Source organism: Pleurodeles waltl, chromosome 3_1 (assembly GCF_031143425.1).
Source record: "Pleurodeles waltl isolate 20211129_DDA chromosome 3_1, aPleWal1.hap1.20221129, whole genome shotgun sequence".
NCBI classification, from domain to species: Eukaryota; Metazoa; Chordata; class Amphibia; order Caudata; family Salamandridae; genus Pleurodeles; species Pleurodeles waltl.
In genome coordinates, this window is record NC_090440.1 from 1,966,103,091 (window position 1) to 1,966,332,019 (window position 228,929).

Here is a 228,929-nt window from a genome sequence, read left to right on the forward strand (position 1 = left end):
ACCATGGTGTTAATATCGGAAAGTGGAATTTGCCCAACCCCCAAAAAGCTCAGTAATGCCCCGCTGTCAACTAGCATTTCATAGGGACGTCCATCAATAGTGATGGTAACCAGGGGGTCCAACACATAACAGAGCATCATAGTGCTGGGCACTTGACGGGACGACCGTCAGGAGCTAAAGGGGTACATGGAATTGGAATTTCCAGAGTGGTTCCGCTAGGGCTGGTACCGCTGGGGTACATCAGATCTATTGTCCCCATTTCTTTCCTTGGGGCAGGACCGCACACAGTGTTCATTCCCATGGCAATATCTACATTCAACGTCTGCACGGGGTCCCCACTGTCCCGGGCCACTTGGTCTTCCTCTACCTGCTGGGTACCACTGCCTGCGCTCCATCCATGGTCCATGTACTGTGGCTTGAAGGTTTTTAAGCTGAAGAGCAAGGGTCATACCCTTCTTATCTTCCTCCTTCAACATATCTCTCTGCTTTCCCTTCCAAAGGTGAGCTGCTATGGCAATGAGCTGTGTGAGCCCCATACCCTGCCACCCCAGGCTATGTTCCCTTAATGTACCCTCTAATGTAAGGATGAGAATTTCTGACATAGACACCAAACATTAAGGGGGCAGAGTCCACGGAGTCTGGATTTGCTCCCTAGTGTGCTCTAAGAGTATCCAGTACTCTAGAAGCAAAATCAGCTGGGTGTTCATTTACCCCCTGCATGCATGATTCAACTCTAGTCCAATTTACTTGTGGCTTCCCTACCTCTTCCATTGTCCATATGAGGGCCCTCCTAGCATTCTTTAAGATGCCTAACTGATCACTGTATGTCGCTTGTATGTCCCTTAGGGGTTCCTGTGCGGGCCAGACCTGTGCAGTATTATCAGTGTTGTGAGTCTTAACTGTTTGGGCTACCACTGCTCGCTTCTCAGCTGGAGTAAGAAAAGTGTATCATCATTTCAACATCTGCCCGATTTGGATTGTGTGTATTGCAAATTGTCTGAAATCGCCTGATGAAATCATGGGAGTCCTCCCGAAACTTAAGAAAAGTCTGCTGCCAGTGGATGAGGTCAGAGGTGGTCCATGGAACGTGAACTAATGTGGTGCACCCCTCCCCCCCCACTCACCAGCCAGTGGATATGCCCTAAAAGGTGCAAGTTTCACTGGCTTGACCCCACTTTCCAATTAACCTTTCCCTTTTACTGGCTATGAGTTTGTGAGTATCAACCTTAATTTTAAAAAAAACACAAACTCCAACAAAACACATTAATCAGAAGAAAGTATGCACATCTAACAATTCATAGGCACCATATAGTTGGACACCACCAAGCCACAACAGTACTCGGCTAGTCATAAAATATACATCCTCAAGATAACACACCAAACTAATAGCTCATACATAAGACACACTATAGCTTCACTTATCTTCTACTCCAAGCTGGACACTGCAAATCTCCATCACTCAGATGATGCATACCCGAATCTGTAAAGATATCTGGCTAAATACATCACCCACGTTAACCATCACAACCCACTTACTTACAACTAAACATATACAAGTTAAATTAACTGCATCCAGAATTCTGAAGATCCGATGCAAACTAGAAAATTGTCTATCTACAGAATCCTACAGACCAATATGTGATGGTACAGGAAGCTGACACCACTGCAAAACCATACCAATAGTAATACAGAACTATTCAAATGACTTAACAGATCATACCAGGACGAGAGTGAGCCATCATTATGCAACAGACCCTGCTAAAACAAGGATAGCCACCACACTGTTTTGGATAATCTCAATTTTGTCAATGATGCCCACAACCATCACAGTATTGGATGACCACCTTCTCACAGGTCATCTATAAGCGAGAGATAACTACCATTATGCATGGAATGATCACCATTATGCACGGAATGACCACAACAGGTCACAATCTAGTTTACTATTTACAGCAGATAATGCTTATTCCAGGGATAATCACAGCTTTTCCTGGGATGCCCTTCACTACACAAGAAATAGCCCTCATAAGACCAAGGGTGTATATAATACATGAGGAACGTCCACCACCAGGGCCAGGCTGGCCATCACTATGGCATTTATAATTTCATGAGTGCTCCGTGTGGAGAGACTACCATTATGTTACCTAAATGCCTGGGATCCAACGCCCCACAGACATGCATGAAACACACTTCCATTCAAACCGCAAATACAGGCAGACACATATATTCATACATGTGTGTGCACAGAGCTCCACTCATTCGTACTTGCTCCAGTCCTGGGAGAGAGAGATGACTAACAACGTTAGTAGGATGCAAACTACCCTACCTGGAGTCTTAGAGTTGTATTACCACAAAGATATGTAGCAATATGTCTCACCTGGGATCAGAGAACAGTGAGAGTCGACAACCAGGTGAGGGCATTCCATTTTACACATCTGCACTCCACAACACTTCAGTGAAAATAAAGCTTTCAGAAAAGGTTTAACGAAAAATGTAAATAAAAAAAGCAAACAGAGGACCAAAAACAAATCAACCAAAATTGGATAAGTTACAAGAATTGCTTGCAGTCAAAATTAAAATAAAGGGCACAGTTAGCCACGTGTTATTTGAGAAAAAATACAAGCGGTTATCAACCTAGCATTTTAATCAGTAGCTGTACCAGTGAGAGGCACTCAAGAGGGTCTAAAGGGGTTTGCGTCTTTAGAGATAAACAATGCGAAAGGCTGACGCAAACAGTCCTGTGAAATCCGTTGCAGAAGTAATCTAGCTGCTGCTTTAATGTCAAGTCACGCTACTGCCAGGTGCTAGCCACTGAAGTCCATTCACTTGGACTATGATGATTTAAGTTCAATGATTTAAGCCGTAGCTTTGCACTGAGTCAGTTCAGCCGATCAACAAATTAACCTTCTTGCTATCAGCAGCAAAGAAGAGTCAAACTCCAGTATAGCAGCCCACCTTAAAAGCTTTAGAAGTGTTCTGAAATTCGTGTAGATTTTAAGGTTCATCCCATGAAGAGCTGACTACTTGGTAGGTGTTTATGTGGGATCTACCATAATAGCCTAGTACGTTCTCTTGTCATCACAGAACAACAAGAAAGAAGTCACAAAAGAGTGGACTTCACTTGCATTAGTTCATTCCACTCCACACAAAAAACACGTTTCTTTCAGGCATTAAGCATCTCGATCAGGTGATAATTACCTGCAAGCTGTAGACTCCTTTGTTCAAGGACGTGAAAATCATGTGGCTGTCTAGTATGATCCTGAGAGTCAGTTACAGAAACAGAGCTTCATCCTTTCTCTTTCAAGTTACAAGGTTGTTCTGAGGAATGGTGGCACAGGCAGGGGACTTAGAAAGACACAAACCCATAACATTAATAGTTCTCAAATATCCAATCACCAAAAATTGTATCAACAAACCATACCTTCCTGTACTACACAAGGATGGGAAAAAGCTTATGGCCGGAACCTTTCACAGAAACATTACAACACGGCAGGGAAAGTATTCCCCAGAGCAGCGATCTTTTCAGGTCCAACGTTCTTTCCATATTGCTTATGCAAGCCTTCACAGGAACAAAAATAACTTTCTGGTATGCAGCTGCTGGATCTAATAATGGAATTCAAGTGGATGCCTGTAAACTTGTTTGGGTCTTCAGTATAAAGAAAGCAGGAAATGCAGCAGCTAGAGTGTACAATAAACAATCATAGGCAAAGAAGCCAAGTCTCACCTTTGAGACCTATTGGCTTTACCAATTGCTTTTGGTAACACTGCACGGCATAAAAAAACAAGCATTTGCAATGCAATCAGTCTTGCATTTGCTAGAGATATTGGCTTTGCTAATGACAATGTTTTTTACCCATGTGTTTTGTTTTAGAATGGAGTGAGTGGATGTATGTGGTAGTGTGGAATTATGTGGGTGATGTAGTGTTATGTTAGGTTGTGTTACGTAACTCTACATAACCTAACACATCACAGCATAGCATACATAACCCATGTGTTTTGGTACGGAATGGAGTGCATGTATGTTGTGTTATGAAGTTCTACACAACATGGCATAACCTAACATAGCATTCTATGTTGTGTTATGGTAAGCTATGTTGTGTTATGCTATGCTGCCTTTTTTTGTGTTATGCTATGATAGGCTATGTTGTCTTATGTTGTGTCCTGCTGGGCTATGTTAAGCTATGTTGTGTTATGCTATTTTGTGTTATATTATGCTGTTATCCTATGTCGTGGTATGTTATGCTGACTTATGTTAGGCTACGTTATGTGGTCTTAAGCTATGTTTTCGTATGTTAGGCTATGTTATGTTGTGTTATCTTATTAAAAAACAAAAGTACACTGTTCCATAAAAAGAAACTAGGGAGACCTGCAACATCAGGAGCGAGTGCCCTCAAGCATCACAATGGATGACTGGCATCATCATCGGGTAATGCTCCTCGCCAGGCCGGCAGTGCAACGCCTGACGGGCTCCCCACACGGGGGGGCACTAAGCCGTATTGTTCTGATAGTGACTGGTGAGTTCTAACTATCTAAACAGGCATGCCTACATTTAGGCACCAGCACCCAAAGGAGAGAATGAAGGAAATTAAGGATAAAATTGGTTAGTCATCACTACATATATCATCATTTTAATCAATAGTCAGGGATGAAACCAAGATTAAAAACAAGAGAAAGTAATAGATTGAGTGTCAATGCTCAATTACTTTCAGAGAGCAATAAACTCGGAGGAATAACCCTCTAGAAATCCTCCTAAACCAGGGTCAACATGTTTCGCGTCGTGTGGTCCTCACGGATCAAATGACGCTTCATCAGGACCAAAATGTTAAAGACGTGAGTAAGCTCTTCTCCAAATAAACAAAAATTAATAATGTAAAGATCAAAAATTATATGAGCTGGTCACTTACATTGAAGTATACTGGCTAAGTCACAGTCAGGTCGCCCACCCCCAAGTCGGGAACAGGCTCCTGGGTAAGCATGTCCCAAGGACTCGGCTAATAGAGAGGAGTCGCCGGTCCGTATTTTGGACCTACCCTCCGGAACGTGAAACCGCAACCTGTGTTATCTTGTTATGTCATGCTGTGTTGTCTTATGCTATGATAGGCTGTTGTGTTATGCGATGTGTTATGTAATGCTATGGTATGTTATGCTGTGTTATGTTATCCTATGCAGTGTTGCATTATGCTATGTTATACTATGTTGTGTTATGCTATACAATATTGCGTTATGTTATTCTATGCTTTATGTCAGCTTATGGGACAGGAAAAACAATCCCCAAGCTAGGATGGAATAAACACCAGGAAGCCAGGCCGCAACCTCTTTATTTATTTATTTTTACCTCTATAATGAACTTGACCCCCCCCCCCCCCCCAACGGTGGTATATTATTTTCATGAGGGTGGAAGGAAAGTTAAACGTGCATTGTATCTGTACAAAATATTCTGAATAAACAGGTAGGATTTATGCAACGAGTTCACGCTGTTGTGCCTGTTCACGCTGTGAGCACCATGAATGCCATGCAGCACGAATCTGCAAGACAAAAAAAAAAAAAAAGTTTGTCTACGCTGAAGAGTATCGGCAATCGTGCAATATCCATGTAACAGGAGTAGTCTGCAGGGCTGACAATAACTGCCACAAGGAAGCACGTAAAGCATTTACCAATGACATCAACTGAGCTCTGAAAAGTAAGCCCACGAACGAGTGAAAGTGATGAGCATGGTTGAAAGCCACAATACTAACAACAGGTCAAAGCGCTTGCACGTTCGATCTAAAAATGAGGTCGATATACTGGGAAACACTAACGAATTAAAACATTACATTAAATTAATTTTGTATGAAGTGTACCTTTCAGTGCACTCACAAAAGGTCAAGCAAAAATAAATTATACTAGCCATGGCAGGGACCCTAAAAACTAGGCTGCCCTGTGATTGCAGACTTGTCTCCCAATATTCCTGCAATGCTCTGTCAAGCTAGCTAGCCATGTCCCAGCTGGACCCTGCACACTATCTTCAAGTGACTCCCTTCCCAACCTCTAACCCAGAATGGTCCGTAAAACCAAGCCAAGCAAATCACTTTTTTGCCACAATTATCACAGAAACGAACCTCTAAGTTGCAGCGAAGCAGACGGGGAAAGCCAAAAAACGAAAAGCCCAAGGACCTGACATCTGCTCCCACGTGATGCATCTGGCCTGGGCGTTCCAGTGACACAGGATGCGGCTGTGACGCGGTTTCTCCAAGGCTCACCCACCCCGAGTACCATTCAGCGGGCTCACTTACTGGCATAGGTTTCGTTTCCTCCAACAACCCAGTGTGAGTCTCTCCTTACAGTTACTTGAAGAATATTACAAAACGCCAGATGTCTGCGCCACGCACAGACATCTCCTCTGAATTAAAGTGATGCGAGGCCCCCCTGCGCAGCCCAGCTGGCTAAGGGTTGAGGTTTCACAGTACAATGGATTTGGCCAACAGGCGAGGAGTTATGGATGAGAAAAGGTAGACAGAGGGCATGGAATAGTTAACACTGTGCAGGAGAGGGTCCGTCTTACCTCAACCGATGGGTAGGCGCCAGAGCCAGTTATTGCTGGGATGGGTAGTTTGTGCCTAGTATTATATTAATTAAGACAAAGCTGCTGAAAGTTAGAATGGTTTTGCCACACCCGTGTTCTTCTTGGCAATATTCCATGTGCTAGTATTGAGCTCTAACAAGTAGCAAACCAGGAGTGGGGGCTATATGTGTTACGTTTTGTGCATTCATTGTCATGGCCATTGGAATTATGAAGCACAGGAGGTCCAAAAATGTGGCGGTGTGGACTAAATAATGCTGCACATAAACACAAATTATGTGCCACAATGCAGCAACATTCATTGGCAGCATTGTTTAGCTATTTTTTCATTTGAACATGAATCAATATTGTCTGAACAAAGGTTTCACCCCATTAGTATCAGTTTAAAACCTGTTTACTAGCAATAGGCAACTGACAGGTGACTAGATACCCTCTGCAAAGGGTCTGCCACTGCATGGCTCCACATAAACTCTTTTAAGTAACATTTGAACCATATGAGCTAAAAACAATTATTTTGCTGTAATCTGCAAATGATGCACTTAATGGTGGATAAAGAAGCATGCAAGTGCAGTGAATCTATAATCAGGAGGAAAATATCACGGGTGTAGACATCCATAGTTCTGTGGCCAGGTTCATTGCTCTAACACTAAGAAATCAGCACTGAATCAGAAATGCCCATCAATGGTACGTTGGGAAATCTACAAGTAACACTAAAAGTTTTGTAATAACAGGCCGCAGGAAGAATTTAAGTATGCAACATCTGTGTACAATTAAGATTTTTAAGTGACTCAGTTAGCATTTTTGCATTCAATGTATGTGAATTATTTCTAATAAAACACTAGTGTCCCAACAAGCCACACACATGTAAGTCACAGAGCTACCGACTTAACCACAATACGCAAGTGCTGTTTATACTGAAGTTAAATGCCAACATACATTCAAAGTACTCTGAAATAACATAGAACGTCTGGGTTCGCTAGATCTTTCTGGGTGTGACAACTGCAAATTAAGGGTGCTGGAATTTAATAAGAAACTAAGGGGAACAGCAATCCCCTACAATGTCAACCCATATCTGAAAATGTGCCTCTATAAAACGAACGTTGTTAATGGACATGATGGCTCCAGCCAGGACTTCAGGACAGTGATCTTACAAGAACAGTTTAAAGCTACTGCGATACACCTAAGAGATAAACTAACATTGTATTGGGTCATTGTACATAAAGAGTCAACTTGCAGGAAGTGGGCATTTACTCATTACTCCAAAGAACTTGTTGCCTTGTCCATGAACAGAATACCCCTTCCTTCTTTCAAGCGTGTCGACATTCTTTGTACCTGGTACTGCAAAGTGCCAGTAAGGCATTCCAAGTGGATACCGAATAGATCAATCAAGATCCATATCAAATTATGTTTCCCAAACCCTCTGTAAAGGAGAACAGAAGCACCAAGTCAATTGACTGTACACTGCATAAGGCATGATACGGTAAGTCAAGGCTGGGTAAACCAAAACATTTGCAACAAGCAAACACACTCCAGTCACGGCTTTACTCAGTAATGTGAACCCCCTGCACCTACATAGAGAAAAGAGTGAGAAGAGCAGATCAGAGCACTGAAGCCCAGGATGAGACAGGAACCCCGCTTCATGGATTAGTAATACCCATTTACTGTTAGCTCACATTCTTTTCTTGCTTTTTTATTTCTTCACTGAAGATGATTATTTATGTCCTGTAAGGACATTTAGACAGTTGAAAGACATCACTAGGTTTTGTAAATCAGTTTTAAGAGCACTTCAAGAGACACGAGTAAGTCAACTACTCATCTGTAACAGGTTTCCCTTAGAAATGGTGTGCTTTGTGGATATCTACTGTCTTCAGTGACAGGGCTAGAGAACAATTTTAAAGAGGTCATATAAAAACCGTAACAGTGGCTTGAATGCCCATGCTATCACTATCAATTAAGACAAGCCCATACTTGGTACGTTTACCAGTGCAGCCCATTCATGGGGCAGGCAGTCCAATGGCGATCTGTAACATATAAGCGAAACCACGGGCGGTGGAGAGGGGGGGGGGGGGGGGGGGGGGGGAGGGAGGCCATCTACACTTTTAAAAATAATCTTTTTTTTTAAAATAACTTTTCATTAGCACCAGCTCAAAGTGAGATATGACAAACAAATGGCGAAATGATAGCTATGCAAGTTACTGGCTGTCACCCATCTTATAAGCTACGCAAGCTCACATATATTGTGCTGCTTTTATCAGAACTGTGAACCTTGCAAGATATGGGAATTGCAATTATAAAAATGTTTAATATTTTAGAGAGATTTTTAGATACAAATGAAAACAATGGAAGAGCTAGAAACCCTTGTGCTATCAACACAAGTGATCTTTCTAAAATCAAGTGTTTTAGTCTACTGCCAGAAATCCAGCAGAGGCAGAGTTGATGTTTCAAATCATTAATAGAAAGCTCCCCAGCAGTCCATTCATCAGTTCAACCGCTTTCGAGTAACAGTCTCTAGTTCATATCAGAGTCCCCATACCTTCAGAAGGCTGTGATGTAAGCACTAAGTTGGGATTTCCGTCACATAGAAGCGCCGGCGGCAGAAGAAGCACTGTGGAAAAGGTTTTCAACAACTCAGCTTTAACAAGCAGGGTTTCAGAATACATTTGACACACTTAAATATTCACTAAAGTGTACAGAAATGGCCATGTGCGAGATCTTCAGCTGCGAACGGAAGGCAATTTTTTTTTTTTCCCAAAATCACAAGCAGTTCTTACACACCAAAAACACAAGGCAAAACCAAACAAATGCAGTTGAACCAACTGCTACACGCAGTTTCATGGCCTCTACAGTATAAAAGTCCAGAGGGAGGAAAGCAGCTGAAAAAACTGCCTACATTCACCAGAATATACACTTTTCAAAAACGTGCATTAGCCTTACCTATTTCAAGAATTGCAAGCAAGGCGCTGAATATTGGAACTACCCAGTAGCTTCAGCAGAAATTGATAGATAATCTAACACTTTCAGCGTGGCAAAGTAACTTGCACATGACTCGCATCGTTTACCAGAATACACCCTGGGAATGGAGGCAGCCTTGATCACCACAGCCAGGAGATAGCTAGGAGAGACATTAGGAAGTCTGTCAACAAACACAATACTGAAAGTATTACTGCACGACATTAAAAGTGTATGAAACGTGAATCCAATGCGAGCCATCCAACCCCAGATTACTCTGGATCAGTCTTAAATTTGCAAAAGAAATATGCATCCAAAGAGTTACTGGACATCTCTCTAGATCTGGTTTCTTTCATTCTAAAATCATAAGTGAGCCACACTTTCTGAGGGAAAGCAAACACTGATGTAGAAAGACAAAAATCAGCAGTCAGCAATCAACTTCCATTGGCTTCAAAAGACCTACTAAAGGTACAAATAGAACAAGTATGCACAGCCCCTTCATGGGGCAACAGTGCACTAGTGCTCAGTACCCGGTGAGGGAAACCATATAAAGGAAGATTTTTTTCCACTCCAGCAAAGTTTAGTGTTGTTAAGTTTTCCTTTGTGCTTGCTTAAGGTGAAAAGCAACAAACAAATCACCGGATTAGCAAGAATGATTAAATCACAGACCCCCCCCCCCCCTCCCCCCAATCCTGTGACATGTCTTTTGCAAGGGCTGCTGTGTGCACGTGGTATGGTATCTGCAGTTATTGGTGAATCTCTTTCTCATTTTAGAGTTTTTAAGCTATGAATACAGAAACACTGCAGCTGCTTGGGATCCCTGCGGGATCAGCACACGTAGCTCCTCTGCCCTTGCACGTTTCCATTCGGCATCCATACTCCTGAACCCCAGGAATGCGATGATATTCTTCCATTTGAAGTTCGCTATCTATCTCGCACCAAAATGGGCAATCACGCCACAAAGGGCAAAGTCAGCGAAATTAATAATTTCCGCCACCCAGCAGAGGGACGGGAATGTGTAAAAACACGTTTTACAGCATCAGTAAATTTAGCGTCACCCAGCAACAAAAACTAATAAAAACATTGTCAAGAGAAATGTCCGTCATGTACTTAAACATTTCCCCATCACAGATTGCGGATAACAAGCCTTCTGTTTTGGGGGCACTGGAAGTTGAAATGAAAAATTAAATTTGGCACTGTTCAGGTCGGGAGCAGGGGACGGGCACTAATTAGGTTTAATTAGTGCTCGATCCCTGCTCCACACAGAGTAACGGAAATGATGCCAGACATGCCTTGTCGAAGTACAAAGCTGCAAAGAAGAGTGCCAGGCAAACCAACAAATGGTAAATGACAGGCAGGCTCCAAGTCCTTTACTGAGCACAACAGTGTCACGCATGCACGCGCAGGCTCAGACGTGACCCTAAATAAATTGGAGGGAGTGAAGGCAGGAAGGGAAAATGCAGCATATGCAGGGCGGGGTGGGAGAGAAGCATAAGAGGGAGATAACACTTCAGAAGCACCTGGATGAGACAGCAACACATAGTGCATGATGGTGGGCAAGAGACAGGGATGGGAGAGGAGCATATGGACAAAAGAGCAATACTGATCAGGAGGTCAGAAAAACGCACACAAGACAGCTGGAAAATACGTCCTCTCATATAGAGTGCTTAAGCAAATAGAAAATCGTTTTTTTAAACATAAGCAGTGGAATGACACATAAAGCGGACGTGCTACAGGGAAGGGACAAAAGATTGACAAGCAAGTCACTGAATAAGCAGCAAGCAAATGAGTGACAGTAAAACCAACCAGTGTAAGCAAAGGGTGGGCTCTAAGCTCAATATATGTTGTACGTTGTTGGACAATAGGTCTTTTGCAATCAGACAGCTTGGCTGTTAGGTAGGCGCGACCGTCAGGGCTCAGTTTGTCTTCCTCTGACAGATCATTAGCCCTAATCAGTCTCTCTAGGAAAAGCCACATTGTCTTAAGGGATCATTTGCATCCTTCAAATAAGTTCCATATCCCACACAGAAATGTGACCTAGATTCATCCTTTGGAACAAAAAGAGAGAGAATTTATTTCTCTCATGCAAGGAAAGAAATATCAGTTATCCATTTCTTGAAGTGGGCTCCCACTGCAGTATTACAGCTCGCAAGAAAGATGCTTCTTGCCAGCTGCCAATAATAACTCAATAAAGTAAAATAAGCATGGGAGTAAATTTCCATACCACAAATAAAACATTAGCAACCACATCACCTTTGCTTCAGTGATTAAGTTAAATTGTGGCAATCATGAACATGTATTTTTTAATGCCACACTGTCTGGCCTGTCAAAACAATGACATTTCATGTTGGAAGAGCTTCAACTGAAAGGCAGAGGGAGCATTATTTGAAACCAGCACAGACGTAGTGGAGGCCTACTTAAGCATATATAATTTACTGAGGCGTTCAAGGTGAAAAACACAGACACCAAAAAAATGAGATCCATTCAGAAGGCCTTCAAAGCGATCTTGGTCAGGTGCACAACACAGAAAGACTATCGTGTACTTACACACATTTATTGCATGAAGATGAAAGATTGTTCCACCAAATGAGGTGCAGAAGAGAAGAAGACTCGGGAGAAAAATATTCCCTAAACTTCAGCAAAAATGGATGAGAAAGTAGCCAACTATTTAGGTATCCCAAACAAGGTGGACAAGGAATACCACCTATGGATTACATCCCCAAAACGCAGTCAAGATTTCAAGGAAAATCACGAGGAACTGGTCCCGGTTTTCATATGCGAAGTACCTGGCCTGTGATGCAAATCTAATGGGAATTGGAACTTGATTGGCTGAAGGATTTTACCAACACCTCCTCATTGGTATAAATATCTATTCTGTTTAGGCCAACTATTACAGGTACGAACGTGAAGACCTTGCTACAAAAAATAAATGAGTTACTTGCAGTAAAAAAAAAAAAAAAAAAAAAAAAAAGGTAACGTGTGTACATGACTACAGGGAAGAACTGCTGCATAAAGGCTACTTAATGATTAGCAACAAACAAGCTAACAGCAATGATGAATGACATGGATGCAGTTTGAGTGCATAGTAATTTTCCTACATCCAAACACACTTTAAAACAGCAAGAAATGACTTCAAGATCTACACATCTGACTATGCTAATTGTTCTGTAGACTACTGTGCAACCCATGACGGGGACAAATGAGCACTCTTCAGAACAGAATGGAGTCAGATATTCAAGTCCCCTCAAGACCCTTAAACAAGATTTTTCAATGAGAAATTAACCATGTGACATGCTACTAAAACACAATATATCCCGGCCAGTACGATGCTGGGGATTAATGTCCCATTAAAACATTAGCTGGTGGCAAGCCTGTCACAGCCCCTTCCCCTATTCCTCAGCTCTGATCAGAGAATGACCTGCAGGGAAGAAGTCAATCCTGTGATGTCTGTCTCATGAGTTAGCGTGAATGGGTCTGAACAAGTATGGGCACGGATGTTAATTAATAAACAAGTTAAGTCCAAAGTATCTCATGATTCTAAGGCCCATAGTCATACTCGGTTGGTGCTGAATTAGCGGCATTATTTTTTTTACGTTAAATTAAGTGCAAACCTAACTCCATATTTATACTTTGGCGCTAGACACGTCTAGCGCCAAAGTTATGGAGTTAACGTCGTTTTCTGGACTTGAAAACCTACCTTGAGTCAAGGAGATGCGAGGAAGGTGTTCCCGTTCAGAAAAGGATAATATGGTCTAAGCGCCATATGTATCCCTCCGTGCTAAAATCCAGCATTTTGGTGGGGGGTGCGCAATCAGGGCCGTAAATAATGACGCTAAGCTTGCTTAGCACCATTATTTAATGCCTAGCTACGGCCAGGGGTTAGGGGACCTGTAGGCATATTTCCATGGTCAGAGACCATGGAAAGAGCCCACATGTGCCCTTCCCAGGCCCCCGGGACACCACCAGCCACACCAGAGGGACACCACAGGATGGGGTACCGATCCCAGGTAAGTCCCTGTAAGTATTTTTTTCCCCCCCCCCACCCTTTGGGGCTCTGACTTGGGGCCCCCTGCATGGCTTTGGCCCCAGTGGTCATGGCTTGGCCATTGGCGCCTGGCCAGCGTCTTGGAATAGCGCTAGCCAGCACTATGCTTTTTCATACAAAACTGCGCTAATACAGTTTTGCGTGAAAAAGTATAAATATGGACCTAAGATCTGTAGGGAAGGGTTTGGAGCTCTGCAGTGTTTTAGTGATCTAACATTATAGTTTACAATAAACACGCAAAAGGCAAATGGTAAATACATACTCGCTAATTGCAGTAGATGCATCAGTGGGTCTATGTAGGTCGGGTCCTTGCAGAGTTGATAAAACGTATTCTAGAGGAGCTTTTGTTGACATGAATCTAACAGAATAGATAACTTACTTAGCCCGGTTGTATAACCACTGAAAAATCGGTTTAAAAAACACAGAAACCCAGTTCTTGACTGTGCCAATATTACACAGCTCATATTTCTAACTTTGTCTTAAAAAGAGCAACCACAAGAAGACAACAATCATGTATAACATGTTTCTAAGACATACTTGTACTGAAGCGTTCTTTACTAAAAAGAAAGCACAAATAAACAAAGAAGCCCAGTCCACATCTGAACCCACTTCCTTTTACCTGTGCGTCTATCAAACAGTACACAATGACAACTTCAGAATGTACCCAAAGAACAGAAATCCTATTTTCCCTTCCACTGTAATTCAGTTAAGTCTCCCATTAGTTATTTTAGAACATTCTGTCGTGCACACTGTGACATTATGGGAACTTACCGTCAAAGCCCACAGATCGTTATGAATGCGTACTAAGCAGTGTGGTCCCCATTCGCGACTCACACCAGCATAATGAAAGTAGGCCGCTTCATCATTAGTTTTGCATTATCATAAATTAGGATTTTCCAAGAGCAAAAGCAAACTGATGAGCGAGGACAGGAGCCTGCCAAGGTTTAATAATTCCTAGTAACAGTTTCACAACATGCCAGTCACTCTATGCCTTTAGCAATTGGAAAAGGAGAGCAAGAATAGCCTAAAATTGTCATGCCGACCGTCGTGTATCAACATTCGCTCCTTGTTAAAATTATTTTGATAATTTTCGAGCTTGCAGTCTTAAGGGACATTAGACATTTAACTATTACTGCTCATTCTATCTAAAGGAAAATAATTACACAACTTTAACTAAAGCCTCCTCTTACCATACACAGAAAAGCAAGATTTAACGCTTTACTGGCATACATCACTGGACAGTCATGAACATGAAAGCAATTGTTATAATTAAATTCCAATGAGAGACTATACAGAAACTGTGCTACAATAGTTTGTCAAATTATTTTGGATTCCTTCCCACTAATGAAAAATAGTTGACATTTCATGCACGCAACTTACAACAAAGGTGAAAGAGCACAATTACATTTTATATATTTACACTATACACATTTAAGTCATCAATTTGAGATGCCACAGTTAAAATGTAATTCCAACAAGCGATCAAGGAGACAAAACGTGACAGAATAGTTTAGAAAATTAGGTTAAGAAACACATTTCCGTGCATGACAACTTATAACGAAGGTGAAAAAACTCAAAGGATTATCACAACTAGTTCAATATTTGATTTAATTAGAGGAACAGAACTGCATGGCATTAAGTTACTTTTACACAAGAACACAAACAATTAGAAATTAATAAGGAGTCTTGGTCTATCGATTAAATTAATCGAGTAATAGTCCTCAAATTTCATTAAAAACATCTCAGAGAACTGATCACTTTAATAGACATGCACCATGCCATACAAGAAAGTCCAGAAAAGGACATAAGTGAAAAGGCCTCCAACGAGCCCTCCAGTGAAGAGGGGTCTTCGGGATTTGAAATATTTATTCCACCGCCGGCCAGATTTTAGCACCAAGAGTAGAGACAGGAGAAACGAGGCCAGGAAATAAAAGACAAAGCCGTACAGGCCAGTCAGGCCTAGAATTCCTGCCGTAGCTCCCGACAAAGCAGATACAGATGTCCTGCAATAGTCCAAAACTGCAGCATTGCCTCGCACTGCAGCTTCGCTGATGAACTGAGGGCCTTCACGCTTCATTGCCAAAGCTGCCATTGCTGTAGATGGTTTCAACTGCACACAAAAGAAGAAAAAAAAAAGTAGTGAATGAAAACAGCTTGCTGTAACGTGCATTGCAATACATTTAAACGTAGCTATGCTGCAAGAAAGTAGGTGCCAGAGGAAATACAGAAATTTCACAAATCTCCATCTAGCTGGCAAGCAGCTGTAATAGTACTAAAATTGAATTTAGGTCGTAACTATCAAATTCAGTAATGAATGTATGTCTAGGATGGTGCAATGAAAAGATTTCTAAACCCAACCCTACTAAAACAATATCTAACAATAAACGATTATTACAGAAAAATGCTTCCTATCTCCACCCCCCATGTATCTCTGTGGGAATTAAGGTTGGTTACATCACTTATCCACTCATTTTACATAGTCCATTCCTAGCAGTAACTGCTCCGCCACGAGGACTGTCATGCAACTCAAGAAATACTTCAATTAATTAGTTTTCTAACCGGGGAAAGAAATGTTGAAGCACCAGCTGTGAATTCTGCAGCACCCACTTAACCTTCCTTACATCATTTCAGCACGTAAACAAATCAAAACAAGCATAGGCAAAGTGAATAGGTCTCAGTCATAAATCATTTGTATGCAATCATTTTGTTTTACCCAAGATGGCCACAATAAACGTGCACGTATGTAAGACGGCCATCTTTGGATGGATTACTTAACAAGAATTGACAAATCCAATAGATCTCGCCTCTGCAAGAGCTATTGGTATTGTCTAATTGAGCTGTGTTGGAAAGCATGGTGATTGTACAGTATGTTTAAAATGTGATTGAAAACTGCTTTGAAACAGCCACGATTGTTTCGTTATTTATTAAGGCATGAGAAACGGTGCAAACAAAGCATAATGTGATTGGAAGAAAGCAGAAGCATTAACAATGGCGGTCTTAAAAAAGCATTATGATTTGGGCAACGCTGGCTGCTTTTGTGTGGCTGGGCGTGCTTAATACAAAGAATGTGATGGGTCTTGGTAGGGAATAAGTAATATGGATAATGGGGAGGGTCGTAGTAAATCACATGTTTAATGAAAAGTACTGTTTATTTATAATTTATGAAATCGTGTTTACATTTATTGAAATTATTTTTTAATTGATGGGTTAAAGCAGCAGCAATGGAGGAGGTAAGAATGAAATTTGACAGTGGGAAGGCAAAAGCATCATGGAGCAAAGTTGTTTTAAAATTGTATTGAGATATAGTCACCATTGGCTGTGGTTTTATTTTTTTGTATGTTGGGTGTTGAAAAGGCCAAATGGTGTGTTAAGTGGGAAAACAACAAAAAAACTTCCTTATCAATGTTTTAGTATGGAAATAGGAAGACCGTCGTTGGCATTTTTTATGTATATTGTAATTCGGAGGGCACAGTGGTGGTCTTTGAAGCTGGAGAATGAGGTTCAAGTCCCAGCATCGCCACAACATCCTGTGAGCAGTTGAAAGTGGTTTAATTTTTTTTTTTTTTTTTAAAGTACACATCATTGGTAAATAATGGGGGGGTGAAGCACATTTTTTGACATGTACAACTTGGGTTAATGTTGGACACCTATGTTTGAAACCAAGTGACAGTATTAACTTGAATATGGTTTTAAAAATAAAATAATTGTGAAATAAAGACTATAATACTAAAGTAAGCATAAAGCAGGCATTAGTGTATAAAAGGAATACAACCTCAGTAACAGATTGAATGTTTAATGATCAATAAAGCGCCCACTTTAAAAATAAGGAGACATGCACCTACTGTAATCAGAAAAAATATGAAAGTATAAGCCTGTTATTTGATTCACGAAAAATAGTTAGAATATCCGGATAAAAGCGAGTACGAATTAAAATAAAAAATGTTACCTCCCAAAAACAGACAGAAAAATAAATGGCCACTATACAACAAATAATACAACGCAGAACAGAGGTAACAGCAGTGTCAAAGAAACATTCAAACTAATGAAGATATAGTAAACATTCACTTAGGAGTAAATGTTTACCGATAAATTAAGTCTCCTCTGTGCAAATAATGTAGAAAGTACCTATCCTAAACTATAAACATAAAAGCATATGCTGGCTTTGTTTAAACCAAAAACATAAAGGTTAACATACAGGAAGTGGGTGAGGTGCACTGTCAGACTGTTTCAATGAAAAAATAAAATTAAATTGCAGGAACTGTAAGAAAAAAACTAAGCTATTAAAATGCAGGAAAGATGTGGCCATAATGCACTCGCAAACACTGGTGAAAGTTCAATTTAAAAAAAATGCAGGATCTGCAGCAAGTACACTAAACTTAAAGAAATGTAGGAAATATGTGACTGGGGTGCAAACACTTGTAAAAGATGAATAAAAAAGCAGCTCCCACAACAAGAGCAATGGAAGGACAAGCGAGCACCTGGGCCATGACCCATAGGAGAGTACAGCAGTCAAGCCCGCACGCCATGATCACATACAAGCAAACATTTAAAAGAAACAATAAAGCAGACCAATGATAAGCAACAGGCAGGCTGTACGCCCACTGATAGGAAACAAAATGTCTCGAAAATACATTGCATGTGCTGTCCAGGCAGACCTAAAAACAGAGAAAGCCTTTCAAAAGATATCAACTTCACCCATTTGCAGGAACTAATCTTGAAACAATCTAAAAACATTTAAATGCGACCACCTGCTGACAGTCCAGCAAAAATGTTTGCCAATTGGCCTACTGGAGGTCAACATTTAACTTCTTAAAAGGCACCTTTCCCCTATATTTATTAAAAACACAACTTCACCACTGAATTTGAGTTTTAATCAACAGTAAACACAGAGTCTGAATTATTCCAGTAGTTAGTCCCAAACCGTAGATAGCAGGTTTATCATTTTATTCTGAACTTCAGTTTCTCTCATTTGACAGATATAGCTCTTTAAAATAACTTTTAAGGGCTAGTCACTAGATGCATGCCTGAATTAAAATCTTGCATGTGCCACTACTGGATGCTGGCAACCCTACATTGTGAGCTACAAGGCAGATGGAGTTGCGATGTATTTAATATTTAGAAGTAGAGATCTTTCTGATCACAAACATTTTACTTTGACAGGTTTGCGTGAAGGTTTAAAGGCTGTAGGGGTCATGCTACATAGATGGGCCTGAAACCATGTTTTGTCACTCCCGTAGATAGTACAGTAAGTTCTGCAGTCCACAGGAGAGATGTAACTTAATTTCATGGTGCATTGCCTTGTACTATATAATATAGCCTTGTTGCAAAGATAAATACAAAAATGGGGCATTAGCCAATGTCTCCATATTGTAGTGGTCAGGTCACATACACTGGGACCTGGACAGTAATGCCCCAGTGTGCAGAGTTTAAAAAAAAAAAAAAAAAAAACACCACACACACACACCAATATTACCCATCAAAAAATTAAACTGAACACACATGAAGAAGCACTTTCTCACAAGGAAGGTGGGACTTACAATTTTTTGGGAGGGCATGAAATCCACACAAGTACTTTTGAAACCTTTGAAGATGATCCACCAGAAACCAAGTGTTATCCTTTAGGTCTTTTGAGTTTTATGCCAAATTTATATCCAATTTTGCCCCTACTGCTGAACCTCTCACAATTACTCAAGGAGACAAAGGGCCTCATAACGACTCTGGCGGTCTAATGACCACCAGGGTCGCGGTCGGACAGCTGTGTTACGACTGTGGCGGTAGCACCGCGGTCGGACCACCAGCACCGCCAGTTTTTATCTCCAGGGTAGGCATAATCCGCCAGGGCAGCTCTGCAAGCAGCGCCACCCTGGGGATTACGACCCCCTTCTCCGCCAGAAGTTTCATAGCAGTGCAGGGCCCCCCCCGTCGCATTGTTCACTGTCTGCTTAGCAGACAGTGAACAATGCGACGGGTGCTGGTGCACCCTACGCACTACAGTATTGCCCCTGGCTCTATTATGAGCCGGAGACAATGCTGTAGGCTGTTTCCCGCTGGGCCAGCGGGTGGAAACTGAGTTACCACCCGCAGACCCAGCTGTAAACTTGTAATTGCCCTGGCGAGGAGGCAGCCACAATGGCTGCAGCCTCCCTGTCGGAACGTCAGCAAACAGGCTTTTCCGGCCACTGAAGTCATAAATGAGGGCCAATATGTGTTTGCAAGAATGCTCAAGCTAATGCATTCACAAAGATTAAGAGTTGTGCAGTGCCCATTTTGCAACCATTTGTACCAGAGATGCCAGTTTACAATTGCAATAGATACCGATATTCATGACGTGGGGGTGGTTTTTACCCAAAATGGCAAAGAGGAGACATGGCAGCATCTGCGACAGTGAGGTTCCCAATTTACACTCAAATGGATCATAAAACCCTGGCATATCTAGTAGGGTTTGCCAATGTACATTCTACTAAAACTACAGTACAGCTGGCATGATCGTGCACAATGTTCATGAAATACAGCCCTGCCATAGAATACGCCCAAGGATATCAAAAAAAAAAAAAAACATTATCTATACTGCCCGTTGAGAGTGTGAAGTATTTAATGGTGAAGACACTGAACGTATAATAGCCAGAGTGATGGGAAACCTGTTTCACAAAGGACTGATAGGAAGGTCCAAAAGAGAATGGAGTCTTACACAAGATTGTAGAGTATGTTAAGATGATAACAAGTAGTGGCCCAGAGAAAGGTTTCTAGTAAGTGAATTGTGAACACACAGAAAGGTACTAAATGAATTACTCAACGCAGCTGGAATTTTGATGTGAAGGAGAGATTATTCCACATTCTGTAGAATGAGAGATGTGGCATTTGGGTATGAAACAGTAAAAAGAAACCCAGGGAACCGTGCTGATTCCCTTTCACTGAGAGGGAAACAGAGGACAAGATTTTGAGGCGTGTTTAAAACGCAGTACTGCACACTAAGGATTAGTAAGCAGAAAAGAATCCATGGTTTCTCTGGCGATAAAAGGAGCAACAAAGAAAAAGCTAAGTATAGTATTCCTTGTGTCACTTGTACTGTTGTCGTAGGAGCAACGCGTTTCATTTGAACTCATAAAATTAAGTTAAATTTGTAAGGAGCTCAGGTTTTACATCTATATGTAGGAGTAGTCAAGCTTTTAATATCAGTCCATGGAGTACAATTTGTGTCAGAAGACATAAGATAGTTATGACACAGCACTAAAATAAGAAATAGAACATTTAGCCTGTACCACCCACAAGGGACTGCACATTTAGAACACGCCACAGATTAGCAGGCAAGTGTGTTCATCTGGGAGTGGCAGCGTATGAGTGGGTAATCCCAGGAGAGAGACAGTGCAGGTGCAACACAATGCTACACGTTTCACAAAGTATGTCTGTTTGAGTCTCTACTAAGGAGGCATAGAATCAAATACCTATATCCTGCATAGTTACTAAGTAGAGGGTGAATATGGTGTAATAGTTGTAGAGAAGAAAAGGCTGACAGAAAATGTGGAGAGGAATCAGAGGAAGAGGTTCGGTAGATTGCAGTGAGCCAGGAGCATGGAGCTCAAAATAGGGAATGTGACATGAGTGAAAGTGGGCAGGGACAAACTCAAGGATGAATTGAGGTTTGGCCACATGGAATTTATAAATATATTTTCCATATCTGCCACGGTGGCCCACAAATTCAGATTTTAGAAAGGTGAGTATTCGAGAGAAGAAACAACTGCAAGAATCGTGTTATGTAGCCTTCAGGTGGTTGGTATTACAGGTTCTCATTACCTGCCAGAAAATGTTGGAATATTTTTACTTCAGCTCTAGCTAAGTATTAGCAGTTGTGATCGAAACATTGTTGCCACTGGATGTCTCCTGCTGCGAGTTGGAATAAACGCTACACTGCTCTGGTGGCCAGCAAAATGAGTTCATGGCTCTTACACCACCCAAAAACACACGTAAATTTGTAAAGCGCGTGTTTATCTCAAGGGCATGTTGTCGCTGCATAACAGGTGATTTTCGTTATCCTACTGTACGCACTTTATTTACCCCAGAAGTGTGAAAGGGATATTAATTGGCAACCATGAGGTCATGTACAGGTTTCTGGAGAGGACTCATTAGTCCACTGAGCCACCAGAAAATGCTTGGAGTGTGGTTCCCCTCATCCACACAGTAGAACATCAACACAAGCAGGTGGCGAATTGGAGGGTGCGACTAGCACCTTAAAAGGCGAACACTCCCCCATTACAATTTCACCACCACTTACATTACACATAGTATATATAAACTAACCAGTACATAATGGGCAGTACTACATCAATAATGCTAATCTCCCCTTAACAATAGCAGTAGGGTACTTCATGAATACACAAGAGGACAGTTTAGAATATAATGAAGTTACCAAGTAGATAATTGCTTATTGAGAGCTAACACGGCGGACTACAATATGGATCAGCAAATACTTTGAAAAGCTCGTCTCCCCACAGAAAGGCAGACCAAGCGCCATAGACAAGCCAAAAGAGTCTCAAGTCTGGCTTTATCCAAACGCCTTGCTCATCTTGGGGCCTCATTTAACGGAGAAAATAAGGGACAATGGTAATGCATTTTAGATTGTTACTAGAAATTCGCAGATAGTACATGCCGTGGAAATAAATGCCAGTGATAAAAAATGGGTTGCTATCTGAAAGACACTGATTTTTGACACTGCGCAGTCCATACGTTTTTGTTGGCACTGTGCAGTCCATAACGCACTGCCATGCAGAATACTAACAAAAGGTGCTTGATGGGACTCTACAAGGCTGACTCAAACATACGCATCGTGACTAATGGGGTATGCAGCATAAAGGACAGCGCTTCAAAGTAGGCACATAAAATGCCTGTTCGATCGCAAGGCTTTCAATAGCAGAATGTTGGCAGACGGACCGGGACAGCAACTTACATGGAAACCATTATTACTAATAAGATAATAAATGTCAACAAGCACTGACAGGGGTAAAAGCCTGCCTTTTAAAATGCCAACACCAGTCTTCACAGATGCTTCCGAGTATGTTGCATGCAGAAATGCTGCTTCTGAGTTAGAGCCAGATATATTGGCGAAGCAAATGCCAGGAAATGAGGAGTAACAAAACAGGGTTGATAAAGAAATGAATGTGACAAAGGATGTGGTTATTAGGTATGCTTCTCAGCTGCAAGAGTCGCCATGCATTCCAATGGTAGCACTTCATATAGGGTAGAACGATACACCGAACACTAAACCGTAAAAGATGAAGCAGATATAGATTTCTCCGGAGGAACCAACGTCCACTCTGTTATTTTCAAAGAATTGATAACAACATATAATGATTTGCAATATCAAGCAGGATCTAAAACAGACATGCCTTGGGAGTCTAGGGAACTTATTTCAGAAGTCAGTAGTTTTGAGTATCCGAGAAAGGGGCTTAATTCTTTGAAGGTATCCCACTGAAATCATGGAGAATATCGGTCTCAAAATAAACGTATTATTGGGGCAGCGTAGTTTATGTCAAAAGGCAACTACAGTGTCACTGCTTGTGGATAGCGGCCAGACTGTTAATGTACTAGGTGCCCCCTCAAGTTATTCAAACGATGTTTCAAAACAGCCACACGGTACTTGAGCTGGTGCAAACGGCGGTAACATCCCCACTTTCGCAGGCCCACTGGACGGCCGGGCTCACTAACCTCCCAGCTGGGCTCTTCTAGCTGCCCCATTCCAAGTATAGGAGGCCTATCGCATAGAAGAATCGACCATGATGGGCAAAGGATGTCGGGAATTTGCCATCTTACTTTAAGACAAGCTGGGCATGCGCGCCCTGCAGTTGCCGACAGTAAGCAGAAAAAGCTGACAAAGCAGCTACCATGGTATAATAACCTATTTTTGTATTCCTTTGCAGTGAAACGACGCCAAGACACCGACGTTTCGCAATAGTATACGTAAACGTTGCACGCTTTTGTCTCAGGAGCTGAAACTTAATTGAGAAGATACTCACACAGCAAAGACCCCGTTCAAGGGGTCACCGGGAACTTCCAGCTGCCTCAGACCAAGACGCCGGCTCACTAAGCACAGCAGGGCAAGTCTAATCACTGAAAAATCAGGAAGTCGTCCATTTGACAAAACATGAGAACACACACCAGACGCATGCTACAGCAGGAGCACCACGCTGAGTAGTGTGACATTTAAAAAATCACACATAGATGTCCCCTGGAAAAACGCGTGCTATCTTGAGAATTGCTTCTTCCTTCTGCACGTTAACCTGCGTTCTACGCAGACTCGTTACGAGAGCTCCGCCCATCATTCAGGGTTACTCTAATCCAGCGTCGAAGTCGGTCGGATTTAAGACTAAAGCAACAGAACACCGAGCAGACATGGTGATGACCCAGCTGACAGTAGCCGATCGCCGTGGTCCATTTCACGCGCCGTTGGCCGGTTCCTGACTTTTTGTTTACCTCAAAACCACGTTGAATACTTGTATTTTAGATTCAAGCAATTCAGTGTTTTAAGCAGTACTACAAGTAAAACAATACTGCATCTTGTCTTTCGTTAACAAAAGAATTCCTGACCAGGGACCTTTTTCTCTTCATTTCAAATCTACATTCTTAGTGTTAGGTGCTCATTCGGATTGGTCTGTAAAACGTAGTCCGAGGTGACTGGCGCTAATAACTGAAGCAGGGAATCTTCTTAAACATGGCTGCTATTGGACGGACATGGGAGTCCGTTTCAAACTTGCCCTTTGGAGAGAGGGTGTGGCGCAATTCTGACAGGCCATCCTGTAGTGATTGTTTAAATATGGCCGCCGCGAAAGTAGTCCTTTCTCTGTTTAATTTGTTTTGGGCAGTCCTTCTTTCGCTCTAGCCGGGTAGAGTTAGTGGTGGTTCGACTAGAGCGCAAGGTAGAGAGTATTGTGTGAGCTGGAGAGAAAATGTCTTACATCCCAGGACAGCCCGTGGCTGCAGTAGTGGTGAGTGAGACCGGGTGTGGATGCGTGAAAATGGACTGACAATCTTGGGAGTTTGTTGTGGATTATAACACATCACTCTTTTCTCTCTTTACAACACCTGTCTCTAGCGTTTACATTTTTTGCCGCTCTTGCCTGTTGTTCACTGCTTCTGTTTTTACTGCACCAATCCCCTATAGCATTCCATGTCGCCCCCCTTTCTATATCACCGCCATCGCATGTCTGTGCAGTATTAAAAATGTTCTTCGATTTATAGTGCCCCACCCCTTTTGTTGCGCATGAGTCATCCCACTATTCAATACGTTTCGTACTCTTTACTTTCATATTTCAGTGATACGCCTTTTGTAAAGCAATCAGACGCCTGCGTTGTTCCTTGTATTTTAGCCATGGGTGTGTTGGTTGCTGAGTGTCTTTTCTTTTTTGTTGTTTTGTGTAATTCAGTAAACCTCTTTAAATGCATTTGTATGCTGGACCGTCCCTCTTACACGACCGGGGTGCGGGCAGTAGTCGGATTTTATTAAAACAACTATTGGCAAAGCCAATAGGTTTCGCCTAGGCAAAATCTATTAGCTTTGTCATTGTTTTTTTACATGTTGCACATCAGTTCACCAGCTGAGCAACATGGCTTAAAGTAAAAACAAAAAAAAAAGACAAAGCACTATGACATGGTCAGCTTTGACCGTCATAGTGTTTGCAGTTTTTCTTTGTTTTGTTTTTTACTCTCGTATTCCCATAACCTTTCTCTGTGGCAAACACAAGTATGTGCAATCGCCCACACCTTGCGAAATACGTAAACAGCATGTCTTTATATGTTCAAAACTGCTCTGATCTGTTAATATGGGATACTTTTTTAGCTGTCCGATTCATTAAAGGGGGCAATTTTACTTTGTCCCAGTCCGCCCCTTGACCCATAATGACAGCAACAACATAACATACAGAATTATTTACCAATTAGGCTGATCGGTCCCACTTGGAAAGTTTCATACACTGTTGCTAAACACCTTTTGTATCCCACAAACAAATTAATGCAATCACCCAAATGTCAGATTTCAGGAGCAATAGCTGTAGTGCTTCTCTTAAAAATACATTTCATTTCAATATTTTAATAATCTGCCTCTATGTTCAGAATTGAGGGCCAATTTAGTTTTCTTTCCCGGAGCAGTTGAAAATGGCTCATATCAATTCCGAGTTTTTAATTTGTTAAAAAAAATGCAAAGTTTTATTTAAGGAAGCTGAGGCCCACTACCACTGCTGGCGTGGGTGTTGACTGCTGCATTGGTGGTAGTCCTGTACCTGCTTGCAAATGGTCGGGCTGGGGAGGTGCGAGGGTACGAAGAATGTTTGAAGTTGTGCTTCTTGCTTTATTTTATTGCACAATGTCTGGAATAGTAGGCTGCTTGTTCTACAGAATGTAAAGGTCATTCAAACAAGCCTCACAACAGAGAAAGTAAATAAATGAACAATATCCGATTGTAGCACTCTTTCACTCTCAGAACGAGATATTTTATAGATTATGCTTTGGTTACTACATCCAAAGCGGAAATTGTAGGAATGGTACAAAGATAGTCAAAGATAAGTATGGTAAATTAGAATGGACATTGTTCACATCGTCGACAACAACACACCAGATACATTGACGGCAGGGTTAATTTTCTCTACCTGCAGACAGCAGTGTAAGCCACCTGTGTCTGACGATTCAGTTCCTCTCTGTCTTCCACATACCTGTACGGTTAATGTCAAACAAGTTATGCTCATCTTCATTCCTTCCTCAGCTCAGGCATTGGTTCGGATTAAGGGGCATATTTATACTCTGTTTGCGCCGGAATTGCGTCGTTTTTTTTTTACGCAATTCCGATGCAAAACTAACTCCATATTTATACTTTGGCGTTAGACGCATCTAGCGCCAAAGTCCATGGAGTTTGCGTCATTTTTTAGCGTGGACACCTACTTTGCGTTAATGATATGCAAGGTAGGCGTTCCCGTCTAAAAAAGTGACTCCGAGGCATGTGTGCCGTATTTACACTCCCGGGCAAAAATCACGCCCGGGAGTGGGCGGGTCAAAAAAAATGACGTCCAGCTGCTTTTGTGTCGTTTTTTAGCGCCTGGTCAGGGCAGGCGTTAAGGGACCTGTGGGCTCAGAAGGAGCCCAGAGGTGCCCTCCCATGTCCCCAGGCACCCCCCCTGTCACCCTTGCCCACCCCAGGAGGACGCCTAAGGATGGAGGGACCCATCCCAGGGAACATAAGGTAAGTTCAGGTAAGTATTTTTTTTTTTTTTTTTGTGGCATAGGGGGCCCTGATTTGTGCCCCCCTACATGCCACTATGCCCAATGACCATGCCCAGGGGACAGAAGTCCCCTGGGCATGGCCATTGGGCAAGGGGGCATGACTCCTGTCTTTGCTAAGACAGGAGTCATTTCAATGGGGGTTGGGAGTCGAAAGAAATGGCGCAAATCGGGTTGAGGTGATATTTTTGCCTCAGCCTGACTTGCCCCATTTTTTGGCGCCCAAGCTCCATATTCCCCTACGCCGGCGCTGCCTGGTGTACGTCATTTTTTTTTACACACACCAGGCAGCGCCGCCGGCTAACGTCATTGAATAAATACGGCGCCCGCATGGCGCTTCAGAATGGCGTTAGCCCGCGTTAGATTTTTTGACGCACAACTGCGTTGGCGCAGTTGTGCGTCGAAAGTATAAATATGGCCCTAAATGCTCCCTTAACTGACATACATTAATACAGACATGCACAATTTGTACCGGTAAAGAATGTGTTCGCAAGCTGTAACCATAATAGCTCCTGCTAGATTTTGCAACAATACCGCCCACTTCCATCTCAGTGCTTAATTTGTAACAAAATAAATACCAGGGCCCTCGTCGGTAGACCACTGCAGCTTACACCACTTATTTCTCCTACTAGGCTGCTAATGACACTACAAACACAACTACTAACTATCCTACTCTAACAAGTGTAACAAAACTATTCCAATCCCCAAAAGCTGTACATATTACTTGGGCAGCATCTATTAGTCATTTTAATGTTAACTGAATTAATTAACAACTGCTGTTGTGTTCATCTCTGAATTAGACAAACAGCACCAGCATGTGGCAGACTGTTGTGCCGGTGTTGACAATTAAGTGCAAGTGCTGAGCACCGGAATCCTCTGCTTCAAATTAAGCACTGTTCCATCTGCTCTTTGGTGACTATTTCCCTAAGCGATGGGTATGTACCCAAGATGCTAATAGAGGGTCAGGTGGGTCCGATAATAAAATAATAATAAAAAAAAAATGAAAGGAGACACTGCAATACTGACTAATTTCCATCCTATAGGTAGACAATCTGTTCTGGTTAAGATCAGAGAAAGTGATTATTTTTCTTCTACATTTATTTCGGGACAGAAATTCTTGTCTATCTCGCTTCCAACCAATCCGGTTCAGCCCCAGTGGCCGCCTGGGCTGACTCCCTAAGAAGAGTAGATGCTGACCTTGACATTGTTCAGCACAGTTGGTTTCACAGCAATCGAGGTTCACAATCGCAGCAGCTCACAGCTACTGTAAATTTCTATACCCAGATTGGAGACTGCCCCACACCTTGCTCTTGGATCTTCAGTGACATTCTGGTGAAAACAATGATACCTCTGTGGGGGGATTAGTAATATAAAATTAATATACTTTTTTTAATGCTGAAACTCTTCCAGGAAAAAACAAATACCTGACTGCTGGCTTCTATGAAGAACCCACTCTCTTATCGAGTGTGCCACTCTTATGCCTCTTTGTTAGCAGTGTACAATCCATTGCTTTATTAAATGAAAATCCAGGATGAGAAGCATGGTATGTAGCATAAGTGCAACTATTTTGCAACACTAGTTGCACTCTAGAGGTTTCATATTTTTACTGTATTGTCTAATTTCCACACTACAATTTCACTCGGTGGATAAGACCCTTGAAAATGTCTCTTACTTTCGTTTTTCTTCTTTGAAAAGTGTTTCTAATTGGTATTTCATAGCAAGCTTGCTACATAAAATACAACCCTTTCCCCTATGTTTTAGACTCGTAAACTTTAAAACTTTGTTGATATCTTGACAATTCAATGGATACTTGAAGAGTTGCATGCAATAAACGCGTAATGTTGGCCAGTTACCACTAGACGTGATGACTCGCATAAATCTGCAATAATAGTGCACTCGGATGCACACGGTGTGACTGCATATGTATGCCTTTGATAGTTTCTGCCACAGCAAGAAACCTTCCTACAAGTGACACCAATGGAAATAGTCGATGCAACATTAGTAAGGCACTTCCATTTCATTGCGGAAGCAAGCCTGGTGCAGTCTTGTTTTACGTATGAATCACAAAGCCAGCAACACATTATGCCGCTCCACAGAACAAAATGATTTGTTATCAATGAAGACCTCTAAGGGCATCCATGATCCCAACTCTAGCAATGAAATGTGAATTGTTTGAAATGATTTTACTTTAGCTCCGCAAAATGGGTCAAATCAAGCACATTTTATCTTAATCTCCATGTCCTAGTATTTTCTGGGCATTTTTCAACATTACACTTTAGCAGGAGAAACCTGTTCAAATTTAAACTCCTACAACTGTATATTTGGATGCTTGCTGTGGGGGGCCACAGTTCAGTGGACTACTCGTAATGAGTACATTTGCATTATGTTAGATGCCTTAGAACACTATAGATTGCCACTTGGTTTTGAAAACTTTACATCCTGTGAAATAGGTTTCTTTTAAAAGCCTTGAGTAAAGATGTTACAGTGATTTAAGCATTGCATCACTGAACCTCTGGCGAGTAGCAATCAATTTTCATTTTGAATGAGTGAGAGGAGTTATAAGAAAAGGAAAAATGCAGATTGACATTGCTGGATTCTGTGAATGTGGTGACTTGAGAAGGGAGTGACAGCCCAGCCCTCTTACTGGCTGCTAACGTTCAAAGACCTGGATAGAGGTATACTTGAGTTTGCAGACAGTTGCAGTGAAATGAACTGAACTATACCCCTCCCAACATCAGGGTCTCAGCCCTAGCTGCAAAATCTGCAGAGGAGACTATTTCATACAGTGAAATATTGGGTGGAAGTGTGTTGCGGTGTTCACCTAGGGCAAAGGGCTGTTTTGCAGAAACAATAGGAATTATATGCTCTCAGAGTTGCCAATATGAAAGCCCAACAGGGACTGCTTTAAAGGCTACCCCATGTGGACATATGTAGATTTTGAAACCCACGAAATCTTCCAAGTAGACAGCACCAGATACCCAATTCACACTTCTAGGCTGTGCTTGAGAAGTGATTGGATCTACTCCATGGCAGATTTGGACATTTGGCTGTGCCAGTAGAATGTCATGGTCCAATGTACGGTAGGCTGAGGGCAAGAAGTACTAAGGCTGTTTTCTTCCCATATATGTTTGTTTTTTCTAAGTCAAAATAGAAACAAACAATATCAGTGGGGATATGAGCTTTTTGAGGTAAGATTAGTAACAAAGCACTATAAAGAAAACAGGTAACTCATAAGAGAGCAGGACTGTACATTGTTTGCAGTCTGTGGGGAGGAGATTGTTGTGCTTATCTTCTCCTTTCAACACGATTACAGTAATTCGTAGTGACATTAACAAGAGGGGCGAATGACGTGTTGTTGACACGCTTTCCCTTTCAGGTGAAAATTTGGAGTTGCTTTAGGTGTGTGCAAATTCAGGGTTGTTGGGAAACTGTAGGAAAGTACCATCTTCCTTGGCATGTTACCCCCCATTTTTCACATGTATGTCAGTATGTTTTTGCCTGTCTCACTGGGAGCCTGCTGGTCAGGACCCAGTGCTCATAATTTATGGCCTAATGTGTATGCCTGTGTAGTGCCTGTGTCACTGAGGCTCTGCTAACCAGAACCTCAGTGCTTATGCTCTCTCTGCTTTTAAATTTGTCACTGTAGGCCAGTGACTTCACTTACCAATTTCAATTGGCATACAGGACCCCCCTTACAGGTCCCTAGTATGATACCTAGGTACCCAGGGCATTGGGGTTCCAGGCGATCCATATGGGCTGCAACATTTCTTTTGTCACCCATTGGGAGCTCAGACAAACCCTTACACAGGACTGCCACTGCAGCCTGCGTGAAATAGTGCACACACTATTTCACTGCCATTTTCACTGCACTTAAGTAACTTATAAGTCACCTACATGTCTAACCTTCACTTGCTGAAGGTTAGTTGCAAAGTTACTAAGTGTGAGGGCACCCTTGCACGAGCAATAGTGCCCCCACATAGTTCAAGGCCATTTCACCGGACATTGTGAGTGTGGGGATGCCATTACATGCATGCACTACATATAGGTTAATACCTATATGTAGCTTCACAATGGTAACTCCGAATATGGCCATGTAATGTGTCTAAGATCATGGAATTGTCCCCCCATTCCAAATCTGGTATTGGGGAGTCAATTCTGGGGGCTCCGCCATGGACCCCCAGTACTGCCAAACCAGCTCTCTGAGGCTTGCACTGCAGCTACTGCTGCTGCAACCTCAAAGACGAGGTTCTGCCCTCCTGGGGTCTGGGCAGCCCAGTACCAGGAAGGCAGAACAAAGCATTTCCTCTGAGAGCAGGGTGTTACACCCTCTCCCTTTGGAAATAGGTGTTACAGGCTGGGGAGGGGTAGCCTCCCCCAGCCTATGGAAATACTTTGAAGGGCACAGATGGTGCCCTTCTTGCATAAACCAGTCTACACCAGTTCAGGGACCCCTTCTCCCCTGCTCTGGTGTGAAACTGGACAAAGGAAAGGAGAGTGACCACTTCCCTGTCCATCACCACCCCAGGGGTGGTGCCCAGAGCTCCTCCAGTGTGTCCCAGACTTCAGCCATCTTGCTTTGAAAGGTGTGGGGGCACTCTGGAGGGCTCTGAGGGGCCAGTGCCAGCAGGTGACGTCAGATACCCCTCCTGATAGGTCCTTAGCTGATAAGGTAGCCAACCCACCTCCCAGGGCTATTTAGGGTCTTTCCTGTGGGTTCTCTTCAGATTCTGCTTGCCAGTATCCTTCAGGAATCCTCGGTAACAACTTCAGACTCTTCTGACCTCGGATCAACTGCAGCCTGCTCAAAGAAACGCTCTAACTGCAACAAAGTGTCAACAAGAGACACTTTTCTTCAGCAACCTCAGCTCCAAGACAGCAACAGTTTCCACGGTTTGCACGCTCTGGGGACTCCCTGTCTTCATCCTGCACCAGAAGGATCGAAGAAATCTCCTGTGGAGTGACGGAATCACTCCCCTGTTCCAAGCAGGCATCTCCCAAGACAACGACCGGTACCCTGGGACTCCTCTCACAGCAACGAACGAGCGTGCTCCTTTGGACACAGAGGGTGGAATCATCGACATAGACTGTCCTGAGGACCTGCTGACGCAATTTGGAGGAGGTAAGACCTTGCCTTCCCCGAGAGCGACTGTACCCATGTGTACTGCGTCTTCTTCGCCTCCTGAGGCCTCTGTGCACTCTTTCCAAAATTTCCTTCGTGCACAGCCTGGCCCAGGACCCCAGCACTCCATCCTGTGACGCTCAACTCGCTGAGTTGTTCTCCGGCGGCGTGGGACCTTCTTTTGTTGTGCTGCATCAACTGCGTTTTGCACCTCCTTTGAACCTGGATCCTGCGACTCTTGGGGGTGCTGGCTGGCATCCTGCGGGCTCTCTAAAGTGCTGAGTCCCCTCTTCCTCTTCACACAGAGTTGAGGCCCCCAGGTCCATCCTGGGTCCATCCTGTGCCATTTTGACGCAATACACACTTTTGTCGTATCCAAGGCTTGTTGGCAACTTCCAACACAAAATCTTATCTGTAACGATCTTCACGCTGTGGGCCATCTTTTGCATCACGCAGGAACCCGCTGGCATCTTCCTAAGGTGCATTTCTTCAGTCTTCGACTAACCGTGGAATCTTCTTTTGCACCCTCTACTGCGTTGGCAGGGGCTCCTGTCCTTCCAGGAACCTCTTTCGACTTCTGTACTTGGTCCCCTTTCTTTGCAAGTCTTCAGGTCCAATAATCCAGCAGTTGTTCTTTGCAGACTTGGTTGGCTGCTGCAAAATCACACAAACAAGGTGTAGTGTGTCCTAAGGAAACTTGCAGTACTTTACTCCTGCTTTTCTGGGCTCTGGGGTGGGGTAATTTACTTACCTTTACTGCATTCTTACTCTCCCAGCGATTCTGCTCACACTACACTTGTCTAGGGGGGAATTTGTGGTTCGCATTCCACTTTCTTAGTATATGGTTTGTGTTACTCCTAGACCTATTTTCTCCCATTCCATTCTATAGGATTTCCTACTGTTTGGATTGTTCTATGACTATTTACTTGTCTAATTTTGGTGTCTAGTGTATATATTGTGTATAATACTTACCTCCAGAAGGAGTATTGTTCCTAAGATATTTTTGATACTGTGTCACCCAAATAAATACCTTTATTTTTGTTTACTTGTGAATAAGTACTGTGTAGCTATAAGTGGTATTGCACATGTTTTGCATGTCTCCTAGTTCAGCCTAAGCTGCTCTGGTATAGCTACCTCTACCAGCCTAAGCTGCTAGAACACTACTACTTCACTAATCAGGGATAACTGGACCTGGTATAAGGTGTAAGTACCCAAAGTACCCACTACAAACCAGGCCAGCCTCCCACAGAAACATCACAACTTTCTTAACCAGTCATGGATTCTCTGGCAGGACCATAGGCTTCGGATTATGCTTTCTCTTTTCTTTGCTGTCAACACAGCAGCCAATAAAATGACACAAAACTTTAAACTACATATCCCATGAAGTATAGTCCTATTGAATCATAATCTTTCCCCAAGGCTTTATACGTTCCCTGCCTGAAAGTCTGCCCTTTTTCTTTACTGCTGCAGCAGCCAGTTAAGTGCTCATCATTCTTGTTATAATATTGCTCGTATAATATTAATATTTTAATAGCATGGTTTGTTGATTTCATCACACGAGCTTCACACTTGCAGCGCGTGTACTGGGATCACGGGGCCTGAAGTGGAGTGGGAGCGAGGCTGGCAGAACTCTCTCTGCGTGTTCTGTTGAGGACGAGTCCTCTTTCTATTGCTCTTGCCGCGCATGCAAGTCGAGTCAGATCGGAATACTTGTATTTTCCTATCGACTTGTCGCACTCGCGTTTCACCGGCAAGCGAGTTGGTCTTGAATAACGCCCATCGGGGCTGCAATAAATGAAATGCTAGAGGTCCGAGCCCAAGGGAAATTTAATTAAAAGTTGTTTCTGCCAGTAGGTGGCTCCATCCACAAACATTATTTCTCGCCAGGCAGTTGTATTACTGCCTTTCTACATCTGAATTGTTGTTTTCTCACCTCCTGCAGGGTTCCCCGCACCTCCTAGAACCTCCTCTTTACTTTCTACCTGAGCAACTATGGGGTACTATGCTGATGAGGACCAATTTCAGGGTATTTCAGATGTGCCTCTGGCACATAAATTGGCGGCGAGATTGGTTGAGGCACTTGGTGGGCCCTGATAAAGCCCTTAAAGCCATTTACTCAGTCCTTCACTAATTTTGGCAAGAGAATTGCTGGGCGAAGTCAGTCAGTCAGCGCATTCACAGCAATACACTCCCATGGAGGACGATACCAACCTCCAATTGCAACGTTCATCATCTGCTGAGATTTTGGCACAGATTTTATACTCTGTGCTGCATGACCATGAATATGGGGTAATAAATCCTCGTGAGGTGGTGGACCCCTTCGCCATGCAACCACAGCCTCAAGATGAATTGCATGCACGTATTACTTCAACCTCTGAGTCAGAGGACTAGCAAAAAGACACTCCACCTCTAAAGAATAAGCTCAAATCTTGGATCTCTCTCAGGGCCTTTAACAAAAGTCTTAGATTTGGCAGTCCAAGCTAAAGAAGCTAATACACCCCTGGACCCTGAGGTCATATTGGATTGGGTGCAAAGGGCTATAAGCCTTTTAAGCAATGCGAACTGGGCCATGTCTACTGAGCGTAGTCGCTCTTTCCTCGTGTACCTGGACACGAAGCAGGTGGATATGGCCAACAGCTTACTATTCTGAGACAAGTTTGTCAAAGATCTAGGCAAGTACGTAGCCACGTTTACGGTGTTCGGATAAGGTGTAAACTTCCATCAAAAAGGTCTTCAGCTATGATCTTTTTACCCGGGCCGGGCGCTTTAGAAGCCGAGCGCCTGGCTGTGGTTACCAGCCTTCACAAATTTCCACTCAAAGATGCAGAGGTGGTAGCTATCCTTCGTCTACGTTCTACCCAAACCCGCTACAGAGGTGGTCGTGGACGCATTTCCAGAAACTATTGCGGAAGTGGTATCACTCCTGACTCCAATGTCGCAGGTAAAGATTATTATTCCTTCTTCAGACGTGGTGTTGGGGGGCAGAGTTCAATATTTTCTCAATGCATGCCTGACTATCACACAAGATCCTTGGATGTTGCAGATAGTTCATGGGTTTTTGACTGGAGTTGTATGCTTCTCCAACCCAAAGCTCCCCCTGCCATCCTTCTTTTTTATATCGAAGATCGCTCCTTCATTGAGGAGGAAATCTTTGCGCTTCTGCTGAAAGGAGCTGTAGGGGAGATCCTTGGGGGTTTCCTAGTTTAAAAGAAGGAGCAGGTTTGTGTCTCGTCTTAAACCTCAAACACTTCAATTCATGGTTCATGTATCGCCATTTTAAAATGGAAGGCATACACTTGCTCAGGGATCTCTTAAGAGAGAGGGATTGGTTGGTTCCATTCGGCCTCAAAGATGCCTACCTTTCAGTGCCCATTTTCGCACCCCACAGGCGGTTTCTACAATTGCAGTGGGGTCATCTGTGGTTCGAGTTCACCGACCTGCCCTTCAATCTGTCCTTGGCACCATGGTGCTTCACCAAGCTTTTGTGTCTGATGGATCAGCATCTGAGAGAAAGAGGTGTGAGGCTTATCGTTTTCGTAGATGATATTCTGATCATGGCACAGGAGACAATCCTCTGTCATCTCAATTGGCTAGTTCAATTGCTGCAAGACCTCAGATTTATCATCAACGCTGATAAATCTGGTATACCACCTTCTCACAATATTGAGTTCTTAGGTTTTCAGATGGAGTCGATGAAAGTCCTAATTGGTACTCCCTCTGGTCAAGGGTACTTCGAGCAAGAAAGAGTTGAAGAGAGCCCTTGCCTTTCCGACAATATCATTGAGGACATTGGCCAGGCTAGTGGGCCTGTTTACATCCTCGATCCAAGCTATGTTGCTGTGACCTCTGCATTACAGACCCTTTCAGCGTTTGAACATTTTACACCTTCAGAAGGGCCTTCAATACTCGGAACAGGTATTGCTGTCAGAGGAATCCAAGACCGAGATCTCCTGGTGGCCCTCCCACATGGACACATGGAACGGCAGAGCAATATCCACCTCTGTTCTGAAAGTGGTAATAGATGCCAGCCAGTGGGGCTGGGGAGCTCATTTAGGCTCTTTGGAGATGGAGGGGAGGGGGCTGCAGGATGGGGTGGGGGGATAAGAGGTGGGCAGGGGTATTGGAGGGGGGGTCTTGGTCCCAGGGCAAATAAAATTACCACATCATTTGCCTGGCAGGAGTGCTTGCGGTCGGATCTCTATCCCTTCGCAAAGTTCAATGTTATATTCTTCTCCAAATGGACAATATGTCCGCAGTCAGGTGTATAAATAGCCTGGAGGGGTACCAGCTCTCGACTGTTAGTGGAGATTGCGAAGGACTTTTGGCTTTATTGCCTGCAGCAACACATTTCGGTGATTGCAGAATATATTCTGGGCCACTCCAATGTGACAGCAGATTGGAATTCACGCTTCCTTTGGGATTACAGCGATTGAAAACTCAAACCACAAGTTTTCCAAGTGTTACAGCAGCGGTGGGAACGATGTCTTACTGACTTATTTGCCTCCTGGCTGAACAGCCAACTTCCGACCTACTTCCGTTGGAGTTAGGACCCTCATGCAGGGGGGACGGATGCTTTTCTGCACTCCTGGTTGGAGGGTCTTCTGTATGCCTTTCCTCCGTTCACCATGATTCTGCGGGTCCTTACCCTGTTACATCGACAAGTAGTGAAAGTAATCTTGCTGACACCGTATTGGAAGGCACAGCCTTGGTTTCCGTCAGCGATGGCTCTCTCGCATGAGTCTCCAGTGATGTTGCCATCATGCCAGTATCTTTTAATGGATGCGTTGGGACTTCTGCATCCTCTGATCGTTCAAGGCCAGCTGTCACTGATGGCATAAAGGCTTTCAGGAGACGCTGGCAAGTGACAGGAGTTTTAGAATCGGCCCTGTTTTTCCTATCATAATCCTGGGCCCCCCTCTAGTCATAAAAGATATGACAAGCCTGGCGAAAGTTGGTATATTGGTGAGGTGAACGGAGTTTGGATCCCTTAAGATCAGAAATTCACAACATAGAAAATTCACTTTCTGATTTAGCCTCTCAAGGCTTAGCCTATAGAACAATTCATAATTTTAGGATGGCTATTTCTTGCGGGTCATCCCCATATTCGGGGACAACCACTGGGGGAACATCAATTAATTTGTAAGCTCCTTAGAGGCATTGGTATGGTTAAGCCTCCTCAACTAAAGTAGTCCACCTTTATGGGATGTCAGTGTGGTCCTCCGATTTCTCAAGAGTTGGCCTTGTAATGAAGATCTTTCATGTAAACAACTTTCAGCAAAGGTGACGTGACGATGTTGTTATGCCTACTCTCCTGTAGACATGTTTCGTATGTTCAAGCCTTGGATATAGGAGGTAGAGTATTTACTTCCTCGGTAGTGTCATTTTCTATTTCAAGACGCACTAAAAGTGCTGCACGTTTTATTGCATACCGGTCTTTTCCTCATGATAAAAAGTTGTGTGTGTGGTTCAATGTATTAAAGTTTATGAAGATTGTACTTGTGAATTCAGGCAAAATGCTTCTGGTCGATTTGCTCATTTCTTTACAGAAACCTTTCTTCTCCTCCGTGGACTTTGGTTATTGGCTGAGGCAGGTATAGATGTCTCTCTATTTGGGGCTCATTCTGTTAGAGGAGCTGTGGCTTCTAAAGCTTTTTCCACTGGTGCAAGACTGGAAGATATCATGGCCGCGGTGGACCGGTCTTCTGATTCTACTTTAAAAGTGTTCTATCATAAGCGAACTGGGGATGTGGTGTCTGCAGTGGTAAATCAACTTTAAACTAGCATAATCCGAAGCCTCCGGTCCTGCCATAGAATAAAGGTTTTTCTTGCTAATGCATCAAGAATTTTAGATTCTAATAAGGACACAAAGGCGAGGATTATCCCACCCAACAAAATTGTGTGTTCTACATGTGATTAATGCTTATTACCAGATGCGTTCATTGATTGCGAAATTGCCCATCCCTACATGAGTTTGAATATTAGCTCTTATTTTTGTTATCTCTACCAGGGGTGTCCAATTCCTCTACTTGAACTTGGGGTTCGATGAGTGAAGGAGTACTTTGGTTCAGGAGCTCTGACCCTAGGCAGATGCCATTGCTGGTAATCGACTTAGTCAGTTGCTGACATCTTCAAGGATCGAAAGGCTGTTGGCGTAACTGTTTTTAAGTTGTATTTAAGTTGATATCTTCTTGCTATGAGTATATTGCAAAGAAGGAGGACAGACTTTTGTGTAGGAAACTTATATATCCCTGGGGAAAGGTTATGATTGGATGTAACTATACTTCATGGGAAATGTAGTTTAAACTTTGGTGTCATTTTATTGACTGTTGTGTTGACAGTAAAGAAAAGAGAAAGCATAATCCTCGCCTCCATGTCCCTAATAGAATCTAAAATTCTTGACTCATTAGCTAGAATTTTTTTTACTCTGCTACAGCCATAGTATCCCTTCAAAGCGTTGTCATCAGCAGGAGGAAGGGAAGGATCTGAAGTAGTCAAGCAGGTGGCAGAATAAACCATTCACACAATGGTGGGTAAATCTATGACAGGAGATGAGACAGCACAGCAGGGAATAAAAGGCCATGTTTGACAGGGTAAATGCGTAATTCCTCCTATCGATTTTTGTAAAAATTGCCCCGATGGTGTCTAATTGGATTGCCATTGAAGCGTTACTTTTTAACACTTAAAATAGCAACTGTGATGCAAAGAGAGCTCTTATACCGGCTTGTATTTAACTGCCCCTTGTCAAAAATAACCAAAAACTGCCTAAAAATGTCATAAAGAGCCTCACAATCTGATATAAATATCTATACGGTGGCATTTAAGGCAATTATGTACTGACTTTTTGAGGACAAAATAGATAACATAAAAAAAGGCTTATAATCACACTAACTGCACAAGCACCCTTTCCCAACATAGCGGGCATTTCACGCCGAATAAATGTGAGATCGTTACACACTAGTACTACTCGATTCTGAGTTGCACAACAAAACCACAGGGGTCTTGCAGCATCTGAATGCAATTAAAACAAGCATTTGCAATGCAATGGATCTTGCAGTTGCTTGAGTTAGAGCTAGTGGTGTTGTAAATTCATAACTGGACTTTTCTTGCTACATAAATTGGTCAACCCGGTCTCATAATTTGGTCTGTTCCTGTCACATTATTCTAGTGGCCCTGCAAATAACTGAAGCACGTCCATTTACCTCCTTCCCCTAGCTGCAGCCAAAAATGAAAATGTTGCCATTTAGCATCCTAATTTAAATCTGCTATGCTAATTCAAATAGAATACCACTTTCACCACCGCACCATCAGAGTTGCTGGCTGGCTAATACAATTAACAAAAAGACACAAGACAGCCATGGAAGAGTAACGAGAGAAGTAAACTAGAAGGTCACCTAAAAATATTAAGAGTTTTCAAACAGTCATAGTGTAATAAGGATGTTAAGTTGGCCTGAATCATGGTCACAATTGCAATAAGGAGAGAGTAATAAAAAGTATACAATTATCATATACACTCAATAAAAACCTTTATCAGAAATAAACTTTTGGCATTAGATTGTAATGCTCAGGACAGCCCCTACAGGACACTACAATAAAAATAGCATTTGTAAGAAACATGGTGATGTAACCATATAGTTAGACCCTAGAGGGCATAACGACATAAAAAGAAAATGGCAGAAAGTAATGGAGTGTAACCATATATTTAGTCCTTAGAAGGCATAACCACATAAAAAGAAAATGGCTGAAAGTAATGCAGTGTAACCATATATCTATCCCCTAGAGTAGTGTTGTCCAACCTTTTTATCGCCGCGGACCGGTAAATGTTGGATAATTTTTCCGTGGCCCGCTTGGGAGGGCGCAATGCTCTGCGCCTCGGCCGCCCGCCACAGTGAAATGAAGTTGAAGTTCCTCGGGCGGCCCGGTGCCGATTGATCCACGGACCGGCACCGGTCCGCGGCCCGGGGGTTGGGGAACACTGCCCTAGAGGGCATAACACGTTACACACTTTTAGGGCTAGCAGCCTACTGCAATGATATTACAGTAAAACACAAACTGCTCTCAGCTGTAAAATAAAGGTTCCAGCCGTAAGAGAGCCTAAAAAGAAACAATGGTGGGAGGGTTATTTTGGGGAATTATATATTCTAAAGTGTGAGGCCGTGCACAGCCATGTATATGTCTATCACATTAAATACAACATATTTGAATAAGAGTTTCAAAGAATAGGAGATCCTGAACATTCATTTGTCATAAAATATATAAATACCACAATTACTACAAAAACATGTTAACACACACCATTGTACTAGGGTGAACAGATCTTGAGAACCAAAAACGGGAACATTTTCCAAAAATAGGACTACAACTTTACATCAAGGAAGCAGCACAGACTGACAGCTCTCAGAAATATAGGAGCACAGAAGAGGTACTGAGAAAATAAATAAATGTTACAATTTAAAACCAGCACCATACATGTTAATTAAATCGCGTAATTTTAACAGAGTATAACTTGCACAGCTTTAGAACACCTATAAAGTGCCTCTCACTGCTTACAGTCGAACCCTGCTTCAAACTGGGACATGAGCCAAATCTGCCGGTAGAGCTGGTGAAAACCAAGACAGTCCCAGTAAATCCAGGATGACTGGTCACCATACATTGTACTGTATTTAACCTCGTCACTAGCCACCAAGACTGTAAGCATGCACTCTGCATCGTTCTGAAGTGCCCTCGTGGAATTCAGCGCTGAAAAAAGAACCCCTGAAATTCAGAGTTCAGACTGGCCCGCATGTGAATCTGTATAAAAACTTGAATAAGTGCACAATATATTCACGAGCAGGAATCGCGATGTTTCATTTATTTAACTTCTTGGATAAAGAAGTAGCTGAAGGACTCTGACGTGCCACTGTTGAAATAATTGTGGTATTACACGTATACTATCTAGGTTACGAACCCATATGCACAATCCATTAAAACACGCACACACATTTCCATTTTTAAGTCGGTTTAATTGTTCAAGCAAGTCATCAGAGACGCACAAACAGCTAGAAGGAGGACATGCTGATGGACTTGGTTTAGAAACTTATTAAGTGCAGGTGCACCACAGGGGAACCTTGAGAACCCAGTCCCTACCCTCAACTTCCAGGCATATAAAGAAACAGCCCCAGCACACTGGTGTGCACAGTTCATTCCTGGACAGAATTTAGCCAAAAGACTGCTGTGCATGATTTACTGTAAAGAAAAACTGCATTTAGACATGTATATGGAACACTGTGGTCTTGTTCACTTCAACAATGACCTTTTTTCTGTCAAAATAAATATATGCGAATTGCTGTACAGTGCCCCTGAATGGGCTGGTGCATGCTGTGGAAAACCATAAAATTACTTAAAGTAAAACGTAATCACTGGTGTTCTTTGTAACCTAAGTAGCCCTGTGGCCGGCCGGCGAGGGTGATGCCTGCGAGGTGACACCGAGGGAATGCTGGTGGATGTCTCCCAAATGCTATCTCTTCTCCCCTTCCCCCATAGGCCAATAGTTCACCAGAATGTCAACAGGCTGGCGCTAAGCCATCACTCAGTAAGGATCAGGCACAACAAGCCCACATCATAGGCAGAGAGCAGGGAGGCAGAACCTGCCTGTAGCCTGATGCACCTCGCCATTGAAAGGGACGTTTTGAAGCAATAAATAGAAATTGGCCCCAGGGCGCAGGGGGGGTCACGTTACACCGACACAGCAAGGCACTGAGTCGAGCTACACTGTTCAAAATCAGTAGATTAAAAAAAAAAATGATTTAAGACATTGGGTAAGGGAACCGTGAATACAGCTATTATAAGGACAGCATATCCTGAAAGGACATACATTGTTTCAGGAAAGGGGCTGGTGTGTGTTAAGAAGAACGACGCGCACAGGTGTCCGAAAAGGAAATTACTCTGATTTAGATAATTGTGAACAACGTGACCAGCGCTTCAATACTGCGGATCGCGTGCACGCTGTTGTGCCTGTTCGCGCTATGATCACCATGGCTGCCATGCAGCAGAAAGGGGAGAGACCAAAGGGAAAAAAATAAGTTCGCCCATGTTGAAGTATGTCGGCTATCGTGCAATAATCCATGTAGTAGGGGCAATCTGCAAGGCGTGACAAAAAACAGCCTCAAGGAGGGACAAACGTAAAGCACCTACCAATGACATCAAGTGATTTTTTTTTTTAAAGGTAAGCCAACAAACAATTGAAAGTGATGGGCGTGGTTAAAATCCTACAACACTTACAACAGGTCAAAGCACTTTCGCGTGGAATCTAACAATCGTTGCCCATCATATGGCTTTTTGTAGTAATGTCGGTGAGGTGTGGCGGCGAGATGGATGGCAACAATGGAGCGAAAGGGGGTGGGAGGGACCTTTCAAACAAGGACGGGAAAGGTGAGAGGGATTTCGAGGGGTAAATGGAGTCTGCAAACACTGGCACTCTTAAGGAGTGTCTGATTAAAAAGCTAAATAAGGCACTTGTACAAGCTGAAACTGAAAACTGTACTTTGTTCGAGCTCCATGTTCAACCGGGCATCAGGCAAGCACTGAAGGGAAAGTGGAAGCAGCAGGAGGCTCTGGCCATTCGGAAGCTGGGAGATGAGAGCAGTGTGGGAGTCAACCAATGGTTAGGCGAAACCTAACCATGGGAACTGTGATGGGGTGGGGTCAGGGAGCTAGGGGTCAGAGTCAAAGTGTGGCTCAATACATAATATTCTGGACGTTTTTTGATCTTTCACCATCAGGTAGCAACATAAAATAATGCACAGCTTAAATGTAAAAACAAGAAATAAAAAAATAAAAATAAAAAAAAGTTGTTATTTAGTGGGAAATGCACTACAGTAAAGTATGAAACCTCTATGAGTTAATGTACTGCAGAGGTCTGTATGTAACCAGGGAGCCACAGAATGGCACCTTGGTTGGTGCAGTGGGGAATAGTGACGTGTACATTTACTGCTACGAGGTCACAGCCTGTGAAAAGAAAGCATTGTGAATATGTAAGTCATTTTGTTAAACTTGCTATACACACAATATAAGATAGATTGCTACAAACTGCACAAAAAGGTTTAAGATAAAATGGTGCTTCCCAAATACAGATTTTAGCAATACCCAGACTGTACGTAATGCATTTTTTTATTTTTATACAACTGACCCCTTCAACACCTCGTCAGGGGTAGTATATAAGTAAAATTACAAACTGCTCAGTTAACTCTTTGCGCTACCACTAAAAAATAATAATTATGTCATCACAAAGCTTCGAGTGATGTGATCAATTAAAGTCAGTACCAGCTCCTAAGCATCCTTTACAGTTTTAGATTACCCTTTACATTTCCAAATTAACTCCTTGTGCACATTTGCATTTCTTTCCGGCTCCCTGGTAGGAACACTTGTTTAGCTGTCTGCTCGGCTTCGTATTCACAGCACAGGGGACTGAATGACACTTCAGCTGAAGCATTTAAATTATGGGAATTAACCGTCCTGGGACAGTTTTTTTTTTTTTTTTTTTTTTTTTTTTTTTAACAAAAAGTAGGGGTACGTTTTTTCAAAATTTGAAAACGTACGGGCACGTCGTGCCCCTTTGATCCTGCCCAATTTGACTTCTGAGTGCGGGTAAAAAGCAGATGGCTCGGCTTAACTATTACTGTTGTTTCAAACAGAAACTAACATCCATGCAGAACGTCTCTTGAGACCTACCACGGTTCAAACTTGGCTTAAGCTATGCTATTTTACTAATGTGTGTTACAACCCACTCCCTCCGCCTGCCTGTCACTCAAGGTCATCTCACCCCTTTTCTACCATACAATTCATTAATATGAATTTGTGCTACCCCTTACTTTTATCCTCGTCAAGGAGCCTAAATTCTTAACAACTCACACATTGTTGTATGAGTGTCTTAATTGAATCCAGATTTGTTACCCGAAATATGCACCTCGTTACAGAACATGACTCTCACTAGTTTAATCAAGTCAATGAATAAGAACAAATTTACTCAACAATAGGTGCCACTGCCCTCAGTGTACCTGGATCACACACATCGAGCTTCGTTCATTTAGGAAGCAATGTAAAAGAAGCATCAAAATGAGTAATAGCTTAGTACTTGGCATAAAAGGCAAGTTTTTGTTTCCTAAAGCATGACTGTAAATAAAACCTACAGTTGTAAGTACTGTGCTTCTAACTAACAAGCAGATTTGTCTGGCACCCATCAGGATTGGAGTTGATTACCCGCTGCACTTTTAAATCAATCAATGATGGTCCCAGGTGCTTTTCAGGGAACATTAATAGGTTCACTTTGGGTGAAGCTGTATAACAACATATTTCTTCTTTGTTCAGAGTTAGTCTTCTTTAAATCCACATTTTAGAGGAATACGGTAATTAGCATTATAACAGTGTAACTAGTTGTATACATTTTGGTAATAAAGCACAGTTCAGCACCGGCCCTACCACTTGTGGGGATCCTGAGTCCAGGCAGGGGCTCACTTTCATCCCGATTGCTTGGAGCCTGGACTGCGGTGTATATTAATACTGTGGGGGACTGCTACAACAAAGGCAGACTACGCTCCTTGGACAAATTGGTGGTGGGTACAGGGCAGCTGCCCCCTCCACAGTTCCTTACGTATGCTAAGGGGGCAGGAGCGTTCTCCATATCATCTTAACATTTTGGAGCAGGCCATAAAGTAATCACTTGGTTCTAGAATTCGGCTCTGCTTCATCCCTGACCGGAAGCGATTCCGTGGCAGATTGGGGCCAGAGTTAGGTCCAAACATGCGGGATGGGAAATGGATTCAGGTACTGGAAATGGTTCATATAGTATTCACGAAAACACTCTTTCTTTACACACAGTTACATTTTCTGCACATGATGTATCTGACAAAACACCGCCTTCATAAAATAAAGAGTACAGACAATCAGTGGTGCCCCCGGTGCTAGACACCCGACGCTGATTTCATACACATGACCTGGTCATGCAGGAGCGATGAGACTTTGGCGAGGTGTGATGGCTGACATGGGGCACATCCTGGGCTGCACTGTCTTGGTGGTCACTGATGCTGGCCAAACAAGCCTGGCCATGTCCTGGAAGTCCCCTGATGGGCCGCCTCACTGTAGATGGCAGACTGAGGTGGAGTGCTGGGCGACGGCAGAAGAGATGGCGCTGAGGGCAGAAGAGAATAAGGGTATTCGCCAGTACCCGATTGCTGACAACTGGGCATCCCTTCTTACAGCCTTCAAGGAGAGGGTGTAGGAGGACTGGAGCCTAGTGCAGAAGAGAGGGTAGGGTGACCACCTGGCAAGAAGGCAAATTCTGGACAGTAACAGTAAAAATCCAGGACAAAAGGTAATTTTTACAGGCACATTTGAGGACGTTGCAGGATTATAAAATAGACAGCTGACAGAAGTCCAAGCCAAGATACCTTTATGTTTTTTTAGTTTGTATTGCACATTGGAGTGTTGAGCAAACATTCACAAATAGCTGGACAGAGTTAAAGATGAAAAAACTTGTAAACATATACACTCCAAGCATAATTTGACAGCCGACATAAGAGGCAGTTTTCACAATTCTACCCCAGTACCATGCATGATCATGCCAAAAGCAGCACTCTGTTGCTGAACATAGACTTAGAGTTAACAGAAGGTAGCACTGGTAGAGAGTGTGAAAAAAGAGGGAAATTATGGTGAGAAAGGAAAGTGGGCAATATACTGAGGAGAGACAGAAGGTTGGAACAGTGAGAAAATTGGAAAGCAGATGCAGAGATGCTGAGGGTGACAGAGAGAAGGTTGAAAAGAGAAAAAAAAGGTAGAGGGGGCTACAAAAGGCAAGGTAGAGGGAACCAAGTCAAATGGCTAAGTAGAGGAGAGAAGGGAAGAGATGGTGAAAAGGGAACAGAGAGAAGAGGTTGAATAGGGAGTGAAGTGATGTAAGGGTTCACTTTGTAACTTTTATGTCAGACCTTTCAGTTCCAATTCCAGTGCACCATATCTTTGAAAGTCTGGTGCTGCTGTCCTCTTTCCCTTTCACGCAGCACAGCGCAACAACTTCACTTACTGTGTTGTGTTGCATGAAATGTTAATAAATATGCCCCCTCAATTATTTGGCTCAGGTGTTCAGACTTAAATTTTGTCTTGTAACTTGTTCAGTGCTCTGCTGCCTTTTGGATAGCGTTGCGTTGGTGAAACGACACATACGTACATACATACATACAGGCAGAAAATTAGTGCTTGTTTAACAAAAGGCAATTTTTCAAAGAATGAGGGAGAAATCTAGCCAAGGTTCCAGCCCAAAGCATTTGTCCAGCAGGTTACATTGTGGCACTAGAAGATTATGGGATTAGAATACTTTGGTCATGTTATATAGGCATTTCTACTTGGGCTCTTACCTGTCACCATCCTACCCATCTTGCTGTTGTTGCTGTCGTTACTGCCCCTGTACAGTTCCCATGAGACAACAACTGATCCATAGCTTTATTTGTAAATTCTCTCATCCTTCGTTTGCATTCCTGCATGCAGCACACTACGAACAATTTGTGGGATCTTTCAATCTAAGATAAAAAATTGTTGTACTCCTTCTCTTTCTTCTTGGTTACCTAAATCAACGCTTAATTTGTATTTTAAAACTTTTTACTTGCCAGTAGTACACTAACATTCAAAACACTTCTGAAAGATACCAAGCACAGCAAATTTGGCAAAGTCCTATTCAGCTGATGCAGTGATAGCACTCTATTCCCTGGCTACTCCTTAAATAATATTATCTTATTAACCTCCCACATAAAACAGTGCCTTGCCTTTTGTGGTTTATGTAACGTAATCCTTTCTTAACAAAACATCTTATTGAATGGTTTCACTTTCTGCTAATCCAACTCTCAATGACACTGCAGATCTGTAGCAATTAATAGCCCTATAACTCAAGCTCTGAAAGTACAGTCCTGACAGAAAATTCACAAAAATTACTGCAGAAGCCTTAAAGTCCAAATCCCTTTCCATGCATCAAGCCCTGCCATTGCCCTCAATTCCTCTCAATGGTTCTTCATGCCCAAGAGTCCCTGTGTAGGCCAGAGTAAGTCATTCAGGTATTCGAGAAATCCTGATTTTTTCCAAATAAGAAGGTTCGGGATCCTACTTTGTAACAGAGGATGCTCCTTCATCTAGACCTACCAACATACCTTTGATGCAAGAATCAAAAAGGGCTCTCCCATCGCCATTTCTTTCAGCAGTAAAGTCAAGGGCTGGAACACCTAAAAAAAATAAAAACCATCACCAGTGCTGCTGAAAAACATCCACCACAAACGCACCTGTATCCGGCTTTGAACTAAAAGACTTCTGTAATGCAATCCAGTGAGTCTCTCTCATCCAAAAGACCTTTTGAATCAACAGTCATTGTTGTCCCTTAATGTCTTGTAACTCCGTTTGGCTCAATGAGCGTCCTGATCCAGAAGATATTGCAGTTTGAGACCAACCCTGTGCCCTAAAAAATAGTGCCACAACTCCTGTGTCAATTCAGACAAACTCCTCATCCTTGTTTTCCCTCCAGTTTATGTAACAGACAGCCAACACATTGTCCATCCTACATCTCTAAAGAATTTATGTTCAAAACCCTCTCTGAAAGGCCCATCTGTTCCCTGCCTCTTTGACCCACACAAGCACCCCACCATATTCACATCTTTCTAGTACAAAATCCAGGCTTGATTAAAAAATTAAAGTCCTCTAGATTCTTCATCTATCAAATAATTTATTCCCTTGTTTACTCTGCCAAAGTCACCTTGTCCCCATATTAAAAACCCTTTCTAAGGCTGTCCGCCTTCAAATGCTGAAGACCTCTGTCACATAACAGTACCTTAACATTGCCTCAATTAAAGATGAAAGAAGGCCAATAAAGCACTAACATTCATTAAAAGAACTTATCACTGTTCAACAGCATCCTTAAATCTAACTTTTACCTTCCTTCCTGGATTTTCAGTACAGTCTTCACAGTTTCTATTTGGAATCATAAAACCTCCAACCCCCTTAATGGTTCCATAGTACATTTCTCCTTGTTTATCACAAAGCTCAGACTCTAAGAAATATCTCACAAAATCGAAATAAATGTGCAACATTTTGGCATTTTGAGATATAACTGAAATGTTGTTCTCTTAAATGCCCTGCTTATCTGAAAACCTTTTGTGAGGCACCAACAAGCAGACAATGGACAGAATGCCACACTCAGAAACTGATAAAGATGACCTGCCCATCTGTATCAAAGCAATCTGTTCCTGAACACCTAGCCTGCCACTTGCCTGTGGCTTCCAGTTCCTGCTTGTTCCAGACTGATCCAGTAACACTGCAGCTGCCTGGGTTTTCCCAACCGTTTTTTCCCCACTCACGTTCTTCCTGTCAACAGGAGCCCCACTCACCCCAGGATCTACTTAACGGAGGCCTCAGTGTGACCACATCAGTAGGAACCTGGACACCTAGCCTGCCACTTGCCCGTGGCTTCCAGTTCCTACTTGTTCCAGACTGATCCAGTGGTGCCGCAGCTGCCTGGGGTTTCCTAAACATCTCAACTTCAAGCTCCACATAGATGACTAAAAAACCATCAGAGGCACCCTCACATACCAACAACTCCAGGCCCATGCTCCAGCTTCTGCAACACCATTGCAGACTTCATTGCACCCCTAGCCTTAGACTCCAAGTACTAAATCTTCCTCTGCAACCTAAATTTCCACATTGACGACAACAACACACTGCACACTTCGACAGTATGAGCTGCATCAGGTTGACCCAGGTCATCCACGACCCTGCACAAATCGCAGGACACACTCTGGGCCCCAGTTTTACCTCCAGCAACTGCGTCAGGTATAGCTTTGTCACAAAACTCACAAGGACTGATTACTCTATTGTCCACTTTAGGATCTTCAGCCCCCACATCGCCACCCCCAAGATGACCAGCGGCCCCCACCAGATGTGGAACAATCTCAAAGACCAGCTACGCGGACACCCTCAATACCTCCAACCCCGCTACTGCCACCAGCCTTGAGCAAGGAGTGAAAAACTTCAATGCCTGGATCACCAGTTAACCCAACAGCATTGTTCCCATCAAGAGCAACATCCAGAGCAAACCCTCCAAAAAGGCCAACCCGTACACTGAAACGAGACCACAAACAGCTGGAGTGGAGATGGCCTGCCAGCAAGGACACCTTCGACAGAGCAGTCTTCAAGACCCCCCTCAACCTCTATCACCACCTGCTGAGGACAACAAAGAAGACATCCCTTGCCGCACGCATCAAAACCAGCACCAACAAGACCAAGGAACCTTTCAAACATCATTAAAGAATTCTCCAACCCAGCTGCCAGCGAAAACAGCCCACCCTCACAGGAGCGGTGCGACAACCTCACCCACTTCATCCATAATAAGATCACAACTATATACAGAAACTTTGAACCCCAACGCACTTCCTTGACAGATACGCCACCACTGTAACCAACATAAACCACACACTGACAACCTGGAACATCCTGTCCCCCCGGGACATCACCTCCACCATGAAACCCATCCACTCGGGAGCGACCACAGACCCATGCCTGCACCACATCCTCCACCTTGGAAACCAAAGGATCGTCCAGGAAGTCACCACCCTGCTCAACACCTCTATCACCACCACAACATTTCCCCATGTCTGTAAATATGCTGAGGCCAGGCCACTACTCAAAAAACCCTCCACCAACTTCAGCAAACAAAAAATACTGGCTAATCTTCCTGCTCCCATGCCCGGCAAAGGTACTGGAAAATTTAGTCAGCAAGTAACTCGCAACATATCTAGAGCAGAACCAGCTACTCAAGTCCTCCCAATCTGGCTTCCGCAGCATTCACAGCACCGAAGCTGCCTAGATCACAGCCACTGATGACATCCAAACCTTCCTCGACCAAGTAGAAACGGCAGCTTTCATCCTTCTTGACCTCTCAGCAGCCTTCAACACTGTTTCACACTGTATGCTGATAAAAAGACTCCACCACATCAGCATCCAAAGGGACATGCTCAGATGGATCACCTCCTTCCTCACCGGAAGAACCCAGAGGATCCACCTCCCACCTTTCTCCTCCGAACTCAAGGAGATCTCTTGCGCTGTCCCCCAGGGATCAGCCCTCAGCCCCATGCCCTTCAGCGCATATGACCCTGCTGGCCAACATCATCAGATCCCACGGCCTCAACATAATTTCCTGCACACATGACACCCAACTCATCCTCTTATTCACCATCGACACTTCCCCCCTCCCCCAATCACCAAACAAACTTCCACAGATGAATGACCAACATCGCAGACTGGATGAAGAGCAACTGTCTGCAGTTGAACACCAACAAGATGGAAGTACTGATGTTTGGCAACAGCAGCAACACGTGGACCGGCTCCTGGTGGTTTTCAGACCTAAGACCCCCACCCTCTCCCTCCGACCATGCCAGAAAACTCAGAATCATCATTGATAACAAGCTCACCATGAAATCACAGATCAATGCCATCTCCTCCGCATTCTTCCTCACTTTGCGCATGCTACATAAGATCATCAAGCGGCTACCCCTACACATGAGGCGCACCTTGACACAGGCCGTCATCACCAGTCGACTGGACTACGGTAACACTGCCACTTAGGAATCACTGCACACATCCTACAGAGACTTCCGACTATACAGAATGCCGCAGTCAGACTCATCCTCGGCCTTCCCCAACAAACATACATCACACTCCACCTCGGGCTACTCCACTGGCTCCCCATACAGAAGAAATGCCAATTCAAGCTGCTGACCCCATGCCCACAAGGCTGTACACAACCAAGAACCTGCATACATTAACCACAGCCTGAACTTCCACCAGCCATCGAGAAGAGTATGCTCTGCCTCCCTTTCACTTGCATATACTCCCCGCATCTACTGACGCACAAGCAGAGCACACTCCTCTGACATCACAGCAAAAACCTGGAACAGCCTCCCCACGTACCTCTGGACCATTACCTCACTTCCAGGATTCCAAATACCCCTCAAAACCTGGCTGTAAGACTAAGCCTCCGGAACCTGCAAGCACCAGGTTACACTAACAGGTGATTAGCCACGCTTTATAAATCCTGATTGAATGATCTTGGCTCTCTACCTCCAACCACTCCATATGACAGCCACATCGTCATCTTTGGAATGTGCCTCCTCCACAATAGCTAAAATGCGTGCCATGGTCCAAAGTAGTTTTAGCAATTTATCGTGGCATGGCTTCATAAATCTTTTGAATATTTCCACCGATCTAGGTGCATTCTTAAAGAAAAATTATTATTATTATTATTTTTTTTTTTTTTCTTGTCCGATGAGATGGCCCTAATCTGGGAGTCATACATACTTTATCAAAAATTAAGAGGATTCAACTCTCATTACGCCTCTGGTCTCCCTTTCCAGATGTTTACTGATCTACTTCTTTATAAATTCACTCATATAATCAAATGACCATCACTTAATAATCTTTTGAATGTTTCGGTTTGCATCATGGACAAACATCTTCACCCAGAGGATCATTTTACCACAGTTTTATTTAAATTGTTTAATTCCTTCTCGTCATAATCCGTATCCCATTTTTTTAATTATGACAAATACAAAATATATTCCTCTTAAGCCACATCTGATTTCCTTCCAGTGAGCCTCCTCTTAAATGCTGTCAGGATGCAGCTTAATATCTTTTGTGTCGCTCTAGATATATAACTTTGTGCCACGAAAGAAAGCTTTCTTTTCCACGACACTGAGACTACCTTCCTCCTGTACACTACAATATTTATGCTTTATCAATTCAGATGCTTCACTTTCCTCCTTATCTTTCTCATCTAGAAACTAGAAGTCCTCCTCAGATGCCAGGTCCATTTTTCTCCGTTTCCCAAAACGGGTCTTATTACCTATTTAAAAGATGCATTAATCTGACTGCTTCCTTTAAACACGTCTTTCTGCACGATCTCATTGGGACTAAAAATACCAGCTTCCCCTGCCACTTTTTTCTTTTTCATTCAATGCAGTTTTCCATAAACAATCCTGTCGCTGTAGAGAGCTACATTAACTCCCTTGATGAGACAGTAACTTCTCTTGCATAAAAAACACAACTCAACAAAATTCACCTGCCTTAAATTGAGCTCACCCATAATCATTATTTTATATTGTTAGTTTCCCGTATGGAAATGGTAGCCTAGTCTTGCAAGGCTTAAGTCGTATTTAAAAGTTACTTGATGATTAGAACCACATGATCACCGTCTTGTGTTCTGATGCGGTTAACAGAAAAGCCGCTTGGTTCAGTATCCAGCTGTTTTGCATGACATCTGCAGTCCAGATCAGTGCTCTGCACTAGGACGGGTTTGAGCTAGAGCATGACCCACAAAATATCTACCTCTCTGTGGGCTGCACACCTCCCGTTATTGAAATGTAACCCCAGTAAAGGCACAAGCGTGCACCAAACCCCAAAGTAACACTGTTAAATGGTCTTTTTTTAAACAGAAAGTTAGTATTCTAAACAGTACTGCCATCACAGAAAAACAGAAAGATTTTCGAACTCTGCTCTTTAATTGTACAGTAACTCCCTTCTTAAAGTTGTTTCCAGGAATATGGGAACATCCATTCCCACACAGAGACATGCCAACCCTTACAATAAAAACCTGAATGAGATTTCCAAGCCCACAGACTCGCAAGCCTCATGATAATAGTGCTTAATGACAAAAAAGCAAGACTCACAATGCTGTTAAAGAATCCATGAGAAAATGCATTTGACATTAAGGGAAAACCATCAACCCAGAAAAAGGAATAATAAAAAAAGAGTTGTGGTCAGCTATGGTCCCTCTAAAGTAGAAACGTATTAAGATGAGCTGGTCAGTTGGCAAAAAGTGACACGAGTTGATGAAAAAAAAATAATATATTGAGACTTGACACGGTTAATGTGAAAAAAAAGAGCTGATGTAGCGTAATTTGTGCAGTTGCTTTTTAAATCACATTTTCAATTAAGAAGGTGAAACATTTACTCATTTTTTAAAAAAAAACTCTTGGGTGCCAGGGCCAAATTGTCTTAATGGACATAATAAAAAATATAATTTTGGGCACAGTTTTGAGCTCCCTTACGTACAGCAGTAATATATTTACATTTAGTGCATGATTCATGGGCATAATCCATTGAACAAACCAAATACAAGAAAGGTGATGGTGGCAAATGAAACCTATTACCTTACAGCCCTTCTTGAAAAGTGACCCCAGAGTATTTGCATTACTGAAAGTACTGCAGGAACGGGTTGAGAACAGCATTGTACTAACTCTAACATAATTTCCAAAAGCAAGACCTTTTAGATGAGTTGCATGTTGCCACATAGCTTATGCGGCTGATTTTGGTACATTTAATCTGAATACATTCTGGGAAAAGCTGAACAAAGGGATGAAACAAAACTGCCTTTTTTCTCAGCAGTCTTTAAATTGACTGCGGTCTCAACGGTCCTTCAACCTCCTCTTTTTCATGACTGGCCATACTCCATGGTTTGTAATCTTGAAATCTTTACTGTCCCTGAATCTACTCTCACCTATAAAAGGAATTTTCCTCACTGCAACAGCTTGATAGTTGCTTCATAAAGTAGTCTTTTGCTAAACTACAAAGAGTCAATAGTTGCTGCTCAACACGCACTCTTACTGAAATGTAATAACCGCATTACACATGCTCTTTTTTCGCTTCATTGCTTCCTGGTCCAAGACATGCCAATTTAAAGCACAGTTTAGTCCAGAAATTGATTGATGCTCTGGACTGAGCTTTGACGTATCCGCTTCACAGGAGATTGATATTGGCCTTCATGAATATTCCCTGTATAAATGTACAAGATTTGGTGGAGGAACATTCTGTGTCTAAGGCTCTGTTGCTCGAATGTGAATTTACCTTGAAAAAACAAGAGGAGGCATTTGACATACAGGAATGGTGTTTAATTAAACATTACAGCCGGGAGAGCAGTTACAAAAACGGGGTCTGACTGTCTCTGAATGTACAATTGGTCTCAGTGGTTTTTATACATTTCTTTGAGTGTCATAAAACAATTACAGCATTCCCTTTGAGGTGAAGAATGTGAACAGTTGTCTTGGAGTCATAAATAAGGTTCTGATAACCTATGCAGATGGGCCTCGACATGGCGTGGACACAATGAGGGTCAGTAGGTAACGTGTCCAGATGTCCAGCCTGAGGGGCGCATGATCGCTGTGTCTGTTGTGTTCTAATTGGCTAAGTGTTCCTAACTATGTGTGACATCTGACTTTATGGTGTTTGGGAATGCAGTCATCCCTCCGACCATGCACATTTTATCGGGGCCAATCTCCTAGGACCATTTTGGTATTGCTGCGCCTATCTGTTGGACTGATTTTGAGTTACCTGTTCATGCGTTTGTTTACTGGCTATGTGCTGCCCCACCTGTGACCTGTCAGTCAGTAACTTCAGGCCTATGTTTCAGAGCCTGCCTGACCACGTATCTTGGAGTCGGGGTTGATGAAGAATTGATGTCTGATGGATTATCTAATAGTGATGTGATTTCGTTCCTAAATGTGATCATGTAATGGTGCACATTGACCTTACCAATATTAGCAGCTCAACTGTCTCAATTATGTTTTTTAATCTTCCCTCGATCTTTAGGACTCAAAGAACTTCTAAGATTCAGAAAAATATTAAAAAGCCTATCTATAGACATTGTAATCTGAACTAGACACCAAGCTGCAATTAAGTTTCAAGAATGCTTCCACATTCTGCTTTTGTTGTTCAGATGCTTACCATACCACACGGACTGGTCTCCTGCTAGACTGATTCGAAGGCGTAGAAAGCTGGCTCTGTATATACTATATCAAAATGAGATATAGTGTACACAGAGTCCAGGGGTTCGCCAGAGGCTAAAGTAGAAAATACTAATGCTGTCTTTTGTGGTAGTGTGGTCGAGCAGTTGGGCTTATCAGAGGTTAGTGCAAAGCATTTGTTGTACACACACAGGCAATAAATGAGACACACACTCAGACTTAACTCCAGACCAATTGTTTTTATATAGAAAAATATATTTTGTTTATTTTTAGAACCACGATATTCCATTAGAAAGTAAGTACTGTTGCAGGTAACTATTCAACATAGATATCAATGTAACTTTGTTTCACTTTAGCAAACTAAACGGTTCTTAAGAAAAGAGAGAATATCTATTTCAAAAGTGGACACTGCAATTTTCTGAAGCAGTTCCAGTGGGAAGAAAAGAAAGTACAGTTTTAGAGGTAAGTACCAGACTTACAGTACCAGTCTCCAGAGGTTAGGTTGTGCTTCGGTCAGGGTTCAAGTTAAGTTTACAATGGGCTCCTATGGAGACTGGGGGCTCTCGGAATCAGGCTTGTTTGCAGGTAAGTACCCACGTCTTCGGAGGGCAGACCTGGGGGGTTTAGAGGAGCACTGGGGGGGCCACAGGTTAGCACCAAACACACACCCTCAGCGGTGCAGTGGCGGCCGGATGCAGGGTGCAAACGCAGCATCGGGCTCCCAATGCTTTCCTATGAGGAAACCCTGGGGGTCACGTAGATGTTGCAGGCGGGGCCAGGGGGTTGGTTTCAGAAAAATCACAGGCTGGACAAGTAGGAGGGCCGCCTGCTGAACGTGGCTGCACCAGAGGTTAGGCTCCCCAAGGCCAGGGGGCTGCGGGTGCAGTGTAAATTTTGGCGTTGAGTATCTTCGTCTGATTAGGGGGGGTCCTCTGGATTCACACTGTAGGCATCATCGTGGAGGACAGCAGAGGTCAACCAAGGGTGGGCACTTGCTCTGAATCGCCTGGGGATCCTCTCTAGTCGGTTGGGCCACCTGGACACTGGCCGTGGCAGTCGGGTGCAGAGTGGTCAGGACTCGCAGATCCGAGGAGGCTCTGGAGTCCTTAGGTGTTTCCTTTTGGACAGGGCGCTGTCCACAGGAGTTCTTGGTCCTCTGTGGTGCAGTCAGTCCTCTGGAAGCTTGGCAGAGGTAGATGGACCTGCAGGATGCAACGCCTTCTTTTGTATGGCTTTTGAAGATGGATACAGGCCGGTATGGCTGGGGCCAAATCAGTTTGCACCTTCAGTCTTCTGTGCGAGGGTTCAGTTAAGCAGTCGTCCTTTTTTTCAGTCTTCTTGTGAGGTTGCCAGGAATCTGGTGAGCTGGGTTCAGGGAAGCCCTTAAATACAAGTTTTAGGGATGTAACGGGGTCAGAGGGCAGTAGCCTTTGGCTATTGTCCCTGAGAGTGGCTACACCCTTCTTGTGTCCACTCCCTTTGGGGAGGGGGCACATTCCTCACCCTATTGGTCCCTGTCCTCCAAACCAAGATGGAGGATTCTGCAGGGAGGGGGGTCACTTCAGCTCTGGAAACCTTAGGGGTGGTCCCAGATGAAGTAGTCATTCGTTCTTGTTTTTCCTCAATTTCCCGCTGAACTTGCTGCCAAAAGTGGGTCTTTGTCCGGGGGGTGGTTATCTCCACTAGCTGGAGTGCCCTGGGGCACTGTACAAAGAGGACTGAGCATTTGAGGCTCACCGCCAGGTGTTACAGTTCCTGCTGGGGGTGGGGGTAGTGTGAAGCGCCTCCACCCAGAGCTGGCTTTGTTTCTGGCCTCAGAGAGCACAAAGGCCCTCACCCCAAGGTGTCAGAAATGTGTCTGTTAGTGACAGGCTGGCACAGACCAGTCAGTCCTACACTAGAGGATTGGGTAAAGTACAAGAGGTATCTCTAAGTTGCCCTCTGTGTGCTTTTTAGAATAAATCTAACACTGGCATCAGTGTGGGTTTATTGTGCTGAGAAGTTTGGTACCAAACTTCCCAGTATTCAGCTAAGCCATTATGGAGCTGTGGAGTTCATAATGACAAACTCCCAGACTATGGGGGTTATTACAACTTTGGAGGTGGTGTTAATCCGTCCCAAAAGTGACGGTAAAGTGACGGATATACCACCAGCCGTATTACGAGTCCATTATATCCTATGGAACTCGTAATACGGCTGGTGGTATATCCGTCACATTTGGGACGGATTAACACCACCTCCAAAGTTGTAATAACCCCCTATATACTTAATATGGCCACACTGCACTTACAATGTCTAAGTATGGACTTAGACACTATAGGGGCATTTTGCTCAGGTAGCTATGCCCTCAGCTGTGGTATAGGGTACCCTGCATTAGGGCTGTAAGACCTTCAAGAGGGGTTACTTAACTATGCCACAGGCAGCGTTTTGTGGACATGACACCCTGAGTGGGGTGCCATGTTGACTGTGTGCCAGAGGTGTGCCAATTGTGGAAACAAAGGTACAGTTTTAGGGAGAGAACAGTGGCGCTGGGGCATGGTTAGCAGGATCCCAGCACGCTCTGTCATGTCAGTATCAATATCAGGCAAGATGTGGAGGTGGGGGGCTGCAAACAAGGGGCCAGTTTCCTACAGAACGGTTTTCCATTTCCATTGCAAGAATGTTCCCTATCTCAAGAGACTCCATTGAAGGATTGTGTAATGCAGGGCTGTGTATCTTTAGAGTCGAGCGCGCAAGTGCTGTGGCCTGTTGTAATCTCTCTGGGCTTTTAGCCACGCCCACTCTTGCTATTTGTTGTTTGTTGTGCTTGTTTTAAATGTTTCATTTTTATTGGTGCATTTTGTGAAATGTCCCTCCTTTGTGTGCTGAGTTCCCTCCCAAAAACGATCTCACTAAGTGAACATTTTTGTTGCCCATCACACTACGTCATGCTTCCTCCTGTTACAGCGGGTCATAGCCCCTCCTCCGGTTTCGGTTTGCCTTTCATCCCAGCTACGTTCCTTTCTAGACATTCATGCAGGGAGCCAATAACTCTCACGGCGGTGGTGGCGCTTTTAATCAGCTTGCTTCTTTTACTTTTCATTTTCAATTTATGTGGCCAGAAACGTCCAGTGAGGAATTTACAACGATAATAGCTCTAACTTGAGCGAACGCGAGACCCATTGCATTGCAAATGCTTGTTTTGTCAATGTTTTTGCAAAGCTTTGTTCAGGAAGCTGCTGGACTATCGTCAATCTACATTTTGGCTAAAAGCAAAAATGTTGTTTTGGTCTCAAAAAGCATGCATGGCCGCAGTACTCCCTGTCACTGAAGAAAGATACATACACATAATTTCAGTAAAATCATAATGTCCTGGCTAACACAGGCTTAAAAAAGTCCATTGGTCTGGCAGTGACTGCCTCCCTCTTGCTTTTGGTAAAGAAGGCAAGAATGAAAGAATGACTGAAAGAGGAAGGCAAGAAAAAGGAAGGTAAGACATAAGAAATAGGAAGGCAAGAAAGAAAAAGGCAAGAGTAAAGAAGGAAGAGGGAAAGAATGAAGACAAAAAGGAAAAGAGAAGACAAGGAAGGGAAGAAGGAAATGAAGAAAAAAAAGGAAAGAAGAAAATAGGAAATAATGAAAGCGAGAAGAAAAGAAAGCAGGAAATAAAGATAAAGTTAGGAAAGAAGGACAAAGAAGAAATGGCAGGGTTGCAAAGATAGAACCCTTCATGAAATTCTATTCAGAATTCATGTGAGCTGCTGGTATGGTGTGAAAAAGCAGTAGTCTGATAAAAAAGACCACTTCAAAAGGAATTTACAACAGCATTGGCAGGAAACCAGAACTGATAAAGCTGGAATATGCCCTGTGCTCTCATCTGGTAGAAAATGTCCTGCTATCACATCAGGCTCTACAAACAAAGGCAACACTAACGCAATAATAAAGTAAAAACAAAAAGGCTGGAGCCTTGAGTGTGGATGTGCTACTTGTGAAAGGGCTCAATGCACTCTTCTCAAAGTGATGTTAACCAGTGGCTGAAGTAAGCTGACCCACTGGTGAATGCTGTAGTGGGCAGAAGCCAAATGTGAATAACACAAGAACAGACCAGGGGATGTGAAAAAATAATGTCTTGATTATGAAGTTGCTTGGTGCTTAGCAGTTGTACAGATTGTGGAAAAATGAATGGTGTGCTTGTCCTTAGTGCAGTGTCCTGTGCATGTTTCTGTTTAACATTGTCCCTCTTTATAGCCTTGGTTTCTCTCACTTACTATCTTTCTCTCATTCTGAAAACAGTCCATGAGACAAAGGAGAGTCTGTGGCATGGCAGAAGGCAAATTAAAGGACACTAAAGCTCTCTGTTTGTTTCCTATGTCTGTCTCTTTATAATGGAAAGCTAGTGTAAGCGCAAAGACTGCCTTTGAGACAATATGGTGTCTGTTGCAGTAAGAAGGAAAATGAGCACAGAAAAACCTATTTAGAGAGGACCGGGTTCATAGAGTTAAACCCACCCTTCTGTAAATCCATCATACCAATCAATAACCGTGATATTATAGCAGATTTACCACAAAATGTGAAATAATGAAGAAATACTAATTCCACATGCTTTTCTGCATGTAAACGTGCATAGTTGTCTTATTGTTTTTGCTGGTGCCAATGGGTATGACTTTTCCCTAAAGTGAAGATACTTATATATATTAGGTTCTCGTTTGTGGGCTTATGTGCTGTTACCTGTAAGACATTTTGTTTACTTATAAGAATCTTGGAGCCTGTCCATTGCTTATCATTGCTTGGCTTAGTTGGCACTCTTTTCCTTGCTTTCTTTGGTCAGCGTTTGCTGGCTTGACTGCTTCTTCCCAAGTATGTGTGTGCTTTCAGACCTACTTATTTCTTGTTATGTAAGTACTCCATAAGAGGCTACGTGTTCTTGTCTTCTCGCACCCCAAAGTGGCCCGGCCATCCCTTGAGGGTTTCTTGATCCTCTGCTCTGACTGTTGCTTAACATCCATTACCTAAGTCATTGGAGAAAGGTGCAGCTCTGGATTATTGAGGGGTCTGTGCTAGTGTGTTTTCCAGGGGCCTGGGTTTGCCATTTTCTTTACTAACTCATGAAGAATAAGGTGTTGAAGCTGGAGCTAAGGAAAAGGGAGTCTCTGGTTCCTTCGGCTGTGACCTGTCAGAATACTTCGAGACGTCCAGTCAGGATGGCAATTTAGATTCTTTAGTCCCTGGATTAAAGCCTAGTAGTTGGCTGTCTGAAGTTAGGACATGCATATAGCTCACTGTACAACCTGATAGTTGTCCTGAGCTCTAATCTCTCGGATCCTCCCGTTGACCATATTGTGTGAGCTTCAGGAAAATATCTTCAATAGTGGAAACTGATGTTGACCAGTTTCAAATGGTTTCCACTAGGTTCTGTTGCTGATATGTTTTTTGATGTCTACTAAAGTAATGCAAAGAGACCCTGGACAGATTGTTCTTATATTAGCACTTATGCCACTGATAGGTTTATCATGTTAGTTTCTTGTAATTCCTTATATAGATCACTGTTTCTTTTTTTGTTACTTATCTTATCCTGATGAGGTACATATTTGTGGTTGGTTATCTGGTCTTTTACTCCTTATTAATACGTCCTTGTCTGCTCAGTTGGATGTTTTGCCTCTCTTTCTGTTGTCTTACAGAGGGATCCGAACATTTTCTTAATATCCTTTTATTTTCAGGCATAATGATTACCAATTTTGTGTATTTATTCACTCTTCTTGCCCCACTTGAGCTGCACGATCACACGTTTTTTTTTTTTTTTTTTTGGTTTGTTCTCCATTAGGCTACTGTCTTTTTGTTATTTTTTTTTTATTATTTTTTTATTTTAATACCTGGGAGTCGTGCTGCGTTTTCCTTTGGATTTCATGCTGTTCCACTTTCCGGTTGGGATGGTGGGAGGGGTGGGTTGGGATGGTGGGGGGGGGGGGGGGTTGTTTTGGAGCCGGTGGGCTCTATGTCTGTTATTTTTTATTTATTTCTCTTTATTCCCCTTTCCTGCCCCCTCTTTTCTAGTTGCCTTCTCCTTTCAAATTATACCATTGTCATATTTGGTAAGAACGGCTATCAGTGCTTACTTGTATTTGTTTCTTTGCTACAATGGACATCCACGTACGTGCTCTCAAAACTCCATCCCACTGGGGGCTTAACTAAGCACAATAAGGTCAATTCAATTCCGCTTTATTTCAGTAAAAAAAATACCATAAAAGCAACAATACAAACATTAAAAGAAAATAAAACACAAAAAAGGAGTAAATTCTAAGTACAACATTAAAAACACAATATAAGTTAAAACCTGTAAAAAGCAACACAGTCCATTCTCGATTACTTCTACATGGATGATGTCAAACTCCCTAAAATTGATCTCCTTTGACACTAAGGGGCTGAATCATCCTGCTAACCAACGGAAGATTCTTGACTACTTTTACAAATTTAAATGTGATATAGTCTTTTTGGAAGATTCCAAAAGGAAATGGCACCTATAGTTCACCTGCACAAAAGAATTAAAGTGGAGCTATTAAGATTATTACTAAAAAGTCAAATATCACAGTCCTTGGCACACTGGTAGGCCAGGGAAGTTGCTGTGGTTTCTCAACAAACTATTCCAAGTCAGGCATCGATTTTTACACACCTAATACTAATGATTTGGAGACTATACCTTTTACTCCTCCCCACCTCCAATTAATTGTGGTCCAGGATTGACTATTTCTTAGTATCTGACAATCTAGCAAGAATGAGCTCCGACTCTTGCATTGATCCTCAACTGATTTCAGACCACTCGGTCTCAAACACGTTGGACTGAGCCACATCTGGCCCCTCTGACAAATCCTGGAGACTTAATTCGGAAATTGTACAAAACCCTGCACACTGTGCAACAACTCAGTCAGCCACTGTTAACTTCTTTAAAGAAAATAGATCGGGAGTCCCCCCCCCTCCCCCCATCCCCTCCCCCACCCCCTCTTCTCCAAAAAACATTCGCTGGGAAGCCTTTGAGGCCACTATTAGAGAAATAATAATAGAAATCAGTGCCCATGTCAATGAATCTGTAAACTCCTGGATGAAGGCTCTTGAAGTCAAAATTAACCAATTGGAATTTCAACGTTAATCAGAGAAAGGTACCTTCCTCTTAGACAACCTTAATCGTGAAATGTATGTATATAACAAGATTTTAAGTACTAAGGCAGGCCATTGGGTAACCAAATTCAACTCTATAAAAATGTGTAGGACATTTTAGCCCGTTACCTCAAATATAAACAAAGTCGTCGTCCCCCTCCCGGCCCCCCCTCCCCCCCAAAATGATCTGAGTTAGAGATAGATGGCTTCTTTCACTAAGATCCATTGAAAATATCTCATATTTTCCTGGACTGCTACAAACACCTATATAACGAAAATAAGACTGTCAATGCCTCTACTGATACCCTGGACTGCTTAAGTAAACTCAACATTCCCACACCTGATCCCAAAGGTCAGCTCCTCTTAAATTAGGTTATCGCTGACGCCAAAGTGTAATTGCCATTAAATCCCTTGAACTGGGTAAAACACCTGGTCCAGACTGACTCATTGCTCACTTCTATAAACAGTTCTCAGATTTACTAGGTTCTCCTATTCTTGATCTTTTCCATAACTATGCTGAGTCTGGATCTATCCTGGGTACCATAGCGGAAGGTATACCATACTTATTCTAAAAACTATAGGCCAATATCTGTTATTAATTTGGACTGTAAATGATATGCCAAAATCATAGCTGAAAGAACCAAAGCGATATTACTTCTCCAATTGGCACCTATCAATCCGGCTTCCTCAATGGTAGGCTTTCCAGTGACAATGTCAGATTGTTGGGTCATTTATTACATATTTTGCCATGTCTAAACCCTTTCCTGTGTTGGCAATAGCTCTGGATGCTGGATTGCCATTTCTAAGAGCGGTCATGTTGTGCTTCAATTTAGTTGACCCTTTCAGAACGATGACAATGGCCCTTTACCGTAACCCCTATGCTAAAATAAGAACCAACTGTGTCTTTTCTGATCTATTCCCAATGAAACAGGGCACCAGACAGGGTTGCCTTTTATCCCCTTCTTTATTCCTTCTTGCGATCAAACATCTTTTACTGTCTCTCAATGAGAGATCCAACCTTCTTGGAATAACTGAATGACAGCTATTTAAAAGCAGCTGCTTATGTTTATATCTTGATTGTGATAGATCACGCTGACTTAGCAATCCTCAAAATTGTCTAAAATTGACTAATACTCCTTGTTATTGGGTTACACACTCAATAGGGATACATCAGAAGTCCGTCTGGTACACAACAGGTTGAGCAAAGAAACCCTTGGTACCTCTGGTTTGGCCTGGCAGCCCAATTTTCTCAAATACCTGGGTCTTGAGTTTAGCAATTATCTAATTGAATCAATAAGACATAATGAATCATTGGTTAAACAAAATGTTGAAAAATTCCTAGATGGGTGGTCGCAAAATTTTCACCTGGTGGGTTAAACTAGAATTTATTAAAATAGTCATCACCCCGATTGTCAACTATCTCTTATCAAATTGCCTTTCTAGTATCTCTGAGCTCGAAATGGCTAGATAATAATTTGGATTTAATCCCTCTGTCCTCACCCTGGAGAGGCTGCTTATTGAAAATATCTCCCTAGCATCTCTATTAACAATTTCCAAAACGCACCCAATTCTTACAAATCCTATTTTGAAGCACTCTGGATATCTTTTGTTACAGAAATCTCTAGGCAATGCCTCGAGCAATGTCTGGTGGGAATGGATCCGTTACACCAGGAGAGCACAGACAATTATTTCTATCCAGTATCCCTGGTTCTCTGCCAACAAGTCCCTGTGGCACAACCTAGACCATTAACGGTTTGCCAATGTTGACGTGTAACACTGATTACTTGAGATATTACCAAATAGTACTGCAACTTCATGATGATATATAATGATTGACTATATACCTGTTCATGATTTCTTATCTCACTCTGATGGACATATGATTTTGACAATCTCTCTCGTCCCTCCTTCCCTCCTTTCCCAATACTTCTTTGTTTTAATCCCCACCTTGCGGTCGGCCCACTAGCATCCTCCATGTCCTGTTCTGTACTTTTCCGTCTTCTCGTTTAACAGCCTTTATCTGCTATTATGGCTTTATCAATAGTTAAGTATTTTACACCGTTATTGTGCTTACCGCTTTTTCTATGGTAAAAACCTAAAAAAAAGTTTGAAATAGAAAAATAAAACATTTAATGAGTACGTAAATCTGAGAAGTGTAATGTGCAAAATCTGCAAAAACTCCAATTACATTGTCTCGTGGGGTTTTGATGTACAACAATGTAACTACAATGAGGAGTACTATCTGCTGTTTTTTTGTTTTTTAATCATAATAGATATGCAGGCCGGATGAAAAGGTAAGATTAAGTAAGTGGTAAAAAATATGACGGGCTTCCACATCACTCAAGCAATGGGCTCCACTAACGTTAGCTGTATCGTGTACATTTTAATTCTTAAAAACAATTGTCAAGTTTTTATTTTAGGGAGTTTAATTAATCGGGAAAAGTGAGCACCAGTACCCAAAAATGGCATGATATCCTAGCAACGTGAAGCAACACGCGTACTCTATCTGCTAAACCATATTGTTTAGATTAAGCAATATCTGGAATTCTGAGTCATAGACATTGGTGAAATCTGGCTTACTGGGCAAAAAAAGAAAAGAAAATGGAAGCGAAACGAAGTGAACCAGAGCCCTAGGGTGATCCGTGGAAAAGAGCATTTAACTGTCCACTACTTCATTACCAGGGCTAGTCAAAAATAGTAAAAGTCAGAAAAGCATTTCAATAGTTAAACTGTTCTATGCAGGCTTCGGCTCTTCTTTAGGAACGACTGCAAATTATAATAGCTTCAAGCCTTGATACAGTCTGTAGCGTTGCCCCATTTAGGGTTACCTGGCCTCCTAGGACATGCCCCCACATGTAGGTATGTGCCACTTTTCCTCTTAGCTACAAGCTCTTATTCGTCCCTCGCATCGCTCTTCATATTTTGATTGTGAAATGTCTCTAGTCCTCAGCCGGGGAGGGGGACGACTGATGTCCTAATGGGGAACACTGTAAACTTTAACTTCAAGGTATAGTGCTGGTGTTTGGTGCATCACTGCACATGTTCCCACCTTGTTCTTTTCTGTCGGGGTAGCGCAACTCAGCTTCTCTGACCTTATGCACAGCACGCACACTCCATGCCTAGTGCCGCTTTCCAAGGCCTTTTCCAGTTTATAGTGTTTTAAATACAGTGACTGCTCGAAAAAGCCCAACAAACATTCAGGAAAATTATGCATTTTTTAATTTAACAATTTGATTAAGCCCACCAGTCCCACAGAAACTATTCGGGTGCTTTATATAGAGTTCATTTGATGATTTACCACAAAAAACTGGAATAAACAGACCTTAGGACATGAATCAGTATATTTAAGGTAAGAGGATTACTAGAAGTTATACCGCAAACAGTGAGCTAATTGTTTCTTCAAAACGAGTAGCTTTAGTTGTAAATTGATATCCACAGGCAAGGAGTACCAGATGTGCTTTCCAGCACTGCTGAGGTGATTTTTTGGAAAAGGTGATTCTGAACTTGGTGGTGTTGGTTGGACAATAGAGTACAAAACTGAATCCATCCCTCAATGATTGCAGGGCATGTTTTAAATGTAAGATTTAACCTTGTTCAAAGTGTGACGCCCAAATAAAATGTTGCAAACCAAAACATTTCGTGTATTTGTAGGGATGGAGAGAGAAGTTCTTAAACTGTGATATTTTACGTGTGTGTAACTGAAAGACTAGCATAAGCATGCAGCAACCTGCTATTACTAGCACAAAAAGAAATAAGAAGTAAAATATTCTGTGTTAGGCATGAACTGAGTGCTTTATCTTGGTAAATGCACCAATGCCTTCATGGCTTGAAGTTTGATATTTTGGGGGTAGGGGTCGTAAGTTTTTTTTTGTTGTTGTTTGTTTTTTGTTTGTTTTACTCCTTTCATTGAAAATATGTAGACAGAGCAGAATTTCACAAAAAAGCAAAGTATATGCTCTTCAACTTCAAAGTATATCTACTAACAGATCATGGAGCGAGTGGAGCTTATAGAGCTTGCTGTATTTACAGCAAGTTCATGTTTAGGAGGTTAAAATTCTTTAAGAAGACAGTAATATGCCTGTTGTGGCAAGAATGAAAAAAGAACCATTAATTAAACAAGCAGTGATAAGGTCAGTCAGTGTGGCCTTTTGGCGTGGCTTTGCCAGTTCAGACCTATTGGCTTTAAGGTGATTTTTGCTAATGCTATTTACCAACTGCAAGAAGATGAAACAAGCATTTGCAATACAATGGGTCCAGCATTTGCTTGAGTTAAAACTGTTGGTGTTGTAAATTCATAACTGGACTTTTCTTGCCACATAAATTGGTCAACACTGCCTCATAATGTGGTCTTTTAATACCACATAATTCCAGTGGTCCCTTCATACAACTAAAAGGACTTCCATTTACCTTCTTCCTCTATCTGCAGCCGCATATAAACCTGTTTCCATTTAGCATCCTAATTTTAATCTGCTATGCTAATTCCAGAGTTGCTGTCTGGCTAACAGAATTCCCAATACAAGACAGCCATGGAGGAGTAACCAGAGAAATAAACTAGAAGGGTCAGCCAGACATATCAAGAGTGTTCAAACAGTCATAGTGTAAAAAGGATGTTAAGTTGGCCTGGTGCAGTGAGGGCCATGGCTGCCTTGGAGCACGAAGGGGGGAGACAAAAGAAAAAATAGTTCGCCCACGCTGAAGTATATCAGCAATCGTACAATAATCCATCTAACCGGGTCAGTCTGCAAGGTGGTAAACCCCCCCCCCCCCCCCCCCCCCACTACCACCAAGGCGGGAGAAACGTAAAGCAATTACCAATGACATCAAGGGAATTTTGAAAGGGAAGCCCACAAACGAATGAAAGTGATGGTCATGAGGTGAGCGTTGTTAAAAGCCCACAATTCTTAAAATAGGTCAAAACACTTGTGCGCTCGGCCTAAAAATGTTTACTGCTGATGTTGAACAGCATCAACAAAAAAGTGTGAAACTTTTGTACACTCTCATGCATGTTGACTCGTGCAGAAATGCATGACGGGCACTGTGGTGGCCACTGCGTGATGGGTAATACAGGCATCAAAACGAGTCATGCAGACACATAAATTGTGACGTAGTTGCCTTTTTATAATTTACCATTTCAAGACGTTAAATGCTCTTGGAGTGGTAAATTAAAAAAATATATATATACATTTTGGAAAAAACCAAAGATGCACGAGAGCCTATTTTTAGTAAGGAGCAGCTCAGGAGCAAATTGTAGATGCCACCCCTCTTTAAAGGTATTGGTAAAAATACTAAATAATTAAAAGGGGCAGGCAAGAGGCGGTGAGGTGGTGGGGAGGAGAAACAGTAATGCTGAGTCATTCTGAAGGCAAACGTGCATTATGACATGCACATGCATGCCCTATAATAAAAGTGCACAGCTTCAAAAAAATGTAGGCACCTTTTTTTCTTTTTCTATAATTCACCGATCAAAGATGGTGATGCCACTAAGACTGATCTATTTTAAAAGATAAATAAATTATAAGTGCACCAAAGAAGCAGCTACTGGGCTCTCTAAAAAAAGCTCAAAGGAGAGAGCAACTCTCAGTGTAGAGAAGAAGCACACGAGGGAGGGACCTGGATAACACATGCACTCTTGGAGTGCATACCAAAAGGGAAACAAAAGTTCCAGCAAAAATAAATTGTGGAATGAGTCAAGCTGGCCATCAAAAGGATGGCAAAGAGGCTATCTTTCAGGAGAGGGAGAAACACAAGAAAAGAAAGGCAAGTCAATAAATAAGAGCAAACGAGTAACCTTAAAGCCACCTAATACTCAGCAATTCACAGGCTCCAATTCCGCTGCAAGGTTTTGGGAAGCCCACAAAATATTTTCAGCAACCGTGCTGTCTTTTAGGTGAGACTTCCAAATTAGAGGGACACACTGAGAATAGGGAAAGAGAGCAATCGAGAAGTAAGCTGGGAAATCAGATGAACAAGAAAGTCATTCAGTTAAGAGCAAGAACAGGCCAAAATGTATTGAAGGTATAGCTCTACAACAGAAAACACCTAACGTGGTCTAGTACTTGAGACCTAAAGGGGCATGAATGTATACAATGGAAAACGATTTACTGCATCGCACATTACCGAGGCAAGAGACTGCACTTCAGGGCATATTTCCATGTACAATTAAACAGTGGACACACTACATCATCCACCTGACAAATTGCTAGCAGAATTGCAATTGCCAGTGATAATGAACTACATTCCATCCACTTTACAATTATAACAGTCCCACACCATCCTGTGATCAATAAAGGATGGTCTAGAGCACGCTGCCATCTAGATGAGACAGCTGATAAGTCTTGGTATAGCACTTTGATTCCATTATGACATGCGAGTCCAAATTCTTTCTGGGCCGGTGTGAACCAGAGACATCCATTTGCACCTGTTGAAAGTTTTCTGAGTGTCCAGCAGGATCTCCCACAGCCCCAGTCCCCATTACTCTACCAGTATCAATTATGGCTCTTGCTATACTGTAGTGGAATGTTGGATCACTGACAAAAAAGCCTTGCACTGGCGAGATCAGTCGAAGAAAATAAGCTGTCTGGTTAGCCAAAACCTTATAATAAATGTTTGAATCCCCCCATTAATGATATTGGGTGATCAGTACTACACTTCTTCGCATCCCTATTTTTCTAAGGGAAGACTTCAATATTCATTTCTTCCCGTGGTGGGGGAATATCAGTCTTGTCACCAAATCTTTTAATAATTTCAAAAAATGTTGGTGCTATTAGCATGGAAATGTACCAAAGCTTTTAATAATTTCTAAAAATGCTGGTGCTATTAGCATGGTAATGTCTGGTAGAATTCCACAGTTTCGTGTCTCTTCCGTCATTTATTTGAAGAGTGCAGTACTATCACCCCTGGGGGTATCTGGGTGCTGGGGTGTGAGGTGTTTGTCGAAAAGCCAGGTCTTGAGTTTCTTCCTGAAGTCTGCAAGGGAGGGTGGTGTTCAGAGGTGGAGGGGCAGGTCATTCCATGCCTTGGATGCATTGGAGGAGAAGGAACAGCCACCGCTGCATCTGCAGTGGTTTTGTGGGGTGTGCAAGGGCCAGTGAAGAGGAGCACAGGTGTCTGGCAGGTTGGGTAAAGTCCAGTCAGTGGTTGATGTAGGCCGGCCCTTGATTATGTAAGGCATGTGTCAGGATTTTGAACAGGCATCCCTTCTGGATGGGGAACCATTGGAGGTTTCTAAGGTGGGGTGTGATGGGATGTGGGCACGTTTTGGGAGGTCCAGGATGAGTCGAGTCGCTACATTCTCTATGGTCTTGAGTCTGTTGACGACTTGGGTGGAGATGCCAAAGTAGAGTGCGTTGCTGTAATCGAGGTGGCTAGTGATGAGGGCCTGGGTGATGATTATCCTGGTGTTGGTTGGGATCCATCTGAAGATCCTGCGGAGCATGCAGAGGGTGAGGAAGCGACTCGTTGATTTGTCGCTTCACGGTCAGCTTGCTGTCGAGGTTGATGCAGAGATTGCGTGTGTGGTCAGTATGTGTGCGCGTGGTTCAGAGTTCGGCTGGCCACCAATTGTGCTCTCATATAAATTTGTTTCTTCCAAAGATGAGAACTTCTGTTTTGTTGGCGTTGAGTTTGTGGCAGTTTGATTTCATGAAGTTGGCTAAGTTGGTCATGGCTTTGCGGAAGTTAGTCCTGGTGATGGCCGGGTCTTCAGTGAGCGAGAAGATGAGCTGTGTCCTCCATGTAGGATATGATGTTGAGACCATGGGACCTGATGATGTCCACAAGGGGGGATCATGTAGATGTTGAACAGTGTGGGGCTGACGGACGATCTCTGGGGTATACCACATACGATGTTCTTGGATTGGGAGGTGAAGGGAGGCAGCCAACTGCTCTTGGTTCGTCCTGTCAGGAAGGCGATCAGTTTGAGGGTGTTTGCATGTATTCCAATGCTGTGGAGTCTGTTGATGAGGTGTGGTGGAATACGCTGTTGAATGCTGCTGAGAAATCGTGGAGGATCAGGGACATGGTCTGCCCATGATCGAGGAGTGTTCTGATGTCATCTGTGGCTGCAATGAGTGCGGTCTCAGTGCTGTAGTTGGCTCAGAATCCTGATTGGGAGATATCAAGGAGGTTGTTGTGTTCCAAGCATTTGGTGACTTGTTGATTGGTGGCCTTCATGACTACTTTGGTGGGGTAGGGCAGCAGTGAGATTAGTCGAGAATTCTTGAGTTTGCTGGGGTCAGTGGATGGTTTCTTTAGGAGGGTTTTGATCTCTGTGTTTCCATTTGTCCGGAAAGACTGTAGTGGTGGTGGAGGCGTTGAGGATGCTGATGTGATTGGTTCCAAGGTTGAAGAAGTGGTAGGGGCATGGGTCGGAGTGTGCTCCAGAGTGGATGGATGGCATGGTGGCCAAGGTGGATTGAGTGGTGAGCGGCATCCAGGTGGAGATCGTTTGGCTGGTGTGTGCTCGTTGGTCAAAGCTGCTGAGGTTAAGGACTCTGGGTTGGGGGTTGAAGTTGTTGTATATAGTGGCAATCTTGCTGTGAAAGTAGTCCGAAAGGATGTCGCAAAGGGGTGGATAGTATTTTCTGTGGCTGTGGGGCTGGAGTATTGTTTGACTATTTTGAACAGTTCTTTTGTTTAGTTGGCTGCTGTGTAAACTTGGGCTGTGATGGCTGCTCTCATTGCTTCCTTGATTTGCTAGCAGTAGTTGCTAAGGGCTGCTTTGTGGGCGGCTCTGTCAGAAGGGTTTCTGGTGGGTCACCATTGTTTCACGAGACAGTAGCAGCTATGCTTGGTGGTTTTGAGCCTTGGGTTGTACCAGATGGCTGGTCTTGAGGTGTTGTTGGTTCTGGCTGGCTTCAGCTGGGCGACTCTGTCAGCGCATTCAGTGATCCAGGTGGAGAAGTTCTGCATGATCTGTTGTAGGTCTAGGCTTTAGGTTGAGCGGTGATGAGAATCTGAGTCCAGTGTGTTTCTGTTACTCTGCCCCAGACACAGTCGGAGGGTTTGTGGTGCCCATTGATGGTGTACTTCGCATCAGAGATGGTTAAGTGAACTATGGTGTGGTCGGATCAAGTGAGTTCTGTGATGTAGCTGAATTTGACTCTGTCGCTGGAGGTGAAGATTGGGTCGAGAGTATGCCCGGTTTTGTGCGTGAGTTTGGTGACCAGTTGGGCAAGGCCAATGTTGCTCAAGTTTTCCAGGAGCTTTGTGGAGATGGAGTCATTGATATGGAAACTGAGGTCGCTGAGTAGGATGTAGTGGTTGGAGTTGATGGCTAGAGGGGTGATGAGGTTGGGGATGGCGTCGCAGAAGGCCGGTCGAGGTCCCAGGTCGAGGTCATTGGTGGCGATGCAATGGATGATTTCCTTGGAGATGATAGCGATGCTGCCGCCGTGTTTGTTGGTGCGTTCTCGGTGTATCATCTTGTAGTCTTAGGGACTAGCGATAGCTACGTCGGGGTTCATGGAGGGGCTGAGCCAGGTTTTGGTGACAAAGGCTACATCAGGGAAGAGGAAGGTGATTGTGTCCCAGATTTCTGTTGCGCATTTACAGAGGGATTGGGCATTGAGCATGATTCACTGGAGTGACTCCGGATAGGTTGGGCCTTCTGGGTGCGTGTGCTGCGGAATCCTGTGCAGACTGGCGGTCATTTTTTGGCAGGTGAAGCAGCAGACATGGCAGGTGAAGGGCCCTTTGGTAGCTCAATGGGAGGAGGTGCAGCAGTTACTGTTGCAGCGCCCTGGTCCAAGGCCACAAACTCCTTGGCGGTATAGTGTTGGGTGGCGGGAGGGCCAAGCTTCCTGGTGCTGGTGTGTTCCAGACAGGCTTGCCTTTGATGCGCCCGCGCTGCGGCCTCGATTATGTAAGTCTTGGGAGAAGAGAGGAGGGTGGCAGGAGGAAGGAAAAGGTGGGAAGAGGACTGGAAGCAGGCGGGAAGCAAGGCAGCGAACAGAAAATAAAGCAGAAGGTGTCAAAAGCTTAAAGAATCTAGTGTAGAGGGGTAAGAACAGAAAGATTAGAAAGAGGCAAAAGCATGAGAAGCAGGGGCAGCAGTGGTAGAGTGGCAGACTGCAGGAAGCTGAACTGGAGACTTGTAGTGCAGGGAGCTGGCATGAGGACCTGCTGTCTTTGGCATTACTCTAAATGAGACTGATTACTTACTCCATTGTGGTAGGACACACTAATATAACTCTATAATCGGTGTGTGAGAGGTCTGCTCGATTGGATTCCAATTCTGATAACTGTAAGTTGTTGAACATGCATAGCTGGGCCATGTGGATTTGCGCAATACACTCAACATACTGTAAATAATGCCTTTCCTTTAGCACAAGCTTAACAACAGTTCAGTGTCCCTTATCTACGTTTCTGTGCAGACATTTCCATGTGACCCTCTTGCAAAGGATGGAATTGTATGTCCTGAAGACAATCAGTGTGGTAGCAGCCAGTTCCCGAAAAGCCTAATAATTTCGGAACTGACTAATTTCGTACTGCGATAAGGGTCTCATGTAGCCAAGGCAATGTCCGGTTTTAATTGAGCAAGCTCTTTCCCCATGTCTTACTATTTAGGGCCAGAGACATCTGTATGCACCTTTAGCCATATCCACTCCCACAGAGACATTACCATGATGCCTCTCTTTCCCATGTTAGCCTTGGTGGATATCGGCTGCATCCAGACTGTCAGATCAGCATCCTTTGGAGAAGGGTCACCATACCCTACCACAGGAAACAGCCATGCAGTGCCTTTACCACATATATGCCTTTACCATGCGTATGTTTTTACCATGCAAGGTAAGTAAATGAATTTAAGGTATGTGTATTTATAATAATAAAAAAAATATATATATATATATATATATTTTTCTTTTTTTTTTGTTTTTGTTTGTTTTTTACTGAAATGTTCAGTAACGTTTTCAGCTCTTAAAACCATAGAAATTCACCAGTTATCTCAAGTAACTATAACTCATACCCTTAAGTAACTATAACTCCCGCCCTGCCATGCAGTTTTCTTATCAGTAATTTAATTGCAAATGTTGCAGTGAGATAATCAATGGTGTCATAGAAGATGTCTTGAATGGTGTAGTATGTGAGGTAGTTGGCAGTGCACGGTAAGGACACGGGTTATAGTTACTTGAGATAAATATGTGGTGATTTTCTATGGTTCTTAGAGTTTAAAACATTGTGTTACAGGACATTTCACCTAACTAGAATGTTTTAAACTTTGGGGATTTTAGTGAACTTGTAGGTTTTAAAAAAAAATGTGAAGTAATTTATTTTATATGTAAAGCCCTCCTCCTTCCGGTGTGTTCAGCGATAGGTTGGCTGTAGAGCCTGGCTTGTGGTCTACCTCGGAGTCAGCCAACCTCACAATGTGCATGGCCGCATTGGGTTGGGGGGCTGGTGTGGGGGAGGGGGGGAATTAGGATGGCCCCAGTCTCTGCGACGAACCTCCAGCACCATATAGCTAAAGCAGATCTATCATCTTTCTCCAAAAAATAGCAATACTCTTAATTAAATGTAGATTTCAATACAGTTTTCATTATAAAACAGTCTATTGATTACTTAAAGTTTTATTAAAGTACAAGTCTGACTCTTTTTACATAGTTTTTATTACATTTTTAGGGTGAAAAGTGTGATAACAAGTAGTTAGAGATAAATTGGTCCTATTTTTTTCTTAAAGAAAAAAGAATACATCTCTAAGTCTACCTTTTAACATATTGTATCCCCAAAAAATACAATCATAAAAATAGCCACATAAAGGCCCTGTATGTTATGTAGTGCACTGTATCGCATAAAATTCAACCATACAACCACCCCCTAGGTGACAATGCAATACCTGCTGTAGAGCAAAAGCTCCACCCTTGGGAGTGCTTTTGAAATGTATGGTAAATTCTCCTGGGTTTATTATTTCAATAGCCCAGGAGAGTTATAGGTTTTTTTCCCTAATGTGGCTGCAGAATTTCCTGACCCCCACCACCAACATTAAAATATTGATGTCTCTGCCCCTTCTTTGGGACATCACCAAATGGGACGCTCCTTGAAGGGGCGAGAAATGCATACAAATGAGTGGCTGTGTCCTTCATTTATTATTCACTTTTTCATTTATTTAATTTTTTTATCTATCTATATGGGCTGTGGGGGGAGCCCCAGGTGCCCCAGTGGCTCACTACAAGTAGTATGCTTGTTTTTTTGTTTTTTTTAATTGAAGGGGTGCCCCCAGGGCACAATTCTCCTGCTTGCACCCATGAGTGGTGCAGCGGGAGCCAGCATTGCTCCAACCCCACAGCAGCAGTTTTCTTTTACTCCCGCGGGGTGGGAGCAATTCAAAGTATTCCCCTGCCCAAGAGCAAGGGTAAGGAAATATTTTGCTCTCCCACTGGGCGGGAGCAGCTTTGTGCTCCTGCCCGATGGGACAACAATAGCACTTTTTCTGTCTGTGCCCACAGGCAGGGAAATAGATGGTGCCCTGGGGGTTAGAGACACCATCACTGAGCCTGCTAGGGTGATGGAGTCCCCGAGGCCATTGTATGGTTCAGGGAGGGTGGGTTGCCATACATCCCTATCCCCTTTATTCAAATTACTGGCCTCGGAGGATGGGGTTCCTGGAGCCTTTCCTGGCTGAGGGGTGGGGTGGTGGGGCTGCGCCCTCTCCCCCCCCCCCCTTTATTTTTAAAGGATGGCCCCAGGGGGATAGGGTCCTGGCTGTGGGAGGGAAAAGATGACACATACCCTCCACCTCCTAAAACATACCTCATGCCTGCCAGGGTCCTGTGTGTTTTTTTTTTTTTTAAAGACATTTTCCTGGATCTGCTGTGAATTTGTGGCAAAATTATAAAAAAAAATAAAAAAAATTAAAAAAAGATTTGAGGACCATGGGGTCAGAGTCTCTGTATTTTGCTTTTCTTTATTAAAACCGTGGTACTTTAGGGTTTAGAAGTGGGCAGGAGTATAGGTTGGTAAGGATACTTTTTGGGTTTCAGGGTGGGTAGAGACAGAGGGCGGTAAGGGTATTTTTGTTGATTAAGAGGTGGGTAAGGGTCTAGGATGGTAGGGTATTTAAAAAAACAAAAAAACATTAAAGGTGAGTTTGGGTGTCCCCTCAAAACACAGTTTTTCTTGTGTGCCTCCTTTTTCCAATTTCTAAGTAACTGATGGCTTTAACTTCAGAGAACAGTATTCCGTCCTGCCCTCATGAATGGTCTCCTGTAATAAAAGCACTGTGCCAGAGGCCTGCAGCAGTATTATCATTTTCTTCAATGGCCACCGTCTCTAGGCAGTAGCATGACAGAAATTGCCCCATGAATGAATTGTGATTGTCCGTGTGTGGTGAGTGGTTTACATGTCCAAGCATTTTCATTTGTCTCAGACAATTGCCCACATAGATCGGTGTAGCTCAGGGTTTGACTCAAGCTTGCCAAAAAGGGGCCCAATGTGTGCCTTGATTTTAGGAATCTAACTCCCAGTGTGACAGCTACGTCAAAACTTTCTGAAAGGCTGACTATTCCTTATGATCAGCACATTCTACACCACCTTGCCAAGCACCTGAGACTGCTATACTGGGACCAGTTTCTAACTCTTCATGCTTCTAGAGGATGTCACCAGATTTAGCATCTATCTTGGAGAGGTGTTTGCTGAGTTTAATGGAATCATCCTCATTTGTGGAGGCAAATTGTTCAGTTTCAGAGATGCGAGAAGCAGTGTTACGAACCACAGCTTATATTTTAAGGTTAGCCACTTTCACTGTCAGATCATCTTTATGATTGTCTTCTTGATGGGCAATCTGCCATCCAGTTTTTCCACCCTGGTATATCTATATATACTTTTTTCTCATTCTTATAACCCTGTAATCTGATTGCCAGTCTTGCAGAACTGTTGTCATCTTAAGCACAGGCTTATGCTTTGTCCTTGGCACAACCAAGGGCCCCTTATATATGTCTAGGAATATTCAATACGCCAAACAGCTGCCAATGAGCTGCACTCAATTACTGAGTAGTTCTTTCACCTTTGAGTAATAGGAAGGAAGCTAAAGAAGCAGTCTTTTATTTTCCTCCCTGGGATTGTAAAATAACAGCCCAAGTTCCTACTTCACTTGAATCCGCTGTAACAAATGGTTTTCTCTGTGGGTGACAATATACTCAGCTGTGCCATGCAGTCTTTAATCGCCTCCAAAGCCTTTTGTTGTGCATCTCCTTCCTCAAAAGATTTTCCTTTCTTTAGCAAATCTTGCAAATCCTCTATTTAGTTGGCAAGATCGTTAATATATTTTGTATAATATTCAATTAGTCCCATTAAGCACCCCAAGTAGTCTTGGTATAGTTGTTCCCTTCTTAAAACACTCAAGATTAAATTTTATATCCCAGGTATTCTAATTCTTTCTCTAAAAATGTATGTTTCCTATCGCAGTGTCACTCATTCCATTCCCAAATTACCCAGTACACCATTTTATGCTTTTCAAAGGCCTTTCTAAGTACTAAAATTGTAACTTGGAAGAAAATGAACTTTTCTTACACTCTAATTTTCCCTCATCACAAGTTGACAATATGCTAGCTACTGATGTTGGCTCAAAAGGTAAATGAGAAAAATGAAACATTCCTTAAGTAAAAATGAGCACAGTTAGAGCGGTAGACCGGTGATGTAATCTGACTTGATGGAAAGTAAGTTGTCCTCAAGTCAAAGTTTGAGAAGTACTTGCCATACTTCAGCAGTAACACCACCTTATTGATGTTAGACTGTTTTCCAATACCAAATACAATGTTTTGATTTAGGCAGTGAAGGTTCACACACAATCTCAATTTCACATCCGCCTTCTTGGTGATAACCATAGGGGACAACAATTGGGAAGCCTCTACTGGCTCTGTTATCTCCCTCCTCCACCATCTCCTACAACATGACCTTAATTTCTACCCTTATTAACACTGGTGCTCACTTTCACTAAGTGTACCTCCTTGTAGTAGAAGTAGAACCTCAGAGGAGAGCTGAATTGAGCGTAAAGATTTTATACTGGTTCTCAAGCAGTTGGGTATATTCATTCTTACGTTGGGGTTTGCTGCAGATTGTATGTATTGTTTGGTGGTCACAATGTGGCTGTGTTATCATCTTCATATATAGTAATCACCCCTTTTTTTTATTCTGGGAACATTAATTTCCTATTCTATGTTGTTGATCTAAGTGCGTCTGCAGGAGAGGTGTGGCTGGAGACAGAGATAGGACTTCCATGGCTCAATACTGGTAGCTTGGGTATAGGGCATGAAACAGAGGCGAGGCACAAGAGCTCTAGGGCCTGAGAGGTGAGACACATTTGGGATGAAGGGGTTGTGTGGGGCTGTATCAGTAATTAGAAACAGATTTGCAGGAGTGAGCTGTGCATTGGAATTGCTAATGTCAGCTGTTGGCCAAAAAGATGTGTTGCATCACTTATTCAATATTGGTTTTAGCTTGTGCTGGCCCCCAAAATTAAATAGACACTCTTAGGTGTTTTTTCTTACCACTTTTAAGACATTGTTCTCTATTTTGCCAGTATTGATGCTAGTATACTTGCTCATCTTCTGTACTGTGACACAAGTTCACTGTCTGTGGATTCATTTTCTCACCATCTGAGTTCTCCTGCTGAGCTGCTGGCCTCCAAATTGTTGTGGAGTTACTCAGGAGCCACTGCAAAGAAGTTTACAACCATGTGGTGATTCATCGCAGGCCAGTCAGCTTCTACTGACACCTCAGAACCCATAGAGGGGGGAAAAATGTATGTAACCTCACAGGATTCTACCATTCGTTAAAGATACAACAGTACCACCTCAGAGTTTGTGTCTTCATCTTACCATGATCTCATTTGGTCCCATCACCAGACATATCAGTGAGATAAAAAAACATTATCTGAATGTCAGTTGGATAGTTGTATGCCACCCTGGGCCTTAGCTGGGTATTCCTTAATTTATAAGGGCCATGTTGCCCAGATACCCCAGACTATCCTGCAGGCAGCTAACTTGGGGATGTTCCTGGTACAGGAGCACTATTATTTCTTTAACTGTGTTAGCAAGAGTGATTTTCTCATCTCCCAATGGGTACTCCATTGGCCGGAAACAAAGGTAAGATTGAGGGACCGGAAACCGTAGTTCTTGTCCCCAAGGTGAACTCTGGGCATGGCTTGGAGGAAGGCTCAAACCTATTAGTGCCTGCTGAACCCTCATTTTCAGTTTTCATAGTGGACTTTCGAGGGGGTGGGGGAGCAGGTTGTGGTGAGGGTCCATAGCATTTGCAATTCTCAGTAGCAAGGTTACTTAGCATTAAGGTTGGGAGAGACCACGTACTCCGGGTTAGAGAACAGTTTTGACTCCATTTCTGTGCAGGTACCTGTTCAATGCTCGTCTGGGATCCAATAGCATGAAATGCCTTATCTCTCACCACTACACCAGTCTCTGGCTCTGTTGTAGTGATCAGCTACCACTCTACTTAAGTAGGTAGCCGTGTCCCCAGTTTCTTCCTATGCGGCCTCCTCAGTCTCTGTGGTCAGTGTCTGTCAGCAGCAGCCCTCTCAGTGGCAGAGACAATATCTGAGCCCCCTCATGAGTTGCACCCTTTCGAGTGAGGTGGAGGATTAGAAAGCAACTGTCTTTTTGCCAGTTTTATCATCCTTACCTATGACAGCTATAGGATCGACTTGCTCTCTGAAGAAAGAATAAATGCTGCATCTTGATGATTTAGCCTTGTCCTCACTGGAGCTTCAGCTGATTCAGCTCATCTGTCAAATTCCAGCAGCCACTGTGACCCTTGCCTGTAGTCAAGACCACCTCACTTGGTGCTATTGAGACACTTCTCATCAGCTTTCCTGGGTATTTGACAGCACCACATCCTTTCTGTCACATGACCATGGGAGTGCTGCTCCTTCCTGGTGGTCATCTGAACAGTCTGCAGCACCATACAGCTGAAAAGAGCAGCAGTGACAGAGGAACTCACTTGCCTTGACTGCTGCACAAAAGTGAATCCAGAGCTCTGGCCACGCTTGTGGGTGTGCAGCCAATTCCTGCCAGCACCAGATACAGACCACCAAGAAGACTGGGTACCAGGGGTCAACCGTACCTCAAGAAGGATAACAGGGCAGTAAAACTGTGAGTTTAACGAGAGCGATGACCCTCCGACTGCAGGTGCTCCAGAGTGACAAGCGGTCTGAGATGTTTTAAGGCATGGACAAAGAGGGCTCTGGCCCAGGGATCCCACTTTTCATGGACCCCCCTTGTTAGGCTTTTATAATAGTCCCAGACTGTCTAGAAGTTGCACGTATTCAGTTTGTTCACTTACTTTATTTTGCCAGTGCAGGCTGATTCTGGTTTGCTTCAGCAAGCACTTTAAGCTTTTAGAGTTCATAATCCCAGTCCAGCTGCACAGGGCTTTGCTTTTATGTAGTATATGCAACTTACTTTGCAATGGAAATTGTCATTTTGTGCTCCCTTTGTGCAAGCATTGCCCTTGTAGAACTGCTGCAAGATCGGTGCCACCACAGCCTATTGCTACCTGACTTTAAATCCCAGACCCATGCAGCTAAGGCAGTGCAGCAAAAAAAAAGTACCAGTCAACACTATATACCTGAACGGTACGATCACAGTCTAGTGCCACCTGATGCAGAGTCCCAATTCCTCATAGAGCTGAGACAGGAATGCAGTCATCATAAATAAAAACACACCCTCTGTAGGCACAGGCCCAAAAGTGAGATCCCAGTCCACATGCAGCTAACTTGTTCACATATCAAGGGCCAGATATACTAAGCCCTTGCATTTCCCTCATCCATGGCACTGCAAGGACTTCAATGAGATTTATTAAGCCACCCACAGCCACCTTGCATGGCTGCGTGTGGCTTAGTAAATCCAGAGCAAAGATCACTGCCTTTCGTTACTCTGCATTGGGTTGGTGTTCCATGGGTGGAGCATGGCCACTCCAATGCATCCACCCATGGATTCTGACGCAATCCCAGACTTATTAAGGGTTGTAAACTTGTGGTTGCATGAAAATAGTACACCTTCTAAACAGAGGTGTTAAAAGAAGAAATATCTTTATTTCTCCTCATTATTTCCTCTTTCTACATGTGCTGCATTCTGCAGCACACGTAGACCGAGGGAAATGGGTTGTTCTTGTTCGGGGAGGAGTTCCTTCTATCACAAAAAGAATCCTGCCTGTAATGCAGGTACCCCTGCACCATGGCGTAGGAGTGCTTGCATTGGTGCTAGGCAGCACTCTGTGCACCAGTGCAGGGAGAGAGCAGGAATGCACCATATTTTAGTAGATTTGCTACCTTCCTGCTCTCTTTGTCATGCAGGTCAGCAAGTTGTCTTGGTGGATTGCGTTGCATGACATTTTGATAAATATGGCGCCTAGTCTTTTGGCTTCCCTGCAGTTGGCGAGACAGAGACACTGTTTATTCTAAGGTTGGGCCCAGATGGCAGCCGTCCAAGGAAGAGGATTGGCAGTGATCCGACCATAGTTGCAAAAGGCAAGAATGAGCTGAAAGTGGATAAATTCAGAGTTGTTATGCGCAAATTATATTTGGCCCATGGCCACGAAAAACTTAAGATGTCTCTGCAAGCAGCCACCATCTTTCCCCATCCTCCGGTGCAGGTAAATACTTTCCCACTTACAGAATACTGTTGTCAAGAAAGAATCACTTATTGGAGTCAAGCCTACGAGTTGACGCTTGTGAGACTGTGTACAGTAAAGGGCTTTGAACCCTCCTGTAGGTTACCATTGGTGAGCTTGCATGGCTTCTTTCCAGCCTTCTAATTCGTCATTGCAGGCCTAGCATCATTTCCGTTCCTCTGTGTGGCGCAGGGACCAAGTACTGATTGAATAAATTTAGTCAGTGCCCGTCCACTGCTCCCGACGTGATTGAGGTACTGTTTTGTTCTTTTAAACTTCTAGTGCCCTGCAAAAAAAAAGGCTTATGACTGTCAAATCATGCCCAGCAGGACAAACAAAATTGCAAAGTTATTTATTTTTTATAGCTAACTTTCTTTCATTTTGCAAGTCCTATTTTCTCAATCTGCACTCATATTTAATTTTGTTTTTGCTTATGGTCGATGTTCTCAAAAGATTACGATTATCTAGTTCTAAATATTGCAAAGCGACATTGTTTCTTTATTATGTGTAATTACTGAAATGATGCTTTAACACCTACTACTGCAGTACACTCTAATCCACCCCACTCCAACCTACCCCAATTTATTATGCCCCACTCCAATCCAAAACGATCTGCCCCACTCCAATCTGACCAACTCCGATCCAAAACAATATGTCCCACTCCAATACAAAACAATATGCCCCACTCCATCTACCCACCTCCAATATGCTGTACTCCAATCCAAAACATTCTGCCCCACTGCAATATGCTGCACGCCAATCCAAAATCTGCCCGCACCAGTCTGACCCACTGCAACCCAAAACAATCTGCCCCACTCCAATTCAAAACAATCTGTCCCACTCCAGTCCAGCTCACTCCAATCTGCCCCACTTTAATCCAAAACAATCTAGCCCTCTCCAATCTACCCAACTTCAGTCCTTTCCAATCCAAATTAATATGCCCCACTCCAATCCAATCCACCTCACCCCAATTCAATCCACCCCACTCTGTCCCATTTCATCCCACTCCAATCCACCCCACTCCAATCTACCCTAATACAGTCTGCACCACTCCAAACTGCCCCACTCCAATCCAGAGCAATCTGCCCCACTCCAAACCCCCCCACTCCAATCCATTTCAGTCTGCCCCACACCAGTCTGCCCCACACCAGTCTGCCCCACACCAGTCTGCCCCACACCAGTCTGCCCCACACCAGTCTGCCCCACACCAATCTGCCCCACACCAATCTGCCCCACACCAATCTGCCCCACTCCAATCTATCCCACTTTAATCTAAAACAAGCTGCCCCACTCCACCCTGCCCCACTCCAATCCCAAGTAACCCACTTCAATCCAAAACAATCTTCCCTACTCCAATTTGCCCCAATCCACCCCACTCCAATCCAGTCCACTCCAGTCCCCTCCACACCAGTCAAATCCAGCCCCGTCCAATACACTTCACGCAAGTCCAATCCACTCGCGTCCAACCCACCCAACTCCAATACAACCCAACCCACCCAATCCAATCCAGCAAATTCACCCACTCAATACACCCCACTCTAATCGAGTCAATCTACCCCACTCCAATCCACCTATCTCCAGTCCAGTCCACCCACTTCAATCCAGTCCGACCCACCTCAGCCCTATCACTACAATCCATATCACCTACCCCAGTCCAATCCAATCAAATCCACGCCAATCCACCCCGCTCCACTCCAATACACCCCACTCTACCCCAGTCCAAACCATCCCACTGCCACAATCCATTCCACCCTACTCTACTTTGACACACTCTGCCACTGAACCACTGAACTTTACTCCCCTCTACTCAACTCTACAACATTCTACTTCTCCCTATTCCACCCTATGACACTTCAACAAATTTACTCTGACACTCTACTTCTCCACTCAGACACTCTACTGCTCCACTCAGACACTCCACGCCACTAACATTTAACCACGCTGGACAGCAGCCATGCTGGTTTCCAACATGGCTAAACACATTGCCAGAACTAGTAGTTCTTTAAATAGACTTGAACCATTGGCTTTGCCAATGCTTGTTTTTACACTTTCTCGGAGATCAATATGCCCCAACTTGCAAAACGACTAAGTAAAATGCTCTGCCTGGAAGACTTATCAAGAGCCCTGATTACAAGAACAGGGAGGTTGAACTTCTAATAAATTGATCATCTTGTAATTCTAAAAGCAGTGGTACTTGCTCTGCCGACTGGTATGTTGTGTGAGCAGTGGATTTCCAATGCTGTTTTATTACGTGGCAGCCTTAACAAACACATATATATTATTTGTTTTTTATGTATATAGCTTTACCCGTACTCTGCAGTCAAGTGCACGTCTGGCCATTCAGTATGGAAGTACAGCTTTGCACAGCAGATGACATCCAGTCACTTTTTAATTATTAATAATAAAGTGGTTTGCATCTAGACCTTCCCTGTTTGGGTGTGCAAAACTGAAGAAACCAGTTATTAAGGGATTTAAATCACACATTTCTGAAGAAAGATCCCTTTATCTGAAAATCTAAACATTAGAGGGAAGGAGTGGTGTGTGTGGTACAAATTCGAATTCTTAAATTAAACCACCCAATAGAAAATGCAGCAGATATAACTAGGCAGATGCTCCTACAAAGAGATGTCACATGGGGAGTTCTGTATGTTAAGGATTGACTTGCAGAATATGTACAGGATACCTTGAACTGCTTGTACAAATATGGGAGACCATAGTGGCAGGACGGTTAATAGGAGTAATTAACCAATGCACAAGATGGAATTAGTTTTCTTACTGTCTGAGAGGCCAATTATAAAAGGAAGAACAGTGACTCGCGCTCTAATTTTGTCAAATGTAGCAGCAAGCTGCCACTCAACCCAAGGCGATAGTGGCCTGTGCTGGTCTCGTTTATACTGTTGCTAGATAATTGGAAAATCACTAAGAAACAATGAATATCTTGTTCTCTCCTACGTAAGCATTGTGCCATCACTCATAATATTATTTCGTAAAGGCTTTGACACTTGCATAAAACAATTTAAAAAAAAATGGTTATTTTGTCTCTCTGCTCAGTGGAACTGAAGACTTCTGCATCAAATACAGATGTACTACCCTTTAATGCCCCACCCCCACCTTATTCATGCGCCAGCCCAAGCTTTTGTTCTTTCAGAAAATAAGCGGAACAGATGTTGGCATTAAATAACTGCTTCAGAGGGCCTCAGAAACAGGCTGAATTGAAAACATTCTTCACATCTGACATGCAGTCTGTAGACTTTTCGAAATGTAGTTGTCCCTTTTTAGGGTTCTGCTATAGAAAGCTTTATCTGTCTATATGTAGTCTATAGGTAGATTGATATTTGCTGTAAATAGGTTTACTTAGTGTATTTTTGGTTAGCATCTTGCCCATGATTGGATGACTTTCTTGTCCATTTCAGTTGTTTAGGGCATTTTGGACTAGCTGTGTTCTGACTGGATGATCACTCTTTCCACTGCATACTTGAGGGCACTCCATTTTGGTCTGCCATTTAATGTTGCTTGAGCCACTCACGTCAAACATATTGCAATGTATAGACAAATAATGCTTACTTACAGAAAGGGACTTCAAGCAATATTTTTACACCTCCTCCCATGCCCCTTTTAGCCATTGCTTTGTTACATTGTCAGTTACACTGTGGTTCAGCCCTCTAGCATACTTAAAGTGGGCAAAGGATCAGCCCTCCTTCCGCCACTATTATTGCTGCTATCTTTCACATTCTGGAACAGTCCACAAGACTCACATTTGACTTGCGTGCCAGGCAGCATAAGTAATGTATTTTGCACTTTGCCAGCATTGGGATCGCTGAGTATCAAAAATGGAAAATAGCCCCGTTAAGGAGAACCTTTTTCATGCCAAGCTGCTCGTCCATTGTCATTAGTTGGGTGGCCTGCACAATTAATGGGTCTACATTTGTCCTCCACTGAAAACCAAACACCCCGTTGAAGCACTTTACTCTAACAGGGTAGCAAAGCAGAGTAGTCCAAGGCCTACTCAATGGTGGTAGGCTAGCAAGGTGTGGGCTAGCAATCCCCATTCAAAGGTAAGCAATAATAACACTCAAATGATTTCCCAGTCTGTGCTTTTGCTTTTGAAAAAGCAAAAAATACATTTATCACACACAGACAGTACTAAATACTATGCAACAGTTAACAAATATACACAAGCTGTTGTAAATACTTCTGCATGACATTGGGTAATCATTGTTGTCCCTGCCGAGGGGAGATTGAGACCAACAAATCGCACGTCAAAAATATTCATTTGTTTTCAAATGCAATATTTGAGTATAACTTAGGTTAGAGCTCTTAATACTGGCAATAAAGCACATACACTTTGATCATGAGTGACTGTCAGTCTCATTATTTAAATAAAGCATTTGCAAGAATATGTTATAGGCATATTTGACTGATTGGTGAATTCAGCATAAATAACGCAATTCAAATATAGCCCCTGATGGGGATCACCTTTATGATTCAAATATATAGCCCCTGGTGGGCATCACCTTTATAATGACAACAATATGCTGTTGCAGACTTCCACCCCTAGGGAATGTTTGCAGCATATACTTTGAATCACTGTCAACATACAATACTGTCCTTTTAACATAGTCCTTAAAGGACATCACTTTTGTAAATACACAAATGTGCAGTTGCCTCCTTTCACCCCTAGAGGGTATCAGTCAGCATGAAAACGTCCATTCTACCCCACAAGCAGTGTAGCTATGCTCTTTCCCCTAGAGGGAGCAGCACTTCCAGCTGTAGAACAGAAGCTCCAGTCTGGAGAGTGCTTGGAAATACAGCAAAACACTTGACAGGGGTTATCATTTGAGTCCCACACAACTGAGGGTGGGGACACTGAACTTCTTTTTGGGGGAAGGCTGCCCTGCTTCTGCAGCTCTCCTTGCACTTTTGCTTTCATTGGGTAGTGACCCCCACCACAAGCAGAGAGCGAACGTTTTTCCTGAGGAAATGTGTCCAGGCCCCACAGGTTATTATGTGACGCTATTCCATGAGCTTTCTGAATATCCTACCAGGGGCACTCCTTCAGTTTCTTTAGTTTTTTTTTTTTTTTTTTTTCCTATGTTTTTGAAGCGGCATCTTGCCGTGCATTTCCTTTTAACAGCATGGCCACTACTGCCTGGGCACCGGCCTTGGAAGCCCACCCTGGGTGCTCTGCGTGCAGCCCACATTGTGGAACAGCCTTGGGAGCCCACCTCAGGCTGCCCTGAGCCAGCTCTCCGTGCTCCAAAACGTTGGATCCAGCAGCAGCATTCTTGTCTGCCCACTCCTACGGGCAGACATGCACTCAGTGGTTGGCCTCCCTGATCCCCCAAGACTTGGGAGCAGGGAAGGCAGGCCACTCAGGGGTGGGATGGGGGGGAGTGCAGCAGCACCCCCCCCCCCCCAATTCTCTGCCAGCATTGGGGCCGAGGGATGGGGTCCTGTGCCCTCTTCTTCCTCAGCAGGGAGCGAAACTGTGCTTCATTGTTCATTCCCTTGACAGGGCTGAGGGATAGGGTCCTTGGCCCCTTCCTTGCATCACGAGGGGGCACGGCAGTGCTCCCACAATCTGTCATTGTTCCAGGGCTCAGGCATGGGATCCTGGGTCCCTTCCCGTTTCCTATGAGCAGCGCTTCCCACGTTGCCTCCAGGCCCTAGCTCACCCTAGAGGCCAGTCAAGTCATGGCAGCGGTGCACCGTGCCCTCTGTCACTTGCTTGGCAAAAGGTCACTAAACGTCCGATGACCATAACACATGCCCCCTTGGGTCAATTTCAGCGATTGTTGTGTCATTCTGCTCCTGGTGGCAAGCCCTGCCACCTGGAGCACTTTCTGCAGGCTCCTGGCCTTCAAACCACAAAATTGGTAGGGAGTAGGTTTCACTGGCTCCCTGTACCACCCTCACCTTAATGTCCTCTGGGCCTCTCCTCCTTGCGCAGAGCCCAGTCTTTCCCGCAACTGGTCCTCAGTGGTTGTAAGGGGACCAGCTTCCCTGGTCCTGTCCTGGGTTGAATCAGAGGAAGAGTCCTTGATCCAGTGGGCAGTCAGGGGGTTCTTCCTTCCAGTTGCCCATGGTGCCAGTATCCAGTCCCAGTGTTTTGCAGAAGAGCACAACCAAGAGAGAGCTCTCTCTCTCCTGCTCAAGACCTTTTAAATGGGGGTCAGAGTGTCTATCAGGGCTGGACCTCTGGCCACACCCTGATGTGCCATACCATCTCTCCGCCCCGTCCCAACCTTCCCGCACAGTCTTCTGGGATAGCTCAAAATGGTGTCACCCAAGAGCCAGTAGCCACATGCTTGCCGGGGGGGGGTTGTCTCAACTCCACACCTCGCTGACATCACTGCCGGGGCATTCCCCCAGCCAATCCTTAAAGGAGCCCCTGCCACTGGCTTGGCTCCAGACCTCTGGACCCCCTTCTTTGTTGACTGGCCTGGGGCAGGCCATCTTCCTGGTACAGGATGACAGCTGGCTGATTGATGACGAGCAATTCACCCAATCCCTTCTTCCTTCAGAGCTGACTGAAGCAATGCTAATTGCTTCCTTTGATGGGTGGGCCTTTGTTCTTGCAGCTGGAGAGAAAAGTAATTAACCCAGCCCAGCAGGGTCACAAAAGGCCTGGGCACTGATCCTGAGCTGAGTCTCAGAAATATGACATTCCTGGATGACTCATTAACTGATCAGATATTCTTTTTGGACTTCAGAATTGTTCTTTTTACACAGATTACAGTGTACATTGGTGCAACTCTAGAATCTGTCGACCCCAGGGAACTGGAGCTGCGCCCTAAGGCAGCCTTTCCTATTGGAGTATAATGGAGTGTCACTACAGTCAAGCCAGTAAAGTACACCCTGACTTTCCCTACATGTGTAAACCCACATTATAAGGCCTATTCCAGGGCACCACCCAACTCTGCATAGTTACTTCTGTGCCAGGTTAACTGTGTGCAGTTTTTGGGCTGCACACATCATGAGTGTTCCACAAGCAGACCTCACACATGTACACACATGTTCACATGTAACCAGTCAGGTGCCTCTTATCCTTGCTGCATCGCAGTGGCCTTACCTTAAAAGGCAGACACTGGTGGTAAACATGTGCAGTTCATTTTACCATGAGTTTACTGTGGGTGAGCCACAGGTTATGAGGCTCCCCCACAGTAAAAGGTGAAAAATCAGGTAATCAAAAAGCAAAATAGGTGGATTAGATGGTCAGAGCCCCCTTTTCACATCCATGCATACGGGAAAAATGCATACATAAAATATTAGGCAAAGGACCACTGCTTCTGGGGAAATGTGCTTCCTGCTTGGGTGCTTATTTAGTGTGCAGAGCGACGGACAGCCTCCACTCCACTGGAATAAAGGTGCACATCGTTGTCTGCTGCTAGTGGAGTCTTCTGAATTATGCAACTTGCAGCATGTTTCACTTAGCATAACTTCCCATTTAACTAAAAAACACTGCCTTTTTGCATTTCACACGTTTAGTAGGGGAGGCACAATATGGTCCCCAGCCCTACTTTTAAGTGTTTTGGGGGGAAAAAGCTGTTTACCCCAGCATGAAATTAATTGAAATAATGTACGTGCCTTATGGCAGAGAAACAGGGAACCTAAGTCATTTCCCCATGGAACTGAGTATCCAAAACATAGTGAGTGTTTAACACACACACACTCTCTCCCTCTATCCTTCTTTCCCTCACACAGTTTTTGAATTCTGGTGTTTTGTTGCTGTCTTATTTGTGCTTGCTAAAGATATATATATATTTATATATGACCAGTGAACCAACCCAGGAGAATGTGCTCTTCACCCCTTGTAGATCTACTTGTGTAAAGTCCTCCTGTTACATGAAATCAAATTATATTACGTTTCCCCCTACATTTTATCCTAAACGTTTAGAGCATTACATTTATGCCCAGTGTGATTGCTGAACAGCAGGTCTTGTACTCACTTTAGAACCATTCATCATTAGCAAAAACACGCCAAGAACAACCACAGTTATGTCAATACTGTCGTCAACACTCTCAATTTAGGTGTTATTTTTTGCAGCAAAACATGCCTTTTAGCTGTCTCCCATGCTTAAAAAAGGCATGTATGTCTCTAAAGGAGTCCCACATAGTTACAAGATAGACAGTGGTCTTGTGGGTGTAATTCTTCCACAGATCTACTTATCAACGTAGATACTTCACACTGGGGTGGAGTAGTATAAAACTCAATGAAACATTGTGCCTCTAAGTAATTTTGAAATTTGATGTATTCTTGACATATCGTGGTACGGTAAATGATACCGTCTAGTGCATACAGCTCAAGGTGGAGAAGGAGCGTGCTTAATGAATATTTAGAAATTTAAATATACACATAGCTTACTTGGGTGTCATGATACTCTACTTCATACTCATTCAAAGTCCACTATTCGAGTCCTAGTTTGGCACAAGTAGCAACCCAGAGAGTGCTGACGTTTTGCCCATGAATGAAGCAGTGGGTCTATTCAGGACAATGGCGTCCTTCTAGTCATCTGTAGAATGAGAAACAGAGCCCATAGTTTCTAATCCACTCTTAAAGCAATAATTGATAGTCCGAGTCTTAATCTGCCACCTACCTTGGTTGAAGATTGATGCTTCCAAACCGACTCTGTCCACATCATCATATACTGCAGATCTATAAATAAATAATACAGAGGTTATCACTTAAAGAAATATATCAGCTCCTACCCATTCCCATCATGTGTCCTTTTATAGCCTATAAATGTCCACGAAGGAGTGAAAGTCTGAGGGACATGTGCATGGGCTCAGCGGGTCACTGCTTTAAGTGTTTTATTTTTCATGCACTACCTGTGGGGTACGTGTGTTGAGGACTAGCCATCAGCTGGGACCAAACTTGTGCTTAGAGTAAAATGGTTGACGCCCAACATGGCCCAGTACCCAGGGAGTGCAATGATGTGTACACACTAAGGGGTGAGGGATTCCTTCCCTAATCTTGTTCATTATGTACCCAAGGTGCATCTTCTAACCTGCATATGAAATGGGGTTGATGTGCTATGTTAATAGCCATAACGTAGTACACCACGAACCTTAATCACTGAAGTTTAATTGAAATTTCATGCCAGCTTGAATTAATCATTTGTTATCCACTTATGTAACCCATGGATTCACTGACTGCATTCTTGCAGCTCCACAAAAACACACACGTCTAAGTTAATTTGTTAATTACCAGCCACAAAAACACAGGGAATGTGAAGGCACACGCCACTTGCAAAAGAACACTGACATGCAGGCTCACATATAAATGCACGCGCACATATATGAACAGACATGCACACACCTTAGGAATGTCCCACAGCAAGCTTCTACTTAAAAACACAGAGACAATTCAGTGAGTGATATGAGCTTTAGAGTTGACTAGAATTGTTTTCTCTCACCAAGATCGTGACAATCACATACTGTCAGAGCTGTCTTTTTATGGGAAGCAGTGCTGTATAGCTGTTTGAATATTGTGGGTGTCAAAAATCTTTTTTTGTTATGGTGTTCAACATTTTAGCTTCTAGTGGGCGTTCAGGCAAACCACTAAAAATCAGCCCACCATGTCCGTGTTCTGGATAGTGTATAACTTACATGGATAGCTATCTATACCGCCCAAACTTCAAATCTTTTGGATTTTCAAATACTGTTTTTAATTGTTATTAACGACCCAAAGGGAGTGCAGGCGTTCTCTTACTCTGTAACCCTCTAAAAACTTGTCTGCTGTTCCCAGTGCTTATCCAGAAGCACACCAGCATTGATGCGTCTGATAAAAGCTGAATTTTGAGTGGGCAGAGATTATGCTTTTTTAAACCAACGTAAAGTTGGTCCTTCTGGATGGAGCAGAAACTTGAAGGACAACAGTGACCTCCACCAAACAAAATCCAGAAATTAATCTACACCTGTCAGCAGAAGATCTTCCAAATCCACTGGCCAAACACCATCAGCAACAACAACCTATTGCAGCAGACTTTCCAACACCCTGTCCATGATTAAATGCTGGATAGGTCACACCCTTCGCAAACCTGTGTTAAACACCAGGCAAGCCCTGACCTGGGACTCTCAAGGAAAAGAGGAAGATGAAAAACACTGGGCGTCAAGGACTTGAGACTGACTGCAAAGATGTGGGTTACACCTGGAGTCAGATTAAAAGAAAACCCCAAGACTAAGATGTAGGAAAGTACGATCTTGCCTGGCATGTTACCCCCATATTTCACTGTATATATGTTGTTTTAGTGTATGTGTCACTGGGACCCTGCCAGCCAGGGCCCCAGTACTCATAAGTGTGCCCTGTATGTGTTCCCTGTGGGATGACTAACTGTCTCACTGAGGCTCTGCTAACCAGAACCTCAGTGGTTATGCTCTCTCATTTCTTTCCAAAATGCCACTAATAGGCTAGTGACCAATTTCACCAATTCACATTGGCATACTGGAACACCCTTATAATTCCCTAGTATATGGTACTGAGGTACCCAGGGTATTGGGGTTCCAGGAGATCCCTATGGGCTGCAGCATTTCTTTTGCCACCCACAGGGAGATCTGACAATTCTTTCACAGGCCTGCCACTGCAGCCTGAGTGAAATTATGCCCACATTATTTCACAGCCATTTTACACTGCACATAAGTAACTTATAAGTCACCTATATGTCTAACCTTCACCTGGTGGAGGTTGGGTGCAAAGTTACTTAGTGTGTGGGCACCCTGGCACTAGCCAAGGTGCCCCCCACATTGTTCAGGGCAAATTCCCCGGACTTTGTGAGTGCGGGGATACCATTTCACACGTGCACTATAAATAGGTCACTACCTATGTATAGCGTCACAATGGTAACTCCGAACATGGCCATGTAACATGTCTAAGATCATGGAATTGTCATCCCAATGCCATTCTGGCATTGGGGAGACAATTCCATGATCCCCGGGTCTCTAGCACAGAACCCGGGGACTGCCAAACTACCTTTCCCGGGGTTTCACTGCAGCTGCTGCTGCTGCCAACCCCTCAGACAGGTTTCTGCCCTCCTGGGGTCCAGCCAGGCCTGGCCCAGGAAGGCAGAACAAAGGACTTCCTCAGAGAGAGGGTGTTACACCCTCTCCCTTTGGAAATAGGTGTCAGGGCTGGGGAGGAGTAGCCTCCCCCAGCCTCTGGAAATGCTTTGATGGGCACAGATGGTGCCCATCTCTGCATAAGCCAGTCTACACCGGTTCAGGGATCCCCCAGCCCTGCTTTGGTGCGAAACTGGACAAAGGAAAGGGGAGTGACCACTCCCCTGACCTGCACCTCCCAGGGGAGGTGCCCAGAGCTCCTCCAGCGTGCCCCAGACCTCTGCCATCTTGGATTCAGACGTGTGCTGGCACACTGGAATGCTCTGAATGGCCAGGGCCAGCAGGTGACGTCAGAGACTCCTTCTGATAGGCTCTTATCTTTCTTACTAGCCTATCCTCCTTCCTAGGTAGCCAAACCTCCTTTTCTGGCTATTTAGGGTCTCTGCTTTGGGGAATTCTTCAGATACCGAATGCAAGAGCTCACCAGAGTTCCTCTGCATCTCCCTCTTCACCTTCTGCCAAAGGATCGACCGCTGACTGCGCCCGCAAAACCGCAACAAAGTAGCAAAGACGACTACTGCAACCTTGTATCGCTTCATCCTGGCGGCTTTCTCGACTGTTTCCTGGTGGTGCATGCTCGGGGGTAGCCTGCCTCCTTCTTGCACCAGGAGCTCTGAAGAAATCTCCCGTGGGTCGACGGAATCTTCCCCCTGCAACCGCAGGCAACAAAAGACTGCATCACTGGTCCTCTGGGTCCCCTCTCGGCATGACGAGCGTGATCCCTGGAACTCAGCAACTATGTCCAAGTGACTCCCACAGTCCAGTGACTCTTCAGTCCAAGTTTGGTGGAGGTAAGTCCTTGCCTCCCCACGCTAGACTGCATTGCTGGGTACCGCGTGATTTGCAGCTGCTCCGGCTCCTGTGCACTCTTCCAGGATTTCCTTTGTGCACAGCCAAGCCTGGGTCCCAGACACTCTAACCTGCAGTACACAACCTTCGGAGTTGTCCTCCGGCGTCGTGGGACTCCCTTTTCTGACTTCGTGTGGACTCCGGTTCACTCCTCTTCTAAGTGCCTGATCCGGTACTTCTGCGGGTGCTGCCTGCTTCTGTGAGGGCTCCCTGACTTGCTGGGCGCCCCCTCTGTCTCCTCATCCAAGTGGCGACATCCTGGTCCCTCCTGGGCCACAGCCGCATCCAAAAACCCTAACCGCGACCCTTGCAGCTAGCAAGGCTTGTTTGCGGTCTTTCTGCGTGGGAACACCTCTGCAAGCTTCTTAACGACGTGGGACACCCATCCTCCAAAGGGGAAATTCCTAGTCCCCTTCGTTCTTGCAGAACACAAAGCTTCTTCCATCCGGTGGCAGCTTCCTTGCACCCTCAGCTGGCATTTCCTGGGCATCTGCCCACTCTCGATACTGTTGCGACTCTTGGACTTGGTCCCCTTGTCTTACAGGTACTCGGGTCCGGAAATCCACTGTTGTTGCATTGCTGGTGTTGGTCTTCCTTGCAGAATCCCCCTATCACGACTTCTGTGCTCTCTGGGGGTTGTAGGTGCAATTTACACCTACCTTACAGGGTCTTGGGGTGGGCTATTTTTCTAACCCTCACTGTTTTCTTACAGCCCCAGGGACCCTCTACAAGCTCACATAGGTTTGGGGTCCATTTGTGTTTCGCATTCCACTTTTGGAGTATATGGTTTGTGTAACCCCTATACCTATGTGCTCCTATTGCAATCAACTGTAACTTTACATTGCTTGCATTACTTCCTTTTGCTATTACTGCATATTTTTGGTATTGTGTACATATATCTTGTGTATATTTGGCATCCTCATACTGAGGGTACTCACTGAGATACTTTTGGCATATTGTCATAAAAATAAAGTACCTTTATTTTTAGTATATCTGTGTATTGTGTTTTCTTATGATATTGTGCATATGACACCAGTGGTATAGTAGGAACTTTGCATGTCTCCTAGTTCAGCCTAAGCTGCTCTGCTATAGCTACCTTCTATCAGCCTAAGCTGCTAGAAACACCTCTTCTACACTAATAAGGGATAACTGGACCTGGCACAAGGTGTAAGTACCTCTGGTACCCACTACAAGCCAGGCCAGCCTCCTACATAAGATGGCTAAAGAGTCCTGCTTGATTACCTATACCCCATGAGGGGTTGTAGGCATAATTACGTGAGTAGGTAGATCTCAGGCTTCATAGACAAGAGGAATCCGCAATAGGTGGTCTCACTACAGTTTTTGCAAACATTTGTGAGTCCTAAGTTGTTATCTGCTTGACGATTTCAGCATATGATTAGCTGTGTGTCTGGGAGGGTGTTCTCATATAACCAAATGTTGACTTGTGTGGCCAGGAATACTGACTGGGACATTTTATTTCTTATGTTACTGGACCTGGTTTTGCAGGCACATTACTCAACATTATGGAGCTTGGACTCCTTTGCATTTTTTGGATAGAAATGTAAACAGATCTCAAGTAATATGATCCAGGATCCGTAAAACCAGGACTGGCTACTGTCTTGGAGGCACTGGGGAACGTTGGCCATCATGCTCTTGGCTCAGACAAAATGGTTTCATCACGAGATGAGGCCCCTGCTTTATCATGCAGGAAAAATGCAGCTGGAGCTGTCAACCTGTAGGATCTCTGTAACCTCTTTACACTTTTAAAAGTGTACGCTTGGTACTAACTAAACCTCGCGGTCTTATGCTATACAACTTTCTTACACTGGCTAAAATTAGGTTTTCTTTCATGGAGTGTATAGTTTTGTTAAGTCCTCAAACAACTTGAGAGCCGTGGCTTATGTTTTCAGTTTAGCTCCCTGTGGTTTAGAACCATGGTTAACATGCTGCATGTCGATCAGTTTGTCTGTCGATTATTGTTATAATTGTATGCTTACTTTCTATTACCAGTGTATTAGTCGGACTTTCTTTTCTCCAGCTATGGCCCAATTCAGTAATTTACTTTTTTGTACCTCTGTAAATCAGTATTTATTTCAGAATTATTTTTCTGTAGCACCAATTTATGTTGCCTTGTGGACACTTCAGAGCAGGTTCTTAAAAGACTAACTGCAGAAGAACTGACATCAGATAAAAGCAGGCTCTACACAATCATGACACACATGCTCAAAGACCTATACAACTACCTACACATCCCAACATACATACAGCCACCCATAAACCCAGGCTAGAAGGCAAGCCGGTACATAGGCACACAAATTTACTTATTTATGTGACCTTGCACTGGTCCATAAGTAGGTGACTCCATGCACAAAGCTTAATGGACATATAAGCAGCAGCCCCATACGGACAGAGTATATACACACCCAAATCACACCGGCTCCTGCATGGAATACAGACACGCAGAGTCTCACAGTGCAGATGTAGACAGTGGGATGGGTGGATGGACATGGACAGACTGAAGAACAGACAGTGTGTATACGCAATGACTTGCATGTTTTATAACTGTTAATGTATAATTATTTCTGGATGGATACATACTTGCCACATTGATGTAGGGTTCATGCCTACTAACTCTTTAGCCCCACAGCTGATGAAATAAGATTTGGAGAAAGCGGAGTATCCATGGTAATTCTGCCACTGGCTTCTCCTTGGAACAGTCCGTTTGTTCTGGGGGATGGTATGTCTTTTTTCATCCCATATAATCTTTCCTATCTATGTAATAGGTAAGAATAAAGTATACTCTGCATGTCCTTATCGTCCTTTGCGTCCTCAGTATAACCTTATGTGTGCAGCATTGCACGTCCATATAGGCATATTTTTTGTGCCAACCTGTGATACACTAAGATTGCCATATCTTGAAATCTATACTGAATAATGTGTGTCCAGCTCTGGACTTTCTTGTTATGTGTTAGTCCAGTTGGTCTATAGATTGGCTAAGACTGAAACATTTGGTTTTCAGGGGTAAACTTGGCTATCCTAGTTAAAGGAAAATGTACATTCCATTAGTCAATCTGAGGAAATGGTATTGCTCGCACAAGATAGATTGAAGGGTGCCTTGGATGTGTATGAGCTGATGGAAGACGTTCTTGCATATTGTTTGTGTGCAATGCAAGACAAATCAGATAAGAGAATGCCTGGGTTCTTGCCTTGCTTAAATGTTTCAGAAATTGAAATCCTGATTTATATTTTTGCTCAGTTGCAAACATGCCAGAGTTTTCATTCATTAATGAACATTAGAGAGGCGTCTTTGTCGTGTTTGTAATACTTCTGATCGTTGGCAGTTTTAAAGTGGATGCCAGTGTTCTCTGTCTCCAGATCATATCCTATTTTGATGTTACTGGTGATGGTTGCTTCAGGGGCTATGCTGTGGCCTGAGCATAATCCAGTAAAGAAAAACTGAAGGCTCAAATGAGGACAGCCAGTGATGATCGAAACATATTAAAATCAGTATGCAGTAGTGGGTGCCTTGTAGGTCTTCACAACAGTCTCAGGATTCCATGAATCCATAGGAGGTTAGCAAGACAGTGTGACCTGTCCTTCAAAAAGGATCTATTGTTTTCGAAGACTGACCGTATATGTCAATCAGTCAGTGTGGCTTAGCCGAGTTATAAAGATTAAGTTGTTGAGGATGTCAAACAATGCTGAGCAAAAATAGTTATAGGACCATCATGCTGACCCAAATCTAAAGGCTTCATGTGAGTAGATGAGACTTGCTGCTGGCATACTCTTGAAGTTCTAGAAGTATTATACATTTACATATGAAAAGGAGCTTTGTGACGTGGGCCCACAATATATATTCAACAGGAGTCTTGGGGTGTCCAAACATTGACCAGCTCATCACCCAACTTCCTACTTTCTTTTTATCCAGCCGAACAGAGAGGCTGAGTGAACCGTTGCTTTCAAGAAAGAGCTGCAACTGATTAATCACTACCATGTTTAGAAGTATAGTCAGGAATGGCAGACCAACCCCTGGGAGGTAGTTGCCTGGTTCCTTGATTGCATGTGAAATGTTTGTAAGTTTCACGATTGCCTTTTCAGTTCTGGGGATTCTGAACGCTACACCAGATATGGTGTTTATTAGATCCTGCATAATTTATGATGGTTTTGTTTTTTTGTAGAGGATTAATAATGAGCCTGATAAGTTGCAGTTCTTAAAAGTATGTGCAACCTCATCAAAATCCAGTAGTTGAAAGTAAGACAGCTGTGGATGATAAATTAGTAGCTACCAGGCTAAGCAACTTGTCTTCTGTTACACATCTGCAACATGGTTTTAGATCTTGGCTACAGATATGTTTTGTCTTTAGTCAGACCTGTTGTTTGCAATGCATAATTCATCAGCCCCTTGCTCATGATTATATGTCTTTATTGTCTAGCTTGATTTCCTGCTCTTGATTGATTAGATGGTTTTCCTGCCTATTTTTGTGTTTGTTCTGCCCAAGAGCGTTTTGCTGTGTGTTTTGTTTGGGTGAGTTGTATCCTTCCACTCAATACTGGGGGGGACTCTATTTCTATGGAGCATTTCATAGGAGTGCAGGTGTTTCGTTTCTGTGTTCTGCTTTTTCCTTCCTGCCATGCTTTTGTACTCTTCGCCCCACCCCACCCCCCGATGCTCTGTGTCCTGCTCACTATGATGCTTCCTGTGTCCAGATGCGAGTTATAATGTTATACTGTATTCATTAATGGGTTTATTTTTACATGGGCCCAGCAGCTGCACAGTGCTGCTGGGACACTCACATCATTTTTTTGTGCTTTTATACGTACGTCCTACTTTTTACATATTTTCGTTTAATATTCTAGCCTGCAAATCTGCCATTTTAGAACAGTAAATTAAAGTGGCCTCCATGGGTCACAATGTATGCATGCACCCTGACCTAGGCCTTAGCATGTGCTCATCAAAGAGCATTGCCAAAGCCAATAAATATCTCAGCCTTTTAGAGCCTTCTTTGTACAAAAAAAAGTTATTTATTAGCATTTAAAAGTGTACAACTAAATACATAGTAATACTATCACAGAAGCATCTCCACACAAGGAATATAAACACGTGTCAAAATAAAGCAGACATTAGAATACATGTTATTATGCAGCAGAAAGCCTCTAATGCTCATAAATTTAGATGATAATGATTTCAGCAACTAAAGAGCATTGCATTTATTCCCCATGAGTTGAATTGTACAAGCATCCTAAAGTGAGCATAAGATACAGTATAGAAAACTACAAAGTTTAAATATTTCTCCAGTTCTCCTCCCTACCCCAGTGGCTTCCAGTCATCTCATTGTGCAGTGATAAGTAACAGTCTTTTCACCATGTGTTTCCCTCCACCTGGCAGGTATATATTTCCGTAGTCAGCAAGGGGTAATGTGCATACATCTGGGGTGGTTTAGACATGGTCTGGTATACTTAAACCATTAGTCAGAGGTACTCTTACAGTTTTTTATTTTCAACACCAGAACAGTCCACTCCAGAGGGCTCCAAAAGAGCCTGGGTAATTGACTCCACCAAGCAATCAGGGTGTCTGCTGCTCTAGTGTCCCCACATGTTTTCCTTAAATGTGCCTCTTCCGCTCTAGCCCATTTGACTCAATTGTTTTCCAATCTACAGCCATCATGGGTTGATGATTCAGCCATTGTATTGCAATTTGCTGCTTTGCAACCGTAAGTCCCAAAACTGCTAATCGTCTACTTAGTGTCTTTTTTTAGGGTTTTCGGTGAGCAGATGCAGCAAACATTTGATAATCTGTCACTTCACATCCCAACCTGTTGAGTTCTTTATTTGTGAAAGTGAATCCACCCAGAAAGAGACAATAATCGTACAGTGCCATAACACAGGTAAAAAATCTGCTTCAGGATCTCCACATCTGGGACAGTGTTGGGTCCTTGTCGGGGTAGATGAAATGCAGTTGTCTAGGGGAGAAATATACTGTAGGCACAATAATATATTTTATCTGTTTAAATCACACAGGTGGTTGCCCTACCGGCCCCCGGTATGAATTTTGTGCCATTCTTCTACAGTAATAGGTTAATCACAAAGATGTTGCCACGTCTCCTGCACACTTAGAGGTGCTGTCCATTTATCTGCTCTAAGGGCTCTATATAAATGGGTTATGAGTCTACGGCCACCTACCATATTTATCAGTGTCACCATTTTGTATGATGATTGAGGGAATGTTGGCCATAATTGTCATGCTGTTGTCCCCCTCCCAGCCCAAACATCTCCATGAACTCATGTATAGCAATAAAGCGTCCCCCAGGGTAGAGATGGAACAACATTATACAGCTGCCCTCCTGCCATTCATCAACTGTCATATAGTCTGCTATCCAAGCAAATGGGTATAGTATCCAAATATCTAAGACCGTTGCGTATGGAGTCCTTCTGATCACTGCCAAACCATTCCAGCCCACAGTCTGATTATCAGTCAGACCAAGTAGGGATGATTAACCGGAATATACAGTCTCCACATCAACAGTTTTCCTAGTTGATACCCGTTGTGTATACCCTCAAATAATGATTCCTCCTGTTTAGGGATCACCATCCAGTCAGTGGACAGCATGCTGTAGTTGGGCAGCAAGATAATACAATTCCAAGTCAGGGACTGCCACCCATCCCTCTTACTCCATTCCCTCTTAAGTATATTGAGACCCCCTCTGCTTCTCCCATCGGCCCTCAGACGTTCCACCAAGTGAGAGTCTATTTCTCTGAACATCTCCCGGGGAACCTCATACATAGTGCCCTGTAGGACATAAAGACGAGGCAAGATCACCATTTTTATTATAGCTATTTTCCCCATCAGGGACAATCTGAGGGTGTTCAAGAACTTGAGTGAGGGGCGTAAATTACATATCACTCTGCCCATATTCTGTTCAAATGTCAATTACACATCATGTGCAATACATATTCCACAATATTTAACCTTGTCCAGTGTAGGTCCACTACCAGGAGTTGTGCAGGCAAGCCCTGCAGTCGGCCTAGCAGGGACAATACCGATTTAGCGCTATTAAGTCGCGATCCCAAGTATTCCCAGAACTCATGCATTACATTGAGCAATAGCAGAACTGATATATCGGGTTGACTGAGATATATCATCGTGTCATCTGCATACAGTGACACCATATGTTCAGTGCGGTCAGGTTTGCCAATACTTATTTTTCGGATTTCTTTCAGGCTATTTTGTGAGCATTGTTTAGAGCAGGTGATCTGTGGTGAATGGTATAATTATGCAGTACGTATTTAATAAGGACTTTTCTCTGGCTTTTGGAGTAGTCAATGGTGAACAGTATCCCAATGGGTATGACCATTTAACACGGGTACGATTTGGGCTCAGTTACTTCTCCAACTCCAGTTGGATAACCAAGGTCCTTGTGTATCGTTTTATCGTAGGCACAGATTGAATAAAACTCTTTTTCATATCAGGCTCCAATTTACTCCCATTGTGCACTTCATTCCCAATGGTAGCTTGGTAGTCAATGCTTAATCCAGCATGTGGTACTAGGTGTGGTCGGTAGGACAATGATTGCGCACACTACACATAAAGGTCCAAACAGAGCTATAACTTAAAAAAAAAAAAAAAAGATTGTGTATTTGCACCAAAGAAACATAGGAGAGTTAAAATGGTGACCGAAAGAACTCAGAAGGTTATGGAACCCTCTGGGTCTGAGAACAAACGGCAAACAAGTGTGATTGCTTCTGTGCCATAAAATATAACTAACATGGATTTTATGTACACTGATTTTCTATGGGGAAAGTATGTGAAATCTTGACTATCATACAACGGATTATGATCTCCATTCTCTCACTATGGGTTTGGTTATAGACTCAACGGAACTAATGGTGCCAGGCGTTGTTATATTTGATCTAGTTTGCCACAAGTTTAATGAGTTTCCTCACAGACAGTCGAGACTGTGGCAAAAATGTCAAAATACTTTAAACCTTGAAAACCTACCAAAAGGTGAGCTAGAATTCTAACCCACAGAAAATTATAGTTTTAGGATCACAAGGAAATGGCCCAGAAGTCAGTCTGAGTGTTTACTTAACAGGGCCACTGGATCCGAGTGGTCAGTCATTGAAGGTACCATCTGAAATGGTCGAGGAGATACAGTTATTGCCCCCACTAGGTTACAGCACAAGAGATTGATTATCATTGAGAGTGGGACTGGGTTGGCAGCCACTGTGGGTTTATGTACAAACGTCCTAGGTTTACTTGCTCTTTGCATCGCTCTCGCTCTCTTTGAGAGAAGGTAGGAAGCTTGCCTTAACGTTTTCAGATGATCATAAATGCAGGGCTTATGATGGATAGGCAAAGGTTCTGCTTTTCAAACATCTGCAATGACTGCCTCCCCTTCTTTTTAGGGTACTGATTTGTCCATTTCCCCACCTCTCTGGTTCTTTGCCGGGCATCTTGCCCTCTTGTAAGGGGTCCGCCTCATGGCCATTATAAGGAAAGGGACCTTCAGAAACCACACGGACTGTGAGTGTACTCGGCTCTTGGCAAGCAGGCTACACTCTCTGCATCTGGGGAAGAGAGTGGTTTCTTAAGCTTTACCTACACAGACAGCAGTAAGAACCATTTATTGATATATTGGTTGGCCGGGAGCGCTTTCTGCACTGGATAGTCGACTAACCCAGTTACTTTGCAATACACAGCCTAGGGCTGCATTGGTGCCGGCAGTGCCTCCAGTGTTGGGACGAAATACGAATTGTGAGCAGGGAATTGGACAAGAAAGCAAGGGTCTTACTCGGGTAATGTTACAAGACAAACTCTAAATACATGTTAACACGCTGAATACAGTACTGTCCGCGACCAAATTTCACATATTGACATGTTCTGTCATCTACTTGAATAGAGTATGCTAAGGATGTTTAAAAACACGATCTAGTCCAGAATATGACGACAGTTGAACTTTAAAGGATCCATCGTGTTGCTCCTAGTGAAACTGATTTAAGTTGCTAAGAGTATTTGCTGCTTGCCAGCCTGCATTACAAAAACCCACTACAAGGAGTGGGAGCTGGGATCTGTCCTAATCTTGTTGACATGTGATAGGAGTGCAGCCATCACTGAGCAGAATAGTGTGTAGGCCAAGTTTCGGGACATTATGCGTTTGGTTGCAGATAACGTCGTCATTGCCTGTTCACTTGATTTCCTTTTATGGAAAGGTATGCCTTACATAGGGAAGTGCGCTTTAGACAGCTTACTGGGAATTTAAACTCCAACATTCCCTTTAATCGAGTGCTGTTACAGAATCTTTGCTGAGGTGGATTCTTTGACCTGTTTATTTAAGGAGCATATTAAGGGCTTGCTACTTGCAACCAGCCATTAAAGTTATTTTTGGTTCGGTTACTTTTTTCGTTTAATCAAATTGAACCTCCTGCTTCCCACATAAGCAAACCAAGGTCATTTTGACTCGCAGAGAAATGGGTAGCCATCTTGCCATCCCATGCCCAGTGCAACGCAGCTGTCTAATTTTGACTGTTGTACTGGGAAGCCATCTTTCCCACCTGCAGCACAGCATGCGAATGTCGTTTCACCTCATAAACCGCTTTGTACGGGCCATGTTATTTAGCTGTTTTAATTGAATGTTAGTTTGGGTCCGCAGCTCCTGTTCAAACAATTGCAGGATTGGAGCACCAGTGTTGGAGATTTTTAGGTTGAGCATAGCTGCGCGCAAGCGTTGCTTTTCCAACGTGTTGGTATGTATGTGGACTTTTAACCACGCCCATCACTACCACTGGTTTGTGGGCTTGCCCTTCAAAAACCCTTTGACATTGGGAAATGGTTTACATTTGTCCCTCCGTTGGGAGGTTTTGTTACTGCCTTGACCAGCGCTCGTTACATGGCTAATTGCACTTTTGCTGATAGGTTTAACTGCAAGCAAACTTTTCTTTTTTCTTTTTGTGTGTCTCTTCATGCTGATTATCATGGCTGCCGTGGTGCTGTGAATCGGCTCGCTTATATGAAACTGTTTTACTTTTCATTTTCAATTTATGTGGCAAGAAAAGTCCGGTTAGGAGTTTACAATGCTAATAGCTCTAACTCGAGCAAATAAGAGACCCATTGCATTGAAAATACTTGGTTTTTTTTTTGGTTTTTTTTGGGCTACGGGATTAGTCTCCCACAGTTCAGTCTCAAAATGCTTCAAAACATAACTGGATAGTCCGGCATAACAATGTCCAGTGCCAGAGAAGGAAACCAAAGCAGCCCTGGCACACTTTTTCAGACCAGCCCCTGTATATAGGGAGCATAGAGAACGAGTCTGACCACTACAGTGGGGCTTGGTGGAGTTCTCCTACCCACTTCAAGAAAATTTGGGAAAAAATTGCAAAAATGTTGCATTCTATAAAACATTTTTCATTTTATTTTCAATTTTGTTTGTTTTTAAAGCATAGTAAATTATTACGTACATAGCACCAGGATACAGCAGTCTTTAATGGGGCTCTTCAGTGATCCCCTTTAACAGGGCCTCTCATTTCTCAGTAGCCCCTCTCTCACATGTATTTCATTTGTTTTATAGCTCCTCTTTTACCATCGTTGGAGCATTTTACATCACACACACACACATACAAAGACCATGAATCCTGTGTGTGTAAATCAGTGTATAGAAAATGTTACAGAAGACAAAAGGGACTACAAGGTGTAGGATTCACATGTCATCCATAATGGTAGGCATTTTATAAGAGTGCTGGGTCTAGAGGAGCATAAACTCAGGATTCAGAACCTACCACGGTTGTTAGAATTGACTTTACTAATAACAATTTCTACCCAAACAAACCCTTTTTTAGCAAAATTAGGATAATCAAAGACCGAGAAAACAACATAACTTTTAAACCTGTACCATGCAGTTTGCATGCAGCTCTTTAATGGCAGTTCATAGCTAGATTATGATTGTAATTTATGAACTGCACAGTAACAAAAGGCTCTCAATGACAAAAGCAGTATCCCGCTGAGTTATGCGTATAAAATACTGTTCTGCATATTATGGGTCCTTTGCAGCCGGCATACTAACTCTCTGCAGTACCTGAAACAAGTTAAAACTGCCGCTAGACAAAACTCTGATCTCTCTCCAGTGGATATATCAGTCGCCATAATTAGATTAGAACTCTTATTGTTCCTGAAATTTTTTGGATATACAAGGAACTCTGCTGTGCTTTTAAACCCACTACAAAACTGTCCCCCCAGTAATAAAAACAACCCCTCTCTCTTCTAGCCTTCCAGGGAAACACCTGATGCCCGGTACGGCCAGTACAGCCTTGACAATGTCATTTATATCTGACGCACAGCAAAAGAAAGGGATGCAAAGATGGTTAAACCTACTTTGTTATAAACCACAGTTAAAAAATGTAACCAAAATTACAGTGGGGATACACAAATAATAAAGATGTTTCTTGCAAATCATTTAGTGATTAGTCATGCACTTGTTTTCATGAGATGGAGCCTAAAGAGCAATTGATTATGGTAGCAATATGTGTGAATTGCAGAGCTTGGCTCTGAACTATGTAAATTGATGGTCTATCTCCGGTCCAGTCCCCTTCTTCAAAATATGATACCAATCCTAGTGTGACTCATTGGGGACAAAGTGGCAGCTGTAAAAAAAATTTGCTTTCTTTCTTCCAGCAAAGGGTTGAGATTCACAAACTCCGTCAGGGGGAGAACTTGATACTTGGCTTCAGCATTGGAGGTGGAATTGACCAGGATCCGTCTCAGAATCCCTTCTCTGAGGACAAGACTGACAAGGTGAGGCTCCATCACAAACTTTGTGAGGCTCATGACATTTGCTCGCATACCTTGGTGATATCTTGGGCAGTGTGGTGAGAGGATGATGACAGTTGTTTTTCATTCAACAGAAATATCAATAGGTCTCGCCTAAAACTGCAAGTTTATTTTTTTTGTTAGCTTTAAGTGGAAGTCGAGATCGCACATTCTTTACTATTGCTTGGCCTTATCACTCAAATTTGCTTGCTTCTCATTTGTTAGCACATATCGGCTTTGCATCTTTTTCTTGTGTTAGCTCTTTGTCTGGAGTATGGCCAAAGTACTATTGTCCTTCCACTGCTCGCGTTATGGAAGCTACATTTTGTTTTTCTTTTTCTTTTTCTGGAAGCACTCCAAGAGTGCATGTGTTTGAGAGCTGACTTCCTCAACGGTCTCTCTTTCTCTCTTTCTCTCTTCTCTCTCTCTTCTCTCTTTCTCTCTTTCTCTCTTTCTCTCTTTCTCTCTTTTTCTCTTTTTCTCTTTCTCTCTTTCTCTTTCTCTTCTCCCGTGTTGTTTTCTCTCAGTCATGTGCTTCTGTCCACCACACTCTCTGATACTCGACTCTCTCATCCATGTTCTTCTGCCCCGATGTTGCTGTCATTAGGCTGCAGGCTTCTGCCTCATCACCACATGTTGCTCTTGTTCGTCTTGCTTCTACAACCCCGCGTTGCTACCTCCCCAACCCGCTACCCAGACCCCATTAACATTTAAAAAAAAAGCACCATGAGCCACGTCAGTTTGTTGGCACGAGCATGCATGTTTACTGCATGTGCGCGCCAGCAAAATTACACTTCCGAGCAGCCATGTCATTGTGCTTTTTAAAATGTTTTTTTTCCTTCATGCGGTATAGCATCTGCTTTGATGCTGTACAGCATGTTTTGTAATAGGTGCTTTCGGGCTAAAATAATATTTGGTTCAAACGGGAGCAGCAAGCACAGCGCTCATTTAGGTAGCTTACAACACACTGCCTAACATAGCTCGCAGCTATGAGTTTTTTGTGCTCCAGCTTTCACTTACATGTGATGTGAGTAATAAAAACAGCGTGCTACATTCTCCTGCTGAAAAGGGGGGCGGGGGTGGGGAGCAGCACTCACTCAAGCTCATACACCCTGGTAACAGCCTAAACCATCTGCCTTCATGGAAGGCACTTATTATTTAGAAATGGGAAAGTGATCTAGGAAAACAGCCCCAACATAGTGAACACAAACTAGCCCTGGCAAAGCCAATAGGTCTCACCTATGCAAGAGCATTAGCTTTGCAAATGTCTTTTAGTCCTGTTGTACAGCAGCGTGGCTGCTGTTCAGCATGGCTAAAAGATAGTGGTGTGCCATAGCGTAGCACCATGTAGAGGAGAGTGCATGGAGTGCAGTGGCTTAAAGTAACTTGGTGTGGAGTGGTGTAGAGTTTAACGGAGTGGACTACAGTGGCACAGTGTGGTGTAGAATAGAGTGGCATGGAGTACAGTGGAGTGGCGTAGAGTGGAGTAATGAAGAGTAAAGCAGCATAGAGTAGAGAGTACAGTTGTGGATGTAAGTAACTTTAAACAAGGAGCCTAACTTAAAATCAACCCAAGGATATGAGGCCTAAAGGAGAAAGCAGTTTGCGAACTGGAAATAGAGCAAGTGTCCTGAAATGCATACATGTACAATGATAAGTAATATAAAAAAAAATGTATATAAAAGTGCAGCAGCTAAAGAAATAGTTCCTCAATCACAGCGTAATCAGCGGACTAATACTAAATTGAAGCAATCTGTGTTTGGTCATTGCTCCAAAGAAAGAAAAGGAAGTGACATCCAACAGGCACTGGTTAACTAGAAGGCAGCAAAGAAGAGTGACAACGAAGCCAACGGATGGTATGCAATAAGTGGACACCAAACCTTTTATTGTAAACAATACCCTTGGCATCTGTTGCCAGGGGTCCTAAAAAAACAAATTGGGTGTCGCCGCATAGCCTCGTCCTGTTCCCTTTCCTGTGTGTTCTGAAAGAATGCCGTGCTCTTTTTCACTGTAAGTCACACAGACTTTAAACTTTTTACATCCTGGTATTTCTGTTTTCAAGAAAATATCTGAAACTTAGCTACTTTCTGTCTGCACCAACAGTCATTAGTTTAAAAAAAAAACTGTTCCCTAGACGAAGCAATGTCTAACAGCAGCGCTGAAAGCACACACAATCGAAGATAGTTTGTATTACTGCTCTCCCCATTCTGCAGCACGATTTTGAAAGTTTATATTTCCCAGTCGTGGCTATGGCCTTCGGAAAGGGACCCGGAAATTCACCAGTTTACAGTTCAGTACCTGTTGGACTCAATTCCTCCATGACCTTCTTCGTCACTCTTAACAAAACAACAGACTGCAGGAGAAACTATATAGCCGGACTGTTGTCATCGTGACTTGTTTCAATAACTCTCTCTGTCATGCACCCTTTTGTCCCACCCTCTCTTTCTCAATTTCGCCCCCAGTGAATACAAACACTAAGCCACTGCACAGGTGTGCACATGTGTCTGAGATGTATACTCTGTCAGTTTTATACAGACCTCACTCACACAAAAGGCACAAGGCACAAAGCACATTGCACAAACATACACCCCACTAAGGAAAAGGAAACACAGCACACACAAATCCATGATCCTTTAACACTTGCATCACAGTTAAAACACAGATCACCAATACGCAACCATAGCAACAAAAGTACACACACACACACACACACACACACACACACACACACACACATATATATCCCTCTGCCCCTCTCAGAAACATGCATTACTCGACACCCAGCCACAGTAACAAAAACTTGCAATCACAGGATGACCACTCAACATACGACAGACTAATGGAACAAACCTAAATCTTGTCTACAAAATACAGCAGGCATAAAAATTCTCTCGCACCACACCATGCACTCAAATATGCACACAACTGAAACGCACGCCATACCAATGCACACATTAGCACTAAATATTGATAAGAACCCATGGTTTAGCAGCATCCGGTCATTCAACTAAGCTTTTCTTCCTGGCTTTCGTTCCTCCACGCTAATCGAAGTGGTAAGCTATGTTTCTAATCCCATTGTTACTGTGCAGTTTCAGGGATGCTGCTTGTCCGTATTCATCAAGCATTCCTTAGTTTTTAGGTCTTACCTGCCAGACAGTGCAAGTTGTGTGGTTGCAAAAGACCTATTGTGAACTTACATCATTCTTACAGCCCACCCATTGCTAACCATAACTTGGCTTTATTGTCACACCTATTTGCTTTATATTAAATAGCTTGCCTTATCCTTCTTGTGTTTGTCCGTCCCCTGCAGCATAACCTCTTTAAAGTCATTTTGATTGGATGACTTGTATTCTTCCAGTACTCACATTTAGGGAACTACTTTCTAGGTTTCGCCTGCACAGCACTTGTGCTGTGCTTATGAAATCTCTTGTAAAGAAAAAAATCTTAAGAGGGACTTAGAGCCCACACATTACTTACATTTACTTACCATTGATTGACTTCCTGTGTTTGTTCACTTAAATTAAAGGACAGAACTTTTCTAAAGCCACACTGATTCCCCCCTTTGTTCCTCTCAAAAGGAAATGATGCCACGTGGTTGGTATAAAGCAGGCTACATTTGGGAATACTTAATCGGATGACGCCCACTAACTTTCCTTTAGCAAATGTGAGTTTCAGCACTGGGAGTTTCTTGATTATGTCCTCCTTACTAAACTTCATCTGGGTCATTATTTTTCAATCATAATTGGTCCACTTCCATCTGGCCATAAGGCAATAAACACATTTAATTTTGTCACCATGCTGTCCGCTGCCCAAGGCAGGAGCTTGTAGAACCACCTTTTTTTTAGAAATGCTTTTAATCTGCCGAGCCATCCTACGCTGTAAAATGAAAACTAGTGACACCGTTCACAGTACTGCCGAGATGAAAGAGCTATGCTGAATGGATAGAGCAGCGGAATACCGATTTCTGTAACAGAATTGGAAAAGGTGCCTGTGTTAAATGCTAAAGTTAGACATGCTGTTTGCAAAGCATCCAGAAGACAATTACTAGTGACTCCAAGGGAAGATTCTCTAGATAGGGAACTCAGGCAACTGAAACTGGAGGAGGCCAAGCTGAGGCTGCAGCAGCAACAGCTAGCTCTAGACAGGGAGGCCTGGGCAGTGGAGAGAGACAGATGCTGGGGTTTGGGTTAGCACCCCATGGTGGCCGCAGCAACTTTGGTTTCAGAGAGCCTAGGGTCAGAAAGGACTCGTTTGATTACAGAAACCTAAGTAAAGTTGTTCCCCCACTACAAGGTAGTGTCGTTTTCAAGCCCAACCATTTTATTTTTTTTGCAACAATGACAAACAGGCCTTTTTTAGGTTTCACCTATGTGCTTTCTGGAAAAAACAAATTGGCAAACCTAGCTTGTTTTGCTTATACGACATCTATTACCTTTTGTCAAGGTTTTTTTTTTTTTTTTTGTAAAGTTAAAAAAATTTAAATAAAAAAAAAAAGTGCCATGGTGCGGCCAGTGTGGACTGCGTCATCGCACCGTTTTTTTTATGGGCGAGCACAAAGTGCTCCGTCCATTCTGTTATCTCTCTTTGGGCTTTAAACCACGCCCATGCCACGTCAGTCACTTACATTGGTTTGTGGGCTTGCCTTTTAAAATCCGCTTGCTTTAATTTGTGAAAGGTATGCATACGTCATGCCTTTTCCGGTGTTTAGCCCACCTACACAGCACCGGTAAAGTACCAAAAACATACGAGGCTCGATGTTTTCAGCCTGGAGTCCGGACTACTTTATCTGTTTATTTTCCACACAGCGCGATCGCGCTGCATTTTACACAGCGCGATCGTGCTGCGTTTTGTTTTTTTGCTTTACAACGCTCATAGCTCTAACTCGAACAAATGCGAGGCCCGTTGCCTTGAAAATGCTTGTTCTTTTTTTTCTTTAAGCATTGTTGCACAGCAGCCCGCTATGCTGCGTAACCCATCTTAAAAAAATAAATTTGACAAAGCCAATAGATGTTACATTTGCGAAACCTTGCCAAGACTTGTTTCCTTTCATTCAGCCCTCATCAGAGTGCATGTGGTATTAGCGTTATCCCTCATGTGCTGGTTCTCCTCAAATATTCATGCCCTGCTCTGTATTGCTCCCTACCCCTCCCAGCTTATCTGTAAGAACAACAATAACATGTATTTTTCGCTGGGACATGGCTGAGGAGCAGACTTTAAAGGTTATCTTTTTTTTTTAAAACCTACTACATTTCACTTCTTAGATGCAAGCACAAGCTTTGGCATACACAGGCTTTTATGGTGCTGCCGGATGGGTCCTTTGGTGCATTAACTAAGCTGGTGTCTGAGGCAGACGTGCACTTAGCGTGACACTTCTTTAGGAGGTCCATAAGTTGTCCCCCTGGGCTACTAAAGAGGACTAAAGGGATGAATTCCGTAAAGAAAATTATACCTTGACAATTATTTCCCTTTGTATTCTGACACTGCCTTATTCTTTATAAATTCCGTTCAGAGTTTCCTGAGTGAAAAGTATAAAATAAACCATTCCATTTATAAGACTGAAAACATTGAATTCAATGTACAGTTTTTAAATACTATAAGGTATGTACTTGCTTTTCCTCCAGTATTTTAAAATGTTTTTCTTTTATGTTTTTTAGACCGTACTTCAGACCAAAATTGGGAAAGCCAACAGCTTGGCACTTGCATTGTAAAGGCAAGACATAATGGCTTTGCCCATGCTTGCTTAACTTGTGTTTACACTGGTAAAATAAATATTTTAGCTTAATGTAGTGCACTTGCTTAGAGGTCATGTGCTAAAGTTATAAGCTAGAAATAAACAGCAATTTTTTAATCTCAAATTGGCAATACCTACTCAGGGTCCACAGCTGTTGGAAAAATGATATAGTCGTCTATATACATAAAAAAAAAAAAACACTTTAAATGTGAAGGAATTTGAAATTGGAAGCTGAAAATTAATTTGGTAACCTTGGCTTGATTCATATGGAAGCGCAAGTACGGAAAGCTGAATCTAAAGTTAGTCAACTGAAGTTTATTAGCACTTTTGACATTTCGTGTAAAGGAAAGGCAAAATGGAAAGAAAATGTATTTCTGTATGTACAGCAAATTAAAATAACAAAATAGACACTTCTAAAGTGAAACAAGTTAAAAGAAAACCGCTCTGAAGTAGAGTGGCTTGCAGCAAAGCAGTGCACCTCGCATGAGGGCCCTGTCTCACGATCTGAACGCGAGACCATCTCCTGACAAACGATATGTCAAGATTGTAACTAGATCTATCCGGTCACCTTGCATGTATCAATTCTAATATATTTACTTTGCTTTCGCAGTTTGTCCATCACGAAAATAATATTTTTAGGATCACTCTCTGGTTTGGGTTCTCCATTCTCGCTGCTTACTATACTATGAACCCCGTGTGTACTCCTGCTAGACATGTCGGCGACACATACAAATAACTGACATGTAATAAATGCGTTTTTTTTTTGTTTAGATGTTTCTTTGTGTTGCCTTTGGCATAAGCTCTGTAGATTTCCTGTGCGCACACTTCATGTGTATTGAAAGAGCTACTGCATTTCATCACTATAAAATGTGATTTCACCTCTGCCAGTCCTTAGAATTTTATGTCACTTCATGGCTATTGCACTGGAAGGCGGTATGGTTGCACTGTTTGCAACAATTGAGAACTGTCATGTGTTTTTGTGATGTACATAGTTTCTGTTTATTTACGTTTTTTCTGTGATAAGGAGTGAATATCTGTGGAACTGCAGTTATGGTTACACAATCTCCCCCTCCCCCTCCCCCCCCCCCCCCTCAACACTCCCATAATATATTGTCCTCTTTACGTTGTAGTTGGACCATGGGTAAGTTATCCTTGCAGTGATGGCCATAATCGAGCAGTTTTAGAGGTTTGTAAAGTTTAGATCTAAACATATATGTAATTTTCGTTCTGTCTAATAGCTCATGGAGTTTTACAATCGCATGAATGCACCTGAATAAAAAGATGGCTATTACAAAAATACAGTGACCTGTATTTAGGGTTTAAGGTCATGCCCTTTCAGCCCTGTTAACGCTTAGCATGCCTCTATGCGCACTATTTTGTGCCTGTTTGTGGACAGGGTCTGCAGACTGAAAAGTAAAGCTGGTAAATATTTTTTTCAGCATCTTTCTGGCCCTTTTACATTGCTTACCTACATATCAATGAATTTATTTTTAAAACTGCGGCAAAATTACTGAACATAGCTGCATCATATATGGAAAAGCACTGAAAAGGCAGTGGCCCCCTGTTCATGTGAAATATGGCTCCACTCTATTCAGCCATTTTTGTGCCACGCTTAAATAAGGTGGGCATTAGGATTCCATTTGCACCCTTCCAAAAGGCCAAACTATTATCACCTTTGTACACCTTTTCAATCAGCACACACTTCCCAGCGTCCAACAAAAGTGCAATAGAATATTTATGGGGAACGTGAACGTTTGTTTTGAATTTAGCAAATGACATCATTTATTGGCAAATTAACATTTTCTATTCATTTTGACCAACTGATCTAACGTTTACTGTGTCACTGTAATTCAAGCAGGCACCATGACCAGGCCTTGTGGCTACGTAGTCTTTGATAACAGCAGCATCCAGAGAAACCGATTTCGCCATCTCGATGTCTTTGAATGCATGTAGTATAAATGGTGAGACAAAGTCAGACTTTGAGACTGTGCAGCTGGAATGAGTAGAGTAGACCATAGTCCTGCATTAGGGAAAGTCCGGTTCATCGCGAAAATACTGTGATTCTGAAAGTCTTACTGTAACTGGGATTCACAATGTTGCGGCAGATTTAGCGTTACGGGGCAATTAACCTGTAGAAATTGAATTTCTGCATGTGTTTCCACATTCATGGGGGAAGTTAGTTCAAGCATTCTACTGACCGGCAAGTGGAAAGTGTAAATCCACGGAAATCCACGTTTTCATTGAAAACACTTGTTATACCTCCAGCTGTCTCTGCCTTAGATGCTTACTAGAAGTCATCTGTATTTTCTTGAATGTAAATTTCTCTCTGGTATGGATAGAATTTTTAGTGAATAGAGGCTAGATGAAAGCAATCTGGGAGGCCATGATGTTTGCATAGGTACGGCAATGGGCAAACCAAGATGGACTAGTAGTCCGTGCTTGCTTCAGTTTCCTATGTATCTCTTGTTATATGTGAGCTGTTACTATGGTGTTAGAACAAAGCCAGACCTGTAGAATTAGTGTCAAGATAGTTTTCGGTGGTGTGGGCAATTCAAGGGCACCTAAGCAATACTTTTAACCAGGATCCTCTACTGTCCTTGCAACATATTACTGCAGCTCACTGAGCTGCCTAGTACTTCCTTAGTAGGCCTTTATCTTCAGGGGCTAGCAAGGTCGGATAGTCCAGGCTTACTTTTGGAGGTTAGTGGGGACTAGTGTGCTCTAATAGAGATCACACAGGGAACCCACAGAGATGTTAATGAGTAACTCCAAGGGCTGTCTGCAATACGCTGATGCTGACGCTGACGCTGAGACGCAGGTGGGCAGGTCTGGCAGCAGCAGTGCGTCACCGCTCTGATCGCCAAACGCCGAGAGAGGAATGTGGAGGTCCGCAGCGTTCTTCTTCCCCTGTCTCCTTCTCCTTGCTGCCGCTCCACCTTCCTCCCTCCGACGGACAGACAGTGGACAGTGGGGGTCTGGTGGGGCGGAGGTAGATTAGGGGCTTTGTAGTGTTCCTTCGCTCCCCCGGTGCTCCTCGCTTCTTGTTGCCTCTTTCCCTCCCGGAGACGGAGCCAGACTTCGTGGTCCCAAGGCAGTGGACCGGTGACTAGGTGGGGCCCGGAGTGGTGGCGTTTGATTCCCCCTTTAGTAAACTTCGGAGCTGGTGAGTCCCGGAGTACTGGAATGCCAGAGACGGGTGGAGCTGAGTGGGTACTGATACAAGCATAGTTCTGCATAGCTTGTCCTTCTGAACTTTGTACTTTGAACACTGGGTGTTGATTTAATGCGACCATGCATCGTCCCATCCCCCCAAAGCCCACTTAATCCTCACAAATCGCCTCGCAGATCAGTAATATTGAACAGCAGCAGGAGCAATATTGCATGGTTTTACAACAGAGTACTCCTTGAGCATGCTCGTGGCCCCGCCCCTGCGGGCCTATGGTGATAGAAAATCGGAATACAGTGGTGGAGGGGCAGGGGGCGAGGCAGCGTTCAATATTGATCTGAGGCAGTGGTGCCTGCATGATTGCCTGTCAGTTGTACTTTTTACTGGCCTCCTTATCTCTAAGTCCAAATTGGTTTGATTTACTCACACTATCATGCTTCTGATCTAAGTGGCACACGGAAGGAGGAGATTATGACCTTAAAGAAACTTCGCTTTGGATGTTTGTTGCCTGGTCTTGAGTAAAAATTAGATCTAACCCTCTTCTAAATTTAGGCATCTCAGCTTTCCAGCTAAAAGGTCAGAATCAATTATTCTCCTTTTGGGAGAAAGGTAAATCTTCCCAGGCTGAGTCAAAGTGCGACACTTCTATTGGCCTGACAGAGGGTATGGAGTTAAGTGAACCTTTGTCAAAAAAGGCCTTAAAAGATGTTTGCCCAGTATAGAAAAGTTCATGGGGGACGCAGAGGAGCTCGTTACCCAGTTCTCTCCATCAGTCACTACGGACTACATTCAGAGTTCTCAGAATACCCAAAGCCTGCTTGGAACGCAGCCTCCTCGCCCCTCCCCCTCCTCCCATCTGTCATTTGCTAATTGTCCCCGCTGAAACAGTTTGTCAGCACCTCAAGAACATGGTGTTCAGATAAAGGTTGCCGATTAGTCGGTTACCGGTCTTCAAGACTTTACCCTGCCCAATTTGGACTTAAACTTCCGCAGTAGATACGGGCATTTGGTAAAGGGCCACTCTTCGCCTTCTGGGGGCCCTTTGTCTGCGCTCCCTGCCACAGGACTACATCTGTTCAATACTTCTAGCTCACTACAAGACTCTGTTTATTCTTATCTATCCACGAGCTCAGTCCACGATCCAAGTAGTGTATTGCCTAGTCGACCTCCAGATCCGGAGGTTAGGCTCTCTGCCTCCTTGAATAGCTTGGAAAATCTTTTTAAAATTGCTGGAGAAATTTGCAGGTGGATCAGATTGTATTCTCGAATCTGTGACGGCTATCCTGAAGGAACTGACTAAAGAGAATAAAAACTGGTGTGTGCTCCTAGACCTTTTTGAGGCTCGGGCTGTGACATCATTGTTAACAAAGGCCTTTCTTAGTAGGGGCTTCAGAGCCGAGCTAAGTACACAAACTTCTAAACTTCATAGTAATAAGCCACGTGTTGAAAGGTTTTTGCAGGATAGTCCAATGGAGTTTATCAAGTTTCTTTGATTCACCCCGAGTTATCACTAAGCAAGAGGAAAATCTTAACCAAGCTGCCCAGGAGTTATTTCCAAACTCCAAAATTTCATCTAATCATAAGAAGGTCTCCTCGGAAATGCATCCTCCCTTAAAAGTGGAAGGAAAACATAAGAAAAATAAGAAATGTAATCGGAAGAACCTTAAAAGTGAGAGAATCTCGAAAAAGCAAACTCAGAGGTTTAATAAAGGCAGAAGAATAGTACATTTTCCTTAGATAAGCAATTCCTCACAAGTTTGCCTGGAGTCTTCTAATTCAATTGCTCAACCTACTATGGAGCCTTGCTCCACTCCAGGGTTAACTCTTCCAACTTTGCCACCCCCAAAGTAGCATGGGTGGGACCCCAGGAGGGAGACCCCCCTCACCCCCCAAACCTCCCTCTTGGGTGGTCTCCTGCTTTGAACCCAACAGCTCCAGTATTCTTGCCTTCGAGGCCTTTGGGAGACCTAAATGACGCCCCATGGATGGAGGGTTCCCCTGTGGGGGAGGGGGGGGACATTATGGGGGTTCACTTACTTTAGAATTTTCCCCATTTTTTGATGTTGATTTAATTTTGAATAGATATTCCATGTTAAATTGCTTTTTAGATTCTAGTTCACTGAAGTCAATCCAAAGTGAAGACCGCTTCGGTTTCGTTATTAGACTCTGATGGAGGTTTTAAATCAAGGATTACATTTCGCTGCAAGCGTGTGATGAACTTGGTCCTCCAAAATGCTGACTTTATGCAATGTCAGGGTATTGATGTGGTTCCTTTTCTAGGTTCTAGCCATACTGGGGTGGGTGATTAGAGGGGTGGGGAAAAGGTTTTCTGCTATCCAGTCTCTGAGTCCTACAGTCAGCCTGGTTATCATGAGTTTAGGCCTAGGATGCACATACAGGCCCTTAAAGTCTCTTTAACTGGGTATGATAGGCAGGTGTTCGTGCAGGAGATACAAGCTATCCCTGAGCAATGTGTTTCTGATTTAGATGGGTGGAATTGCTCCCAGGCGTCTTGAGCCAGGCGTGGGGGTCCAGACTGCTATCCAGCTACTCTAACTAGCGCAGGCCTAAACATTATTTCTTGGAATATAGCAGGGGTAAAATTTGTGAAGGAAAAGTTATTGTCCCTCAGCTCCCTAAAACCCAATTTAACTTGTCTTCAGGCCACATGGTCTGATAGAGATCTATTGTGGGATGATTATTATTTTATCAATTGCAAGCCTACTCCCTCTAGGAGGCAGATCGCTCTTCTAGATGCATTAGGAAATATGTTTAGCTAAATGTGTGCTTTCTAGACTTACTGATTGGGGAGGGGAGAGTAATAATATCCCCCTGGAGCAAACTGGGTTCAGGCGCAATCATGGTACAAAAGATAATATTGCATTGTTAAAAGTAATTACAGAAAAATATAAGAGATTAAGAGGTGGGGATGTTTATGCCACTTTTATCGATTTTCTCAATGGCGTGCTATAAAGTAGATAGAGCTCTTTTATGGGGAAAACTGGCCACACTGGGTATTCCTTCCACCTTTCCTGAGCTATTGATTGCTCTCAACTCTTCTACCTGGTGCAGAATCCTCTTGGGAGGGGTGGGGGGGGATAGAGGCTTAGCATCTGAGATGTCTACTTTGAATGGATTAAAATAGGGACGCCTTTTGGCTCCCTAGCTCTTTTCCTTATACATCTTGGATCTGCCCTCCTTTCTATCTGAGTCAGGGTTTTTCCCCCCTCAAATAGGCGGATGCCCTGTTTGTTGTTTGTTGTATGCAATGCTTTTATTATTTTTGCTCTAACTCCTAAATGCCTACAGAACAGTCTTCAATCTCTGTTACAGTTCTCAGAGTCCCACTTCTTAAAGATTAATGTTTCGAGGAGCAAGATTTTACGTTTACATGATAATAAAGTTAAATTTTCTAATTTCCATTGGGCATTAGGTAACCAAAAACTAGAAATTGTGAACTTGTACACCTTTTTAGGGAAAATTGTATGCAGGAATCTTAGTGACGCGGCCCACATTACTTCTAATAAATCTAAAGCTGATGCTCAAGCAAGAGGTTTGGGGGCGTTGGATATGGCCACGGGAAAAAGGATTTTTGCCCATCTTTTATCGGTCTTCCAAGCTAAGATCCCCACTTAACCCCTTTATGGTTTGGAATTCATAGATTCCTCTGAATCTTCTGGAAGGTAAGATCCTCATAAATCTTTTATCTGTAAATACAGTTGTGTCAGTGGTTGCCCTAAGGCTGGAATTGGGCCTGAGTGTTTGCCCAGGGACTAGCTGGGGTCGTATGTTGGGCTGTTTCCCATATTAACGCTGAGTATAATACTCTGAGGACATTACTGCAAAAAACAATCTTGCGGAAAACAAGCCCTTTAGGACTTAAGAACCTTACGTACGCCCCAGAAATGGTTGAGGTAGAGTTCAATCAGGTCTTGGCTTCCCTCCCCCCCCGCCCCCCCGCAAAAGTGGCTCGAAACAGGCAACATGGTCTTTAAGTTATCGATTGGAGCTGTGCAAAAAGATCGCTCTTGAATTTACCAAAATCCTTAGTAGCAAACAAAGCACGACCTTATGTAATATGGAACTTGCCGCATGGGTCGTTTTTGGTTGCTTGTGCGTTTGGATTGCCACTTTTAAATGTGTTGTTGGCAAAATGGTATGGCTCAACTAAATAGAACATGGTTTAAGACTAGAGTTTCGGCAGAACAAAAATTACACTATTTGTCTGTCCTTCCCCCGCCCCCTATCAGTGTAAATGGCTAAGACCCATCTGTCTTCAGCTCTATCTGATCTCAGTACCTGAGTTTTTCCGAGCCTTGCACCCCCCCCCCCCCATCCAATGAACTGTAGGTATGCCTTTTGTTCATCTATGTAGGTTTTATCTTTGCTTTATTATTTGGACCTCGTTTAGAGTTCCTAAACATAAATAAATAACATTGAATTGAGTAGCTATTGTTATATCTTTCAGGGAACAAATTAGACTTCTTTTTTCACTTTTATTTCATTGGCAGTAAAATGCAATCACACCACAGTTAACCCTTTCTACACAATCATTTTACGTTTCTTCCTTATAGCAGTTTTAAAAAATGTGTATGGTGGCAAGTCCGGCATGGGTAGCAAAAACACACTCTGGGAGATATCTACAGCCATTCTGCTGCATGACAGCTCGGTCATTACAGTCTCAGGCCCTAATTTTGAGTTTAGCAGTCTGGCAGATGGCAAAGCTGCTGGGCCTACACACCTTGGGGGGGGGGGGGTAAAACTCCCTGCAGAAGGCTAACATATGTTTTGTGGTGGAGCTGGTGGCCTGCATCCAATCAGTGCAGGTAGGCCCATAGCACCGATGCCTTTCAAACAAGGTGTGGCAGTCAGAGCAGACTAAGAGCACCTCAATAACTTTCACCTAGGTAGAAGGCCACCCGGGACATAGTTAAATACTGCCACAGGCTGGTATTGGCCGCTGCAGTAGTGACTGTATTGAAGCAGGAAGGGAAAGAGGCTGGCTAAATGGTCACAAAATCCTTTGGAGCAACTGCAAGATCAACAGTTCCTGGCAAAGCCAAAATGACTTTTAGTAGCGCTTAGTTGTACTTCTGTTATGAGTGTTTTTTTTTTTTTTTAACGTCTCCTTATTTAATCAAACAAATAGCACAGTCCTGTCATTTATCTTCGCTCACTCACTGCGTCAGCTGAATCCTTTTACTCTGAGGTCAGCAACCTGAATATAGCTACATATTTAAATGTGCGATTTACATATCTCATGTACCACTGACACTACCTTCTTCCCCAATCGAGCCTACCGCATCTTTTGTTAACAAGTATCTTCTCAAGTACCCTCCTAGCTATCCTTTGGGGGTGCTTATTCAGGGAGGAGTTTGTCATAAGTCTGACTACATTGGGCTAAGTCTTTTATCTAGGCTTCTGTAGTGGTTACCGTCATACCATTCCAGGTCATTGCCAGCCTTCTCTCCCCCAACAACAATGCTATGCTCACACATTTTCGACTGCTTTTTGAGACTTTTTTCACTCATCCTAGAAGTGCTATTATTGGTTTAACCATCAAGTTAAAGTCTCATATCGTTTAATTTAGAAAACAGTTGATTCCAGAAAGTAGCTATATTCGGGCAGCTCCACCCCAAATGCAGAATGGCCGTCCTCTCTGCACAGCACCTAGTACAATTTTCATTTTCATTTTCCTCCCACGTATTTTACCATACTGGCTGGCAAATGTTACAAACAATGTAAATACTTATATTGGCGCAATCTATTGCGATCATTCGAGGACACTGTATTCCCATTGATCCTGCAGTATCTCTACTCTCAGATCTTGTGCCCACTTCTCTCTAGTTCTGCTGTCTTCTGAGTTCATATCAATCATAACTATTTTGTACATCATTGTGACGAGCTTCCTGGGGGTTGCCCCTGCAGCCACCAATGACTGCAGTCTCCGCCTCGCAGGTTCTTGTGGAAAGGAAGGAAACACCTGTTTGATCAATTCTCTAAATCTGTGGTATGGAAAAACATCCAGGTGGGTTGAGATATTCAGACCTAGAGATAAACAGTTTGTGTTTATAGAGATCTCCCATCCTATTAATCTTCCTTATCTTCAAGTTCTTAATCATGTATCTTTCACATGTAATAGCTATTCTAAGATTGCACTTTGAGAGTATGGATGGTGAGTACACGGTCTATGTTTCACATAACTCTACCAGTCTAGTCCATGCTCATACTGTACAAAATACTGTATGTATTTCATCTCTGGGTCTGATCAGTGGTTTCAGTAGTACATTTTTGAGTGGATATGGGTCCGCTAGGTCCATCTGCAGGTCTCTGTTTATTTGCCTACTGTTGTGAAACCAGTATGCCGCAAACTGCACCTGAGCTATTGGGTAAATTATCTGAAAGTTTGGTACCACAAATCTCACCATGTTCATATGATGTTTTAGCATTGTTATTGGACTTATTTGCATCTGTTTCCTGGCCCAGGCATGCTGTGTTTTGAGTGTTCGCAGCTAGACAAAAATCTTTAGTTCGATGTTACTGGTATGTTCTGAAATACACAGGCCATGAGCCAGGACCCCAAATTTAGGCCATTGGTACCACTTGGATGAGGGTGGGTAAGTGGGCGGGGTTGTTCCAACATGAGTTTTTGGCAAGGTATGGATGCATAGAGATAGAAAATATGTGATAGCAAGTCATCACTCTGTCTTTTGTCTGATATTAATGGATTGGCAACTGCAACCATATTTTATTTTTTTTCTTCATAAAATCTAATTTCACCAGATTGGTTAAATTCGTTATAATTTAAAAATATTTGTGCGTATTAATTGTGATAATAACAATTTAGTCCTTAAAATAATATCAACAAAACTTCATTGTATTCCTCATTGATGTAGATTATATGCATAATTTTCACTGTTCGCGTATTTCACGCACGTTCAATATGTTGGATACTATGTCTTGAGATGCCTTTTTTGCTGTGAAGAGACTGAGATCATGTGGCCCAACAAATGGGTTTATCCAGCTTTGAACCAGACTAACAGCTCTTGTAATAGTGTTTTCGTCTTTTTCAATTAGTGACTAATGTAGGTCTGCGTGAGTAAGATCTGATCTGTTACAAACCATTTCCCTAATCTTACCCAAAAAGGCACTTTTTTTTTATTTTATTTTTTTATATTTTTTTTATTTTACAGTCCTCATATAATATCTTTTCACAGCTCTCACCTTGAGATTGAACCTTGTACCACCCTGAGTCTGTGTGTCTTTGTTGACCGTTATCTCTGTCGCGTGATCGACTGGAATTCGTCCAAACTGATTAACATCTGACAGTTGAACTGAAAAGAATCTGCTGATGAAGTTGTGGTGTATCTCTGGATGTTTCACTGCAAGTAATGTCATTTTGGCGTGGTGTACAGGAAGATATCTAGCGTAGTTCATATGCAAAATACCATGGGATCAAAGAGCGTATCGCGGTAAGATGTAAATGCCAATTTCCTTCTCGAGCAGCATGCAACAGAGCCAGCAAGACAATTAGTATGTCTGGATGTTTCACTGCAAGTAATGTCATTTTGGCATAGTATGCAGGAAGCTAGCTAGCGTAGTTCATCTGGCCATACGCAAAACACCATGGGATCATAGAGCGTATGCCAGTCTGTTGTAAATGACAATTTCCTTCTTGAGCAGCATGTAGCAGAGCCAGCAAGACATTTTCAACAATGTCTGCATACGACATCCAAAATGCAGAGTTCTCAATTATGACGAAAATGTTCCTGGAATACATCCCAAAGCTGTTTTACTTCAGCAAAGGCAGTATTCTGCAAGCGGTAATCTAATCTTTGTTGGCATAGGTCTTTTGTAGAGTCATTAACATCCTCAATGAAGGAGTAGACTACCTGAATGTTCTCTTTAAAACTCTTCTCCACCCAGGGGCTAAATTCCAACCAAGCCTGTCTCAACATAGCTTCATACATTTGTGTACTCTAACTGCATGATTGTACATACAACCTTCTAGTACTGATGATAGTGATCCTTAAGCTATCATGTCTTCTTCAATGCAAAGGTCGCGATGGCCAGCGTCTTGAAAGCATTTTCTAAGAATGGACATGACATTTCAGATGGTGTACATGGTGCCCATTCAAAGAATGATTCTGTCGTACATTGCTTTATGCTTCCCCAAAATCTCAGTTGCTTTTTCGCCGAGAGCTTGATCCATGACCACTACAATTTTTGCCAAATGTAGTGATTCCCTTATCAGCTCTGACTGTTTCAAAATTTCAGAAACAGTTGTCAACTCAGTTGCAGGGGCATTAAGGGTGGGCAGGTAGCCACTGGAATCATGTGATACTCTAACTAGGTCTCTAGTACTGCTGTTAAATCCTGTCCAACTTGGTATGATATGTGCAAGGCTCCATTCTTATCTTGTAACAACCCAAACATGTTCTTATTTTGTGCAAGCTTCAATTGGGCATCACCTTCTGGCATGACTTTGGTACTTGTCATCAATGGCTGAGGCCCAACTTGTTAACCAGAAACATACATGAACAATTCTTCAGTATTTGTGGTGAACAATGTTCTTTGCTTTTGTTTCTCAATGTTTGGGAGAGGAGCTCTAAAAGGTTGTGGTTTAAACAACTTGGGCTGCACAGCTATACTGTTGACTCAATGAGTTGTCCCCTTACCAGTAAGACTTTCTTTCAGCCGATCAGTGTTATCCAATGCTAAGCTAGTAAAGACATAAGGCTGAATGTCGGCTGGAAGAACAGTTTGTTCCTTTAAGGCAGCAACGAGTTTCTGAAGACACAAGGTGGTATAAGTTTCTTCCAGTTGTGAGTATGCAACACCAAGGCCAAGTTTAGAGTGCAAATGATTTCAACATTGCCTGACAGCGTTTTTATGGCATAAGGGAGCAACAATTGCTTGGGGGAGTTTCTGCTGGCCATTTGTGACTGCATATATAATGTCCTGTCTGAATGATTGCATAAGTAAGGTGACCCTATTGGACGGCTTTGTGCTTTTTGGATCTCCAGTCAGAAGTCCTAATAGGAACCGTGTAAGGTAATCGGGCACTGTAAATGAATCTTTGTCAGTGTCTTATGGATGATATGGCCATGGTGTTGATGTCAAGTTTGTTTTAATCATTGTTCATATGTGCAATTATGTTTGATCAGTGATCTTGTTCATGTCTGTTGCCTTAACTTTTAAAACTCTGTTTTTCTCTTGCAACGTCTGGTAGCATGACACTGTCGGGTTGGGCCAATAATTTCCCTTGGTTGTCTAGGAATATGTGGAGGCTGTCACCAAACTCACAGTCCAATTTTCTTCTAATATGCTTCTTGGTTGATTTTTCTGTTCCCTGTATTTCTTTGTGTGTCATGAGGGTTTCAAGCCTTTCAGTGAGCGTTGTCACGTGTTACCCCTTTGTTAAGAATAATCACAGTTCTAATGTATTAAAATAGTTCATCATATGCTTCATCTCCCATATTTTTGTAGTGCTAATCGGTTTGAATGCTAGATGCATGAGCATCCTCTGTTGCTTTAAACCTAGTATAGTACCTGTTCCTATAACAAGATGCATGATAATGGGCTTCTGCAGCCACTATGTCCCTACTACAAACTGCGAACCCCCTGTAGCACAAACCCTTTGGCTGCCAGTTTATGGAAAAGGGAACTGTCTGGAGTTGAGGTAATATTTGTGTCCATATGTTAATGCTGTTCAAACTTGTATTTATAGTTCATTAATGCAAAGGCTTTATTATTCGGGTGAGCACTATAAATAAACGTTGTAAGGTCACACCACAATACTGACAGTGGTTCCAGTAAAAATAAGTGTACACACGTTTGAAAAGTTTAACAATATGAGGCTACATATAATGCTCCCAGAATGCTCTCCGATTAGATGCAAATGTTTGCCGAAGCCTGTAATCAAGATTGATAATTCTTTGCTTTCACAATAAAATGTTAGAAAAAAATGTTTTGCTAAATTACTGTAACATTTTAGGTACTATTTCTTTGAAACCCCATTTAGTAAAAGATGTTGGTGCACACTAGTATTTCCAAAACATATTCATAATGGAAACTCAGTATATCCATTTTCAACAAGATTATGGGAAACCTGGAAATAAACAAGCACTGGCAAAGCCAACTGATCTGACATTGGTTGTCAGTCTTTTGGTTTTGTTAATGCGTTTTGACATGACTTTTGTAATACTTTATTGTTATGGGAGCTGCCAGGCCCTCGCCATTGTAACAAACATTGGCAAAAAGCAAAAAAAAGTGTTTTGGTCTCAAAGAGCACACATTGCCACATAGTTCCTGGTACTGAACAAAACTACTCTGTGTGCCAATTTGTCCCTTGCGGAAGAGACGAGTGATATCACTCACAGTAAAGCCAGTCGATAGATAGAGAAATAGAATTTTAATAAAAACAAAATGTCTTGTTTAACGCTAGACCTAATTAGGGGCCCAATTCTTAAAGAAAGTCACAAAAGTGCACCCTTGATATGTCTTTGAATCAGCAGCTTTCATTAACTCACAAGAATTTACAGGCGTAGACCAGGAAATCGTACTCCTAGAACATATTTGTGAACTGTATTTTAGCATGAGCAAATATGCATGTGTAGATTTTCTCATGCGAAAATCTATTGAGCGTTTACAAGTTCACTTTCCCTCCAACCACTTTTGTCCTAACCCTGGAAGAACCTCTATTTCTACTCGTCGAGAGTAAATTTCCAATTTTTCTCAGTAAGGCAAAAAGATTAGGGAAGAGCTGGTGAAAATCCTTAAAACGTGAACGTTAGCAGGTTTGCAGAGACTCAAAGGCATTCCAGCCCTGGAACTATTGCTTATTGCTTGCTCCAGTCTCAGTATGTAGATCTGCGGAAAGGTCGCAAGATAAGGAAATTTCTGTAGTAGGGCTTGAGATTGCTAGTATTCAAGCTCTACCATAGTATTAGCCCTGGCATAATCAGAGAGGCTATCAGAGCTCTTACATAATGAGATTGCTGCCATAATTTGTTGCCGCACTATATGGCACCAGGGGGACAAGTTTTTTTTTTTTTTTTTTTTTTTTTTTTACAGGACAAGTAGATTTAAGAAGCAACCTGTCCCATGGACAAGTATATATTTTATTAAATTCCACACCCCTGTTTCCACAAAATATACATTCTTCAGCATACACACTTGTGCACTCACTCATTCCATCGTTATCACGGACACTTGCTTCAGCTTTTCGCTTAATAGTCTGTAAATCTCTCTTCATAGTAAACCGGCTCCTGCACTTCCTGTGGTAAAATACTTGGGGAAACTGTGTTGCTTTCCACGTTTCAGGCAGTGTCTAACAGTGGAATGTGATTCCTTACTTGAGCTGCCTCGAACTAAGGTTTCCCTGATGAGTAGTCCTGTGGGCTTGTCGGCGTAACTCCATGTATGACATTTGTCCATAAAATAATTATATCATGGGGATCAGAGGGACAGAATGTGCTTGTTTCAGTCTTGTTCAATGCCGTACGATCATTCACCACCAGATGTGGAAAAAGAAATTAATTAAAAAATGTATACATTTTACTTGGTATAATTGATATAATCCTAACTGCTATTATAATTATCAATTTTTATAATTACATTTACTGTAATTGGAATTTTTAATAATAAAATGCACAATAATAAAAATATGAAAGGTATCTTGGGAGTGGAGTGGTAACTCACAAATGACTTTCTATCACATATTTTCCATCTCTAGGTGTCCATACCTTGCCAATAAATCATATTAGAGCCCATCGCCCCAAGTGGCACCGATAAAATGATTGGCTCTAGGCCTAATAGTAATTCTGAGAAAATCACCATGTTCATAAGCACAATTATTCCTACCATTATCAGGCACTGTTGGATCCATTTGTTTACAATAGATGCTATTTTATCAAAAGATTTCTTGGACAAGCACTGCTGGGTTGGAATGAAATTTTAGATGTAGATATGGTATTGGTTCTGTTTTTTGTTGTAATAGATAACTTAATCTCAGTTGTACTGTGCCGCTTGTAAACAGCATTGTAAAGGATTATGAATAGTTAATACAGAGCCCAGACCTCTGTCCCTAATTTGTAATCTCATCAAGAAGTGGCTTTAGATTTCTTTCATTATATTTTTTTTCCTAGCAACAGAACATCATCGGCATACTGTGATATTAGGGCATTCCAAACTGGATATCCCTGTCACATGAAATTCCTTGTACAGACACAAGTGGTTCTGCTGCTAATGCGTACATTATTAGTGACTATAGACAACCCTGCTGAGTACCCCGCTTTATAGCCTTAGGGTTGGAAATCTGGTCATTTATTCTGATCTTGGAGACCGGTTTAGTAAAGCGGATTGTAATCCATTGGATTGCTTTCCCCAATTCCATCTTATTTGGCACTTCCAAAATTATTGCAGATGACTTTACCAAGTTCTCAGATTGTCTGCCGTGAAGCTCCCTGGTATAAAGCTGGACTGGTCTGGTAGTACCAGCCCCTACAACAGTGGCAACAGTTGTGTAGCAATTATTTTTGCTAGAATCTTGTTGTCTGTGTCAATTAGCCACACTGGTCTATACAAGTCGTACAGACCGGGGTCCTTACCCAACTTTAATAAGGTTATCACAATGGCTTCTCTAAGCTTGAGAGGTAGTTCACTTTTCCAGATCGCCTTATCGTACATATTTAACAAGCGTGATACCAATAGCTCTACAAACTCTTTATAAAATTCCCTGTTAATCCATACCATCTGGAAGCCTTCCCATTTTTCAAGTCCCTGATCAGACTTTTGATTTCTCATAATGTGAGCTGTGAACAAACCACTTCCCTTTCTATAGTCTTCATGCAGGCCATAGTAATCCTCTCCAAGTACTGGGCAATGTCCTCCATATTATTCTCACACTTTGGCTCATACAGTTGTTCACACTACTGAACAAATCCCTCCATTGTTTCCTTAGTTTGATACAGAGGAACCCTATTCTGTGCTTTAATATGCATAATGTAGCCTGGCGCCCATTTATGTCTAATTAGCCCCATCGAGGGCCTAAAGGACCTCTCTTCCTCTTCATACTAACTGGCAGTGACATAATTCTCCAAGTATCTAACTATTCTATCTGCTGCTTGGAGAAAGTCTTGCAGTTTAGATTGTATCTGTATCATCGCAATTTGGCTTTTAGCGTTCTCATACTTCTTCTTGGTTCCTAAATGTACCATTCTTTTCTGCTTAGCCTGCCTTTTATATCTATGGCTTTTAATATTCCATGCCCTTTAGAAATACATCCCCCTCCCCATTACTACTTTAAATGCTTCCCAAATCGTCCAAACATTTGAGTCTATATTTGTCCCAAAATATGTTTTTATAGCTTGGGGTATTTCTTCTTTAAATACAGTACCCAATAGATTACTGGGTTGGAGCCTGCCCCCTGTGTGTGGTGTATGTTGGATGCACAATTTTAGTACTACTGGAGAATGGTCTGAATATATAGAGGTAAAGCCACCTTCTGTCGAAGTTTGTGTATACTTGCTTCTGAACATTTTTAACTCTCCAGAGGTCTACTGTTTCATTCTGCTGCACTAATATCAGCAGTGTAGCACATACTGCACGGTGATATGCATCACTGTTGTTGGTGTTACATTATGGCCCCCACTTCATATGATCGTACGCTCCTGCATTTTGTCATTAGTTTCTGGAAAAACCTATGGTCATGATAACTTGACCCATATACAGTTACAAATGTGATATATCTGATACTGTACTCCCTGCAGTATTATATATTCACTTTCTGGATCTACAGCTTCCTGTATATGTTGATATTGCAGTGCCTTTTTTATTAAGAAAGCAACACACCTGCAGTATCTAGAGGAATTTGTAAAGTATCTGTGGATTCTGTCCAACTTCCAGCCATAGTCTTACACCTTTCACATACCAAGTGTTTCTCCTACAACTGCAAGATATCGATAGTGTACCTATTAGCATATGCCACAATCTGTATTGTTTTCCAGAGATTGTTTAACCCCTGTACATTTATGTCCTGTCATATCTGTGTTGGTGGTCTCTCGCTTTTTTGCAAATAAATTTTATTGAGGTTTTTCGGTTTACATTCCTTGCGGGTACAAAACAATTAACGGAGGAGCAAACAGCAATCGACAGTCGTTTTGCAAATATATTACAATACACATGGAGTGTTCAGAATCTGTTGCATAACGTTAAAATTGTAGACAAGAAAACAATCAAGAGAATAGTCTTCTTCCACAAGGTGAAGTCACAGTGGCTCATTTCAAGCTATATATATATATATATATATATATATGTGAGCATGTTGTTGGACATGTTTGACCAGTGCCTAAGCCAACTGTGATAGGTTCGAGGGCTCTGCTGAGCTAAAATTAATCCAGTATAAGGGGATATTTGGAACCTCCTGCAACTTGTAGGGTGAAGCAAGTAACTAGGGCACGGTAGGGTTTAAGGAAGTAACAGGGTAGGGAGCGCAAGCAACAGCGTTAGATCTGTATCAAGTTCGTGGAGCGGAGATGAGGACTGGAAGGCACAAAGGGGGTAGGAGGGGCGAATGGGAGAGCAGCCACTAGGGCTTTCCAACCCTTGCACCTCTGCCCAGAAGGCTGGAGTGAAGGGCAGGGCTTGAAGAGTGCCTTATGAGTGCAAGGGGGGACCCAGGAGGCTTCGTAGGGTCCGTCAGGGGATCATCCAATGCTAACTGTCTCTGGGAATCGGAAAAGGGCAGGAGAGCTAGGTATTCTGGGAGGGGGGAAGGGATCTTCAGTAATTAGACCCTTGAACTGTGTGAGCATATTGTCCCCGGCGGCTGCTATGGGGCACCTGCGGATATGCTGAGCATCTTCCCAATGTAGGGCTGAGCTTTCCACCCCCAGCCCCCCAAGCGGAGTAACACCCTGTGCCATTGAGGTAAAGTCGGGAAGTGTTGGGCTTTCCAGCGAAAGGTCAATAAATGTTTAGCCAATAGAAGACCAAGGTTAGAGAATCGCACACGCACTTTGTGATTTATTCCCCTACGGAAGATGCACAGGGCTGTAGCCTCCCAGGTGCTTAGTGTTGTAGTTTAGGAACGGTGGCTAGTGTAGTGTGTTTGACTTGCCAGTAGCCAGCTATCGCGGGGCATGACCAGCACATATGTTGTATATCAGTCATCTGAGAGTGGCGTCTGTGTGGCGGTCTCCTCTCTCCCAATTAGTGGTTTGGTTGGCTAGTATCAACTTTGAATGCAATTAGTTTAAATTGAATCCCTTCCCTCTCTGAACCAAAACTTCCAAGCAGCAATCCCAAATTGAACTACCCACTTACAGCCCAATTTACTCACCCTCCAGAACTCACCAATATTAAACTGTTTACTCCTGGAGGCGACATATCAAGTTATCCTAGGAACTGTATTTCCTACAACATTGTTTTGCTATCAGCGAGCCAATTCCAAATCCTCCAAATTCTGAGGTGATTGTCTCATTCTATATACTAGCTGCTTTGCCACACCACAGTTCAAGAATAGTTTTAGTTCTCTGCTTTCAGCAGCGGTTACCAACAAGCATCTTATCTCATCAACAGCAGCATTGAGATTGTGCGCAGTGTTTTCCTTCTGCTGCTGAGACTGTCATGCCTGTGAATGCCAAGTTAGTCGTTATCACTCATCCCATGTCCTTATACTTAATGTGCCGCTTCCCTGGCACTATTAGTTTTTAGCAACTTCTGTTCAGAAACTCGGCTGCCGTTTGGTGATCCTAAAACACTTGCATTTTCCCATCAAGGCTGAACTGCAGCCTGGCTGGGAAAAGCATGGCGTGTTTTACATTACGCTTTTGAAATCTTGTTTTTTGACTAATGTGAATTTCCATTTTGCATTCAACACCGCTTTGGTATGGTCCGAGTAGAAAGTTATCTGAAATCCTTCATAATTGTCTCCCTTGTGCTGCTCCAGCACTAGAATATTGCCCTTATCTCTGTAGTTTAGCAGCTTGGCCAGGGCGGAACATGGAGGTCCCCCCCGGGGCAGGCCTTGCCCCCAGCGTGCGATGCCCTCTCTTAACTTTGAACAGAGACATGTTAACTGGGACAAAAATCAAAAAAGAATTTCCACAAAGATCTCCATTCTCAGATTTGGCAGTTGATTCCCGTACCCCAGTTACATGCATATTACTTCTACAGAATCGAGCTTTCAAGTACTCGCTCCTCCTTTTTAGTTTATTCTTCTGGTTTTTTTTTTGTTTCTTGGTTCCGTTCCGTTTCTTGGTTCCGTTATTCATCGTGTTCTATCTGGTTAAACTTCACCAGCCGACCTCTCCGCATTATTATTTAAGTAAGCACATTTTCACAGCTGCCAAATCACACTGAGTGCGCCCATCTAGGTCAGACTGTGTCTGGGTCCTCCTATCCCCATTATAAAGTTTTTAAATATGAATAATGCTACTAGAAAAACTGTGCAAATCTTTATTTTTAGAACTATACACACTCACTTTAGTTGAGGAGTGGTTCGTGTTGATTTAAGGAACATTTGAACACCTTTAGCTCACAAGGTTTTTGTGATGTAGTGCACTTACCGCAAAACCTAAAAGCATGAAATTGATCTCGTGCAAAAAATAATTAGAAACCCGAGCAGTCTGCTTTGAAGCTATACGGTTGTAATGCAGAAACTAAATACAACAGTTCCATTTCCCAGTTGTGGTTAACTGTGCAACGGTAATGACCCCTACGCTCCCACACCCCATTGCACTGATCATAAACTCTTCATTGTGAACTTTACAAGTGCTGGTTAACAATTACATTATCTGATAGAGACTTCTAGATGCAGATGCCTTACCCTTAGAATGTTCCCCATGCGTCCGAGTGGATCGGTAAAATCTTCAGCTGTACATCTGCTTGCCAGTAGGTGGTGTCTATCCGCTCAGCTTCAGTGTTGTCTACACTGAAGTGACATGCGCGGAGCCCGTATAGGCTCCACCCCAGTGTATTGACTTCAGTTCTTTACTTTCCTTACCATCAGTGCAGAAACAGAGAGCTACTGAGGTCCATTTTGTGGGTTGTTTTTGACTATTTTTTTTTGGATGTTTTGTCAACCTTATTTTAGGAGTTGTCTCCCAGCATGCTAGGGATGTCCCCTTAAAAAAAAAAAAAAAAAAACTGTGGGGTTTAAGCCCTGTGGTTCCTGTCAAAGACACATGTCAGTGATATTGACACACCAGCACCTAATTTGCCTCTGATGCCAGGAGCCACTGACCTTATGAGTTAGTGCCAGGGCCCTCTTTTTTCAATAGGCACTGTGTGGAGTACAATTTGGTGGTGAGGTGTGAGGATCCTCATGGGTATCACAACCCCACGTAAGAGCCCGAAAAAAACTGGTATGAGGAATTGGCAGATATCTGTTTTTTGGATACCTCCACAGACACTGGCTTAGTCTCTCCTCCAAGTGTGGCTATGAAGGAAGGGGCTTCCTTTGCCCTGGCGGTGAGGAGGAGGGGATTGGCTGGACCTTATTCTGCCCTTGGTGGCATATCAAGATGAACATGTTGACAGAGTTGCTTCAGCCAGGAGATGCCCCCACAGAACCCCTCCTCCCTTTTAATGAAGCAGTCACAGATGTCCTGCTCAGGTATGAGCCAACCACTGCACAGGAGTCCCTGTGCACAGGACAATTTCCTGTCTGCACCGCACTGCTTTTGAGGACTCAGGGTTCCTCACCACAGAGAACCTGGTCTTCCAGGCCTCCCCCAAAGTCAATCCTGGTTCATTCCTTCCCACACTAGGCTGTTTGGCAAGACTGGCACATGCAGGCTCTGCAATTGGACCTGAAGTCCTAGTGTGTGCAGCACAAGGGCAATCTCTCCAACTAATCAGAGGGAACTGCAAAAGATCTTTATTGGTGACTGACTAATAGCGATTGGGTCAGTGGCAGACCCTTCTCTCTTCCCCACCTAGAACTAACTGCAGTGACAGATGCATCACTCCTGGGTTGGGGCAGCCATCTAAGGTGAAATCTCAGGTCCACATCAACATGTTTGAGCTGAGAGCGATTTGCCTGCCACTGAAAGCCATTCTTCCCTCCAACAAGGGAAGGGTAGTTCAGGTGTTCAGACACCACCACTGCCATGTGGTATTGCAACAGGCAGGATGGTGTCGTGGACCCTGTGTCAAGAGGCCCTGCGCCTCTGGACATGGCTGTAATGTCATATTCCTCGATGTACAACATCTGGCAGGCTCTCTGAATGCCAGAGAAGATGAACTCAGCCGTCGATGTCTCGCAGATCACAAATGGCATCTCCACGTGGAGGTGGTGCAAGGTCTCTTCAGAGATACGTTCATCTTCAGTGGAACTCCAGGCTCTTGTACGCCTTTCAGCCAATACCACTCCTGCCTGAGTTGTCAAGAAGATCAGGAACGACCAGCCCTAAGTCATGCTTGTGGCTCCTAATGGGAAGACAAAGAATATGGAGAATTGGGCACTGAGAATATGGTACCCCAAACTCCTGAGCAATGTCATCGGTCCTCTGATCAGGCTGCCCTCTTGGGAGCATCTCCTGTCACAGCAATATGGCAGGGTCCTTCACCCAAACCTGCACACACTCAGCTTTTGTACACAGAGATTGAGCAATGGCAACTAACAGTTTTTGATCTCTCTTCACCACCATATTAGTTAATTTCAGGCTGTTGACCATAAAACAATAAATACAACCTCACAATTCATACATTTGTACCTATTAAAACCAATAAAACATAAGTAAAATCACCCTCATCTTAGGAATAGTTGATACACAGCTTATGATACAGTACAGTGACATTTTAAAGTTTTAGCCCATCCTTTTTCCTGATTAACCAGACTTCATGTAACTATCGGCTGACCCCACAGACAATAGACTCACTCAAGTCAGAGTGCAAAATGCTGTAAGCTTCTTGGCATCGCCTCACACCAATGTTGTTACATAAAGGTTTGATCCAAGATCGACACAACTTCTTATGTCTAGGCCAAAAGAACATAATGTGTGCAGTGTTCTCCCTCGCATACCCACAATACTGGCACCCGGGTAAGGTCAGTGGCACAGATTTCCATTCAGTCACAAATTAATTCACTAAAAGGTTCCCCAACCAAAATTTAACAACAAGCATTTCCAGTGCAATTGGTAATGTATTTGCTTGAGTTAGAGCCATTAGCGTTGTAAATTCCTAACTGGACTTTTCTTGCCACATAAATAGAAAATGAAAAGTAAAACAGTTGACATAAGCAAGCCAATTCAAAGCGCCACGGGCTGCCATCAGCGCGAAGGAGAGACACAAAAAGAAAAAGTTTGCTCGCAGTCAAACGCATTAGCAAACATGCAATTATCCATATAACTGGGTCTATGGCCAAGGCGGTAACAAAACTGCCCCAAAGAGGGACAAACATAAAGCATTTACCAATGATGACAAAGGATTTTTGAAAAGCAAGCCCATGAACAAGTGATAGTGATGGCCGTGCGGTGGGCATGGTTAAGAGCCGACAGATTGCAACAAGTCGGAGCGCTTGTGCACTCGACCTAAATAGCGTCCATGCAGTTGGAGGGCAAATGGCTTCTGCATAGAGCTCTCTTCCAGGCAGCGTTTTTTGTTCTAAGAAATCCTCCACCAGGCTCCCTTGCTTAGCCTTATGTTGGCACTCAAGGACCCTCTTCTGCCAAAGGCAGTAATAATCCTCTGGCAGCTAAGCTGATCTCTTGGGGGAATGACCAATACTCCCTCAGTTACAGATTAACAAGGTCGCACTTGACAAATATGAACCAAGGGAAATTATGGTCCTTACTAAAAAATCACCTCCTCCGCAGCCATCTTATAGTAGTGAATGAAGCTCTTTCCTATACCATAGCCTTGCCCAATATAAGAGTGGTCTTAGGACCGCCAGATCCCCCCACTCGTTTTAGCCCTATATCAAAACGTAAAGGATTAATCTGGTTACTCTGAGTTGGAGAGAAGAGTGACCTTATAAATGTTTGTGCTCACTGTTAAGGCCCTGGTATTTTAATACCCTCATACGTCTGCACCATATAGGGCGGCAGCTTGTACCTTTGCCCGATGGATCTCAACCGCTGTGGATTGGGCTTTCGGGATAGTCCCCTAACCTGCTTGGTGATAGCAGAAGTGGCATGTGCCAGCACCATTCCACTTTTTTCTATATGGGACTTCCAGGATCTAGATTTAGCAAACCTTATCCCTAAATAGTCAAATGAATCGACCTGTTATTGGATTTCCTCCTTCATGCTAAATCTCCCTCTACATGATCCGTGCCGATTATATTTATTTAAAAAAAAAAAAAAAAAAACATGATTTTTGTCTAAGTGATGTTAACCTCCAAGTTTCGGGCTTTACAGAAATCAAACTTGTTCAAAAGGTTCTGGAATCCAATCGGCGTATAGGAAATCAGAAGACTGTCATCAGCAAATAGCAATGCAGGGAGTGATGTTCGAGCCAGTTTCGGGCATTCATAGAAACAGTCATGCAAGAAATCAACAACATCATTTATATTTAGTGAGAAAAGATATGGTGCCAAGATACATCCCTGGTGAATTCCAAGGTGGACTGGAATTGGGTCTGTAAGCTCTCCATCCATCCCCATCTCATCTGGTTTGGGTGTTCGGCCTGAAGGCATTGCACAAATGGGTTGTAGAGTTTCCTCCAATGAGAAACATACACTCCCCCCTACTCCCATCCAATGGTGCACTCTAGCTACTATTTCTTCCCCCATAATCCCCATGGAAGGGGGAACATAAATTCTAGTGAAATGGTCTACCCACTGACAGGGCTGCACTAGAAGTTCCAGCGGACTGTTAGATCTTAAACACCCATAGGCCAATAAATGTCAAAATGTTCTGAAGTCCCTTATGTGGGCGGCCCTTAGCAACTCCATCCAGTTTTCATCAATCCGTACCTGCTTCTGACTAGCAGTTATTTGTTTATATTCTTTCCTTACTGCCTTTACCCTCTGTTGGTCCCCTCTACTTAAGGCCCTTATGAGCTCACTCTTAACTTCCTAGCATTTTTTGTTATACCATTTAGGCAGATGCAGCATTGAGGCCTTCCCGGCAAAGTCTCTACTGCACAGATTCTTTAGGGCAGAAAATAAGGCTGCATGCTAGTCTGCTGTGGTTGATTTATCTGTGGGGCTCAAACGCAAGCGCTTACTAAATGTATTATACTGACCAAAAACTCCCCATCTAGGCACAGTGTCGCCCACTTGACTGTTATCTTGTTATTACTTAATATGATTGCTTCTGAACTAGGATCCCAGACTATTGCCCTACCAGAGAAGAGCCCCCTCATCATGAGTCGCTGCCCATTGTGATCACTCTCCAGTCATTTTGTAATTTCAAAATCAACTGCACATTGCCAAAGGTCCAAATCCAAAAGGACATAGTCTTACTTAATACTGTCCCACGATTAAAAGTGGGACAGCCCTTCATATCTGAGGGGAATCTCCCATTGCATGTCCATACCCCGTGGTTCAATGTTAAGGACAAAAGCTGGACAGCAGCCTGGGGCCAAAACAAGAGAGACTTTGCCCCTAGGGCAGGAATGCCTCTAGCCAGGACTTCATCATCATAGATTTGTTCCAACCCTTCCAATGGTTCAAAGCTGGTATTGAAGTCACCTGCCAAAATTAATGGCTGCCTTTCTCTCCTATTAAGCAAATGGCAATCCAATATCGCCAAAGTAGGTGACTCCCTATTATGCTCTGTGGTATGATTATTGATATTATATATGTGCACCCAAGCCCCCCCTTCCTCTCCTTACAGCTAATTTCTTTCTTGACTATTTTCATCCAATCTTTGAATCTCCAAATCCAAGTTGTTTTTGACCCAAATGATTAGCCCACCAGACGGAATTCCCCCTTTTTGAGGGTAATGCCTCAATGCTATAACTCATGTATTCCAATGTATGGACCTGGCCCAGGGCCCATGTCTCTTCAATGAGAATTAGATTGTATTTATTTATAAAAAAATCTCCACTACTAATCTACGATTTCATCTTTTAGCCCTGTCACGTTCCAAGATAATAATCCAATGCATTCCATAGTTGCCGAGGTGTGGGCACTGGCCTGTCGCCCACCCTTAGCATTAAGCTCCGTTCCCGTTACAACTTGATAGGCTGAAAACCCAGGGCGAGAGATTACAACCAGAAAGCTGGAACTAAGTGGTATCTGTACAGGTTCCCCAGCCCTACAACCAAGTTCAGTTCCCCATGTGTCGTATCGGGGGCTTCACAAAACAGATCCCTCCTGAACTACGCTCAGTGTCTGGCTCTTGCTCACTTCTATAATCACAATAGAGTAAGTCCTGTGTCTAGAGATTGGTAAGGATCTGAAATCTGTTATCGACAGGAACATTATATTGTGACCTCGGCTCATTTGGGCCTACCTCAAGCCCCACCCCCTCATTCTTACTTTGGGTCATAACCCCCTTTGATGGGAGTAAAAAAAAAAAAACAATGGAACAACCCTCTCACCTGTATTCTATCTAAGTTGAGTGTATTGCCCCAATAGATCAGCCGTTCAGCAAGCGCTGGATACCTACAACTAACTACCACACAATCCCCACTTCTAATTTTGGCTAGCAGCCCATTCCACCCAGTTCTCCTCACCATCAAAATGTCGCTAAACTCATGCCACTTAAAATCCGTATTTTGCACTAGTTAGTGACATGCTTTATTTTTCAACTCAGATGTAGTTTCTTCTTTTTCCTCAGGACCGACATGGGGAACATTTATCAATACCGCCACATACAGGCAGCAATCTGGTGGCAGGTCCAATCTGTCATTCGAGGGGTCAGGGGATTTGTGCCTACAACCCAACACTTCACCATGGTTAATAGCTTTCCTCTCTGCTAATCCCTGCTGGAGTTTCCCCTCTTTGCCGAGCACCAGCCTCTTCTCCAGAGGACATTAGAGCTGCGGGGTCACAAGAACTTGTCACTATATGAGCCCCAGTCCCAACCTGCATGATCTTTCCTCCTCTCACCCTGCTTACATCCCTGTCTGAGCATGATGGAACCTACTTCAATTTAGGAGTGGGACCTTCTCCCAAGCTGGTAGCCCCCCCTGATGTAACTGATTGTTCACAAGATATCACACAGGATGGTGGAATACTAGATACACAGGCCGAGGATTAGCCATCTCTCATCACAAGAACACACCAAAGATGTACACCTAGATAACCTTGTTACAATCTGAGCGAATCGCACAAGTATCGGGGCCAGTTTGTTGTCAAAAGCTGTTAAGGATTTAACATAAAGAGCCTGCATTAATGGTTCCAATTTATCAATTCTTACATCAGATACTTCTTCATCACATATGAAGGGAGTTGTCTCAATGCTCATACGCGGGTGCTTAGACCTTCCTCCAGCCTCCCCCCTCTTCCTTTTCCCCATAATAGACTCACCCTGAATTCAAGAAACCACTAAATTATAAGGCTCCAGAAGAATGGCCAGATTGTCACCCCCCTGGGGCATGGATTCATCTCCCTGCAGAGTCATGATGCCATTCAAAGGCAATGTTCCCTTCCCCCCATTGTAACTAGCACTAGTGACAGTCTCTCAGAGAGGTGAACAACTGGTGGGGGTGGGGGAGACAGACTGCGTTCTGCCAATTCTATCTCTTTGCTAATGACCCCCACCGCATGTTGCAAAAAAACATCCAGGGACATTGGGGTGGGGGCGTGGGATTTGTTCCACCTGGCTGACGTTTTCCCTTTTTCACAAGGATGGCTATGATCGCTCACGGGCTTGTTATATTCCAAACATAAACAAAACAAATACAAATATCATACCTAATTAGTGGCACAACCAGAGAAGAAACACACAACAAAAGAGGGGTGGCCCAGCCCAGTCTCTTCCGGGTTAAGATGGGCACAGTCTTCGCCCAGGCACGCACCGTTGTGCATCCCCCACATGTCCTGTGCAGAGGGGTGTGTCCCGTGTGTTTATAGCACCTCCAGGCGCAAACAATCGGGCCTCCAGCAGCTCCTGCTGCGAGTCACATTTGGGCTTGTGGTCCTGTCCCCCCAGCTGTCGCCAAGTTCCTTCCCATCCAGTGCGGCAGGTCCTGTATGTTTATAGTGCCTCCAGGTGCAAACAATAAGGCCTCCAGCATCTCTTGCCGTGAGTCACCTTGGGGCTTGTGGTACTAACCCCCCCCTCCCAGCTGACACCAAGTTCCTTCCCCCCTCTCTTCAGAAGCCTACAGTGTCATTCAGGCAACCTGACATCCCTCAACAAAAACAGTGTACGTCTACCATTGGGACAAATTTGTGGCATGGTGTGCTTCCAAAAAATGTTTGTTCCCCTCTCTGCACCTTTGTCTGAGGCGCTGTTGTTTGTTCTGTCATTAGCCTGTCGAAGATTTGCTTTGGGCACAGTTACAGGGTACCTTTCAACCCTATTTGCTTTCATGTGGTTGCCGATTCAGCTCCCCGTGGTTCAAGTCACTTGTTGTGACCTGTTTTCTCAAAATACTCCAACACGTTTCCTCTAAACTCCTTATGCTCCAATGGAACCTGAACTTGGTTCTGAATTTATTGATGTGCTCACCATTTGAGCCTATGCATGCCTGCCCCTAGTGACTCTTTACCATCAAAACAGCCTTTTTAGAAGCCGTAACATTGGCCAAGAGGGTTAGTAAGCCTCATGCACTTTCTGTGCACCCTCCAACCACTATTTCCAGATAAACTGGTTATAAGAAAACATACCTCTTTTCTACCGAACGTGGGGACATACTTTCGCACTGCCGATCTTTGCTCCACCTCACCCTCCTGGACTCCAAAAGAGCATTATCGTTTTACACTGATCGAACCAAAGAGCACTGTGTGGACCATCAACTCTTCATTGGGTTTGTAGGGCCAAAGAAAGGAAAAGGTGTGCCAAAGCAGACCATCTCCACATTGATTGCACTCCGCATTAAGATCTGCTACCCGCAGGCCAAAACGCAACCCCTTGAGGGCTTGCAGGCTTATTCCACCAGAGCCAAGGCTGCAGTCACTGCTTTAGCTCGCAGAGTTCCTGTCCTGGATATCAGTCAGGCTGCAGTGTGGGCATGTCTGCATATGTTTACAAAGCACTACTGCCTGGACAGTCAGGCAGTTTGCTTGTTTGGTCTTCTAAGACTTCCTGGTTTGAATCTGTTTGACGAGTCTCGTCTGGGGAAGTATTGTTTGGCTATCTATTCTAAGGTTAGGACTCTGTGGCCAGAAGTCCTTATCAGATGAACAAGTTACTTACCTTCGGCAGAGACTATCTGGAAGTCACTATCTAGCCTCAAAGTCCTTTCCTGATCCCGCCCACTTCTGTGAATGGATTTATCCAACTGTAGGGACCCTTGTAGGTCCTTAATGTCTGCACACTGGTCTATCAGAATTCTGTTGTGACTGTGCTTCTGGCACAGAAATGTCACATAAAAATGTGATATCAGTGCACTGTGATAGCTCCAGATACAGGCACTGCACACATCACTTCCAGCTCGGCTGAGGCGGAATGGATCGATGCCACCTACCAGCGTGCAGAAGCATTGCCCAAGATTTTCCAGATCTAGTCCGACAACTGGGGAATATTCTAAGGTAAGGAATCGTCAGCTTGATAAGAGTCTCTACCATTTACCAAGCAGCACAAAGGGCCTATTATATGGCCAAAATAGAAGAGCACACCAACTCCCCTAAAGAAATTTTTAAGCTATTAAGAGAAATTGCTGTCCCACATCCTCAAGTTGATGACGTAGAAGCCTCTCATAAACATAGCAATGATTTAGGCTCCTTCTTTCAGAAAAACATTTCAGACATTTATTCAGCCTTTCCGATATGCTCCAACAGCCCCCAAGACATGGGTGAGCAATGTTTCAAGTGCTCAGTAAGGCTAGCACGAATCCCACCTCTCTCCCTTGAAAAAGTTCTAACATCATTGGGCACACTTAAATCAGGATCTCCTCTTGATCCTACACCTCCATCGATTTTTAGCACAAGAATCTGCAATAATAGCCCCCATTTTGACCGATTTGTTGAATCGGTCATTGGGTAATAGTTCTATTCCCCTACAGTGGATACACGCTATTGTGAAACCCCTGCTTAAGAAGCTTAACTTAGACCCATCCATACTCAATAATTATAGACCAATTCCCATGTTGCCAGCTTTTGCCAAAATACTTGAAAAATACTTGAAAAACATGTAAACACTCATCTCTCCAACTTTCTGGAAGACAATAACATTCTTCATCCCTCCCAGATGGGCTTCAGACCCTTACATAGCACGGAATCAGCACTAATTGGAGTAATTGAGGAGGTCAGAATGCGCTTAGATCAAGGACTGACCTCTGCAATCGTGCTTCTTGACCTCAGTGCTGCTTTTGACACTGTAGATCACGGTATTCTACTCCAGAGAATGAGGAAAATTGGAGTCACATGGACAGCTTTAAGTTGGTTTACCGAGTTTTTGGATGCAAGATCTTCTCAGGCACTTGATCAATCTTTTTACTCAAGTTGCCTCGAGCGGCTGGGGCGTACCAGAGGGCTCCTTTCTTAGCCCCACGTTGTTTAATATCTGTATGTTGCCACTGGCTAAGGTAGTGGAACCTTATGGTCTCTCCTTAGTATCATAAGCAGATGATACCCAGTTGGTGGTATCTCTTTCCACTGGACAGAATTCATTTGAATCTTCGCCTGGCCCCTGTCTACGAGCAGTATCCTACTGGATGTCTGACTGCAAACTCAAGTTGATGGAGATAAAACAGAGGTTATGTTCTTAGGTCATCACGCCCAATTAAATCTTACCCCTTCTGTTCTACAATCACTAGGAGACCTTCTATCCCCCAAGGGATTCATTAAGAGTCTTGGTGTATGGCTTGACCCATGGTTGTCCATAGACCACCAGGCGAAGAGAATATCTGCCATATGTTTTGGCATATTTAGACTTCTCAGAAAGGTGTTTAAAATACTCCCATTCATTGCAAAGAGACATCATACAGGCATTAATCATCTCGTGTCTGGATTATGGGAATGCCTTATTTCCTGGGGCTCCAAATTATGTGAAAAAGAAATTGTAAGTGGTGCAGAACCCTGCTGCCTGCCTTCTATTTAATATACCCAGGCATGAATCAGTTAAGTCTGCCCTCTCAGCTGTGCACTGGCTCCCATTGGAGCAACGGATAAAGTTCAAAGCACTATGTTGTATCCATAGAGCTCTGTATGCTAAAGGTCCTCCTTATCTGCGAACCTTGGCACCTTTAATAAGCCTATCAGACATCTTAGGTCATCTTTGGCAGCCTTGGTTGTAACTCCGTCAATAAAAAAGGCCAAATGGGGCAGAAGATCCATGTCCTACCTTGGCACTAAACTGTGGAATTCGCTACCTTGGTCCTTATGTCAAACTGACCACAAATTATCTTTCTGTGGGCTACTGAAAACATTTCTGTATTTATCTCTGCCCTTATGGTATTGTTGTGGAAGATTTGTCTGTAGCGCTGGGAGGACTTTGGGTATCTATGGGCTCTATAAATTTCATAATATTTAAGGCATTACTGAAAGTAAGTAAATTGTTCGTCATGGTGTACACTTATGTGCGCTCACTGTTGCACCAATCTAGTCGCAAACTTTCTGTTTGTGTTATGCTCACATGTTGTCGCACTCTGAGCACAACGTTTGGTAAAAAGGGTAAACCAGTTTAAACAGACACTCTATAAATGGAGCAACATCGTGTGCTCCTCCTCCACAGAAACGGGCGCATTTCAGGGTTGGAACAGAAATTACATGAGAACTTTAAAAACAAAATCAGTCAATCTGATACAATGACGACCTAAATTGTATGTACAGCTTGCCCAATTACCCCTTTAAGACAAGAGATTTTCAAATTCCGTACAGGATGTAATCCATTGTTTTCTTCTTTATCCTCTGGTAGACCATATCAAAAGAAAGAAATAACGTGGCAGTTGATCCTTGCTGTAAATTAACTGACGTAAAAAGAAGATGTCAGCCTTTTCAATTATACTTATTTTCAAAGTATTGCATAAGCCTAATTTTATTTTATTTATTCTACTGTTCATGTTTAACAGACTAATTGTATAAATGAACTATATTTTAGATCCTTCTACTGTACAAGTTTAACAGACTAATTGTATCAACAAACTATATTTTAAACCCTTGTCTGATACTGCGTTTTGGTTGGTGAACGCGTTTGAATCGTTGTGCTTATTTCCATCTTTCCTTATTAAATATATTTAAAATAAAGGTTTCTTTTCACAGGGCATCTATGTGACCCGGGTGTCAGAAGGTGGGCCAGCAGAGGTAGCCGGACTCCAGATGGGAGACAAAATAATGCAGGTAGATCAGCATTTTTCTTCTAGAAGGCGTTTTTCAGTGGAGTGGGTGGGAATGATATAAAATTTCGCAATCTTACAAAAATATACCAATTCATTTTTAGATTAAGATCTGTCTTTGATCTCAAAGTATGGTAAATTGTTACTCCTGTCTATGAAGTGAGGAATAATCAAAACCTGGAAAAAGTGGAGCAATGCTAGAGTAGCTCATCAAGATACCTACCAGAACAGTTTATGCAAAGTTGTTCAACTGACAAATATGTGATTCTATATTCTTAATTTTTTTAAGAAAGATGCGTCAACATATGTACAGGAGTTTTACAATAGGCAAAGTACTCTGAGTTGTTATTGGATTTTTTGTGCGACATAACATGAACAGAAAGTAGAATCGTGACTGGGTTATGTATTCCTTCCTCACCATACTTGCACAGACAAGCTCCATTTTTTAAAAATGTTTTCCAGAACTACTTTTATGAAAATTGTTCTTCCTTGAGGCGTTTAGGCCATTCCCCCAAGCCACCTCGAGCGTAGGTCTTGTGGAACAATGTCCAGTGTTTAGAAGGATGCTCAAACCACTGCCCCAGAGAATACATTATTTTAATCATTTTACAACCAGTTGTTGCATTGGCTGAATAGGGATTTTACTCCCCTACTGTTCGTGAACTAAGTGGTTAGGTTGGTTTTGTGAGCAATCCAACAAGGCAGCTCAGTGAGTTAACACTACACTGACCTCCGCTGTGATCTACAGGCCAACAAGTTTGAATGTTCATAACGTAGACACAGTTTACCATCCTTCCAAGCTGGTCAAATTGGGCATCATTGACCTGGGTAAAAGTAAAATCCAGTATCTGCTGTCCTTACAAATGGAATAAGTGTGATTTGAAGCACTATTACTATGTAACAACAAATTGTTAGTATTGAAGACTTGGCCCTCCAGTACTGATCTGGTGGCTGATGTCATGCATAGAGTTTATATTTTAATCAATGATATTTTTCAGTGGATTGTTTTTTCCCCCACAATACAGGAGCCAGCAAAAAGCCCTGGCCTTAATAGCCGATCTACACGTGTTGTTCCACAGATCTCCCTTTCACTTACTGCAGAGATCCTCCACATCCAGCGTGTGCAGCACAATATGTAAACTGCTGCTCCGATCCTTCTCATTGGTTAGGCTATCGGGTTACAACTAACCTAATGGAGTACCTATCAAAGATAAGGCAAGTAGATAGAAAATAACTTGGCAAACTTTAGCCAGGGCAATTCTAGGGAGTCTAGTAAGGGAAAAACTAAACTCTGCTTTCATATAATGAAAAGGGGTTGACTATTTTTCTAACTTTTAATGGTAATAACCGTCACCACCTGACAGAAACTGATCTTACATGTGAAGAATTCCAGGTGTGATCCCTATCACTGTTACTTGCTTGATGCTAATCCCAACCTAGCGTCCGCCAGTGCCCAATGTATTGCTGATTTTATACAGGAATGTATGTCATGTACCTTACCCTGTGGTGTGCATATATTTTCACTCTGTAACAATTATTTTTTGTACTCTTGCTTGTCTTACATGTGTATATTGTTTCCTAAAATAAAGTGTTTGAACTAAAAATCACATTGATTTTTAAATGTTCGAAACTTGTGGTGGTCTGTGCAGATCTACAGGCGCCTGGCTTCTTATGTGGCTACAAAAGAAGGATATCGACTGATACCCTAAAAATGTATGCCCGACTACTGACAAACGACAATTTTGGAATATACCTAAAAAGATTAAGAGATTCCAAGTGGCTTATATACAGCACTAGGTGGAGATTTCAGTCTCCCAGTCCGCCCCTTAGATGGACACTCCAGTTTCGCTTTTAGACTTCCAAGTCACATATGTTAATGCATGAACAAAGCTCCCCACACAACCTGAAAGATCCATTTCTTGAGATTGTTTAACTCTAGAAGTAAAGACTACGCTTTTCTTTTCTTTCAAACGTCCATCATAGTTTCTCCAGAATAGCCTGCAGTCTTATTGATTGTGTCAATATAAATAAAACACCAGTCATAGGATTGAGCCTGTTACTGTCTCAGACCTTATACGTATATCCATATCCTTTAGTATCTGCAGACACCAAACCACAGTGTTATGGTCCTTGGTGATTTTATTCTCCAACCAGTGCACCGTTCATTAAAATGTCAATATCTCTGTTTTAGTCAGAGAAGGAAATCTCATACCCCTCCCCACTTATTTTATAGGATGCACTGAAAGCTTACCTAAGAGGAATCATTATTAAGAAAATGGCAAGAAAACAAAAAAATGATTTTAGGCTATACTCACAAAAGGTGAGTGTTAAGCAGCTGGTGTCCAAACCTAGGCATACTACCGGACCTGGTTTGCTGGATGCTGTTAAGAACCTGAAGTGTGAGCTTAATAAAATACTCCTCACTAGTGTTCACAAAATGGTGATGGCCCAAAATTCTTAATTCCTTTTTCTAAAATAAGGCGATCAGGATAATGGCAGCCTCTGAATTAAAAAAAAAAGTAAAAGCAATGTCAGTGTGATGAAAGCCAAGGATGGAGTGTCATTTACAAATGCTCAGGGTAAGTTGAAAGATTTTCAACTACGCTGTGCTGATCTACATAACCCTGGTAAACCCTTATCTTATGTTACCTGTGAGGCATATTTGAAAAAACGAATTAGACTAGAGGCTTCAGAGGTGAAGCGGGCTAAAATCAATAAGGTCAGTGAGGTAAGCGAAATATCTAGAGCAGGGGTCTTCAGACTGGGTGCAGGCCACAGTAGGGGGGGAGGGGCCCTCAAGTGATCTGAAGGGGAGGTCCAGGCTCTGGCCAAAAGAAGCATTACACAGAGAACGGTGTTTTGTTTTAAGCAGAAACACATTATTGCATTTAAATGAAGGTAACAGTACTTAACTGCAATGTTTAAATACATGTAGACATATTTAAACATGGACATCTTTATAAAATATTTGTGAAAAACTCTGGTGGGGGGGGAGCAATGATTTTTATTTTTCAACTGGGGGGCTCAGCATTAAAAAGTTTGGAGACCACTGACCCAGAGACATTTACTTCTACAAAACCGGTATGGCCCAGGGGCTGAATAGCTTTAGGACACTCTTTAAAGTATGCAGGGATAACATTCTGGATCTAAATCTGTAGTCAAGGCAGAACCTGGACTACTTTCAGTGTGTGGCACTAGCATAGAATTTGTGTTTGTTCCTTTTTAATTTTCAGAGAGTTTTACAATGTTAGTTTTTTTTTGTTTGGGGGTGCATGCTTTGAAGGCGTAGGATTCTCTTTGTCTAGCATTTTCTCAACATCTTCAATTAAGACATCAATGTCTCGTAGAGGGACAGTTTGTAAATGTATTTTTGCCCAAGTGTGTCCCGTGCAGTGGTGTCTCTATCTGATAGAGACATCTAGCTAAAGATTCCTTACCTTAGAATTATCCCCAAGCATCAGACTTGCTTTAGATTTTTTTTTTTTTTTGTGAGCAGGATCCCTGCATGCCAGTAGGTGGTGTCATTCGGCTCTGTGGCGTCCGCATAATCTGTGCTGGTAGTGATGTGTGTGGTGCCTATATAGGTGCCAAACCAGTGCTCTGACGTCAGTTCTTTTCTTTCTGTGCAAGTCAGCGCAGATCCTGAAAAGAGCTACTCCTTAGTACCTTTTTGACTAACTTTTTTCAACATTTTGTTGAAATCTTTTTGAGGCTTTCCTCCTGGTGTGGCAGTGATGTTCTCTCGGAAGGCTAGCTTCCAGCCCTATGGCACCTGTCACCACTCGATATTGGTGATGGACCCGCATCTTGTATGCCTTTGGTGCCGCTAGCGCATGTCCACAACCCTAAGGCCCACTTGATTGCCGCAAAACATGTACCCAGAGGGCTTGAGGAAGTGCTCCCTCAAGCTCCTGGCAGATCAATATGTGACACCACACCAATCAAGATCTCGGTCGAGAGGAAGGTCCTGGGAGCAGTCACAGAGACGGAGATCCTCATCACACTTGAAGTTGCCAGGCCACTCGATAAGTCCCACCATAAGAAGTTGTCGAAGAGGTCTTCGTCACCTCATCTATCGGCTGACGAGATGAGGGTGCATCTGCATTCGAGGTCTGGTTCTGCGGTTGAGCCAGTGCCTGGGCCGTCTCCGTGCCTTCCCGAGTTTCCAGGATCCTGGATGACCTCCACCCAATTAAAAATAAATTGAGGCCATGCTCCTCATATTTGGGTAACCCGTTCTTTCTTACGTGCCTTTGGATCCTGTGGGTTCAGGAGCGGGCCCTACTGGATCCACACCGGCTGCTCCGGCCCCAGCATCAGTTAAGCCCCTTTTATCCACAGAAGGATCCAGACAGGTGCCGGTCGTGCCACCTCAGCCTTCCCCGAAGCTGATCGCAATGCCAATGCTCCTCGAGCCCACCGCCGATGCCTTCCCCCCTGCTAATCCACAACTCTGACACAGATGGAGAAGCATCGTCTAACACCAACTGGAGCCATGCCTTACAGTCAAGACAAATGCCTTGACAGAATTGCTTAAAAAAGGAGTGTCCCCCTCAGAACCGCTTTTCCTGTTTCACAAGGCTCTTACTGATGTCCTGCTCAGGGCCTGGTCCAAACCTAGCACAGGGGCTCCTGTGAACAGGACAATTGCCTGCTGCCAATGCCTGCCCACAGGGGCCCCCAGCTTCCTCACAAAGCACCCTACCCACGAGGGTTGGTGGTCCAAGCCTCCACTTCTCATGTAAATCTTGGCACATTCCCTACCGCACAACCGTATCAGGAATCCAAGAGGCTGCAAAACTGAGGAAAGTTGTTTTCTTCCACCAGCCTGGCACAGCAGTCACTGAACACTGCTTGCTTTTTTTACTGCTGTTCTCAGGCTCTATGGGAAATGGTTGCGCAGGTGCTGCCAGGGGTCCAGCAGGAGGCCCGGGCCGTATTCTCCCAGGCCGTTGCCGAAGGGAGACACAGCTAACTTCACAGTAAATATGGACTGGACAGTACGGACTCACTGGGCAGAGCGGTTTGCGTGCCAGTGGCCTTACGGCGCCACACCTGGTTGGAGACAACTGGCTTTTCTGGGGATCTCCAAGTATTGCTTACGGACATGCCCTTTGATGGCACCCTTCTCTTCGGAGACAAGGCAGAATCAGCACTGGAGTGCTTTAAGGACAGGAGGGCTGTAGCCAGGTCCTTGGGCCTTTCCCAGCCCCTCGTCTCTTCCAATCCACCTTTAGGGGCCACAAAAGTGGCCTCCAGCTGCGTCTATACCATCCTAGCCATCGTGGCGCTCAAGCTTCCCAGCCTGTGTGTGCCCAAGTAGGCGGTACCACAGATCCACTCCCCCACCCCTCCACCCCGCCCCCGTGGCAGCTGCTCCCTCCCTCCAAACTCTAAAAGTCGTCCCTCTTACCATCATGGGCACCCATTGGGGGGCAGGATCGGCCATCACTGGCAGTCATTAACATCGGACCATTGGGTTTTGCAAATTGTCTGAAGGGGCTACTCGCTCCCTTTCATGTCTACCTCCCCTTCCATCCCACTTACGACAGAATGACCCGAGGACCATCTATCCCTTCTGCACCAGGAAGTGATGGCTCTTGGCCAAGGGAGCCATAGAGAGGGTGCCTACACCATAAGTGGACCATAGTTCTTTTTTCTCTCTATTTGTTGGTGCCCAAAAAGAATGGAGCCCTTTGTCCTATATTACTCCTGCATCCTCTCAGTGTCTTCTTCAAGAAGAAGTTCAAAACGCTCACACTCATTAATGTCCTGTCTACCCTGGACCCAGGAAACTGGATGGTAGCATTGGACTTGCATGATGCACACATTCACATTCCCGTCCTGCCTGCCCAGAGGAGTTACTGGTGTTTCACGGTAGGTCACTAACACTTTCAATTCACTGTGCTCTCTTTTGGCCTCACCAGTGCCCCTTGAGTATTCACCACTGACAGTGGTGACGGATGTCACTCCTGGGATGGGGTGGCCATCTGGGAGCGGTGGAGATCAGAGGACTCTGGTTTCTGGCAGAATCTGGACTCCACATCAGACTGTTGGAACTCTGTGCAGTCTAGCCAGAATAGAAAGCTTATATACCGTCCATCAAGGGAATGGTAGTGCAGGTGTTCACATACAACACTAGCGCCATGTGGCGCGGCAACAAACCGGGCAGGGTGGGGTCGTGAACTCTTTGTCAAGAGGCCCTATGTGTCTGGACATGGCTGGAATGTCAGGGCTTTTCCCTAGTGGATCAACACCTGGTGGGCTCTCTGAACGCTAGGGCAGCTTGAACACAGCTGAAGATGCCTAGCGGATCGCAGATGGCGTCTCTATCTGGAGGTGGTACAAGGTCTCTTTCAGTAGTGGGGAGAGCCTTGTTAGATCTGTTCACCACTGACGAGGATGCACAGTGTCAGCACTTCTGCACACTGGGGGTTCCAGTGTTCTCAAAAAGCTCAGGAATGACTGGGCCCAAATCATTCTTGTGGCACTGTACTGGGCACAGACTGGTATCTGAAGCTGTTGAGCATGGCCATTGGTCCTCACATCAGGCTGCCCCTTCGGGAGGATCTTCTGTCGCAGCACCCGTACCTGTCAACTTTTCTCCTTCTTGCATGGAGATTGATCAGCAGTTTACAGCTTTTGACCTTCTTCCTAAAGACTGCAACATTATCTTGGCAGCCAGGCATCCCTTCACTGAGATGGTATAAGCCTGCTGTTGGGGAAAATTTGTGGCATGGTGTACAGACAGATCGATCGATCCCCTTACTGCCCCTCTTTCCCAGGTTCCTCTCACCATTCTTTCTCTTGCCCAGCAGGGGTTTGCTCTGAGCACTCTTTAAGGGCTATCTTTCTGCTATTTCAGCTTTCCGGCGGTTACCTGACTAGCCACCCCACTTCAGATATCCTATTGTAAATAGTTTTCTGAAAGGTTTACAACATTTGTTTCCCCCTTATTCTTTCATTTTGCCTCAGTAGGACTTCAGTCTTGTCTTCTAAGGTTCCTTTCCACCAAGATGACCTTCCTTGGTGCTTCGTACGTGAGCTTCCTTTCTACTGAAAATGGTCACTCCATTTCATGTAGGCCAGTTCATCACTCTGTCAGTAGTTTACGCACTGCCACATTCCTCTAAGGAAGAGGAGCAACTTCGCCATCTTAACCCAAAAAGAGTGTCATTCTGGTGAATGATCAACTGTTCATGGGGTATGTCGGAATGAAGAAAAGATGGGCCATGCAAAAGCGGACCATCTCCCGATGGATTGTGCTGTGTTAGAATCTGCTACGTATTGTCCAAGAAGCCACCCCTCTGAGGGTTTGCATGCTCACTCTACCAGACCTAAAGCTGCAACCACTGCGTTAGCACGTTGAGTTCTGCTGGACATCTGCCAGGCAGCAACATGAGCTTCTCTGCACACGTTCACAAAACACCGCTGCCTGGACAGTCAAGTCCACCAGACGGGCACTTTGCACAATCAGTCCTGCAGGAATTCCTTATATGAAATTGGTCCGCAGACCCACCTCATAAAAGGTATTGCTTAAGTATCTATTCTATGCTAAGGAATCTGCGGCTAGAAGTCTCTATAAGATGAACATGTTACTTACCTTCATCTGACTGAGACTCTGTCTATCCACAGATTCCTTACCGACCTACCCATCCTTCCTAGTCTGCAAATGGATTTCTAGGGACAGGGCTGTTCAATTTCAGGGCCTTAGTTTTCTTCACCCTTGGTCAGTGTTCTTCGTGGCTCTGAGCTCCTATCGTGGAAAGTCACAAAAAAAACTGACAGCGTGCTGGAGTAGTGCCTATATAGGCACTGCATATATCACTTCCAGCACTGATGACTCTGCCATCACCACGTGGAGCCAAATGAAGCCATCTACTGGTGTGCAGGGATATTGCTCACAAAACAAATTCTGAATCCAGTCTGATGCCTGAGGATCATTCTAAAGTAAGGAATCTGCAGCTAGATTGAGTCTCTACCAGATAAGGCGTTATCAAAGGTAAGTAACTTGTTTGTTCACGCTATAAGTAGATTTTCTATCTTCCCTGCCTTCTCCTCCCGGCGGGCAGCTCGGTGTCAGCAAGGTATTGTGGGCAATGGAGTGCTTCAGCCAGCACATCCTGCACAGCAGTGTCTCTTTTCATGCTATAAGAGTGTTCTCCAGCTGCCCCACCTTCTCCCAGTGGGCAGCACAGGACGAGCAATGAGTTGTGGGCAATGGAGTGCCCCTGCTACAGTCAAAATCAACTTCTTTTTTAGGGTTTACTATTTGTACAGAAAGGATGACTATTCTTGTTTGAACAAACATAAAAAACAAAATATCTTGTTCAAATGTAGAAACGTTTAGTTCTAAGAGCTAATATAGCGGACATATTAAAAACAGATTTTTTTTTTATTTTTATTTTTTACCTTTACTTAGAACTTTACATTGGTTAGACTAGATGAAGGTGAAAGGTAACCCAATTTTGCTGATCTCTTAGAAGCAACTGACGTTTAAATAAAATCATACTTTTAGTGGATACAGGTTCTTGTGAAGTGAGATGCCTGTATTAAATACTGTGAGAAAGAAGAAAATTTGATTCTTAACTTTCCAGTCCGCTCTTTCATACCATCCTAACTAAACAGTCTCTACCAGTACCAAATGTGACCCCTTACTCTCTCACCACCATCATGATTGGAAGTGTAGCATACACCCTTTTCCAAAATAATCAAAGCTTAATCTTATCAACAAAAAAATACTACACAGAGAAACCCACTTTTCACCTTTGTTCATTCCCAGGTATCTTCAGTGTAGACAAGCAGACTTTTGCACAAACATTTGTACCTGGTACATGACATCAAAGGCATTAGCAGACATGTAAAAACAAACCTCATTGGCTGGTTCTCTTAGCAAACTCCTACTTCTGTTTATGTTGCGTGTGCGGTCAGCAAATAGTTTACTTCACCCTTGGTTCCTCCAGATACAGAACGTATTTGCAGGTGACTGCTAGAAGGAAGGTGTGTATTCGCTTTCTCAGCTATCCTGAGAGTAGCCAGTGATTCAGGATTAAGTCATATATGACAGGGCCTTCTGGGTTAAATGAGGGTCTTATGAAAACTGGACGTGAAAGATTGTTTGGTTTCCATACAAATAATCCTGACTGCCAGAAATTTTGCAGATTGGTCTGCTAACAGATTTTCTCTTGGTGTTTCATGACAGTATTTTCATGGCATAGATGTGATATGTAATGCTCATCAGACGTTCCTAAATCTAAAATCTCAGGCAATTACATTATTGAATTGCAAAAAGATTACAAATTGACAAGTGAAAACAGAAAATGTTGATCAAGCTAAGATCAGATGGTCTTTTAGTGGAATCCTTGGTAAGCATTTTCAGATCCATTATTGACCATGGCGTCCTTATTAACAAGTCTAGAAATGATTTGGTGGAAACAAGAACACTGGGCAATTGTCTTTCAAGGCTTCTCTTATGTTGACTGTTTCAGTAGCTAGGGAGGTTAGTGAGATGCAGTCTCCTTTTTTTTTGTTGCAAATAAGCACTATATATTGTACCTCAATAATAACAATCTGTTGTTGATCTAGCACATTTTATGAATCTGGATTCTATCTTCCCTACTTTCCAAAATCATATTTGATTTTCACTTCAGTCAGACTGTCTGGGGCAGTGCACGCTGGGTGTGCTTTTATTTATATGTATGCTTTTGATTATTCAGCTCTTCAATACCAGCCAATTGTAGATTACTTCAGGGATCTTTTCTGACCCCTACTCTGTCTGTTGATCATTTAAATTGGAGATCTCCTAGACCTTCAGAGAAGCTGTCGCTTTTCTTTTGATTTTTAAATCAATGACACACTGATGGTCCTGTGAGTCAGTGGGCCATGTGATGACTTTAGGAGGGTCACTGTTGGTTTAAGCAATGTGGACTCTTCTGAGTACTCCCATTCTGCCCCCAGAAGTCAACATGATTTTTTTTTTTTCAAACTGCCCTTTTGGACCCGCTTTGGTTCCCCCTCAATTTCAACATGTTTTTGGCTCTTCCCTGTCACAGGCACTTGGCCCACCTACACAAGTGAGGTATCATTTTTACCGGGAGCCTGAGGGGAACGTTGGGGGGGGGTAGGAAATGTGTCCCGGTGCGGTGATCGCACACAGACATGTGGGAAAAATGTGATTTTTTTTTTTTTTTTTTTTAAGCTAAATTTGAGGTTTGCTGAGGATTCTAGGTAAGAAAACATTGGGGTTCCATGTAAGTCACACCTCCCTGGACTCCCTCGGGTGTCTAGTTTTCAGAAATGTCTGGGTTTGGTAGGTAGGTTTCCCTAGATGACTGCAGAGCCCAGGACCAAAAACGCAGGTGTTTTCCCCCCACCCCCGCAAAAACAGGTAGTTTTGTATTTGATCATTTTGATGCGTCCAGATAGTGTTTTGGGGCATTTCCAGTCACATGCACTAGGCCTACCCACACAAGTGAGGTAGCATTTTTATCGGGAGACTTGGGGGAACACTTGGTGGAAGGAAATTTGTGCTTCCTCTCAGATTCCAGAACTTTGTCACCGAAATGTGAGGAAAAAGTGTTTTTTTTTACCAAATTCTGAGGTTTGCAAAGGTTTCTGGGTAACAGAACCTGGTGAGAGCCCCACAAGTCACCCCAACTTGGGTTCCCCTAGGTGTCTAGTTTTAAAAAAATTGCAGGTTTTGTAGGTTTCCCTAGGTGCCAGCTGAGCTAGAGGCTAAAATCTACAGCTAGGCACTGCAAGAAACACTTCAGATTTCAGTGTAAAAATGTGATGTGTCCATGTTGCGTTTCCTGGTGTGAGCATTAGGCCTACCCACACATTTGAAATTTGCCCCCTGTTCGCAATCATTTGTGTTCTACTTTTATATTCATAAGGTACTGCTTGGGGGTAAAAATATTTATTTGGGGTGACTTTTGTCCACTCCTATGTAATAAATGACAAGTTAATTTAGAAATCGAATTTCATGTGAAAATTCTGGTTTAATGTAGACTATACTGTAGAATTTGATGGGGATGGTTGTTTTTATCAGGAGACTTGGGGAAACACAGAATAGCAAAACAATTGTTATTGCCCCTTGTCTTTCTCTAAATTTTTTCCTTCCAAATGTAAGACAGTGTGTAAAAAGACGTCTATTTGAGAAATGCCCTGTAATTCACATGCTAGTATGGGCACCCCAGAATTCAGAGATGTGCAAATAACTACTGCTTCTCAACACCTTATCTTGTGCCCATTTTGGAAATACAAAGGTTTTCTTGATACCTATTTTTCCCTCTTTATATTTCAGCAAATGAATTGCTGTAAACACCGTATAGAATGAAAAAGCATTGCAAGGTGCAGCTCATTTATTTGCTCTGGGTACCTAGGGTTCTTGATGAACCTACAATCCCTATATATCCCCGCAACCAGAAGAGTCCAGCAGACGTACCGGTATATTGCTTTCAAAAATCTGACATCGCAGGAAAAAGTGGTGAAAAATTGCTGTTTTTTTTCACCTCAATTTCAATATCTTTTCATTTCAGCTGTTATTTTCTGTAGGAAAACCTTGTAAGATCTACACAAATTACCCCTTGCTGAATTCAGAATGTTGTCTACTTTTCAGAAATGTTTAGCTTTCCGGGATCCAGCATTGGTTTCACACCCATTTCTGTCACTAACTGGAAGGAGGCTGAAAGCACAAAAATCGTAAAAATGGGGTATGTCCCAGTAAAATGCCAAAATTGTGTTGAAAAATTGGGTTTCTGATTCAAGTCTGCCTGTCCCTGAAAGCTGGGAGTATGGTGATTTTAGCAAACCCTTTATTGATGACATTTTCAGAGAAAAAAACACAAGCCTTCTTCTGCAGCCCTTTTTGTTCCCTTTAAAAAACAAAAAAGAAAAAAACTAAATTTTCGCTGTATTTTGGCTAATTTCTTGGTCTCCTTCAGGGGAACCCACATACTCTGGGTACCTCTAGAATCCCTATGATGTGTGAGGCAAGATGGCGTCCGCGAGTCTCTAGCGGTCGGAGGTTTTCTTCTCCCCCGACTCCTGTTTGGCGTTTTGTGTTTTCCCCCGCTCGCGGAGAGGATTATGCGGGCGGTTTCTGACTGGGGCACGCTCGCCTACACTTGCAGTAATTACCCGTCAAGCGGCATTACGTGCGGAAGCAGCAGGAGCTCCCTGGTCGACCTCGGTGATTTTGTCCATAACGGCAGGGGTTTTGTGGTTTTGACCTTTGTCATCTTTCTAGCCCCACGAGGCAAACAGCGGCGGATGGCCCCGAAGGCCGCACGCGGCAGCCGGCCAAAACCAGGGTCGCAGGATCGGCGACCTTTGGACTCTCAGCCCCCCGCTCGGGGGGGGGGCATATCCAGGAACAGCAGCTTTGGAAATGCCGGCAGCTGTGAGTGCGTTTGAGGGCAGACAGCCAGCTCCAGGGAGTTCAGCGGCCCTGGGGCAGACGCACAGGGTGAAAAATGGCACAAAACCGATTGGAGAAAAGGAGGAAGGAGGGTTAAAAAAGAAAAATGAAAAGGGGGGTGATAGGGGTTGGCAGCTCGAGAAGAGAAGGAGGAGGGATTCTCTTCTTAAAATGGCAGGCTTATGGGGGTTTTGTCTCTAGGAGAAACAGCTTTTGCTAGTGAACTTGTTTAATTTAGGAGTCGCCGCAGGAGCCCTCAAAAAGGGGGGGGGGCTTGTCCATCTTACAGACTACAGTCTGGAAGCCTCATTTGGTAGGGTGGGGGGTGGGTTGGGGGTTAAGGTAGGGTTTTTCTTTGTGGGGGGGTGGGGACAGGTGGGGTGGTTTGGGGTTGGGTAGGTTTTGCATGGGAGATGCACAGAAATATGTATTTGAAGGCACAGGAGTTTATTAGGTGTATGATGAAACAAGATGTAAGTTTGGGTGTATTTGTTAGAGCCTTCAATGGGGGACCGTAATGTTCTGCGGGTGGCCACCTTAAATATATGTGGGCTAAACGATTTCAAGAAAAGACGCCTTGCCATTCATGAGCTCAAAACATTAAGGGCGGATATAATTTGTTTGCAAGAGATGCATGTTACCCCGACTAAAAAGCATCTGTTGGACTTTCCTGGTTTCCAACTAGTGGCGTACACCACTCAAGAAACTAACACTAGAGGGGTTGCAGTACTTGCACGGCGAGATCTTCTTAAGGTGGTCAAGAAGAGGGTTGATAACATGGGCCGATGGGTTATAATAGAATGTGCTATGGGACAATCGAATTTTACTGTGTGCTCTATTTATGGCTCCAATTTTGATCATCCGGCTGGTATTAATATGTTGAATACTGAACTTGTGCTTTGGGCCTTACCGCTTATTATATGTGGGGACTTTAATATACATATTGAGACTAATATCCCCTTACAGAATCAGGATTCATATTTGGGATGGAAACCGAAGGTGTTTCGCGCCTTACAAACGCTGGTGCAGACTCATGGCCTTGTGGATGCATGGCAGCATTGTATGCCTATGGATCCTGGGTACACTTTCTCCTCTTACCCGCACCGAAACTCTGTCCGGTTAAACTATTTTTTTTTGTCACCATCGCTATTGTGAAGGACTTTTGATGGAAAAATTCCCTAGGGTCATATCTGACCATAATCCTTTGGTAGTACAATTTCCAGACTTGCGTAAAGAGTGACATTTAAAACCCTGGTCTTTTGACCGGGGTTTGCTGCTTGACTCCGCTTATGTGTCACGGATGAAAGTATGGATAACGGAATTTTTGGGGTTTAACAGGGACACGGTCCCACCGGAGATGCTATGGGATGCTTTAAAGGCTGCTATCCACGGGGAAACCCTGAGCTATGCCCTTAGGCGGGAGAAACAACGTCACCTAGTTATATCTGCGGCCCAGATTGAATTGGCTTCTCTGGAGAGTCAGATAGTGGGGCTGACAAGGAACAATGCTCCAATACAAGATACTTTGGATAAGATTGCGGCCATGAAGGCCAAGATCACTCAGCTGTATCTAGATCAAGACATTATCAAAGCCCAGACTCCCAGGCAGGAATGTTATGAGTTTAGTGAGAGGGTGGGTAAGGTGCTTGCATATAAGACTAGACATAAGGCGGCTCAGAGCGCCATTTTGGCAATTAAAGATAGGCTGGGGCAGGTTGTGTGTGGAGATGCGTCGGTACTACAGATGTTTAAAGAATATTATTCTGTATTGTACCAGCAGGAAATTCTCTTCTCGGATGACAGAGACGAAAGGATTACTCAGTATTTGAGTGATATCCCATGTCCAAAGTTAACGCAAGTGAGGACTGTCAACTGACTGTCCCCATTGAGTTGGATGAGATCATCTCGGCTTTAACTGCTTTATCTAATGGGAAAGCTACTGGCCCTGATATGATCCCAATAGAATTCTTTAAAACTTTTTTTGAGGAATTGAAGGATGATATTATGGCACTCTTTACGTCCGTGCAGGCTGGAGAGCGGATGCCGGGCTCATGGCTGGAGGCCAATATTGTTATATTCTTAAAAAAAAGAAGAACCCACTTTTACCAGGCTCCTACCGACCTATTTCATTGATAAACGCGGATGCCAAATGGTATGCCAAAATTCTCACGGCTAGGCTCAGTCGAGTTATTAGTGGGCTTGTTTCCCCTTGGCAACATGGGTTTATTCCTGGGCGGGGGACCGCCGAACATGTTAGGCGTGTTATTACCATGCTAGATGCATCTCAGGTTATGGCGGCCCCTATGTAATTAATATTATTAGATGCCGAAAAAGAGCTGGAAATATTTATGGACAGTGCTTAGTAAAGTTAATATAGGGGCTGGTTTTATCAGGGCTATGCAAGGCTTATATCAGAAGCCCCTTGCTCAAATTCAACTAGCCGGGGCAACCTCGGAACCCTTCTATATTACAAGAGGAACCAGACAGGGTTGTCCCTGCTCCCCCTTACTGTTTGCACTTTATATAGACCCTTTTATTAGGAAGTTATTGCAAAGTACTTTGATCTTGCCCATGGTAATGGCGGAGGGCAGGTTTAACATTTTGGCATATGCTGATGATATAGCTGTCACTACTCCTGAACCAGGGAGGGCGATTGAAGAAATAGAGAAGCTAGCCGCGGAGTTCGGCGAGATCTCGGGCTATGCATTAAATAGGAGTAAATGCCAAATACTGGCCAATGAGTGGGCCATTATTGAAGACAACAGGAGGGCCAATCAAGTGACTTATCTAGGTGTCAGATTGTTGGCCAATTTGGACCAGATAGTGGAGAGTAATCTTGCCCCTGCCTTAGCTAAAACCAGGAAAGAGTTGCATCATATGAACAATTTACATTTAACGATTATTGGTAGATGCAATCTTATTCAAATGATTTTTTTACCTAGGGTCTTATATTTTTTCCGCACTATCCCGCTGGAAATTAGCAAAGACTGGTTCAAACACATGGAGAATTTAGCAAGTAGCTTTATTTGGTCTTTTAAAAAAGTACGGCGGGCATATAAGTACTTAGGGCCTGATTCTAACTTTGGAGGACGGTGTTAAACCGTCCCAAAAGTGGCGGATATACCACCTACCGTATTACGAGTCCATTATATCCTATGGAACTCGTAATACGGTAGGTGGTATATCCGCCACTTTTGGGACGGTTTAACACCGTCCTCCAAAGTTAGAATCAGGCCCTTAGTGTTACCCAGAGAGAGGGGGGGTGGGCGCCCCTCACTTTCTTTTTTATTACTGGGTATCTGCACTACAATATATTCAACCATTAATTAGCCAACAGGCTGATAATAGAGATTTTGGCGAAACCTGTCCTACTATATATAATATGATTTGGGGAAGATATCCCAATGCAGCTTTTCTGAGAACAGTGGAGCCTAGTTATTTAAAAAAAAGTTAAGTTTAAGACTGTCTGGGCTGCATTTAAGGTGTGCACCAATGTTAAAAAAAAAAAAAAAAAAATGGAATTGGCTGGATTAATTTTTATACCCCAATTTCGAATTCTTCTGTACTTCCTGATATTTTTAAGGATGAATACTGTGCCAGGTGGGCTAGGCTGGGTGTTCGGCGCATTGGTGATTTCTATGGGAACACCCACCTTCAATCTTTTGAAGAATTGACAAATGAATTTTCAGTGGACACTAAGGATTTTATTAAATATTTGCAAATTAGACACTTTTTGGGGGTAAACTCTAGATCAGCAGCTGGGAGATAGAATCCCAGTTATGGAGGTTCTTCATAACCCCATTAGATGGCGGGTCTGTTCGCTTTATCCTCTTTTTTTGAATTTAATGTCAGATGATTTGAGCAAACAGGCGGAGAGGTGGGCTCGGAATATTGGAGTTTCTGAAGTATCATTATGGACCTCTTTAGATATAGCACAGCGATTTATATTAGCCGCTGGGCCACAATCCCAACATTATAAAACTGTTTTTCATCTATATTATACCCCCGCTAAGCTATTCAATTGGGGCAGTTCAAGGGGGGTGGTGTGTCCCAAATGCAAGAGTGTATCGGCCGACTTGGTACATATGTTTTTTAGTTGCAGTAGGCTACATGAATTCTTTACTGATATGGCCAATTTTTTAACTAGGCTTATTTATCAGGAGGTGGTAATTACGCCGCAACTAGTATTATTGGGAATTGATGGAGTGGTGTACCTAGAATATTCGCAGAGGTTCTTGTTTTTAGCTATGTCTGTGGCTCGCTGCTGTATTACATCTGATTGGCTGGAGTCGACCCCACCAACTTTTAACCATTGGCTGGCTCGGATGTGCTCAATGTTTTATCTAGAGATGGGCTCTTATGCGTGCAAGGGCCGCACGCGCAAACGGATGGGTGAAGCTATCTGGGCCCCGTTTGCACAATGGTTAGGTAATAACGGAGTCTTGTTTCTAGGGGATTTATCTATTTAATCATGTTCAACTTTTGCACTTTATATGTATTTTAAGGTCTCTAATAGGTTATTCACGCTTCCCTTTTTAGTGGTCTTGTTGTCTGCTGCAGATTGATGAAACAAACATATGTAATGATGTGTATTTATACAATGTATTTATTGTATTTATTCAGCCTTCTTTGTTTTGGTTTCTGTACATTGTGCATCTTCAAAATAAAATTCTTTAAAAAAAAATAAAAAATAGAATCCCTATGATGTTGGAAAAAAAAGGACGCAAATTTGGCGTGTGTAGCTTATGTGGACAAAAAGTTATGAAGGCCTAAGCGCGAACTGCCCCAAATAGCCAAAAAAAGGCCTGGCAGCGAAGGGGGTAATAGTTTCTTTACTGGACTATGGCAACATACAGAGTTCTGTCTAGAGTAACAGTAGCCTATTTTACAAGAGCTTCTAGAGTTCCAAGGTCAGATTAATTTTAACTTGAAGAAATAAAATCCTGTTACTTACCTACTGATGATCATCAGGGTGAGCTTTGAAATCTTAACCCTGTATGTGTTTTTTAGAGGTATGACCCAGGATAACCAACTAATATATTAACCTGTTATCTGTCGACGTTGCTTTTATTTACACTTGGACAACATCTGTTAGTGATCCCACATACTGTCTGGGACAGATTCTTTTTCAAAACTATGTGTTTGATGGCATGTGTGACTGTAGAATACACATGCTTAGCACAAGCCCACCACCTAGTGTTGGGTCCGGAGTGTTACAAGTTATTTTTGCTCAAAGAATCTTTTTGAGGCATGAGATCAAGTGACTCTAGCTCTCGGTGATACTGCGCATGGGCATCGAGTCCTTTGTTAGATTGTTTTCTCTCCCCCGTTGGGTTAGGACACTCTCACTCCGGTATACCTCAGCTCAGTCTATTCCGAACTGTTCTCTTCAGTCTTTAGGTCTGTGATGGTATTGTAATTCGAACGTGTCTTCTCGACATCTCGTATTCGATTCAAATTTCTGCACCAGGAGTCAGTTCATCACCTTTCGGGGCGCCCGTCTCTGGCTTACCACTCAATGTGGTGTAGGGATATGCAGGGCTAATGGAACAGACTAAATTTCTGTTTTGCTCTCTGCCATTTGAAATTCTCACACACCGACTAACACCTGGTGTGTAACTTGTGTTTCACCCCAGACCACAATGAACAAAAGCTGCAACACTTGCCGTTCCTTTCGATCAAACAAGAAACTTCAGGACCAAAGAACACATCGATTGGAAATGGCGTAGAAAACACCAGACAACACTCTGGATATCTTTGGGGAAGACTCCATAGAGTACTCTGAGTTGGACGTCCAGTCCGACATTGAAAGTCAACCTGTTACCTCCACACAAACCGCGGATGCAAATGCCCGACTCCCTATACAAAGACTTTAAAAAGAATCCCCAAAAGCAGGTTGCCGGACCGCCACTGCCTTCGGGCCATGGTTGGATCCGAAAAAAACCTTTGGGCGCCCCGCCTTCTGGCTTGGCACCACAAATAGCCAAAACGTCTTTGCCATCAACCTTCGGCTCGGGAACATCCCAGACAGCCTCGGGATCGAGCAACAAACAAAAAGCCTACCACAACGGCTTCAAAACCAACGGCCTCCCCTCAACACAAGTCTTTGACTCTGAAAACTTTGGAACATAAGACTGTGCCTTCCAGAGACTCCAGTCACTCCTCAGAAGCAGCCTCACCAGTGGAGCCCATCTTAGACATAATGGACGCTCATCAGTGCCAGCTCCATTTTCAAAAAGGAACAGGGAGAATAATTGCTCCCCCCATGCCAATCAAGAGCAAGCTTAGATTTCAGGAGGCCTTAGACACTGTTCCTTTACCTAAAAAGGTCTTCTGATGGATACAACTACCTGTGGATTCCTCACCTTATGAATTCATCCATGCGCCAGCATCCGACGGGAAATCATCTTCCCAGCTCTCCACGTCGACAAGGACGTCACGATTGCACGGCTCCATGTGACTCCGTCTGACGTCACTGTGCCAATTAGAGGTCCTCGCCGGCGTGCTGACGTTAGTTCCCTTTTTTCTGTGCCTTCGATGCAAACTGTTTTCTCCTAGCTCTCACTACTGTTGGAGGTGTTCCATCTTGTTGCTAGTTTCTATCCAGTTTCTAGTTACAATGTCTCCTCCTAGGAAGTCTGGATTCAAGCCATGTCGAGAGTGTGAGGTCGCATGTCGGTTACTGACCCTCATGACGATTGCCTTTGGTGTCTGAGCTCTGAGCAGGACATCGAGGAGTGTCTCCTGCCACAGCATGAATCCTAAGGCTCTGAAGGAAAGAGAGGCCAAACGTTTTGGCCAAGGCGAAGAAGGGGCATAAGAGCCATCGTAGATCCTCTTCCCATGCTTCTTCGAAGAGACATAGGAAACGGCATTGTCATGACTCTCTGCGTCATTCGGCTCGGAGCAGATCAAGGTCTCCATCTCGACGGCACCGTGCTAGGTGGGAGGTGAGTCAGATGGTGACTTCACAACCTCAGAGCCCTGTGGCTTCTCCAGCGCCATCAGTCTCCGGACAGTCCTCGATTTTTCACCTGCTGCTCATGTGTCCAATGTTAAGCAAGCACAGGTGCAATGTGGAGATTAGCAGTATCCTACCTTCCCGGCTCCGGGAGTGGATCCGGCAGCATTTTTTAATGCCATGTTCTCGATGTTCAATGCTATGGTCCCTGCTGGTGCACCGGCTGGTCCCACGGGTCCATTGGCATTTTCGTTGGGCTCCCCTGCTCCATACAAGGCGGTGCCGTTTATGCCATCTATTGGGCTGCGGGTGCCGGACCGGCACCGATGACGTCACCTTGAGGCCCTGTGGTTCCCATGACGTCGCCTTCCAGGCCTATGGCGCAGATTTCATCGCCCCGTCAGTCGATGCCGATGGAGGAGCCGCAAGTGTCCTCGGCGCCGTTGGGATCCACTCCGGCGCCGGATCCGAGTGATGGATTCGACCAAATCCAACCTTCCTCTCCTGTTCCGCGTCAAGTGTTGAAGTCAGTGTCATCAACGTCGGCCAATTCTATGTTGACGCCGAGGTTAGAGGCTAGACTGAGGTCACACAGAAAGGCATTGAGACTCTTAGAAGAGGAACCAAAGGCAGTTGTTGGAGGAGGGGGAGATTTTGGAGCCCTTGGGAGAATATCAAGGGCTGGATTCGGCCCGTGGGCTTGACACGTCCCCAGAATGGGACTTGTCTTCACCTGGGGAGTTCACGGAGGAGGCGGCCTCCATTCACACAGCAATTAGAAAGGCGGCAAACTTTTTAGATCTTCCATTGCCTGCTGCAGAGGTTAAGACAAACATTTTAACTGAGGTCCTGCACCCTTCTTCAACTTCTGCGGATCCTTTGCTTCCGTTCAACAATGCTCTTACGGAGCCCATATAAGAGCTTTGGAATAGATCTGTAGCACGAAGATACAGAGTGGCGCCTGGAGATCTGGGGTTTTTATCAAAACATCCTACCCCGGAAAGTCTGGTTGTTCAGGCCTCTTGCTCTACATGGTCTGCTCCAGGCTCCTTCCCTGTGATTCCATCGGACAGGGAATCCAAAAGGATGGAGCAATCCGCAAAGAACACTTTCTCTTCTTGCAGCATGGCTCTTAAGGCTGCAAATGCTACCTGTGTTCTTGGTAGGTACGTCCACGCCCTGTTGGACTCCGCGAAGGCTATGGTTTCTAACCTGCCGCAGGATGTACAGAGACCATTTGGTGAACTTCTATCTGATGCTCAGGCTGTGGCAAAACAAATAATCCAGTCTGGTCTGGATTCCACGGACTCCGTGGTCAGGGCATTGGGTACATCTATTGCTACCAGAAGGCACGCTTGGTTGAGGTCCTCTGGGTTTTCTTCGGACGTACAGACTACTTTATTGGATTTGCCCTTTGATGGAGAGAAACTGTTTAGTGATAAAGCGGACACTGCCCTAGAGCGCTTTAAAGATAGTCGGGCCACGGCAAAGTCCTTGGGTCTGCAAGCCTCTTCTGTTACCCCTTCCAGGTCCTTTCGGAGGTTCAGGGGGTTTGGGTGTGGAGCTGTTTACCGTGGAAGGCCCCAGTCCACAGTCCAGCAGCCTACCAGCCTCCCATATCGATCCTTTAGAGGGCGGCGGAGGGTTCGGACAAAAGGGGCCACCCAGCAGCACCTTGCATCATCCTCTTCCTCTGGAGGACAACAGAAAGGGAAGCAGCCCTAGTTTTCTCCCCTTTATCGACCACACTTCTCCTGTAGGAAGAAGATTACGTCTTTTTCTCCACGAGTGGGAGTTAGTTACATCAGACTCATGGGTTCTAAACATTGTGAGAAAAGGATATGCTCTCCCTTTTCAGGAGTTTCCTCCTCCCATCCCTCCCCATCCCTCGTTTTGCTCAGAAGACCATCTCCTGTTGTTGCAGCAGGAGGTTCAGATCCTATTGTCAAAAGGTGCAGTGGAGTTGGTTCCAGAGCAGGAAAGGGGCCAGGGTTGTTATTCAAGATACTTCCTGAGCCCCAAGAAGGACTGTCGTTTGAGACCAATTCTAGACCTGAGGATTCTGAATTTGTTCCTCAAACAGGAAAAATTCAAGATGCTGACTCTGGCACAGGTACTTCTGGCGTTAAACAGAGAGGATTGGATGTTGTCTGTCGACTTGCAGGATGCTTACTTTCATATCCCTATACACGAGTCACACAGGAAGTATCTCCGGTTTGTGGTAGGGTCACAACACTACCAGTTTGCGGTCCTTCCTTTTGGTCTTAATTCAATACCTCGAGTCTTCACGAAGATGATGGCAGTGGTAGCAGCAAGTCTCATAAGGAAAGGGGTATTGGTATTCCCTTACCTGGACGATTGGTCGATCAAAGCCAAATCTCCAGAGCTTGTGTTGCATCACTTGCAGATGACAACTCAGTTGTTGTTCAGTCTGTTTTTTTCGATAAATGTACCCAAGACTCACCTGGAGCCCTCTCAATGCCTCCTGTTCATAGGGGCAGTACTGGATACTGCATTGAATCTGGCCTATCCTCCGCCTCAGCGGATTCAGGACATTCAGGCGTTGATTCCAATGTTTCAAAATGGAGCGGTTGCTCCAGTCCTCAAGGTCTTACGTCTGCTATGTCTGTTCGCTTCTTGCATTCTGTTGGTCACTCATGCACGTTGGCACATGAGGGCTCTTCAATGGTGCCTCCGCAGGCAGTGGTTTCAGCACAAATGGGATCTCAAGGAGTCGATAACGATCTCCAGAGACGCTGCAGCAGAGTTACATTGGTGGGCTGTGGACGGCAACCTTTCTCAAGGAAGGCCATTTTCACTGCCGCTTCCGGTGGCCACGTCATGATGGATGCTTCCACTCTAGGGTGGGGAGCTCATCTGGGGGACCTGGAGATCAAGGGTCGTTGGTCTCCAGTGGAACAGACTTTTCATATAAATCTGTAAGAATTGCAGGCGATACGTTTGGCTCCCAAGGCCTTTCTCCCATCCCTTTGCGGTCCGTCAGTTCAGGTCCTGACGGACAACACTACTGCAATGTGGTATATAAACAAGCAGGGAGGAGTAGGGTCGTATCTTCTCTGCAGAGAAGCTCTGCGTCTCTGGTCCAGGCTTCAGGACCATCAGATTTGCTTGATAGCGAATCATCTGGCCGGAGTGCTCAACTTGCGTGCAGACTCTCTCAGTTGACATTTTTCGGCCAATCACAAGTAGCGTCTCCATCCGGATCTGGTCCTGCACATCTTTCAGATGTGGGGTTTTCCAGTGATAGATCTGTTTGCCACTCGGGAGAACACACATTGCCCGTCATTCCGCAGTCTCCAGTATCCGGCGCAAGGAGCTTTGGGGGATGCGTATCAGATCTCTTGGTGCAACCAGTTGCTTTACGCATTTCCCCCCCTACCTTTGATTCCTCTGGTTCTGAGGAAGATTTGCCAAGATCGGGCTCAGGTCATTTTGATAGCCCTGGATCGGCCAAGAATGGTGTGGTACACGGACCTTCTCCAACTCCTGCACCTTCATGCCTGGAGATTGAACGGGGAAACCTGAGTTACTTGTCTCTCCCACCAGATGTAGTGGATGTTATTAAATTGGCCAGGCGACACTCCACTAAGACCTTTTATGCCGGCAGGTGGGCAAAATTCGTGGCTTGGTTTGGAGGAAGACAAATTGATCCTTTAAAGGCCCACCTCTCCGGTATTTTATTATTTGCTTTAGATTTAGCAAAGAAGGGTTGTGCAGTGACTACAGTTAAGGATTATTTAGCTGCCCTGTCAGCCTTCCTTTGCCTCCCGGATCAGCTCTCATTGTTTAAATCACCTATTGTGATTAGGTTTCTGAAGGGTTTAGTCAATAGGTTTCCTCCCTCTCCTTTTCATGTGTCTCAGCGGGACCTAAATCTTGTTTTAACCTTTTTAATGGGGTCACCTTTTGAGCTCATGCACTCTTGCCCATTAAGGTTTCTGGTGCTTAAAACAGTTTTTCTCGTTGCTTTACCCTCAACTAGGCGGGTTAGTGAGCTTCAAGCTCTTTCTGGTTAAACCCCGCTTTACCTTGTTTTTCCTGGATAAAGTAGTGTTGAAAACCAGGGCAGCTTTCCTGAAAAAAGTTGTCACTCCTTTTCATATAGGGCAGACCATTACACTTCCATCTTTCTACCCTCCTCCTCACCCCTCGAAGGAGGAAGAGAGGCTCCACCATTTGGATCCTAAAAGGTGTCAGGAAGACCAGATCCTCGGGCCTGTGCACGCTCCCAACATGTCCACCACAAGACAGTTCCAAAACTCTGATAGAAATATCACAGAGCCTAAGAGAGTCCAAGTGGGGAAAAGGGGATTAGGAAGGGAACAGTTGGGAAGGAGACCTGTTGGAAGCAAAAGGTTAAACAACACAATATCATAATATAATCACATTGACTTTCACTAGACTATGGTCCTAAGCATTGTCTCACTATAACCATGGGTAATCTAAGAAGTGACTTTAACTAGACCTCACAGAACTCTGAGTACCTGGAACAAGTCAAACATGATTAATGCAATGTTTCATATGAGCTTTTCATGAAATATCACATACAGTCTAGAAATACAAGAACCTTCTAGAATACTGTTTCAGAACAAACATTGCATCTTTACATGAGGACAAAAAGCAATCTGAAACATTGCCTGAAAAACAATAGCAATTGTACTAGGGACTTAATATGCACAAAGAATGTAACATCTAGAATTTAGCATCTTTGCAGAAAATCAAAAAGGCCCTGGATAAATATGTGCACTTCAAGAAACACTACACATCATAGTTTTGATTGCCATGAAATGATCGCGCACACTGTTAGCGATCTGAACATCAAGGTTTAAATGCGGGAAATGAATCGCACACACTGCCGATTCCAACAATTATATGCAAATGCCATGAAATGATCATGCACTGTTAGCGATCTGAACATCAGGGTTTAAATGCGGGAAATGAATCGCGCACACTGCCGATTCAAACAAGAATATGCAAATGCCATAAAATGAGCGCAAGCCTTTGCCGATCTGAACACCAAGATTTGCATCAGAGCAATGATTTGCGTACTCTGAAAGTTTCACAAGTAGGGCCCAAAACTCAAGAGTCTTTTAGAACGGGGTCGGGGGCCCAGCCCGACCTCCGTCTTACCACCCTGCTCAAGGATCACCATGAGAATGCAGGGCAGGACTGGAACGTCAAGGTAGGCCTCCGGAACAGGAGCTCAGGAAAATGCTGCTGCTCTGCACCGGGACCTCTGAATTGTGAGCACGTGGAGCTGGGCTGGCTCCCTTATATAGTCTGGCCCAGCCCACAAACCACACCCAGTCATGCTGCAGGGAAAGCTAGAAGGTCCTAGAAAGGGACCACACCCTGATACACTCTGTAAGCCTGCAGCAATACCTTGCAAATGAACATTTGCAAACATCATTAATAGTGGTTTCAAGGTAAAACTCTGCAATGCAAAAGGGTGCTTAGTTTTTTTTATTGAAAGGACTAAAGACTTTAGCCTGGAGGACCAGCTGTTCGTGGGGTATATTGGACAGAGCAGTTCATAAAAGAACAATCTCCAGGTGAGTCATTCTTTGTATCAAGATTTGCTACTCGTAGGCAAAGAAAGTTCCCCCTGAGGGTATCAGAGTCCATTCCACCAGGGCTAAGTCCATTACTTCAGCCCTGGCAATAGGGGTTCCAGTGGTGGTAATTTGCAAGGCAGCAACTTGGGCGTCCCTCCACACCTTCGCAAAGCATTACTGCTTGGACTCGGAGGTTAGGTGGGATGGCCATTTTGCACGATCTGTATTGGAGGACTTCTTGGTGTAACCAGGCAGGTTCCCACCTCTGAGTGCAGTACTGCTTTGGGACTCTATTCATAAGGTGAGGAATCCACAGGTAGTTGTATCCATCAGAAGAACAAGTTACTCACCTTCGGCAACTCTTTTTCTGGTGGATACAATAGCTACCTGTGGATTCCTCACAGTCCCACCCGCCTCCCCGTTGCCTGTCTGGTTACACTAAGATATGTGGTTGTATAGGTGTATGTATATATTAATGTCTTTTCCTGTATATATAAATGATGGTTTTGATTATATTGCATCATGGTAGTTTTATGTATATATGTTTTTATTGGAGTTATTGTGGGGTCGGTCCTCGCCTGTTCGCCTCAAAGGCACGTAAAAAAAATGGGTGAAACTGACATCAGCACGCTGGCGAGGACCTCTTTTTGGCATGGTGACGTCAGACAATCGCGTGGAGCCGTGCAATTGTGACGTCCTCGTCGACGTGGAGAGCTGGAAAGAAGATTTTCAGTCAGATGCTGGCGCATGGGTCAATTGATAAGGTGAGGAATCCACAGGTAGCTATTGTATCCAGCAGAAAAATTGTTACCGAAGCTAAGTAACTTGTTCTTCAAGGACAAGGCTCCAGTTCGACCTCAGCCTTCTCCACCACACTCTCCTGTGCTTCCTTCTACCCTTCCACCACTTACCCATTCTTCTACACCTATTACTGAACCACAGAGTTCACCACCACCACCTCAGGGAGATGATTTAGGGGACATCCCACAGGACATCCCACAGGACATTGACCCATGGGATTCATACAATCCAGATCCCATTCTGCCAAATGACCCTAATCTATGTCCAGCACGTCTATCACCTCCAGAAGACACAACTTCATATCAGCAGGTCATAGCAAGGGCAGCTGCATACCACAATGTCCACATGCACGCTTGACCCTATTGAAGAGGATTTCCTCTTTGACACACTATCACACATAAAGTCAGTTTTTACCTATGCTACCTGACATGCTTAGACATACCAATGATATTTTTAAAGAACCTGTTATGTCTAGAGTTATCACCCCAAGGGTAGATAAAAAATACAAATCTGCACCTACAGACCCTATGATTGTACGTGCACAAATCCCTCCTGACTCAATAGTAGTCAGCACAGCTCAAAAACATGCTAAACTGCAATCCAAAGGAGATGCACCTCCTCCTAATAAGGAGAGCAAAAAACTAGCTGCAGTTTGCAGGCACTTTTAACATGTTACGAGAGGGCACACTGGGACAAAACGGAGGATCTTCTCTTACTTCCCAGAGGAACACCAAAAAGGGCACAAGAGATAGTTTCTGAGGGTCAAACCATCTCCAACAATTCCATCAGGTGTGCAGCTGATGCCGCAGCACATGGTCTAAATACCTAGTATCACCAGAAGACATGCTGGGCTCAGGGTTCAAGCTATAAATTCAGCAGGCAGTTCTCACCATGTCTTTTGATAGAGAACATTTGTTTGGTCAAGAGGTTGACAACACCATAGAGAAGCTCAAGAAAGACAGACAGCAAAGGCTATGGGGGCATTGCTCAACACACACCACAACAGGGTAATTTTAATCACCCACAATTCAGGGGAGGCTTCAGACAATCTTCTACTGAGCCCTCCACCTCACAAGGCACCCATTTCTATAATAGAGGCTCCTTTAGAGGCTCCTACAGAGGTGCAAACAGAGGCGCAGAGGAAAGGCATCCACCTGCATAGGATTTGCCTCAACCGCATGCCAGTGACTACCTATGCTTTCCACCTGCCCACACCTCTCCAGTAGGAGGAAGATGTCTTTCCACAATGGTACAATATCACCACAGACCAATGGGTTCTCTCAATTACCCAATATGGTTACTGTCTGGAACTCACTTCCACTCCTCCAAACATTCCCCCTTGGATTCACAAACTCTCACAGAACATCTTACTCTTCTTACAAAGAGGTGCAATCCCGTCATCTCAAAGGTGCTATAGAACCAGTTCCCCTCTCACAGCAAGGGTTAGGAGTATATACTCCCTATACTTGCTCATACCAAAGTAGGACGGGTTACTCAGGCCTATTCTCTATCTCAGACCACTAAACCTCTACATTCTCTCAGTGCATTTCCATATCGTCACTCTCCAGGATGTCATTCCATTGTTACGGCAAGGCAACTTCATGACACCTCTAGATCTAAAGGACGCATACTTTTATATTCCCATTCATCCAGCACAAGAAAGTATCTCAGATTTGTCATTGCAGGGAAACATTATCAGTCCAAAGTTTTACCATTCAGGGTAACGACCGCCCCCAGTGTCTTCACAAAATGTTTGGCAGTAGTTGCAGAATACCTCAGTTGTCAACACAACCATGTCTTCCCCTACTTGAACGATTTGCTCATCAAAGCCAGTACCATCCAACACTGTCAGCATCACACTCTGGTCACAGTAGACCTCCTTCACACTCTGGGACTCACAATCAACTTCAATAAATTCCATCTCCAACCTTTGCAGAGACAGCTTTAACTAGGAGCAATTCTCAATGCTCAGTTAGGGTTGGCATATCCAAGCCCAACTCAAATCCAAACTTTTCAAGCTTCCATTTCTCAGCTACAGGAAAATCAAACTTATGCAGTCAGTACAATGATGCAGTTACTAAGGATGATGGCATATTGTATTGCCATTGTTCCCCATGCCAGACTACACATGCATCCCTTACAGCAATGTCTCTCTCGTCAGTGGTCTCAGTCACAGGGTCATCTCCAAGATTTAGTGTTATTGGACCGCCAGACTCACCGCTCTCTACAATGGTGAAATCCCACCAACCTATCTAAGGGGAGGCCCTGTCAGGACCCTGTGCCTCAAATCATTCTGACTACAGATGCATCACAGACAGGTTGGGGAGCTCGCCTCAACAACCTCACCATACAAGGAAATGAGATTCCATTCAACAAGCCTCCTACATCAATTACTTGGAGTTGCAGGTAGTTTTCCTAGCAGTCAAAGCCTTTCTGCCACAACTCTCCCACAAAGTGGTTCTAGTCCGCACAGACAACATGACAGCCATGTATTATCTGCAAAAACAGGGGGAGGGACATGCTCTTCACAGTTGTCCCATCTTCCTTTATCAATATGGAAGTGGGCAATTCACCACCACGTTAATTTAATGGCAGAGCATCTACAGGCATCGACAACCGGTCTGCAGACCTCTTCAGCAGGATGCAGCAACAAATCCACGAATGGGAATTCCACCCACAAATCCTTCACCAGTACTTTCAAAAGCAGAGAACACCTCAAACCGATTTGTTCACCACCGCAGAAAATACAAAATGCCAAATCTTCGCCTCCAGATATCCTTAGACCAAGGGCAATACTCTATGGATGAATTGGTCAGGGATATTTGCTTATGCTTTTCCGCCTCTCCTACTCATTCCATTTCTGGTGTGTGAACTGATACAAATCTCACTCACCTTGTAGATCCCACATGGGCATGTCAAACTTGGTTCGCAACACTTCTGGATATGTCCATAGTTCCCCATGATAAACTCCCCAGCAGGTAGGACCTTCTCACTCAAAATCAAGGTCAAATCAGGCACGCAGACCCCAAAACACTCAACTTTGTGATATGGCTCCTGAAGTAATAGAGTTCAGTTATTTAAATTTAACGCCAGAATGCATGGACATTCTTAAAGAGGCATGTAAATCTAAAACCAGACAGTGTTATGCTGTGAAATGGAAACACTGTACTCTACTGTACACCTAAACATATTAACCCACTCAAAGCCTCGGTCCAAGACATTGTTTATTTGCTGCATTTGCAAAAGGCAAATTTAGCCTACTCATCTATTCATCTTGTTTTAGCAGGTATAGCTGCTTAACTCCAAAACAGACAACATATCTCTTTATTCAGAATTCCAGTTATTAAAGCCTTCATGGAAGGCCTCGAGTCATTCCACCTAGAGTTCCTCCAGCACCATCCTGGAATCTTAATATTGTACTTACTAGGCTCCTGGGTCCACCTTTTGAGTCTGTGCATGCTTGCACCTTATTCCTTTCATGGAAAGTAGTTTTTTTTTTGTGGCAATCACTTCCCTAAGACAAGAGAGTGAACTCCAGGCTCGAACTTTAGAAGAACCATTTTTCCAGTTACACAGAGATACTAGTTCTCCGCACAAACCCAAAATTCCTTCCAAAAGTAGCATCGATCAGTCAATTGAATTACCAGTCTTTTTCCCAAACCCAGACTCGGTGGCAGAGAGAGCTTTTCACACACTAGATGTAAAAAGGGCTCTTTTGTATTATATTGACAGGACCAAGCAGTTTAGAAAATCTAAACAACTTTTTGTAGCATTTTCAAAGCCTCAAAAAGGTTACCCAATATCACAAAATAGTATAGCCAGGTGGATAGTCAAATGTATTCAAACTTGCTATGCCAATGCCAAACTCAAACTGCAGTTACCTATTGCCCCTAGAGTACATTCAACCTTAAAGAAAGGTGCTTCTATGACTTTTTAGGTAAAATCCCAATAGCAGACATATGTAAAGCTGCTACTTTGCCTACACCACATACATTTACTAAACACTATTGTGTAGATGTTTTAGTATGACAAGAAGCCAATGTTGGCCAAGCAGTGCTTAGAACACTTTTTCAAGCAACTCCAACTCATACACGCTAGCCACCGCTTACTTGGAGGGACTTCCTTACAGTCTATGCAAAGCACTGTACAGCCACACCTCATCGAACGGAAAATGTTACTTACCCAGTAGACATCTGTTCGTGGCATGTAGTTCTGTAAATTTGAAGTGAATCCTAGTTTGTTTTAATGGGATAACAGGAGTTAGCTTAGCCTCTGGCATGCAGACTCGTGCCCCCGTCACCTAGTGGCTTTTAACATACTTAGCCTGCTCTGTCTTAGCCCATTTAATTATTTAATTCATCTAAGATGGCTGCCTTGTTTATAGTTAGGCCACTTGTTATGCTTTGCATTATCAGAGCCACCGCGCTAAAGCGTCAAGATCGAGCAATAAAGACAAACAAACAGTAGGTGTTCACACTTAGGGATTTTCCCTCTCTATACTTTCGAGGGATTGTTTATAATAATTGCCGTCCCAAGCATGTCTGTTATCTATTGTTTGGGAACACACCTACGTCAGGGGTCCTGGTAGATCTGTATAAACACATCGTACTTTAGACAGATAATTAGAGAGATTCCGACCAGAGGGCACCTGGGAAAACAGTCTCTAACATGTGACCTTGGTCTTTGAATGCACAGCAAATGTAACGGAAGGAGAACGTGATTTACAGCCCTGTTTACAGAAACATAGAAATTCAGTGAGAAGGGCTTTGCAAGATGGACGGCGATTTCATAGCGCTGCAAGGATACTTTTAATTGAACATGCACACCAAACTGCACTACATGCAGGGGGTTATTGCACTACGTGCCTGACAAAAGGCAAATAAGCTGCCTGACATCAGAGCTGACCATACACCCGCCACAGTGTAACACAAGCAAGAAAGAAAAAAAAAATAATAGTCCCTCCATGAACAGATAAACACAACAAAGTGTAATGATATTGTATTTAGTTCCTGCTCCGGGGGAGGACCAAAGAGAAAAACGAGGAACAGAGGCAGGACTGACCACTAGCAAGAAAGCATTTTTAAATGACCGTAAAACAAACAAATGAAATGGCTTTAAGCCCACAAGAGAAGTATACTAAAGTATATAAGAGGTTGTACGCTTACCCTCAACCTAAAAAGGAGAATGAGGCAAATTCCTCTCCAGCGTATAAACTAGGTAATTCCAACCAAAACAAGTTGAGTAGCCATTATAATTTCAAGGTCCTTATGAATATTTGTGCTAGAAATACTAACGGAGAATGCAGGCAGAAATGTTCCTTATCATGTGAGATTGCAAAACAGCCATGGACAGATCACCTTGTGCGCAAACACCCAGTAGGGACATGTGAAGAGATGATTAGGAGAAACTACAGGATTTGAGCTTTCTGGGTGCTTGGTGAGACACTCCCTGGGAGAGGGATTTTACATTCCACTTCTCTGTGCATTACAGGTACTCCAGGATGGACATGGTGTTCCTTTCTACTCAAGTAGTGCGTGCACTGAGTGATAGGTGTGAGAACAATGGTGATGACCGATCATGCGCCAATATGAATTATGCCCAACAAGGCCCAGTAGAGAAATAAATTGGAGGTTGGGTAAATACATACTCCAAGATGTGGCCAGCATGGCTTAAGTGTCTGAAGCTATAGATGATTACTTAGCAAGTAATACCATAAATGACCCTTCCAAAGCAATGTTTTGAGATGCTTTAAGGCTGTAACTAGAGACCGACTAACCACCATAGCCAATAGGGAGAGCGGATTAGTGCAAGCTCAACTACATGCAGAGTTGAAACGGACTGAAGATAGACATGAACAATTTGGCTCTAAGGCAGGCCTCAGAGCACTTATTAATGTTAGAGCACAACAATGAGCTCTTCTGGTTGACAAAGCAGAGGGGGTCCTTGTTACATTAAAAAAGAAGGTATATGAGACACGCAATAAAGCAGACCATCTGTTGGCCAAAATGCCTAGTGCTAGAACAGATAGTTGGACTGAGAACTGCAAGTGGGGATTTGACAATAAGATGAAATCAGATAGGTGCAAACGATTTTGTACCTTACGGGAAGTAGTTGGGATCTTCTGTTGAAGAAGAGGAGATTCCGTTAGCTATTTAAAAAAAAAAAAAGATAAAGCATCTTTGCCATATATCTTTAGCAGGGAATTTTAGAGAGCCTACCCTCCAAAACTCACTCTACTTCTTAAAAAGGTGTTAAATTCATTCCCGGGGGTCAGGAAGGATTAACACAATCAGAGAGGATGCTGCTGCCGTAGTAATCCTGATGTCTGGGCCAGACCACTCAGATTGTTCGGCCTATAGATGAATCGTGTTATTGATCTAGAACAAAAAAATTTACATTATACACGAGAGCCTATTGGGATGTGTCTTGGGGCGACAGCCCTTCAGCACCATCCGAAGGTTAGCCAACCTCATTGAAAAGGTGAAACATAAAAGATTGAAGGCAATGCTGTTGGTGCTCGATACCAAAAATTATTTTCAGCAGGGTGGATCGGACCTTTATGACTATAATACTCAAGAAATTCAGGTTCAGAATCACAATTATAAGGATGGTAATGGTGGGTAGTGAAGCCCAGATACTATGGAGGTGGTGGACAGAATGTCTTCAGGGACCTTTAATCTATTGCCAGGTACCAGACCGGATTGCCCCTTCTCATCATTGTAGTATGTTGTGGTAATAGTCCCTAGCTACGAAGGTACTTTAATTTGGTGGGGTACCGAGGTATGGCCTTTTGAAGAATAGAGCAGAAAATGTCACTATAAGCAACAGGATGTGCTGCTATAATTTGGTGATCCAGAGATGTCATTATCACCATTGCTCTGGGTGTTTATGGATTATAGTAAAGAATCTGGATTATAGGTAGACAGCCATAAATCGGAGCTTCTATATCTAGATTGTGTGACCAAACACATACAAGGTTTCAGATGGGTACTATTCAAAATCACAAACTCAGCAATACAATATTTAGGTGTGCCGTTAACATCTTTTCTTGTGGGATGGAATTCTGCAAACATACTGTTCCCCTTGCAAGATACTGAGACAGATCTAAGGAGAAAGGAGGTCTTGGTGTGGCAGCATAGCAGAATCTAACATTAACATAATACCACGACTACTGTACGGATCCGCATAGATACCAGCATTGGAAAAGCCAATGAGTCTTTTCTAAGTGAGATCAATTGGCTTTGTGAATTTTTTTTTTGGCATGGTGCACAAACCAACCAACCTGCACAAATTTAGCAGGGAGCAGAGAGGGCACACAAAGGATACAGGTGGTGGTTGTTGTTGTTGGTTCTGCTTCCTCATTAAGAAGATCTGTCTGTGAATGTGACACGGCAGCAGGATTCAGGAAGTCACAGTTGGAAGTGAATAGTGCTGTGAACATAGAAGAAGGACATTTTTGAAGCGAACTGCTCTGCTCTCTCTAATCTGGCGACCATCTTAGAAAGGCAAAGTTTCATAGTTTTTAAAAACTTTCACAGAAGATCTGAGTTTGGCAGCCTCAGGTGGGGCCAGCGAGGGCCCTGTGCAGGGTCACACATCCCACGACGGACGACCCTGGGTGAAAGCACTAAGAGAACTCCTGAGAGAATTCCTAGTTGCAGTCTATTTCGATCCCCCCTAGGACTCCCAGAACTGCCCAGGACCGGAACGGCGGCCTAAGGCAAGTGCACAGCATTCTGCAAGCAGGGTCAAGGTGTTTGGGCTCCAATAACTTGAAGCTAGGCTGCAGGCAACCTGTCTTTGACGGAAGCGGCTGGCGTTAGGCCAGTGCGGTTTGTCTGTACCGTGTTGCTGTGCTTCTCCTGCTCCCCCTGTCTCTCCTGCTCAATCCAACTTAACTGGTCTCTACTATTCTTCTCTTTTTCCATAAGCTGCAAGTCTTCAAGTGTAGTACTGACGCCCCTCAAAAGGGCTACAAGCGTTTCTAAGAACTTATTACGCTGAGTCACATCTCCCTTTGACCCGAGCTTTGCCAGATAAGGGTGGACTTCTGGAGTGCTTCAACATGAGGTCTGGTAAAGTAAGGAATGAGCATCCAAACCATCAAAAACGCAAGAAATGCTGCCGCAGTAATGCTATTTTGCCATCGACCCCTGAAAAGTGGACTTATCCTCTTTCACCTACCACAATTACAGCGGCCACTTCTCCACTGGCTACCGATCCGTCCAACCCAGTCACTTTGAAGTCTCAACTCTCCGTTGTTCACACATGCCCCTCAAAACTTCGTGAATCTTCGCTTCTGGATTATTTCAAGAAAAAACCTAGGTAGGAACCTCCGGCAAACGCTGCGGAGAATGCGCTGGTGCCAGCCTGGGGCGTCTCTTCAGAATCTGCAGTTATTGATGCCCTACCTATGGCTTGTGGTTATTCTACAACAGTGGCTCAAGTTCATTGTCCTGCTTTATTCGCCTTCTCTCAGTCAGGATCAAGTATGCCATTCGCAACCCTATGAAGGCCAGTCGGCCGTGTCCTTGTCAAAACACGATCTTTCGCCAATTATTATTTCCAGCGATCATTCTTTCAACGTTGGAGAGTGGGAGTCCTCTTTGGTAGCCTCTCCAGCTGTCCTCCCTCGGCAGGAGGGGCTGGCTGTGAGTTGTCACGTTCCTCCACAGGACTGCAGTATTTCTACGTCATCTAGTCCACCGGCAGCCCAATGGATTCGTAGTTCAACTGGCAGTATTCATCCAATGTTACCAATAAGGTCCTTTAGCGGGGCAGGCGACCCTAGCTCTCAAATGGAGCCTATCAAGGGCGAATTTAAGGACCAATCGCTCCTTGATCTTTCCTGTCTTCAGCATGATTCTTTGAGAGGGGCTGGTAGGGTACCCAACCCTGTGCCCTCCTCTTTGGTTGCAGCAACTGACTCTGTTTGTTCTCAGCTTTTGCTAACTCTTCAATCCACTGTTTTGGCCTTGGACTATCATTCTGATAAGTTGGACGTCCAAGTTAATTTGCTGAATACACTGGCCTCTTACGTAGCTGGTATTGATTTAAAAAAAAAAAAAAAAAAATCTTAACCAGCTTATTTCCAGAGCTCAGGTGAGCTACAGTCTTGCCCAACCCACATGCTGCTGCTCTCCAATTATTGAAAGTCTTTCATCATTGCCCACCTTATGAAGTTCGGTTCTATGCGAAATTAAGAGGTTATCTCCAGCTTCTGCGCCGGTGGTGCCTCAGCCGTATTCAAGCACCCATTCTGACTTGGCTCAGGATCCTATCAAACCAAAAACATTGGACGACTACTTCCTTCCAGTCAAAAATGCAATCTCTATCAATTCTTCTCGGCTAGCTGCTACAGGAACTTTGGTGCATGTTACTTTGGTCAGTCGTGCTCCCAAGATCTCTCCCTTACCTGAACCTGAGTCTATGGTGCCTGTCATTGCCCCCCCCCCTCATTCTTGCTCAACCAGCTTCAACACATCCAATGCCCCTAGGAGTTGATCTTGGGGCTCAACATTCGCTGAGCAAGAGGGGAAAAAAAAAAAAGACTCTGCAAACATCAGAATAAAAGGCGGAGCCAATCACCTCAAGGATTCCTAACTAAGGACAACCGCTGGCCAGTCTTGAGGCATCGCAACACTTGCAGCCGCAGGTGGTCCACAGGGTGCCACGATTGCCCTGTTCTCAGTTTACCCCATTGGTTGGTCCTCCTCCCTCGATTTGAGCTTGTTAAAGATCCATCTGCTGCTGTCACAGTGCGGGGAACTGAACCTCCCTTCAAGGACCCTTTGACGGTGGTTGAAGAAGGCAACTTAGGTAATGTATTTGTTGTGATATAGTTGTTATAATAATAGTTATAAACTTACATAATGTTAAGGAATCTATTCACATTAATATAGCGTTATGGTAATCATTGTATGGGATGGTATCTTCCCTAGTGCTTCCCTCCTGTGTAGGATTTTGGGTCAATTGGAATGTTGGGAGAGAGGGAGGTCAGTTGGCTTTGTGAGGAAGGACCTGTGAAGGGAGTAAGCAGTTGGAGCAGTGGAGTTGGAATAAAGTCTTACTTGAATTTCCCTGGTCTTCGACTTTATATCACTGGCGACGAGTTTGTGTGTGAGGGGACATCGCCAGCTCCACCCCTCCTGTCATTGTTCTCCAACTGTTATTTGAGGACTTCGTAAGTTTACTACAATTAAGCTTTCAAGCACGGCAAGCGGCTAGGTGACGACGGTTGTCATCGTGAGTACCGATTAAGCAGCTTTCATTCCTGCATTGGTTGATCTTGAAGGATTTCTTCAGCGCGTCTGTCAAGTAAACGCGTTCGTTTTAATTTCAATTTCAAACATGAGGTAAATTTCAGCATCGGCGCGCTTCGAGGGACCAGCATTCTGCTCGTATACTGATAACTATAATTAGCGGGTCTGTCAAAGTATATTTGTTTTCTGTGACCTGAGGTAACGGGTCAGAGAGCAGGCGTCTAAGGAAGAGCATTCCGCTCTAATTACGGCGTGTTGAAATTGACTAGACGAAGGGGATAAGGATAGTGCGGCTTTCCTGATCTGAGGAAACATTTCTGCCGAGCTGTGGTGTCTAGGAAAAGCATTCCGCGCTAAGTACTGTGAGCTAAGATTGATTAGACGAAGGCGGTCGCCATCGAACGCTCGACTTTTCAATAAACACGGCTTTACAGCTATGAGGAAACATTTCTGTCATACTGACTAAATGAAGGCGGTCGCCGTCGAACGCTCGAATCCTTCAGTCAACGCGGCTTGACAGCAACATTTCTGTCATATTGCACATTGGTTAAAGACATTAGGCGTTTTAGTTAATGAATAAGCCTGTTAACACGCTGACAGGCACAGCTTAAGTATTCTTGTGCACAGTTTTCTCTGCACCAATTAACTAACAAAACGCTGGTCCTGGTAAAACGCTGACTGGCACAGCTTGAGTATTCTTTAAATAAAAGGCACAGCTTTCTTTATGATTATTTTTTATTTTAATATCAGCATAAATATACTTCTTGTTTTCTTCACAATTATACATGATGTATGTTAAAAGTAGTTAATTGTGATTCCACTTAGTGTATTTCTTTGCGATTTCCTTGCAGTTCTTTCCTTTGGTATTATTATTATCATAACAACGCGAATATACTTTTACAGCTTAAGGTACAGCTTTACAGCTTAAGTACAGAAGTTAAGTTAAGTTAAGTACAGTTAAGTACAGGTTTACAGCTTAAGTACAATTAATATTAGAGTAAAGTTTGTTGGTACCAGAATTGATTCAAGTACAATGGCAGCTGCAGGCATGTCTCAACCAGTACCTTTTCTCAACGAAATGGGGGAACCAAACGTGCCATGGAAAGAATGGATAAAAATATTTGAGTCTTATTTAATTGCTATTGGGGGGGATAAATTCAACCCAATCAGGAAACAGCACATCCTGTTACATAATTTAGGTACCCATGGCAGGAAAATATATGAATCCCTACCGGAACCGCATATTCCTGATGGACAAGTGGATGAGTAAGTCACTACTTATGTTAAACTTGAAAAACAGTTTGGGGATAGAGTTAATGTTGTTCTTGAACGCCACAAATTTTTCTCTCGCGTCCAAGGTAAACAGGAAAATGTAGTTAGTTACATTGCTGCATTAAGAGGCTTATGTTCATTGTGGGATTTTGGAGAATTAAATGACTCCCTCATACGAGATCAATTGGTCCGTTGCACAAATAACATTAAAATACAGGAGAAATTACTTCAAAGACAACCTGATTTACAAGAAGCTATTGAGATAGCAAAATCTATTGAGCACACGGCCATTTGTCTACAAGAGATCAGATCCTCCTCTTCTGTTGAACTGGTAAATGAGATAACAGATAACACATCTAGTGAGAATGTTCTTAAGGTGAAAACTGGTGATAAGCCTATACATAAACAAGTTGGTGTCAAGAGTGGGCTATTGTGTTTCCGTTGTGGGAGTAATAATCATTTAGCTAATTCTTCCTTTTGCCAAGCAAAATCAGCAGTTTGTAGGAAATGTAACAAAAGAGGCCATTTTGCTAGGGTATGTAAGAATCATTCTAAAATAGAATCTGATAATAAGAAATGGGAAGACAACTCCCAAACAGTTAAGAAGATTGTACTTCAAGTCAAAGATAGAGATACTGCTCCGTCGCAATATCCTGAATGCACTATATCAATCAATAACAAAAACATAAGAGTCTTTGCGGATTCATGCTCACCTTTCACCATAGTAAATGTGAATGATTTCAAGCATGTGAAGAGTGACAATGAAATTGAGTTAAATAAACCTGATGTCAGCCCTAAGGGTTACAATAAGGATCCAATCCTTCTCAAGGGCATGTTCAAAGCGGTCATTTCTTTTAAGGGCCGGTCTACAGTTGGAAAAATGTACGTAGTGGAGGAAGGGTCTAGTTTACTGGGATGGCAACATCAGAGAGAACTTGGAATAAGGTTAGACCCTAACGATCCCGAACAAGTTTTAATGGTAGACAACTCTAGTAATAAGGAACACATTTTTCAGAAATTTCCTGAAATTTTTTGTGAGGAATTGGGCCTTCTTAAAACTTTTCAGCATAAGATCAAATTGAAGCCTAGTGCTAAACCTGTGATACACAAAACCAGATCTATTCCACATTTATTGAAAGATGCAGTCAAAAAAGAACTTGAAAGATTGGAATCTCAAGGCATTATACAACCTATTGAATGTTCAGAGTGGTTAGCCCCCATAGTTGTTGCAAAGAAAAACAATGGCAATGACATTAGGATATGTGTGGACCTTAGAGACTTAAATAGGAACATCTGGGTGGAAAGGCATCCACTTCCGAGGATTAATGAATTATTAAGCACAATGGGCGAAGCAGGTTACTTTTCGGTTCTCGATTTGTCGAGTGCATATCACCAGGTACTTTTACATCCCGAATCCAAAGTTCTTACTGCTTTTACCACTCCTTTCGGATCTTTTATGTTTAATAGGATGCCTTTTGGGCTGGCCTCAGCAGCAGCAGTTTTTCAAAAAATAATGCAACACATTTTAGGTGATGCTAGGTGCACACTTTGCTTCCAAGATGACATTCTAATTTATGGAGCTAATGAAGAAGAGCATAATAACAATTTGACGAATGTATTGAATAAGTTAAAAATAGCAGGTCTTACTTTGAAAAAAGACAAGTGTCGTATAGGAGTTAATTCTGTAGAGTATTTAGGGCACATTATTTCCAAGGACGGATTCAAACCCAAATCCTCACTGGTGGATGCAATTAAGAAGGCAGAAGCTCCCAAGAACAAAGATGAATTAAGATCCTTTTTAGGCCTGGCAGAATTTATGGCTAAGTACGTAAAAAATGTTTCCTCAATATCATTTGGCCTCAGGGAATTACTCAAAAGTCATGTCCCATACAAATGGTCGGAACATCATGAAAATGCATTCAAAGAGATTAAGTTAGCTATATCTAATGCTCCCTACCTATGCAGTTTTGACCATAAAAGGAAAACAATCCTCACCACGGATGCTAGCAAACGTGGTTTAGGTGCAACATTATCTCAGATTGTGGATGGAAATGAAAGAATTGTAGCTTTCGCATCTAGGGCCTTGAGTAAGGCAGAAGCAAATTACTCTGTAATAGAGAGGGAGGCTTTAGCGTGTTATTGGGCTATCAAACATTTTAAATTTTTCTTATGGGGCATTCAATTTGACCTGAGAACTGATCACAAACCGTTGATTTATATTTTCTCGTCCAAAGGATTTCTTAGCAGTACACCTAGAATTGCTAGGTGGATTTTAGGATTAGAAAATTTCTACTTTAAAATGGAATACCTCCCTGGCAACAAAAATACAGCTGCTGATTTCTTATCCAGAGTTCCGTTAGACCTTAAAGAGGACTTTGAAGTCGAGGAATTTCCGGTTATGATGATCAATGTTCCTTCAATCAGTAAGGAAGAATGGGTGTCAGCATCTGAACTTGACGAGTCATTAAATTTGCTTAGAACCAAGGCAAGGGATGGGTGGCCAACATTGAGGAAGAACGTTGAAGAAATCATCAGCAATTACTGGGAAGTGAGGTACGAAATTAATGAGCATGACAATATAGTATTTAGGAATGATAAAATCATTCCACCACAAGATCTGAAACTCAAGATTATTAAGTTAGCTCATGAAGGCCATTTAGGTAGAAGCCTTACCAAAGCTAGATTGAGGGAAAGGTTCTGGTTCCCTAACATGGATGCTATGGTGGAACAAGAAGTTAAAACCTGCTCAATATGTGCACTTAGTGACAAAAGTAAGATAGTTCACAAAATCCCGATTTCTCCGGTCAAAATACCAGATAAACCCTGGACTAAAGTAGCCTTTGATATCATTGGTCCTATCAATATTCCAGGTGTTAGTAAAAGATTTGGCTTAGTTCTGATCGATTACCGGTCACATTGGATAACCACCAAATTAGTCAATCAAATAAATACTGAGGCAGTCATTAATTTTTTCAAGGACTCCTTTGCGGTGGAGGGTATTCCGGAAATTCTCATCACAGACAATGGAGTTCAATTGACATCCTGGGCAATGAAGAACTTCCTTGAATCTATTGGTGTAAAACACCTTACTACAGCACTATATTGTCCAAGAGCTAATGGGCTAGCAGAAAGGACAAATCGTATGATCAAAGATTGCATTCAATTAGCAAGTATCAATCACTTGAATGTAGAAAGTGCTATCAGGGATATGTTATGGGCATATCACACCACCCCCAATTCTGTCACTAACGTTTCTCCATTTACAGCGTTGAAGGGCAGGAAACCATGTACCAAATTTTTTCCTGTCTGGTTAGGAGGCGGGGATAAGTGTAATTATTCCACCCGTCTTAGCAATATCAAAATCTCCGAACATCAGGACAAATATAAAAGCAGGTATGAGACCACACAAGGAGTAAAAAAACAGTATTGGAATGTCAATGATCAAGTGTATATAAAGAAACCATATGGTGGAGTACAGGCAGGTATGAAAGACACGAAATTCATGGGCCCATTCCGCATTAGTAAAGTTAAGAAAAATGTAGTGATATTAGATAATGGTCAATGCTGGAGCATGGACAGACTTGTCAAATTGTCGGTGAATGATGAAGTAGAAAAAGGGAGCGTAGTGGAAGAAGCTGCGGTAAAGGGTTTGGCAAGAAATTCTCCTAGAAGCGAGTTCCAAAGGAGGTTGGGATTTCGACACATCAAGCCTCCACTATGGCACAAGGACTATGAAGTGACCACAAATATAACATAAATGAACATATTGATGAAGTCAATCCTTGAGTTGTATCTGTGGAATAGTATATGATATCTAATTGTAATTTGAATATATATATATTGTAACTTGTTTATAATTATTTACACACTGTTATTTGTTATATTTTATATGGTTAGGCATATTAACATCATATTATAAGGTGAATGTATTAGTTCTCAAAATTCGTTAAGGGGGAAGATGTGTTGTGATATAGTTGTTATAATAATAGTTATAAACTTACATAATGTTAAGGAATCTATTCACATTAATATAGCGTTATGGTAATCATTGTATGGGATGGTATCTTCCCTAGTGCTTCCCCCCTGTGTAGGATTTTGGGTCAATTGGAATGTTGGGAGAGAGGGAGGTCAGTTGGCTTTGTGAGGAAGGACCTGTGAAGGGAGTAAGCAGTTGGAGCAGTGGAGTTGGAATAAAGTCTTACTTGAATTTCCCTGGTCTTCGACTTTATATCAGTATTGGATACAGTAGCCTTACTTCGGGGAGGTGGAATGCCTGCCTGCTCCACGGTCACATTGTCTGAACCCAAAACTGTCTTTGGAAATACTGGTGGTAAGGCCCTGGCCCCTGGTTCTCCTAATTCCCTTAAGTTGCCTTTTGATAACATAAGATGCCTTCCTGCAATCCTGTCATCAAACCTTCAGTCAGTTTGTGCAGACATGCCGGCCCTGGTGGGCCCTGTAGGCACACACATTGTAACGGATCAGTTACAGCTCTTATACCCCCTGCATCCCCCAACGACCTCATTGGGGGGGTATAACCTCAATACTTGTGTTTATTCCTGAATATCGTTCAAGGGGGCCACATGACATTTTGAATAGGGGGAACATTTTGAGGCTCTTCAATGCTGTTTGGGATCTTAATAACATCGGCTATAAGGACATTGTATCTATTGAATTTCTGGACACAAGCGGGTCTAGTTCAAGAGAGTCCACACTGGTTTCCTTATTTTCTGCCTCAATAGCTCAGTCCATTTTTTTCTAAGAGAGACCGATTTTTCTCATGGGGCATTACAATCGTTCCTTATAAGGAGTCTGGTTATCCTGCATTACTATCAGAACTTCAACGTCCAACGGCTCCCACAGTATTGAAGCCTTTATCAATTTTGAAAGGTGCTCTAGGTGAAACCTCTACCTTTGATGGGTCCCCTTGCACTGGTCTTGGTTCCCAGGGGCCATCCAATTGGGACTGGCTGCCCTCCACCCTCCTGCACGGGCATCCTCATTGACCATCACGGGTGGGTGGGTTTGGGACAACATCTGGATGTCTGTCCCTATGCTCTTGGAACATCAATGGGATTGTGCATAAGTTTGCCTTGGCTGATCTCTTAGCATTTTTGAATAGCTATGATGTAATTGCTCTTCAGGAAACGTGGGCTGAGACCAGCTGTCGGCTGTCCGGGTATTTAGAAATGTGGAAACCTGCTCTTAGAACGAGCAAGAATGGTCGTGCCAAGGGAGGACTGGCTTTCTATGTAACTGTCGAACTAAATGGGAGTATTCTGCCACTGGTTTGGGATAATTGGATTCAGGGGTCAGTCATTAAGGATAGGACTGTACAGCAAACCCTTATAGTAGTTAATGTTTATATCACGCCTGGCATAAAGGATAAAAGGGGCAGGTTCTTTCGACTGATGCGGATTATGGGCAATCTAGTTGGGGAGTACCCTCGTGCCAATTACTTCATTACCGGTAATTTTAATACAAATTTGTTTCAAGACACAATGGAGGCTCTGGACGGCCCTGATCTCTGTAACCGCCAGTTAATTCCCGAACAACTGAGGCCTCAGGGCTGTTAGCATTGCCCATTGGGAGAGTGCACAGTAATGCACCTTAATGGTATGGTCTTTAAAGTCCTGAATGGGTGCTTATGCGACGATGTGCCTCCCCGGTGGACAAGATTGGATGGTCGATCCTACTCCTATTAGATTACACTATTACCACAGTTTCCCTTTATCAAGATGTTTTTGATTTTCCCTCAAAGTGAGAGTGACCACCGTCCACAAATTGTATCCATCAAATCCAGATTTTCTTTACATTATGTTATGTGGGCAGTGGCTGGTGGCGTCTGCTCTGAATCTTTAAAGCGCATGAAATGGAATTCTTCTATTGGCAGTATAGTGTTATCTGAATGTATTAACTTTTTTGATTCTGAGGGAGCGGGTTGTGAGTCTCCAATTCTGTCTTGGGCCAAACGTTCCTAGCTTTTGTTGTCAAGGTTTCACCGACCTGCGTGTAATCGTGCTCCACCCCGGTCCTTGGTCATTTCTAGGGAATCCAGGAATCTAAAAGCGTGGAACAGACTAGTAAGGGCACTCAGGAAAAGTCCTAACTCCAAGTGTTTACTTATTAAATATAAACAATTGAGGAAAGACTACAGGAAGGCTGTTTATGATGACCACCAGTCCCACCTTAATCAGTTTTGGGCTAAACGTTTAAGTGCAAGCAAAGACTTGAATCCTAGGAAATTTTGGTCTCTTATTAACAATCTAAATAGAAATCAAAGAGTCATTGGCATTGCCAACATTTCTGAAGGACTTCGGACGTCTTATCTGACGACCCACTTTTCTGCAAGTAAGTCGGATGGGAAATCATTGAAAGTGGGGGCTTATAGCCCTAATATCGCTCTGTCTAAGACATGTCCCATGCCCTTTGGGTCACCAACTCCAACACAGGGGGTGAAGAAGTCCTTTCAATTACGCCTTCCTCCTATTATCTTGAGGGCTAAGCAATTTGGAGCTCCCGGCCCCAATGGTCTCCTGCAGGCACTGTTCAAACTGGATCCTCTCTTTTGGGCCAACCATCTTGCCCATCTGTTTCAGCACTGCCTTTTGACTTCAACAATTCCTGAGTCTTGGCAGGGTGCCATTTTTCATTCCTTGCATAAAGGTGGTTCAAGGTCAGATCCCGCTAATTTTAGGATGATAGCCCTGCTGGATAACGAGGCAAAGTTGTACGCCAGTCTTTTGTTGCAAGATCTTTGTGCCTGGGCTGACTCAAAGGCCCTAATTCCTGCTGTTCAAACAGGGTTTTCTGCTGGCTCAGGCACGTCGAGAAATTTGCTACCACTCTCTATTTTGATCGACAGGACGATTTTATCAGGCTTAATGCTGAATTGCTGTTTTGTTGATTTTAAGGCTGCCTTCAACCGGGTCTCCCGGAGCGCTTTGTGGGCTAAACTGCAGAATTGGGGTATCCCCCCAGTACTCCTTGGTGCCATCATAGATCTTCATACAAATACTTGGGTCTGTCTTAAGCTCGGTGATGGGTGTTCACTTTCTAGGAAAATCCCCACCTTTTGTGGTGTGAAACAGGGCTGTGTGCTTGCTCCTCTTCTTTTTAATTAGTCTATTCCAGATCTATCAACGTCTCTGGATGTTGTTAATTCTCATTCCTCTAAGATTGGTGGCCTTAGGCTCAGTCATCTGCTTTATGCAGATGACCTTGTACTATTTAGTTATACTAAGATTGGCCTTCAACGGCTGCTTAATCAACTTGCATCTTATACTTTCGAGAATCAACTGGAAGTTAATTTGCTTAAAACCAAAGTGGTTTCCTTTGGAAGGAAAAAAACTTTTAGGTTTCAGTTGGTATTATAAAAGCTGTAAACTTGTCTCTGACCAGTCTTACAAATATTTAGGGGTGCATTTTGATTCTAGGGTCAGTTTTGTTAAACACAAGAAGGAGATCGAACTCAAAGCTGTGGCATTGCAGGTGGCGTTATCCAAATGATCCAAAGCTTTAAGAGGGCCTACCTTTCTTCCCTTAATGGAAGTTATGAGAGTAAAGATTATCCCTTCATTGGTCTATGGTCAAGAAATTCTGTTGGGCAAAGGTTCCTGCCTATTAAATAGGCTGGTTAATAAAATCTATAAGAGTGTCTTCTACGTTCCGCGCCTTGCCTCACCTGTGCAGGTACGGTTGGAATTTGGGCTTCCGGATTTGGCAGCAGTTGGTGCTGGTGCTTTTTTGAAGCTCTGTCATAAGCTGCGCAGTGCCACAGATGGCCGTTTAGAGGCAGTCCTGTGGCAAGAAATCAGTAAGTCCAAATTGAAGGGATCATACTTCCACTTTTTTGGCCGAATGCAAATGTCGACTGGGCGTTGATGATCTCTGGTAAAGTAACACCTCCCATTCTCTGTTCAATTAGGCTTAAAAAGGCTTGTTCAACAGTATTCGTATCACTGATTGTTCCCTCCTTGTTCAACGGAAGCATGCCTGGTCAGTAATTAATTCCTTTAAGCCAGGTTTGCCTTCTAGCTTCTTTTCCTGTTCTTATGTGTTTCTGTTGAAAAGGGACTTTTTGGCCTTAAGGATGGGTGATTGGTTTTTTTTTTAAACATCTACCTCAATGGCGTCTATCTTCTGGGGAAGTGGTGAAATGCAGAGGCTGTAATGATGCGGAGGAGACTCTAGATCATGTGGTCTGTCTGTGTCCAGCTTTACTTCATGAGCGTAGATCTTTGCTTCGATGCAAATTGAATGAATTGAGAATTCACTCCTGTCGACAGGCTATTATTCAGTCTCTGGACCATGCTAACTCAATGCTAAATGTGTTACTCATTAAATTTGTTAAAATTGCTCAATCTAAATTTAGTGGCACTGTGAGCAAAGGATAGGCAGGATTGGAATTTGCTCTTGCCACGCCGTTGCTGTTGGTAAAGTTGTGGATTTTAATGGCACATGCTGGCACTCATTGTAGCTTTTTATTTTTTTTTTTTTTATTTTTTTTTTATTTTTTGCACTTTAGGGCCCGAGCTTATGTATTTTATTTTGTTATGCATTATGTAGAATTCCGGGCTGGTAGTTTACTCTATTTTTATACTTAGAACTGTTTTTATATTTTTAGGTAGGAATGCTTTCTTCTTATTATGTGTGTTCTAATTATGATGTGTTTTAGTAAGTATTTAGCTTCCACTTGTATTTGCATTTCTTTTTCCGTCTGTCCAATTGTATTGGATTTTATTATCTGTACAATAAATATGCCTTCAGTATTTAAGGTGATGGACCTGCTTACTTTCCTATGTTCCGGCTGGTAAATGTTGGTACTTGCTCACTAGATCAGAGCGACGGAAGGCCACATAGGCTGTGTAGAAATTGAAAACCCTGTTCAGTCAGCATTGGAGTTCTTTTCTTGCCCACCTCAAGACCAGTGCTTGATTTGTAAATAAGTTGCCGGTGCCCAAAGCTCTCTTAAACACGTGGCTGCTGCAATTAAATGTGTGAACACTGAATACTCGGGCAGCGTAATCCTGAAGCCATCTCGGGCCTCTTTAATTGATTTAGAGCTGCTCCCCGTCCCTTCAGCTCACTCTTGCAGCTTTCTGCTTTCTCCTGTTGTGAAGTTTTTTCGTCTTTCTCTTCCTCCGTCTTTCCCATACGTGTCTTTTGCTTGCAGTAAAAGCTTGAGGTGAAAAATAAGCGCCGGCCCTCAAAGATAAGTGCCGGTGCTCCGCACTGGAAACAACAAGCACAAATTAAGCATGGCTCAAAACTATATTAAAGGCATGTATATTCTACATACATCTTTAAAACAAACTGAACTCTCTCTAGTACTTTAATTGTATAATGCATAAAGTCCATGTTCATATCTTTTCTTGCGGTGTTTGCTTGCACTTCATTATGGTGCGCCCTCACTGTGGCCCACTAACTAGAGAGATGCACTGTACTGAGCGATCTCGGATGGAAATCTAACACTCTAGTCTTGTGTTTGCAGGTCAATGGCTGGGATATGACCATGGTGACACACGATCAAGCAAGAAAAAGACTCACGAAGAAAAATGAAGAAGTGGTGAGGCTGCTGGTGACCAGGAAGTCCCTCCAGGAGGCTGTGCGCCACTCCATGCATTAGTAGTTTGATAAAGATCGATAAAGGGGAAGAAGCAGGCCCCAAAGGCGACCAGACCAATCCAGCCTACTAGGCACTCTAAGTGCCAGAGCCAAGCAGAAAAAGGCTTCAATACAGATTCATGATTTTCTTTTTTTAGGGGGGCAAAAGGGGAGGGTGGAAATTACTAATGCTTTTTAAATACCTTTCCTGTTCTTTGGCTTGATGCTTAGTAACAAACCAGAGAGTGTTTTATCAATTGTTAAAGAATGATGCAATTGCATTTGATGTGAAGGAGAAATCATAAAGGAGTGTTCGATGATGGAAAAGGGCTGCTGGTAGCCTGTATGTGCCCTGTTTTTTACTTTTGCCGTTGAGGTGCTTATTCAAGGAGGATGTATTTTGAAATATACATTTTAACAAAACGGTCAGATTCTTGTCAAAGCAGTGCGCTTCTTGCATGGGAGATAGGATCCCAGTGTAGTTCCCTCAAGCAATGAGACAGACCTCATTAGGATCAGTTTTTACCCTAGGATGAGACAACTACTAGGCTCCGATTATAGGACACCACATTCCTAGGAGGGGACAACCACACCGGCCTGTATGTACAGGACACTGAATGAATTTAGGTGGTTGAAAGGGAGTGGTGAAAACACAAAGTTGACAACTGTTGAGTAGCCAGCCTTGCCCTCTCACCCCTTACCTTCTCAGGCTTGTTGGAATTTCTAATTTACAGCTTGCTACAATAATGTGATCTAATCAAAATACTTCAAGGAGCAGAGCCGGGGTTTCTTTTCTTCAAGGCCCTTGGTTTAAGCAGTGAATGAGTTCTGGGCCCTTGCAGAGAGGTGGGCAGATGATTGGTCTGGGTAGTTTAGATTTTAATTTGAGGAAGTGCCATCACAGAGCGGAATGTAATTTAGTCAAGGCTGAACATCTTGCTCTGAGTTGATCTGCTGGATTGGGTTTTTACTAGATCAGAATCCTCATGGAGTGGTTACTCCTTTCTGCACACGATTTACCTACCCTAATTCAGTAATACAGTCACGCCCTGTTCGCTCATTTAAATTATTGACAGATGTACATTTTCTCACTTGTTTCCAATCCAGCAGTTGTAGTTATAGCATTAATCCCATAAGATTCGGGCATGCTGGTGGATAGTGCCAGCTGCAGCAAGAAACATAAAGCATGGACCTAAAACTTACAAATATGTTTTCTTTTGAGTGGACGAGGCATACATTTTTGTTCAGGCACAGTGATGAATACGGTGAGAAAATAAGTTATGTGCCCACATTTCATTCCATTGTAGTGATGTCCAGGTGGTCTTGGTGTCTTCCCATTCTGGTTGCCTGCTTGTCTGTGGATGACAACTGTTGTAGCGAAGCAGTCAGATGCTCGCTGTAAAATGATCTGATGCTACCAGTAATTGTCCATTCCCTCTCTTCAGGAGTGCCCAGAGTAGGTTCAGAAGGGTATGATCCATGGCAGATTTTCAAGATGTATTTAGGCAGAATTGCTTTAAATGGGCCTCAATACATAATCTGTGGTTATCCTGGAAATCTGGCATGGATCTACTCTTTAGACTGCCCTGCTCTCACTCAGTGCAAATGACTTTCCGTCCTGTATGACTGGTTGATTTAAAAAGGTGGATTAAGATGCTCTGGAGCAGTCACACAGTGGAAATCACACCCATTAGATGTGTCTAATATGCTGGCTTTGGAACTTGGAGACTAAAGTTGTGGTTCCGACATCTCCACCTCATCACACTGCATGATGCTACTCCACTCACTTTATTACCTTGTGCCGCAGTTCCCTCCTATCTGAGCTGGTAACACACTAGTGACTGAAACTAAGCAGATTTGCTTTTTAACCATGCTAATCATGATAAGGACCTTGTCTAGGCTGACGGAAACAGGTTTGTGAGATCATTCATACCAAAGGATTGTGATAACTGTGGTATTGATACCTAGGGGCTATTTGTATTCGTTTTATTTTTTTGGGCTTCCCTGCTTGTAACACACTAACCCTGAGCGGCCTCGTCCAGTGTATTGAAAGACTGTTTTGAATATCTGAATTGGGGTTGGCATTTTAATTGTGTACTAGTAGCGGACCAGCGTGCTCTTGACTTAAACGTTTCTTGAAATGTTCTAGAAACGTGAGAGAGCCTGTTTTTAAATTGTGCTTTTTAACCAATTGCTCTTATAACTAAAAAAACTATTGCCAATAATTGATTGGTGTATATTGTGGATCAGTTAAGGTGGTGTATATTGTGGATTGGTTAAGGTGAATTTCTCAGAAAATTATGTATTTCTGCAGCAGCGGCCACTGCATATGTCAAAGGAGGGCGGGAGCGACGATGGGGGAAACAGGAAGGAAAAAAAAAAAACAGCCACTTACCGGTTTTCCTCGCCGTCGTCATCACTGCCTTGATCGTCGCTCCTCTTCGTCTGGTGTCCTAGCATGCACTGGGACAACAGCACAGGCTCCCCAGCAATACTTGTGCTACTTTAATGCTAAACATAGCAGGAAAGCAGGGTTGGGATGGGTCTGAGCGGCTCAGACTGCCGCTCAGACACAAGCCTGAGGTCTGTGCTGTTTCTCTAGCCCGGCTGTGTATACAGCCAGGTTGGAGAAACCTAAGTGCGCATGTGTGGTTGGTCGGCCTCAGATGGCGGGCCAAAGACACATGCGCACATAGTGCACTCTCCACTCCTCCCACCTCCTGTGGCCCAACCCGCCCCTCCCTGTACACACAGGTGGCTGGCCCAGCAGATGAAAAATGATGAAAAATAAAACAATACGAATCTAATGTTTTATTTTTCATCTGCTGGCTCAGCCAGGGGGGATGACGCCCCTCTGCCACAGCGGAGAAGCCGCCCCAGTATTTCTGTGATTGAAACCCCACGTTCTCTGCAAATCCACCCCCGAGTGCACATCCTTCTACCATGTTAAAGATGTCTAAAAAATAAAAATATAAACATGATTCCGACAATGCATTGGGTGTGTTGTTGTTTAGGCCAGTTTAAAAGCATCCTCATGCTGATGGTACGATTACATTTGTGTTTCTGAATCTCCAGCTATTGATTTTTATAATTTATTGTAAAGCTGGGCTTTAAAGAAGGGAACAAAAGATGAATGTTTATTTGAGAAAATTGGAGGCTTCCACATTTTCAGAGGATGTACTTTAAGAATTTCAGATTGTTGATGTGGGTGAAAACAATCAGGCCTTTGGGGTTGAACTGCAAACCCAACCTAGTGTCCCTCTACCCACCCACCATCCCCATTTCTTTATGAACAGTCCAGCTCGTCCTCTTGCGATTTTGCAAAGGGGCTCAGATCGCTCCCCAGCCACTAAAACGTGCTGCAGTTTAGAACCATGTGATGCTACTCTTAAACACAAATGTGTAATTATGTATTTGTTGGTATCCAGCAAATAATTAATGGACAATTTCACAACACTGTTTCGGACCTGCTTCTGATTTTTCAGCCAAGCTATAAACCAAAATGCCAAATACCTGTGTATATTTTTATTTTCTTTGCAATAGATCTTTGACTAAATTACTGCTTTATTGTGTGAGAATGTTTGATGATTTTAAATCTTTAAACCTGTAACAAAAGTTTTTTCTAATCAACAGACATTGATACAGTATCTGTGTCATAATTTTTCAAAAATCTGCACAGAGGTAGAATGTAACTGGTGAGAGGCATTAAACCTTCAAGCCAAATCTAAGTGCCTCAAGTGTTGAAGACTTCCCTGAAACACTAAAATATTTTTGTATGAAGATGGAGCGGCACAAAAACTGTCCAGTGCAAGCATTAGAAGCCTTTTGAGTGATGTGCACCACTCGAGCGCAACTGACGCTTTCCAAATGCTCCCTCATCATTAAAGAAATACATCGATTTTGTGGTTCTTCCCACTGGCCGTCACAGGTGTTAATGACTATTTATATAGCACACACTACATACAAACTAACCTGTCTATAGGACCTTAAATAATAGGTGTTATTAACAAACCTAATTGTAATCTGGTAGGTCAGAAGCTGATTGTGCCATCTTGAAAACCTACCCAGTGACCAGTATTTCATGGGGAGGCGCTGTGCCTGTGACCACTAGTAATTGTCATGTAAACTGCAGTTATGTGACGTGTCATGTTTGGTAATTTAGTAAAGTTTTGTGTTTTCATCCAAGTGTGTGCCTTCTTGTTGGTACTTACGCTGCTGTTTTGTACTTATTTCCTTCTAATATTTTCTAAATACAACTTCTCTTTGCATAAAAATAAAAAATAAACTACTCGTGCTTGTATTTTTTGTTATTTATTTACCATAAGAATATTTCAGTCTTTAATATGGGCTCCGTCATCTGGCGCTTTGTAGGAACGTCTAGCAAACTCGAAATCACTCTAATGTATTTGTATCTTCTGAGTAACAAGAAGTGCGGTTTTGATGACGAGTATGATTTGCTTTATCCAAAGCTGATTAGAAAGAGTGTTCTAATCTGTAGCTATGTTTAGCTGTCAGGCAGTCACCACGTTGTGTTTTAAGTCACTATTATATTATCATAGTTTGGTAATAACCCCTCTTCAGTTTAATTCATTTCAGAGCATAGAAACCGATTACAATTGATGGAATAAATGTGCTGATTGTAGATCTTCGATAAAGGCCTGTTTTTATGTAAACTGTGACACTTCATATTTATTATATTTTAGCTTTTACCCAAAGCACTGTCTGAAAGCCAAACTGTACAATTTAAGAACTGCAGATAGACGCCAGCATGTGCTCAAACCTCATTAGACGAGGCCCCTTCTGCAGTTTCTTCAAGGAATGGAGTAGAAGCACATTTGATATCAATAGGAAGCCTATTCCACAATGTGGGGCCGGTAGAACAAATGTACAAAAACGGAAAGCAGCACTATGTGTTTGAGGGCCAGACAATAGAAACTTGGAAACCAAATGAAGAGCCAGAGCAGGGCTATAAGGAGATACCAACCGTCGAGCACAGATAAGGAGGGGTGAGAGTGTGATATTTGAAAACTATGGGGGTGATTATGACCTTGGCGGACGGCGGATGCCGTCCGCCAAGGTACCGCCGCCAAATGACTGCACCGCGGTCAAAAGACCGCGGCGGCCATTCAGACATTTCCTCTGGCCCGGCGGGCGCTCTCCAAAAGAGCGCCCGCCGGCCCAGAGGAAATGCCCCTGCAACGAGGACGCCGGCTCAGAATTGAGCCGGCGTAGTTGCAGGGGTGCGACGGGTGCAGTTTGCACCCGTCGCGTATTTCAGTGTCTGCATTGCAGACACTGAAATACACAGTGGGGCCCTCTTACGGGGGCCCCTGCAGTGCCCATGCCATTTGCATGGGCACTGCAGGGGCCCCGCGGCACCCCCTACCGCCATCCTGTTCCTGGCGGGAGACCCGCCAGGAACAGGATGGCGGTAGGGGGTGTCAGAATCCCCATGGCGGCGGAGCCCGCCATGGAGGATTCCCCCGAGCAGCGGGAAGTCGGCGGGAGACCGCCGACTTTCCGCTTCTGACCGCGGCTGAACCGCCGCGGTCAGAATGCTCGTGGGAGCACCGCCAGCCTGTTGGCGGTGCTCCCGTGGTCGGTGGCCCTGGCGGCCACCGGCCGCCAGGGTCAGAATGACCCCCTATGTGTTCTGAGCATTGGCTTGGATTCATGAAAGTTAAAAATTGGCCTCTTTGCAAAATTGTATAGTTTTCATGTGAGTGAGATTTAATGGTGACTGTAGTCTGTGTGTAAAGTATGGGGATTCTTTCTTTACTCCTATTGATAATAAATTACTACATATTGAATCCTTTACAGCCGCTAGTATAACGAGACAGCCACAAAGTCCCCAGACTGGTATCTTTAGTTCAGAACAACTAGACCTAGTACATTTTTGCTCCACTACAGCTACCTTGGATGGGTAGGATTAAAAAAAAACTAAGTTTCTTCTGTTTGTTTTCTACACATCCAGCTTTACACGCACCCTATAGGAAAATGGACAGCAAACTAGTAATTAAGTCTGGGAAAGTAAGAATACACTGGTAACATTGTATTCAGGTCCCGCTCCTTCTTATTTGTGATTTTTATCTTACCTTGAGGCACGACATATTCGTTTCTTAATGGGTATTAGAATTCCCTTGTGGAACACCAGTGGCCTGCAGAGTAATTGGGTGTAGTTTCCCAGTATGTACAACTGAAGCATATGCCTGCCTCTTTAACTAAAAAAAAAAAAAAAAGACTTCCGTCACAGGTTACTGGTCAAGCATCCAGAATTAGAGGTGCAGCAATTCCAACATATATCCCAGCGATCTTTGTACTTGAGTACTACTGTAGATCCCAAGGGAAGATGGGTTTTACATGCCCAACACCTCGGTTCGTGCCGGATTTGTTCTATATAGCGACCAAATAATGCAAATAACCACTTTTGCGTTGCTGTCCAAATTGTTAGCGTTTTTGGGAAATGTGGAGATTTTCATGGAGCATTCATCCCTCTTCACAGTCGGTCTGCAGGACGTCATAGCCAACATGTCGTGGAAAATAATTATGCAAACAGGGCCTTATTCTCCAAGGTTTTTGGGCCCCTCAGTTGAGGACAGGACAAGTACTTGATTTCCGAGGGTAAACTCACTTTTGCAGTTTTTCAACATCTGGATTTACACTCGCATAAAATAAGAAGTCTGGTGATATTTTGTGTGAGCTGGCCTCCTCACCCGGTTGGGTTGTAAATATACTGGACAAGCGTGGCTGCCTAAGTAGCTGTCCATTCACATACTTGCAGAAACTTTCCTACTGCGGATATAGTCGGAGTTTCTAACATGGGTACGAGTCATTCTCTATCCAGAGTAGAATTGGGAAGTGACCACCTGCAAATAAAAAGTGACTTTGAAGCATAGTACGTTTCTCCATGGGCAGTCGTATTTTCCAAGTGTAGAGGGAAAAGGGTTTGAAGTGTAAATGCCCTTGTGTGGTAAACTGAAGCCTGCATACATTTATTCTTTATACCCATGTTTAAACTAGTTACATATTGGAACAAGGAAATCGCAAAGAATTCCAGAACTACTCCTGGGGAAACTTTGGCTAGAAATGATTCACAAGAATCCTGTTTTTTTTGTGTGAATTCCATGATAGTTAGAAATGTACGCCACTATGTAGGCACAACCCTACAGGAGTGTATTTGAAACTGTCTATTTTTGGGTTTACAGACTACCCTCTAATTTACATGCTATTTGGAAGACCATCTGATGCACTCTCAAAATGATTATTTCCCTACATTTAATTGTACTTTATTAGAGAATGCACTGATTATAATTGAAAACCATAAACGAAAAGGAAGTTCATCCACTGCTCTGGACTCTTAATAGATCCATCTTATTGATCAAATCTGTTTATTGTTTTAAGCACTGAAACATACAAATATAAAATACAGCGCATCACAGTACAATAGATGGTATAGATCTCCGCTGCAGAAGCTCCAAGTCTACAGACAAGAGTCTCTCTAGACAATCTCTAAACCTTGCTCAAAGGAGCCTTGCCACTAGTCTCCTCTCAGCGATCCAGTGAGTATGCGGAGTATGCTTAAAGGTCTTCCAGACTGCGAGGCCCGTATATGAAAAACAAACAAACATACAAATAAAAACACACCAACAATGCTTCCCCTCCAGAGTACAGAGTCCGTGTCATCCTCCTGTCTTTCCACTTTTCCACCCCTCCCCCCGCCAAATCGCCGCCCTCCTAAATATCTCTCCATATAGCATTCTAATCAAGGTTCAGGTCAGCCTCAGAACTCTCAAATAAGCCGGACATGTCAACTCTGTAAATTCTGCAGATAGAATCTGTAGGAATTGCTTCCATAATTCACCCAATTCAGCCATCCGCTGCTGAGAGGCCAGTGTGAGTTTCTCCATGGCAAGGATAAACCAGAGCTTCTGAAGCCACGCAGTACGCGTCGGAACCCTGTCCGTACCCCACATAGCGAGGATCGGCTGTAAGGCTGCGTTTAGTGCCAGGGCCATCTGTCTCCCTTTTAATGACCTCAAGGGAAAAGTAAGGGGATTGGGCAGCCCCAGTAAGCTATATGATGGGAATCTGGGGATCTTAGTATGGAACGCTATGTCAATATCATCAATAATGCTCTCCCAATAGCGATGAAGCTTGGGACAATGCCAGAGCAAATGCACGAGTGTGCCCGTGCCTCCACACCCCCTCTAGCAGAGGCCAGACTTAACAGGGTCCCATCCGTGTAATCCAATAGGAGGCCACTTTATGACGTCTCCCTCCGCTGCATTATAGGCTGTGTGATGTATTCTGTAGAATATTCTGTCCCACTCCTCATCCGAGAATTCCCTCTCCAGCTCCCTCTCCCATCGCAACTGTCCTCTATTCTTAGGCGGGCGCTGCTCCCCCTGCAGAAGCCGATAAAATTCTGAAATGACTCCTTTATCATCTTTCTTTAACAAGAGCCATTTCTCGAATGGCGTAAGAGGCGTATCTATTAACGCCCTGTTCGGCGGCAACAAAGCCCAGTGCCGTATCTGATAATACATCAGTCTATCTGCCTCCATCAAGCCGTATGCTTCCCTCATCTGATCAAAAGACAAGACCCCTTGTTCATCAAAGAGACTTCCCACCCTCTTGCAGCCCCCCCTCGTACCAGCGTCTCAGACCTTCCAGACGAAGCCCAGGCTCGAAGTCCGGATTCGCGCCTATGGGGGTCATCGGAGCCGGAAAAGACGTCAGCCCCGATCGGCAGGCCACCGCGTCCCATATGCGTAGCGTTACTCCTGTGACTGGGAGGAGTAAAGTCTGGCTGCCCTGTGCCGACGTCAAAGCCAAGGCTCGATCCATATATGCGAGCCCGCTACCGCCTGATCCATAAAGCACCAATGTTTCTCGGTGAGCGGGTGATTCCACTCCAAAAGAAAGCGCAGCTGTGTCGCCTGAAAATATCTCAGAAGGCAAGGGATCGCCAACCCTCCCCCACTCTTAGGATGATATAAAACCCCAGCGGGAGCCGTGCTGGCCGACCCTCCCATACAAATTTCAGAATCGTCGATTGAAGAGTGGCTATCGTTCGCGGAAGTGGATTCAACGGAAGCATCTGAAACACATAGAGAATGCGCTGCAAGATTGTCATCTTCACCGCCACCACTCTACCCAGCCAAGACAGTTTGTCTCCCCCACGACTCCAAGTCCCGCTGTACTTCACAAACTAACGTCGTATAATTCAAGCTTGCCGTCCTAGCAGCAGAGGTCGCTAGCTCAACTCCTAGGTAGGAAAGGCTCGAGGACGACCAAAGAAAGGGGTATCTAGCTCCCAGGTTAGCCTCATGATCCGCGCTCACCGACAAACTGAGAACCTGAGACTTCTGCATATTAACCCGAAACCCCGAGACCTGACCAAACTCGGCTAATATCTCCATAAGCGCTGGCAGTGAGGTCGCGCGCTCCGCCAATGTAAGGATCACATCTGCGTAGAGTTTAACAAGATGGTGGTCTCTGCCAAACTTCACACCTGAAACCAAGGGACTGTCCTGCAACCGCTGCGCAAGGGGTTCCATATATACCGCAAATAAGAGGGGAGAAAGCGGGCATCCCTGTCTAGTCCCACACCTAACCGGGAAGGGAAGGGAGAGCACACCATTAACTCGAACCGCCGCCCTGGGAGACCGATAAGCGCATCGGATCCAGGACCTAAAACTGGGCCCCAGTCCGAATCGCTCCAGTACCTTAAAGAGATAGGGCCAATGAACCCTATCAAACGCTTTTTCAGTATCGATAGAGAGGAAGAGCGCCTCCCTACGGGAGCGGTCCATTTTATCCAAAAGGTGCAGGAGCTGCTTCGTGTTATCGCTACGTTGTCGGTTTGGTATAAAACCTGATTGATCCGGATCAATAAGGCCCGGCATGTAGAGATTAAGGCGGTAAGCAAGAATGCCAGTAAACAATTTGGCACCGATATTCAGGAGTGAGATCGGCTTATATGAGGCGCACTCCTCTGGGTCAGTTTATGTATAACTGCAATAGTAGTGTCCAACATACTAGGTGCCAGGGCACCTGTCGTCCGAAAAGAGTTAAAAAGCCGCACCAAAAGCGGGGCGAGTTCCACCAAGAAAGTCTTATAGAATAGGGCCGTAAACCCATCAGGGCCTGGGGACTTCCCTACCTTTAGTCGAGAAATTGCCGATATAACCTCTTCCAACCTTATCAGCTGGTCCAACAGGGACGCCTCCTTCGCACCAAGGGGCGTAAGTGCTATGCCCTCTAAAAATGAATCCAAGGCCGCGTCGTCCCCCTCATCAGCCGCGTATAATCCCCGGTAGAACTCTGCAATCTGATTACTCGCACACACCTCCATTCCAGAAGGGGAATGGATCAGTTTTATCGCGGACGCTGCACGCTGTGCTCGCAACCGGTGCGCCAATAACTTCCCGCACCTATTGCTCCCATCGTAGAATTTATGCTTAAGTTGCACTATCGTATACTCCGCTCTATCCCAATCCAGCCTCTTCAGCTGTTGCCTCACCTTCTCTAATTCCCGCCAGAGTCGAGGCGCGCCAGTAGATTTGTGGGAATGCTCCACTCCAGCCACCCTCTGCTCCAGCTCCTCCTGTATCTCCCTCCTTGCCTTATTATCTCTCGCGGACAATGCCATCACCTCGCCCCGCACTACTGCCTTCAGAGCCTCCTATACGGACTCCAAAGAAGTGCCACCATCATCATTAAAGCAAAGGTAGTCCGTGATCGCGCATCGAAGCAACTCTACCACTGTCTCACTCTGGAGCAAAGAATCCCTAAAGCGCCATCCCGGAGTACCCGCCCGCCTCCACAGTAATCTCTACGGTAATTGGGGCGTGATCAGTCAAGGCTCTGGGTTCAATCGTGGCCTCCCTGACCCGGGAAACAAATTCCTGCGAGGCCAGAAAAAGATCGAGCCGAGCTTAAGTCTTGGTTGCCGCCGAGTAAAAGGAGTAATCTCGGAGCGTAGGATGCAACTTTCTCCACACATCCTCCAACCCGCCTCCGATAAAGCCCCCGCTTGCCCAAAGCGTTGGCCTGAGCGGTCAAGCTCATTATCTATCACAAGTTAAAATCTCCTCCTACCAAAATAGCACTATCTGGTGAGCTAAGTGTTGGGGAGACCGCCTGTCTCAGGAACGCCTCCTGCTGGGCGTTCGGAGCATAAAGAGAAGCAATAGTGAAGGAGAAAGCCCCAAGTCTTATTCTAATGGCCAGGAACCTGCCTATCCACCACTATCCCCACTATCTCACCAAAAAAGGTCCTAGAAAGCAGTATCGCCACCCCTGCATGCTTTGTAGTTGCTGAGGACCAAAACTGCCTAGGAAACCACCTTGAGCGCATGCGGAATGTGTCCTCATGCAATAAATGTGTTTCTTGTAATAAACATATGACACCCAGATTTCTTTTGGCCTGACAGAATCGCTAACCGCTTGGTTAGATTATTCAGCCCACGGACATTCAAACTAAGACACTTGACTGTCATACAGCACGGGGAGACATTTGCTCAGGTGGGGAGGAGTTCAACGGAGGGGCCAGGATCCAGAGCAGCTCCTCTGCCGCTCCAACTCACATAGCCAAGCCTCCAGGACCACCAGTGACCATACTCGCAGGGAAGCATTCAAACATATAACCATAATGCACAACGGGTGCTCATACCAGAAATGTCCTCTCCCACACATCCTAAGAGGTAAAAGTCTCAACAGGGCCGTAGAACCACACAAGTTCGTCCACCAAGTCCGTCGGCTCTGCCCCCCAGGCCCTCTTCATTCAGCCACAGGCCCGCGACAAGCGACCCCAGCCGTCCAGCGGGCCCTCACCACTTCTCATTTAGGCACTTGTCCCAGCTGCCATGTTGCTCACTGCCGACTGGCGCTCCGAAATCTGCTCCAACGCAGTTGGGCATTGCTGTTTTTTCCTTCTCTCCTTCCTCCGCCAGCGCGGGCGATCCCCGCCGAGCGGTCCCAGCTTCGAACTCGGAACCGGGGTATCCTCCTCCAAGCCCAGGATCCGGTTAGCCTCCGATATTGACTTCACCAGGTGAAGCTGATCCTCCCAGCGAAAAACAAGGCAGAACGGATGGCCCCACGAGTAGGACACCGCCTGCGCACGCAGATGCTCTTTGATGGGTTTAAACTCACGCCGCCTTTGCAGAGTCCAAACAGCCAACTGCTCACCCAAGGATGAAAGCTCAACTCTCAATTCCTTCACCTCATGAGATATGTCTTTGCGGAGTTCCTGGAGGTCACTCCGGAGCGATTCGAACGCGGAGGTAAGAAAACCCTTAGTAACTGGAGCTGCCTCATCCCCCGTCACCGCCCTCCTGGTCTCCGGAGACCTCGTGTTCGGCAGCTCCTCAGGGGCCCCTCCTGGCACCTGGCGACCGCCGGTCAGCATATCTCGTACCGTCCGGTCCCGCTTGGGCTTGGAGGCCGCCATCCCCTCTGCCCACTGACTGCAGGTGTTCAGATAGCTCAGTCGGGCCCCTTCGCAGTGTCACTGTAGGCCGCGTCCTCAGGGCTTCAAACCCTCACCGGGGGTCACCAGCCATCCGCCACAGGACAGTCCGTAGGCCTCCCCCCAGCACCGCTCACCTCCGCTTTGGGTAAGGCCACCGCGGGCCTCCCGCACCGCCGATCGATGGCTCAGACCCACCGCGCCAACCAAGAATCTCCGCACCAGCTCCAGCCGACCGCTGAGCCCTTCAATCCGCTCTCCTTCCTCTCTGGGCTTCCACCCAGAAAAACCCAGCACAGGGGTCGTGGTTGTCCCCAGGGCCCCGGCACCCAGGTCTTCACCGGGCCCTCAACGCGGGTCCCACCTCTCTGCGAGGGCACAGCTCCCTCCAAGGGCGCCGCTGCACCCCGCACCCAGCCAGCAGTCTGTTGGGCCCGGGGCACGCAGCGCGGTATAAACCGTGGCCCTCCGCGCTGTCCAGCCACAGGCGCCGATCCAGAGCCCTCGGCTCCACGCTCCCCGCCGCACCGACCTCTAGCTCCTCCGGCTCACACAGAGCCCACGATGCCCCTCCAGCCCCAGGCGTCACTGCAGAGCACCACCGGCCGGCAAGCCCCGCAGTCTCGAAGCAATTTCATGGCCCGGGCGGCGGAGCTCGGACCAACGCGTCCGCTCACGCCGCCATCTTGGCCCCGCCCCCAATAGATCCATCTTAGAAGATACCACGTATATTATATTAAAGAAACTGAAATCGAAACAGAGAATTTTATTAACATTAATCTTTGAAATGCACACCACAGTTATTTGGAACATGCAAAAGCTGCAGTGTCTTTCACCAGCAAGACGATCAAAGAATGCAAAAAACAGTTACAAAGGAGGGAAGTTTGACCCATGACATGAAAGTATTTACTAAAGGACACATTTATCATTCAAGGAGGCATTTGGAACATACAACAGTTATTTAAAAAGAAAATAGAAGCATAGGGCTAGCTCCATCAATGACACAACATTGGTACTTTTATTGGATGTACCACGGGATACACACATGAAGAGCATAATTTGAAGGAGGATTACAAGTGATAAAATATGAAGGAGGATTGCAAACAATAAAGGATAATTGTTGGGCTGATTCTCAACAAATGTGTTTTTCCTTGGACATTGCCATCAGCTGTTGTTAGCATAATAATATTACACAACACGATTTCCTTCTGGTTTCTTACTAGCAAATGAACAGTATACGTTCCCTTTAGTCATTTTCTTTTTCTAGAATAAAGCACAGTTAGTGATGTTACTTGGTATTATTTACATTGACATCTCCAAGATTGGAGACTAGCATTATGCATGTTCAAAGCTTTTCAAAGCAAAGGACATTAGATACACTGTTTTTTTTTTTTTTTTTTGCACCTTGTTCAATGAGAAGCCCACTAGCAATTTTCATGCCATTGAGGTGGCTGTCTTGGCAAGTAACAACGCCAAGTCCAGTAATCTATTGCCTCCTTTCCTTTCCTTTTTTTTTTTTTTTTTTTTTTTTAAATGGATGAGTTAATATTAACTGCAATCATTTTCTAATTTTATCCACTACGGTGTGAATAGTTATTGCACTTACCGATTTTAATGAATCATGCATAAGAAATAAACTGAAACTATTGCCTGCCTTTTAAATTTTTTTGATGAAGACATAGGGCCTGATTCTAAGCTTGGCGGGCGGCGGGAGCCGCCAGAAGACCGTTCCGCGGTCAAAAGACCGCGGCGGTCATTCTGGGTTTCCCACTGGGCTGGCGGGCGACCGCCAAAAGTCCGCCCGCCAGCCCAGTGGGAAACACCCTTCCCACGAGGAAGCCGGCTCCGAATGGAGCCGGCGGAGTGGGAAGGTGCGACGGGTGCAGTTGCACCCGTCGCGAATTTCAGTGTCTGCAAAGCAGACACTGAAATTCTTTGTGCGGCCCTCTTACGGGGGCCCCTGCAGTGCCCTGGGGCCCCCAGGGGCCCCACGACACCCCATACCGCCATCCTGTTCCTGGCGGGCGACCCGCCAGGAACAGGATGGCGGTATGGGGTGTCAGAATCCCCTGCTGCGCCGCCATGGCGGATTCCCATGGGCAGCGGAAAGTCGGCGGTACACCGCCGGCTTTCCGCTTCTGGCCGCGGCTGTACCACCGCGGTCAGAATGCCCGGCGGAGCACCGCCAGCCTGTTGGCGGTGCTAGCGCCAACCCCCGCCCTGGCGGTATTTACTGCCAGGGTCAGAATGACCCCCATAGTCTTGGTAAGCAACAATCCAGGGTGAACTGCTTGTCTTCTCTAGAGTGTCCATTAGATGGTTGGTAAACTCTGGTACAAACTGGCCTATAGCAGGGATTTCCAAGCAATATTTAAGAACCAGGCAAACAGGGAAGGCCGCAGTGGTCTGGTTAGAGATTTTTTTAATTGTCTTGGGGGCAGGGTGGGTCCGATAGGTTCTACATAGATAGTTAAATTACACATATTTGATATATGCATTTCTCAAAACCTTGCAGGAGTATTTGGGGGCTGCACTCTGTCCCCTACCTTCAATTTTACTCCCATGGCCTTTATACAATTCCTCTTTTTGTACGGTCAGATAATTTTGGTAATGCTGAGGAGGACTCCATAGAACCATGTTGCCAATTTCCTACTTTTCACTTATTGTGAATTATAAATTGACAGACTTGTTTCAAGTGCCCCTTTCCAGCTTTTTTCTCCTACGGTTTGCTGTAGACAGTTTTGTGGGTATGGCCCTTCCTTTTTGTGGTATTGTCTCTCAACCCCTTGCAGGCCTCATCCTCCTGTCTGGCAAATCTGTAGAACAAAGATGTGGCTGATTAGACAGGGTGAACTCCCCTGAAATCAGATGAGCCACAACAAACTACACCTGTGGAAACTCAAATTCTAGCCAGATTATCCTGAATAAGGATGGTGTAAGTACCCTTGTCTGAGTGCCTGGATATCGTAAAGGATTGGCCCCAATACATCAGTGTGCTGGACAGCTCTGAGGACGGCAGGAACTGTAATCTTGGTTTGACAATCTCCCTCCCAGGTCACGAACGGATCTGGCAGTCTTGTTGAAACCCTGCTAGAAGCAATTAAGGGGCGACCTAAAGCAATAAGCTGCTGTAGAGAAGGTAAGCATTGTTTGAACCTGAAACCAAAACGTCCCGCCACAGACGTGTGCTCTCACCGTCCATTATCCATGCTAAACGTGGATTATAAAATACTCAGTCAGATCCTAGCCATGAGGCTTCTACCTCAAATGCAAACACTGATTCATATAGATCAGACAGGGTTCATCCCGCATCGTAGCACTGCCATTAATATCAGACAACTGACTAAGATAATACAATCTAAGTCCTTGAACTTACGAAATGCAGCTATTATAGCAGTAGACATTGAAAAGGCCTTTGACAGTCTTCAGTGGATTATCTGGAACATATAATGACACAGATGGGCCTGGGCCGGGCATTCATTAAGTGGACAAAGCTGTTATACACAGCACCCACCGCCCGCGTTCGTATGGGCCGCATAATCTCGGAGTCATATGAGGTCAGCAGGGGAACCAGACAAGGTTGTCCTCTGTCACCTATGTTATTTGCCTATACAATGGAACCACTGGCACAGGCGGCAAGAAGAGGCAGTTACTATAAGGGACTATGCATTGAGGGTCAGACTCATCAAATCGCACTATACGCGGATGATATGATACTCTTTCTAGACGATACAGAAACAGAACTGCCGGGAGCAATGGCCCTCCTGGAGAGGTTTGCAGACTTGTTAGGACTTGGCATCAACTGGCAGAAGTCTCAAATTTTTCCTTTGAGAGAGGAGACACAAAGGGTGAGGAACACAAGGGGCCTCAAATTGACCTCATCCACTTTCCAATATCTGGGAGTAAACATTTATCACAAACCTGAGGACTTCTTAGAGGGGAATGTGAACAGAGCGATACGGAAGTTGCGGACAGATGTCCAGTTCTGGAAAACACTTCCCTGGTCGGTGGCAGGAAGAATAGCACTGGTAAAAATGATAGCGCTACCTAGATTAATGTACTACTTCTCGACACTACATTTACTCATTCCTCGTCTGTTATTTCAGGATATCGACTCCATTCTAACCAGTTTTATTTGGGGGACGGGAAGGCATAGGTTGGCACTACATAAACTCTAAAGGCCCACAGCGGAAGGGGGAAAGGCAGCACCAGATGTTGAGATGTACTATCTGGCATGCCAACTACAGTGGTTAACAAAGGCACTACATACCGCGCAGTAGGATGCGACCATGGGACACCACACGGAGCACTCCATTAAAACCCTCCTAGGGATACTATTGAACCCCAGAGGGCAACACACAGTAAATCTGTCAGACTTGCATGTATTATGCAACTACTGGTTGCCCAGTTTACAGCGTACAAGAACCAACTTCCCATACACGCCGGACATACCGTTGTGTGTCCTAACTACACTCCCTGGTGGGCATGCCTTACCGGGCATTTCAAAGCTAGCTGCATACATCATCTCTACAATGGGGGATTGCTACAAATGGGGTCTTTGGTTGGCAGCCAGGTTACCCCCTGTCCAAGGAAGAACCCTCACTCTAGTCAGGGTACATGACACACAATCCAAATTATCCTATGCCCACCCTCTGGTAGCTTGGCACTGAGCAGTCAGGCTTAACTTAGAAGGCAATGTGTAAAGTTTTTGTGTAATAAATCATACAATACCAGAATATAACACCACAAAAATACACCACAGTGTTTAGAAAAATATATAATATTTATCTGGATAAATGCAGGTCAAAACGATTAAAGATGAAATAAGCAAATGTGGGATATCACTGAAAGTGATATCAAGTGTCTTAGAGTTGAAATATTACTATAAAGCAATAAAAAGTGTCTTAAGTTCTAGAAACAGCAAGTGTCTCTTGCAGGGTAAAGTACCTGGTTTGCATTGAAAAATCTTCGCAAGGGACCTTAGGGGAGGAGGTGTGTGAAAAATGGTGAGTGTGTGTCTGTTTCACCTCTTCGCACATGAACTTGCAGTGTTATTTTTGACGCGGGTAAGACGTTGCGTCGATTTCCGGCGCGCAGACTTGGATCCTCTTCGGGTTGCAGGGTTTCAGATGCCCCGGGGTTCGATGCGTGGAATCCTGGGCTTGCAGAGCAAAGTCACAGGGGCTGCGTCATTTCTGGTAGGTGATGCGTGGAATTTGCTTACGCACAGCAGGCGCTGCATCGATTCCTCTCAGGAAGTCAGGCGGGGTCATTCTGAGCCAGCTTGTGTCGATCCAGTAGGGCCGTGCGGCGAAGTTCCGGTTGCGTCACTGGCGATGCGTCTATCTTCTGTTGCGAAGTCGGGGCTGCGTCATACCGGTCTTGGCGTGCAGTGAATTTTTCACCGCGAGCAGGCTGTGCATTGCTTTTGGCAGACGGTGCGTCGAATTTTCACTACGCGGGGATTTCAGCTGAAGGAGAGAAGTCTTTTTGGTCCTGAGACTTCAGGAACCAGGAGACCAGCTCTATCCAAGCCCTTGGAGAGCACTTCTGCAGCACAGCAAGACAGCAGGGCAACAGCAAGGCAGCAGTCCTCTTCAGAAAGCAGCCAGGTGAGTCCTTTGGGCAGCCAAGCAGTTCTTGTCAGGGTGCAGGTTCTGGTTCAGGTTTCTTCTCCAGGAAGTGTCTGAGTTGGTAGGACAGAGGTCCTATTTTTATACCCAAATGTGCCTTTGAAGTGGGGAAGACTTCAAAGAGTGGCATAGAAGTGCACCAGGTCCCCTTTCAGTTCAGTCCTGTCTGCCAGGGTCCCAGTAGGGGGTGTGGCAGTCCTTTGTGTGAGAGCAGCCCCTCCACCCTCCCAGCCCAGGAAGACCCATTCAAAATGCAGATGTATGTAAGTGAGGCTGAGTATCCTGTGTTTGGGGTGTGTCTGAGTGAATGCACCAGGGAGCTGTCAAATAAACCCAGCCAGACGTGGATACAGAAAGATTTAAGTGCAGAGAAATGCTCACTTTCTAAAAGTAGCATTTCTAAAATAGTAATATTAAATCCAACTTCACCAGTCAGCAGGATTTTGTATCACCATTCTGGCCATACTAAATATGACCTTCCTACACCTTTCAGATCAGCAGCTACCACTCCAAAAATGTATGAGGGTAGCCCTAATGTTAGCCTATGAAGGGAGCAGGCCTCACAGCAGTGTAAAACGAATTTAGGAGTTTTACACTACCAGGACATGTAAACTACAAAGGTACATGTCCTGCCTTTTAACTACACAGCACCCTGCCCTAGGGGTTACCCAGGGCACACCTTAGGGGTGACGTATATGTAGAAAAAGGGGATTCTGGCAAGTACTTTTAAATGCCAAGTCGAATTGGCAGTGGAACTGCACACACAGGCCTTGCAATGGCATGCCTGAGACAAGGTTAAGAGGCTACTTAAGTGGGTGGCACAATCAGTGCTGCAGGCCCACTAGTAGCTTTTAATCTACAGGCCCTGGGCACATATAGTGCACTCTACTATGGACTTATAAGTAAATTAAATAGCCCAATTGGGTGTGATCCAATGTTACCATGTTTAAAGGGGGAGAGCATATGCACTTTAGCACTGGTTAGCAGTGGTAAAGTGTGCAGAATCCAAAAACCAGCAAAAACAGCCTCTCACAAGTGGAGGGAGGCAAGCAAAAAGTTAGGGGTGACCACCCTAAGGCAGTCAGGTCTAACAGGGATCTGTTCCGTAATGTGGAACTGTTGACCTTTAACGCATTAATGGAACAATTTGATGTCCCCCCCCATAGTTGTTCCTTACACACAGATCGCTAACAGCACTCCTATAGTGTAATTGGAAATGGGGATTGTGCGAACCTCCCACTCACGCAGGATGTCAGGCTGCCTGTACAATAGGGGGAGATAGAAAGGTTGTAGCTACCCTTTACAAAGCATTGCATAAAGACAAGAGGACATTGGGATGTCCTTAGACAAACCACAATGGGAAAAGATCACAGCACACATACACTCAGTATCTAGAAATGCTTGTTTCAAACTGATCAATCTATACGTATTCCACAGAGCATACCTCACACCCTACAGAATAGCAAAGATGTTCAACACTAAGAATAGTGGATGCCCACACTGCTCTGAGTCAGAAGCACATCTTGTGCATATGTTCTGGAGCTGTGCGAAGATGAATCAATACTGGGAAAGAGTGCTACAAAACATAAATGCGGTGACAGACAGACTTCAGACGTCACCACTGGTGGCCTTACTGGGGGGATTTCCCCGCTCCCACACACAAAGAATTACAACTAAATACATTGACCTGGCATTGGTACTAGCCAAAAGAGAAATTATGCTGCACTGGAAAGATCCATGGGGACCTCATGTACAAAGATGGCAGGACACATTAGTTAAATGGGCTGAGGCAGAAGGGAGAGCCCTACACCAGGAAGCAGCGAAGAGGGGGTGACTCTGTAGAAACGACACGGAAGTGGGACTATTTGTTAGATTGCCTCAAAGACTTGACTACTGAAACGAGAGATCAAGCCCCATCCTCCGATGACCCAGACAGCAACGAAGGACACAGCCATCACAATATTGCCAGACACTGACTTTGATTCAAAACTATTGATCAGACAGACACTACTAGAGTAAGAGTCGAAGCCTGGAGATGGGAGCTGATAGGGGAGCAAGGGTAGATAGTTTAATCGGGATGTTGATCATTCCTGTATTTGTTGTCAACAAAACCAGTAAATATATATAAAAAATAAAAAAAAAGCATTGTTTGAACCTTGATGTAGTATTTGTTATTGTATTCTGTATGGAGTTATGAGTCTCTAAGCCTGCACCACCTCCCTGTGTAAGCTGTGGATCATTCTGCTTTGCTACCCATAGGATCAACTGTGTACTTGAGCCTTCGTCTTGGATTCATTGGGAGATATCGCCCCAAGACATTAGAGATGAAAGGAACGAAGTGGAGACATGTAAACCCTGTGTGCCACGTGGCTCCCAAACCTGTTGCCATAACATTTTTAGGACATAATGTTATCAGTTTTGTAGAGTGATATAATCTGTATCATGTGCTAGGTTATCCGAGTCATGGTTGTTGAAGTGACCAAAACTGTCAAACTGTAGTATTTGTAGGTTTTGAATCACAATACAGTCTTTCAGCCACGACCTCTAATCTAAGTAAATAACTAACTCCGATTGGGTGAGTTGCAGTTGTGCCAATCACCTCTGCTGGCGAATTTCAGCATTTTAGGTTTTAGATGATAAGAAAAATGGTCCTTCATTTAACTTTTTTATTTAACCGGTATGTATATCTTTTCATTACATAGCATTTTTTTGTGACGGGGGAGGGGTAAACAACCATAACTTTCCTTTTAACAAAGCTATTTCAATGTATTCATTCGGTCTACCTACTATAGGTGTTTGCACCTGTTCTACGTTTGGCTCCATGTTTGCCCTGCTAAATTACTTTCTATAGACTACAATTAGGAACCAGTGAAAAAAGAGGAATAGTATAATTTTACATGCCACTATTTAAATCTGTTTATCCTTTTATTTTTTAAAAATCCTAAATTAATTGTGTTCTATAATAGAACACTTATAAACAAGGAACTATGGCCCTCGTTATGTCATTGATGGTAAAAAACACCTACCGCCGCGGTGACAGCCCCAAAATACCGTCACTGTGGCTACCATCCATCTGTCATACTATGATCACTGATGGACTTGCGCCACAAGAATGGTGGAAATCCAGCAGTGATCATACTGGCAGATGGTGGTAAGCTGGCGCTGCTACCACCAGCACCACTACGCCCTTTGAACGCTGCGAGCCGTATCATGATCTGTGATACGGCCTGGTGGTGTTCTGCTGGTGGGGCGCTGCTACCGGCGGCAGCACCCCTTCCCGTTCCCTGCTGGTAGACCTCCTAGAACAAGATAAGTCGGGCTTCCAACAGGGGAGGGGGGTGGGGGTTGTTGTGTGTGTGGTTGTGTGCATGAATGTATGACTGCATGTCAGTGTGTGTGTAGTGTTGTTTGCATGGGTGTATGCATGTGAGTGAATGCGTGTAAATATGGTGAAGTGAGTGTGTGTCTGGTTGTCAGTGTGAATGTGTGTAATCATGTGTGCGAGCATGACTGGATGTATGCTGTATGAATGCATGTACGCCAGTGTGAGTGATTGGGTGTATGTGTGGTGCGTGTCTGCGGTTGTGTGCGTGTATGGGGGAGAGTAAGAGGATCGGAAGGGGGGAGGTTGGATGGAGGGGTGTGTTAGGTGGGTGTTGAGGGGGGTGGGGGAGCCGCCTACCGGTGCCAGGGAATGATTGGAGAAGTGGCGGGTTGATTGCAGCCAACCCGCCATTCTCATAATGTGGTGATATGTACCGCCAGCCACATTACCACTCACGGGCTGGGGTCATAATGACCCCCTATATCTTGCGACTTCAGTGCTGCCCTTTCTTTTAGACAGGGCATTCCTGTCCTCCTCTAAGGCGCAGCATTCCATCAAATTTTATTCCCTTTGAGGTCCTTTTCACAAACTACTTACTCTGCGGCCTACGTGGCAAGGAAAGTCTCATACTTCCTCCTTACAGCTGGTTATGTCTCTTGTTGCGATTAGCCGTTTTTGTCAGTGTCTCAAACAGTGCTGCCTTAGTTCTCCTGTTGCTCCTACTTCCAGTATTGCCCCTACTAGGGAAGTGTTTCCTTGGCTAAATCCTCAGGCGCAACATAATTAATGAGCACATAAATATTAAATACACCGAAAATAATTGCTAGGTTCAAGGCCACTCCTGAAACACAGCTAACAGGGTAATAGACACAATGAGCTGGCTATGGAATCGCCTTCCTTATTGAGGTATATACAGAGAGCTAACTGGAAGAAAAACGTTTCAGCAGAATATCACGAGGTTTGCTATTTTTTTGAAGATAGGCCAGCTTTACTGGGACGGTTTTAAATACTTCATATCTCAAATACTAAAATGTATTTTTAAAATCTTAACGTTCTCCCTACATGATTTACTTTCTGGCTTGATGTCTGGCTGCCATCCGCGTGTCAGCAGCATCACCATGCCACATTACTTCTACCTGTATTCCCCCTGTAACCCTACTGATCCTGCCTGCCCACTGTGCTGCTCTTCATAGTGTCTATTATCCTTATTCATGTATGCACGTTACATAGCATGTACTAAAAGCTAGATGCCTGCAAGTACTGCACCCACTACCTACACCATATGTTTGCTTCGTCCAACAATTCTGCGTTTTACATCATGCCCATTGTATACCTGGTGATAGAGCTAGCCAGTGGGTTGTGTCTAAGGTGGCACCCGCTGTGTATATTAAGGGTGGACTCACTACGCCGTCATGCTTATTTGGTAAATCATGGATGAACAGTTCAGTACTGTCTCAACTCTTGGTAACAGGCTATTTGGCCCCTAAACTAAGATTTTTTGAAGGACCTGAGGCACCTGATGTAGACTGGAAGACTCCTCAGACTCTGGAGCCTCTCAAAGCGAAGCATCAGCTTTCCATGGAGTTAGAGAGGTGTATTGATTGTAGTACAGGCACAAAAGGGGCAACACCTGCTATGAATTTGTTGATTTATAAATTGAATCTGGACATTTTTATAGCCTGTGTTGATTCTGAAGCACAGGAAGCACCAGATCTATTCACCCAAATTGATTGCTAGATTTTCATCATAAACTGAAAACGCTTGTGTGTGTTTAACTTACTCATGAACTTGGTAGTCTGGTCTTGCATTGTCTCCATTATAGTGGCATGCAAAGTTGGGGCTATGATAGAGAGGGTCCTGCTAAATCAAAATAGCCTGTAATGCCACGTCCTTGCCGTTGGACATACTTAGGCCCCATTATGCCCTGGGTTTGGCTAGACTCACATCTGCTCAGCACCAGGAATATCCAGTTCACTCCCCCATATGGTGTTAGTATGCTCTACTAATTTGCATAATATAACCTGGTCCCAGTAAATTATTTTGAAGATGAATGGTTGGCGCTGTCGCGTGGGCTCTCATTATCCTAAATGAGACTACTGGATTTCTAGGTAGCAGGATCGATCACGGTGTGGGGGACTGAGTCTGACCCACGTGGAAGGAGCTCTGTCACCCTAAATCCGGTTTTTGCTCCGGCTAACTAGCAGTGCCTCATTTCTTCCAAAGGGAAGAGATGATTGGGCAGCCGAGCGCATGACATCTTTGGAACTTCTCAGGGAAGTCGTGGTCACTCAGATCCAAACCAACTCTCTCATTTACAGTATGATCTCATATACAAATGACAAAGGCAGTATAAGTTTTATATAATGTTTTAATAAAACGACTGCATTTTAGATATTAAGGCGTGAGCCGCAATAACCAGAACCATACAACACACTAGGATTGAAATAGTCACCAGGAGAGTAAAACATAAGAACAATGCTATCATGGTGTTTAACAGTTTCTACTCTCCCTCTGCTAGTTCTATTTCGAGCACAGCATGTTAAGCTTCTAATATGCCTTTCTGAATCCCTCGGGAGACATAAGCCCTCATACCTGAGCAAAGGCCTGTGATCTGGTTCAGCATCTGCAACGAGGCAGTCAGCGTCTGGTTGTGGTTCCCTGGTCGGAATCTCCCTCTTGTGTGTATTGGGACAAGGAAGTGTTTTTATAACTAACATGTCAGCGTGATCACAAAATGTCCCTACGCAGGAATGCCAAAGACTAAACTCCTACCACGTCTATCGGCAATGTACCAGACTGTATCCTTGACTGAAGCACAGAGTGAACAAGAATGTGTTATGGAGAACTCCAGTGCTGAAGTAGGCTAAACAGTGTGATATGAAATATAAAACAAGACCGTAGAACTGGCTATTTGAAAAATAACAGTACGAAGCCGAATAAAAAGCATTTAGAGCAAAGTGCACGGAGGCTCTAAGCTGCGAGCAAAGGAATAAAATACATCCAGGGCAAAATGCACAAAGGCCTAAAGCCTGAAGCTAATGCGCAAAGGATACGTAAAACTGACCACACTACAGCGCAAAGGGCAGGGCATCATAACATGTATTTTTGAACTAGCAATGGGACCTGTTTGTCTCTGTTTAAGCAAAAACAACAAGTGATGGACGGAATGCTGAACATTGTCAAACATTCACCCCCAGTACAGTGATCTGGGTCTAAATCCATCGTTTTTTTGCTGCCCATACCATTCCAGTTTGGACCCAGCCATAAGCAAATCAGTCTTGACCCTGTTCCCCATGGGAACAGTCCAGCCCGAACTGCTAGGCCAGGTCTTCCCTGGACTGGAAACAAGCATCCTGGGACCGGTTTCGGGGTTTCACCCCTCATCAGCCAGGCTAGCTTGAATCCAGTGGCATGGGAAGCACGGGACCCACGTCTGGGCATACCCTTCCCACTTAGGGCGACAAAGCAAAAACAACAAGTGATGGACGGAATGCTGAACATTGTCAAACATTCACCCCCAGTACAGTGATCTGGGTCTAAATCCATCGTTTTTTTGCTGCCCATGCCATTCCAGTTTGGACCCAGCCATATGCAAATCAGTCTTGACCCTGTTCCCCATGGGAACAGTCCAGCCCGAACTGCTAGGCCAGGTCTTCCCTGGACTGGAAACAAGCATCCTGGGACCGGTTTCGGGGTTTCACCCCTCATCAGCCAGGCTAGCTTGAATCCAGTGGCATGGGAAGCACGGGACCCACGTCTGGGCATACCCTTCCCACTTAGGGCGACAAAGCAAAAACAACAAGTGATGGACGGAATGCTGAACATTGTCAAACATTCACCCCCAGTACAGTGATCTGGGTCTAAATTCATCGTTTTTTTGCTGCCCATGCCATTCCAGTTTGGACCCAGCCATATGCAAATCAGTCTTGACCCTGTTCCCCATGGGAACAGTCCAGCCCGAACTGCTAGGCCAGGTCTTCCCTGGACTGGAAACAAGCATCCTGGGACCGGTTTCGGGGTTTCACCCCTCATCAGCCAGGCTAGCTTGAATCCAGTGGCATGGGAAGCACGGGACCCACGTCTGGGCATACCCTTCCCACTTAGGGCGACAAAGCAAAAACAACAAGTGATGGACGGAATGCTGAACATTGTCAAACATTCACCCCCAGTACAGTGATCTGGGTCTAAATCCATCGTTTTTTTGCTGCCCATGCCATTCCAGTTTGGACCCAGCCATATGCAAATCAGTCTTGACCCTGTTCCCCATGGGAACAGTCCAGCCCGAACTGCTAGGCCAGGTCTTCCCTGGACTGGAAACAAGCATCCTGGGACCGGTTTCGGGGTTTCACCCCTCATAAGCCAGGCTAGCTTGAATCCAGTGGCATGGGAAGCACGGGACCCACGTCTGGGCATACCTTTCCCACTTAGGGCGACAAAGCAAAAACAACAAGTGATGGACGGAATGCTGAACATTGTCAAACATTCACCCCCAGTACAGTGATCTGGGTCTAAATCCATCGTTTTTTTGCTGCCCATGCCATTCCAGTTTGGACCCAGCCATATGCAAATCAGTCTTGACCCTGTTCCCCATGGGAAAAGTCCAGCCCGAACTGCTAGGCCAGGTCTTCCCTGGACTGGAAACAAGCATCCTGGGACCGGTTTCGGGGTTTCACCCCTCATCAGCCAGGCTAGCTTGAATCCAGTGGCATGGGAAGCACGGCGACAAAGCAAAAACAACAAGTGATGGACGGAATGCTGAACATTGTCAAACATTCACCCCCAGTACGGTGATCTGGGTCTAAATCCATCGTTTTTTTGCTGCCCATGCCATTCCAGTTTGGACCCAGCCATATGCAAATCAGTCTTGACCCTGTTCCCCATGGGAACAGTCCAGCCCGAACTGCTAGGCCAGGTCTTCCCTGGACTTGAAACAAGCATCCTGGGACCGGTTTCGGGGTTTCACCCCTCATCAGCCAGGCTAGCTTGAATCCAGTGGCATGGGAAGCACGGGACCCACGTCTGGGCATACCCTTCCCACTTAGGGCGACAAAGCAAAAACAACAAGTGATGGACGGAATGCTGAACATTGTCAAACATTCACCCCCAGTACAGTGATCTGGGTCTAAATCCATCGTTTTTTTGCTGCCCATGCCATTCCAGTTTGGACCCAGCCATATGCAAATCAGTCTTGACCCTGTTCCCCATGGGAACAGTCCAGCCCGAACTGCTAGGCCAGGTCTTCCCTGGACTGGAAACAAGCATCCTGGGACCGGTTTCGGGGTTTCACCCCTCATCAGCCAGGCTAGCTTGAATCCAGTGGCATGGGAAGCACGGGACCCACGTCTGGGCATACCTTTCCCACTTAGGGCGACAAAGCAAAAACAACAAGTGATGGACGGAATGCTGAACATTGTCAAACATTCACCCCCAGTACAGTGATCTGGGTCTAAATCCATCGTTTTTTTGCTGCCCATGCCATTCCAGTTTGGACCCAGCCATATGCAAATCAGTCTTGACCCTGTTCCCCATGGGAAAAGTCCAGCCCGAACTGCTAGGCCAGGTCTTCCCTGGACTGGAAACAAGCATCCTGGGACCGGTTTCGGGGTTTCACCCCTCATCAGCCAGGCTAGCTTGAATCCAGTGGCATGGGAAGCACGGGACCCACGTCTGGGCATACCCTTCCCACTTAGGGCGACAAAGCAAAAACAACAAGTGATGGACGGAATGCTGAACATTGTCAAACATTCACCCCCAGTACGGTGATCTGGGTCTAAATCCATCGTTTTTTTGCTGCCCATGCCATTCCAGTTTGGACCCAGCCATATGCAAATCAGTCTTGACCCTGTTCCCCATGGGAACAGTCCAGCCCGAACTGCTAGGCCAGGTCTTCCCTGGACTTGAAACAAGCATCCTGGGACCGGTTTCGGGGTTTCACCCCTCATCAGCCAGGCTAGCTTGAATCCAGTGGCATGGGAAGCACGGGACCCAGGTCTGGGCATACCCTTCCCACTTAGGACGACAAAGCAAAAACAACAAGTGATGGACGGAATGCTGAACATTGTCAAACATTCACCCCCAGTACAGTGATCTGGGTCTAAATCCATCGTTTTTTTGCTGCCCATACCATTCCAGTTTGGACCCAGCCATAAGCAAATCAGTCTTGACCCTGTTCCCCATGGGAACAGTCCAGCCCGAACTGCTAGGCCAGGTCTTCCCTGGACTGGAAACAAGCATCCTGGGACCGGTTTCGGGGTTTCACCCCTCATCAGCCAGGCTAGCTTGAATCCAGTGGCATGGGAAGCACGGGACCCACGTCTGGGCATACCCTTCCCACTTAGGGCGACAAAGCAAAAACAACAAGTGATGGACGGAATGCTGAACATTGTCAAACATTCACCCCCAGTACAGTGATCTGGGTCTAAATCCATCATTTTTTTGCTGCCCATGCCAGTCCATCCCAGTTCGGTCTGGACTGTTCCCATGAGGAACAGGGTCAAGACTGATTTGCATATGGCTGGGTCCAAACTGGGGTGGCATGGTGAGCAAAAGAACGATGGATTAAACCCAGATCTATGACTGGGGGTGAGTGTTTGACAATGTTCAGCATTCCGTCCATCACTTGTTGTTTTTGCTTTGTCGCCCTAAGTGGGAAGGGTATGCCCAGACGTGGGTCCCGTGCTTCCCATGCCACTGGATTCAAGCTAGCCTGGCTGATGAGGGGTGAAACCCCGAAACCGGTCCCAGGATGCTTGTTTCCGGTCCAGTGAGGACCTGGCTTGGCAGTTCGGGCTGGACTGTTCCCATGAGGAACAGGGTCAAGACTGATTTGCATATGGCTGGGTCCAAACTGGGGTGGCATGGTGAGCAAAAGAACGATGGATTAAACCCAGATGTATGACTGGGGGTGAGTGTTTGACAATGTTCAGCATTCCGTCCATCACTTGTTGTTTTTGCTTTGTCTCTGTTTAAGTCTGCTTCATTCTGATCTTTGGATATGTTGGATGATTGATGAGAAGTTCTGCAGAACCTAAATCCAAGTAAAGCCTGAGGCATCAGAATATAGTCATGTTGGGGAACACATACACATTGAGGAGCATATTCCATTGGGTCAGTGCAGGAGACTGGGAGAGAGTTTCAGAAATTCAGCCTTGGTCCAATTTGTTCGCAGTTTCTAGTTTATCACTATATAAATGCCTACTGGAAGGTGGCCCAAGTTTCCCTAGTACAGAATTTCCCATATATGCCAGGTACTGTTGACCTGTGGTGGACTAGATTGATCTAAATCACCCCCACAGAATACTTGATTCAACCGGAACAAGGCACCTTGCCAATCCCACTCCATCTGTTATAAAGGCTGCCTAATGGTTTATCCACAGCATGCTCTGCTCTTGATGTCAAAACTAGTGGGTCCTGTTAACCAGTAAAAAGGGCCACAACATTCCCTTCTCCATGACACCAATAATCTGGATTTTCACACTGGAGTTTTAGATCCTGGATTCAAGAAATAGTGGCTTTGTGATCAGCCGAGCATAACATAACTATTTTTTAGAAGGAAAACTCCTGCGTAGACAGACATGCATGTCTTCCTCGGACTGGGGCGGTGGTTGTGTATCATCTCACCAACTTGAGGCACTCCCCAAGCAAGCAAAATATCAGAAGCAGGGCCTGTAGAAACAAAGGGGCATATTTATACTCCGTCTGCGCCAAATGGGCGTCAAAACTTTTGCCGCACATTCGGCGCAAACCGTGGACCATATTTAAACTTTCACGCCCGAGCCCACGGACATCAAAATCCCGCCGTGTGCGTCATTTTCTGGATGTGGGAAACCGCCTTGCATTAATGACATGCAAGGTAGCCGTTCCCGTCCAAAAAATGACACAAACACCGTGAGCCTTATTTATGCTACTGCGCAAGAATCCCGCACGGCCGGGAGGCGGAGGCGGAAAATGACACACAGCCCGATTTGCATCAAAAATTAACGCCTGGGTCAGGGCAGGCGTTAAAATGGGGCAAACACACCTGTATTTCATGAAAACACACAGAAGCAACAGCAGAGCTCCAAAAAGGAAGACATGGAGGTGCTTTTCATCCAGCGTGCACGCAGACGCAGAGCACAGGACCAGCAACAGCAGCTTCCACATCACCAGCAGGGACCCCAAAGGCAACAGAGAAGGCAGGAGAGGATATTCCGCACCAGGACAACCCTTCATGGCCTCAGGGAACATGACATCACCCAGAGGTACAGGTTGAACTAGCAAGCCATACAGCAGCTGCTGCCCAACATTGAACCACAGTTGGCACCCAGCTTGCAGACACCCTGCACCATCCCACCAGAAACCAAGCTTCTAGCTGTACTACGCAAGTGGCTCCTTTCAAACCACTGGCACCGTGGTTGCTGGGATCTCACAGCTATCATTCTCCACCTTCCGGCCCAAGGTACTGGATGCCATCATCACAACACACCCCGCCACATCTGCTTCCCCAACACACAGCAGAAGCAGCAGGAGACAAAACAGGGGTTTTACTTCATTAATGGATTCCCACACGTCCTTGGTGCCATTGACTGCACACATGTACGCCTTGTGCCACCTGCTGCAACTGAACATCTGTACCACAACAGGAAGCACACACACTCCATCAATGAGCAGGCCATTGTGGATCACCAGGGATTGATCACCAACATCGTGGCAAAGTATCCTGGGAGTGTGCATGATTCATTCATCTTCCGTCACTGCACCATCAATCAACTCTTCCAGGATGGACGATATGGAAATGGACTACTTGCTGGTAAGTACAGAAACCTACTTATATACACACTGCACAGCAACCCTCTAGGACAAACAACACATACACCACAACATCGACATGTGGACAGGAACACACTGAGGTTGTGACACCGCTAGGCATGTTTGATATCCTCACTCATTTGGATACACACCTATGGACAAATGACAGATCCAAATAACAACAGATGCCACTCCACAGACACAAGGGAACAATTTAAAACAAAACAAAGACAATGACATGGCCTCAACTGGCAGTACAACTTGGAAGAGTAATCTTTCAATATTACATCAATGACACTCAATCAAACACCCTTCCAACCAATACGTACTGTGTAAGGGGTGTGGAATGTAATTTGCTGCAGGTCAAACACCGTGACTCACATAGCATTATGATGACTACAATAAAGGTCACATGCAATCATTGAGGCCGTTCCAATATCTCATATCACTCCTGCTCTCACATTGCCCACTACCAAGAGGCAAGTGGACTGTGCGAAGAACACATCTTGATGGGACAATATGGAAGGTGCACATTCCTACACATATGCATTGTGACAAATTAACACACACACACAACAGATGTACTGCCATACGGACCTTCTGAAACTCAAAATGACAACCTCACATCCAAGTTAGCCAGCTGAACTAGACCATGTGCAGTAGTCTAGGTAGATGTTACAACCTGAGTCAACTTGCCACGGGCAGAGAAATAGGTCTGCAGTGAACTTGTCACACATGTGAAATTAGTGTTCAGTCAAATGTTAAGACGTCAATGATCACAACGTACGGAGAAGTTTTGCTAATTGTCACCTTGCAAAATGTAAGCGTCTCACTGATGGTTAATTTAATCTATTGCATATGTCAAAATGTATGGGATGTCCAGGATACATAGATGCAAACGTGTTACCACCACTGTCGAATTGATTCTGTGTATGGGACTATCATCTCACCCCCAGTGAAGACACGGGGACACCTGTATCACAAGTCACAATGCAAGGGAGTACATACTGTACTGCAACTCTCCAAAAATACTGCTGACATCCGGTCAACAGCCAAACACCCGTTCAGATAAGGAAACAACCCAATGCTGATGGTACATCCTAGAAGCCTAGGAATCAACACTATAACGCAAACACATATTAGTCACAGACAACACAAGAGAACTAATGCCATGCAAGGTGATATTCATGGGGCAAGCTACATCAACATGATCTCAATCATTTTCTCTTTCAGCTGATCAGGGGTATGGGATCCAGCCATGGATTATGACCCCATTTGCCAACCCAAGCCCTGCAGCAGAGTGTGCCTACAATGAGGCACATAGGAGGACACGAACCATAGTCAAGAGGACTTTTGGCATCCTGAAGTCAAGATTTAGGTGCCTTGACATCACTGGAGGCAGCCTCCTATACTTACCAGAAATGGTCTGCAAGATCATTTTAACCTGTGCCATCCTGCACAACATTTGTGTACGAAGGAACATTCCCCTATTAGAACCAGAGCCACAAATGCCTGAAGAGGAGGATGCTGGCCATCAACATGAGGTGGACCAACCAAACACAGCTGCAGGATTGCGTAGGCGCCAACATATTGTCACCAATTTCTTTTGACTCAACTCACCATCACCACTGTATTAACATATGTAAACAAACACCTATAATAATCACCATATCATGGTCTGGGTAATCATTTTTGCTTACCTTTATCTCTAACTATCAGAATAAGAGTGTAGCCTCATGGAGCATTGCTGATATACCGATCAGGACACAGACATTTCCAAAGCAATTGTGATGCGTATGAATCAACAGTCACATTCACACACACTGTAAATGACATATATCCTGTACATTTTACCTTTGAAGGGCAATAGCAGAGGACCACACCTATTTCACACATACATGTTGGCAACATGGTTCATTGCAGCATATGACACACAACTAAGACACCATAAGTCAATAATGGAACAAAAAGCATCATACATGAGGCAGTGGATGTGCAATTGCAATAGTAATATTAATGTATGGCCAGACCCTTGACAGCAGTAACTGTTACATCACCCAATCTTTGCAATGACTATGTGTGACTAGAATTCCATATAAGCAGAACATAGATAGCACAATTGCCACACCTATGACAAGCATTGCGCACATGACATTCCATGTACATGTCAGTTCATGTCCTAAGTCCTGACACACCCATGTTCCAGGTCTCACCCCACCTGTCGTAAGAGGTCTCTGGAATGGTAATATGTGTACCCAGATAATCCCTCCTCTACACACACACACAGACTCACAATGTTAATCGAGTGTGCTTCACCCTTTAGTATGGTATGCCATAGTCATTGTACTTCTGTCTGCATGGACGTCAGGTTAAATAATGCACTGGCTTGTAGTCTCTAAGCCCTGTTATCACCAGTAGATTGCTTCCCATGTGAAAGGTACTGTTGGCCATTTGAACTTGAATCTCACCTACAGGACTTGTGAGAGACTGATGCAGCACACACCCGTGAGCGCCTCCATGCAGACCAGCCATTTTAACATGCACTGCCCTTGCAGATGCTTGGAACAGCATAGAAGCTGTCATTTTATCGATTACACTGTTATACATTGCCATAAAAATCAGCTGTGTAACACAGCCCTTGGGTTAATGTGTCACCTTCCAAAACACAGGACAAACACAGTTTTCCATGTCAACTGTCTTGTTCCTCCTCTGACCAGTCTCAGTCAGACCACTGAGTATGTACCTTGTGAAATTGCTAGATCCTAATGGACCATACATCCTGTTAGCCTGACTGGCTCCTGTCTGTGCGTTACCCTAAAGGTTCCTTGTGGCTACATATGTATCATAGTTGCTTTCCCAACCCTCACATTTCTCCTGGGGTATTTTGTCAGGTGGGTCTACAATGCATACTCAAATACATTGTATAGCATAATCTGTTTATTTATCGTACCATTGTTGGGAACTTGTCTCCAGATACCTAAATCATGGTCTATCCCTTGTCTGGGTCTCATGTATGCATGAGTGACAAATTGTGACAGTGTACCATGGCTGTATGCAAGGACTGGGTATGGTGTCTCCAGCAGAACCAGCAACGTCAGATAATGTGCATGAAAAGTCCACACATGTTAGGGCCCTGGCAGTCCACACGCTGATTCACATTGCTCACAACATATTGATGGGCCGTGCGTGGTGAATAGCTGCGAAAATAATCAGCACAGAGGCTATGATGTTCCCAGATGCAGTGGCCATTTTAGAGGCCAACCTGTGTACAAATGTTGTGATGACACCTGCCGGTACAATCCTCAGATATTATCTTACTCAGCACACCAAGGTTGCCCTGTTGACAGTCTCATAACACGTCTGCAGTGACAGGGTAGGACCATCCCCATGTGGGTTCTCAAATCCTCATTGGCTTTACTTCCATTGATCTCCAAAGGATACTCAGTAGATACAGGAATAGCTGCCACAGACTCATGACTAGACCTGGACGTAACTGTGACAACATAGACCCCTAAAAATATACAGGCTAAACATTGGCCCACACACGTGAACCAGACACCTCTGTGCAATTGATCACTGGAAATATGTGGCCATGTGCTGCTTGGTCTGCTGGTTCTCCACTGCCACAGGAGAGTTGTGGCTCAGTTATATGACCTCAACTGTGGCGTGACAATACAAATGTGGTTTATCTTTGGCTCTCCATGTCACAAACACGGTACCCACTTAGTATGTACATGTGCCTGACTCATGGTGGGTTCACCAACAAGTGCCTAGGAAGCAGTATCCAAAATTCCAGGACATGTGATGGCCAACGTTTGGACCATTGACATGAACTACCGTCTGCTATCTATCTGGTGCATGCTTTGCCATTTGTGGTGTTGATGTTACCCAAAAACTAGAAAGCGCACACAGCAGTTGTTGCTACATGTATAACTAACACTTGTCCTCTCTTATTTCCACACTGACTTGCATCTGAGGGCTGGACACATTGACTCCACATGCATACAAGCATATTTGCAATAATGCATCTTGTGATGGTCACACAGAGGGTCAACAACAATATTAGTCGCCAAAGCACACACATTGAGCCATAGGCATTGAGTTATTGTACTTATGTGCGTCACCTTGCTATCCTCTCCTGACACCAAACATGCCCAATTTGTGTAATACATATACGTAGGACACAAGTTTGGCCATCTATTGCATCAGTCAAGAGTGAAAATCCTGTACATGAAGTAGCAGATCATGGTCCGCAGTAGTATGTGTCACATGTGCCCATACACCGTCATGCCCAAAGTGGGTGCAATCAGACTATCTCAGTATTGTCACAACTGTAATGTTCCATTAAAATGGTAAAATGACCCAAACCCAGTTAATGCCTGAAATGTTGCTGCTTATGCGTCAAAAAATGACGTACATGCGTCTAAAAATGACGCATAATGCCCTGAAAGAACCATTGGCCCTGAGCGGTATCTTCCACACTGTACCTCCGAAAATTGGTTAAGTTTGAAACAATTTTGAACCTGTGCGTCAATAAAACATGACGCGCAGAATGTATGCGTCAAAATATTTTGACGCATGACAATAAAAACGCACCGCATTTTAGGCAGGAAGTGATGTAATAGGATATCCTGTTTACAGAATAGGTACAGTGGGTGTACTTTCACTTTCACTTTGCAGTCTGTGGTATTTCCTGACTGTGTGGCTGTGTCTCGATTTGTCTCTGCATTTAGTGAATTTGTCTCCTGTGTGGTCTTTTTATTGTCTTTTTGTGATTAAAAACTTGTTGTGGTATCCTGAGTTTTTTTGTGGTCATTTGTGTTGTAAACTATTGTCTTTGTTTTGTTGAGAGTCTGTTGTGGGTAGTGTTAGTTTGGGTATAGATGGGCTGTGTTAGTAGTTTATTTGAATTTTTCCTGTCCTACTTTCCCCCTATTCTCCTTTGTTCCCCTTTATCCCATATTTCTCTTTTTGTACCATTATGTTGGGTAGGCCTCGTCTTGGCAGGATGGGAGCAGAGGAGCTGGGTGGATTCATCTGGCTGGTGTACCATTTCCTACCCCTGATGATTGAGGCAGGCGGGCATGTGATACAGGGGTATCACACTGAGGCACGGAGGCTCCGGTGGACAAAGGTGTTGCATCATCTGCAAAGGATTTACAACACACCCAGAAACGACCACCAGCTGAAGCACCGCTGGGCTGACCTTGTCTCCAGGTAGCAAGATCTGCTGGACCACCTTGGGATTGTGATTGGTGGCCCTGTTGGTGAGTACAAATCATGTAAATGTGCACGTTTAAATGCTCTGTAGTGACATTAGCTGATTTTTACAATATCTGCCGGCATTGTTGTTGAGTGTGTGGAATGCTAATGAAACATACAGGGTCCTATTTCTACTTTAAGGACCACAATTGCGAGCTGTTTGGAAGCAAGAGCTCTGCAAACTTACTGAATACATTGGAAGTATGTAAGTCAGTGGCGCCTTTGTGTCAAACAGCAACACAAATCAGGTGCCAATTATGTATAAATATAGGCCACAGTTGCCTGTGAGGTATAGAATTTTTCGACACATTACCGTCATTTGTTGACGCAACAGCTAGACTAACTTTATAAACACAACAGGAGCCTGAAAATTAGTGCAGGCTTCATGTCAATTGATGATAGCAATGTGGCGCAAACATATGTCTCATGTGTGTTTGGTGGGTGTGTAAGGAAACCGATCATGGAAATCCCCAAAGTCTTAGGAATTATTGTGCCCCTCCTTCATTTCGGATACATGTCTGAGCTGGATTTGGACACATAGGTAACAAGTTCTATCTGCGCTCAGCTAAAATCTTAGACTGGTATTTGGAGTTTGTAGTGCCACATTTAAATTAGGGATGGCTGGCAAAAGGTATGCATATGGGTTCATATCTCTATGGTTGGTGCAACTCATCATAGCTGTGCCACATCAAATGAAGAAACTGTATCAAATTGAGGGCTAGCAACTGTCCCTGGCCCTCTGTACATTGTACCTGTGTGTCATAAATTGGTCATAGTCACAATGGCTGGTTGACTGGTAATGCAGTCCTCACAAAAAGTGGCTTTGGATGTCTCTCATGGATACACATGATGAGACGAATACACTCCATGATTTTGTCTGCTCACTAATGAAGGAGCATGTTTGCCACCACATGATAGTTAGGGCCACTGCATGTGTGCAGATATGTGTGTATCACTCACTGGAGTCCCTGGGTCTATACATGTTTGCCGTGGTATGTAGGATGCAGTATCATCATGTCTGAGAGGCTTTACTTTCTGATGTAAACTCACACATCATATTTGTCTTTGGAATTGTTGTACAGTGCACATACATTGAGCACATTTCTCCTTTCCATGCCTTACAGGTGGACCGGCACCCTACACTGTTGGTCGAGGTGGCTCGATTTGAGGACCCAGACATCTCCAGTAAGTGTTGATATGTCTGTTATGTGTTGTGTTTGCTGGTGATGTGTGATGGACTCCTGTGTGTTGGACACATAGCAAGGTGTGATGCGCTGGCCAATCATTTGTTTTGTTCCATGAGTAGAATATCATTTTATCACCATCTTTGAGTTGGCCAATCCTTATCGTATTGTGATATTTTGGTATTCTAGGTCAGTCCTGTAGGCACGGCAATGTGAATAGGGATGAGTCATGTGGATAAAACTTGATTCAGAAAAAGTCGCACTGGACCATATTAGTGAATTAGTCAGCAAGTCAGACCCAAATTCTCCCAGAATTGGGATGCCAAAGTCTTACCCACAGACGTCTGCTTCCCTATTCATTAATGAACATGTTGAACTGTATGTTAAACTTCCTAGCAGCATGTAGCTCCACACGTAGTGCTACAAGTATGTGGCACTTGAGTACAAGGGCCTAGGTGTGCATACAACTCATGGCCAGAGGTGTTCTCGCATCTCTCTGTTTGTTGTAAGTCATGGCTTACTGGTAGTAAATAATGTGGACAAAGGTCTGCATTTCCAAACATGAGTGTTGATGGGATTGGTCAAGGGTTAGCTGTCTCCTATTTGAAGAGCCTCCTTACCTGTGGTGTGTGTGCTGGGCCAAACCCATGTCCAGCTTTCCTAAGCTTCCTGGGTGTCCTTGTTGCTAGAAATTACTAATCGATAGTCCACTCCCCTTCCCCCCCCCTCCAGACACAGGCATAGGGTTGTGAATAGTGTACCTAGGACCGATGATACAAGTTTGGTACACAGACATGTAAATCAATGAATCACTTGTCTGAACCTAGTATACCCACTCATGATTACCACATGTTTTCTATACTGGCAAGTCCATTGACAACGTGCAGATCACGTGGCCCTAGATTGCCATCCCGTACAATGACATTTGTAGCCCTGGCAGTGGTGGAGGATGTGCAGCACTATTTTTAGCTGACAATTGGCAGAACTATGATGCCAAAATCATGCCAGTTGTTACCCATCTTGTAGGGTTTGGATGTGCTATGTGTGATAGGACCTTTGTAGGCTGGCTTGCCATGTACTTCCTCAGGGACAATCAATGATCTGTATGATGATATGGGCTGTTACAAGTACATTAGATGTATTGTCTGATTTACTTATTGTGCCATTACACAAAATGCAGTACCTAATGTTAGATTTTCTATTTGTCTTAACAGCTGCAAATATGACTCCCATCCAGGTCACGGAGTTTCAACGGCTGGCAATGAGATACCGCCACATACTTGATGTTGAGTCTGGGTACAGCAACATGGCCCGAAGATATCGCCATGAACGAGCCTGGAGGGCATTTGCACAAGGCGGCCCTTCTTTGTCTACCACAGCCAGCACCACCACCAGCACCACCACCACTACCACCCAGGTGGCACCAACAGCAGCTGGGACGTTTGCGGGACCATCAACTGCAACTGCTCCTGGACCAAACACAGCACCACCTGCAGGGAAGCCTCCAGCCATTGCCACAACATGGGCCCATACTTCCTCGGCTGGCACCCAGACCACCCCTGCTGCAGCCATTGACCCTGCTGCTTTTTCACAAATGCAAAGGAAATTGGACTGTGTCCTTAGAAAGATGACCAGACTGCAGCAGGAGGTGCGATAGGTCAACCAGCGGGTACGTTCCATCAAGAAGACCCTCCGGAGGGCCAACCTATAGACATGTAGACAGACATGATTCCCTCCCCTCCCTCCTCTTTCCTGGTTCTTATACTTTGTGGGCTTAGGGGGCTTAGTGTTAAGTTAGTATAGGCTGTTAGGGCCATATTTATACTTTTTGATGCAAAACTGCGCTAACGCAGTTTTGCGCCCAAAAAATTAGCGCCGGCTAACGCCATTCTGAAGCGCCATGCGGGCGCCGTATTTATTGAATGGCGTTAGCCGGCGTTAGCCGGCGTTAGCCGACCGGCGCTGCCAGGTGTGCGTGAAAAAAAACGACGTACACCAGGCAGCGCCGGCGTAGGGAAAAATGGCGTTTGGGCATCCCAAAATGGGGCAAGTCAGGCTGAGGCAAAAAAATCGTCTTAACCCGATTTGCGCCATTTTTTTTGGGCGCCCAGACGCCATTAACATGACTCCTGTCTTAGCAAAGACAGGAGTCATGCCCCCTTGCCCAATGGCCATGCCCAGGTGACTTCTGTCCCCTGGGCATGGTCATTGGGCATAGTGGCATGTAGGGGGGCACAAATCAGGCCCCCCTATGCCACAAATTTTTTTTAATAAAATACTTACCACAACTTACCTTTTCTTCCCTGGGATGGGTCCCTCCATCCTTGGGTGTCCTCCTGGGGTGGGCAAGGGTGGCAGGGGGTGTCCCTGGGGGCAGGGGAGGGCACCTCTGGGCTCATTCTGAGCCCACAGGTCCCTTAACGCCTGCCCTGACCCAGGCGTTAAAAAGATGCGCAAATGCGGGGTTTTTTGCCCCGCCCACTCCCGGGCGTCATTTTTGCCCGGGAGTATAAATGCCACGCACATGCCTGGGAGTAATTTTTTAAGACGGGAACGCCTACCTTGCATCTCATTAACGCAAGGAAGGTGTTCACGCCAAAAAATGACGCTGACTCCATGAACTTTGGCGCTAGACGCGTCTAACGCCAAAGTATAAATATGGAGTTAGTTTTGCGTCGAATTTGCGTCGAAAAAAACGACGCAAATTCGGCGCAAACGGAGTATAAATATGCCCCTTAGTTTAGTTAGTGTTAGTGGGTGGGGGGTTGGGATTCCTGAATATTTCAAAATACACACGAAAGTACGGGGTTCTCTAAAAGCGGACGTCGCGGATATTAGCGTAGCCCTGGGTTGTATGTATTCCTATTTGGAAGGGTAAAGTCAGTGGAATGTCAGTTGGAAATTACCGAGTGGAACAGCGAGGGGTGGGAAGAAAGGGATTTCCTTTTACGGACTAGGTGGTCTCACACACTATATAGTGTCATGCTTCATCATTTGACCACCTAGACCCACCCAGGTAGGACAGTGCCACCTGGGCGGACTCAACCTCACTGTTAAAGGAACAGGAGGGAGTGCGTAAATAAACTTGTTTCTGGAAAGATCGGGATCCAGCTAATCTACTGAAAAACTAAAAACACCTAAGCAGACACCTGTGAAGAGCAACAAATTTAATGGTGGTGTCTGACTGGTGTAGTTAAAAAGGGGGGTTGGGACACCTCTGTGAGGACAAGGACTCACAGGGTCACCTAACTAATTACTAGCCAACATGTTTCTGCCCTCAAAAGTGAGCCAATGAAGGTCTCGGGGCATTCGTCAGGGCCTAGGATCCCTACGTCTCACGTTGGAGGGAAATACTCTATGGGGAAATCAAAGAGTGAGAAAATGAAAAATGAATGATCTACATTACCCAAGGAATTACCTTGAGGCGGCCCTTTTCTTAGAGGCAGCTAGCCTCTGGTATCCAGGAGGGGGAGTGTCCCCTTATAGTCACACATACATCAAAGGGGACGCTCGCCGTGCGCCTACTTCGTCCTCTCCTTGGACCGCTTGTGATGTTGGCTAGTAATTAGTTAGGTGACCCTGTGAGTCCTTGTCCTCACAGAGGTGTCCCAACCCCCCTTTTTAACTACACCAGGTGGTCAAATGATGAAGCATGACACTATATAGTGTGTGAGACCACCTAGTCCGTAAAAGGAAATCCCTTTCTTCCCACCCCTCGCTGTTCCACTCGGTAATTTCCAACTGACATTCCACTGACTTTACCCTTCCAAATAGGAATACATACAACCCAGGGCTACGCTAATATCCGCGACGTCCGCTTTTAGAGAACCCCGTACTTTCGTGTGTATTTTGAATTATAGGGAGCTAAGTACGGAGTGTTCCTCCATATTT

At 44.0% G+C, this 228,929-nt stretch overlaps 2 protein-coding genes across 3 annotated transcripts; one reads left to right on the top strand and one right to left on the bottom strand.

Moving 5' to 3' along the window:
* Positions 1 to 15,144: 15,144 nt before the first annotated feature.
* EMC6 (ER membrane protein complex subunit 6) lies at positions 15,145 to 23,845 on the bottom strand. 2 transcript variants are annotated; one of them, XM_069226341.1, is made up of 2 exons: positions 23,561 to 23,845; positions 15,145 to 15,663 (listed from the first exon to the last, which is right to left on the bottom strand). In XM_069226341.1, exon 2 carries the CDS (start codon positions 15,643 to 15,645, stop codon positions 15,313 to 15,315), a length of 333 nt encoding a protein of 110 aa, XP_069082442.1. In that variant the 5' UTR covers positions 15,646 to 15,663; positions 23,561 to 23,845; the 3' UTR covers positions 15,145 to 15,312. The 2 variants fall into 2 exon arrangements, with proteins under 2 accessions (XP_069082442.1, XP_069082441.1); XM_069226340.1 differs by lacking the exon at positions 23,561 to 23,845 and adding an exon at positions 23,253 to 23,385.
* Positions 23,846 to 24,327: 482 nt separating this feature from the next.
* On the top strand, positions 24,328 to 192,662 carry TAX1BP3 (Tax1 binding protein 3). The gene is made up of 4 exons (XM_069226342.1): positions 24,328 to 24,529; positions 104,101 to 104,220; positions 141,400 to 141,477; positions 188,260 to 192,662. The coding sequence occupies exons 1-4, from the start codon at positions 24,491 to 24,493 to the stop codon at positions 188,392 to 188,394; spliced, it is 372 nt and encodes a 123-aa protein (XP_069082443.1). The 5' UTR covers positions 24,328 to 24,490; the 3' UTR covers positions 188,395 to 192,662.
* The last annotated feature ends 36,267 nt before the right edge of the window (positions 192,663 to 228,929 follow it).

Coding starts and splice junctions, on each gene's coding strand:
- EMC6 (XM_069226340.1), bottom strand. CDS start 23,282: ATGGGGCAGCTAGAAGAGCCCAGCTGGGAG. Junction 15,664..23,252: donor TAGAAGAGCCCAGCTGGGAG/GTTAGTGAGCCC, acceptor TTTTGTGTGCAG/TTGAAACCATCTACAGCAAT.
- TAX1BP3 (XM_069226342.1), top strand. CDS start 24,491: ATGTCTTACATCCCAGGACAGCCCGTGGCTGCAGTAGTG. Junction 104,221..141,399: donor CTGAGGACAAGACTGACAAG/GTGAGGCTCCAT, acceptor TTCTTTTCACAG/GGCATCTATGTGACCCGGGT. Junction 141,478..188,259: donor TGGGAGACAAAATAATGCAG/GTAGATCAGCAT, acceptor TTGTGTTTGCAG/GTCAATGGCTGGGATATGAC.